The following is a 288,358-nucleotide window of genomic DNA, read 5'->3' on the forward strand; positions in this document are numbered from 1 at the left end:
TGATACCATAATGATAGATAAATGTCATTATATATTTGTCCAAACCCATTATACATTTATATAACTCCAAGAGTGAACCGTAATGTAAACTATGGACTTTGGGTGATTACGATGTGTCAATGTTGGTTCATCAATTGCAGCAAATGTACCACTCTGGTATATGATATTGACAAAGGGGGAGGCAACACATGTGGGGGGTAGAGGGTTATATGGGAAGTCTCTGTGCCTTCCTTTCAATGTTGCTGTGAACCTTTAACTTCTCTAAAACACTAAAGTCTTTTTTAAAAAGTTTGGGAACCTCTGAGTCATTTCCATTTCCCTATTGTTTTCAGCTTCTTTCTAGTCTTCTGCTCTTTTAAATAGCGCCAACAAGAACCATCTTGGACATATGTTATTTTTGTAATTTTGCAGTCTATCTATAAGATAGATAACTAAAAGTAGAATTGCTGAGTTAAAAGGTAGAGGCAAGTATAATTTTACTAGATATTTTAAAATTCTCCTCCATAAGGGTTGTACCATTTTTACATCCCTAACAGCATTGTGTAGACTACCAATTTCCATGCAGACTCAATAGCACTAATATAGTGTTAAAATGTTAGATCTTTGTTAATTGAATAGGAGAGAAGTATCATAGCATAATTAATTTTTTGTGATAAAATATATATAACATAAAACATGTAATTTTAACCATTTTAGGTGTACATTCAACGGAATCAATTATATTTACAGGGTTGAGTTACCATCATCACTGTTTCTAAATCTTTTCCATCACTCCAAATAGAAGCTCTGTTAATCAGTAACTCGCTAATCTTCCTTCTCTCTGCACCTGGTTCCCTCTAATCTACCTTCTGGTCATATATTTGCCTATTCTAGATATTTCATATAAGTGGAATCATATAATATTTATTCTTTTGTTCCTGGCTTATTTTATTTGGCATGATGTTTTCAAGGTCCATCCATGTTGTAGCACATATCAAAACTTTATTCCTTTTATGGTTGACTAATGTCCCATTGTATATAGATCACATTTGCTATCCATTCAATTGTTGTTGGACACTTGGGTTGTTTCCACCTTTTGGCTATGAAATGTTACTTGAGATTTCTAGCCCTGGAGATTGAGTGGTGATGTCAGCAGACATTAAATAAGATAACATGAAAAACTCTAATAGGATGTGTGTTCTGTAATTGGAGATCCATCTTAACCTGCAACTACTCCTAAGAGGATTGTTAAGTGAATATGTTTATACTAAGATATAAATTACTTCTCAGTGCTCTGCCTGTGAGCAGGTTTGGATTTGAAGGAGACTGGTGCATAGAGGACCAGAGGAAGGCAGTTCACTTGAATGTGGGAGAAGGCCCAGAGTAAAAAGCATGAGAGGACAGAGAGGTCAAGTTCTCAGTTTTGCTTTAAGTAACTCTCTGTGAATATGACATAGAATGAAAGGCAATGCTTATTCTTCTTTGCCACCTGTAACATTAGCCAGAACCATTTTGTTTGCAAGTGACAGAAACCCAAAGCATGTAAAATTGGAACTCAAAGTCCACATCTAGCTCAAGCACAGCTAGATCCAGGTGGTGTAATTATATCATCGGGGCTCTGCTCTTTCCATGCCTGGCTTTGCTTTTTTCCCAAGTTGGTTTCCTTCTCAGATAGAGTTTCTCCATGCATTGGTAAAGAGAGCACCCATCAGCTTCAGGATTATTTGGTCTTTAGCATCTTTTGTCTCAGACAAAAAGAGAATGCCCTGTGCTTAGTTCCAGCAAAAATCCCTCTGATTGGCTTTGCTGAGTCATGTGTCCAACTTTGAACCAATCAGGCAACAGAGCAGTGCTCTATAGTCACTCCTGAAACAGCGGTAGGGAGCCCAGCTCCAGGGAAGCCTTGGACTGAGAATGTACTTGAGAAAGTACTTGAAGGTTTCCATTTGGTATGACAGTTTTTACAGGGAGAATTTAGTAACTGAGAGTGAAATGCAGAGTATTCATTAGTTTCAAAAGTCTAGCTTGTAAATAGTATTATAGATATTCATGTCCCTTTCTTAACCTTAGGAAAAGACTGGAGACTGGCATAGTACTGTATCTTAAATTTAAAACCTTTCACATTTTTAAAAGGACATTTGAGTTCACTGGTAATGTAAGTTAGCTGAACTCTAATTATATTGAAGAAATGAAATCCGTTTGTTTATTTCAGGCAAGACATGTTGCCAACAGCTGTGGAGAGATGTGATGTGATCTTCTCAATGAACAATCTAAGAGCCACTGAGTAAACTAAAATAATAGAATCTGCCTGTCTGTAGTTAGTGTGTTGACAAGGAAACAAAAGGGAACTGTAGGGTAAACACAGGGCAAGATTACACAAGAGAGTAGTTAAAAATGATAAAAACACTGTGCAAAAAAAGAACTTCTGCAATATAGCAGACAATGTTAAGTGGTTTTCTAATTAAACTTTGGTTTTCCATATGGACTCATGAAACCTGATTTTCATTGTTTAAAATAAATTCTAAAGGACTGTCCTTAAATCACCTTGAAAGTGTTCCCTAAAGTTGTTAATTCAACATTTTTTTCAATGTAGTTCCAAAGCTCTGATGCATCCACTTGCTTCCAATGAGCATTCTTAAAACCTTCCTTGAAACAATGCTATATCAAGAGTATGATTGCATTTCCAGAGTACTTTATCCCTTACAGAAGTGGCCCAACTTTGTACTTGATAAATCTTAAGAGAGAAGCTGCTTCACTACAACTGGCAATGCAAAACGTTCCTTCTATGTGAGTTTTCCAACAACATTACATAGTGGTGTAAGGAAAACACGTGTACTTCTCTTTGTTGTTGTTGTTTGTTTGTTTGTTTTATCTGGAACCAGTGCTTATTAACTTTCTCCTGTTACTCAATTTAAATAGAAGTTTATTTTGTTATCACCATCGATTTTGCCTAGGATCTGGAAGGTATATAAAAACAGTAGGTAGTACATGTTCTTATAGGTAATACATTTGTCTCTAAAAAGAGCTAAGCTTTTGTCTTCTAATGTTTAGTGCTTCTGTTAATTGTAACATGGTAGTAAGATAGGCACGCAATGGTGGCTGATTTTTAATTTCCTGAGGGAATATTGCTCATGATGCCAAGGAGAATGAAGGCATGCTTTTTTTTAAATGGAAAGAATTTCTGAATAGCCTTGTATTTTTCATGTTTTATTATTGAAAACCAGACTTCTATTAATTTGATATTAGTACAAAGTTATTAGTTTTGAGTCTGAATATTAGTCCAACATAAATGAGGTAGGGAGTAAGGATAAGTACTTATTGTTTTACATGATTTTAGTAATAAGCTATCCTACTTTGTATGCATGCGTACTCATACATATTAAGGTTAGCTCGTTGTCCATAGGACATTAGCATTTAACTTGCCGCTCATATGCCTCTCTCCACTCCTTCGATTTCCAAACGGGATCCTTTTTCCTTTCTGTTATCCCACCTATTTCCTTTATTCTGAGTCTCCCAAATGTGTGGTAGAATTCAGTTCTTGTCTCACATTTTGGTTTTTGGTAATAGAGACGCAATTATGGTACTGATTTGGAAGCAGGACAACCAGTTAGTAGTTATAGGCATGCTGCTAATTGACTCTGTGTCTTTGGTGAAGTCATTTAATGTATTTTAACCTTAGTTTCCTAAACTATAAAATGTGGATAATGCATTTCTCTGCTTCAGTTACTGGTCTGGGGGTGTTGAATGAAAACAAAGTTAGGAGTCAACGTTCAGAACACTACATTTTATAAATGTAGGGTGGCTGCATTATTATGATGGTGGTTATAAGCTTTGCCATAGCTAGGAAAAACAAAACAAAACAAAACAAAGCAAAACAAAATACTGTTGAAACCACTGCCTTCAACTCGGAAAGCCAGAGAGGAGAAAGAATAGTAAGGACTTAAGTCATTCTGTGGTAATATTTTTCAAACTTTAGGTGGGTACCTGTGTGGCTGTAAAATCTAATTAATTAGTTGCTACCAACATTAAAAAAATAGAATAAAAATAATAGAATATGGTAGGAAATATCAGAGTTTATGTTCCATAAGTAAATACTCACTAAGTAAGAATAAGTATTGCTTCATGAAACTTTTGCTTCAGTGTGTGTGTATGGCGGGGTTGAGGTGTATATATGTGTGTATCAATGTTGAGTTGTGGTATAATATGTATGTTGTAGACTGTCTCCCCCTGCACCCTCACCTCATGCATATGTTGAAGCCCTAATCACCAGTGTGATGGTATTTGGAAGTGAGGCCTTTGGGAGGTAATATTAGGTCATGAGGGTAAAGCCCTCACAAATTGGGTTTGAGTCCTTATAAAAAAAGAAACAAGAAAAATGATATTTCTTAGACCTGTGAGGATAAAATGAGGAGGGAGTTGTGTATAAGCCAGGAACTGCGGTTTTTACCAGACACCAAATCTGCTGGCACCTTGAACTTGGATTTCCTCACGTCCAGAGTTGTGAGAGATAAATGTTTAAGCCATCCAATCTGTGGTATTTCTTGTAATAGTCTGAGCTGATTAAGACAATGCACATCTTATCAGTGGATCACAGTCAAAAATTTTTTGGAAACCATTGCTCTAGGATATGACCCGTTGAATCATTTGTTGAGTGTCCCTTCCCCCAAATTCCCCATCTACCCGTCTTTCACATGCTTTCTTTCCTTTAGCTCAGCTGAGGAAGAAGTACACAGGGATAGCATAGGGGGTTAAGCTGGTTCCTTTAGGATAACTCACTAACTCCTTATCAGCCTCATGTTATCCCATGGTAACATGGGACAGTGGAAAAGGAATTGGTCTAGAAGTAAGAAGATTGAGTTCTAAACTGGCTTTGTTTATTTTTGCTTCTTGGACCTTAGAAAAGTTCTGTAACCATTGTGGACTTTCATCTCTTATTTCTTAAATAAAGGATTAATCAATATATTGAACATATAATTATTAAGTATGGTCTGTGGGCCAGGTACTTTGCTAAAAGCCAGGAATATGGCAGTGATCATGATAAACATGGCCACTACCCCCAGGGAATTTAATCTGTAATTTATTAAGGTTATTATGAAAATTAAATTAGATAAAATATACACAGTGGCCTAAAACTTCATTGTTAGATGCCAGGTTTGACACTCTTTCTTCTTAAAATATAGTGACAATAAACTAGAACTTCTATTTTCATGACCTCAGGAAGTTTAAAAATCTTCCCAACATTTCTGACTCTTCAATTTTATGGCCCACCCCAACCAGTAGCATCATATCCCCCATATTCTAAGGACCTCCTCATTTAGTACATATAGTACCTGAGTACTATATCCTTCATCTTAAAACAAAACCTAAAACTCCATGAACTCCACGTTCTTTTCCAACAACCACATCATTTCTCTGCTCTGATTGATAGCAAAACTCCCACTCTGATTCTCTTATTTCCATTATTATTTCTTCTTTGGCCAACAAGTAGTTTAGAAGGGCATTTTTTTAATAGTTCTTAACTAATAGGGTTTTGATTATTGACTTTTTAATTCCACTGTATTGAGGCAAATGGAATTGGTTGAGGCTTGCTATAATTATGGTCTGACACATGATCAGTCTTTGTAAATATACTCTTTGTGCCTGAAAAGAATGTGCACTTCTAATTATTGGGTTGAATAGTCTATATATGTCCATTATATCAAGCTTATTAATTTTACTGCTCAAGTCTTACATAACCTTACCTGATTATTTTTTCTATTTGATCTGTCAATTTATGAGAAAGATTTGTTGAAATGTCCTAATATGAAAGATTTAAAAAATTTTCCTTGTAGTTCTGTCAACTCTTGCTTTAATTTTGAGGCTGTGTTTTAAAATCTTCTTGTTGTATTGAACATTTTATTGTTATATGACACAACTTTTTATCTGTAGTAATTTTTCCTTAAAGACTATTTAGACTAATACCAATGCAACTACACTACTTTAATTATTGTTTTCCTGTTATGTTTTTTTATATCACTTTACTTCAAACCTTTCTGTGTCCTTACATTTTTTTATCCTAATGCTATTTTATTGAAGTAGAATTACATGCAGTAAAATGAGGTATGGCATGCATAAATTTGTTGAATTTTAACTTCCACATATACCCATATAATTCTACCTAGATCAAGATATAGAATGTCTGCACTGCTACCCTCTGCTTAAGATAAACTACTGTTTTCTGACTTTTATCACCACAGTTTTGTTTAAGACAGTCAATTGTCGTGTAAGAAAATTTCAGGAAGAAAATAAATAACAAAGTCTCTTATTTATATACTTAATTATCATTTTTGGTGCTCTTTATTTCTTATATAGATTTGACTTTACATCTGGTATCATTTCCCTTCATCTTGAAGAACTTATTTTAATGCACATCTGCTGGCAGTGAGTTTTTCTCAATTTTATCTGAGAAAGTTTCCATTTCATCCTCATTTAAAAATATGTAATATGTTTATTGAAGGATTAAAAACCATTCTGAGTATAAACAGGACCCTATTTTATTTTTCTAAGCACTGCTTTAAACTGTGTTTTATCAACTCCCCATTTCCCCATTGGATACTGGATCCTTTAACATCAGGACTAGATTCAAGTTTCCACAGGTGGTTATTAAAATGGTCTCACATTTGGCGTTCAACTTCAAATCCTATTTATTTTTTTAAAGACTTTTTTTGAGAGCAGTTTTAGGTTTTATGTGAAAATTGGGTGAAAGGTACAGAGATTCTCCATATATCCCTGACCCCCTCCCCCATATACACAGTCTCTTCCATAATTAACATTACTCACTGGGGTGGTACATTTTTTTTCTTTTAAATCAAAGATGAACCTACATTGACACATCATAATCACCCAAGTCTTATTTACCTAAGGGTTCAATTTTGGTGTTGTACATTCAGTGGGTTTGAACAAATGTTTAATGACAGATGCCCATCATTATGGTATCATATGGAACATTTTAACTGCCCTAAAAATCCTCTGTGCTCTGCCTATTCATCTCCCTAAACTCACCATTAACAACCACTGATATTTTTATTGTTTTCAAGTTTTGCCTTTTCCAGAATGTCATATATTTGGAATCATATAGTATCATTTTGAAGGGTGTTTTTGTGATAAAGAATTGTGAAATGACAATTGTTTTAGCACTTTAGAGATGTTTTATTGTCTTCTGACTTCTTTTTCAGATGAGAAGTCAATGGAAATGCTTATCATTGTTCTATGATATGTAATGTCATTTTTCTCTAGTTGCTTTCAAAATATTCTCTTTCTCTTTCTTAATATTACCCGGCATTATTTTGTATTTTGATTTATTGTTATCTTTCTTACCTACTAGAATCTAAACTCCATGAGGAAAGGGAATATGTGTTTTTGCCCACTGTTCCATCCTCCTTGCCTAGATTATAGTGCATAGTGGGTATTCAATTAATATTTCCTGTTTAAAAGAAAGAACGAGAGCTAATGCCTCTGCGTTTCTATTTCCTTTATCCTACACTTGGAAAACTTAGATGAGAAACAGCTCTTATTGATTTCAACCAAAGACTCTTCTATACAAAACATTCATAGAGATAACAGATTTTAACTCCCGCCTTAATACACACAAACACACATATTGGGATGGGGAGAGAAAGAAGAGCTTGAGATCACAGAAGTAATTTAAAAGATAACATCAGAGAATTCTGTTCTTAAATTCTTAAGAAATTCTTTAAACTCTTGAAATGTTCACCACTTTCCCTAAGAATTTCCTGTCTTATCTCCTCTTGTTGATTTCCCTCTTCCCTTCCCCTATCTCTCTATCCTCATTCATGTTTTCTTGCCTCCAGTTGCTTATCGACAGGAATTTCAGCACTGAGGAAAGTAACATACTCTTCACCTCCTTATAAATGAAAGTGGTTAACATTTACTTATGAGACACACTGGATTTATGGATTTAAGTGATAAAAAATTATCTCATTAATTTTGTTTTTCATAAAATGTCATTTTGTCCTACTCTGCCAAGAATTTTTTTGGGTACAACTAATTTTTCCATTTTATTGTGGGAGTGTGAGTAAGAATAAGAATGATAAATATCTGCTGTTAATTCATGGAAATGGACTAGGTAATCCTAATCCGGGGGAACAGATCCCTTTGGTGACAGCCAGCATTGACCATTTTCTCATTAGGATAAAGAAGAATGTTAAACTCTGAGTGGATTTCCTCCATACCAAGAGCAGTCATTTTCCTTTGCCAGTTTTAAAACACAATCATCCATCCTATTTTTTAAAAAGATTTTATTTATTATTTATTTGAGAGAGAGAGCGAGCACACATGTGTGCTCGCACGTGTGCACATGCGTGTGCACACGTACAAGTGGGGAGAGGGGCAGAGGGAGACGGAGAGAATCTCAAGCAGACTCCCTGCTGAGCTCAGAGCCTGCTGAGCAGCTTGATCTCATGATCCCGAGTTCATGACATGAGCTGAAATCAAGAGCTGGATGCTCAATGGATTGAGCCACCCAGGTGTCCCAAAACACAACCATCCATCCTATTGAACACAAGCCCCTTGACTGCTTTCTTTATAATGTCAATTTTTATTGTTTTTGTTCAATAATCCAAAAATAGAATTCCATTTTCCCCATACTTCCTAAAACATAAATGTGGAAGATTATTATGTATTTGTGTGTGGGTATTGGGGTAAAAAGCTGCTGAGTGGGAAAAGTGGGGTTTGAGTGGGCTCCAGATTCTGAAGAAATGATGCCTGAGGGTATGTTGCTGTGTTTTTCTTTCATTCCTCTTCTCCTTTTTATTCTCCTCTTTTTTCTCCTTCTCCTTTTATATATTTTGTAAAGTATTTAAGGGTGAGCACAAAATTTATACTTCAGCTGTGGTTTGTGTCAGGGTAACTAAAGGTAGGTCTTTCTGGGTAACTAAAGGTCCAAACATTGCTAGATTACTAGGATTTTATTTCTTCTTTTCCCCTAGAATACTCAGAAACCATCCATAATTTTTTTTTTACCATGTTTTTCTTGTTTGTTTAAAATCTCATTCTCCTCCCAAAGTGGATCTCAACATAAGGGTGACCATAGGCCCCCAAAAGAAGGTATACTAAATTTCTATGTCAACTGCCTTCTGAATAGTGGGATCCTTTGTAGGAGGCACCGAACTGGAAATGAGATGATCTGGTTTGAATTCTCAGTTCTGCCTCTAATGAGCAGAGTGACCTTGAACAAGTGGTTTAAACTCCAGACTAAGAATGCTCATACTTATCCCTGTTACCTAGTAAGGGTCAGATAATATAATGGATGTGAATAGATTTTATAAAAGGGTTTGGATTGGAAAATCATAACTGACTATGGCAAAGTCACATCAAGCCTGCATACACGTTTTGGAGTATGATTTGATTTTACTTTGTTTAATGCTTACAAAAAAAATTTGTTAACATATATTAAGGTTATAGAGGCTGAATATTAACAGGCAATAGAGTGAACCATGCAAGCAAATGGAAGATTTACAATTCTGTATCTTTTCCTACAGATTGTTTTGAATGCCCAGAGAGCTGCATAGATTTCACAGATTTTTCTTTTATTTCTTCCGTTAATCCAGCATTGAAGTTCCCATGATTTAGCATGAATAAAAAATTACTGTATAATATTATATATACAAAAATATGTATACTCTACTTTCTGGATGATTTAAGGGATCTTCAAGGGTAATTTTGACTACGTAATTTTCGCCTTACATGCTGAATTTAGAATTTAACTCTACATAAGATTGGACTCCCCATCATCCCTGTGCTCTGAAGGTGGCAAAAAAGAGAACTTTTATATTACACAGGAAAATTCCTTGAAGAGAGCAAATATGTTTTTTAAAATCTGGGCTAGCAGTGGTTTTGTAAGGCTGATACATTCAAGGAATGTAACACATTATTATCACTTACGTTTTTGTTTTCTGAGAATAGAGGTGGAGTTTTAGGACCCCAGAGAGAATCACTTTTGCATAAGTAGTGAATTTCATTATCTAAGACCTGTATTTTAACCACACCTACTAGCTATGCTTTCCAGGTTGGCTCTCAGAGTGTAGGTCACAAAAGCCAAAACCATGCCTTCAAAGGCCAAACCAAGCGTTCTTCTATTAGAAACAAAAAGCTCCATTTTTAATTCTTTCATTTTTTAACAGCCCAGCGGGCTTTCTTTGTTTTGTACGAGTGGGTAGTTCACTTTTCTCATGCTTGGAAATTATGCCACCCATTTATGTATTCTCAAAGCAGGTTTTGAAATGGGTAAGAAAAGACAAGCCATGGCTATTTTGGTAGAAAATTGAGTGTAGTCCGGAGAAGGGGAAGAAAGGATCAAAGCTGTTAAGTAGTTAGATGTGTCCCTTCCTTTGTTGAGCCTTGCTTCTTGGTGACCCCATTTCTCTTGAACAAGGAGAAGTCTCATACAAGCCTAATTCATAGGTGACAAGACAAAGCCTCTGCTGTCTATTGTTGGGATTCTCACTTTTTACATGTGTGCCCTAAAGTGGTGAATTTAGAAAAGTAATTGTTAATCTTCAGAGAGAGACAGAGACAGAGATAGAGACAGAGAAGTAAAGCATATACCTCATAAATGGTACTTTTTTTTTATGCCATTGTACCTCTTTACAAGAAAGGTATGTGAATCTGTTTCTTGCTTCACTCAATATCATTGAAAATAGTTATTTTTGTTCACAGAGAAAGCAATCCATCAACCATCAGAAAGTTCATTTGAGGGAAAACTGCCCTACATAGAAAAATCATATGCTCCCTGAAGCAGCCCAGAGGGTGGGGTCCGTTTGTTGCCAGTGAGAGTTCCGTATTTGGGGGACTTTGAATCCTGCACTCTGGGCTCCTATGGGCAAAGATGATCAACCCTGAGGAAGAAAGGTAGCAGCTGTGCTACCTTGTGACCAATTTTGAGAGCCACAGTTGAACAGTTTGTAAAATTTGGGAAGAAAATGCCCAGAATGGGATCTGAGTATTATAAATGAAAAGGGTTAAGAACAGATAATTTCTAGGTTCCTGCTGTGATCTTTGTCATAGCAAGCCTGAACACATTGGAGTTTTAATTCTCTGCTAGTGAGATAAAAATAAACTGTTTAACCTTTTAAATGCTGGTAATTTGGAGGGGTTTGCCATTTTTAGTTCTTTCAACACATAAGCTTCTGAAAAGCTAGGAGGATAGAAATGGCTAACTAACTAAATTTGGAACCTTAAAAAGGTCAGAGTAAATCTGGTGCTATCCTATCTTTTTTTTTTTCCTTCTACAGCATGCATGTTGCATTCCTTAAAATTGTGAAAAAGATTGTAAAAAGGACAAGTAAAGACAAAACTTGAACTGTGAAATATTGTTGTAGGAGGAGATAAAAAAAGAATAAAATGTCTCAGGCTGATGATTTTTAGTGGATCTTGAAATTGGACTTTCATAATCCATTGTTTCTAGTTTGAGATGGTTGTTGGACTAGGTGGTAGGAGTTTCTTAGAATGTTAAGATTTTCCTCATTTTCTAATAATCAGGGAATCATTTATGTTATAATCTTCCAGGCCTACCTCTATTTAGAAAAAAATTGGGTTTCTCCCCCTGCCCCCACCTTGCTAGCTAGTGATAATTTCTAAGGATGTCAACTTCTCTACGGGAGCGTTCACTTGTGAAGAAAATTGCCTCTAACACCATGGGCACTGGAGTAGTGTACCCAGTGCAACAAAGAATCACCAAGAAGTGGGAACTGTTTTTTGTGTATCCTTGCTTTTATTTGAAGTGTGCAAAAAACATAGACATGGTTTCTTTCCTTAAGGATCTATAATCTAATTAAACAGATTAAAAAAAAAGAGAGATGAACTGCCTGAAAAATCTTCTCTTGGCAACACAGCTAAGAGGAAATTTGTTACAAGAATTCAGGGTAAAGGAAGGCTCGCAGTCGGTGGTCTGTGCTGACAGACAGAGGGCATGGATCAGCCCTCCAGCCTCATGTCTGAGTGCATTCCACCATCCACTCCATGCACAGAGCACCCTCATTTCCTTGAATAGACTCCCTAGTCTCTCCTGCTTTGCTTGTGCTCCTGTTGTCACAGTTGCTTCGAATGCTTTCCCTCACATTCTGCCTGTTGAAACTACTCCTCAGTCATTTCACTCTGCATGTCTACGCTAGAACTGATCTTAGTCCAACTTGTGTTGCTGTCACTTGCATATGTGTCTTTCCTTCACACCACACTCTGAGTCTCTTGAAGGTAGGATTGTTCTTTTACTTAGCTCTATATCTCATGTGCTTATTAGGGTCCAATACATGTTTATTGAAATAAATGGAATTGAATTATCTATGAAGAAAGGGAATAACATCTCCAAAACGATCTGAGGGTCAAAGTGAAAGAATCCAGAGGTCTCTTTGCGCCATAATGGGAAAACTGAAGATGAGGTTATGGATTCAGTGTAAATTCCAGTGCTGAGGGATACTTAGGGAGGCCATCCTGTGAGAAACTGTGCGTGGGGGCCTCAATAAAGAGTGAGACTGGGGCTGAGACACACTAGAGGTACTAATGTTTAGGGAAGGTAATTGACATTTTTGATGGAAACTTCAAAGGTTTTAACTTTAAGAAAAATACTTTTCTTGTATTTATGACTCTATGATTCAAGAGGTAAATGGAATACTGTTATCCTATTTTCCTTAAGTCAGCATGTGTTTCCTAGTCTGTGGTGATGGGATTTTAAATAAAGTTACCAAGAGGGACGACAGTCAGCTTTTCTCTCATGAGACTTGGGCTAAGTCCTATGGAAGCAGTAAATATGGAGGAACAACGAAAGAACCTGTTCACAGTGAATATTGTATTTAAGTATTAGCGCATGTCTGCTTGTTTCCCAATGATCCTTTCCTGTTTTCTCTGCTTTGTCCCTTTTCATATTCAATATGCTATTTTCATTAGGCATTGATGGCCCAATGAGGGGAAGGAGCTAGTAAAACATAGTCATTTCCTTTGTAGCTTCTTCCTTGATCTCTCTTCATTTTCATTACAAGATGAATGAAATTAAATAACTGAAAACTTGCTTTCTTGGAAATGGTGATTTCCAACACTATAATTCCCTAAGTTTCTTTTCCTTCTACTGAGAAAATCTCTAGCCTGGGGCACCTGAGTGGCTCAGTCAGTTAAGTGTCCAACTCTTGGTTTTGGCTTAGGTTGTGATCTCAGAGTCCTGGGATCAAGCCCTCTACTGAACAGAGAACCTGCTTGTCCCCCTCCCTCTGTTCCTCCCTGCATGCTCTCTCTCTGTCTTTCTCTCAAATAAATAAAAAATCTTAAAAAAAAAGAAAAAAAGAAAGAAAATCTTTAGCCCCTTGTATCACCTGCATCTTCCTGCCTGAGTCTAGGAATTACTCTTAAAAAACCTTTTCTTAGCTGAATAAAAATAAGAGTAGGCAAATAGGCCATTCCTCTGGTAGAGACATTCCCCACAGGTTGAGGGGCATGTACCTGACCAGTCTTTCTATATTGGTTGGTCCACTCCCTTAGCCTGAGCTTCAAGGAAGCTAAGATAATTCTGACTGCCTTTATGTATTTTGCCTAATGAGCTGGCAAACTGGTTTCATCTTAGTGGGTTTTCCTTGGACTAACTAAAAAAGGATGATTTAATTACCTTTATTCTTTTTCAAATGAGAGATCCACATGCTGATTCTTCCACATGAGTGCTTTTTAATTTTCAACACAGGTCATTCAAATTGCTTCAGTTTTGTATGCATTTGGTAAAAAATCCACTCGGATTCATCTTTAAAAAAAATACAATCTTTGGCAGTACTGAGTTTTTCCACATTTGAAATCAGTAAGAAAATGCCTTTGGGATTCCTGGCTTCAGAGAAGAACTAGGGCACATTCATCCAAGAGCCAACATTTCAGTAATGCTAATGAATTTCCCTTACTAGAAATTATTTTCATGGCAGTAAATGTAACTCTCTCATACCTTGTTCCAAGGCTGATACCTATTATCAGTTTTGAAGGATTATTATCAAAGAAAAAAAGATTTATTTTGCAACAGAATTGAGTAGGGATGCAGTTGGGGTGATCAAATGACTCTTGGATTACACTAAGCCATTATCTAACTGTCTCTTATAATTCTCCACAACATACACCATTGGAGACATTGTTTAACAGAACATTAACTACAGTCTTGCTACTGCCAAGTGTTCTAGATGCATCCAGGTAGTCTATAATTATTGCACCTGCAGAGCTGCACAAAGGACTTCGTACGCTGTCCATTTCAGTGTAGATCGGCTGGAATAGCACCTGCACAACAGGTGCAGCTCAGGACAAGCACAAGGCCAAGTTCTAACTAGAAAGCTTAGTCCTTTTCAGCATGGACTGACTAGCTTGAGATTTCTTTTGAAATGGCAGTATTTATCCTGTGAAAGTAAAGAGTAGGATGTGGTGAGGGTTAAAAAGAGGATAGAGAATCTGGTGCCTGAGGACTAGTTGTATAGTTGGAGAATTAATAGAGATGTGCAAGGGGCATCGAGACAAGGGGTTTAAGAAACAGGTAAATGGTACCAGGCCCAGGATACTGGAGGAGTTTCCAGAAACCATAGTGACTTATTGCAATCTATATTCAGATTGACCACATACATGAGTTTTCAGTGACCACCAGGGAAATGTAAAAACAAAACAAAACAAAAACCTTAAAGATCATATTCTTTTGATTTTTATGTCTAGTTCTTGAATTAGTAGGTTACACATACTTTTTATGGATAATTTTAAGAGCATTTATTTGGGAAACTCAAGGTAATTTTGTATCTCTATAGTATTCTCTATTTATAGGATATTGACTATGTGGAAGACCCCTCCTATACATTTATCTTGTTTCATCCTCATGCTAACCCTGAAAAGTAGGCTCAGAAAATGTAAATTACTTGCCCAGTTTAAATGCTTGGGAGGAGAGTTGGCATTCTGACTATCAGACTTCAAAGCCAGGGCTCTCCAACTTCAACTATACCATTCTGCCCTTGTTTAGTGGGCCCTGGCCATATTCTCTCCCTTCCTCAGTGTGTTGCCACAGTCATGCTCCCTCAGGCCTTTGTATCAGCTGTTCTTTCTGCTTTGAGTGCTTTCCCTAGCCCTTCATATGCTTGGATTTTCATTCATTCAGATTTCAGCTTAAATGCCTCCTTTCTTGAAACTGCCTTTTCTAAAACCTGCATTATTGACTACCACCAAAGCTTCCTATTTTATGTCCTTCATAGCACTTACCACAATCTGAGATTATCATATTTGTATGTATGCTGTCTGTCTAACTTCATAAGAATGTAAGTTCTCAGAAAACAGAGATTTTCCTTGTCTTGGTCACACTGCCTCGCCCAGGTAGGGCAGAGCTTGCTGTGTAGTAAACACTAAACAATTATATAGAGAGTTAATAAAATATAAGTCTAATTTTGGGAAGTAGCTTGATATTCAGAATAGAGATAACATATTGATGGAAGAGCGAATTTGCCATCAGAGATAGGATAGGATTCAAATTCTGACTTTGGAAATAAAGGTAAAACGGGATGACCGTGAGGGAAGGATAGATGAAAGAGAATGACAAGATTCACAATGAGCAAAAATAAATAATAAAAATAAGTAATATATTGAGCAAATGTTTATCAAGTATTCACAAGGATAGGATGACTATATGTCTTTTAAAAGTCTTTTGGTCTCTACATAATTATTTTAAATGTCCTCTTTCACTCTTGAAAGTGTTCTTGCTTAGGTGATAAAGCATATGGCCTTAACTGTGGGCTCAGCACTGTACAAGGCAGTGAGGAAGCTGCAGTGTACAAGACTGTCCTTGATATCATAGAACTTATTAGCCAGTAGAGGAGACGAACATCAAACCAATAATCCACCAAAAGTAAGATCCAAGAGTGAGAAGTGCTTTGCTTTTTAGTTTTCAAAGCACCTTCATGTGCATAATCTCATTTGATCCTCCCATCAATTCCATGACGTAGAATACTTATAATCACTTTTTAAAGGAAGAGGAAACTATTGCTCAGATGTTAAGTGACTTGGTCAAGGCTAATTAGCAGCAGAGCTAGGACACGAACTGAATCAGGAAAATGCCTGTATTCTAGGGAGACTTAAAATTTTGTTCCAAAGAGTAAAGGAATAAGAAAAATGCTAATTTTTATCTTACTTAATGAGACTGAGAGTCTTTCCAGACATTTTTGGAATTCCTCTCACTGATATCATCTTGAGGCAGCTCAGCGCCACCTCTGCAGATTTCTCTACTAGAAAAAGACAATTATTTTGGAAAGGATTTCCTGTGTACTTATTTTCAGTAGCATTGTTTTTTCTTGTTCAATCTGGTCTGGAATCTCCATCTCTGCAGTTTATAGTAGAAGCAGCAAATAATTGCAGCTAGGAGCTAAGGTACTGGTCTCCAAAGATGGGCTCCCAGTAAATCATGCTTCTCAACATTTACTCTCTTGTGTCCTCCCCTCCTCTTGAATCTGGGTGGGCTCTGTGACTGGCTTTTGACCAATAGAATATAGAGGAGGTGATGCTGCAAGCCTTGGTAAAAAGAAACTTTCCAGCTTCTCCTTGGGCCTCTTGGATTGTTCACACAGGGAGAAACCAGCTGCTATGTAAAAAAAAAAAAAAAAAAAAAATCCTACGATCTTAAGACCATGATGCTGTGAGGAAGCCCAAGCTATCCACACTGAGAGACTGTGAAGACAGAGAAAGAAGCACACACAGCCCTTAGCAATTCTAGCCATCCCTGCTGAGGTACTAAATTTGTGAGTGAAAAGCCATTTTAGATGTCCAGCCTAGTTCTGTGTTCATCTGACTCCAGCCCCAGCTGCCATCTGATTATAATTGCCTGAGAGACCCCAAGTGAGAGGACTCATAGAGACCAGTTGTCTCAAAGAACTGAGAGAAATTATAATGAATTTTTGTTTTAGCCACTAAGTTTTGAGGGCAGCAGTAGATACCAGAATAACAGTACAGACTCAAGAGCCCATTGGTTTGGTCTCAATCCTGCCTCAGCTACTTGCTAGCTTTGTGATCTCAGGCAGGGTACCTAACACCTTGTGCCTTAGTTTCCTTATTGGTAAAAGGGTGTCATCATGGCACCTACCTTATGGTTTGTTGCAGGGATTAATTTCATTTGTGATGGGAATAGCAGAGCTTGACAATAGGAAGCATTCAATAATTGTTAGCTATTATTGCTATTAACTGAATGTCTGGATAAGTCTTACTAATCTATTCAAATCTGTTTTTCTTAAATACTTCATTGATATTGAGGGCAACAATCACATTTGCACACTTCTGAGTCACTTGGGAACAAAAACGAGTACTGGATTCTGAGGAAGCAAGGATTGAAAACCAACATTAGGAAGAAAATTCCTATCTGAGGAACTCCTCCTAGGAGAGTCCTCGTCTACAAAATATGGAAAATAATCATACTTACCACACGAGGTTGCTGTGGGGATTGAATGAATTAGTGAATGTAAAAACCTTAAAACAGTGCCAGGCTCTAAGTACCCTGTATATTTTGTCCACTAGTGCTATTATTACCCTCTCTCTCATACCTTTCTCCCCAAGAACTGCCTCAGGATTTTCCCACCATTCATTAGAGACCAAATGGCCTTCGTAAATGCTCAGGCTACTGATTCCTAGTTTTATATGGACTGCAAAGCGGCTCCTCATGCTGTTTTTAAGTTCCTTGACCTCCGTAAGCTCTTTTTAGTGATGCTCAGAAGCTGGAACAGTGGAGTTTCAGATATAGATTGGAGAGCTTCCTTACGAACTCCAATAAAATAGCTCAGAGTTTGGCTCTCACTTTTAAATACTATGCAGATGGCGCTGAACCCCAGCCAAACTGGCGGCAACTTGATTTCCTCTGGTGAGTGCTGGTGGGGTGTCTACAGGATGGCATTCATTCTCATCTCTTGTCCCCTTTCTCTCTCTCTTTCTCTTCCTCTCTCTCCACTCCCCCCACATCTCTACATCTTACACACACACACACACACACACACACACTCTCCATATTTTTCCTTTTAGCCTGAGTATTTTTTTTATAACAACATGGCCAGCAATAATTAATAAAGTCATTGGTTTCCTGCCTGAACTTGTACTTATGTTAGTTATCTCATCGTGTGGAAATTTTCGCTTCAGCGCCAGATCAATAGCGTCCCTTTTGTGATTCCCCACTACCAGGAGAGAAAATGTTCACAAAAGGAGATCTAAGGAGCTTCCTACCAATTTAGAAGAGACAGAAGAAAGGACACTCTGTGCCAGCTGTGAGAGAAGCTCTTATATGCTGATAGGAATGTTATGAAATATCTGTAAATTTGGAGCTTGTTTTCTTGAGCTGTAAAACCTAACTGCATGGAGTGGATTTTTGAACACTCTTAAAATAAACATAAACTTAGCTTTGATAAAGGGACCCTTTTTTGGGGTTTGATTTACTGTTATACTACAACAGTGTAATATTTGTATATATAAAAATGTTGAAAGTCCATGAAAATGTTAATTGAATAAAGTACATACAAATGTGATGCAGCCGCCCCAGATGTAGGAAGGGCCTGCAAGGGAAATTCCCTCACCCGTACATGGTAATGAACCTTCTGGACCCTACACGCAACCTCTGGAAATGAAACCTTACCTAGTTACCCACATCCTTTTGGATGTCTGGATTGATTTTTAGGTTGACATGGAAAATCAAGTAAGATTTGGTCTTGGTCTCCTTGTGAAATCACAGATTGTCCAATTTGAAATACAGTTTTAGAGATGATCTAATATGTTTTCTCTCATTTTATTTAAAAAAAATATGTTTTTTTAAATATGGCTTTGGAGTGGAGTAGCTTCTGTTCTACCACTCAACCCCTTTGTTGCTTAAGTTTCCTGAAGCTCAGTTTCCACATCTGTGAAATGAGCATTATAATTTTTACCTTGTTGTGACCTTTAGAAACAAGGAATATAGAGTACTTAACATCCCATCTTGCACAAAGCAGGTGGTCATGAAATAGCTCTGTTCATTTTCTCTGGCAAATGGACCAGTTCAGAATTATATTATCTTGACAATTCCTTTCTGTGTCTAAGCAAAATCTTTATGATTTAAATTCTTTCTTTCTTTAGTTTTGAAAAAATAAGTTTTATCAAAGAAATGTGTGAGCATTGTAACAAATTGTACAGGGGGGCATACTATTCGAAGCAACTCTCACAGCATTTCCAGACTCATTCTGAAGAGGTGAAGTCAACTATTTTCATTTTTAGATGTCTATTATCATCTTTTCTATTTATCATCATCTCTGGATAATATTTCTTTATGTTTCTTTATTTCTTGATTTATCAACTTAATGTCACATCCCCTGAAGACCTTCTGCCAAAGTCACATAATTTATATCACTACATGTTGACTTCTCTCCTCCTGTTTCTATTCTCAATATTTGTTTTGTTTTAATTATGTATTACTATATATTTATATTCTTTTATTGGCTGCATTTATAACTTCAAAAATAGACTAAAACTCCTATGTTTTGTTTCACTAACTTAAAAAAAAAAGAGTTATTTATTTTTGAGAGAGAGAAAGAGCAGGGTGGGAGGGGCAGAAGGTGAGGGAGAGTATCCCAAGCAGACTCCCTGCTGAGCCCAGAGTCTGTCGATGGGTTCAATCCCAAGACCCTGAGATCATGACCTGAGCTGAAATCAAGAGTCGGACATTTAACCAACTGAGCCATCCAGGCACCCCTTGTCTCACTAACTTTTGATAATACTTCCTCATTCCTCAAATTAAAAGACAGGGGTTATTTTGACTCTAGCTGCGACATCCTGCCTTCTGTCAACTATACTTTTACTTCTCCATTGTCATGGTTGTTAACATTTACATTTTATTCTGTAATCCTAGCTAGGAATTCTGCACTTTGTCTGTGTTGGCCTGAAATTTGAAAATGAATGATTTTATGTATGTATATGTATATGCACACACACACACACACACACACAAATAATTATATATATAATCATAATTAAATATAATTAGTTAATATATAGTTTTATATATACATATATATGTATAATATATTATTGTGATTCTGTACATATTGTTTCCTCCTGGACCAATTTGCTAAGGTTACATTTCCATCTCTTTAAGTCCAATGTCCTAAACCAGTAGGAGGAGAATGTTGCAAGCATCAAGATAAAGTGGATTTTCTTTTTTTATAGCCCATCAGTGACCATATTTTGGTTTAATACTTAGAGAGTTTCTTGTAAAATTTTTTGACATTCAATGAAGTTTTGATTTTTACCTCTTTTGCAGACTTTACTTTTATTGAATCCTAAAGGTTATCCACGCTCTTATTTATTCTTATCCTAGAGCTACTCTTCACATTAATACTACCCTCCTTCTCTGCCAGATTCTTTTTTTTTTTTAAGATTTTATTTATTTATTTGTCAAAGAGAAAGAGAGAGAGAGAGCACAAGCAGGGAGAGCAACAGAGAGAGGGAGAAGCAGGCTCCCCGCTGAGCAAGGAGCCTGATGTGGGACTCAATCCCAGGATTCTGGGATCATGACCTGAGCCGAAGGCAGACGCTTAATTGACTGAGCCACCCAGGTGTCTCCTCTGCCAGGTTCTTTTTCAGTCTAGTTATATTACCATTTTTCAGGATTGCGCTACTCTTCCAGCTGGTCCTACCATTTACTTTTTTTATTTGCTGAGTATATCTTCAGCTATCTTTCTAAAAAGCTTTGAAGGGGGTTATATTTTCTCAACTCGCGGATATATGCAAAATGTATTTACCCTCCACCCCGGTTCCTCAATTGATAGTTTAGCTGGGTATAGAATTCTAGATTGAGAATAATTTTCCTTTGGAATTTTAAAGGGATGACTCCATTGCCTTCTAGCCTCTAGTGTTGCTAATGAAAAGTCTAATGCTTATCTGATTTTTCTTCTGTTTTAGTTATTTTTGCCTCTGAAAGCTTTTAAGATTTTCTTTCTTTCATTGGGGTGTTCAGTTTTTCAAGCATGAGTTTAGGTGTAGGCTTTTTATCATTTAATGTGCTGGACACTTTGTATATGTTTAAACTGCAGGCTTGTTACTGTACTTAGTCTGGGGAAATATATATTATATATATGATTTTTTTCACCAATTGTCCCCTTTGTTTTTCTTCCCTACATTCTGTAATAATTCCTTGACCTCATTACTTAGTTTCCTTGCTGAATTTTTAAATTTCTCCAATTAGTTTTCATTTTTGAGAGCTCTTTCTTGGTCTCTGAGCTTTTTTCATTACAGACACCATTCTTTTTTCATGGATGCAACGTCTGTTCAAATCACTGAATATTTATTTTATTTTTATTTTTTTAAAAGATTTATTTAAGAGAAAGAGATACAGAGAGAGTACAAACAGGGGGAGAGGCAGGGGCAGAGAGAGATGGGGAAGCAAACTCCCTGCTGAGCTGGGAGCCCAACGTGGGGCTTGACCCCAGGACCTGGAGACCATGACCTGAGCCGAAGGCAGATGCTCAAGTATCTCAGCCACCCAGGTGCCCCCCCCCCCCATATAGGTGTCCCTATATTTATTTGATTTTGTAGAACTTCTATTTTCTGAATTATCTCTGTGGAAGCTTTCTGTTCATCTTAGTCTTTTCCTTCTGTGATACTGCTACTTATTCTCCTCATATGCTTCGTTTTGCCCACTCATATTTTAAGAAGAAAGACTATCTGTAGAATGGTGTGGTTTTCCTCTACTCTTGTGTATGTAAGACAGTTTTCCTATTAAGTCTCTGCCATGACTTGCAATTCTACATGAAATAGACTAGATTTGGGTTAGATGTATCCTTTAGAGGGCTTCATTTTAGAATAAGTGGGCAAAGAGACTTATTGGCAGGTTGAAGGCTTTCCAAATTCCAGAAGTGCTATTACTTTGGGGGACCAATATCCTCATTTGAATCCTTAGCTTTCTTCCAATATCTTCTGCCAGTTATTTATAGAACTGTCCCTTAGGCCTAGAACTAAATGCTGGCTGTCTGGTGCGTAAAATAAACCATCATTTAATTCTCTGTTTTTAGCCTCACTTATAACTTTTTTCCTCCAGAGAATCTTTCAAATCTGAATCTAAAATTTGCCTAGTGTTCCAGTGGGCAGATCAACATCCACCTTCTCTATAGCCCTGAAGAGAGATTCTCTTGCCTCTAGTTTTTCTCCATTGTTTCAATTAAAAAAATTTGTATGTTATATTGCGTGTTTTCTCAGGGAGTATGGTTGGCCATAGTGTGTGCTCACTTTACCTCCTTAAATTAGAACTCGGCATAAGGGATTAATATTTTAACACTTATCCAGTTTTTTGAAAGGGTATATTGACACTTAGTTACCTAAATAATGTGATTTTCACAAGGTTAAGTAACTCTAATTTCTTTGGCTTTTATTCACAGGGCAAATAATCCAAACTTAATTTTTCTTCTCTTTATTTTCTCCAGCTTTTTGAAGTATTACATTTAAAGTACAACATACCAATATGGAGCTATAAAACAAGTTGAAATATTTACAGTGAAAAATGATTAAATTTTCAAACCTTGTATATCAATAATTGAAGATATATGTGCACTTATCTGAATCTATATGTAAAGAGTTTATTTTCATAAGAATGCTCACATAAGAATTGTAATGTCTGACAAATTGCCACCAACTAGTAAAGCCATAATGGTGGGTTGTGTGGAATTTGAAATTTCATAAATACTAAGAGAAAAAAGAAAGAACTCCATTGGCTAAACCCATATATAAATCAGATGAAATACCTATTAAATAGAAGTATGAATAGATTAATAGGAAAACCAATATAAATTTGTCATCTCCCATTTATTGTTTCTATTACTCATAGAAGCAGATTTTAAAATTGACATATGACATTGTATTCTTTGAAAACTCTACTTCATGAGAGAAACTTTTTATGACAGCTGAGTTAATATTTTCTACAATAAGAGTTCTGAGAAATATCTGGTTAAACTTTTTCATGATGATGTGATGTAAAAAGGAAAATAATGTGTCATCAAAAGTTTTAAATTAACATGATACTATTTTCTCTTATTCTCTGGATTTTAATCCCTTAGGTAATCAGTTAAAATTCTCTAAACCTGAGCTGTTTGGTGACTCTAGTTTTCCATAGCAAAGCTTCCAAGGATTGAGTTTTTGGGAAATAGCACCTAAGATTACCTGGATCTAGTTCATGCTTCTCATTTTATAAGTAGCCAAGGGAGAGATTCAGTGGAAGTTATTGCCCCTCTGTTACACAATAATTCAGCAAGACTGGAAATCTGTTATTTAGGAAATAATTTTAGCTTGCCGCTGAGGTTACAGAGCAATAAATGGCTCCTTTCTGGATCCTTAAAGTTTACCCAGCACATTTATGTGGCCATTTTTTTGCCCTGTGTACTTATGCATGAGTTAAATCATCATGACTGTGTCACACTTGCATTAAACCTCTTTTCTTATTTCCCTATTTTTTAAAAGTACTTTTTCTTTCTCTCTTTTATGATCTCTGTTTCTGTTTTCATTTCTCTTGCGTCTCTTCTCTCCCTTTAGCTGCCACCTATGCTCCAGTCAGTTCAAATATTTCTGTGTTTTTTTCAGGATAAGAGACCAAAAAAATAATATAGCGTTAAATATTTACTTTTATTTAAAATTAAAAAAACAGACTTCTTTTTAAATTGGTACTTTGTAAGCCATAAAGTACCATGAACAAGTCACATGCTTTTATTTGTTATATAAGGCTTAAATGACAGTCCAGTTCGAGTTTCACATATTTCACATATTTTAGTTCTGGAATTGCTGGTCTATTCAGGTTCCAGAAAAAAATTATAAAGTACTAAAATGAGAAGACCTTTTTCTATCATGGTTTATATTTTAGATTTGACATAAATCACAAATGTCTTTCTCTTAGAACGTTACCCATGCCTGAGCATTCCAAATATAATTTATAGAAAGGTGGAGAAACAGATTGTAGTTAATACAAATAGATAGTAAAAACAAACAAACAAGCAAATGAAACAGATCAGAGCAAAGGAAAATATACCCTATAGCACCCATGGGCAAACATTGCCTGGGTCTGTGACAGGAGGCAGCTCTGTCACAATGTCGGGGGAAAGCACCAGAGAGGAGGGGAAAAGTTTGGTGTAGTGAAAAAAAACCAGGGGTCCAGCCTGAACTTTGGCCCCTGACCACTGCTTCCTCCTTGTAGTCATGGGCAAATCACTGAAATGGACCAAATCTCAGTTTCCACCTTTGAAAAATACCCAAACTGTATTATGGTTCTGTGTGTATCCAATGAGAAATTTCTTCAGAAATTGAATAACTATGAAGGACAAACTATATACAAAATATTATTAGAAAACTTATGCTTACCTATAGTAATGGTGCTGGAGAAGAAGGTGAAGGGAAAGACTGCAAACAAAAAATGAAATTAGAGAAGCCAAGAGATTTTTAAAGTAAGTTTTCAAGTAATTTTGGTTTGTAAGTAAATATAGGTGTGTTCAATTTTGCTGTTTTTGAATCAGTGTAGTAGTGTGGTTCATTAAAGATTTTGATTTATACTTTGATTCACTAAATTATCTTGAGTAAAATCACTTGTTTTTTCTTGCACAAAAAAGGAGAGGAGCTATCTGGGAAAATTTTCGTACTTTTCTATCAAAGGTTTAAGTCTCTCTACAAAGGGTTTAACATGGTAAATAAGATACTGTATTTTGAATTGTAACTTTGTGTTTCATTTTGCTGGAGAATTTCTAAACTGAATGTCCCTCATTTGCTGGGCTGAGGCAATCTAACCATGTTCTACACTGGATTTCCACTATTGTGGCTAACCTTGCTTGGACATGTGGAAGTACAACAAAATTTGGTGGCATGAAATGACATTATTGTCCCATCTGCAAAATGACAGCGGGACACTTTATTCCAAATTATTGTGCTGTGGGCCAGGACCCGATGTAGGTTCTGTTTGACCTAAAAGCAACATCTTTCTCCACGATTAGTAAGTAGACATGGCCAAGTAAGCAAAGAAGAAGGCATAATATATAAGCAAAAGGTTTAAATTTCCATTTGCATGAGAGAACAGAGCTGCCACACTGCAGGATTCCAGATGAGTCTGCCTAGAATTGTGGAAGGTAGAGGTGCTGATTCAGTAGAGTGGAGCATGTTTGCGGGCAGTGTCTGCACTGGGAGAGAAGACTGGCTATTTCTCCTCTCCTTACTGCATGGCCCATTTCTACGACACAGCTCTGTGCCATGTGGCCACATTTGGCTGGCCAGATGCCTGCTGTTGAAGCATGTCCAGCCATGTGGCTCATCCTTGCTCACCACTTTATTTTTGTTGCACTTTCAACCAGATTTTATGGTTAAAAACAATATAAACACTATGGTAGGGGAGAGGCCAGTGGACCACTGTGCTTTTCCCTGTGAGGATTTCAAGAAAAATTAATGTATTTTGCCTAGTTTTCGATCTATGTGGAAGCATGATATTTAGAAAAGGCCTAGAATAGGAAAGAGGCATAAGAGAAGTATAAGAAAATAATATTAATAAAATAGTAAGTAAATAATAAAATAAGGAATGATAAAAGAGATCAGGAAGGAGACGACTAGAGAAGAAAAGCAAAGGCATGAGGTTTGTTGATTGATTCTAATGGATATTTGCAAATGCCTGATATTCCTTCCTCCTGTCCTTCCCTCTGCCAGCTAGGCATTTATGGACTTGCTACACTTTCTTTTCTCCAACATTCACTTTCCCCTGGGTACACCATTAAGCTCCCTTAATAGGCTGTAACTCCCTCTTAAAAATCAGCTAATTTTTTGACATAACTTAACTCTGTCGTACTTGGTATGCTCTAACATATGTTCACATAAACAGCCTAGACCACAATCAAAGTTCTTTGTGAGCTGGCAACTGATAGCATTTTTAGTAACTTAATGGAAAGCCAAACAAGGAATAAGTGCTCAATAACTATTTGTTGAATTGGATTGATAGCATCTCAGAGACAAAGGCCAGGTACAATCAAGGATGCATAGTATAGTCTGGGAAGCTGAAGAAACTTGGAAACTTGGAAACTTGGAAAAACTGCAGGATTGGAAATGTGAGCAAAGATATGATCAAATCTTCAGAGAAGACAAGAGGCTATGACAGCTTGCTGTGAATCACTTATCTCTTCTTACATCACAAATCACACCAGAATGTAGTAGCTTAAACAATAATTATTTTATGCACTCATTATTCTATGGGTAAATAACTTTGGCTGAGTTCAGCTAGGTAGTTCTTCTATAATGTTCGCTGGGGTCCCTCATGTGACTACAATTATCTGGCAGCTCAACTGGGGTTTGATGGTCTAAGATGGCATCACCGCTCTGCCTAGCAGTTGTTGCTGCCTGATGGCTAAACTATGTGTCTTTAGTAGGTTAATTCAGGCATTCTTACCATGGCAGGGGAATTCCAAGAGAATCAGGCGTAATGCCTAAGTGCTTCTCAAGCCTTTGGTTATGTCATTTGGCCAGTCTTTTATTGACAAAAGCAAGTCATATGGCCATGCTTAGGATCAGCATGGAAGGGAATGATACAAAGGTCTCGATAAAGGAGGCATGATCCATCAGGGTGGATTACTCTACCATTATTCTACAGCTTCTGGATTGTATGGTAACAGTAGTGCTGTTGCTCCTACGTCCCATAAAGAGAGTTGTTAGAATTAATATAGCTAAAATTCTAGTCCAACAAATTACCCTTTACTTAGTAACTCCTCTTAGTCTTCTCAGTAGTGCTTCTGAGAATTCAATTTTACTAGCCATAAATTTGCTTATGAACTTGGAATAATAGTGGCAGCTCCCTTCTATGATATATATTAAATCAAGTTCACTACATTATAGTGCATTCTAGATAGGGAAAATACAGTGGTGGCACTGTTTGAAAGATTTAAATTGGCTGCCCACACTTGTTGGTGTACATTGTTCCAAGCATATACTAGGATGATAACTATAAACAAAAATTTGGGTCCTGGCCTTTTAAATTTTCAATTTGGTCTTTTAATTGTTAATTACATAATTATGGTACTTTATCACCTAATCTGTCCAAATACCTACTACACTTTTTGGCATTGTTTATATATTTGCTTAGCAACCAATCAAGCATGGGTTGAAATCCAAGAGAGAACTATTGAACAATGGGTCCATAAGCCCAACAACTGAAGGGAGTAAACAGTCTTATAGAAACAAGTTCAATTGCTTTTCATTACATGCCTCTGGGTGGCCAAATGCTTGGGCAGAAAATTAAGCTTGCTTAAACTAGCCACACTTAGGCTTCTCAGATTGAAGCCCAGTCTTTCAATTTGTGTTAAGCTACTATTGTAAAACAATTTTATTATTTGCCAAGTTTTTAAGTGACATGAAAGGACAGATCTGCAAAGATAATTTATAGTTTAGTTCTCTGACTACCCTTAATAGGTTATCTGGGAGCCTGTTGATTCTACTAGGGACTGGGAATATAAAATATTATAAATATATTATACATAAATTATCCATCATCCAAAACATATATTTTTAAAAACAGGACTATGGTTCCGCCGGCCTTGGTTTGTGTTCATTTCTCTCCCCTTATTTTTTTCCTTGGCAAATATTATTCACTGACAGCTCAATCTCAGGGGCTATGAATAGTCAGCTCCATATGCATGCAGGGTTCTTCCTAAACCAACTTATTTGTTGTGCCAGATGTTATTATGCTTCTTGAAATATAAGCTTAAAAAGTGATCTTAGTGCAAGTTAATAGATAATTCAGTGAGCAGGTGTTTCATTGATGTGAGGGAGTGAGTGTATTTAACACATGGGAAGAATATGAATAATATTGTAGCCAGAGGGCAGACTGTGATAGATTTTGAAAATGGCTCCAATTCTTTACCTTACCCTGTCTCTACACTTTTTGTGATGTGACTTTGCAGCTCCTTCTCTCAAAAGGTAAAGCCTCTTTCTCTGCCCTTTAAATCTAAACTGGCCTTATGACTTTTTAAAAACTAATAATATTTTTTATTATATTATGTTAGTCACCATACACTACATCCCCGGTTTTTGATGTAAAGTTCGATGATTCATTAGTTGTGTGTAACACCCAGTGCACCATGCAATACGTGCCCTCCTTACTACCCTTCACCAGCCTATCCCATTCCCCCACCCTCCTCCCCTCTGAAGCCCTCAGTTTGAACTGGCCTTATGACTTGCTTTGACAATAGAATGCAGTGCGTATGTCTATAAGTATAAGCCCAAATCTCAAGGGAACTTGCACACATCCTCTTTCTGGTGGAGACCCCTTCTCCATGGGAACCAGTGTGGGATAACCTGCTGAGTGATGATGGACCACATGAGACAGACTTGAGCCATCCTCGCCAAGGCTAGCCTAGACTAGTCAGTCCTTAGCTATCCTGTCAACTCAGACTCATAAGCAAACCCAGAAAAGATCATTCAGGCCTAGCTTCGATGCTTATTTGAAGTTAACCCACAGACTTATGAGAAATAATGAGTGGTTGTTGTTTTAAACCATCCAGATTTGAAATATTATACAGCTATAGATAACTGACACACCCTCCATTTAGTCTAGCTGGTCTGAAAAGCACTTTCTTTAGGGCCTCTTATAAAAGGTCAGCAGAGGAAGGCAGGATGCTTTCTGGCAGCCCATGAGAGTTTCATTAGATCTCACGATTTTCGTCACCTATTTATTATATTTATAAATACGGAACAATAAAAAATTAGGACAAATAGTATTTTTACCCATTTTTATGTTAAGACTCAGCTTTCTAGGAAGATTAAGAATAAATTATAATGGTTCTGGTGTAGTGAGTGGGGGGTCTGTAATGATGGATGCCAATAATGGATTCCTCTCCCCCTACTGACACACATCAATCCTCTAGAATATGTTTAACTCTCTACCTTCATCTCTTGCTATTACCTTCCATTGGTGTCATGACTCCTGTACTTTATGCATGCAGGAAATATTTACTGGGTACCTATGTGCCAGAGATATAGGATAGAGCAGTGAACCAAATAAAGCCCTTGTCCTCAAAGAGCTCACGTGGAAGTGCATGGGGCAATCAATAAATAAAACATTAATCTCTACCATGTTGGATGATGGTAAATGCTCTTCATGAAAATGAAGCAGGAATAGAGAATTACTGATACCCTATTTTATGTAAGAAGGCTTCCCTAATAAGGAGAAATTTGAGCAGAGAGCTGAATGCAGTGAGGAAACAAGCCATGCAGAAATAATGAGGGTAAAAGTGTTCCAAGCAGAAAGACGAGACCATACAAATGAACTGAGGAGGAAGTCCATTTGAATATTTAGGAGGCCAGGCTGCCTGGTGTAGAGTCAGCAAGGGGTGAATAGTAGGAGATGAAGTTAAAGAGGCAGCAGGGGCCAGATCATGAAGATCTTTGAGGTTGTAAAAATTATGGGATTTAGCTACAGGGAGATAGAGGATCATTTGGAGTTCTAGCATTACTTGACTGCTTACAGTTTTCCTAACTATGTTGGTTCAGGCTTTGTGTGGTGTGTGTGTGTGTGTGTGTGTATACATTTTCTCTGGTATGATTGGCTACTGCCTTCCCCACCTACTTTGTCCACACTTACTTAGTAATTGAAATCTAACTTAAATATCACCTGCCTTGAGGAGTCTTTTCAGATTTCACCAGGAATTTACTTTCTTGTCTATTGTCCCTAGAAGGATATATATTGGGGCGCCTGGGTGGCACAGCAGTTAAGCGTCTGCCTTCGGCTCAGGGCGTGATCCCGGCGTTATGGGATCGAGCCCCACATCAGGCTCTTCTGCTATGAGCCTGCTTCTTCCTCTCCCACTCCCTCTGCTTGTGTTCCCTCTCTCGCTGGCTGTCTCTATCTCTGTCAAATAAATAAAAAATAGAATCTTAAAAAAAAAAAAAGGATATATATTTTTTCATCCAAATTGGCATGCATTTGAGAGAAAGGAGGATTTCTCAATGATTACATCAAGATAACAGATTTAAACTGGGGTATCTTGGGCAAAGAGGGAGGCATGGTTACCTTATTCTGATGTTGGTCACATGACATTTCAATTATGGTTCTTGTATCTGCTTTTCCTACTAGAATGTGACTTCCACAGAACCAGTATTCTTTTGTCTCTGAAAGTCCGAGACCTACGTAGAGTCTGACATATGATATGATTTTAGCAAACGGTTTTCAACTAAAAAATTGTGTTGAGTTTTAAACATGCCTTTTGCTGTAGTTGTCACAGTCTTTTGTATTACTTTTTTTTTCTTTCTTTCTTTCTTTCTTTCTTTCTTTTCTTTTCTTTTCTTTTCTTTTCTTTTCTTTCTTTTCTTTCTTTCTCTTTTTCTGCTGTCTCTTTCTGGCAAAGGTTTATGTTTTCCCATCCCATCGCATTGACATCAGCATCCGGGTTGGCTGTGTGACTCACAGTGTCCTTCTCTGTGGGATGGATATATGACTTCACCCTGTCACACCTAAAATGGTCAGAGGAATTGCTTTGACCAATGAAATATGAGTTTCCGGAAATGAGTCCAGGTGACCAGTTGTTCCAGTTTATTGGGATTGAGGGAATTCCCAGAATGTGCAGGTCTCAGTTTTAAAACCAGAACAGTTCAGGCAAACCATCCCGGTTTACCTGACACTGAAGGATTCCAGGGATGTGGGAATTTCAGTGCTAAAACAACAGTGAGTACTGGACAAAGCACAAACTGGTCACCCTAAAAGTAACATGTGACACAAGTAGAAGCTTTAAGATCCATTGTCTGGTTCCTCCATTTTCTTTTCCCTCTGCCACAGGTCAACAATATTCCAAAGAGATGATGCTCCACCAGGCTGTGTCCTAGGCTAAAGAAATGAGCAGCAGGGTCATGGCTAATGTTATGCGACAGTTAATAAGGGCAAAGAAATAAACCTTTGTGTTTTAAGTCCCTACGATTTGGGAGTCATTTGTTAATGTAGCATAGCTAAGACTGACTGTTGTTTTCTTTCCTGGGGTATACATTTAAGTGTTGGCTTGCCCTATATAAATTTTAAATATTTAGGACAACACACTTAATATTTTCTTGAAATCCTATATAAAAATTAGCAGAATACCTCGAATACACCATATTTTGATAAATATTTGTTGATTAATTATTAGTTATACTACAACCCTCTCAACATCTGTACATTTAGGAACATTATTGCTTAACTCAGAGAATAGGGTGTCTGTGTGTCATTTGGGTAAATTCTGCTGATTTCAGACAGGTCTGGCAAGCCAGACTGCCATCTCTCTGTGTCAGTTTCCCAGAGAAAATGTGGAATCGGTTTGCTAAAACATTTTTTTCCCTCTTCCTCCAGACTTGTCCCAGCTAGGACCTTCTGGATTATTTGGCCAAACCAAAGTCAGGTAGTTTCCTTCTGGTCAAACAGAAATGCCATCAATAATTTGCTGGGAAAATGAAGGGTCAACCTCTGGGTGGGTGCTGGTTCTTGTAGCATTTATGTGTCATAGTCAATCACAGTGAAGTCATTGCCTCCTACACACTGCCAGCCTCCTCTGGTAACTGATGAGGCACTTTTGGTAATAGCATTTTCATTTCCAGACATTGCCTATTTTATCATTTGCAATTGTAGGATATTTTTGACATCCTTGTTTCTTTATGTAAGTTCACAGTGACTTTATGTCAGTAAATTTGTCGGTGCACATTGGTCAGCTGTCACAGGAAAAGCACTAAATGGATGTGATTTAATTTTAAATACAATTAATAAATTACTTAGAAATATTAATATTATGAATACACTTACGTTTTGTCAAATACTCTAATCCATGTGCTCAAAAAAGAGCTAGTGTCAAATGAATTTTTTTTATAAGAAGGGAGAATAGTTATTAGGATTATTATGAAGCTGACTTAATGACAAGCATTTATTTTAAATAATGTTGCCCTCTATCTAAATTATGAATATCAAATATACAAACACACACATTAGGTCTTTTTAATTACCTGCTGTACTTCATTATTATAGCAAAACACAAAGTTATAGGGAATTTGCTGTTTGCTTAGATACAGTAGCCTGAAAGGTAAGTTTTTAAAAAAATTTATAGTTCTTAGGGAAGACCTGAAATCAGAGAAATTAAGTAATTTTCTCTAAGTCACCCATCATATACAGGATTTGAATTATTATGTATGCCAGCAAGGCTTTTTGCCTTGTGTCTTTCTACCTTCTTACTAATTCCAGAAGCCTGAGATGTTCCTTTCTGCACCTGCTAGAACATCCATAGCTTGTCTGGATTCCCTATTGCAATCCCTTGGCTACACCTGCTCACTTTGAATTTCTCAGATGCCTACTACTGGAACCTTCCATGCCTAATCTCCTTTCTCCTACATATCTATTTTCTGCCTTTCAAGCCCTCCTTGGTCCATTTCTGCTCTCAATTAGGTTTCAGGCAATGTGAGGTATAAGGATGGATTTTTCTGGGTTACTACTGGCTTTACTTATTTTTATTTTATCTTATTTTATATTTTATATAATTTTATTTTATTTTATTTTATTTTATTTTATTTTATTTTATTTTATTTTATTTTATTTTATTTTATTTTATATTTGTCAGAGAGCGAGAGCGAGAGAGAGCAAAGCAAGGGGAGTGGAAGGCAGAGGGAGAAGCAGACTTCCTGCTGAGCAAGGAGCCTGATGCAGGTCTCCATCCCAGGATCCTGGGATCATGACCTGAGCTGAAGGCAGACGCTTAACGACTGAGCCACCCAGGTGTCCCACTACTGGTTTTAAAAGAACTAACTCAAATATACCCTAATCCTTTTGTGCCATAAGCACCAAATCAAGGGATTCAGAAATAGGATTTCTTCCTGCTGAGAAAATATGTGTAATTTGTGTGTGTGTGGACACATATATACACATATGTACACACATGTATGTATATATGTGTCTATAATCTCAGTTTCTCATTCATAGAGTGCCGTATTATAGAAGTCATTCTTTTCTAGTACCTGATTGAATTAGGTCCTAGATGGATGAACCTAGGTACTAGGATGAACCCTCAGAGAAGCAAAATCAGAAGTGTTTTGTTTTTTTATTTTCTTTGAGCTCCTCCCCGGGCTGTTATGCACAGTTGTGCAAATTGTGTGTTTCACACCTCCAGAGGACACCATTCACATTTATAATATCACGTATTTGTGTATTGATTAATAGCAATTTTAAGACAGATGACAGTAAAACATCTTGAGGAAGCTGCAGTTTTCCTCAAATCTCACCAGGGCACCATTTGGACCAGCACTGCCTGCTTGTTTCTAGAATGAAGAATCACGGAAATAAAGGAAAGCCTTTAGACTTGCTTTTCATGCCTCCTTCTAATAATTAGATAATTTTGGTGACTATTAGTACTTTTTAAAAAAGTATTGTCTAGTAAATCTTTGAGAAGTAAAATATTTGGGGCCAGATTAATGCACCCATATGTTATGCAGGCCTGGTAAGCAGAGCCATGGAGATATAAATGATCTAGGTCTACGTAGAAGACAGACAGAGAGACCTATGTTTGAGCAACTCTTGTGGTATCCAGATTCTTCTATACAAGAAGAAATGTATGTACTAAATGAAAGAAACATGTGAGAGCAAAGTTGTCTGGCAAATACCTATTATTGTAGTAATGGTTATAGCTCCCAGCTCCTTTGTGTATGTGTGTGTGTGTGTGTGTGATCCAATTACTACTGATGTAAAAGATTTAACTTTAGAGAAAACCATTGAAGATGAGAGGATCCTGCTTTAACTTTTTCCACTTTATTCACAGAACCGAAATAAAATTAGTGTTGGGATCCAAAGCTTTATTTTAGGGATAGCTTCTTTACATTCCATATTAAATAGATTAAACAAAATGATCAGAAAACTTTAAACAGTTTTTTTTCTTCCTTTGAGGTCAATACTAGGTTTGCCCAGTGGTCAGCTTTGCAAGCTATTTCACTCCTATTTTAATGGGCACATAAAGATCATTATATTAAAATTAATTCCCATCAGGGTTTCCAAGTATTCTACCCCCAGTTGAGATTTTAGGAAAGCTGTGCCATTCAGAGGTTGAGAAGAAACCCAAAGAAATCATTATATCAGGTTAGAGTTAAGAGATTTTCACACAGGAAAAGTAATTGAAAAGTATATATTTTGCATAATGAAACAGATGACAAACTGGGCAAGCTGGTCTATTAATGAGCCTCCTGTAAAGCCAAGAAGCCACCGAAGCAGGGAATGAATGCGTGAAGAGGAATCTCTGATCTTAACTTTTAACAACCAATTTTAATCAAACCATTTGAGGCACTGAGTTCTTAGGGTCTTATGATAGTGAGGGCAATTTGAAAGGAGAATAAAAGCAGACACTTTAGATGAATTGAATTGCAAAGTAACATCATCAGCTTGGAGTTATGATCAGGAAAACTTAATTTTGGATTCAACAGCATTCCACATTTATTTAAGGCCATGACTGCATTCCCTAAGGAAGGGCTCATGACCTTCCTTAACAATAGTTTTTAGAGGTAAGATAGAATGACCCTGGACTTCTGAATGGTATTTCAGGTAAAAGCCCTAAGAAGGCAGTTCTTTCTGGAAAGGTCTTTTATGCAGCATTAACTGAAATGAAAAGATATCAATTATGAAGGAACTGCAAGAGTCTACTACATATATAGATATTTAAAGAATATTATGTGGGTGGGGGGGATGGGTGAAATAGGTGAAGCGGATTAAAGAGGACGTTTATCATGATGAGCACTGAGTAATGCACAGAATTGTTGAATCACTATACTGTGCCCCTAAAACTGATATAACACTGTATGTTAACTATACTGGATTTAAAGTAAATAAATAAATAAATAAATAAATAAATAAATAAATAAATAAACTAGTACTAAGTCATCAATAATACTTCTTTGAGGATGTCTTCTTGCAGAACAAGTGCTTACATGAATGGCTTCTTCAGATGTTTAGGGCCTAAAAATCTGTATTTCCTATTTTTTAAAGTGTCAGTAAAGAAATTATTATTGGTAAGTATGTGATGTACTTTTATTCTGATTTACCCTGATTGGCGGTAGAATTACTTCAAACTCCTGGAGAGAAGCCAGTTCTCCAGTTCAGTTTGTATTGCACGGGTTGCCTACTAGGATCAAACAGTTTACTAACGTAAAATGAAGTATACCTTCAGAGAAATGAGTGTATCCAAACCCTGACGACTGATGATGGAGAACTATGGGATTGTATAATGTAGTAGGTACAGGTAATGGTTTTGGTTTCCACTCTGTGAAACTAAGAATTTATAGTATATGTGCATATATATATATATATATATATATATATATATATATGGTATAGTGTGTGGTATATGGTATAATATAGTATAATATATTATATATTTTTGTATATATATATGGTATATGGTGGTTCTCAATCATGGTGATGCCCTTTAGAATCACTTGGGGAGCTTTAAAAATAAAAACACCCATTCTCAGAGATGCTGGGGTGGGGTCTGGTGCCTGTTTGAGCTCCCTCAAGTGATCCTAATGACTAACAGTTATGCACTGTTTCAGTTTAAACTATCTCAGTTTCATGGATGTGGCAGGACAGGGACTGAGATTGACAAAGGGCAGCACTCCTTAAATAAATTGAAGCTGTAAAATCTCGTACCTGTGAACTTCCACTGTAAATATTAATGAGTGTGTCTAACTTCCTTTCATGTGAAAATGAGAAATAATTGTCTTGTTGACAATTTTATTTCCCTTCCACATGGTTTTCAAAGGACACAAAGTCCCATTTGATAGAATGATAGAATCCACGAGGGCAGAGATTTTTGTTATATTCACTAGTGTATGCCCAGCACTTGCCCCAGTACCTGGCATATAGCAGGCACTCAATAAATATTTGTTTAAATAGATAAATGAATGAATGCATTTGTATTTGACCCATTACATTATGGTTTTGAATGAGTAATGTGAAAAAATAAACTGGTTTTCCTCTCCATATATTATCAAAATAATTAGGCCTTTTGAAACAACCACTACAAGTAAAACTGATTCTGGTTTGGGAAACCAGCCAACAGCTTTTTGTCTAATGTCTCTTTTTGTAATTTTTCATCTCTTTCTGTCCTCCCATTTTCTCCTTCCTCTTTTTTTTTTTCTTTCCTTTTCTCCTATCTTCTTTTCCTTAATCTCCAAAACCAAACCTAGGTATTCTCTCTTTTCTCAAGCCTGCTTCTGTCTGGTTTCCCTGGATGACAGCTGCGTCCAGTTTGGAATTTCCACGTCAGGCCATCCTCAGCTTTCTCCTGCCCACAGGCAACCAATGGCCAAGATTTCTTAATTCTACCAGTGCTACCATATTTTCTGAATTCAGTGCTAGCCTCCTTTTCTAGCTATTTACCCCTAATATTCTCTAGTCTTCCAAACTCTTGCCTCTCCAATCCAATGCTGTGCTCAAGAGTTTTCTTTTGAAAATACTGATTTGTTTATGTGACTCCTCTCCAAAATTCTGTATTACTTCTACCCCTTAGAAAATTCCTAGTTCCTTAGAATGGCAACCAGCAACCCTCCACCCCCTTATTACTCTAACATTCTGCCTCATTTACTGTGGCATCTATCCATTCAGGTTATGTTCTTGCCATAACAAATGACTTGCTGTTACTGATGTTCCAAGTTTTTGTGGAAATCATTGTGCTCATTGTGGAAGTCCTTTCTCTGTCTTTTACATTTCTACTGATGATTGAAAGCCCAGTTCCCACTTTGCCTCTCTGTGAAACCTTCCCTGAACTTTCTTTTATAATTCAGCATTTGCCTTGTTCTTCTCTCTTAAACCACATTTATTCTGCCTTGTAAGAATGAATAGCAGTTTATTTTATTTATTTTTAAAGATTTTATTTATTTATTTATTTATTTGAGAGAGAGAGAGAGAAGAGAGAGAGACAGAAATAGCTAGAGAGAGCATGAGTGGGGAGGAGAGGGAGAAGCAGGCTCCCTGCTGATCAAGGAACCCGACCTGGGGCTTGATCCAGGACCCTGGGATCATGACCTGAGCCGAAGGCAGACACTTAACAAACTGAGCCACCCAGTGGCCTCTGAATAACAGTTTATATGTCTGTCTCTATCACTAGATTGTACAGTTCTTGAAGGCAGGAGTGGACCGTATCATTTATTACTGACTCTCTAGTTTCTAGAACACATTAGCTACCTAAGAGATCTTTTGTTAAATAAATTAATGATTATAATTATGGCAACTTTAGTCATTGTGGGAAAATTATGGGGAAGATGGTTTTTTAATCTAGGGTTCAAAAATGACCCCACGTAGGCAGTTATCCTGAACAATAAATGATTCACTCAAGGTGATGAGTCATTTTCAGGGAGGTATATATCTGCTGTGATATCCTGTGACTGATGTTCTATGTCTTTGAAATTGTGCATAACCATATTACTCACTTGAGCACAAAGGGACAACATGAAATAGGCAAGAATCACATTGGTGCCCGTTTATATAGAGACCTACCTAAATGAAAGAAAAAGAAAGATATGCATGAAGCTTTGTACTGAGAGAATCTACAGTAAGAGTTCCCTTTTTATATAGAAAGATTTAAATCTGTATTTATATGTGTAATTACTTCTTACTGAGTGCTTCTCAAAAACATTAGGTGCTGTTCATATTCTCTACTTTAGCTTTGGGAGATTGTGACTGGACCAATGTCATGCACTGCAGGTGTCATAGACTCCAAGGTGTCATAGACTCCAGACAAATCCTGTATGTGTCTTTCCTTTGTGTTTAACACGAGACACATCATTATTAAAGTATAGTGCCTTAAGGGTGTTTTTCTCTTCTTAGTAGTAAGCTCATAAAAAGAATTAAAAACATATATTTATGGTAAGATGTGGGAATAAATATTGTAGCGCTGATTCACCCATAGTCTTCTACTGACATTCTCATCTGATGAACGGTTCACATTTTGAGTCAGCTGGGCTAGGCCATCTTCTGAGACATTGTAGCTGATTAAGCTGATTGACCGATGCAAATTTTAAACTCTCTCTCTTTCTTTAGCACCTTGTCTGCATGAATCCAAATAGCAGACCTTTATATTTACTCTATATAGGCTTTTAATATGGCAAAAAGATAGAATTCTAATGTACTTATTAAATAAGAACATTCCATTCTTTCACTCTTTCTTTTTGATTTATGTCAAGCTTTCTGTATGATAAATTAGTTAAAGAGAGACACTTTAGAATCTCTTCTGGATTTTATTCTATCGTTATATAAGTAAATTTATTACCTGCCTTCATAAATCTGTATTTTGAAGCAGATCCTGTTTTATTAGACATTTTCTGAGTTTGATGCCATCAAATTACTATTAACTCTAGACAAAGGGCACTAATTTTCCGTGGTGTAGAGCATAAATAAGTCTCACGAATAGAGTTTTTTTTAACCCTAAAAGACAGCAAACATCTTCCCTGGCATCACACCACCTGAGGCAATTTTGATGCTAACTGGTGTCACTTTTAGGGCACACATGTTAGTCAGCATTCATACATGCAAACATGGATTCATGGAGCATATAGGAATGTGAGTAAAGAGGGAGATGTTAAAAGTAGAGGTGAGATATTTGCTTGTCACAATATTCAAATTTAGTTTTCATTGAATTATCATTTTAATTAATCTTTATTTCATGCCCTGAGGGTTCTTACACAAAATTTCCAGAGGCTGAGCTGACTACAGAGGGAGAATAGAGACGTCAGAATTCAATCTCCTGTGGGTTCACAAAAAGAATTAAAAACATATATCCATTGGTAGTAAAATATGGAAATACATATGCAGGAGGAATTATGTATTCAACAGGATGGAATGTATATCCTTCACTAGGAGGGAAAAGTCCAGTACTGCAGAAGAGGACCAACTTTGGTTGAATTTGAAGACAGAAAGGCGAGCCAGTTTTAGGACTGGGTTGCTCATCCAGCCAGCCAGGGCACCAATATTTAAGAAGCAGTAAAAATCAGTGTAATAAACCAGACACATAGCACCCTTCAACTTGTGTTCCCACATATATTACCTAACTGGAAAAAAAATGTAAATTAGGACTGTTTCTGCCACATGCTCATGTAGAAATTAATCATTTTTTCTAGCCTTTTCTAGCTTTGACATAATTTTGTTGAACATCTTTTTCAAGATGTGTGTGCAAGTTGCATAGACCTCACTACTAACTCAGCCCACAGCACCCATCATCTGAAGTCAGTGGAAAGCCTGAACTAAACTAATAATGTGTGGCATGATGCTTTTCTGTAAGAATGACTTATTTATTACTTATGTTCTAAGTGCTTGAATTCATCTCCCCTGTGCATGAATATTAGACTGTTTAAGTTTGCAAAGAATGTTTTACCCAGTCCCATCAAATAAATGAAGCTCAGATATTTAAAGAACACCATGTTGTGGAAGTGAGAGTATCTTGTCAGGGGAAGGGAGAAGGTACTCATCATATATCAGCATCAGCATCCAGCCATATTTGTGGCGGGGTAAACAGTTCCATCCATCAGTTGAAAGCAGTTGAATAAATAGTTTCTGCAGAGTTAATGGATCCCCTATATGCCACCAACTGAGGGAGCCTGTACTCCATAGATGGTCTATCCTGGACGGTAGCGCTTGGCAGTGTGTTAGCATGCTGCACTAAATCATATGGTCACCTCTGAGCTTGTTCAACAAGCACACTTAAAAAGGGTCACCAGATCTTTTCAGGGACCTGTAATTTGTTGAAGCCAGAAAGAGCTGAATTTGAAAAGTCCGGCTTCCCTGCTGTAGAGATCAAATCCATTGTCTGAGCTGTGTTTTGTTAACTTTGTACATAGGATCTTCTTTAGCAACTCGGGAGACACAGCTGCTCTTTACATCTAGAAGTGAAAGAAACGAGTCTGAATGGGATATGTGGGCTCTGCTGAAAATGAAACATTTGCTTCACTGAAGAACTTGGGGCTCAGCCCTGCATGTGAAACTTCCACCAGAGCTCAAAGTGGAGGGAAAAAAGGGAGAAAGCTGTATAATTTGTTTGAAGTTGTCAAGCACACAAAAACTGGCTAACAGATGTGAGAAACAAGAAGAAAAAAATCTTAATTTCTCTATCTAGATTATTAGTTAGTTGACTCAAACAAAAGAAAATGAAAGAGCGGGTTGTCAGTGTTTTCTGAATCACCCATATTTTCCTGTTTGGATTATGTAGTTACTCCTGTGTTACCCATCAAGGAAAGATGAGAAAAATCTGGGTGTTTCATCTGCATGTGCTTCTTTTTTTTGTTCATAGGGAATCTACTGTTCTAATAGATTTAGAACCTATATTTCCAAATCCTTTGGGGAAGCATAAACAAAAGGGCAGGAATCACAAAGCACTGCCTAAGGAAAGGACTCTCTTTGTGTTATATGTAGAGCCTCTTAATTCCATCTACACACGAGTCTGTGAATTCCCCCTGAACATACTGGTTTGCCTCTAAGAGCAACTCAAGATAAGAGACCCTGGAATATAAGGGGGCAGTTTTATAAAAGAATAATCAGCCAAACAAATCCATTTGATTAATTGATTTTTTTTCCTTCTTTGCCTCCTGTTTTCACTTTATTCTTACTTTGAAACACTTCCCTCAATACGGAAGAAATGTTAAATGCTGGCTGTTGTCACCACCCAAGTATAGTTTGGGACCTATTTTTGCAACTAATTGCTGATATGTGAGGATCAAAGGTAAAATCATGGCAAAATTCCCTAAGAATAATCATAAGATTAGGTTGTTTCACAGACGTTATTTTAAATCCTAGCTATACATAGGCTGATTTCAGGAAGGACATCACATGAATAACTGGAAAACCTTGCAGAAAGCCAAACTTCATGAGTGTTTCCTTCTTCATTTATTAGTTAACTGAAACCAATGTTTAGAAATATTTAGAAATAATTCCTATTTTACAAAAAAAGTATCTATCCCCCATGAGCCATCACTTACGTTAACATTCTCCCACCTATCATCCTTCTGCTCTCCCAATGTCATTTCAAGTCTCATTTCCACTTTCCTGCCTCCCCTGCCATCACTTAAAAAAAAAAAAAAAAAGAAGAAAAAGAAAAAAGAAAACATCCGTTTTATTTCAGGAGAGAATGTTTCTTTTACTTTGTTCATTATTTACAATGAAGTCAGGGGTATGTAATAATATGCAGGACACAAATAGAGTATTTTTGGGGGGGGATTGTTTCTGGGTTTCCCTCCAATTAAATGGAAAGCCATCAGTACCACTCACAGCAAATATGAAATCTAATCACTTAGCACATTATAAAAGCAAAAATAAGTTTCCCCATATTTCACGAATTGACTCACGCTCTTCATATTTTATCTTCAATAGTGTATGCATTTTCCAGCTGGCTAAGCTGCAATCTTTCTGCGTTTTGGACATTTGTCACTCTATTTAGCCAGGCAGGAGAAGCCCCTGTGTAGCAAGCTCCTTGCACTGCAGGCAGAGCATCTGTGAAGGAGTCACTGACATCTGATGATTCAAATTGCAGAAATGATCCAGGACAAATTATGAACGTCTGGGTAGTGCCCAAAGATTTTGAGCTGAAATGACTTTGCCCTTGGAGCCTTGCAGATTTTGGTGAACTCTTGGGGCCACACGCTTTCCCATGCACAAGCCTCCACAGGACATTGCCCCACAGGTTCTGCTCTCCCTCTCCGTGTCAGTTATCATTCTGGCCAGTGGAGTGCCAATTTAGCTTTCCCGGGCCTGAAATGAAAAGGAAGTGGTTCAAGTTTTAGCTTACAAACCCTCAAGGCAATTGGAGCTTTCTTTGAAATGTAAAACAGTCTTCTATCAAGCACTGCTTAAGGCATCATCCAACTATCAAAGTCAAAGATGATTTGATAGACCCTTACAAATCCCCGTAATCTATGGTAAGTAGCAGTAGCTAGGGCTTTGGCTCTGTGTTTGCACGTAGGGCAGAAGCAGGAGGATAATTTATCCAACTTTAGGGTAATGAAGTGTTAACAAAAACCACATGAAGCTATTATTACAACCACAGGCCACAGACTGCTAAGAGGGTAAACTCTCTGGAGACGTACCTATTTTCAAGGAATCGTTCGCATCTCGTCTTACCTGAAGGCATTTGCTAAACACAAGGTGATGCAGCTGAAAGACCATGATTCATTAGCCCTAATGAACAATGCTGAGCATATTGTCTCTAAAATATAACCTGCTGACATTGATATATATGTACTTTAACTCATTCGTCCCAACTTTATTAGGTACATATGTCTGCAGCAGACACAAATGAAACATTCTACAACTAGGCTTCAAGCCAAAAACGAATTTATTCTTTAATGTGCTAGTGATTACTTGGTGGTTCCTTGAGCAGAGATGACAGGTCTGAGCTAATGGAGTTGTACTGTAAGTTAATATAAATCATGACAGAGCAATTAATTACAGAAACCACTGCAAATCCCTTTGTTAGTTTTCCCCATCACCAGAAGGATTTAATAATATTCATTTTGCTAAGTTCCAGTGACATTTACAAGTCTTAAACCATTTTTAATCAAATCAATATCACTGGCTGCTAAATTTAGTTGTGCTTTGCTTGCAAGTCCTGGAATACATCGATACTAATGTTTCCTACCTTCTGTTCAAATGAATCACATTGAATACCCATATTTCCTCTTCATTTGTTTACATTGAGTAATTGGGATCTGAAAAAAAGTTAAGACCTAGAGAACCCTGACTATCAGCAGGAATGAATTAGCAGGTAGAGGAGGAAATCCATAAATCAGTGATTATGCGTGCATCGTTGTATCTAATGTCCTTCATCAGTTTCCCCTTATTGGCCTCAAAACGTACTTTCACGATCATGAAACTAGATTCACATTTCTGTAGACTTTTTCTGGTGTGGCAGGTTAAAAAAAAGAGAGATGGGATTGAGACACCGGGGCAATCCTTTCATAACAAAAGAGCATGATACCGGCTCAAACACCACCTCAGCTGAGTCTCTGTGCGTTCTTTGTTCTTAAGGCGGCATTAGTAGACATCTCTTTTTTAAATTAAATAAGTGGAAATCAGTCAGTTCATATGGATGCAGAAATGCTAAATCATCTCTGTAAAGAATAATAAACAATTCTTAATCAGGAATTGATTGCATTATAGATTTTTGGAGCAAAATAACCTGCTGTTTCTGGATGGCAGTATTGCTAGATCAATATCAAGCTCTTTTTTTTGTTGTTGTTGTTTCTTTTTTCTTCCCCTGTAAAAGCTCTATCCTTGGAAAGAGTACCGCTCCCGTAGCAATGTGCCTTGCACATATTCAGTAGATTTTCTGTGCATGTTCTACCTACCTTTTTTTGCATAATTGCAGATTTTTACTGACTTTTATTGACCTGCTTTCATCTTGATCTGTGGTGTCCCTGAATCTGCACCTTGAAATGTTAGGAAAGCATTCTCCCCAGAAAAGTCACCGTGGACATGCTTTTATATTTGGCATGCTCCTGAGGTATTCAGCACTCCAAGCTTTCTGCTGTGATCATTTCTGTTCCTTTTTCCTTCCTTATCAGATTATAAACTCCTGTAGGACAGGGGCCTTACTTTATCCATTTTTTCTCTACATTGTTGATACCTAGCAAGGATATTTTTACATGATATTGCTCAATAAATGTTCAGTAGCCGGATGAACATATGCTCCCCAGATGGAAGAGTGAGGAGCGTGTAAAACTCAAATTAGTTCATAGAATCACTTGTAAGAGCTGTAGAAGAATAGGGCGGATGCAGGAAAATGCTGTTAACCTGGGAGGGATGTTTTAGGCCTAAATTTCAGAGGGCAAATCAATTCCATGAAGGCTAGCAAGGAGATGAGCTCTTGAGGGTAGCCCCGCAGCTAGGATTTAGAAGCCAATGGTATCTGTGTTCTTCTGTAGCAGTCCAGCCCTGTCTCATGCTTCCAGCCCTGGACATGGATTTGTGGAAAGAGGCCTGATTTGAGAGTCAGGGTTTGAACCCCATCCCATTTTCGAGCTTTGTGACCTTAAGTGAACCCAGGTATGGCTTCTGACTTTGGAGAAGGCATGTCAGCCTTTTTGAAACCCAATTCCCTTAACTTTGCAGTGGGGAGAAGCAATGCCTCTGGTCTAGAATTGTGGGGGTTAAAAGAGATAGTGTATATGAAATTGGCTAGCACAAATAGTCTCTTGAGTCCTACTCCCAGAGAGCTTGTGAATGGCTATCATGGCAAGGAGAGAATTTAAAACTTTTTAAATTGTGGGACACGCATGGGAAGAAATGGGTGAGTAACAGCTTTCTCCTCGTGTTATTTACTGTTGTAGGATCTGGTCGCTGTGAACTTTTTATCAGCTATGCGTCCTGATGGGGGGCCAATTCCCCCTGATGGGGGGCCAATTTTTTCTAGGGGAAAAAATAGTATAAAATGTATTGCTTTTCACATGTATCAAAATCAAGCATTCTGGACACCATACCATTTAAGAAGGCAGGTTGGGAAAGTTATTCTTGAAATCGAGCCACGGAATCCTTCAGATCTCTTTGCAACAGGGAAATTAAAAAGACCCTTTTCCTTGTTTACTTGAAACTGTATTCTGATACAGTGGTTAAGGAGTTTACCTGTACCTGAAATTTTAGATCGGAATGAACTGGTTTTAAAAATTATATCTCTAGGAAGCTTAAGTGGTATGTAATATTCCCATGTGTAAGGAGACAGTACCAAGTTTGTAATTTTTTTAAGGAAAATACAAGACGTGGCAAAATAATTTCTACTATTATTACTATTTCTACCTCGATTACTAGTACTACTAGTACAGCTACTGTTGTTACCTGCATTTATTGAGTGCTTGCTATGACTGTTATAAAATTTTCTCATATTTTAACTCATTTATCCTCACAACTACTCTCTGAGGTGTGAACTATAGCTAGGAAAAACTGAGGCATGTTTAGTAAGTAGCAGGGCTGTGATTGAGTGTAAGCAGTTTGACTCCAGAGTCTGTGCTCTAAAGGGCCAAAGTCTTGAGTTTGGAGATTCAGGTTCCAATCTAAGACCTTTGCCTAAATAGCTACATAACTCTGTAAATCCTTCTATTTCCCTGGGCCTGAGTTATTTCAATTGGAAGATGAGAATAGAAACAATCAAACCTTTGGTCCTCACATGGCACAGTGAAATGACAAAAGGAATTAGAAGGTGATCCCAATTATTAGTTTCATCTCTTGAATAATATTAGGAGAATCAAAGTCCTAAACCGGAGTGGATTCCAGGGCATATCTCTCCCAGCCTCTTACTTTCTGTCTGTCTCCCAGGTCCTCCTGTAACTCTGGGGTAAGGCACTTGTCTTTGTTCCAATCCCTTTCACTCTTTCCTTGACCACTCTCTGCCCCCAGTGACTTTCTACACATTCTCCCAATTCTTTTCACAAAAAATGCATGAACGAAAAAGCTAGATCTCTTCTTTTGAGTGGGACGGGGGTGGGGGGGTGGGAAGCTAAGTACACAAAGAGGAAACTTCTTCAACAGATAGGAGTGGACACTGAATGGAAGGCTGATGTTACCTTCCAGTTCTGTGGAGGATTAAGAAAGGAATTGATGAAGCAAGAGCAGTAAATCTTAAAAATAAGGGTCAGGATTTATCATGAGCCCTCCTCGCTAAGCATGATTTCTTCCTTGCTTTGTGACACGCTAGATAGAGTGACAAGAATGTGGTAGGCAGTTATACCTAGACTGGATTGAGGGTAGAGATTTCTTCTTCCTCATTGCTGTATCTACAGGGCCAAGTACAGTGTTGGCAGATAGCAGGCACTCTGTAATATTTGAGAGAATAAATGAAGGAAGACAAACTCAGAGTGGGCCTGCTGAATTTGAATTTTCATCCTAACAACTGACCTTTCCATTCCACGAAACGAGCTATTTAGCAACATTCTTTAGCATATGGATTATCTCTGTCTATGGCATCCATTCTTCCCCCATCTGTTGAGGAATTTCATCCTCTTTCAAAGTCACATGAGGAGGCCTTGGTATATACTCTACACATGGTACAAATGATATTTTATTAAAAAAAGATGTAACAATATCACCTAGATTTGGCAAATGTCATTTAAAAAAACTTAATTTGGAGATCGATTCTTGTTTTTCCCCCCATTTGATAGAATAGATGCAATAGATGATATTAATTTGGTTCCCTGACACGCACGAAACCTAGCAGTATTCAGTATCAGACTTGTTTGCTTTATTCTTAAAGAATCTGAAGGGAGTTGACATTTTGTTTCATTCATTCACAGTCTCTTTTTTCATATCTAATGAACACACTCCACAACAATGGTCCTCAGATCTCCGCCATCTGCAGGGGACAGCACACAGGTCATAGGCTAAGAACAACACCACATCAGTATTGAATAAAAAAGTGGAACTTCAAAGGCAGAGCTGGCTATGAGGTCTATGCTTTCAAGACCTCGTAGCTAGTTCCTCCTGTTTATTATTTTTTGTTTGATTGGATGATAATGTAGTATGTCATTCCATGGTCCGTGACCTGTGGTCAATTCCCTATGGAGGAGGCAGATTGAGGAATATTTTTGTGAACATATTTGTCCTAGTAGGGAAATAATAAAAACAAGAAGGGTGGATTCAAGAGATGTCTGCAAAGAGGGAACAAAGTCCTTTATTATCGAGCAAGATGATCTTAGGGGTTCCGCCAAGAGTCTTTTTATCTAGATGGTGGTAATGATAATGATTCTGTCTGTAAATAATGTGGGCAAGAGGAAGATTTTTGTTAGTTTGTTTCTCTCTCCCTGGTGCACTGCACTGTTTTATCTTTGCGGTAGGCAGGTCAGACTCACCCCTATACTGCCATGATTAGAGTACATTTCTACCTCTGAATTACCAGGGCATCAACTTTTTAAAGTGTTGAGCTTGTGAATTAAGTCTTAATGGAAAAATTTTCTCCTAATATAGGACCTCTCTGGGCTATGAATAATTAATGTCAATTTATAGCTCAAGGGATGTCTCAGAGGAATCAATATGGTAAATTAACATCGCCCCTCGGCCCCCTCCCCCAACAACAAAATCTTTTTTAGGTGTAATTAAGCCTCAGGAAGACCTATACCCTGTTTTTAAAAAAATCTTACATGTAATTAACATTGGTTTTACTTTTATCGTATTTTACATTTTATTAAATATTCTTAAAAGCTAGAAGCCGCACAGAAGTGGTCCATGTTCTAATGGACCTATAAATTGAATGATTAGGAAGATACAGCTCTTACTATCATGGATGAGACTCTGGTAAGGCAGAGAGAATAAAATAAAAAAATGCCAGGATAAATATATTCTGAAATAATTCTCCTCTTGCCCTTCCCTCAGCTTGTTCTTAAGAAGGAGATGGAGACTGTTGTTCTCTGAGGATACATCTACATGTCAAAATAATGCCCAAGCTTTTGATGATGATGATGACAATGCTGTGACACCAACTTTTATGTTTGGGAGAGTCTAATCTCGATATTTCAAATTTTAAGTCATGCCTGGACAGGACTCTTGCCTGTTCTGCAGCATATTAGACAGGACTAGGGATTCCATTGACAATCTCTGTTCTGACATCTCTAAATTTCCCATTTGCCCTGGTCTCTCTGCATTCGCCTGAACATTGCCCACTCTGGCCAGCCTCTCCTTTTCTAGCAATCTCATCCATCAAGGGAACTGTCAATTGGGTGCCTTTGAGGCCTCAGGCTTGCTGAAGATGTTCTGAGGACAATGTCTATCTGTCACATATCATTAACAATTTTCCTGAACCCTGTGGTGAGGGAGGAGCAATTCTGGCCTCGCGGAAAGTACAAAGAATCAGAAAAGAGCCTAGGATATCTAGCAAGTCTGATTTCTTGTGCCGAAGTTTGTACCACACCCTATTGTCATCCTTTCATTCTAAAAAGATATTGTTTCCTGTACTGAGCTAGGATTCCTGCCCTTAAAAACCTTTCTCGTTAGTGTGGACAGATAGACTTGAGAACAAATTAATATGCTCTTTTGTTAAAGGAACTCCAGAGAACCACAGCCAGGGGGATAGTGGGCACGAGGGAGTGTTGGGGAAGGCTTTTACAGGAGGTGCTTGACTGTGTCTTCCAAAATGAGTTGATACCTGCTGGGTGACAAGGGGGCCTGGGCTATTCCCTTCAGAGAACATGGGCAGTGAGGGCAAACGTGGGGGAGTGGAGCCCAGGCTCAGTCCTGAATCTTGGCAGAGGTTAACTGCTTGCTTCCTCCTGAGCCTGAAGTCTGGACTTGAAGCTGGAAAAACTTCCAGGTCAGAGGCAGATTTCTTTGCAGGCCTCAAAGTCATCTGTATCCACCCAGACCTTCAGATCTTTCCAGGAGGTAGTGACTCCTAGGGTTAAAGAGATTCCTTTCAGGAGAGGAGCTTCAGTTTAGACATGTTCAGGTAGCTGCTTTCCACTGTCAGCTGTGCTGGAACATTCTCTCCAGTCAGTGCTCCCTCTTGCTGCTAGGAGACCTGAAATTATTATACTTGCATGCCTATTTTCTGGAACACTGATGACTAAGAGAATTGAACCTTCCTCTACAAACCACATCTTTAAAAAATTGTGACATGGTTTTGTAAAATGTAATCCCCAAGAGACAGTTCTGTGGTTAAGACCTTCTGCTGGAATTGACGCCTGGCAAATTTTTCTGGTGTCTGGATGTCTGTGCTGGACAGCTCACATCTGCATAATAGTGGGGACCCCCCCTTCTTTCTCCAGAGTCCCCCCTACTTATCCTGGGAGTTTCCAAAGTTTCCATGTTCTCACAACAGCCTTCCAGCTTCAGTGCCACACGCCTCTACTCCCTGCCCCCTCCCATCCGCTTTCCCTGGGAGCATGGATTCTAGAAGCAGACCACATACCAGCTGTGCAGCTTAGGCAAGTTACTAACCTTGTGCTTTTACCTCTGCACCCATGAGACCAGGACAATATGTTTATTTTGAAGGTACAGTGAGATATTTCTAAGATATCTAGCATGACACCTAATACACAGTAGAGCTTAATAAATGTTAGTTTAGGGGCGCCTGGGTGGCTCAGTCAGTTGAGTGTCCAACTCTTAATATCAGCTCAGGTCTTGATCTTGGGGTCGTGAGTTCGAGCTCCATGTTGTGCTCCATGCTGGGTGTGGAACCTACTTAAAAAATATTACCTTACACAAATAAACAAATCAATGTTAGCTGCTTTTTTCCAACCACTGTTTAAACTATTGCTGTCACAGCCCACATTCACCACCTGCAGAGCTTCTTGGTCGGGTCCCTTGCTATGTAGACCAAGGTCCATACTCAGGGAGCAGCCTCTGAAAGTTTCCCAAGTGACCCACCCTTTGGGGGCCACAATGTTTATTTTCATGCCTTTGTGCCACACAATTGTGCCCTGGACCTGAAGAAGTCTGACTTTGACTCAGACTTCTACAAAGTCCCTCTTGAAGAGCTTCTGGCCTTTACTCCTCTAACCAAAGGTGTTTGCTTACACCCAGTTCATAAGCTTTCACCTTCCATTTTTCTTGTTAACTTTCCTGGCCCTTCTGCATACCACTGTCTCCTCTTTCATCCTTTAGTTAGGAAACCAGAGTTCCCATGAGCTGTGTGTGTGCGTGTGTGTGTGTGTGTGTATGTGTGTGTGTGACTGAGAGAGAGGGAGAGAACTGGGGTTTGAGTGTGGGAGGGGGATGTGGAAGGAGAGGAGTGTGATTTGTGCTAGCAGCTGCCAGCCAAAATGCAGTAATATTGATGGTTCTATTATGAGAAGATCCAGTTGGCACCATACGGGTTTTTTCTCTCTTTAAACCAGATTCTTAGAACAGAGATTTCTAATCTTTTGGAATTGAGATGGCAATTATTTTGAACAATACTCTGTGCTAGGCAGTCTGAATTTGTTTTGAAATTTATTGGAGAATCCCTCCCCATCCCAGTGATGTGAGAAGCATTTTGGGCAGTTGCATGTTGCCTCCTCAGAAGTGAAGGATGGGAGTGACATGGAGAATCAGAATATGGAATGGTGTCATCAGACTTCATGGACATAGTTGATGGACATGGCAGTATATCATGACTCTGTAGTCTGGGAGGGTGACAGTGACCTACAGGGATGGGCTGAAACACTAGGATGGGATGAGTGTTGTTATGTGGTTCATTCAGCACATGCTGGACTGTTTAATCTAGAAGCCCCTATCAAATCTTGAAACAGACAGTTAGAAGTTAAACAAATAAATGCCTTACCCGATAGTTGTTATGAAACTTGCATTTGATTTGTTTAATTTTGTAGATTCTCATTTTATAAAGTTCATTCACCCAGAGGAATAAAACAATTAGGTTAAATTTCCAAGAGAGGTCAACACTTAGGGCCCAGGGACCTCGTCAGCAATCTTAGATCCAGATAGAGACAAGAGCCAAGGCTATTTCCTATTCTTAAAAAATAATTGAAAACACAAGTCTTTGACCATTAAATGTGTAAATGGCACAGCCATTTTGGAAAACAGTTTGGCAGTTTCTTAAAAAATGAAGCCTACGCTTTTCATATGACCTAACCATTTTAATCCTAGATGTTTACTCAAGGGAAATGAGTCTAAGTCCCAACAAAAACTTATATGTGAATGCTCACTGCTGCTTTCTTTGTAATAGCTTCAAACTGCGGAAACAACTCAAATGTCTGTAAACAGGTGGATGGATAAACAAATCATGCTATATAATGGAATACTGCTCAGTAATTAAAAAGAATGAACCATTGACACAAACAACAATATAAATTAATGTCAAAATAATTGTACTGAGTCTAAGATGCCAGATCCCCTCCCACAAAGACTGTGTGATTCCATTTGTGTAAATTCCATAAAAATGTAAATTAACCTATAGTGACAGAAAGCAGATCCATGATTGTCTGAGATTAATGGAGGGTGGGGCAGGGAGAAGAAGGGGGAATCATTAAAAAAGGGGCAAGAGGAAACTTTCGGGGGTGAGGGATATGTTCACTATCTTGAATGTGGTGATGGCTCTGTGGGTGTATGCATATGTCAAAGCTCATCACACTATGTACTTTATTTTTATTTTTAATTTTTTTTAAAGATTTTTATTTATTTATTTGTTTGACAGAGATAGAGACAGCCAGTGAGAGAGGGAACACAAGCAGGAGGAGTGGGAGAGGGAGAAGCAGGCTCATAGCAGAGGAGCCTGACATGGGGCTCGATCCCGTAACACCGGGATCAGGCCCGAGCCGAAGGCAGACGCTTAACCGCTGTGCCACCCAGGCGCCCCCACACTGTGTACTTTAAATATGCAATCTACTGTGTGCCAATTGTGCCACAATGAAGCTGTGCAACAACTCTAAATAAAAACCAGCTTTTAATATTTTTTCCATTTCAGAGCTACCTATCAGCAAATGCTATTCTCCTGGCTCTTTTAATTTTTATTCAGAGGATCCTAAAAGCTTAGCTTCTATCAGCATGACCCATGCTAGTCACGCTAAAAACTGTCTCCTTCACTATCATAACAAGAACAGCTGCATTCACTGAGAGCTTTTTGTTGAACAGGGATCTGCCAATGCTTCACTTACATTATCACATTCAACACCCAGAGAAACTGCCCAGTGTAGGTCCTATTAGCTCCATTTTACAGCAGAGGAAATCAAGACAGAGAGGTTAGATAAATGGTTCAACACAAGAAGACAAGCGTGGAGCATCCAGATTCAAAACCACAAACAGTTCTACTTGTGGGCTCTTTCTCCTTCACCAGTAGGTCGTAACTACACATTTATGTGACAGAGGCAAAGGATTAATGCAGCAGCAGGGCTTGTTTCTGTCACCCTGGAGCTGTTTCCCATGCTCTTTGTTTGGCTTCCTGGCCCTCTGTGACACTAATTCTTTGTTTGAGCTTTTAATTCCCCGCAGCATAGTCTCCCTGCCTGCTTTCTAGATTTCCTCCTGCCCTGCTCCTCATCCTAGATTCTGAGCTTGTTGGCTTTATGATCTTCAGTCCCTGCCCTGTGCAGGGGGTCTTGTCTGATGACTTACTCTGCTTTGAATAATTACACCTGCCGGATTCCTCAGGTAGAAGTAATCTGTGGACCAGGAAGGGATGGATCCTGTTCAAGATCAAGACATGTGTCAAATCTCTGCAAGGGATACAGAGTAAAAGGACAAGGTAGACAGACAAAATAAAAGGGGTCGGAACAGGAGATTGGCAGGAGTTCAGGTAAAATGCATGAGGCAGCAGAATGCTAATACTAACTTTTGTTGGAAAATCCACAGAGCAGGAGGGCATCCGTAGGCCCTGCTGAGTGCTGGGCAGGTAGACCTGACAGGTGGAGAGAGCGGGGTGGACAGACCAGCCTCTGAGGAACCCCTGAGACAAGTCCTTCAGGAGACAAGCTGTCCACCAGTGCATCTAGGAACGGATGGCCCCAGGCCCTGGGCCAGCTTTGCCTGGGTTGACAAGGATCTCCAGAAGGCCCTAAAAATATGGCTTCACAGTCTTTTCACAGTTCTGCCAGTCTCTCAGATTATTTTGGACTCTCTCTTTTTTTATTTTTAATCAGTAGGAGAAAAAAGAAAGATGACAATAAAAACCATATGGAGGCCTCTTCTCTGACTGAAACCCTTTGATCTTTTCTCTAAATAGAAGAAAGTAACCTTCCCACTCTGAAGGCATTCCAAATGTTTTCCAGCCTCTGGATAAATAAATATCTCAGGTAAATTTAATACCATGCTTCACTCCTTCATCGGTTTGTTCGAATGCTAACTGGGCACTCACTAAGTGCCAATATCTATGCCAGGATCTGAAGGTACCAAGAAAAATTCCCAGTTGTTGCTTACACTGAGTCCACAGTCTATTAAGATAGTTAATAGTGAAAAGTCAGTGATAGCAAACATGAGAATTCTGGAATCTTCAAGAAGGGACATTTAGGCGGGGGTGGGAATAAGGAAGGGAGGTAGAGGTTCGAAGGAGCTTCCTGAAGGATGTGACACAGGAGTCGAGAAGAAAGTCATTTCTAGTTTTCTTAGCGACTCAGAAGGTTTCTTTTCTCGAGCTGGGAGACTCTAATGCCTTGTTTCTGGAATCTCTTATGTGTATGTTTTTTTAACTGCTTAACAATAGAACTTAAGCAAAAAGAAAACTCAAACAGGTTTTTAAATATACACTTAAAGCAATTTCCTAAGAATAGTCAACATAGAGAACCTGTGATCCAGGAACCTGGAATGTTTTCAAGAATCAACATGTTCAAGGGTGATGGGTAAATTAACAGCTTTAAAATGGGAGTTTTCACTCATTTGTTCATTTTCTCATCCACTCACTCAATTAATAAATCAATATATACCCCTTGCCAGGTGTGGTACTAGACACTGGGAATTCAGAAATTAATAATTTGCTTACAGGTAGAAAGTAAACATTTATTAACCTATAGTTTATCTTTATGGAAGATATTTATCCCCTGCCACAATGCTCACTTGTAACTATTGTCAAAGCCAGTCTACTGTTCTAGATTGTTCTAACCCAGCATGATTTTTCACTTCGGTTATTACTAGAACAATGCATACTGACAGAAGGACCCTGGCATGTGGATACCCATTTTCTAAATGTTTGTGAAGAAGCAGTAGAAATAAGATCTAATGGATGAAGGGCAAATCTATAGTTTTGTGTGTAGAAGATAGTAATCACTTTGCTTAAGATAATAATCACTTTTAAAAATCAGTTTTAATGAAGTCCTCTAAATTGATACCCTTTCTGAAAATCTGTTGTACCTTTCAGATTTAAAGGGTATATCCACTCCATTGTTTAACTTAGGAAGCTGTGCCTCCAGTTTTATGATTGTGAGTCTAGTCTTAATGCTCTGTGCTAATCTACTATATACATCAGGCTGGAAGCTTATCTTGACAGGAAAACTTGGAGCAGACCTTGTGGAATGATTTTGGCATCACACACTGAAGTGGAAAATATTCACAGGCTGCAGCAAAGTCTGGCTTGAGCTGCTGTAGGAAAGGCAGCAACTGGCTGGGAGACAATTAGTGTAGGAAAGTCCTGGGCGCCTCTGTGAGAGGCCGGCAGGATGGTACTCTACGCTGAGAGGGGGCAGGATCATGGAATCATGTGTGTTTTCACGAGAATTGAGAGGAATAGCAGCTATGCGAGCCAAGTTAGAAAAAGAACACAACCACTGAGCCCTTCCATCATGGTCTTTCTCATCCAAAACTCTTCATGTGCAAAAAGAAGATGCCAAGTGAAGAAAGAATACTTCAGGGGTTTTAAAAGATGAAGCCTAGAAAAACCCTTAGGCACAGGTGTAACTGCTTAAGTGAGTGTATGAAACCAAAACAGGGCGGAAAATGCCCCTCCGTTTGTCTTGGAAAGGTTTTGAATCTATTCTGTAACAATTCTAGTAAAAATGTAAGTGCTTATTTTTCTATGTATGGGCCTGCTTTGTGAGAAATGTGCTTTTTCTGTTTGGTAGGGTGCTTGGTTTCGCTTTTAATATCCTTGTAAGCTCCGAGGTTTGTCACTGAAAAATATTTAGCAATGCTGATTTCTAGGATGAAAGACAATGGTGGTATATATATTTTGACTCGGCGTTGAACAAAATGCCAGGGACTTGGTGACTACCTCTTGAGTTGCTGTGACTGGTTGTTTGTGTGGCTCTCTTGGAAAAATGGAGAACTCCTGACTGTTTTCTTCCCCGGACCCAGCAGTCTAGGGTAATATGAAATCTGATTAAGTCAGTATGGAAAATCCGTTTTCACACTTCCTGCCTCCCCCAAATAGAGAAACATTTATAATAAAAGAGTATTCACAGAAGTTGATCCTATGGGTTGAGTCACAGATTATGCACAGCTGAGGAAGGCTGAAGCAGCTCCCCAGCCACACAAACATAAGGAAGAATGAATTGTCCATATGCAGGGTTGTGGGGAGAGGAGCTGTTGTGACCCTGCCTTCCCTGTTATGGATGAGGGGATGCATAATCCAGAAGGAGCTGAAATATCATTCAACTGTCAATTCCTTAACAGCAAAAAACATGCTTTTCCTAGTATGGTGTCTGACACATAGTATGTGGTCATTGTTAAACTAAACTGGGTTAACATTCTGGACTCTATGAGGAATATCAAATATTGAATGAGCTCCATACTTTGAAACTAGGGAGAGGCAGAAACTATATAAGGGGTATTGACTGTTTCAAGGAGAAAAAGGAAAGCACCTCTCAGGATAACATTTGCTAGAGGACACCTCTGAGATGTTGGTGGTGCTTGATGGCCCACAGGAACCGTGGTGTTCAGGGAGGGCACTTCCAGCACAGTGTAAGTGGGAGGAGCTACAGTTTGGGTGCTGCTTGAACGGGAAATTCAAAATACCCAACAGCCAGTGCCGAAAATATGTATTAATGCATTAATATTAACTGTTTGACATTGGGCAAAGCCTACCAATCATAGGCAGCCCTGGCCAGCTCTAAGCTCTGCCCTTCAGCCCTCAGAGTTTGCCTGCATTTGATACCACTGAATACCAAGGAAGTGTTCTATAGATAATGTGGCAAAGTACCACAAATGCAGTGGCTTCAAACCACATAGATTTCTCTTTTTACGTTTGTGGGGATAGAAGTCACAAAATAAGGTGTCAACAAGGCTGTCTCCCTTCTGGACAGAGGCTGTAGGGGAGAATCCATTTCCTTGGATTTTCTTGCTTCTGGAGGCTACCTACATTCTTTGGGTTATAGCACCTTCCTTCATCTTCAAAGCCAGTAGTGTGGCATATTTAAATGTCTCTCTCATTCTCTTTTTGTCTCTCTCTGACTTCTGCCTTCTTCTCTGACTCTTTTTTCTTATAAGGAAAAAGCACAGGAAGGACCCTTATGATTACATTGGTCATACCCAGATAATCTCCCTGTCTCAAGGTCCTTAAGTTAATCACATCTGCAGAGTCTCTTTTGCCATGTAAGGTAAGATTTTCACAGGTTCTTGAGATTAGGATATGGACATATTTGGGGGTGGATCCTTACAGGGCTCTGCTTGATAGTTACTCTCCTTGGACTTCTGTTATAGCATTAATTCATGGTACACTGTGGATCCTGGAGTCCTAAAGAATTTTATTTAAGATTTGATCAGAGGTTAGCCAATTAGATTCATTTCACATTTTAGTAAGCCCATATACAAAACATTGTTAGATGTCCAATAATTATAATACTAAAACAACCATGTAGAATGGTATCTTGAGTTTTCCTTCCATAGACACTGACAATCATTTCCTTAACTGCCGAAATTAATGCATTAATCCTAAGAGTCTGAAAAATGCTAGTCTGTTAGTTAATTGTTAAGACCTTAATATGGTGAGGGCTGAAACTGAAAAAAGTAAGATGATTTATATATATTAAAATGTTGCAATACTTTAAATATAAATGTCAAGAACTATGAAGGTTTTAAGAATTTACTGTACTTTCTAGTTAACATGTTAACCTGCCAAAGTTTTATGGGTGCTGGTAGAAGACATGAGACTCCTAGATCAGAGACAATGGATAGTTTATCACTTCCAGAAATGGCAGTAGCCAGAGTGTCAGCATTTTGCACTCCCTGAACTCTAATTCCCACATGCCCAGCCAAAGACAGCCAGATGACACCTGCACACTTAGTGGGTTGTGTTACTTGGAATAAATATTGAACTGAGGGAACTTGAATTTTTTATAATGGGCAGTAAACATGCCTGTCCTCTGCCCTAGAGGGAGACATTCTCTAGCTTTCAAAGCTGTTTCTTATACAAACATTCTTAAAAATACAGTCTGGAACAAAGGCACTAAGTGCCTTGTTCATAATACATACAGAAACTTAGGAGAACCATGGAGAATTGTTTCCTAATGAAAGATATACTAACCTTTATTTTTAAAAACAATTCTCTTTAGGCATCTATACCTGAATGTTCCATACAAACCTTAAATTTATCTTAAATTAAAATCTTATTTTACCTTTACTAAACTCCCTTTCCTTTATTCCTCTTTCTTAATTATTGGAACCACTACCTATTCAGATTTTCAAACCTGAAACCTGGTATTTATTCTAGACTCTCCCCTCCTCCACATTCATATATAACTGTCAAGAGCTATCTTTATTAAGTCATCTACATCTCTTTTTTTTTTCTCTTTGTCACACCTACAACTGGCAAAGTTCAGGTTTTCCATCATATTTCACCTAGACCATTGATTTCTCAAGGTGGGTCCATAGAATCCATAACAAACTTTTCACCAATTTACAGTAAAATGAAAACAAAAAATTAAAAGGTGAGTTTTGTATGAATCCACAATTATTAAACTAAAAGAAATGGACTTTTAAAATCTGTAGTTATTACTTTCCTATTTTTGTGTGTGTGTGATACAAAAACCTTTATTATATGTAACAAGGAGAATTAATCTTTAGAAGTCAATGAGGAATTGGAGTAGTTAGTGAAAGGGAGCATAAAGGGGTTCCTGGGCTGTGGGTAATGTTCTTAATCTGAATGCTAGATACATAAATGGGTTTAGTTTGTAAAAATTCATTGAACTGTCACTTATGAGCTTTTGGCTATGTGTATTTTACTTAAGTAAGTTTCCAAAATATCCTTTATATTATGAGATCATTGTGATGCTAGAGGGTAGTGCTTTTGCAAAATTCCCTTATTTAGCATAACAAAGCTCTTTTAAAAAGTTTTTAAATAAAATTTAATCCTTTGTCAAACCCCTAGATTAAAAAAAATTCACTGGCCCAAATCCCAAATTCCAGGCTCTCCGAAATCATTCCTAACTGGGTTCCCTACCTTCAGGTGCCTTCACTTTCAAGATATTTTCTGTAATTTTGCCCATGACTATTTCTATGATACTCCTTAATAGGATTTCAGGGACCTTCACCAGGTCACTTCTACATGCTGAAGGGTGCATTTCCATTCCTGAAGTACATAAGTGAATTTCTTATCTTTCTAACTTGCACTTAGATTTTTGAACTTTTTTTTTAGATTTTTTTTTTTTTTTAAATTTGAGAGAGAAAGCACGAGGTGGGGGGTTGGGAGTCAGAGGAAGAAGCAGGCTCTCCGCTAAGCAGGGAGCCCTATGTGGAGCTCTATCTCAGGACCCTGGGATCATGACCTGAGCCAAAGGGAGATGCTTAACCAACTGGGCCACACAGGAGCCCCTGACTTTTGAACTTTTATACACACATCTCTTTGTTCCCAAGCCGCATAGTTATTACTTTCCCCCAACTCTGTATCTGATAGTGCCTACAGACAATAGATCCTTACACTTCTATATGGAAATGCATTGAACTGTTTTTTCCCCCACTGGGTTATGAACTTCTTGAGGCCAGGGACTGTTTTATTTCTGAGTGGGCCTAGCATATAGTAGATGCCCAGCAATTTTATATCAGATGTGTCTCTTTGCTATTCCTTGTATACAAATGAATCATGAATCATATATTACTGTCTTTTACAAGAAGGGACCTTGTTTTATTTGCTTTTGTACAGAACCTCTTTGTGCAAAGGCTAGAGCACAGTGCTTAATAAAAGTTTGTTGACTGAGTAAAAGAAGGAAAGAAGGAAAGGAATTATTTTCAGAACCTGAAGCTTTCAGTTTTTACTCTTGATTGGCTTCTAAGAGAAAACCTCAGGGACTGAGGCTACTCCTTGGCTATAGGACATCAAGTCTTCTTTTATTTGCTCTAATTTCAGCAATCTCTACTCGAAGCACAAACCCTACCTCTAAGTCTTTTATTTCCTTCATTTCAAAAATGGAAGAAAACTACAGTGAGATCAACTAAAAGGCAAACTTTTAACCCATTTAATACCTTGGAAAAACAACAACTTCCCTACCTGCCAAGGTTTTGCATAGACCACAACGTGCTCTTGTGCTCACATTTTCCCTTCACGGAGAAGGCAGGAGGAAAATGAGCTCTTTTTTTCCAGTCCAACAGCATAACCTGGCTATTGTTATAACCAGAGAAGTCAGATAGTGGGGAGCCCTAAGGTCCATGTATTATTCAGGGTTCTCCAGAAAAGCAGAGTCAGTAGGAAGGATTATATATAAAATTCATTCTCTCTCTCTTTTTCTCACTTTCAACTCAGGTTGTCCAGGAAGGCCTGCTGAGAAGGTAACCTATGCTCAAAGACTTGAAGGGGAAGGCTGTTCTTATGGAGAGATAAATTAATCCAGTAGGTTTTAATGTGGCTTCCTTTCAAGAAACAATGGCTTCTCAATAAGATAAAATCCAGAGCCTCTAAGGTTTTGCACTGGAAGGAATATTTTATGATCATTGATGGCTCTTTGAAAAGCCAGGGGAACATCTGGATTGTGGATGATCAGAAGATATTCCTTCTGGTGTGAAATCTTAGAGGCTACCCAGCATCGATACCCATTGTCTCTCTGAGACTAACTTCTAAAAACTACTGGATTTTTGCAAAACACAACTTGAATTTTATCATTTTTATCCTCAAAAATATTTAACGGATCTCCATTTTTTTTTTAACAGAGAAAAAAGTATCATAATATAGCAGTAGTTAAAAGTCCTAGATGCTCAGGTAAATTCCTCTGCCAAGTGTTCCAGTTGTTAAGACAGGGTGCCACTGAGGTTCTGATGTTCTGGCTGGGACCACCTGGTCATGGCCTCCAAAGTGGCAGGGGTGAGGAAAGGGCCCTAGGACTCTACAGATCCTGGCTGGCCCATGTCCCCTCCTCCTGCACCATACTCACAGCTTCCTCACCACCATCAGTCTTAAGGCCATTGGAACTAAACTACTAAATACTACCTATTTATTTCAGTACCCCAGAAAGCCCAACATGGCAAGGTATAGCCCTGTATATCTCCTTACACGACCCCGTGGCTCATCTCTCTCCAATGCCACAACAGTTCCACTCTGTCTCCTGGACCTCAGAGTCAGCCATCAGCCAAAATCCCTTATGTCCTCAACCTCTTCTATGAACATTTCTTTTACTTCCGAATCCCTGTCACTTCACCTCGTTAGCTGAGGAACTGGTTCTTCCTTTCCTCTTCCTCTTTCAGCTGATACCTGTTTTCTCTCCTTGTTGTTGTGTGGAGGTAGGTTAGATGCTTTTCTTGCTCCTCATTGCTACTTTCAGGTCTTTTTCCTTCTTCCTGCTAATAAACCCCAGCTTTGTGTCTGAAGTCATCAAACCATCAAACTACCTACTACCATCTCCTTGCTGTTGTTGTCTAAGGCACCCTGGGCCACTCTCCCTAATTCCTTGAACTTTTCATTTCTTGGCTTATTGCCACTGAATCCAGCATTGTCTGTCATAATTTTAGTGAATTCATTATTCTTGCCAGTCCTTCTACTCCCTTACTTCTCTTAGCCTCCTTTGCTCTAATGATCTTATTCTTTACCTCACCTCAGTCATTAGTTCCCTGGCCACAGCCAAACCTTCATCATTACTAATAATTGCAACCTCTCTACAATTTCCATTCAAGTTCCCACTCTCTGATCACCCTCTTCTAAGTTTCCGGCTCATTCTCCATTCCAAAATTCTTCGCACCCCATAGGTTCTGACATTCATTAATCTTATCATCTTTTCACTTCCCCCTCATGTTTTCATATCCCTCCTTTCTTAGTTTATATTCTATGGTCTGATGTTGGAACAGTGTAAGGAAATAGGGTCAAGAGATATTTACAAATATTTTTTAAACACTAACTTAGAGAAGAGGTCTATCACTGTCTGGGAATAGGGCAGAGGGAAACACTCAAGCCTGTTCCCAGCCAGTCTTCTATTGTCTAAGAATCCCATTTTAGCTTTAAACTTGTACATCCCACAGAGGAGAATCAAAGCTTGCCAAGGAACTGGGTCCTTAGGAGGGAATTTAGTGTTCCCTGATACTCATATATGCCACTCAGGGGAGGAGTGTAGCTCACCTCTTTCCCCACATGGATCAGGTTTCTAACTATGTGCAGTCCTCCTGAGGGAATTCTGCTAAAGGCCTTTCTCCAGGGATTTAGTAAAATTTCAGGGCTATTTCAGTGTCTCTTGTGGATTTAAGTTGTTGGCTGTTGCTCAGTTGTCTACCCTTGAATTTGGCTTTGGGAGTTAGGGAAGACTTCACACGAAGGAGGTGACATTTGAACTTAGCTTTGAAAGATTAATAGGATTTTGCCAGAAGTGATGGAAGAATTCTAATGGGCAAGAAAGATAATCACCGGTAACACTTTTTTTGCTTCATAATATTTAGGAAAATTTAGATCTCTGCCCCTATATATTCATACATCATCTGTTTATGACTAAAGTAAATATGATTAACTAGATAAAACCCAACTTTGTAAATCTTCTTTTTTATGTGGAAAGTAAATATTTTTAAGAAGGAGGCTTGATTTATTTACATTTTTAATTAAAAGAAAATTACAGATAAAAGATGCTATACCACTCATCTTCTTAGGAAAAGAAAATATTGCAATGTAATTAAAAGGACGCCTCAAATTATAATTAGATTTGAAATTTAATTATGACTAGAATACTTCATCCTTATGCACACTGGCACCTTGTTGATACATAACCTTTAAAGTATTTTTATTATATTTACCCTAAGATCTTAATCTGTGGACTAAATAAAATCCTTAGATTTCTAAGAAGTATTTGAATTCAGCATGGAATACAATATGCTATTTTTTTTCTGGAAAAAAGTACTATGTTTTAGAATTCCTATTTGACCATAGCTGAGTGTTAGTACAACTTCCAGCTGAAAAACATTCTAAAAATCTCAAGCAGCTTTAGGTTAATGTAATAAAAACTTTCTTAGTGAGAGAACATCCTTGGATTCATACCTGATGGAGTTACTGTCTTTCAAGTTGAAAGGACTCCAGGAATTCCAGTACATATTCAGGAGCTACATTTTCCAGAAGGAAATATCCTCTTATGGAATGGCAAACATATATGTTTTATATATACAATATAAAATTGTATTATAGCTGTTCGATGGAATCTCTTCTGCAGTGAGCACTGGTTAAATAAATTTGCTATAATTAACTTCCTGTGGCACCATTTGACACTTTTTACAGCTTAGAAAACAATAACTTTCACAGTAAAAATGATTTAGTTACAGCATAATATGCTCTGATATAAATGTTTTGATATAAAGATACCCAATATGTAATTATTATTAGCTTGCTTTGAAAAATATTACATAATAAAAACTATTTGAAGAATTTCCACTGTAGCTTATCTGGTGTTGAAGAATGCCCTTAATATAAATCGAAGGTCTTTATTCTTGAGCCAAAGTCTGAATTCTTAGCTTTTGTGGAAGTCTTTATTTTAAAATACTTATTTGTTAATTAAATAATTAAATACAAAATATTGAAACCTTATCATATGCTAAGCAGTTCCAGAGTTTTGTGTAGCATATGATGGCTCTAATTTAACCAGTTATTAAAACTATCGGCCTTCATGGCAGTAAAAATAAAAAGCTTGCTTTTAGAAACTGATGGAGAAAAGTACAAAACAACAAAGTTTGATCATCTGAAATAGACTCATTTTCATTCTACTGAGTTTGAACTTACATGCCTCACTTAGCCCCTCCTTTCTGAACCAATTTTCACCAGACAACTTCTCCTAGATGAACTGAATTTCTACAAATGGCCTGCCTCTGTGGTCCTCTGTATAGGCAAACCTCTCATTGAAGTCCTTATCTCTTTTGAAGGGACTTCAAAGGTCCATTGAAATCCAAAACTTTCCTTGAAGTTAAGTCAAGTTTTGCCTGTTTTAGGGCTGCAGGATTTCATCCAGAAAAGCCTAGGTGGTTAACAAGGAAAGAGCATGTTAACCTGGTTGGATTTCATCACAAGTGGAATTTGGTCTGACAATTTTGGCTCTGTTAGGGGGTTTAAAGCATATTCAGCTGTGGAAATGATAAAAGGATTCCCCTACCTGGTTTTATCGCACAATAGCTGAAAGACCAGCAGGTATTTCCAAGCATCTTTTAGTGCACATCCCAAACTGCTACACCAGCTGGATCTTCAGTGAATGAAATCACCCTGCTGTTAAAGCATTTGAATCCCAGTCAAAGTCCTTGACAGTAAAAATCCAGGTGGCTATGCAAATTGGTCATTTCCTTAAATAGTAATTTGGGTTTCACTAGGTGAGCCCTGCTAATAATGAAAACCAACATCTGTGTAGTGTGTTTCAATTCACAGAATAACTTTTATGTGTATTATCTCAATTAGTCTTCACTACAACCCTGTGAGATAAAGAAATGGAAATTTGGAAAGATGAAGTGACTTGCCCAAGGTTACACAGGTAGTATGTGGTGAGCCAGGATTTGAACCCAGACATTTGAAGCTCAGACACAGTTGGCTTTTCCTTAGAGTAAAAGTGACTGCTAGTATGGATGATTATGGATTCATAGATCTTGATTCAAAGAAACAAGAGCTCTGGCTTTGTCTTCATGGGGAATCCTATTTCTATAGGTCCCTTTGTGAAAATAGGATAAGTTATATTTTGAGCTCTGGGATCCTTTTACTACATCTTGTTATTTTTTCAAGAAAATCTGGAAATTCAGATTTTCGTGGACCCCATCCCAATTTTTAAATGCTGACAGTTAGGTTAGTTTGAGTCATTGCTCCCAACTCTTCCTCCCTTCCTGAGAGTAGGATTACATGTCCACAGCCTTTACCCTTTACCGTGTAACTCTTCAGGGGTTCCCAATAGAACAGATAGAATATATATCACTTACTGCATTGGTTTGGAATTTGGTCATGTGATTTGGATCACCCAGTGAAATCTTGGGAAAAAGCGAGCTGGGACTTTATGAAGCACCTTATATTTCCCACCCACTTTCATTCCTGCATTTACCTTGAGAAAGGCTCCTTCCTCCGTCCTAGACTGAGGAGATATGTGGAACAGCCTGGAACTTTAACCTACAGATGGCAACCAAGCTCAGTCAATTCCCCAAGATGCTTATGGATTCCTGCTGAGCCCAGCAGAGCCCCAGCCAGCAGGCAAGCCTATGAGTGAAAAGTAAATGTGGTTAAGCCATTGAGATTTGAAGTTGTTTGTTGTGCAGCAAATCTTGACCAATTTAAACATTAAAAACAAAACAAAACATTGCAGCCCAAATTAAATAAGTCTAGAGAATGTATGCAGCCTCTGGGCCACATCCTGAAATTTGTGCAGTGGACCTTTGGCAGTACCTTTGCCAAACCTAGCATTTAGATCTCTGAGAAAAAAAATGTATCAAACGTTGGGTGCATCTAATAGTTAGAGAAAAGAGGCTGTTAATTTAAGCCTGATACCTAAACAACCCCTGTGCTCTTTTCCAGAAGAGATATAAAACTAAGGCATACAACTAATTTAAGTGGGAGTGAATTGAGAGACTTTCCTTGTCATTTACTTGGATTAACAGGATCAGCCTACATTTTCCTCTCTCAGCATTCTTCTTTTTTTTTTTTTTAAAGATTTTATTTATTTATTCGACAGAGATAGAGACAGCCAGCGAGAGAGGGAACACAAGCAGGGGACGTGGGAGAGGAAGAAGCAGGCTCATAGCAGAGGATCCTGATGTGGGGCTCGATCCCATAACGCCGGGATCACGCCCTGAGCCGAAGGCAGACGCTTAACCGCTGTGCCACCCAGGCGCCTCTCTCAGCATTATTCTTTTTTTTTTTTTTTTTTTTTTTTTTTAAAGATTTTATTTATTTGACAGAGATAGAGACAGCCAGTGAGAGAGGGAACACAAGCAGGGGGAGTGGGAGAGGAAGAAGCAGGCTCATGGGAGAGGAGCCTGATGTGGGTCGATCCCAGAGCACCGGGATCACGCCCTGAGCTGAAGGCAGACGCTTAACCGCTGTGCCACCCAGGCGCCCCTCAGCATTATTCTATACATATAAGGCCTATTCCTTGGAGAAGGAATTTATTTTCTATCATCGATGTTTGTTTACAGTCAGAAATTTTTAGAATCCCAGAGAAAAGTTAGAAGATTTGGACCTATATTTAACATTGCATCCTTCCTCACTCTGAAAGAGGAATCTTAATTATGGAGAGAAATATCCCATGGTTACTTGGTCCTGGGGAAAAGCAGTAATTTATTTTACAGAGCAAACATTACCTGGGGAATTAAATAAAACTTACTCGCTACAGAATGCAGGAGACAAACAGCATAGGCAGACACACGGCGGAGAGAATGGCAATAAGCTTCAATTGTAGAGATATAAGCTTGCAGATACAAACTTGCCATTGATAAGACTGAGGGAGAGAGGGTACATCAGATCTGGAACCAGTTGTCTCCCCCCAAGCAAAGCCTTCTATACCTAAGATTAAAGCAGTTGTGCACATTGTCTAGTCTGGATATGACCAGGACCTTTCATCTGAGCCGTTTCATTTTTATAAACGTTTGATATTATGGCGAGGACTAAGAGCACACTTTTGCATAAATATACTCCTTATTGATCACGCTCAGCTTCCCCAGGCTAATGCAGCCTGTACTTTCCTAATCTTGGAGCAATAGAACTAGTACAAGAGTCAATTCCCCTAACTTCTATGTGGGTCATGCTAACAGGTTCTTAGACCAGTTAGCAGGTGTATCCTGCTATAATTGTTTCGTTTTTATTGTGATAATTGCCATGAAGGAGAAATACAGGGTGCCTTGAGGCTGTATTATTACAGATCCCAACTGCACTGAGACATCAAGGAGAGATCACTAAATAAATGACATTTAAATGCACTTGACAGAAGGGTGAGTGGTAGTTAGCCTGAGAAAGGGATGTGGCTGTGGGGTTATATAGAATGTAAGAGACAGGGGGAGAAGAGAGAGGAAATGAGGGGGGAGGGAAAGAGAGAGAGAGAGAGAGCACTCATGTGTGCGCATGCACAGAGAGCTGCAGAGAATGAAAATATTTGAAGCTCTGTGCTAGTATTTTTTTTTTTAAGGGGGTTGCAAGTTTTGAAAAAGTACCCCATGAGATGATTCTGATCTCCTTCCTATGCCCAATTTAGAAACAACGTTTTATGCCATGAACAGAAAAGAATATTTGAAGAGGTTAAATATTGTTGGATGAGGTGTGAAGTAAAATCAATAAGTATTACAGTTAAGAGCCTGGAAATGAATATCAAACAGACCTGGTTTAAATCACAGCTCCCTACTTACTAGCTTTGTGACCTGGGGCAAGTTACTTGTTCAACCTCTCCATTTTTTTTTTTTTTTTCCATCTGCAAAAAGGGAAAACAATGTATCTATCCGAGTCCGGTATAAGGACTAAGTGAAGCAGCAGATGTAAACTGTTTAGTGTTGCGACTGTCAGATTGCAAGCAGTCAGGCAATGGTAGCAGACAGATCCAGCCAGTTCTGTGGATGGCTGGACCTCAGGGCACCATGAATGGGAGCTTGAGTGAGTGATAATATTATATTTGTGAAGGTCTAATCTGTGTACATAATCAACCTACCCTTCATGTCATTTTATTTTCTCTTTGGCAGGTGTAACCATTTTCTAGGACTGCTGTAACAAAGTACAAACTGTGTAGCTTAAAATAACAGAAATGTGTTCTTTCACAGCTTTGGAGGCTAGAAGTCCAAAATCAAGGTGTTAGCAGGGCAGTGCTGTAAGACTCTGGGTAGAATCCTTCCTTGTCTCTTTTTGGCTTCTGGTGGTGGCATCAAACCTTGGCTTGCATATCAGTCACTCCAATCTCTGCCTCTGTCCTACCTGGCCTTCTCCCCAGTATGTGTTTGTCTCTTGTCTTCTTGTAAGGACACCTACTATATTGTCACAATGACCTCATTTTAACTTGGTTTATATCTGCAAAAACCCTATTTCTGAGTAATACTGCATTCAGAAGTACTGGGAGATAAGACTTCAACATCTCTTTTGTGGGGGAACAGTTTAACCCACAGCAGTTGGTGAGTGAGTGGTTATAGGATAGGCCTGTTCACTATTGGTGGAGGGGACTCTTTCTGTGGCAAGTTGAGGTTTCTAATCATAATGGCCCCATTCTTTTAGTTCCTAGAGTTCTTAACAGGCCTGGATTATTAAATTAGGGTTCTGAGTCCTTAAAGTCTATTTTTCTCGTTCTGAATGTCTTCTTGAGGATAATCTCAGGCCATGTCAAAATTTTCTTATCTCTTATGATAAAGAAAGGGGTTTGAAGAGATCTATACACTAAGATAAGTTAATCATTTTTAAAACTAATTATGCTGGAGGGAGGATGATATAAAACAATCTGTTATCTTGACTGTAGATTCTTAATGTAGCTCATTTTAATGGGTATTATTGGAAGGTTCGTGATCTTTTGGTTGTTTTTAAGATTAAGCCTAAGTTATAACATTGAACTTTCCTGCTTCAGTGGGAACTTCTGCCCTCCTGTTTTCTTTATTCCATCAGTGTGGTGGGGTTCGTATGTAGAGTGTATAGTGATGACGTAGATACACTCATAAAGGAATGAAAATTGATTTAGGATTTTTAGAATTAAGGGATTTTCCCCAGGCTAGATAATATTTAGAATACTTTAATCATGTGTAGAAAAAAAGATTTCAGACCCACAGTGAAAAAGACAAAGGGTTTACGTACTTTTTTACTGTAGGTTGTATATCACTAATATATACTAATGTATATTACTTTTGTAATGTTAGATACCCCACTGATGTGCTCAAGCCCTCTTGTCTGATGATGGGAACCTCCCTATCTGCCTGGCCTGGCTTAGCCACAAGTAAGGATGGATGAAGACAGAGTAATGCTTTCAGTTTATTGCCACATCATGGCAGGGAAATTTGGGGCCACCATTCAGGAAGCAAAGAGGGTAACTTGATTTCAGTCCATTCCACTTGGTGTATTAAAAATAAAATGTCTCCTTCAAGTCCTCCTCAGGCAGAGTCTCATTTGACCTCAAACAAAAGGGCCAAGTCCTTTCTCAGTAGATTAGAGAGACTTATATTTAAGCTGGGGATTTTCACATGTTATTTATTCTCCCTCAGTGCAGATATTTTAATGGGATGGACACAGTGACTTCAGTTGAAAAAATGGTTACAATCTGTGTTTCCTTAGAAAGGAAAAATCATTGCATGTCAGGAGCTTGGAGATTTAGTCCCTGGGCAGAGATTTTCCCAAGGATTCCCCTATAAGCATAATATGAGAAGACAATACCATTCCAGCTGGTCAGCTGCATTGCCACAGGGGGAAGATTTGTTATCCTGGAGACTTAACCTATGGGTCTACTAGTTTACTTAGCTTGAAAGTTTTAAAGTCAGAAGTTGAACTCTGGAAGGAATGGTAATGATATAAAAATACATGATACAAAAATATATAAAAGTAATCACTGCTGGTTTAGTAAAGAAAGAAAGAAAAGGAAAGAAAGAAAAAAAAGAAACCCAGCCTCTTTACCTAGGACTTGAATTCTCTTTATAGTTGTCCCTTTATCCCAGCCATATAACCTCACCATTTTTTTTTTAAGAGCCAGGTGAATGAAAACAATGTAAAAACAAAAAGATAATTACATTTGAGGGGGGATTTGGAGATTGAAAGTAGATAAGACAGTATAAAGAAATGAAAGTAAAACTAAAACTGGAAGGATTTCATTTTAAACAATGGAATCCATGAGAAATTAAAGGAACAATATTAACAGTGAAATGAATAATCAATAGAGCTAAGATGTTTAATTATTTAGAAAAATACTATTTTTAGTAAAAACAATATTAAACTATTAAGTTAGGGGAAAATTAGGGGAAAGGAACAGAAGATATGTATGAGAAAAACTTAAATGTTGACAAATCTAGGAGCAACTTTGAGTTTTTAAAATGCTAAAATACAATTTCAATAAGTAGAATGTTGTTTTTAATTTCAAAAAAAAGCAAAAATAAGAAGGCCTAAGGGACATATGGCTATTCAAATTTCAAACACCAACTGTCACCAAAAGGGGCAAATGGAATCTTTAAAGTAAGGCAACTACAGATGTTCCTCTCTGTTGCCCTCCAGAGGGTGGGAATTCCTGAGGGGTTCCTTGATGGGCCTTGGGTCAGAATTTTTAGAAGAGAAGACAGCCTTGGGCATTGGCCATTGTCCTTTATATTTACTAGAGAACATTTATCTTCAGCTCCAGGATTTCTTACCTGCTATGTGTAAGCAAGATTGTTATTATTTTATCATTGGTATTATTGATGATATATGTCATGGCTGTTGTCATTTTTATTTTTTATTAGTAGCAGCAGTGTTGTATTCCTGTTTTATAGGTGAGAAAGTGAAGTTGAGAGGGGTTAAGTGACTGATCACAGATAATATGGCAAATCAGTGGCAAGGTAGAGCCCGTGTGCCAGGAACTCCAGACCCCCAGGCTAGAAATAAGGTCTCTGAGTATTAACCTAGTGCTCTCTTCACAATAGCATCTTCCTCATAGCCGATACAGCTTCTGTAAATGTTGAAATTAAAGATCTCGGAGAAGAGCAATGGAAATGTTATAAGACTTTGGAAATAAGAGTTAGTTTAGGGGGATGGTTGGAGATTTGATAATCTATGAAGGAGGTTAAGCTCCTTCTCAAATACATGTGGAAGTTCCATTACCAGATTCTGATACATTATTTTGGACGTGAACCCCTTTCCTGTATCATTATAATGGGGCCAGGCTATGACAAAGCAAACAATTAGGTGACATTGTGCATCAAGTCATCCCCAGGCCTCTTTCTGCTCTGTCCTGAGTCATCAGCTGATTCTACCTTTCACCAGCATGTTGAGAGGACACAAAAGGCACCTGAAAAAAAAGTTCCTGCTGGATATAATCATCCAAGACCACAGATGATTATGGTTGAACATATCATATGCTCCTTTCATCTCTCCTCTCTTTTCTGACATCTTTGGTCTGCTACTGGATTCTGGCCCTTTTCTTCTTAGTGTTTCCCTGGGTCAACATTCCATTTGGCACCTGTAGCTCCAAGAGAGAGACAAGGAGTCATTTTCTTTGGGCCCAAGGAACATACAATGGTCAGGTAGGCATTCTCTGTTCACCGTACCTCTTGGCCAAAGGAGAAGAATCAGAGCAAGTGCATCCCTTCCCATAAACTCACTCTCCCTCTCCTTCCCTCTCTCAGCGTGATTTACCAGCTCTGGGGAGAAGACCAGCATTCACAGGATTCTGAAGTAATAGGAGAGGTATGTGGAAGCACATGATTTGCTTGGGAAAGTTTTGAGTTTGCTTTTTTTGGATGCAATTTCAGTTCCTAAAAGAAGGAATCATGAACTCCCATATCTCTGCAGCCTAACCTATCCAAGAATTTCCCTTAACTGAAATATAATTAAAAATAGAGTCCAGTGGTGTGCAGCCAACTTTAAAGACCAACTCACACAGTAGCTTTCCCTGGGATGAGCAAAGGTGAACAATACTTATCACAGGGAAGCCCAAATCTTGATTAGTAGCCAGAGAATAAGTCATATGTATCTGAAAGATATTAGGGGGTGGGGTGAATTTTGTTATTATATCTAAGTGTTGAGCTATGGTTTGGCTGGTCCAACATCCTCACACTGTCTAGAGTAAGGTTGCTAGATTTAACAAATAAAAACACAAGATGCTTAGTTAAATTTGAATTTCAGATAAACAACAGATTTTTTTCTTTGCTTATTTTATAACTGGAAGTTTGTACCTTTTGACGACCTTTGCCCATTTTCCCCACCTTCCACAAACAACCAAGCTGTTCTCTGTATCTATGAGTTTTATTTTTATTTTTTAGATTCCACATATATATGAGATTATATGGTATTTGTCTTTCTTTCTTATTTTATTTAGCATAATGGCCTTAAGTTCAGTCTATGTCATTGCAAATGGCAAGATTTCCTTCTTTTTAAATAGAGGAATAATAAATCAATTTTATATCTATCACATTTCCTTTATCCATTCATCTGTCAGTGGACACTTAGGTTGTTTCCAAATCTTGGCTATTGTAAATGATGTTACAATAAACATGGAGGCACAGATACCTTTTCAAGTTAGTGTTTTTGTTTCCATAGAATAAAACCAAGAAGTAGAATTGCTGGATCATGTAGTTCTATTTTTAACTCCTTAAAAAAAAATTGAGGAACCTCCATACTGTTTTTCAGAATGGCTGCACCAATTTCCATTCCCACCAACAGTACACAAGGGTTCCCTTTTCTCCACATCCTTGTATTTAAAAATATAAATACATTCCATATGTTTCATAGTACATACTTACACTAAATAAATACTTGCTGTTTATTGAAAATTCAAATTTAACTGATGTCCTGTAATTTATCTGGCAGTCTTCATTGGAGAGAACTCCAGATTCATCTGGAATAACTCCCAGATCAGAATGCAGGTGACTTCACTGAAGTCAGAGTAGGAAACCTGCTAGCAGAGGGGACACTAATGGAGAATGACTGTCCTATTTGGAAAATCACCTTCATCCATTCAAAAGAGGCTGAGAAATTTTTCTTTGATATAATATAGAACTCTAAAATATTTTTCCCACTTCCTTCCTTTTCTACAATTGACTATCCAATAGTTATTTATTTATTTATTTATTTATTTATTTATTTATTTATTTATTTTAGTTTTAGGGTGTAGTCTTATTCACAGAGACTTTGTACACCTTGAACTTCCAGCATTTATACTGCTTGTTCTATGACAACAGAGTCTCCTGACACTATATTCCTTACTCTTTCAATCATATAACAGCCAGAAAAACCCAAGGACTTTGGATTTTTTGTTTTCTGAAAAATGTGGTACGTTTGGAAGGAAGCCACTTTAGACCTGTTTTTGTTTTTCAACATACCACTTTTCTCCTGGGTGCTCACATCATTTTTCTTTTTCTTTTTTTTTTTCTTTTTAAGAAAATAATTTTATTTGGGGTTTTATAATAAGGCGAATTGAATGTTTGTTCATTAGTGGAGAACATCTAGAAGAAACATAAGGGGATCTGGGGCTTAGTAGAGACAGATAGACAAGAACCTTGTGGGAATCATGAGAAGGATGGAGATGGGTGTTATCTAAGTCATTGAAGAAAGATGGAGGTGGATACTATCTTAGAATGTGAAATAGCAGGTGGTCCATTGTGGCTAGCCATTTTGTGGAACACAAAAGAGAATTTCTTTCTAGAAGCACAAGACTCAGATAAAGAATAATGTGGGCAAATGGAAACTAAAAATATGTTCTCCTATTTCTGGTTGCATGCACAGCACTGATCTTCAGTTAACTAATGTTTTCTATACTGGTTGATAAAATGTATCAAAATTAGCAGAGCCTCAAAAAAAGAGAAGGAAAGAAAAAGGAAAGAAAAGGAAAAGTAGGAAAGGAGGGAGGGAGGGAGAAAGAAAAGGCAAGAGAGGAAAAAAAGATAAAAATTTACGTTGTCAAGAGTTTTATTCCCTATCATTCATTATCAGGTAGCTCTCTGTCTATTCATGGGGACTTATTGTCTTGTGGCCTTAGCTCATTCCTAGAGAATGTTCTTCATTCAGCTAGTTAGAAAAAATGTCAGTCTATACAAAATCAAAAATATATTGATCTCAAAAAAGTACTTTATTTGCACAATACTTTTTAGCTGCAGAGTCAAAATGGTTTAGAAAATACATGTAATCAACTCTCCCCTCCTTCCTATTCTTATTTAATCTGATCTTTTCTAAAATAATTAATTCAGCCATAGAATCTCTAGGTACATATCTCAGAATCCTTATAGGAAACACCTTCTTTAGATTGACATGGCCCCTATAAATGAGCTTCTCAGCTCTGCTCAAATGCAGAGAACTTTAACCTTGAAAATTAACTGAAATATCACCACTTTGAAAAAGTTTACTAATGATACAAATGCAAAGCTATCCATAAATAATAAAAACAGCAAAAAAAAGAGGGAAGGAATAGAATTATAGTTCTCAAATTTTCATGTGCCTAAAAGTGATCTGAGTCTGAGTCCAGAGAAGTAGGTGACTTTGCATTGGTTGCTAGCTCCCTTTCTCTAACACAATCCTGAAGTGGCCTCAGGATGATAAGGAGTTTGATGGATTTTGGAAGGCCACTTAGCAAACTCATACAGAACCACAAGAAGCACATAGGAAGAAGGAGGGTGCTTTAGTTCTAGGGCAGGGCAGGGAACTCCCAGAAGGATGAGTGTGGAGGGGAGTTTATGTCAGGGTACTAACAGCTTTAGGGAAAATGTTAGCTTCAGATCCAGTCTTGCCTATGTCTAGTTTTGAACTGAGAGCTGCCTTTACTCTGTACTCCTCTTGTGATCATTGTATTGGCCAGTGATTTTAAACTGCAGAGTCTATGCTCCCAAGGTGGCATTTTCAATGTATATGTACCTCACCCTCCCTCTCTGGGATTCTGAAACATTTTCCCAGGAGAGTGCTGCCCCTGGTTGAGAATCACTGTATGTAAAGAGAGTTCGTAGTGATGGAAGTGTGTGGGAACATGGGAATAGTTTGCAGGCACAAGAAAAAATGGAAAGCAATTTGTATAGGTGAATCAGAGAGTATTTCTATTTTAAAGAGTGAAAGCTAAGCATGGGCTGCTAGATATGTATTTCGTGTCTGGTATAAGAAAGTGACTGCTCTATTATGTACCGGGCTTGGCCTGCATGGGGCATGGAACCAGAACACAACACAAGAGTCAGAGAATGAGGGTAGCCAGGACAGTAAAAGAAGAAAAGGATCAGGCCCATCCAGGGTGGATGTCTTCATCAGTATCATAGTGCAATGGGGCCAACTCTTAAGCAATATGAAAATCAGTTGAAACCACCTTATTTAAAAGTATGTATCGAGTTCCTAGTATGTGTGTATAAGTCACTGAGTTAGGCATTGGGGCTACAGAGAAAAAAGTGATGTCAGCCTAGTTGTATGCGTTGGACAGACCAGCAGATTTATAACTATAATTATTCATGGGTTGTCATAACAGCATATAAGAAGAGGGAGAGAGATGCAGAAGGCATTCTGGAGCATGTGTCATTTATCAGTGTCTGTACGGATGACTAGAAAGTATTCAGGTAGAAAAAGGGGGAGAAGGGCATTGCGGAAAAAAACATCCAACGGCTCAGTGGCTCAGCAGAGGAGAGGGAATGTGTGTCATCTACGTGGCTTTTGTACTCGGTACCTGGAGTGGTGGTATGGCTATGGCAGAGCTCTTAGGGCTCTGTGGAGACTTTACTCCATGAGCCACAGGAGCCGCTGGAGGTCTGCAGCCAAAGAGCCAGGCTGTGATTTGCTTAAGGAAAGAACATTGTGGAACAGTGTAGATAAGGGGGGGAGAATAGCAGCTCTAGACCCCTCAGCTTCTCCGTGGGTGGGGGAATAGTAATGTCTTGGTACCCACTTTCTGGCCTCCTTTGTCCTCTTTCCTTCTTACTTTTGCTGCTTCCTCTCTAGCTCCTTCTTTGTTGTCTGTTTCCTTTCCAATTACCTTTTTTTTTCCTTTTATCTCTTTTGGCCTTCCTTCCCCCCCCTTCACATTTCCACTTTCTTTTCCAGTTTTCTACAACCCCTTTATTCATATTCAGACTGATGTATTTTTGAAATTTCTTAAAAAACACATTGCCTTGTTGCCCATTTACTACTTCCAGAGAAAAAGTATACAATACCACTTAGAATGAAGAGGACATTAATGGACCCTGATCCGTTTCCTAAATTAATTTTCTTCTGACTCTTTTATCTGGAAAGAAAAGTTTGCCAACAAGAGGAAGGGATTCCCTAAACTCTGAAAGAACTCTTTGAATGCTGAGAAACAAAGTATAAGGACTGACACAGAATAAATCAGAGTAGGGGAGACCTCAGGTTCTATCAGTGGGAACACTCTTCCATTCAAACACCCTTTCTACTAGAGAGAGGGTAAAGACAGGGCAACAGAAGAATTGGACAGGAGATGAGACCCTGGCAGGTAACTAAAATACCTTTAATTGTCACATTTAAGGACCCTGTCATTTCCACTTCACCCCACCATTAGTGAGAGTGGGGATTCCAGAGCAAGAAGAGGTAAATAAAATGGAAACCGCTCTGATCCTCCCACTCCATATCTACACTTATTTTCAGTCACACCATTTTAAGAGATACCAAATGGGATTCTGAAGTATGTTTTGTGCTAGAGATTATTTTATTAAATTGCCTGGTATTTAATTTTCATCTAACACCCCTGGACCATATAAGAGTTCTTATTTCTTTTTCAAAAATAGTAATCAACATTATTTAGATCTTGTTTTGATTTGTTTTTTATTTATGTGGCTCCCAATTTATTTTAGCTTTGCATAGCAGTGGCTCTTGAGACATCTGCTAATATATAGGCTCATTGCCTGATATACTGCTGTATTTTGGTTATGATATTAGGGGAAGGGCTGCCACTTTTTTTTTTTTAAGATTTTATTTATTTATTTGACAGAGATAGAGACAGCCAGCGAGAGAGGGAACACAAGCAGGGGACGTGGGAGAGGAAGAAGCAGGCTCATAGTGGAGGAGCCTGATGTGGGGCTCGATCCCATAACGCCGGGATCACGCCCTGAGCCGAAGGCAGACGCTTAACCGCTGTGCCACCCAGGCACCCCGGGCTGCCACTTTTATTCACTCCTTTGAGCAGTATTGAGAAGAGAGAATAATTTTTTTTTTTTTTTTGGCTTCCTCATGGCCCTAGGCAATCCATATACACCTGGCTGCTGACTCATTTTTGTTCCTGATATTTGTTTTAGTATCAGGTCAGGTTGAAAGACTTAAAAAAAAAAAAAAAAGAAAGAAAAGAAAAGCAAGAAAGAAAGTGAGAAAAGAAGGAAAATACAATAAAATTCTAGATCTGGATGAAGTTTAAAAATAATTTATATTAAGATTAATTCTCCTCCTTACTTGAGGGCTTAGCCAGTCTGAGAGTATCATTTCCACCTATTGTAATTTAGCATACTTGCTCCCTTGCCCTCTTGTACTTCGTTTGTGTGAGAAGTTTGCCCAAATTGTAGTGAATTTATCTTTCCTTAAGATTTTTATTTAAATGGATGACCCATATTTTAAACATAGAATACATGGTCTTTACACTAATCCGGAATTTTGACCTATTTGTTTTAAACATATTTAATAAATAAAGGGTATATGTACCATTGGAAGAGACTGTGGAGACCAGAAAGCTGCCTCCGACAAAGTTCTTGTGCTCATGGTGAGACAAAAACATGTACACAAGTCCATTGTCAGGTAGGTAAGCTCAGAGCAGGTAGGGACGGTCAAAACCAAGGGGACCAGGATCTGTAAGTTGACAGCAAATGGTTTATGGGATATGCCCTAACTTCCTAGAATCATGGACTTTCCTAAACTACTACTACAGGATAGATTTTCTGTCCTTACAACTTCTATGTATAATCCTGAAAATGATCCCAAGGGAACACCCAGAAGAAGCTGGAAAAATGAAAAAAAGAGTTCAGGGGTTGGTTTTCTGGGAATTCCATATGAATTACCCTATGTTTACTTAAGCATATTTTTATCTGGTTGAGGATAAATCACAACAGGGGAGATAAAAAAACTTTGAGGAAAATCTATTTCCAAACAATAACTTATTCTGAGCTGCAATCTGTAGAAGGGGCACCTATACTCATACTGCTTATTCTGCAGCTAGACTATAGCTCCTGGCATCATGGACCAAGAAGGCTGCATACTTGAGCATCTGTGCATAAGCTTACGAGGATCTTGATATATGATAGGCTGGGGGTGGGCTGAATGTAACCCTCAATCTTTTTTCCTTTCTGCTTGGGATGACTAGAACCTAGACCAGTATTATAGGCAGCCAGGCCAACATTGTAGAAAGTCACTAGAGCACCAGAGACCCAGAAATTTTAAGTGTACTAGGGTGGAATTGGTCTTTGCCTACTGAAACTTCAATATAAATGGACAAAATACTGGAGAATTAGATAAAGTGGAGAAGGTTGGTAACATTTATTAGATAAAGAAGCTTATAGAATAGAATTTATTTTTTTGATAGAGTTGTGATTCAAGAATGAACAATTTTAAACAAGTCCTAGTTGGAAAGCTTGACAGAAAGTTAAGTAATGAAAACAGAGTATAATGGGTGGAGAAGATGGCATGGAAGAATGTGCTAGAAGGCAGGAGCAGTGGGAGAAATGGAGATGGCAGACGTAAACAGACGTAGTTTGGCCTCAAGGCTTTTAAATCTAATTGAAAAGTAGAGGAATGGGGACAACTGGGTGGCTCAGTCAGTTAAGGGTCCGACTCTTGATTTCAGCTCAGGTCATGATCTCAGGGTCCTGAGATCAAACCCCAAGACTGGATCCATGCTCAGCAGGGAGTTTGCTTGAGATTTTCTCTCTCCCTCTCTCCCATTCTTTCTGCCCCTCCCTCTGCTAGAGCATGTGTTCTCTCTCTCTCTCTCTCAAAAAAAAAAAAAAAAAAGTAGAGGAAGGGGAGAATTCTTTCCAATACAATACAAAATCCACTTGAATTCGATTCTTGAAGTAGGTCACTTTAGTATAGTGAATGGGAACTTAGGGGATGAAGTTAGAGCAGCAGTAGATGAAGAGAAAGGCCTTCAGGAAGAATAAGGAGTTTTACTTACAGATGGACATTAAAGCAGAATTATTAAATCGCCATTTATTTTCAGTTAATTTTTTTTTCACTGTCCTGTTCTTATGTCTTCTGCCTATCTTCCACTGCCACAAAACCTAACAGTTCTTCTGGTTTTGGTTGATCGGCTCTAGTTTTCAAGTAAGAAAAATGGTTGGGTAAAGAATACAGAGGAGGGTGGCTGGCATATATTTATAAGAGTTTAATCAGATTTCATGTGTTTGCTTGAGGCATGAACGCAGTTGACGAAGAACTGTTTTAATCTCAATGAAACAATGAAAATATCCCAGTCTTAAAAAGTTAAATTTTATACTTATCAATCAAAATTAGAATTTTAGTGAGACTCACTGCAAAACTACAACTGTTGATAGTTTAGATGTGTATTAATTACTCGCATCTCCAACTGATCTGACTATAAAATTGGAAAATCATGAGGTAACTGACTAGATCATTTTAATCGGCTGATTGACTATCAGCTAGTGAAGTGGTACCTGACTGTGTTAATGACTGAGCAATAATTTGCAGGGTTTTTCTCCTCCTTTTCCAAATTCAAAACAGAAAAATATCTTATGCAAATTGTAAGTGGGACCTCAAATACATTTTGATTATTATTTTGATATCTGGAAATTTTGGAAGCCTGTCTTTGTTTTCTATTTGCCTATAAAGCAAAGGGCACAGCCAAAACCAGAAAGTATTTGTTACTTCATTCAGAGATAAGCTAAATATAAAGTTCAAAAGCCATACAAATATCTCTGCAATCATATTTGGCTATTGCAAAATGAGAACTTTTTTAATCTTCCTTTTATTTTGGTCATTCTTGACATGAGAACAATGGAATCATTTTTAAAAGTCAGTGGATAAGACCTCAGCAACCATGAACTCTGCCTTTCATTCATATCACACGTGAAACCAAAACCCAGCAAGGTCAAGTGAACGAATCAAAGTCACACAGCTGATAGTAGCAGAACTCTGTTATGTAAAAAGTTTTTAAAATAACTCTCTGTGGAATTCATAATAAAATCTAAACTCCTTAGCTTAGTACCCAACCTGTCATAATGTGCCTCTTCTTTCCTTTCTGGCCTCATCTCTGTCAGACTTTTACTTGTAATCTTTGCTCCAACCATACTAAACTACTTGCCACCCAAATATATGATGTATCGTGATTTGTATACATTAATTGCCTCCCAAGAAGGCCACACCTCCTCCCTGATTTGTCCAACCAACAACTCCTCTTTCTCTCTGGGGAAACTTTTACTGAAGGACTCCATGGCCCACCTCATGGTTTCTGTGGCACTTCTGCATACTTCCATCATCATCTTACCCTCAGTCTGTTTTAAATGCCTCACTAGATCACAGCTCCTTGAGTGGAAGCATTAGGACCCCTTTGAATTTGTATATCCATAAAAACAGTAATAATGATAACAATAACATTGTCATTTACGAAGTGCTGATGGTGAGTAGGCACTGTTCTAATTGTTTTATTGGTATTAACTCATTCCTAAACGAAGTACCTGGCACAGAAACCCTAAATAAGTAGTTGTTGATAGATTGTTTGGAATAATCCATGCATACTGGGGTGATTACTAGAATGCTGACCTCAAAAATTCCAAATCCAGAGATCTGAGTAGATTCTAGTACTGGTTGTCTAATATCCAGACAGATGGAAGTGGATGTGAGAGGCTGTCTGGCTGCCCTTTTGCAGATGTTTGAATCTATAAGTTAGAGTGAGTAAAACACACTCAAAACCTTTACTGATATGGTTGCAACTATTATACTTGGCTTAGAAAAGCCTGATACTCAGGAAGAAAATCTTTCTTGTAGTAACATCATGGTTCATTATAGGAGTTATCTAGAGAAACTGAAACCATTCATGCTGGGCCCGACTCATAAAAATGGGTAGCAATTTTACACTCCCAAACTTAGGCCAATTTCTTTGTGTCTGCAAGACCTTATATATTCACTGAAATTACCAAAATTCTACTTCCCTTCTGCCCTTGATTCTTTATATTTCAGGAAGGTTATGTATGTACAGTGCTAGGGAAGGTATATAAAGAAGGGTTAGTAGAATGATGCTCATGTATCATTATACATAGATCCTTGACTAAAACATCTGGTGTCATTTTTTTTTTTTACATATTAGCAAATGAAGTAGAATAAAGAAAATTGTATTGTTGAAAACCAGCATACATTTACGACATCATTCAAATGCCATGGCAGCTAATTTTTAGTTGAAAAAGAAAGTGTTCAAATTTTGCTGCAGGGAACAGTGCAGGGGTTTCAGCCAGGTTGTCCATGATCCCTGCAATTGTGTGCAAAAATTTGTATTTGCATGCTTATGTTTAAGAGAGCAGTCTGAAGCTTTTACCAGGTAGTCAAAGGGATCTGTGTCTCTCTTTTGATTAAGAACTACTGCTGTCAAGTAATTTCGGCCATCCAGCTTGCAAAGCTCTGCAATATGGGTTAGGAAGTCCATATTTTGAAAGTATTAGTTTCAAAGGCAAAATTCAGCAAGTTAAATAAACTGTATGCTTAGGTGGTCCCACTCAGGTCAAGGGTTAGTTAGTCATGTGCTAGAGAATTGTCTTATTTTCTGTACTGTAGCAAAGTTACCTATTTCTCTTTTTGCCCTTGGATCCTATTTGAATTTTGGAGATTAAAATGAAATAGTCCTAATGAAAGCATTTCCTTTCTAAATTGGGTTCCACTAAAACCAGTCAATAATTCAGAAGCTATCAGGAGGCCTTAGGGACTGTCTGTGGCAACGCAAAAAGGGAAGTCTATAATGGTGATGGTGAATGAAACCATGCCATAAACTAAAATTGCAATAATTAACTGTGGTCATCATTTGGATGGTCATTCAGATTCATAACATTTATACAACTTTGGTTGAGACTCCTTTGATATATAAGCACACCTAGTTTTGCTGTGAAGCTCTGTGAAAATTTTTTTGTGTTGAGAGCTGGTTAGGGTATGAATTAGCCTAAAACGATACCGTGGTGGACATTGTGCTTGGCTTCCAAGATAAAATGGCTGAGAAATTCGTGTTTGTGTGTGTATTAAAAAATGATGATTTTTTAAAAAGATTTTATTTATTTATTTGAGAGAGAGAGAGTGCGTGCAAATGAGCAAGTATGAGTTGGGAGGGAGCAGAGGGAGAACAGACTCCCTGCTGAGCAGGGAGCCTGAGGTGGGGCTCTATCCCAGGACCTCAATCCCAGGACCCTGAGATCGTGACCTGAACTGAAGGCAGATGCTTAAGTGACCGAGCCACCCAGGTGCCCCAACAAAGTGATGATTTCTAAAGACTAAATATTGCTCTAAGAATGCAAAATCCGAGCAGTCAATAAAGGATTTTGTTAGGTAAAAAATTGATTATCCTATGTTATTAAAACATAAAGCAAATTATTGAGATTTTCTATTCAAGACAAAAAGGATCATCTCACAACTTGAGAAGATAGGACTTAACTTGCCTGTGTGCCTTTCATAACAGATTCCTGATCAGCCTTAAATTCAATCTTGATTTTGTAAATGAGGTTTACTTGCTTTATGATGTGGTTGTTTTGCAGACAGTGATTTTGTGGTTTACGAAAATGTTTAAATATTGGGTGAAATTTGCCAATATTGTTATTGTATAAGAGTTTAAAAAATACTCAGAAAAACTCACTCGTCAGAACAGTCAACACAAAAAGCATTTCATTATGTAGTGTATTGAGAAAAGGGTCCTATAAAAGAAGGAAGTGGCTGATGGTGTAAATACTCTTTTTTTAAAAAAGAATTTTGTTTATTTGACAGAGAGAGACAAAGAGAGAGCACAAGCAGGGGGAGCAGCAGTGGGAGAGGGAGAACCAGGAGCCCGACCTGGGACTTGATCTCAGGACCCTGGGATCATGATCTGAGCCGAAGGCAGATGCTTAACTGACTGAGCCACAGAGGAGCCCCAATACTCTTTTTTTAAAAAAAATATGAAATCCATTTAAAATTTTTAAAAAGATTTTATTTATTTATTTTAGAGAGAGAGCATGAGCAGGGGTGAGGAGCGGGGGGGGGAGAAAGAATCCCAAGCAGACTCCCCACTAAGCGGGGAGCCCAATATGGGGGCTCAAACTCACAACCCTGAGATCATGACCTGGGCAGAAAGCAAGAGTTGGCCTCTCAACCAGCTGAGCCACCCAGGTGCCCTGGTGTAAATACTCTTGAAGGCAGTTTCTAGATGTGTGATTTTAGACTTCGTCATTGAAAAAGTATGATGACTATGTTTCCCAGCAAGTGTCTAGAGACCTGATTCAGGTTTACACCATTTACCTGAATGAGCAATGAGTTCCTTATTGATAATTTGATACCGCTTTTCTTATGTTACCAAATCATCTGAAAAGCCACTCGAGTAATTGAAGTAAGCATTATAATCTCCTCTAGGGTTGGACTTTGTTCAAAGATAAATAGTCAAATAGTGTTAAAGTAAGGGAAGAAATTACATGAGTTCACATTCTTTCTTCCCCTTTGTCATTTGACAAATACGCTGCTTCTTGACTTCAAGACTTTTAAACTAAGAATGTATAGACTCACTGATTTGGTGTACTTGGTTTCTGTTCCTCAGAATTTGCTCTAATAACTGTCATGTGAAGGTCTTAACCTTTTGCTAGGGGGTCTATCACGTCTGAGGTTACTTATAATATTAAGAGACCAGACTCTTACAATATACCTTGAGAAATTATTTTTTTCCCCAGAGGTTACTTATTTGCCTTTTTCTAGTTTCTCCTAAATCTGCTAAAAAATTACTGAACTTCCCATTCAAAGCTGATATATTGACCCTGTTTTTGTGATGATTTTAAACCACTTCTTTGCTCTTCTCAAGGTAACCTTGATGATATTGTTACATTTGTTCATTATCATTTTTTATGCAGCAACTTTCTCTATTGATTTGCCTGTGGCCTTTGATTCGATGAATCACAACATATTGCTATTTGAATGTCCCTCAATTTGGCAAAGTTTAACTATAGTGGAATGGTTCTCAGGCTACATTAGTGAATAAACCCCAGTCATTTTGTTTAATGGTGTTGAATATGAGGTGAAAATGTTACATTCAAAGTTACCTCAGGAGCTAATTATGGGGCTTTTTACTTTTTCAGTTTTTATTAATGACCTGCCGACATCATATAGTTCATGAAATGCTCTGAATGTGTACATGCTGATGATATGACCTCAGACCTAGCAAGAACTCGGGCAGTATGAAAGCATTGTGTGTTTAATTTAGAGATTTATTGAGTGATGTTCACAACAGAGATACAAATTTTACACAGAATTTACAGGCCCGCAGTTTTTTAAACTATGCAGAGCCATCCTGGGGAATTTTTATATTTGCCTATTTTATAAATGGAAATAAGAGCACAAGTAGCTGAAGTAGGTGATGAAAAGTATATCTGGGCCTTTATATACAATCTTATTCCCATACCAAATAATGTCATTTTAGTTGGTAAAAACTTCACATTTTAGAAGTGTGCTATTTCCCACTAAAGAATTTTTAAAAATATATAAATCTATATAACTTCTTTATGCCCATCTCTCTGAATGTAAATGTGGGTATATACTTTTTCCAGATTGTTCTTTTCTTAGGTTCAGTCAATTATCAAGTGGAAAAATTTCTCCAGTGACAAAGGATTTTTGAGACTAGATTGCCAAGTACAGACAGTTTTGTATTCATCCACTTGCTAGAACATTTATAAGGTGGAGTACATGGGGTAGGTATAGTCCATATGTTTTGGAGTAACTTCTCAACTCACAGAAATCTTCCTTCATTGCCTCCCTGTAGAGGGAAGGGTAGGGTACTGGACCCCCTTTAGTATAGTAAGATGCCCCATTACTTTCCTTGGACCAAAACAGAGGAATTGATTCTGCAGAGTGAAAGAGAAGAATAGTCTGGATGGGCAACTTATATTATGCCTGGGTTTTAAGTACATTCTGAGTTCAGCAGCCTAGATGTTGGGTTCCAGAAGCCCCTTCGGAAGCTCATAATAGACCCTCCTTGTGAGTAGAAGCTGTGCATAGACTAGTCACACAGAGATGAAAGGGTTGCAATTTCTGTTAGATTCCAATCCAACTAGATACACTGGTTAAGAGAATGAATTCTGAGCAAGGTTGCCTGGTTTCGAATTCTAGTTCTGCTGTTACCCAGCTGAGCAACATCGGGCACACTGCTTATCTTCTCTGGTTTCAGTTTCTCCATCACTAACATGGGGATCGTAACGGTAGCTGCCTCATCTAGTTGTTGAGGGTTAAGTTAGATAATACATATTAGAGGCTCACAAAAGTGACACACATATAAAATTCTGAATGAACAGTTAATTATGGTTATTAGTAAAGAAATAAGCATCCTACAATACGAAAAGTGCTCTAGAGTAATAAACAAGACATTCCAAGAGCATAGGAGGAGAATCCATCAATTCTGACGTAAGGAAATGGTGATTGAAGAGAAGAACATGGAAGAGATGGCATTAAAAATATAGTCACTATGGCACAGGTACTAGGTTGCAGGTACTGAACTGAGCACTTTAGAGACTTAATTTCATTTAATCCTTACAACACCCTGTGAAATGGCTCTTCTGTTGCAGAGGACACTGAGACTCGGGAAGGCTGAGCAGTCTGCCCCAGTTCCCAGAGCCAGGAGGTGGCAGAGCTGGGATGCAGCTGGGATGCCACTGGAAGCTGTGCTAGATCCACATGGAAGTTTAAGCACACTAATGCCCGTGCTCTTAAGCGCTGCACTGCATCCCCTTTCCCCTTGGGTGCATCTTGAAGGGATGTATGTGAGTTTGCTTGTTGAAGAGGGGGCTAAGCAGGAGGAAAATATATGCAAGAGTACAGAGGCATGAAAGTATGTGAGAAGAGTCTGGGGCATCCCATGCAAAGGGCCTTTGGGGCCAGGCTAGAGTTTGGACTTAGGCTTGTGAATAAGGGGAGGGGGGCACTGAGGACGTTAAAGCCATCACGAAAAGTCATGTAATCAGCTTTGCATCTGAGAGAAGAATTATCGTGGACAGTAGTTGTGGATGGATGAAGGGGCAATGACATGAGAGGTGGGAAACCGTTGGGAAGATCTGAGCAAGAAATGGCGAGAGGTTGGAAGAGTAGCAGAGGGGCCGAGTGGAAACAACAGATGGGAGAAGCGTTTTGGTGGTGGATGGAATGGGGCTTGATAACGTATTGCTGGAGTACGGAGTACCGGAGAGCGAAGCTGAGGCTGCTCCGGGCCTCCGTCTCAGTGCCTGGTAATTGAAATTGAGGGAGATGGGGAATATGAAGAGGAGGTTCCTTAATTTCCATGCACGGATTTGTGAGGTAAAGCCAGGGTTAAGAAATAACAAAACTTCTGGGGCACCTGGGTGGCTCAGTCCTTAAGCATCTTCCTTCGGCTCAGGGTGTGATCCTGGCGTTCTGGTATCGGATCGAGCCCCGCGTCGGGCTCCTCCTCTGGGAGCCTGCTTCTTCCTCTCCCACTCTCCCTGCTTGTGTTCCCTCTCTCGCTGGCTGTCTCTCTCTCTCTGTCAAATAAATAAATAAAATCTTAAAAAAAAAAAAAAGAAATAACAAAACTTCTAAAGGAGATATTTCCGGGATGAGGGAGCATTTTCAGAGATTTAAGCTTGACAATGCAAACTTCTATTGTCTGAAAGAAGAGTAAAGGAGAAATTAAAGGTACGAGCACCTTGGAAAATTTCCAATTGCCATTACAGGCTCTTAGAGGGTCAGTGGAAATGGCAAGCATGCACAACTTTCAATTACAGTAAAAGCTCACTGATTTGGATTAATTGGGGTAAAGGGCAGCCTGACTAAATAAAAGTCTGATTTATAGAAAAAAATTTTTAAATAAACTCAGTTTGATTACTTATTTAAGTATTTTAAGCTAAGTTAACTCTGTTTTCTATCACAAATGATAAATTACTAAGAATGATTTGTAAATAACATAAAAAGGGCCCAATCTGAAGGGCAATTATATTTATTAATTAGTTCAGTCATTTAATAAATATTTAGTGCCCACCATATGCCAGGCAATATTGAACATAAATGATGTTTCTAAGCATAACAATCACTTTATGCTTTTAAAATAACCATTTCTCTCCTTTTCTTGTAAGTCCATATCTTGACAAGGTTTAGGTATCTGAAAATCTGGATGAATCCCCTTGTAAGTCTTTCCTTGTTTGGGTGATGAATCACCACGTAAGCTTTCCCTTGTTTTTTCGAAAGTAGAAAGATCTCCATTTCAATGATCACAATTAGTGAGGTGGAAACTTCGAGGTTTTCATGTAGCAGAGTCTCCTATTGGTCTCCGTGCTTCAGTTCTTATAGCTCTTCCATCCATCTTCCTCTCTGCCCTGGGCACAGTTTCTGAAATGTAAATCTGACCCTGTTGGTTCCAATTTTCATCGCCTTCCATCTTGGATATCGTCTACAGGATAACATTCAAGCAAGTTCTTTGGCATGGAATTCAAGACTCTGGTCATATATCAATCCTTATCTATCTCTATGTAACTCACTCAGAATTTGCCCCGAGCCTGCTTCTCATAACCTGCTGCTCCCTGGCTCTGTATTTTTGCATATGTTGTCCCATCTGCTTAGAAGTCCCTTAACATTTTATCCTTGAACTTTTTATTCATCCTTCAAAACTTTGGTCAGGAGGTACTTTTTCTTTTCTCTCCCTCCTGGACAGCATGGCATATCCCTTCTTTGTTTTCCTTCTGTGATTCTGATATTATTGCATGATTCACCTGAGCATTTGTTTATTTGTTTAAATGTTTCTCTCCTCTCCTCCACAATAAATTTCTTGAGGTTGGGGAGTCTTGTTGCTTTCATCTTTGTCTCTATGGTGCCAAGGATAGCATCAGATACAATGTAGATACTAATAAGTATTTTCTCAATTGAATTGAATTGAGTGGAGTGTTCTTAACCAGTGTGGCTTCTATCAAGATTCCTTGCCTTGCCTTTTTCCCTGGCCCCTGCTTATTCAATTTACTCTTACTTATTATAACAAATACTGGTCATCAGACAAGGAGGAAGGGGTACCAGATCAAATAAAAAAAAAATCATGTAGTTATTTCTCGTTATAAATTTGGGTTGAAAGAGTACTTTACAAATATATATATATATATTTTTTCTTACCTTTAGATGTAATTTTTCTATACAGTCTGCTCCCATTTTCTTAGCCCACTCCCACATCTTCCTATCACTGTCTCTCTATCACTGTCTATATCAGTTCAAAGGCAACTCTATAATTAGACTAGAACTTTCTCCTGAAATCTCAGTTTTAATTATGTGTCATCAGAAGCTCAGAACCCCTGCATTTGGGGCTTACAGAAGCTCAGAACCCCTGCATTTGGGGGTTAGGTGTATTTAAATGCTGTAGTTCATCTCCATAAATTCCTGCTACGTTTGATCTTCTGACTATTAGCTTCCTCTACTGTCTAACTCTTCCAGCAATTCTGTCTTAGGGCCCCTAACAGTAAATGATCACTATGACAAGAAGAGATACAATTAATTAGATTGATGTTCAGAGACTCCCCTTTAAGTTGTCAATAACCATATTTATATCATAATGCTGCAATTTTGGCAGAATTATTTGCTTTTTATGAAAATCTGATGAAGCAATGTTCAGATTTTCTAACATGAATCAAAAATTTGAAAAATACGCAGATACATATCCATACTCCCATGAACTTTTCTCCATTTTAAGTAGCTTTATGTTTTGGGGTTTGGGCTGAGAAAGAAGATTGATACATATATTAAGAATGGATTTTCAAACAGACTTTCCAGCCTAGTTTTGAAAAGTTAAGGCATTCTGATAAGACTTAACCGTAAAAACAGTTTAGCAATAGTCTACTTAAATATCTTTGATCTTTGGTGACTGATAGCAAAGGACAAAAAATATGGTGAAAAGATTTTTCTTAAGAAAAATCTTATCCACTTATCTACTTATCTATAAGAAAGTAATTTAGTGATTTGAAATCTAAGGTGCTACAGATTGTAGTGTGTGGGGGGCTTTAACACACACACACACACACACGATTATATGAAAGTGTGAAAAAAAAAAAGATTTTTAAAACTAACCAAAGAGAAAAGGAGTAAAGGCAATTCATAGTAGGTGATTGTTCTGATATTAGCCAATGCGCATAAAATCTGTGCTATATTTCTATATTCCCCAATATTCTAGAGACCGCTGTTTCGGGTGGTACGTATAGGTAGGGACTTAGTTATCAGTGGAAGCCTGGTAATATTTTGCCTGGGTGGACTCCTTTTCTTATTTACAGTGAGTTAGCAGAAAATAACAAGGCATAATGGTGGATGTTTTATCAGCATCATTGTGATCAGTTCAGAAATGCTTATCCTTTTACTTGCAGTGTACATTTTAAAAATTTGACTCAATTTCGCTTCACGGAAAAAGACACATTTAATGCTAATGAAAGGTTTCCCCTCATCCTTTACTGCTGCATGGAAGAAGTTAATCAATTAAGGAAGCCCATCATGAAGGATCATAAATTCCACACCTGATGATGCCAAGACTATAATTGGCCTTAGCGTTTGTATTATTATTCACCAAAGCTGCATTATTACTAAAGCATATGACAGCAGAGGGAGAGAGCCCCTCACTAGCCTTTGTTTAAAGCAACCTCCAGCAGGCGTATCCCTTAATGATAGTCACTGAAATCCCAATCAATGCATGATTCTACATTTTAATTATGTTGATACATAGTATTTTAGCCTTTTGAAAGTGCAAAAGGCATGAAATACTGTATGCCTAGGATCCAAACAAAGTCACCCTGGGCCACTTGGTAAATGTCCATTTTAAAACAGGCAACAAGTTCAGTTCTGCTGGTCTCTTCTCCTGGAGGTAGAGCCTCTTGCTAATCTTGGGAGATACTTTGGGTATTGGGATTTGATGAAAGCAAACCTGAAGGGAGCCTGTGAGTGGCTTTTCTGGGCTCTCTGTTCTGATTTTATGCCCAGATCCCAGTGCAGTTGCACATGAATGCATCGAGTATCAGGAAACTATCCTTGCTTGAGGAAGGTGATGGAGGTGGAGATTGCTTTGGAGAATTCCCGGTATGTCGTGATATCTAAGATCAATAAAGAGAACATTACTTGCTCCATTATGCCCTCTAATGCAATTCAACGAGCTTTATTAAATGCTTCTTATGTGAAAGATCCAGGGATCTAAAGTCAGGTTTGTCAAATAAATGATCATAAACACACTAATCTTGAAAATTCGTGATCCAAAAGCTCTGTCTTAATTGTCCTTGTGGATCAGCCTTTTCCCCAGTGTCTCTTAGTGCCAGAGCTTGGCTAAGCTGGTTTTAAGTCAGGTGTTTACTGCAGAGACTCATTCATTCATTCAGTCACTCAGTCAGTCAGTCAACACACTTGCTGAGCATCTAGTATGTGTATGTTCTGTACTAGTTGCTGAGACTGAATACAGGGGCTAGCAGAAAAACAAACATATCCTTTGTTATTATGAAGAATGAAGTCTAGTGTCATAAAGGAATATGCTCAGTTGGCCAATATAACTGAACCCTTGATCAACCAGCAGTCAGATATCCATATATGAAAAGACAGATATTAACTGGCTGCCTTATTATATTTACTTTCTCCTGGGGTTCTTTTCTATGGTAACTGCTTTTCCTAGACTGATCCTTTTTTTCTGACTTATACCACAGGCTTTTGTGTTGACTCTTTTTCTATTGATTCCAGCTGTTAAAGAATTCTTGACTAGGTTGGTTAATGAGTTCACTCTGCCTGGGCTTCTGTCTGTGGCTCCTGCCTTCAACTCTTGGCCTTAGACTGTGATATCTGGCCCTAATCCCTGTCTTAGTGGTCTCTGCCCCAGGAGCTCATTGTGAGTTCTTCGGCTCATCTCTGGAGTCTATAAGGCTACTGTGACTGGGCTTCTGCTGTTGCACTCAGACAATATAGGGAGTTTATGCCAGTGAGTATGCTGTTACAGATAGCTCCAGGTTGGCATATGCTCAACGTAAATGAGTGTGTCTATTGTCTTCTGCCACAATGTGCAGTGCAAAAACCAACCATACCACACAACCCAGCTGCATAAAACAATACTCATTTACTTACCTCATGAGTCTGTGAATGGACAGGGCAGTTCTGTTCTTGGCTGGCAAGTCATTGACAAAGCAGACTGACTGGTTATTGCTGGGCCTTTGCACATGTCTGGGTCCAGGGCCTGGATGACTGGGCTGGCTCGGCCCTGCTCCATGCAGCCTCTCATCATCCAGCAGGCCAGCTCAGGTTTATTTTCATGGCAGTGGCAGGGGTGCAAGAAAGAGAGAAAGCACACAAGGCCCCTTGAGGCCTGGGCTCAGAATTGGGTCAGTGTCACTTTCACTGGTCTTTTCTGGCCAACATAAGTCACAAGGGCAGCCCAGATTTAAGGGGTGGGGAAACAAACCCTGCCCCTCCTTGAAGGGAGTAGATGCAAAGTCAAAAATCAGAGGAATCTGGGAATATCGGGGCTTTCTTTTTGCTGTCAGTTTTCCACCATGAATTGGTTTCCAACTATTTAGGAGTATATTTCTCTATAGTTTGGGCTAGAACTTGGGTCAGAGTGGGAATGTGAGCGTGAAGTAGGGTTGAGAGAAGAGGTGATCAGCATGGTGTTTTGTCCATCCCTCAAATAGAGTACCCCTGAGAGCTGTGCAAGCTGCCATTGGAGGCAATGAGGACAAGTGGGATAAGCATGGTAGAAGGTGAAGCATCTGGGGAGTACAAAGGCTTCTTACAGATGTTTGGTTGAATCATCCTGATTGCTCCCACTTTCATCTTGGTTTCCACGAGCAAGGCAGAAGTTATAAGGAATATTCAGGGTGGCTTCTCTCCAGGAGTTCTGTGGAACCCTCACCGTCTGGATGTTAGATACAACCAGGAAAAGAATATTGGTTCCTGAAACTAGTTTCCCATTATAGATCCCCGAAGGTGGACAAAAAAGGTGGACAAAGCCTTTTCAGGCTTACACAAAGATACACAGGATGGGGTGGGTGGGGTGTTTCAGATAAAGGCTAATCATACATTTGAAGGCTCTGTTGCTTCTGTTTATCACGCACGCTTATTTGATTTGTCTTCAGAAATAAAAAGTCCTTTCATTTCTGTTTTTCATCCTTTCAGTTTTTCATATCACCAACTTGAAAACATAGTGAGTCAAATAATATTTCCTATTTTTCTGATATTTTTTAAAGAGAATGATTCATCTCCAGGGAAGCATTAATACAGAAAGCTTTTGCTGAGAAGGCAAGTATATTTATTCAGAATCTTGAAATATTGTTGAGTGATATGACTTGTATCACATGGTTTTTAGGATAAATGGTTTTGGACTGTCTTGGTATAGTGGTACTCTCTGGGGTTGATTTATAGTGAGTATATGATATTTATTTACTTTACTTGAGTACAGTTCATTGTGTTGCTTGTAGTTTATTTACATCTGAACATGTTAGCATTTGGTTAGTGTTTTATTTACTCATAAGAATGCATTAACTGCAAAGAACAATTTCTCCCTTGTCATCAGATGAATACATTGGATTATCTCTCTCTGAGTAGGATGTATAGAATGATGGCATCTCAGAGTCAGCAGAGACCATAGTGATTATTTCACAGCTATACTGATGCAATGACATGACAGTTTATTTTCCAACATTATGTCTCTTCCCTCCCTCTTCTGCATAATCCTCAGAAACACCTGTGACTTTTATTCAACTTCTTCAACTAACATTTGTTGTGGTGTCTAAGACTTTTTAGGCATTGTTTGACAAAGGAATTCTTGGCAATGAATTGGCAAGAGGTCTTTTTTCACTCTCTTGGCTCATCCTCCCACCTCCAACACAGCAGTGCCACCAGATGGGGGACGGAAGGTGAAGCTTAGAAAAAGATACCACCTTATGTGACCCCACAGAACTTGTCATATTTCTGGCTAAGGAAGCTGAAGATGAAAGATGAAAAAGCATGAACATGCATGCGATAGTCCAGGGAAAAAGCAAGCAGTTCTTTCTGGCTGAAATACAGAATGATGAAGATAAACCAGCATAGGTCGACGGGGTCTGTGTGAATCCTTTAAGAAGTGGGGAGCCTTTGAAGATTTCCCTAGCAGAGCATTTCAATATCTAGTGGCGCTGAGGAAGAAAAGTTAAGAGAAGAGCTTTAAAGATGGGGAGAAAAGTTATTTTAAAAAGTCTGTTGCAGTAGACTAGACAAGACAGCACTAAAGCAGTTGCAAAGGTGGGATTGGTGTGTTGGTTTGGTTTTTCCTGTGGGACATTTTTGCATTGGTGAAATTGCATGTCAAGGGTGAGAGAGAGAGAATTAGATCGTGACTTTAGAACTTCTCACTTGATTTGATATATTATTAAGGGAGCTGGCAGAAATAGGAAAAATAGCATGTCTGAGTGGAAGATGAGTTGAGTTTTAGATGTGCTAACTATGAAGTAGAAATCAATGTTGAGATGGCTTGTCAACAGAAGTTGCGTCTGGACTTCAGGAGAGAAGTTGGGGTGAGAGCTACAGATTTGAGAGTCACTAGCATAGATAAGGATATCTGAAGCCACTAAATGAGATACGTCGCCTAGGAAGAAGGTGTGTACTGAGGCAATAAGCATGATAAGGACGGAAACTAACACCAAAAGGTGTGAGGGTAATTGAAAAGAAATCAACCGAAAGAGGTGGAGAAGGCAAAACAAGATTTTGTCTTTAGATGGTTTCTGATTGAACCCGCTTTTACAAATTGTTTCATTGATTCAATCTAAGCCTCTTATGGTTATATTTATTGGGATATAAATTCTTCCATGCACAGAAGGATGGCGGCCAGGGATTGGAAAAGCCAGTATTTACTATTCTCCTATTTTTTTAGAGAGACAAATTCTTCTTCTTGTGTGGGCAAACTCATTATATCTGTCCAAGACCCTAATTAAAGCCAATGCCAAGCTCAAAGGTATAATTCCTTGTATTGCTTCTCTCAATTTTCTGGTCTTAAGGCACATAGTCCCAATATATTCTTGTCATTAATAGTTTAAAAAATGTATAAAACAACCCCTGTGTCCATCAACAGATAAATGGATCAAGAGAATGTGGTATACAGCAGCCGCTCTGGAAAACAGTATGGAGGTTCCTCAAAAAATTAAAAATAGAACTACCCTATGATCCAGCAATTGCACTACTAGGTATTTACCCAAAGGATACAAACCTACTGATTTGAAGGGATGCATGCACGTTGATTTTATAGCAGTGTTATCAACAATAGCCAAATTATGAAAAGAATCTACGTCCATAGAATGATGAATGGATAAAGAAGATGTGGTATACAATGGAATATTTCTGAGCCATAAAAAAGAATGAAATCTTGCCATTTGCAACAATGTGGATGGAGCAAGAAGAGTGTGTTATGTTAAGCAAAATAAGTCAGAAAAAGACAAATCTATGATTTCACTCATTTGTGGAATCTATGAAACAAAACAAACATAGGGGGACAAAAAAGAATGAGGCAAATCATAAAACAGGCTCTTAACGGTAGAGAACAAATTGAGGATTGCTGGAGGCGTGATGGTTGGGGGATGGGCATTAAAGAGGGCACTTGTGATGAGCACTGGGTATTGTGTGTAAGTGCTGAATTACTAAATTCTACACCTGAAAAAACTAATATTACATTGTATGTTAACTAACTGGAATTTAAATAAAAACTCGGAACTAAAAAAAAAAAAGAAAGAAAAGGAAAGAAAATGTTGTATACATACATATAATGGAATATTATTCAGCTTTTAAAAAGAAGGAAATCCTGTCATTTGCAACTACATGGATAAAGCTAGAGGGCATTATACTAAGTGAAATAAGCCAGGCAAACACAAATATTGCGTGGTATCACTTATATGTGGAATCTTAACAACAACAACAACAACAACAAAATCAAATGCAACAGAGAGTGGAACGGTGGTTGCTAGAGGCTGGGGGTTGAGGGTTAGGAAGAGGTTGGTATAAGGAAGGGTACAAACTTTAAGTTATAAGATGAATAGGCCTGAGGAGCTAATGTATAACATGATGACTATGGCTGATTACATTGTATTGTATAATTGAAATTTGCTAAGAGAGAACTTAAATGTTCTCACCAATAGATAAATAGATAATAAATAAATAAAGTAAATATGTGAGGTGATGGATGTGTGAATTAACTCATTAGGGAAAATCCTTTCACAATGTATATGTATATCAAATCATCACGTTGTACATTAAATATCTTACTATTTTATTTCTCAGTTATACTACAATAAAGCTAGAATGTATAAATATAATATGCATATTAAAATTTTTAAGTAGGAGAGAGGGATTTTTTTTAAAGTTAATGTTTTACTTCCTTGAACATATTTGCTAATTTTCACTTTCCAAGGTCCCACTGTTTACATTTCTTGTATATGTCTCTAGAAAATTTCTGTATCTTTGTAATTTTAGATATATACACATATCTACAAGTACATACAAGAAGTTCTCAAAGATCTGCATAATACTTCAATAATCTTAATGTTGGATTCTTTCCAAGTGTGTGCATACCATATCGTGCTTCTCTGATCCTAAATACAAAAGAGCTAGAAAGTTGCTTCTCATGATCTATGGCTGCCAGAATGACCTCTCTGTAGATCATCTTTGGCAGAAACCCAGTGTTGCTATGCTCAGTCTACTTATTTCTAAATTACTCTAAGTCCATATTTTAAATTTCATTTAACACCCTTTTTATGTATCCAAAGCTATATGGGTGTGTTCTTGTTAGTAGATGGTCCACCCATTTCATCCTGTACTTACCGGGACAGAGGAGCCACAGACCCTTCAACAATTCTCTCTTCTTTGTTTCCTCACCTACCACTTTCTAGGAAGGTAAACGTAAGGCACACAGATTTTTTTTTTTTTAAACAATGGCATGAAATATGATACCCTCATCAGAAAGCAGAAGAATGGTCAATGGTTTAGTTTTAAGAATAATTTTTTTTTTCCCCCTTGAGGGATCCTCAAGAGAACTCCAGCGGCGCCTAAGACTCTTAACACAACTATGTAGTGATTTTTCCTTGTAGGAGCAGATTCATCTCGTAAGAAATGTGATTGTACTAGTGTCACTGCCGTTTCCATATCTGGGGAAGGATAAATAATATCTGCAAACCCCCTTAAGGAAATTGTGCTTGTTTGCTTGCTCTTTTTGATATGTGTAGATTATAAAATGGCTTGTTCCTTTATATCCCAAATAAGGCAAAAGGATTTTGTATTTGGATCCCATTATCCAACATTTCTGCTTATAATAATAAAGAGCTAAAATGCTAATTTAGTTTGCTAAAACAGGCACATGATGTTCCGTGGTTATAAACTAGTCCTCTCCTAATGGATGGGCAGTACCAGCTCAGGGTTAGTACTAATCATATATGGATTGAAGATTCTCACGTTCAGGGAAAGTGCTTGAGGCAGGATTGGTAATACATGGGTAGTTCTTGGGTATAGCATTTGGTAGAGATTACTCTTATGAAAAACAGAAAGCTTAAGGAAGGAAATGTTTTCTTGTTGCACATCTTGTCAGAATCCCCCATCTTGCTAACATACAGATGTCCAGAGTAATTCCTACATGAACTTCTTAAAGCAGACAGTTTTATTCTCCTTTGAGTTCTACTCTATACCTAGCTGCAATGGCTTATGCTGAATGAGCTCATTAGGTGTTTGCAGTAGGGAATTAGAAGTTAAATTATGCATTATGATTGCTTTCTCAGACAATTTAAGATCCATACCACAAGAGATGAGTTGCACTGCCATTTTGTCCCCAGTTTTCTCACCTGTGGTATAGGATGAATACTGCCTCCCCTTACATGACAGATGTAGTATAATAGTCATGACTGATACTGGATTAGTTTGTGTGAAATGTTGCTAAACCCAAGCAACAAGCAATTCCTTAGTTTTGTTTTGGTGTTTCTCAGAGAGAAAGTAATTGCCTATTGTTTGCTCTGAAAGTGATTTGAAAATAACAGTGACTATTGTAAACCAATCTATCCTTTGATTTCTTCGTAACAGAAATGTTTACTTGCTATGCTTCCACTTTCCACTATAGTAAATGTGTTAGCTTCCAGAAACTGCCTTAGAAATTTAAGTGACATGATGAGTTATTTTTGGAATGGTAATTTCAGTCACTAACATCATTACTTCTCATTTTCTTCATGCTTTTGGACATCATTGGAATGGGGGGAAGAGTACATTACGGTAGTGGGGGGACATACAATATAGAATAACTGTGTTCATAACTCTTCTACTGACGTGGCAGAAAAATCAATGGGCTGCGTTTTATCATTGCACGCGGGGACAGTTATGTACTGTTCCATAGATTATAAACATTTGATAGGGCCGTAGAAAAGGCTAGATGAAGAGGAATTTTTAAAAGGAATTTCTAGATAAATATTAAGTTAGAAAATTAATGATAAACATACCTAGTATATTCTGGAAGAGTAAGAAATAAGAATTTATTTTATGTTAGTGGACTAACATCTTCATTTTTCATGTCATACATTTTCACTCATTTTAATTAGCGCTGAAAAGAGCCTTGATGGCATTACTCAAATCACATTTTTCCACAATGGAAATGCTACTGTTTGTAGTCTCCTCTGTATTAAGAACAAATAAGGCAGCCTTAAAAATTATATGCTCATAGTACTTAATTCACTTCTGAATGTTGCTGTTGATGTATTATCCATGATACTCTCTGTATCTCTATTGCACTTATAGAATTGTTTTATGGCACTTAGCCTCATGTGTCTGTCTTCTCTAGTAGAAAGGACCGTGAATTATTCATCTTTGAATCCAAGTGCCCTGCACCATGCCTTGCTCATTACAGATGCTCAACATTTGCTGAGCAAGTGGCTGAATGAATGGACATACCAAACTACAGTGTGGTGTCTTGAAATAATTCATCCACAAAGAAGAATTGACTTTTTCCTCAGAGATTATTAGCTCATTTATTCCATCTCACCTTATGTTTATTTTGCAGATAGGCAAATTGAGATTCACTAGTAACTTGCTGAAGTATTTATAATAATACCAGGAATCAATGTTTCTAGCTATAATAAAAATTCAAAGCTTTAAAGAGGAAGTGCTATAGAGGCACACAGATGGGCTGCAGAGAAAGGGGAGTGGAATGTCATCAGCCCGTCCTCATCTTCACAGAGAGGTTAGATGTGACTTTCAGGGCTCACTCCATTTTTCCAGTTATTTACCATTGACTGGAAGAAGTTACTTCTGAGTTGTGATAGTATTGGGTTGATTTAGTCCATGAGCTTGTTAATGCTCTCAGAAAAAAATGGGCCTTGTCTTTCTTTACCTTTGTAGTGTACACGTTAGTAGGGCATAAAGCTTTCCCTAGGTGCTGGCACACCACAGCGCTTTTTCCCCAGCTGATTTACAACGTGGTCTGGTCTCTAAGAGATTGCTGCAACAAATGCAGGCATAAGTAAAATGGGAGAGTTTTGTACTGTGCACGGTCCATCAACATTAATGAGAATTATAAATGTTCTATGAGTGTGAAGTACAAAATGGACCTACAAAGTTGTTTTTATTTGTATTTATTCATGAGACAAGCAGTGCCTGTGGCACCTATAAACACATAACAGATAAGATTCCTGCCCTGAGAAGCTTACAGTTTAAGTCAAAGAGATGACAGCTATCGGAATGTGTTTTAGTGAGCTGGGCTTCTAAGCATCATGACCCCCACAGGAGAGTGGACTACTGTCCTGGTCATGGATGAGCCAGCTTCATTGTTTTAAGTCCAGCAATAGTTTGGAGCGATCCCAGCCCACACAGTACTGCTGCTCTCGCCAACGGGGGTGATTATGTGGGTACTGGTCACTCATGTTAAAGGGGAAGATAAAGAACTAAGACAGAATTTTGGGAAATGGAAACAAGCAAATAAAAAAGCACCCAGGGAACTTCCAATTGCCATGCCGACTGTAGAAAAGCGTCCAACCTGAAATTAATCATTTCAGTCATTTATAAGTAGGTTTGTGTCTCCCTTTCCATAGGCGTCTCGCCCTGCCATAAATGACATTCTGTTTTATGAAAGCGTAATGTGAAAATCTACTGATAAGCCAAATAATAAAAACTTTATAGCATGTCAGGGCTTTTTTATTATTATTATTTAACCTCAATCAAGTTATAATACTGAACACATGTATCCTTGGCCTAAATCACCTTGTCAAGTTTAACTGTATATTCAACTTCATTTACATGACATATGATCTAATACTGGAGAACAACAATACCATTGTAGTGTTAATTGAAAACTCCAAACTGAGAGCCAGAAGAAACCACTGGTCTGATTGCTGAGGGTCCCAGGGAAGGGGATCTATTCCCACACCTGCAGTTGGTCCATAACACTAACATTGTTACCAACATCTGGGTCTAATCAGTCCAGAGGCCTTGATATGCTGCTCCTGGGGCACATAAATTTAGCATTACATTCATTTTAAAAGCCCCCTCTTTCAGTTTTTTGAGGACAAGATAGATTCATGGCTCCACAGAGTCTAACAAAGTAGAAACCACAAACAGAGTAAGTTACTGCCATAGGCCTCATGGACTTGACTTACCAACTCTTTGCCACTTAAATAATGGAATTTTATGTTCAGCCCTGGCTATCAAAAATGTGTTTCCACCGAAAGTGCAGTTTGACTGAAAAGCTGTATTTAAAATGAGAGCAAATCCTTAGAAAGTGAGCCAATTTGTATAAATCAGACTTTAGGTAAGGATATGAGATAATATCTAACAGAGAAATATAAGCCTAAGGGTCATAATTTGCCTCGTTCGCTGAGTCACTGGAAGGCTTTTTGAATTGACCCTTCATGGTGTGCTTTAAGGAGGTTTGCATCCAGAGGGACTTTTTAGAGGAAAATTTAAAGATTTTGAGATCTTTCAGTGGGACTTTGGATAGATGGCTACTGAGGATAAAGGGTCTGCTTGACCTGATAATTATTTTCTGCAATTGCTCTGCAAAGTGTAGCTTTTATGAAAAGTTCTGCTGCCACTCAGCATGAGTGAAAACTAAAAACCCTCTCGTGTTTTGTGCTGATGCCCTGGGTAATGGTAACCGAAGACTTCTGAAGTAGAAAAAAAAACATCTGCGCCATTTTTTGCAGGGACGTTTATTAAAGATATAAATACAAAACAAAAACAAAAGCAAAACTGTGAGTGGTTTTGCAAACTATTCACTTGTGTGCTTGAAGCCAGTTTGTTATAGAGCAGAGTTTTTTGTTTGCTTTGTTTTTGGTTGTTTTTCTCTTTTTCTGTCTTTCCTTCTTTTATGTAACCAGAAAAAGAATTGCCTGCTTCGTTCAAGGGGCTGAGGAGTTGATCAAAAAAGTCTACGGATTGATGAAGTTCGGTGCTTGTTGGCTGCGTTGTTTTATTGAGTTATTGGCTTAAATATGGTGCCTTTCCTTCCAGGGCTTCATCTGAACTGGATATATTCTTTTGTAATGAATATTCCTAAATGGTCTATCATTGGAAATTAGTAAACAAATGAGATTAGTAATGACCAAATAAACATAGGAAGGAAGATGATGTTCCTGGGACCTTTACCCAATAATAGGCTAGGCATTTTTTTCTCCTAACATTGTAGACAGCATTTGGTAATGTGGTGCCTCATCTCAGCCAAATATTTCATCATGGGCTCATTTTTTTTTTCTTTCTAGCCCTATTTTGTATATGAGTTGGCATAACGAAGGTTTCATGAGTCAGAAATATGAAAAGCAAACTGGCATGTTTATGTATAAAAGTAGATTGCTTCACTTGGAAATAAGCATCTTACATTAAGAAAAGATTTCCTTCCATAGTTCTGGGTAGAGCACGGACGAGAAAAATCAATGGTCCCCAAGAAGTGCTGTGCAGTTTAGGATGTGATGTTCATAAAAATGACCCCAATTCAGGGGCACGGGGGTGGCTTGGTTGGTTAAGCCTCTGACTTTTGATTTTGGCTCAGGTCATGATCTCAGGGTTGTGAGATCGAGCCTCGCATTGGGCTCTGCATTGGGCGTGGAGCCTGGTTAAGATTCTCTCTCCCTCTCCCTCTGCACACCCCCTCACGCTCTCTTTCTCTCTCTCTAAAAAAAGCAAAAAAAGACCCTGATTCATGAAGAAAGGCTCAAGTATTGTTCAAACTAGTATATTTAAGAAAAGTAGAATATGCTTCTAAATTTTATTAAAGCTTCTTTCAAAAAAAAAAAAAATCCATTCAGAGGATGTTTTAGTTACCTGAAAAGTCCAGGGATAAAAAGAATACTTCAACAAAACTATCTATTTATGTGAAACCAGTATAAACATTTGGATCTGTGATCAGAGTATCAGAAATAACAGAATGCCATAAAAAGATAATCTATTACATGCCAGGCACTGTACCAGGTATTTTGTGGTAGTACTCATGGCTAAAGCCATCCTCCTCTTCTAAACGAGCTAGTTAGCTAGTTTGGTTCTCACATAAAATTGTTTTGTGGAAATATTTGTGCTTTCAGTTTCTGATTTGATTTCCAGAAACTGGAGCTGTTCTCAATTTCAATGTGTTGTGATTAATATGTTGTACTCAGATTCTACCTTCTGTGATTTATATTTTGAAGGTAAAGCTAGGTCAGTACAGCTGTATCTGTTTAAAGTATGATGCACATTTATAAAGGTATAGCAATTATTTCATTTGTTTAATGAAAAGTGATAGGCACGGTATGATGTTGGAGGAGTTCCCACAAGATAGACTGAAAAGTGTTGACAATTTCCCATTTCCTATATAATGCATGTGGTAAAACCCCATACTATAGCTGTTTAAAAGCCCTTCAATATTTAGTTTAAATATGTTTTTAAATGCCTTGTTCCAGTAAGCTTAATTATGTGACTCCAAACACTTTCAGGAAGTGATGTAAACTAGAAACACAACCTACGATCATTATCAAAGTTTGTTACCTGGAGAAATTATGCAACGCCTAGAGTTGCTCACAGATCTGGGTTTGTACCCATTTTGCAGTGTTCCATGGTAGGGGAACAATAGTGGTATAAAAGGGAAATTTGAGACAGCTACTAAATCCCTTAATAACTCTGCAATCTGTATCTCCCCAAGCAAAAGCAAGGAACAAAGGAGCATTTTTTATCAGCCAGAACCTGAATAATTACAGGCTTCTCATTTTCTTTACAAATATTATTAGTAGGTAACACTGATTGAGTGTATTACAGACCAAGTGCCTATCAGTTGGTTTACACACATTATCATCTTTTATTTTAACCCTCTCCTTCTCAGACCTCTCCCCAGGCAAATCTCCGCTGAAAATAGACTAGAGGACGATGTTAATAGGACCTGCTTTGCTGTACTTCAATGTTACCCTTGCAATATATCCTCTGTGGGCCAGACTCATATTCTTCAGTTCTCTCTGCCATTAACAGCAAAAGTCATTCTCAAGTCCTCAGCTTTTGTGCAAATTACACCTCTAACATTGGACGTGCAAGTCAGCCCAGGCTTTGAAGGATATTCAAGGTTAGGCTGTCAAATGGGGGTCCCTTCTATGCCTGAGTTTGCCTTGTTCCAGGAGGGAGTGGTAGGCTTTGCATCCTGGGACAAGACAGAATTTGCAGACTTGTGCCTTGACTCACAAAACACTTTGCTTCCAAATGCTTCCTAGTAAGGGGTGACCTGTTATTAAGGAATTTACAGAAGTAGGAGGTTAGAATAATTGGCATTAAAATAAAACTGAGATATTTTACATTATGGCTCAGCCAAAAACCCATTTTTAGTGCCATTTTTGGACTAACCCAATAGAAACTGAAGTCACTGTGGTTTTCGTTCAGGATTTTTTTTTCCCCCAAGTTCTTTGTAGCTTGAATACTTTGTGCAAACTATTCACTTGGCTAGGACTGCCTGCTCTCACCCCCCATTTTTATATTGCCACTCTCCATTTCATCCATTGGGTCTCAACCTAAATATCGTTTCATCAGAGAGGTGTCAAGGAACCTTGATGAAGAAAAGTTCATTTTGTCTCCATCATTCTCTCTCTTAGCACCCTGCTAATTTCCTTCATATCTGTTCTCAGCAATTTGTGCCTTTACATTGTTTTGCTTATTTGTTCAATGTCTTTCCCTACTCCAAGTTACTTGAGGGTGGGGCCATATCTGCTTTAATCAAAGCCTTTTCTGGTACCAAGGAGCCTTGGTAAAAATTAGAAAAGTTGCCCCCCCGCCCCCGCCATGTTCCTTTGGGCATATTTTGCAGGATACAATCTAGTTCTCCACGTCTTAGACCAGATCTTGACATCTAAGGACTCAAAAACTTCTTTACTGAATGAATTTATAAAATATAATTTTTTTTCTCCTCTGAAATATTTACCTTTTTATCAGTCCAGATTTTCTAGTTCCTTCATCTCAGGGCATCGATAGTCTTTTTTTCTCTTGGAATTTTCAGAAACGACAGCTGGAAATTTCTTGAGTATTATCTACCTATGTTGTTCTTTTGTTGTATGTTCTATAAAAGATTTTAGTCTTTCCCCCCAAATTATGGGATTATTTGTATGCCTCAAAAAAATTAAATTGAACTTGAAATGATCTTGGTGGGAAATGAGAACTTACAACTGTAGTAGTACTAAAAGAGTTGGAAAAAATACTAAAGAATAACAAAGACCAGAGAAACTCTTGAATCTTCATGGAGATTTCTGTCCAGCCATTAGCTTAAAAGAGAATGGATTTGGTGTAAGGAAAAGTGGGGTAAGACTAGGTTCATAATGACCAAGGCCCAATAAATGCTAATGGCGCAATCCTTTGATAAAACACATCTATAAACATTGATCTGTTTTTAAGATAGGAATATATGTAAGTAAAACAGATACTATAGAAGGCAGTAAGTATCATTGACCTAGTGAAGTTTTTAGATGAATAAAAATCTGTTTTAGGAGAATTATATGGTACAGGGTTGCAAAGAATTGAAGTACATGAAAATGTATCCAAGAGATAATCAAATGAAAGCACAATGGACACAGTGCCAGAGAATTGTTTGGATTAGATTCTTTTCTTCAGTGGAATTCTTTCTTTTAAGTATTAACCTATTTAACCTTTGGGAGTGAACTATTTGTCTTGTGACGGGAAAGCTGCATTTCATTGTAAAACTAGAACTCATCCTTGGCTGCTTTATTCACCAAAACATTCTCCTTCTTAGTTTCCTATGTTCAATATTTAACATATAAAGAAACTATCAAAAAAGTCTGGAATAGAGGCATATTTATGTACAGTTTCCAATCACAGTTTTTGGCTCAGGAACAAAATTATATGAATGGTCTCAAAGCCAGTGCCCAAATTTTGTCTGGACTCATTTGATCTAAGCTTTCATTTAGACCCCTTTCTGCCTCAACCTGAGTCATTCCAGTTCACACATCTGATCTCACAAATGACGAAAGAAACTTTCAATTATAAGAAACTTTCAAATTATAATTAATGCAATAATTAAATAAAAATTATCTTTATTCTGCTGATGGTGATATTTTCTGTATGTGCCTCAGTTTCCTTATCTGTACAATGGAAAGCACATATTTGATTTGTTTCCTTATTACTATAATTGTTAAGGTAATGCTAATGGCTATAACTAAACCCCAAATTCTCAATGGTTTAACAGCATACAATTTATTACTTGTCTGATGTGAGTGTTCCTGCTTGGGTAGATCTTAAAGAGTGGTTTGAGGACCCAGGTTGCTTCCATATTTTGGATTCACCATATTCACATGTTTCCAGTTTTCAGAGGAAGGGGAAAGAGACTGAAAAAGATAGAACTGATGCATAACAACTTCAGTCTATAAATGACACCCATCGTTCCCACTCCCACTCCCACCTCACTTGTGAGGACTAGTCACACACCCTCCTCCTAGATAGAAGGGAGCAGGGAAATGTCGTCCTGGTTGGACTGCTGCTTTCCAGTAGTGACTCTCCACCAGGGAAGGGAAGCAGGGTCCTCTGGGGGTCCGCTAGCCTCTTCGCCAAAGCCTAGTTTGTAGGGTGAGGATTAAATAAGGGAATCCATGGAAAGATTTTACAACAGTAATTATTAGATACAAACTAAAGGTAGTGCAGCCTTTCTCCTCCCTTTTTTCTCCTCCCCCCTCCTTTCTCCGTCTTCCCTTCTCCTCTCCTCCTTCTTCCTTTTCCTCCTCCTCCTTTTCATTTCCCTGTGTTCAAATAATTATTTCTATATTACTGTTGAAACTCAGCAACTTTTCTTTGCAATCATTATTTATCTTTTCCTTAGGATACATTTTTGACTTGAAAAATTGTTGGCATTCTCTGTTTCTTTTATTTTCCTTTGCTTTATCTTTTTCTTATATTTGGACCTCTAGTGTATACTTATGGTCAAATATCGTGAGCATCTAGCTTTCAGTATACTTCTGGGAAAATGTTTTGTTATATAATACTTTGTCCTTTCTCTTTTCATGGAGAAAACAACTTGAAATTTCAGCTGGAGAGAACATGTAAATTTGTCTGACTCTCTCACGAGTCTTGTCCTATAAACTATTAAACTACACAAAAGGAGTACACTTTCCTTTTTTGGAGGATTGTTTATTATTCCTCTGATTAAGCTTACATATGCCAGGACAGTGTTCTGATATCTGTACATAAATACAGTGAGCTATGTCCCAGAATTCAGTCTTGGTTTTAATACATAAGAGAACAGAGTTGCTGCCTGGCCCAACTGCTCCAATCCTCCCTGCCATGAATCTCTAGATTCAGGAAATATATATATTTTTATATATTATAGTTATATATATTTTGTGCTTATAAAATATATATGTATTTTTCTCTTATTTTTGAATTTTGCATTTGTGGTGGACCAAAAAGTAGTTGTATTAAGTCAACAACAAGATACCTCTGCATACCATCTATAATTTCAGTTATCAGTTTACATTGCCGAAGCATCAATTAAGAAATATGCAGTTAATAGAATTGTAAAAACAAAAAATCACAGGTATTTTAAAGGATTATACTTTGACATTTTCTACTTTTGGTCTTGACAGAGTAACTGGTACTGAACTTGCTCCCCCCCCCACCAAAAACTTATAAAAATAAACAAAATAAATATGGCAAATATTTTTAGAACTTGAAGAACAGGTAGTTTAAGATTGTGATTCTTGAGATAAGGAAAGCATGCCAGGTGAGCTTATGAATACTCCTACCTTTTCCTATAGGCACTTTACTATGACCGTGGAACTCAAGTAGAATTGAACTTAAGTATAATAAATGTCTCACTTTGCTGAAGAGCAGATTGGAGTTCCAGGCTTGTACACTTCCTGGAAATTTCGGGGGAGTGTACCTAAAATAAAAAGCTTCACAGGGGGAGTGCCTAAAACTCTGTGTGGGGTTTTACTGCATGTTCTTGAAAACTCATTGAGATGCATAGAATCAAGGCAAGATACCAAGAGGCCCAGCAGAGATTTCCTGATGCAGCGAAAAGAGATAGAGTTTCAGTCCTATCAGAGTAGAGAGACCTCACGAAAAGACTTCAGTATTTAGTTGAGGCTCCGTACTGTGGAGTAAGGCGCATGCACCAGGACTAAGTTTAAAATTGAAATAGAACCACCTTAAAAATAAAACCAAGCCTAACAAGTTCAAATATACCTACCAATAATTTAATTGCTTGCTAGCAGAAATTCAACATCTCTTAAAGGAAGTTCATGCAATCTAGACTCCCTGCTGCACATCATCCACAACGATGAAACAATAACCAGACAGGCAAAGAAACATGAAATAGTGGTTCGTAGTCAAAAGAAAAATCAGTCATTATGAATAAACCCTAAGGTGATCTACATGTTTGAATTAACAGGCAAGGACTTTGAAGCAGCTGTTATAAATATGCTTAAGGACTAAAGGGAATGTATGCTTACAATGAATGAAGAGCAAATAAATCTCAGCAGAAAATTGGAAAGTATGAAAAGTAGCCAAAAGAAAATTCTACAATTGAAAATAGGATATTTGATATTAAAAAAAAACCCCACTGGATGATCCTAGTAGCACATACAAAATGGCAGAAAGTGAGCTAATTTCAAAGTAGAGTGCTGTAAATTATCTAATATGAAGAACAGAGAAAAAAAAAAGGACTGAAAAAATGACCTGGCAGACCTTTCATAATGATTCTTAATCAATTCCAATTCGTCATTCAACATAAATGTGTATATTCCTAATAACAATGTGAAGCACAAACTTACAGAACTAAAGAGAAATAGACAAATTCACAAATATAAGTTGAAAATTTAAACATCCTATTCTCAATAACCGAGAGTATAAGTAGATAAAATATAGTAAGGATAAAGAAAATCTGAGCAACCCTATCAATCTCTAACCTAATTGACGTTTATATAATACCAAACCCAACAACAATAGAATCACATTCCTTTCTAGTGCAAAAGAAAAACAAAACAAAACAAACAAACAAAAAACCCACCCCACAACCCTCCAAAAACAAAGGACGCCCCCCCCCAACCATTCAATAAGATAGATGATATAGTGGGCCATTAAACAGTGGAGTTAAATTAGACATCGATAATATTGAGGTATTAAGAAAAGTCCCAAATATTTGGAAATTAAAGAACACACTACTAAACAGCTCTTAGGTCAAAGAAGAAATCACAAGGGATCCAACGATCTTTGTGGCCATAGGATCCAGTGGTGAGGTGGGCACTGTCTGCTGCAGTGCATAAGCGCATGCGCGCCCCCTGGAACTCGGCGTCGAGTAGAGGGAAGTACGCGGAGACACACGCCTGCAACAGCGTGGCGGGATCAAGCCCAAGTCTCGTCCTTCACCAGCTGGAGCCATTGCTCTCTTCCTCAGCACACTTGCGAGGGCAACCAAATGACAGGGAAGAAAATACCGGCTGCCCAGCTCACGCGAGGGGCCCCAGCTCTGAGTCTCTGCCATCAGCTTGCATAGCACAGCAACAATCAATAAGACGTTGTGGAATGATTTGAGAAACTGAGATGGATTCATGGTCACCCCTTTATTAACCTCATGCATTACTTTCCGATATGCTGCCTCCAACAGGAGCAGGTGGGATCTGCCAGCAACCCTGAGGGCGTTCCTCGCCCCATCCCCCCAAGGGTGTGCACACGTAAAGGCAGAGGGACACCCAAGAACCACTGACTGAACCACCCAGCTCCACCAATTCACACCTCATACAGATGCGTTTTAAGTACAGGCATAAGACAAAAAAGAATTCGTATTGAAGGAGAAACGCAGTGTCCTCAACGTAAGGCTGCAAAATTTTCTGTATATATAACAGCCTAACATTTAGTCTTTAGCTTAAAATATTTTCCCCCTTAATCATTTTTGATGCTGCAAAGCCCCACTGCCATCTGGAGACGGTGGGAAGAGAATGCCCAGGCTCCCTTTGAACCCCCTCTCATCCAAATGCTCACGTCAACTGGCCACAGTGGATTGATTCCCCATGGCTCCACAGAGTACAGTGGGGACCTGTGCACTCTGGACCTGAGAGCAGCGACCCAGTTCCATGGCTGTCACAGTGCATTCCAGAGCAGGCAGCACCAGACGGTGGTGACAGACGCGCGCAGATTAGGAGTCCTAGCCCTGCTGCGGGTGCCCTCGGACCAGGCAGTCCCCACGGGTGTCGGTTTCCTCATATCTCTTCCTTGATGTTTCATGTTTATTCATCTGTCATCCTAAACTGAAAGTCCAGAACCTTCCATACTAATTATAAAGTCCGGCTGAACATTTAGTAATGAACAAAGTTGTCTTTCTCCATGACGCAACTGTGCAGGAGACCTCTCCAAGAGAAAGCAAACGCTTGACAGCACCCAATCTCAGATCCAATTGTAGCTCCATGTAAGGTGCCATATTGGCTTTCTTCAGTTATACCCAAACTCTGGCCTTCTTCATAGCCTTCCTGATATCCTTCCCTGTGAGACCTCTCATCTGCCATCACCATGGCGTGGACCTTGTCCTAACTACCAGCCACAGCGTCTCCTGGCCGGCCCTGTCCCACTGGCTCAGCCACCCTGTGCCGCCACCACCAGTGAGATTCTAGCACCAACTCACTGCCTCTACTGAGGTGAGGACCCTTCTGGGGGCAGCCGCGCGGAAACGATAAATAATCATTTTTAAAGCAGTGACTTAGGTTTCTACCCTAGGAAGTACAAACAAACAAAACACAACTGAGCAAAATAAAATAAGAGCAGAAATTAATTGAAGAGACAAATTTGGTTTCCTGAAAAGATTGATAAACATCTAGGAAGACGATCAAGAAAAAGAGAAAAAATTACCACAAATTACCAACATGAGTAATGAAAAAGGGGATCTCACTACAGATTTTAAAGGTGTTACAAGAAAATATAGGAATATTATAAACAGCTTATGCCAACCAACTTGACTATGTAGGTGAAATGGACAGAATAGATTCACAGATGAGTTCTATGAGTTAAGGGAGAAATAATACCAATGTTTTTATTTGGTGAGCTCAACATAATCTTAATGGAACCTGATATCATCAGAAAGAAAAATTACAGACCAAAAGTATTCATGAACATAACTGCAAAACTCCTTGTCAAAATACAGCAAATAGAATCAAACAAAGCATAAAGACTACATTACATCAAGACCAAGTAAGGTTTATTCCAGCAATGCAAAGTTTAATGTTGGAAAAGCAATGAATGTAGTTCACCATATTAACTGAATAAACAACAAATTATATAATCACTTTAGTTTTTATTGTAAAAAATATTTGACAATATTAAATATCTGTTCATAATAAAATACCCAGCAAATGAGAAATAGGACTTCCTCAACATAAAAAAGGGCATCTATGTAAAATCTATAGCTAATATATTCAATCATGAAAGACTGGATGCTTTTCCGCTAAGGTAAGTGACGGTGCAATGATTTCTGCTTTGATCATTTCTATTTAGCAATGGAAGTCATAGCTGGTCCTATAAGGCAAGAGAAAGAAATTATATCATAAATATTGGTAAAGAAGTAAAATTATCCTTTTTATGGAAGACATAATTATCTACATAGAAAATTCTAAAGAATTTACAAAGCAGTTACTAAAAATATCAAGTAAATCTCCCGACTGTAAAACACAAGATCAATATTAAAAATTCAATTATATTTCCTAAATACAGCAAACAATAAGAAAATGAACTTAAAATTCTTTTCTATTTACCATATTTGATGAAAATGTTAATATTTAGAAATAAGTTTTTAAAAGTGCAAGATTTCTATAGTAAAATTTACTAAAATTCCTAATATAAAGAAAACCTAAATAAACGGAGAGTTACTCCATGTTCACTAATTGGAGTACTTAATATTGTTGTCTGTTCTCCCCAAATTAATCTATAGAATCAATACAGTAACAGTAAACTTTTTAATAAAAATTGATGATATTTTTCTAAAATACATACAGAAACTTAAATGTCACCGAAAAGTCAAAATGATCTTGTAAAAAAACAATAAATTTGGAGAGTCTGCTTCTCCGTCTGCTTGTGTGCTTGCTCTCTTTCTCTCTCTCTCTCTCTCTCAAATAAACAAAACTTAAAAAAAAAACCATTTTGTTTATTTGAGAGAGAGTGAGCGAGGGGAGCAGCAGAGGGAGAGCGAGAAGCAGGCTCCTCGATGAGCAGGGAGCCCGATGTGGGACTGGATCCCAGGACCCCAGGATCATGACTTGAGCTGAAGGCAGATGCTTAACTGACTAAGCCACCCAGGCACCCCTTGGGCATTGCCTTTTTTTTTTTAAATACTTTAATTTTTTTTAGAGTAGTTTTAGGTTTACAGCAAAATCTAGGAGAAGGTACAGAGATTTCCCATATATTCCATGCCCCCACACATACACAGCCTTCCTATTATCAGCATTGCCTACCAGAGAGGTAAACTTTTTACAACTGATGAACCTATATTGACACATCATAATCACCCAAAGTCCATAGTTTGCATTATGGTTCATGCTTGGTGTTGTTAGTTTTATGGGTTTAGACAAACATATAATGATGTATCTACTATTATGGTATCATACAGACAATTTCCACTGCCCTAAAAATCCTCTATACTCCACCTATTTATGTCTCCCCCAAAAGAATATTTTTTGAGAGCCAGTAATGAGCAAAGATTTCTTAGACAAAACATATAAAGCCATCATTATAAAGAAAAAACTGAAAATTGAACTTACAATTGAAGTCTGCTCACCAAAAGTCTCCATTAAAAAGCAAGATGAGGTAAGCCACAAAACATTCATAAAACATGCATCTGCCAAAGACCCATATCCAGAACATATAAAGAACTACTACAATTCACTAATAAAAAGATAAACTACTCTATTTAATATTAGGGAAAAATTTGTTCATGTACTTCACAAAAAAAATACATGCGAATAGTCAATAAACACATGAGAAATATTCAGCATCTTTATTCACCAAGGAAATGCAAACTAAAAACTCAATGGGATACCATTATTAACCCCTAGAATGGTTAAAATTTAAACTACTGTCATCACTAAATATGGCTAGAGTATGTAGCAACTAGAATTCTCATACAGCACTAATAGGCATGAAAAATAGTACAACTACTTTGGAAGAAATTTTATCAATTGCTAATGAAGTTAAACATACACCTACCATATAACCTAGCATTCCACTTCGGGGCATTAAGCCAAAAGAAATGGAAAGCATATATCCACAGAAATACTTGTTGAAGATGACTCATAATGGCTTTATTCCTAATATCTCCAAACCAGAAATAAAGCAAAAGGAGAATGGATAAAAATATTGTGGTATATTCATGTAATGGAATAATACTCACCTATAGAAAAGGAATAAATGACTGATAAATATAGCAATTTTAGCAAATATAGCAAAGACATTAGGCTGAGAGAAAGAAGCCAGACACAAAAGAGTGTATACCGTGACTCCATTCATACAAGATTCTAGAAAAGGCAAAACTAATCTATGATTAAAAGAAAACAAAAAAACACAAGAAAAAAATGGTTGTTCCTGGGGTAGGTGAGGTTGGGTAGGGCATGAAGGAACTTTCTGGGTGATGAAAACGTTCTTTATCTTGACAGTGGTGTGGATTATACAGCTGCATTTATTTGTCAGTCTCATCCTAATTGAATGCTTAAGTTTTATGCATTTTACTGAAGGCAAATTTTACTAAAAAAAGAACTGTAGAAAATAACTCTTCCTGATATACACTTAATATTATCAGCTTCCTTTATCACGATGAAAAGGGTATGCCTTACACCATACACTTTATAAATAGACAAACTATCTTTTAGATAGATTATGGATGGATGGATGCATGGATGGATGGCTACATGGAAGGATGGAAGATAGATAGATGGATAGATAGATAGATAGATAGATAGATAGATAGATAGATAGATGATAGATCACTGACCCAATCACAGTGGAGAGTAAGGTTTGCATAACTTTTCTATTACTGATAGCACCTGTATCTGTATTCATTTATACTCTCTTGGCACTCCCCCCTTTCCTTATCCAGCAATTAACAAGGACACGCATTTGTGTGTGTGTGTGTGTGTGCGTGCATGCGTGCGTGTGTGTGTGTGTGTGGGACAGTGAATTGGGAATCAATACAGCACAGTGGGAAGATCTGTCTTTGAAATCAGATAGACCTGGTTTCCAATTTTGATTCTGAAATTTATTAGGTGACCTTGTGCAGCTAACTTAACTTCTTTGAGAATCTGTTTCTTTAGCCATAAACTGGCATGATTTATGCTCTAAAGGGTTTATTCATTCATCTATTCAAAAAGGAACATTGACTTCCTATTATTTGCCATGTACAGGCTGTACATTTTGAAAGGACACTTATATCCAGAACATACAAAGAACTCCCAAAACTCAATAATAAAAAGACAAACAACTTAAAAAAAAAAAGGCAAAGACTTGGACAGACACTAGGGTGGAGAGTGAACAAGAAGAGCCACAGAGTAAATGCAAGAAAACTAGTTAGCTCTTTCAGTAGTTGGGTTGTAGCTTATTTCAGTTTGAAATAGGAGAATGTCAGTGAAGCCAGAGAGATGTAGATTGATCCTAGATGTACTTAGAAGGTAAAATTCATAGAACTTGATGAGAATTGGAAGTAAGGGTTGTAAGGAGGAGGCAACAAGTATGTTTCTTGTGTGCCAACTGGAGGGAGGATGGTGGCTTTCACTAAAAGAGGAAGCATAGGTAGGGGATCAGATTTCGTAGCTTTTGAGATAAATACAGAGAGAGCATGTAATGATGACTGGCTCAGAGAAGGCACTCAATAAATGAAAACTATTGAAGAATGGAGCAAAACTAATTAATTCATATGGGATCAGACCTGTAAACTTGATTTCAATCACAATTCTAAAATAAGTAAAAAAAAAAGAAGCAAGTATTGATGAAACCCACAAATATATACCCAAAGGTATGTACACAGATTTTGTTCAGATACTGCTGGTCTAAATCTAGGAGTTAATTACCCTAATTATAATATATCTGTTTTGAGAATACTATGAAACCTGAATTTCTCTCTCTTCTCATCTTCACACACATGAAGGTTTCAGAATCTCAAAGAAATATATAGTTATTTGGCTGAAAAGAGAAAACATCTTCACTAAAATAGTGAGTTGTTCATAAAGAAAGAAGGCAATCTTACACTGAAGAAAAGAGATATAAAACAACGTATATAGTATTTGATATTTCTGTGCAAGAAGTTGCTTTTAAAACATTATAACAGGATGCATGGTAATACTACCTAGCTTAGAGATGAATTTTGATGCTTTTGTGTAATCAGGTTACATATGAAAGAAACTTGTAGACCTTAATAACAAAACCAGGCTTTGGAAAAAATGACCAAAGCATACTCATTTTTATTTTATGCTTTGAAACCTGCATTGAGATATTTCATTACTCTTAAACCATGATGAAATCATGGAGGCATCATAGCAAGAGCTAAAACCCTGGGGAGGCTACTAACAATTTTGCCTTTACACTTCCTACATGATTGCGGAAATGTGGGTTCTACTTCCCCATGAGACTCTTATTGCCGGATTTGGTAGAACTGATGCTATATCAACAGAAAGGATTATGCCTTACAGTGGGGCCTTTTGCAGATTTGCCTTAGAAAGTTAAGTCCTATGTTAGATATGCTAAAGACATACCTTAAGTTAGAGAGAAATTAGCTTTCTGTAGGGGAAGGGGGAATTATACAACAAATACATAAATATGGACCTATAAAATGGATGATAATTTTCATTCATTATTTCACTCATTATTATACTTCATTCATTTATTCATTCATTTTGTTTCATTTTATTATGACACCATAGAGGCAGAAAAAGATAGAGGTTTCATAAATGGAGTGATCAGATTTGGTTAGGGAAAAACAAATATAATAGTGTAAGTGAAACTTTAGTAGGCAGAGATGGTGAGAAAAGACATTTTATTACAAGGAATTGCATGAACACGAGCACAAAGATTGCCTACATAAGAGCTTCATGCAAGTGGGGGCAAAGAGAATGAGAAGAGAAAACCAACTGCTGAGATATGAGGAAGGTAGAAACTATAGGCTTTGACATTTTATATGTGGGTGCAGGGAAATGAAGGTGAACATCAGTGAAGCCACACCATAACCACTGAAGCCATAAAAACAAGTGAGCATAGTGATGATGAGTCAGTGCAGCTGAAGTTCAGAAAATTACTTACGTTGGAACTGCACAGCTCAATTTATTATTATGGCACAGGAATTAGTTTCAGATTATGTTTAGGAGATTGTTTGTTGCCTAACATTGGATTTAGGGTTGACTTTTAATAAGTGTTGAATTACATAGAAGGTGCTTGATGTAGAGACAAAAATACTAGAAATGCTGCTTTTCAAGTCAGCTACAAAGAAATGTTAGAAATTTTTTTGAGCCATGAAAACATAAACAAAACATCAGAACAACTTACTAGCTTAGTGAAATGTAGCCAAGTTGGGGATAGTCCAGATTCCAGGAAAAATTGTAATATGTTTCTGGAGTCAGATACTCAGCTTCTTGCATATGCTCTGGCTTTAGTCAGTGCTGTCCACAGGGTAAAGCAAAGGCAGAAAATTTTATTTTTATAAGCTATTAAACTGTGAATAGGACATTGAACTTAATATAGGGCTGTATCCTTACCAGAAGCAATTAAATCAGGGTGGGAATGGTAATTCTACTGTTTTTCCAACAGCATAGCAGTTGAGAATAGAAGGGAAGGTTTTAGCTTGAACATTCTCTTAAGTCCCCATGGGTTATTATGAACTGACTAGTAGGGATGTTGCCTATAACTGTGGCAGCTGGTGACTAATTTGTAGCCTGTAGCCACCTCATTCTAAGTGTGTTTACAGCAAGTCTTTGGCCTAACTGTTTGAGTAAGAGTCATTCTCACTGGACTTATTATCACTAGGCCACTCCATATTCATGGCATGTGACCAAGTGATGCAGATGTTTAGAGACATTTTAGGCTGAAGATATGCTAAATTAGGAATTAAGACTCTAAGAGTATAATAAAGAAGGGTTGTCTGGATATAAGGGGGGAATTTAAGAGATCTTGGTAGTTGATAAATACTTCCCATCCTGGGTGTGCCTTTACTGGAATTGAAGACTTTGAAGTAAAGGTCCGCTGATTAGGATTTTGTACAGAAGATAAAATTTTCACAGTTGTGTTAGGAAACCCAGAAGGCCCTATATGGACATCCTAAGGGGTCAAAAAACCATAACCTAGTTATACACACAATTGGCAACTTGTTCTTTTGGCTCCAAGTCGTCTAAGAAGAATGACTTGGGGGAGCCAATCCCTTTCAGTGGATTTCATTTTCTCAATTTATAAAATAAAGAAAATGGAACAACTCCCATTTAAAATCTTAGCTCTGAGACGTACATATTCGTAGTCTCATGATTTGCAAAAACAGCACAGGGCTCCATGTCTACCTGTACCCATACCATTTGCATTGTGACGTTTAGCTCCTCCATCAAGGAGTTGAGCCTATTCTCCCATCCTTTGAATGTGGATCAACCCTGTGACTTACATTGGCCAATAAAATAGAGCAGAAGTAAAAATGTGCCAATGCTGAGTCTAGGCCTCAAAAGGCCTGTGTGTTTTTGTGTATTTTCTTGGAACTCTGCCACCACTATATGAGCAAGCATAGGCTAGCCTGATGGATGATAAGAGACATGTGTCCCAATCACCCCTGTCACTCCAGCTGGCAGCCAGCAGAACACCAGCTGTACATGAGGCCATCATAGACCAGCCAGACCCCTACTAACTTGCCACTGATGACAGGTGCATGAACGAGCCAAGCTGAGATCAGCTAAACCTGGCTCAGATCGGTAGAGCCACCCCCCTGACCTATAGAACTGTGAGCAATAATACATGGGTATTTCTTGAAAAGAGAGGTTGACAAACTATGGCTGTGGGCCACCTGCCAATTTTTGTAAAGTTTTATTGGAGCGTAGCCATGCCCATTTGTTTATGTATTCTCTCTGGCTTCTTTCACATTACAACAGCAGAGTTAAGTAGTTGGGACAGAGACTGAATGGTCCAAAAAGACTAAAATATTTACTATCCGGCTTTTTGAGAAAAAGTTTGATGACTCCCTGTTTTAAGTCACTTTTTTGGGGTGATTTGCTACATGATAATATCTAACTGGTGTGCCACCACATTAAGAAATTGATAAATCATTTTGGCTATTGAATCTTGCAAAATAAACTATTTTTTAAAAACAATGTGTTAGACAGCAACTGACTTATTATCTCTTATAATTCTGTGGTTTGACTGGGTTCTGCTAGGTTGTTCTTCTGCTCCACCTGATGTTGGACATTGATGTTATTTAGGAGTAAGACTGGACTGGAATTTCTGAGCACATTCAGGTAGGTGTTAGTTGATGCTGGCCGCCATCTGGGAGATCAGCGGGGGCTATTGACTGGGGCCCTATGCATATGGTTTGAGCCCCATGCTGGGTTCTCAGAGAAAGTGTCCCAAAAGTGAGAGCTTTGGGAAGCCTAAGCCAAAGCTACTTCTCATGACTTAGCATTAGAAGCTGACTTCTGCCGTGTTCTGTTGGTCAAAAATGAGTCATGGGGCCAGTCCGGATTTAAGAGGAGGGACTACATTAAGGAATAAATACTGGGAATTTAGGTTCATTGGTACAGGGGAAAATATCATTGAATACTAGTTACTTCAACTACAAAGTACAACTTTTTCCCTCTCCTTCAGTGTTTTCTTTTTGTCTTCATTTATGGTATAGAAATCGTTCAACTCACCAGTATGCTCCATATACATGCATACATAGGAACATATATTTATGTGTATACATTGGATTATAGACTTAGTTTGGTTTGGTCGGATAGCAGAGTGATGTTTATACATGAATCTTGTGCTTTTGGAAAGGGTCACTTCACATCTGCTTCAATTAAAATGTGTGATGACTCTTTAACCTTAGAGTTTTAAGGCTTTTAATCATATTATGTAATTTTATCCATCCTTGGCAAGCTGATAATTTAGATTGGAAGGTGACCAACAATGAAACATATGAAATAATGTAGCAACTTTCCATGGTACTTCACTCTCCCTTTGGCAGCCAGTGCATCCCATACACCTGTGGGCTCAGCTTAATCCAGTCAACACAAAGTTTAAAAGAAGTCAGAGTTTAGGTTATCTAGGTGTTACAATGCTGCTCATTTTGAGCGTTCTTCTGTCAGTGATCATCTGAAAATTCCAATGCTATGTACTTTGAGCTCTTGGTTTATTTTGTCTCAACTGATAGATCAACCACTTTAAACCACAAAACCCCTGTCATCTGTTTTGTACGCCTGATTTTCAGAACATTCGTTTTGCTCTCTAGCAGTTTTGAGATCTTTAACTTTCAAAGTGGCTATTTCCAGACCATAACACCTTCTTTCTCTGTGTCAAATTCCATAGCAACCATGCCTATTCAGACGACCCCCCCATATGCACGCCCCACTCTCCCAGACCTGTATAGTAAATACAAAGCAGGAAGACACAGAAGTTATTTCTCTTTATTTTATGCTAGAAGTTAAATTGAGTGGGTTTAAAGTGAGGTATAAACTCCTTTCTTTTGCTGACTTCTTTTCTGTGAATTTAGAGGAAAAGTTATACTGACCCCTTCCTCTCAAGTATTCTCTTTCCCCTATTTATGATATTCACATGTTAAAATAAAAATTCTGCACTTAATTCTGATTTCTCTATAAATATTTCCAAAATTCACTGCTTTCTTACATGATTATGTCAAATGTTTCCACCTACTCACCATCCTCTTTCACTGTAATCTCTCACAATCTATCCTTTTGTGTTGCTGGTTTCCTCTGGATTACTCTGATGCTCTGAAGCAAATCTAGGGATCCATGCTAGCACTGGATCCATTCAAATGCTCTTACCCCTTTATTTCCAGACCTTCAGCTATTTCTTATTCTCTGTGTTCAATCCTATCCCTGCTCTCTCTGACCTATTTCTCTCACCCCTGCTATTTCACACAGTAATCGATCAGATAGTGGCAGGTAAAATGATCACATCTATCCCATTGGGGGCATGTCTTCTAGGAGTATGGCAGGCCATGTGGAAGAGTAAACCCCTCATCTATGATTTACTGCATAAACACAGAAGACAAAGACCAGAATCATGATCAGGAGAGATAGACTTTATGCCATGGAACAAAGCTAAGAGAGGAAATTTTAAGGCTAGTGTTTGATCCAGCTGGATTCGAGAGAAGAAGAGAAGGGGATTCTAAAATAAGAAATCATGACAACAGGGAGTGAGAGACAAGGTGAATAAAATGTATCCTGCAGCAATTTCATTAACGGAGTAAGGACCACAGTGTCAGCTTTTTAAAGATGGTCATGTTGGAGTCCTTTAAATTGCTGGAGCAAAACTCACCGTTGTCTATGTGTTCCTCTTATGTTTTCAGTATTTTTGTATATACAGCTTTGTCTTTTTTTTTTATTTATGGATATCTTGTGAAAGTTAGGCCTGGTTCTAGATTCTCTACTCTATACTCACTACTTTAACTATTTTTTAGGAAAACTTATTTTTATGGAATTGTAACTTAAGTATAGTGAAATGCACATATATGAAATATATAGCTTGCTTTTTTGCTTTTTTTTTGTATATTTACCTATATCAAGCTATAGAAACTATTTTTTTTTAATATTTTATTTATTTATTTAACAGAGATAGAGACAGCCAGCGAGAGAGGGAACACAAGCAGGGGGAGTGGGAGAGGAAAAGGCAGGCTCATAGCAGAGGAGCCTGATGTGGGGCTCGATCCCGTAACACCGGGATCACGCCCTGAGCCGAAGGCAGAAGCCTAACCGCTGTGCCACCCAGGCGCCCCAAGCTATAGAAACTATTACCCATGAACTATTGCATGCTCCGTGATGTCCCTTCTGAGGAACTACTACCCCAAAGGTTAATTTTGCCAATTTAAAAAATCTATAGCTTTTAAAGGTATTATTGGTAGACAACAAATGAAATATTTCCATGTACAATCCTGGAAGTTTCCTCATACCTCTTTGCAATCCCTCCCTTTCATGCTCCCTTCTCTCCAATCCCATAACAACTATTGATTGCACTTTCCTGTATTTGTTTAAAAGATTTATTTATTTATTTATTTGAGAGAGAGAGAGAGATATTGGGGGAAGGGGCAAAGGGAGAGAATCTCAAGAGATTCTGTCCTGAGTGCAGAGCCACATGTAGGGCTCCGTTCCAAGACCCAAGACCATGACCCCAGCTGAAACCAAGAGTCAGACGCTCAACCCAGTAAGTCATGCTGGTGCCCCTGCACTTTCCTGTATTTTACATAAATGGAATTATACAGCATTTAATTTATTTGCCTTTTCCTCTGAACATAATTATTTTGTGATGTGTACTTGATAGAGCATGTTTCAATACTTAATTTTTGTTCTATTGCTGAATAGGCTTCCAGGCTATGGATATACCACACATTTTTAAAAATCCATCTGTGTTTCCAGTTTTTGGCTATTACAAATAAAGTTGTAGTGAACATAATATAGGCTTTTTATTTATCTTGGGTAAATATTAAGCAGAATGGCTTGATCATATAATATGCTTATATTTAACTTAAAAAAAAAAACAACTGCCCAACTTTTCCAAAGTGGTTGTACCATTCCATTCCCACTAGCAGTAATTGAAAATTTGTTTCTCCATAACCTTATCAACACTTAGCATGGTCAGTCTTTTTAATTTTAGCCATTCTAACAGATGTGAAGTAGTATCTCATTCTGGTTTTATTTATGTTGCTCTTTCTTATAAACAATAATATTGAGCATCTTTTCCTGTGCTTATTTGTTATCCATATATTTTCTTTAGTCAAGTATCTCTTCAATTCTTTGCTCATGTGTTTTGTGTGTGTGTGTATTTTACTCGAGTTGTTTGTTTTCTAATTGTGTTTGAGAGTTCTTTACATATTCTGGATAGAAATACTTCATTAGATATATGATCTACAAATGTTTTCTTCAAGTCTGTGGCTTGCCTTTTATTCTCAACAGTTTTGAAAAGCAGAACATTTTGTGGATGCTCTTGGTGCCATAGCTAAAAAATATTTGCCTAATTCAAGATAACAAAGTTTCTTCTTTATTTTCTTGTAGAAGTTTTATAGTTTTCAGCTGTACATTTAGGTCTATAGTTTATTTTGGGTTAATTTTAAAATGGTACGAGGTATGGATTCAGTTGTGGTCATTTTCAATTATTCTACCACTATTTGTTAAAAAGACTAGTTTTACTGGTTTTGAACTTTATATAAATGGAACTATGGAATTGTTTTTTTTATCTGATTTCTTTTGCTCAAAATTTTGTCTTAAAATTCATTGATTTTGTTGTGTGTACCAGTAGTTTATTCTATTCCCTCGCTCTATAGTATTTCAGTGTAAGAGCATACCATGATCTAGTCATCCATTCTATAGATGATGGGCATTTCCATTCTATTATTGATGGACATTTTGGTTGTTTTCAGTTCCTTCCTCTTATGAATAATGCTGTTATGAACATTCTTGTCTTCTGGCGACATAGCAATAATTTCAGTTGGGCATATATACTTAGGAGTGAAATTTCTGGGTCATAGGGTATAAAAATGTTTAGCTTTAGTGGGCCCTGCCAGAAAGTTTTTAAGTGACTATATCAATTTAGTTTCTTACTAACAATGTGTGAGAGTTCCACTTATTCACCAATGCTTGATATTGTCAGTCTTTCTTAATTTTAGTAACTCTAGAGAGCATGTAGATGCATCTAATTTTAGTTTAATTTGCATTTTCCTCAGGAATAACAATGATGAGCACAAGGCATAGCACATAGGCCAATTGGGTATCCTCTTTTGAAATTTCTATTCAAGTCTTCAAGCCTTTCTTCGTTAAAAATTTTTTTATTTGTAGAGTTCTTTATGTGTTTTGGATATGAGCTTTTTGTATGTAGAAGTTCTTTTTTTTTTTTTTTTTAAGATTTTATTTATTTATTTGGCAGAGAGAGACATAGCCAGCGAGAGAGGGAACACAAGCAGGGGGAGTGGTAGAGGAAGAAGCAGGCTCCCAGCAGAGCAGGGAACCCAATGTGGGGCTTGATCCCAGGACCCTGGGATCACGCCCTGGTCCAAAGGCAGACGCTTAACGACTGAGCCACCCAGGCACCCCTGTATGTAGAGGTTCTTAATCTGAGAACTTAATTTTGAAATATCAAACTTTTCATCTTTTCATACAAAGCTTATGCTGTAATCCTTCATTTAAGAAATCTTAAAAGTAATGTCATAAAGATTATCTCCTTTTTTTTTTAGAACCTCTTGTTTTCTTCTTTGAAATTTAGGTCTATGATACATCTTGAATTAATTTTTGTGTCTGGGTGAAAGACAGGTCAAGATTCATTCTCTTAAATGTAGATGTTCAATTAATGCAATATCACTTATTGAAAAGACTATCCTTTCCCCAAACTGAATTGCAGTGGTACCTTTGCCATATAGCAGTTGATTATATGTGTATGGGTCTGTTCCCATACCTTCTGTTCTATTGTTCTAGTTTTGTACATTGTCCTAATTACTTTAGATTTACAATGGTCTTAAGATCTGGTAGGGAAAAATTTGTTTTCTTCTTCAGGATTGCTGTGATTTTCCAGGTCCTTTGTATTACCATATAATTATAGAACCAGTATAGCAGTTTCTGCAAAAACTCACTGGGATTTAACTGTGATCACATTAAATACACAGATAATTTGTTAAGAACTATCACATTCAAAACATTGATTCTTCCCATCTATGAACATGGTATATTTCCTCTTTTATAGATCTTTAATTTATGTCAGTGTTGTTTTTTAGCTTTTGGTACAAATGTCTAGGATGTCTTTTATTACATTTATTTTCAGATATTTGATGCATTTTCTGGCAATATTAAGTAATACTATTTTAAAATTTTTATTGATTTTATTTTCCAAGTTTTGCTAGATGCAAAAAGACATACATTAATTCTGAGCATTGACCTTTAATATAGTAACCTTGCTAAATTGACTTACTGATTTTAAAATTTTATGTGTAGAATCTTTTGATGTAGTCTACATGTGGAATCACCTGTGATTAATGATAGTTTCCTTCCCTGCAAACCACCCCCCCAATCTTTATGTCTTCTTTCTTTTACTCGCATAGAACAGGATCTCATACAATTCTGAATAGAAAGGTAAAGATGATGGTAAACTCCCTTGTTTTCTTTCTACTATATTTTATTTTATCCCACTACCAGTACTAGTTATGCTTAAACTGTAATCTTTAGATTTTTCTCCCTCCTGACTTTCCTTTACATAGGAATCTCTGCTCCAAGCAGTATCCTAAATTTCTTCCCCAAACTCACATAGTCATCTGGGGTGTGGACATTTCCTTTGGCTTATGTTGAATAATGTTGATTAAAGAGTCTATCAATCTGATTACAAGATGATATAAGTACTATAAGAGGCTAAGTAATTTTCTGTCTTTTATACTAGACACCATTTCTGGAGTGCAGGGATTATGCCTGTTATCTCTTTATTCCTAGTATCTAGAACCATGCCTGGTGCATCAGAGATATTTGATATTTGATGAATGTTTGCTGACTGAAAGAGTGATGCTCCAACTCTGAACTTTCACTAGTCTTCCACATCTATTTATTAACTCAGTGTTTTCATTTAGCTGTACCTCCAGGGGGACATGTATGCCCTGAACTCAATGCAATAAACAATTTCTCTTCTTCTGTGTTCCTGTCCCAATGACTCAACTGTCCAATTAGCTCTCTGGGACATTCATCTGGTAGTTAATTTTTTACTACTTCCTTTTTAAAAGTCTCATTTGGCTTCACATATCAAGTTAGTTCTCATATCCTACTAATTCTTTCTTGCTGGGCTTTTTGGATTTGAGCCTTCTTTTCCATTTCCATAGTCATTACCCTAGTCTAGTGTTTTATAACTTCATTCCTTGACTGTGATATCTCTTGGTTGTGTTACTTGTTTCTAGTCCCTCTATTCTTCAGCGTACTCACCACACACCTAACAAAACAAAACAAAACAAAACAAAACAAAACAAGTCTTCCTTAGACATTACTTTAGTCACGCATTTCCCCCAAGAAGAAACGTAGATTCTCTTTATCTATGCTAATAGCCTGCCAGCCCTGTTTTATTTCATACTATGTGCATACATACCCTGTTTATCTCCAACATAGTCATTCATTCGACTTCACAAAATTTAGCCTCCTTGTTATGCCCACTTCTTTGTCATTGCTCCTATAATTCCATGGAATGGCCACTTCTTCTCTTTAAAGATGCTATGCCTGTAACTTTGTTAAAGACTTGGCTCCAGATTTACCTCTTTCAAAAAGATCCCAATGAATTGTATCATCTCAAATGAAACATGCCCTTCATTTTACACATTCCTAATATTTTTCATCTATAAGTATTACTCTAACAACCAATTATCAAGGAAGCACAATTTGGTAGTTCAGAAATGATACTTTAATACTAAAGTCTTTATGTTAACATGTGCTTTTTTACCATGATTACAAATGTTTTCCTGATGAGGAGTTATGGATTTGGGCTATCTTGTGAGGAATGCAAGAACTGTGACATTCAGATGTGTGAAAGATGTGTTGTGCATAAGCAAAGTAAAATATTCTTGTTTTTTTGAATTTTAAACAGAGGCTCATGTACTATTTTCACGCATTAGATGGAATATGGTCATAAATCGAAGCATAAGATCTCAGGCAAGAAAATGTGTGATATATGATTTATGAGGATTATGGGGTTTGTGAGGACTAAAGGGGATCCAGGTATTACCTGACCCACTGTCTTTAGTTCAAACTGAGGTAAATAGAGTCCTAGAAAAACTGTGACTTATCCAAGATCTCACATCTAATTAAGAGTAATTGTGATTATAACTGAGGTCTCCTAATGTGAAGGCCAGTGTTTTGTTTTGTTTTGTTTTATATTACATAAGGTCACCTGTGCTATTTTTAAACTACCAATCAGGGCCCTGCTGCATTGTCAGCTCCCAAAAGTCAGGACTGTGCGTTTGTTTTCTTCTACTTTTCTCCAGAGCTGTTCTCCCTGGAGCAGAACTCAGTTTCAACATTTATGACACCTCCTTTCCCCTGTGTTGTATTCTTTACCTGGAAGACTGTCAATAATGTTTTCAGAATCATAATAGAGAGGAGACTTTCTCTCCTAAATCACTTTTTTGGGCATTTCTCTTAAGAATAGAGGATTTAAGACTTGTGCATAATCAAGGACTCCTGAAATTTGTCTTAGCTATGAGTTAAGAAGGTGGAGGCCCTGAGCAGGATGACCTACTACTTTTCTCTATTACCTAAATCGTTCTTTATTTCCTAATCCCTTTTAGGATCTGGTCAGAACTGGAAAAAATATCAATAGGAGAAGTTGAAGCTCATCAGAGGCTGCCTGTTAGCTTCGAAACACTCAAGTTTCCACAACCTTGCTTACCCTTAGGCTACAGATCTAGGGCAAGCCACAGCTCCATGTGTTCTCACAGCGATGTCTCTTCCGTCACTGTTCTTCCCGTTGGGAATCGAGCCAGATGTTGAACCTACGATGGTTCCTTTATCAAGACATTGACAGAAGACCAGAATATTAAACTCTTGACCTCCAATAGGAGCCAACAAATCCCAGATACAGATTTCAATCAAGAAACAACCATTTTCCTCAGAATATAAGCAGGCTGTTGCTCAGCTCATCAGGTTAGAATCTTGCTGTTAAGTTACTACCCAGAGGGCACATTATTCCTCTTTTTATTTTATTTTTTTTTATCTCTAGATTAGAGTTCTCTAAGCTAGCAGAATGTGAAGTAAAACCAGCTGTTTACAAGAGAGGAAACTTTTGCTTATTTATATATAGGGGTCCAAGTAAATAGCCTGATTAAAAACGGACAGGCAGTTAAAAATATGATCCACTGAGTGGTGTAGGGCAGGCATTTAACTTAAATGTGAAATCTTATGATATCCGTTTGAATTGAGAAGGAAAGCATGTTTTCATGCAGTGGTATTCGTGAAATGTTATGCATAAGCTCAGAAAATTCATTCATCATGGGAGTTTGAACACTGTTAATTTGTTTTAAGCAACTTCTATTATACCACTGAAGTCTTCCTATTACATAACAGCAGCACTGAGTCATCTGTTTGCTTAGTTACTTCATTCAATTATGGGTACTATAACTTTCAAACTTTATAGTCTTTCCTCATTTCTCTCTTACTTAAAGAAAATCAACAAAACAGGAATTGTTCCTACAGTCGTCCTTTGTAAGGAAGGTCCCATCTGAGCAACATTATTCCAGCCCTTGTAGTTCATTTTTTCTCCTTAACAAGAGCATAGAAGTGGTCTTTTTTCCCCTTGAATGTGCATATTCCTGAGGGAGCTTAAAAACTTCCATAAATCAATAAAGTAATTGCTACATAATGACCTATTGTTAGTGTTCGTGCCCAGAATGATGTCACAAGGGGGTAATGGAGCTACTGAATCAAAAAATGGCAGCTGTTTCCAATTTATTTGAGAGTCAGTTGGACAGAAAATTAAATAAACACATAGACAAGAAGGACAAGGGCAAGTCCTTGTATTATTCTTATGATAGTTTTAATTCAATTGCAGAAGTCAGCAGGCAGCTGATATTGTGGCCCAGAGTTTCATTAATTGCCTGTCTCGCATGTCAGTGAGACAGCACATGCTCACTTCATCATTTTCAGCTTTTGTTATTTGCATTTTAAAATACACACACCAGTGAAGCATGGATCAAACTTTTCTTGTGTGTGGGTTTTTTTTTTTGTTTTGTTTTTTGTTTTTTCTTGTTAGAACAGCCCTCCAACTCTCAGAAATGTATGATTGGGAGAAGTGGCTTTATCCTCTACCTGCAATGATGGTGTCTCTTTCCTCCCTCAGGGCAGGCAGCCTAGAATTTTTTTAAATTACTCTCTCCTCCTTGGGGGAAGGCCTGAAGACTTGTATTTGTTGTGAATCCTGAAGAAAAAAGCGTCACCCGGTTTGCAGGCTCTTCTCCACTGTGACTGGGAGCTTTGATGTGCCCTTTTGATGTTCCTGCCTTGAGGCAGCTGGAGAGGATTATCAAAAGTAGCCTTAACAGGCCAGGTTGGAGTTGGGGGTGCAGCTCCATTGCAAGCCAGACTTCACATCCCTAATGTAAACACTTTCACTGAGGTGGGGTTGCCAGAGTGCAGATGAGATTTCAAGGTACTGCCAACCCAGCCTGCCTCGATGGAGCTCTAATTTCAGACCGTCCTTTTGGTTGGATGCTATTGTCAGGTGATTGAGTGATTTGCTATGTGGTCTGGTAACCACTACTTTATTTATTTTTCATGATGGGATCTAATTGCAACTAGAGAATGACTTCAATTCACCATTTAAAGGAATTGCAGTTTTCTCCTAAGAACCATACAGCCCAATTTTAAAAGATTCCCTTATGGTAAAAGGACCTTTCAAAGGTAAATGAGCCCCTTTAATTTTAGGGACGAGAGAACGGAAGTCTGGTGTGCCAGTTGGAGATTCTTAGTGTAAACTGGTTTTGTTTAGATTGTAATGAAATGAAGAAGAAAGGAATTTTCTAGAAGGATATCCTGGGCTTCCCAGAGGCTTGGAGGCCAGCTTTGCAACCAGGCATTGTAAGTGACAGAAATAAGGGTGCTTTAGAGGACCAAGAAACAGGAAACAGGAAGGGCAGTGTAGGATGGGAATGGAGGGTTCAAAGAGGCAATAGCTAATTAACACGTAAATACAGTATTTTAGAGAGTGATAAGTATCATGAAAAACAGTGAAGCAAGGTGAAGGAGATAAGGAGCATCAGTATTGGAAGTCTTTTTTGATATGGGTCAAAAAAAGAGCTCCCTGCTAAAAAACGTCAAGAGCAGACACCTGTTAGAACTGAAAGAGTATGCCGAGCAGGTAGATACCAGGGGAAGAAAGAATACTCCAGGTAAAGGGAATAGGAAGGGCAAAGGTCTTACTTCAGGATATACTTTCTGTGTTTAGTGAGGAGGCTAGTATGGCTGTGGAAGAATACGAGAGAAGGGTAGTTTGACATGAGGCCAGAAAATTGGGTGGGGTGGAAAGGGGCAGACCATATAGGGACTTGTAGGCCATTTAAGAGCTTTGGATTTTGCTTTAATTTCACTAATGGTTCCCAGGGATAAATCGAGAATTTGACAAGCATGATGAAATGCTGATGTTGGGAGGTTGGCAAGACTCAGTTATGAGTTAGGCAAACCAGCTCACAGTGATTGAAATGCATGCCTCAACAAAAAGCCCAAGTGATGACATATTATGAGACCTTTGGGAATACCCATGGATACTCAAAATCATGAATGGCTAATCTCTACATCCAAGGATCTTCTGCATTTACAGTTTTTTACTTTTGGGAGATGTCAGTGGAAAATTATGCTCCAAAAGGGCATAGCATATGTTGTTACTGTATGACCTCAATGTCAAATTCCTAAACGCAAATTCACATCTTGGAAACTCACCTTTATGGCAGTTCTTTTGAGAGGAATTAATAACTTTCACTGGCACTGAATATTCAGGCTATCGAAAGTGTGTAGGTTTTGTGCCTTGTAAGAGTCTTTCTGCATGGTCTTCAGGAGAAACATTTCAGTTCCACAGATATAAAAGCCATTCAAAACATGTTGAATTTCAGTTCAAAGTTTTAATTGCATTTCTTTAAAAATGCCTTGACATAGAACCTAAGGCAAGGCACTTCTAAAACAAAATAATGACTACGTCATGTGTATTAGTAATTGCAGTGGGAAGCAGATCTCCTTATTCCATTCTGAAAGGGTTACGGAATAAGCCCCCCAAACTGGGCGTATATAAAAGGGGATGGCAGCTGTGGTAAAGGAACATTCAAGTAGAGTTGGTGCCTTGGGAAGCAGAATACTCTGACTTTCCTTTCTTTTCCTTCTGTCTTCCTCATGAAGCACTGAGTGCTTGCATCTCGCAGGAAGATAGGTGGAGAGGCATAACCATTATTACTACAGAGAGAAAGCCAGACAGGTAAACATTTTGCCCTTGATCAGTTCAGGCACCAGATTATTGCCAAGTAGGCATCTGCTTTTGAGAGCTGACAACAAGCTACCGGGAGGCTTCTGACATGAAATTAAGACTCAGATTGCATTAAATCCATAAGATAAGCAGATAGCCTCTTAGGCAGGTGATAGACAGGGGTCTTTTATAATTTAGTCTTTTCTTCATATATTTGTCTTTTGTTGTAGTATAGTTCAGTTGTCATAAGCATACGTGATGCTTGCTTTAACAGAAAATGTAATTGCCGTAGTTTGAAATCGTGGTTAAAAATGTGTATTTTAGAATAAAATGTATGTGGGTTGAAATCTCAGCTCACCCATTACGAAAGATATGACCTTAGTGACTTAACCTCTGTTAGTTTTTGGCTCAACAGCTGTAAAATGGAGAAAGTAGCGGTGCCTAAGTTTAAATGCCCAATAAATCATGGCCATTATTTTTACTCTTAAGAAAAATTGGGATGGATGTGGATTTCAACAACAAATGATAGTGCAGTGGTGAATCTGCGTGATTGGTGGTGGCTTTTATAACCTGACGAGGCAGTTATTAAGAGATAAACTGCTTCCTCAAATGGTGAAATGGAACTTTTTTTTTTGGTCACAGATGATCAACGTGAGAATCTGTAACGTGCAATATAGGGGAGGGTTTTCCCATGGGAAAATTGCTCTTGAGTTCTGGGGGAGCCTCCCGGCCCTGCAGTGGTCTCACCAGTGGTGATTCCACTGAGTCAGTCCTGGCCAGATGCTTGGGTGTGGAATGGTGATAGTGCCTATTCCAGAACAAGTGGACGCATGGAAAGGATAGATACATTCTTACTGACCACTTATTTGTTAGACTGGACTCTAATCTTGAGCCTTGTCAGTTACAACCATCTGGTTCCCTTACCAACTAAAACAGATCCCCAAATACCTCTCATTTTGTGATTTCTCACTCTATAAAAAAATGGAATTTTGAAACATTATTTATAAGAAAATATGTAATGTATTTCTATTTTATTTGTTCACATTTTACTTATTTAGTAGAAATGAAACACATATGTAAAAGGACCTAACCCCTTTTCTTTCCTACCAGGTCCCTTACAGGGTGATGTTTTAGTTAGACTACTACAGTCGTAATCTGTATATACATAAAATACAGTGTATTTTGCAGCCTATCTTTTAGGTATAGCTTCAGCATCCACCACGATTAGTGATTTCAATTACATATCCATGGAATCACGTGGGTGCCTTTATTACAGTGTATTTTTTAAAGAAAAACAAAAGACTAGCCTAATGAAATAGTAATAAAGAAAAAATAATGGAGGATGTAAAATTGCATATAATCACCAAGTTTTCACTTGATATTGCTACTAAAATATACTTCCCCTCTAACTCCTCTTCCCCTCAGATGCATTAAAATACTTATATATTGAAAGTTTGTTTTTCCCTCATCCCACCAATATTGCATCAAAACATAACACCAATTGTTTTGGTGATGTTAAAAAAAAAAAAAGTAACGTTTGTAGCTAAGTAACCCTGTTGTCTTTCCATCTGAGCTTCTCTTTTAAAACTGCTTAGTTTTGTATGAGATTTGCTCGTAAGTCAGGTTTTATGAATCAAGAAAACTCTGTATGGTCTTGCTAAAGCAGCATGTGCTGCTAATTTCTTTTTACACTGCCACTCTCTGAGACACATGCACACACTTGTGGGTATAAGCACATACCCTATTAGCTTTTTATACTTAATAGGGCCCTTGGCATTTTTGAGTCTTAGACTAATTTGTTTTATTCTGCCTCCCTTCTGTTGTAGTCAGGAAAGTGAGTTGCCTTAAAGTTAAGTGCCCTGTGATCATCCTGCATGAAGGGCATCGCACAAGTCCTATCATCTGATTGATTAGATACTCTCCTCCCTGGTCTGTTCTCTTGGCCACTGGAATTTAAAGAGGAATGGGACTTGGTTTGTCATTCACAGGATATTTTGACTGTGCCTTTACTCTCCCCAGCTCATTAAGCTCATAGCTCTTATATTCTTCAACAAATATTTAACACCAAGGGGAAGTAATTCATTCACCAAGGGAGTTTGTCAAGGTGGTCTGTTGTATCTTTTGCATAGCATTATCGCATAACTAAGTATTAAGATTCTATCTAAATTAATTCCTTCCTCAAGATTCTTACATCAATGCTAAAGAGAGATGGTGCTACTACATCAGTTTCCTTGGAACTGAAGAATTAGATTGTGTTTTTCTCAACAGAATGTGATTGAGGTCACATTTTGATGACCAGAGTCAATATTATTTAGTAATCTCCCCACCTCTCAGGTGTTATTTAGAATTCTACCTTGGTTCTCCTTGTCATCTTTAGTGGCTTGAAAAAGCTAATTTAATTCCTAATATAAGGAAAAGTTATGATTTGATCACCAAAATAAATTAATAATAGTGTTAAAATAGTACAGGACGTGCCTACGTTTCTGTCAATGCTGACCCATTGAATTGTGCTTGGTAAAAAATTCAATATACAAGTGGATTATAACATGTGAATACCATTGTGTGTATATTAAGGTTTTATTTTGAAAGCACTTACGATTCATCATTTTGTGTATTTAAATATATTTTAAAAATAATTCATATCAGGTCAATATGTGTAATAGCACATAACGTATTTATTATTATTGGGACTCATTATTATATTACTAAAATACAGGTTATTTTCTGCCTGTACGTAATTTTGTTATTATTTTTATGAAGAAATATGATTTAGCATCTTAATAATACTGTGCTTTCAAATCCATAACTAAACACTGAAAACTTCATTGGCACACCAAGGTCATTTTTACAATTTGAAAGTAATGTGTGTACGTGGTTTGGCTATAAGAATCCCAGATCAAAGTGTATTAATTCATTTTTGAAAGCACTGCAGTTTCGGTCTTTACAATATTCTCTTTTAAAAACCACCACTAGCTTTCATTGCTCTTTGCCTGAGCCTCATATTCCACATTTTTGACTGTGAGGTTTTCCATTCTGTTTTCCTCTCTCCCTCCTTTCATTCCAGCCAGCAGTAATTTTTGTCTGGACCAGTTCTTCAAGTAAAAGATGAGATTATACATCAGTTATAACAACCAACAACTCATTTCTTCCTATCTTCCTAAAGCACAAATTAGGCATTCATTGTGAACATGGTACCCTAATAGATATTATAAAAGAGATATTTAAAGAAAGGAATTATTGATTTCAAGGGATTTAATACATGACTATTATCCTTCCTTCCCAGTAATTTTTTAGAACCTATAGCTCTGAAATAATCTGTACGTGGCATTGTAACAAAGTTGGGCCCTTCTTGAAGAGTAAGGCAACACAGGAATGAGATGTATCTATCTCGAATCTTCACCATTCCATAATGATGGCATTTTATGCTTCACTGTTCTAAAAGAGTTAAACTTTGTTGTATTGAGGTTTAGAGGGCCTCTCATCTGCTCAGATTGATCTAAATTTTCTAGACTATATTTTCATGATTTCTGGGCTACAGAGAGGGAACCAGAGATAAAGCCAGTGAAATTCTGTGAACATGACTTATGAGCATCTGGCTAACTACTGAGATCAGGCCTCATAGAATGTCAGTTCCTAAGTGGAGTCACCAGGCACCTCGAATCCAGATTCAACTTGCAGGTCAGAAATGCATAATTATTTGAATACCTGGGGATTGTGAGACTCTGAGGGACTGAGCCACGTAAATTAACTTCCACAACATCGATATTTAACAAAAATAAGAATGTCTAGATTTGTTTAACCTTCTAGGAGAACATTGTACCATAGTGATCTTTTTTAAAAATACAAATTTAAATTCTCGACATGCATTCACAAGCAAACTTTGAAACCCTACTCTGATTTTGGTGTTTTCCTATTTGGAATATATATAAATGTAATGTAATGTAATGTAATATAGTATAAATTTAATATCTCCCATGTAGCATTGTGCAAGGATGGTATATTATATATATACATATATAAAATTATATATATAATATATTATATATTAATATAATTATATATAATATAAATATTTATATATTTATATATCATATGTTTAATATACTATATGATATATTCTCTATATGGAGAGAACATATTTATATATGACATTTAATATATACTCTGTATTATAGATATAATCAGATAGTTCAGTAATTAATTAAAAAATATTTATTAAGCTTTTATACTATATGTTAGATTCTATTCCAGAAGATAGAAATGCAACTGTAGTACAAGACAGAAAAGGGCCTTCCTTCTCTGGAGCATATGGTTAAGATATGGAGATGGAAAATAAGCAATTAAATAAATAAGATGATTTCAGACTGTGATAGATATTGCACAGACAACAAAACATGATAATGTAAAAAGAGAGACTCAGGTGGAGGTAGGACAATTTCAGACTGGGTGGTCAGGAAAGGCATTGGAGATGCGATCTAAATAATATAGAGAAGTTTGGCATATGGGCATCTGGGGACAGACTGCTGCTATTGTGAGGGAGGACAGCAAGTACAAAATTCAGAAATCAGGTATGAGCGAGGTGTGTGTGAAAGCAGGAAAGGCAAGTTTGACTGGTGTCCAGCGAGTGAGGGGAAGAATAATGCAAGATGAAGTCTTGGAATTTCTCTGGTGCAAGGGTCTGAAGGCCTGGGTTTCCATTCTTACTGCAGTTAAACGGGGAAGAGATGTTATCTGTTAAAGATCTCAGGAAAGAATTGGAGGGCTGCAGAAGGGAAATAGGCATCAGTTATGAGGCCAGTTCAGTCATCCAGGTGACTTGGACTAAGGTATTGTTTGAGTAGGTAGGAGTGGACGGATTAAGGATGTGTCTGTACCTGTGGGAGACAGGGAGGGAGATCAAGAATATGCTTTACCCGGGATGCTGCAGGGTTGAGCAGCACCAACAGAAACAGAGTTAAAGTGGTCAGAACATCAGTGGAGAACGATCCGCGATCCCTCTGTTCTGAGACAGAGGCTGAATTTCAGCCGCTGCTGCTCTGACTCTCAGAAGAGGCATAGCAAACCGCCAGGGAAAGCCGCCAGAGAACAAAAGCCCGGAAATACCGGCTCACAGGGTGCCCATCCCCATCCCCCCTCGCAAGGGACACAGAGACTCTACCCAAACAGGGTTTTCTGAGTACCTGCAGGCAGGCCCCTCCCCCAGAAGGCAGGCTGAAAAATCAAGAAGCCCACAACCCGGAGCGCCTGAGTGGCGCAGTCACCAAGCACCTGTCTTCGGATTAGGGTGTGATCACAACGCTCCGTAAGGAGTCCTTCATCGGGCTTCTCCACCGGGAACCTGCTTCTTCCTCTCCCACTCCTCTGCTTGGGTTCCCTTTCTTGCTGACTGTCTCTCTCTCTCTCAAATAAATAAATAAACTCTTTAAGGAAGAAGCCCACATCCCTAAGATCTCTATAAAACAAGGGCGCACGGCCTGGGTCCCAGTCAACACTTGGGCTCTGGACAACCCTGCAATCTCTCTTCATCAGAATGACGAGAAGGAGAAGTCCCCCCCAGCAAAGAAAAGATAATGAGTCTGTGGCCTCTGCCACAGAATTGGCCTCGGCCACAGAATTAATACATATGGATGTATCCCAATTATCAGAAATGGAATTCAGAGCAACAATGGTCAAGATGATGAGTAAACTTGAAAAAAGCATCAGAGAAAGCGTTGCTGAGAATATAGAATCCCTAAGGGCAGAAATGAGAGCGAATCTGACAGAAATTAAAAATTCTATGAGCCAAATGCAGTCAAAACTAGAGGCTCTGACGGCCAGGGTCACCGAGGCAGAGGAACGCGTTAGCGAATTGGAGGATGGGTTAGTAGAAGAAAAAACGAAAATAGAAGCTGGTCTTAAAAAAATCCACGCCCACGAATGTAGATTACGGGAGATTACTGACTCTATGAAACGATCCAATGTCAGAATCATCGGCATCCCTGAAGGGGTGGAGAAAAACAGAGGTCTAGAAGAGATATTTGAACAAATTGTAGCTGAAAACTTCCCTAATCTAGCAAGGGAAACAAGCATTCGTGTCCAAGAGGCAGAGAGGACCCCATCCAAGCTCAACCAGGACAAACCTACGCCACGGCATGTCATAGTGCAATTCGCAAATATTAGATCCAAGGATACAGTATTGAAAGCGGCCAGGGCAAAGAAATTTCTCACGTACCAAGGCAAAGGTATCAGGATTACGTCAGACCTGTCTACAGAGACCTGGAATGAGAGAAAGGCTTGGGGGGGCATTTTTAAAGCTCTTTCAGAGAAAAACATGCAGCCAAGGATCCTTTATCCAGCAAAGCTGTCATTCAGAATTGATGGAGAAATAAAGACGTTCCAAAATCGCCAATCATTAACCAATTTCGTAACCACGAAACCAGCCCTACAGGAGATATTAAGGGGGGCTCTATAAAGGTAAAAAGGCCCCAAGAGTGATACAGAGCAGCAAGTCACAACCGATACAAAGACTTTAAAGAGAAATGGCATCATTAAAATCATATCTGTCAATAATCTCTATCAATCTAAATGGCTTAAACTCTCCCATAAAACGCCACAGGGTTGCAGATTGGATAAAAAGACATGACCCATCCATTTGCTGTCTACAAGAGACTCATTTTGAACCCAAAGATGCATTCAGACTTAGAGTAAGGGGATGGAGTACCATCTTCCACGCAAATGGACCTCAAAAGAAAGCTGGAGTAGCAATTCTCATATCAGATAGACTGGATTTTAAACTAGAGGCCATAGAGAGAGATACAGAAGGGCACTATATTATTCTTAAAGGAAGTATTCAACAAGTGGATATGACAATTATTAATATATATGCCCCCAACAGGGGAGCAGCAAGATACACAAGCCAACTCTTAACCAAAATAAAGAGACATATAGATAAGAACACAGTAATAGTAGGGGACCTCAACACCCCACTATCAGAAATAGACAGAACACCCTGGCAAAAACTAAGCAAAGAATCAAAGGCTTTGAATGCCATACTCGACGAGTTGGACCTCATAGATATATATAGAACACTACACCCCAGAACCAAAGAATACTCATTCTATTCAAATGCCCATGGAACATTCTCAAGAATAGATCATGCTCTGGGACACAAAACAGGTCTCAGCCAATACCAAAAGATTGAAATTATCCCCTGCATATTCTCAGACCACAACGCTCTGAAATTGGAACTCAACCACAAGGAAAAACCTGGAAGAAACTCAAACACTTGGAGGCTAAGAACCATCCTGCTCAAGAATGACTCGATAAACCAGGAAATCAAAAAACAAATTAAACAATTTATGGAGACCAACGAGAATGAATACACAACGGTCCAAAACCTATGGGATACTGCAAAGGCAGTCCTAAGGGGGAAATACATAGCCATCCAAGCCTCACTCAAAAGAATAGAAAAATCTAAAATGCAGTTTCTATATTCTCACCTCAAGAAACTGGAACAGCAACAGAGGGACAGGCCTAACCCACTGACAAGGAAGGAGTTGACCAAGATTAGAGCAGAAATCAATGAATTAGAGACCAGAACCACAGTAGAGCAGATCAACAGGACTAGAAGCTGGTTCTTTGAGAGAATCCATAAAATTGATAGACCACTGGCAAAACTTGTCCAAAAACAAAGAGAAAGGACTGAGATTATTAAAATTATGACTGAAAAGGGAGAGGTCACGACCAGCACCATTGAAATTGCAAGGATTATTAGAAACTTTTATCAACAGCTATATGCCAAAAAACTAAACAATCTGGAAGAGATGGAGGCCTTCCTGGAAACCTATAAACTACCAAGACTGAAACAGGAAGAAATAGATTTCTTAAATAGGCCAATTAACTATGAAGAAATTGAGTCAGTGATAAACAACCTTCCAAATAATAAAACTCCAGGCCCAGACGGTTTTCCTGGGGAATTCTACCAAACATTCAAAGAAGAAATAATACCTATTCTCCTAAAGCTATTTCAAAAAATAGAAACAGAAGGAAAGCTACCAAACTCATTCTATGAGGCTAATATTACCTTGATCCCCAAACCAGGCAAAGACCCCCTCAAAAAGGAGAATTACAGACCGATTTCTCTAATGAATATGGATGCCAAAATCCTCAACAAGATCCTTGCTAATAGAATCCAACAGTACATTAAAAGGATTATCCATCATGACCAAGTGGGATTCATACCTGGGATGCAAGCATGGTTCAACACTCGCAAATCAATCAATGTGATACATCATATCAACAAGAAAAGACTCAAGAACCATATGATCCTCTCAATTGATGCAGAAAAAGCATTTGACAAAATACAGCATCCTTTCCTGATTAAAACCCTTCAGAGTGTAGGAATAGAGGGTACATTTCTCAATCTCATAAAAGCCATCTATGAAAAGCCTACTGCAAGCATTATTCTCAATGGGGAAAAGCTGGAAGCCTTTCCCTTAAGATCAGGAACACGACAAGGATGCCCACTCTCGCCACTATTATTCAACATAGTACTAGAAGTCCTTGCAACAGCAATCAGAAGACAAAAAGGGATCAAAGGTATCCAAATCGGCAAAGAAGAAGTCAAACTGTCTCTCTTTGCAGATGACATGATACTCTATATGGAAAACCCAAAGGAATCCACTCCCAAACTATTAGAAGTTATAGAACAATTCAGTAAGGTGGCAGGATACAAAATCAATGCCCAGAAATCAGTTGCATTTCTATACACGAATAACGAGACTGAAGAAAGAGAAATTAGGGAATCCATCCCATTTACAATAACACCAAAAACCATGCGTTACCTTGGAATTAACTTAACCAGAGACGTAAAGGACCTATATGCTAGAAACTATAGATCACTTTTGAAAGATATTGAGGAAGACATAAAAAGATGGAAAAATATTCCATGCTCATGGATTGGAAGAATTAACATAGTTAAAATGTCCATACTACCCAGAGCAATCTACACTTTCAATGCTATCCCGATCAAAATACCGAGGACATTTTTCAAAGAACTGGAACAAATAGTCCTTAAATTTGTATGGAACCAGAAAAGGCCCCGAATCTCCAAGGAACTGTTGAAAAGGAAAAACAAAGCTGGGGGCATCACAATGCCGGATTTCGAGCTGTACTACAAAGCTGTGATCACAAAGACAGCATGGTACTGGCACAAAAACAGACACATCGACCAATGGAACAGAATAGAGAACCCAGAAATGGACCCTCGGCTCTTTGGGCAACTAATCTTTGATAAAGCAGGAAAAAACATCCGGTGGAAAAAAGACAGTCTCTTCAATAAATGGTGCTGGGAAAATTGGACAGCTACATGCAAAAGAATGAAACTTGACCACTCTCTCACACCATACACAAAAATAAACTCCAAATGGATGAAAGACCTCAATGTGAGACAGGAATCCATCAAAATTCTAGAGGAGAACATAGGCAACAACTTCTATGACATCGGCCAGAGCAACCTTTTTCACGACACATCTCCAAAGGCAAGAGAAATAAAAGATAAAATGAACTTATGGGACTTTATCAGGATAAAGAGCTTCTGCACAGCCAAGGAAACAGTCAAAAAAACTAAGAGACAGCCCACGGAATGGGAGAATATATTTGCAAAGGACACCACAGATAAAGGACTGGTATCCAAGATCTACAAAGAACTTCTCAAACTCAATACACGAGAAACAAATAAACAAATCATAAAATGGGCAGAAGATATGAACAGACACTTTTCCAATGAAGACATACAAATGGCTAACAGACACATGAAAAAATGTTCAAAATCATTAGCCATCAGGGAAATTCAAATCAAAACCACACTGAGATACCACCTTACGCCAGTTAGAATGGCAAAGATAGACAAGGCAAGAAACAACAATTGTTGGAGAGGATGTGGAGAAAGGGGATCCCTCCTACATTGTTGGTGGGAATGCAAGTTGGTACAGCCACTCTGGAAAACAGTGTGGAGGTCCCTTAAAAAGTTAAAAATTGAACTACCCTATGACCCAGCCATTGCACTACTGGGTGTTTACCCCAAAGATACAGACGTAGTAAAGAGAAGGGCCATATGCACCCCAATGTTCATAGCTGCATTGTCCACAATAGCCAAATCATGGAAGGAGCCGAGATGCCCTTCAACAGATGACTGGATTAAGAAGCTGTGGTCCATATATACAATGGAATATTACTCAGCTATCAGAAAGAACGAATTCTCAACATTTGCTGCAACATGGACGGCACTGGAGGAGATAATGCTAAGTGAAATAAGTCAAGCAGAGAAAGACAATTATCATATGATTTCTCTCATCTATGGAACATAAGAACTAGGATGATCGGTAGGGGAAGAAAGGGATAAAGAAAAGGGGGGTAATCAGAAGGGGGAATGAAACATGAGAGACTATGGACTATGAGAAACAAACTGAAGACTTCAGAGGGGGGGGGGTGGGGGAATGGGATAGACTGGTGATGGGTAGTAAGGAGGGCACGTATTGCATGGTGCACTGGGTGTTATACGCAACTAATGAAGCATAACTTTACATCGGAATCTGGGGATGTACTGTATGGTGATTAACATAATATAATAAAATAAAAAAAAATAAAAAAATAAAATCTTAACAACAACAACAACAACAAAAAAAAAGAATATGCTTTAGTTTACGACTTGATCTCCTAGACAAATGAGGATTCCCTTTTGCTGAGATGGAGCTGATTGGATCTTACTCACTTTGAGATACATTTATCCATCTAAGTGGAAATGATAAACAATTAGATATATAAATCTTTGACTCAGGACTAAAAATGTAATAATGAATGTAATCAGAATATGGGTAGTATTTAAAACCATGGGTCTGAATGAGATCATCTCGAAAGAATATGTAGACAGAGGAAAAAAAAAGAGAACAAAGTAACGAGCCTCAGAGGATCATGGTATTTCGAGATTGGGATTGAGCAGTAAAGAAGTCAGCAAAAGAAAGGGAAATAAAACAGCCAGTGAGATTGAAAGAAACTTGAAATGAAATGAGTCACAGAAAAGAGAACACCTCAAGAGGAAGGAAGTTGAATACTGCTGAGAGTTCAAGTCAGGTTAGGACATAAAATTGATTTGGCGAGACTGAGCTCACTGGTGACTGGAACAAGAGGGCCATCATTGGAGTAGTGGGGATGGAAATCTACTTGGACTTATTCTTCTCATTTCTAAAATATTTCTGCATAGAGAACCAGAATTGATCAAGTAAATGTCAAGAGCCCTCCTTCCCCTAAAAAAAGGGGAAAAATTCTTAATATCAAAGTATCCACTTTATTTGTCATTCAAAGTGGTGTTCGTTTACACCAAGTGTGTTCTAAATTGTTACACAGATTGTCGCTTTCTTTAATATTTTAGTTATGTCTTTCTGACGTGGTCATCTTGATAAGTTACGGATGATACTCTGGAACCTTAACGATTGGAAATGGGGAATCCCCTGTTCTCATCAGCAATATATTCAGGATGAGTTACTTCTGCAGATGGCAAAGCTTATCCTTTTTTATGTTGATTCTTATTTGCCTCAATTTCAGATGGTGACATTTGCTGAATTTATTCCCGAATTCTGATGAGCTTTCTATTTGTAGCATGTAGCCTGATTACAATGAAAATAAAGAATTCTCCACTTTTGGGGGTCCTAGTTTGGATGGAAAAGGCATTGAGTATTTTTTGAAACTTGCTCGGTATCACCTCTACTCCTGTCACCTTTCTCTCACGCTGTCTTTATATATGAAACAACAACCATAAGTTACCTCCCTCTCTGCAGCCCACATGTTCCTCAAAGCTGTTCCAGTGAGCTGTGTGTTCTTTCTCTGCCAAGTTTTCTGTCCCTTCCCGTGCTCCTGACATAATTCCTTTCTTCAGGATATTTTTAAAAAGGCATTAGAGGAAACAATAAATACTAGGTGTTATGAAGTAAGTTCTTTAGCTGTTGATGAAAGTAACTTCAGGTTAAATTTTCCATAATTAGTGACTGTCTTTTCTTTAACAAGAGAACTCTAAAGGACATTCACTTTTTTAATTGACCAAGTTGTGTGCCTCTAACTACTCCATGAAATTAAGTTGAAAATATAAGCAGTTATCAGAAATGCAGATTTCAATATTCTTTATATACTGTTTTCAACTTCTGCTAATTTCTTATAAAATAGAGTGAACAAGGAAGTCGATAAGTTTATATGTTAAAGAGTCTTTAGAACCATATTATAATAATTGAGTTATTTTAGTCTTCATTCAATAATATCTTTAGATAATGCATACACATTTTTACTCAAAGTCGTGTGTAGTTAAAAAATTTACAATACTGTATGGGAGAAAATAAAAATATTTAAAGCAAGCAACCCACATTTATGCTTAAAACATAAATTTTGGACAGCATTCTATATGCTGTACTCAGTAATGGTAGATTCAATTAAAGCTGTTATGCAGAAATCCAGTGGCAAAATATAATTGAGCTATGACTATGCAAACTTATTCATCTGAATAAATGTTTTCAATATTTATTTTAAACTAGAGAGGTAGGAGGTTTATGACCTAAGTTATGCCACTTTGAAGCCCATTGAGGCAAGGTCAGCTTCTGTCTACAGCCTTTTATACATTCCCTGACATAACAGCATATGTTATAAGCTCTTAATAATTCATAAGTACAATGATGCTGTGTGAGTAGTAGACTGAGTCAACATGAGATAGATCAGAGCATCCTCCAAAGCCTTACTATGAGCAATTTCCTTCTGTCCTGTGTTTACATTCCCTCAGTGTCAGAGTTGCAATGCTTTACTCACTGTAAAGGCCTCATAAATATATCTTGAATTAATTGATAATATGTTTAAAGAAGACTTTTGCAGTATTCCATAAGTCATAGGGTATTTTTATGCCTAGTTAAATTGAACAACCATTTAATTTTGCTTGTGTTTCTATATGATTAAATGACACAGAGATATGGTGATTTCTTTCCCAATACTCTAAAAGGCCGGATATTGGAAACTCAACAGCTCAGAACCTGAGGTTGTGAACTTTGCTGGGTCTATTACTATTTTTGTTCCTGTTTCCTCATTGATTAAATAAGGGTAAGAATTCTTTCCACATAGATGTTACAAAACAAATAAGTCCCTGTTAGAACTGGGGTGAATAGGGCCTGAAGGGTTATTTCTAGTCATGCAAGTGACTTTATTCTTTCCTTCATGCCTAGAAGATTTTTCTCAACTTTAGACTAACTTCCTCTTATGGGTTGATGACAGCTGGCTCACAGTGTCAAGAAACTTTTAGTTTTGCTGAGTTTCAGAGCAGACCCCTGATTCATGGTGGAAAACATAACCTCATTTCTATTTTCACTAAGTTCAATTCTCTTTAAAATTTATTGTCACTGAGAAATAATAGAACCTAGTAGTTGAAATGTCAGTCTCAAGGCTCCGATGCACATCTCTGTCATTTTTCTGGATATTTGGTCTTTGACAAGTCTCCAGACCTCTTTGAGCCTCTTCCTTGAAATAGAGGGAAAAAATAATATCCACTGCAAAAATTTGTTCTCAGGATTAAATGAGATAATGCAAGTAAAGCACTTAGTGTGATTTCTGGCACATGGAGCAATACTCAATAAATATCAGCCATTGGCTTTATTATAGATTTATTCAATAATATAAAATAAAATCTTAGCAATTTTAGCTACCATATTTAAGTAGAAAAACAATCAGTGAGGTTCTTTCTTTGATACCATCTGTTTCTCAGAGATTTTTAACAAGATTTACCATGGAGAATATCTGAGCCATGGTGTTGAGGGCAGAAAGGTGGTGAACTTTTTTTTTTTATTAAAAAAAAAGATAAGTGGGGGGATGCCCACAGCAGTGACCACCAAGCTCCAGTTTCTCCTGACCCAATAGCCAATGATGAAAGGATGACAGTACAGTTTGGGAAGATGCTTGGGAAGTGAGATTTAAGAGCTTGTAAGAAGTAGATGATCTAATTTAAAGGTAAAATAGAGATGAAATGCAGAACCACAGAGAAGATTCAAAATGAAAGAGGAGGAATGGTTCGTGAAAGTCCAGAACCAAGGGCAGAACAACATCAAAATGAGGAAGTGTGATCAAAACATGTAATTAAGTGAGCTTGACTGTATAGAGGGCAATCAGGAAAAAAAAATTTACAAAAAAAATCCTATTTCCCATATGGATCCCATGCTCTGGATTTTTTTTTTCCACCTTTTGTCAAAATCTTGGGCAGCCCCAGTAGACTTTCTGCCCTGCTTTAGTCATAAAATCCATTTCGGTAATTAAACATTTCCACCCAATGGATGCTTCCATCTTTTGTCCAACTTAAATGTTCTTTCTCCCACTGTTCTTGACTATTTCAGGCAAGATCTATAAGGGGGCATGGTGGGTTTCTTTCCTTCTTGTTTTCTCAGACTCTCCTCTACCCCATGCTTTTTTTGTTTGATTCCGTCCAAAGTTGGAATGAAAAAGAGGTAAAGAAAGGTCACCCTAGATGGATAGAGTTGTAATCTGGCTGTGTAACCTGAATGCACAGAAATCGGTCCATTCCTTTCATCTCTTCAGACTCTCCTCGGTGCAGGATATCTCTTAGAGCTCTTCTCTCTGAAGGTGGTTTGTGATTTTTCCCTCTGCTTGCTAACTTCCCAGGGACCACTCCAGGCTGGACTCATCCATCCCCTCCAGAGAGACTTCTAGGAAGAACTCCTTTTAAGATGGCACAATCCAGTTTCCTTCCATAGAGTCTATATCTGGTCCATGGGACATTAGCCTCTTTGCCCTGTCTTTAAGTGGCAGAGCAGCCAGTTCTCCATGTGGCCCTCCCTCTTTTTGATCTGTCATCAGAAAGAGACAGTTTTAGTCATAGCCTCTTGTTTTCAGAATAAACTGGCACGAGTCAGAGACTACTTCCCAAGCCTTCCAACTCTATGCATCACGTGTCAAGCCCCCCTCACTTAGCTTGAAGTGGGGGGACACCACCTTTCCTCTTCCCTGTTGTGGGAGTATGCAATGGGATATAATAGCACATTGAACAATTCTCCAAAGAAATTCTCACTCTCTATTTTCTCTCTCCCAATGAATGTTTTTTATTCTCCTATCTAGTTTGAAAATGGGTAGTAGGCTAGTTTTAGCAGAACTAATTTCATAATCTCTTCATACATCCTGTGTAGGTGGTCTAGCACCTTGGTTGAAAATGCAGGGCTATTCAGGGGCGCCTGGGTGGCACAGCGGTTAAGCGTCTGCCTTCGGCTCAGGGCGTGATCCCGGCGTTACGGGATCGAGCCCCCACGTCAGGCTCCTCTGCTGGGAGCCTGCTTCTTCCTCTCCCACTCCCCGCTTGTGTTCCCTCTCTCACTGACTGTCTCTATCTCTGTCAAATAAATAAATAAAATCTTTAAAATTAAAAAAAAAAAAAAAGAAGAAAATGCAGGGCTATTCGGGGGCGCCTGGGTGGCACAGCGGTTAAGCGTCTGCCTTCGGCTCAGGGCGTGATCCCGGAGTTATGGGATCGAGCCCCACATCAGGCTCCTTTGCTATGAGCCTGCTTCTTCCTCTCCCACTCCCCCTGCTTGCATTCCCTCTCTAGCTGGCTGTCTCTATCTCTGTCAAATAAATAAATAAAATCTTTAAAAAAAAAGAAAGAAAGAAAAGAAAATGCAGGGCTATTCGGATCCTCTTGTTTTGTTCTCAACAGCATCACACACCTCTTACACACTTCACATCCTCTCAACCATACCTGTTTCTACACCAGTGCACTGCTGCAAGCAGGGCTGCATGAGTTCCAAGAAACTTCATGCAGAACCAGGTTACCATTGTCTCAGCACAGACTGAAGCCAGGTCCTGGCCCTGCCTTATCAACACGGAGGTGTGAGAAACCAGGGACCCCATCATCACTCAGGCATGTGCAACTAAGAAGTGCAGGGGATTTGTTGCCCGGTAAGACAGAAGTCAGTGGGAGATGGTAGACAAATTCTTTTCCCTTCTTCATCTTCCCCCACTTAAGACAGACTATCCTGAGATGCAGTTCATCCAACTTAGAGAACAATTTTTTTAAAAAAGATTTTATTTATTTATTTTAGAGGAAAAGAGAGAGCACAAGTGGTGGGGAGGGGCAGAGGGAAAGAGAGAAGCAGACTCCCCGCTGAGCAGGCAGCCTGACGTGGGGCTTGATCCCAGGACCCTGAGATCATGATCTGAGCCAAAGGTAGACATTTAACCAACTGAGCCACCCAGGCGCCCCAGCTTAGAGGACAATTTGAAAGGTGAAACAATCAGTTGAATTTAGCAATGGCCAGCTTTATCATGCATCCTTGCACTGGCTCTTTCTTATTCCCTGCTTTGCTGCCCTTTTCCTCACCCCAGTACCCTAATAAGGAAATACTACAAACATCCTCAGCCTGTGGTTCTGCTTTCTGGGGAACCCAGACTAGGCCCATGGCCTTCAAAACCTCTGCTGAAGTCCTGAGAAGCAGAAGAATTGCGTTTAATATCCTGGTGTGCGTGCTTTCTGGGTTAGGTGGAGTCATATCTATTTCTTAAGGAAGAATAGACATGTTGTGGGAGAAGATTTAAGTTAATGTACAGAGGCTTAGGATGAACAAGTCTTCTCTGGTCTTGACTGAAGTTATGGGAAGTCCAGAGAGATGAGGTTTAAGAAATTAAAGAAAGGTAAGTAGCCTGCTGAAATGGTATTTTGATGTTAAGTGTGGGTTTGAAATCATGACCTGAGCCAAAATCAAGAGTCCATTGCTTAACTGATTGAGCCACCCAGACACTCCTTTATATACTCTTTTTAAAAAAGCTTCTGACGTCTAAGTGATACGGTACAATAAAACATATAAGCAAAACAATGTTTAACAAAGTAAATGAAAAGTTAAAGCTTAATTGTAATAATTTAGAGATGACTGGCTATATCAGGGAACTATATATTTTTTAACATTAACGTCTAATCACTTGTATGTCTCCATAGTAAATCTTAGGTAAACTGTTAATGGTTCAGACTGTCAAGGATTAGATTGTCTTTTGCACTTAAACAATATGGGTTTTTTTTCTCGTGGATTTAAATATATACCTACCTACACACACACACACACACACACACACACACACTCACACACACGATTTACCATTTATTTCTTGGAAGTAAGATTCAGGCACATACTCTTTCTAAAGGTTTATGCTATTAGTCAGGTTTGAGCCCATGCTTCACTTAAAATTAATTTTAGTTCTTTAATCAGATATTTCTGCCCAAACCTACTACTCAAAGCCCTATTCTCTTTAGATTAGGAAGAATGGAAACACATTTTACCTCCGTATGGCCTATAACGATGTAACTTTGATTTTCAAGACCAACACAGCATTCCTTGAATGATGTTCAATTAGAAAAAAACTGATGTGAAAATAGTTGTTCTTGGGACAGGCAACAATTACAGGGAATAGTATATTGTAGATCAGGAATCATGGTGAATACTTTGCCAATTCAGGCTTCTAGGAAAATGATTATCACATTTTGCAAATGAAAATGCCTCAATTTACAGTGGGCATAATTTTTTTTTTTAATTTTCTAGCAAACATTCAGAAATTCAGCTGTTTTCAAAGAACCAATTTTCTCACTAAACATTTTTCTAATTTGTGAAAAAGAATTACTAACTGAGACTTGCCTGACTATATAGTAGTAATCATAGACCACACAAGCATAGTTTTTACAAGGCCAAATTTACAAAAGAATGCTGTTGCCTGAGGTTATCAGAAGGAAAATAGGTGGCTATTTATTAAGTTGTAATGATGAAAAATAAAAGTGGCCAGTTGTTCTGGATTTCACTGGAATAACTACACTTATCTATGACTCATGATCTTTTTTACCGAAATATTTAATGAGATTTTCAGTGTTATAAATTAAGACATAGATGGGTGAAAACAGACCAACTCTGCCTTGACTACAACCCCATATGCTATAGGCAGAGAGAGTTATTCATTTCCACTGAAACGCACGGAAGCTCAACCATAAATCTAACACACATTGCATGTCTTTATAGGTGCAAATTGATAATTGGACATCAAAACAATAATGTTATCCCATTGCAGAGGTGCAAATTAGCAGTCAGATTACAGATACCAGCAAGGGAGAAGACAAAGGGAAAGGAGCACATGATAGAAATTTCTATTGTTGCCGTCTGCCAGAAAGCCTATATTTCAAAAAGGAGACACCATAGAAAAAAGCAGAAGACATTCTAAGGATTACATTTTCTATGACTGCTCTCTATGGAAAGCATGTTTTTTGTCTGTACTGTGTGAACTGAATCTATATCTCAACTCTCCATTTTAAATGGCCCCAAATAACTACAAAAAATTTAAAAAAAATGGAAAGGATAATGTAGTGATAATACCGTGTAAGCACTTATAGTAAACCCTTCACAATGAACTGCTCTCTCTTTTCCTCTAAAATAAATCGAAGTATTAGCTTTGATAATTGCTGCAAGAGCAGATGCCTATTTTGGAAATAAGTTTTAAAAGTTGTGATGCCCTCATGTAGTGTTTACATTTCGAGAATGCATTCAGCAAGAGTGCTTTGGTAGCTTTATGCTGATGCGTTAGAAATTCCACAGGAAACTTAGAAGACTTGTGGTCCAGTCTCATTATGACAGAATTGGTCTTTTTGTTAAATTATATATACAAGTAAAACATGAAGATATGGAAGAAAGGAAAAATATATTGGACCCATCTAGAAGAAAAAAAAAAGATGACTAACTCTTATACCAACAGGAAGAGGCTGAGCATTACCAGAAAAACAACTATAAAGACACCGTAAATCAAACAGCATAGAGTTTAGAACATCAAAAACTCAGAAATTTTCATCTATTATTAATTATGATAAAAAATTCTATCTCAGAATATTTTACACAGCAACTGTTGCAAAGAAAATCTACATCTTCCTGAGCTGAAGAAAGTTGGAAATAAGAACTAAGGCTCTAAGCTTCCAATGAAATTGGATGGCCGTTAATAAAATATTTCAATGTCTTTGTACATTTTTCTTTCAATTAAAAAGCCACATTTTAAAAGGAAGACAATTTATTATTTCAATTGCATTTAAATTTTTAATAGGACTACAATTAGAATAGCCCTATATAATGTGGGAATTTAGTGTGAATTTCTAAAAAATTATTTTTGCAGTTAAATTGTATTTTTTCATCTATGTTACATGTAAGTGTACCTATGTTAGAGATTCTTTAAAAACTTTAGAATAAGTTGATATTATAGGCTTTATTCTGACTTGAAGATGAAAGACCTTTATTAACCTCTCTATTAACCTTTTTATTAACCTTTTAAGTAAGCTTCTTATTAGCCAATGTAGGCAATAGCGGAGTAGGCTTCCTCACACTACCTTCAATGGTCTTGGAGGAGCTAATTAGTAGATGGAGTGCAGCACAGCTAGACTTTTCTTTATCTGTATCCCTTCCACACCAACAGACTTTCTATCCACAGAACAGCTGTATTCTAATTAACATGATAACCTCATCTTTCCTGTATCCACATCTGTATCAGATTTTTCTGGTAATGGAATGATGAAGGAGCATAGATCAGGGCCAATCTCAAAAATCTAGGAAAATCCTTCAATCTTTGCTTTGGCTACAAAGCCCTATGTGGAGTTGAGTTTCCTTATGGGATGTAGATTTGCTATTAGAAGGGGAATATATATGTATGTATGTATATACATGCATACAGTGTGTGTGTATTCTCTTTTTTCTATAGGAGTATAGATCTGTTACAATATAAGTAGTTTTGCCAAGAATTCAATGAATGTGATTCTCCTAGTTACAAAATCAGTAGCACCAGGGATTCTAGATGTACTAAGTTTATAATAAATGGTTGTTAATGGGGCACCTGGGTGGCATAGTCGGTGGGGCATCTGACTCTTGGTTTCGGCTCAAGTTGTAATCTTGGTGTCATGAGATTAAGCCCTGCATCAGCTCTGTGCTCAGTGTGGAGTCTGCTTGAGATTCTCTTTCCCTCTCCCTCTGCCCCTCCCACTTATGCTCTCTCTCAAATAAATAAATAAAAATTTAAAAAATGGTTGTTAACTGGAGGGTAAAATCTTAATACTCCGACTCAGAGCATAGTTGATGAGGAACCCTATAAACTAGAGCTCCCCTGGGTTGACCCCATTGTGTTGGGAAAAATCACTAAACTTCCTGAATTCACAATTTCCTCATTTATAAACAGTGATACTAATAATATTAATAGCTACGTAGCTCAACTTTTCAGTTTCAATGACTTTCAGGTAAAACTGAGATAAGATTTACTTCATAGGGTTGCTGAAAGAATTAATGAACAGTGTCTAATATAGTGTAGAAAAGTCTTAGACATTCAATAAATTATAATTTTATTAAAGTTCCTACAAATAGTTAAAAAGTACTTAAATTGTTAACACTACATTTTTAATATATATTTCCTATACTTGGCAAGATCGCTACCCTTTTTAAAATTGCTGTCTGCAGATTTTATCATGGAAGAATAATGATACCCAAGAGAATATTGTCTTCCTAATAAATTAGTGGAATTAAATTTAAAACTGAACTTTACTAAGCAAAAAATGATTGTGGAATACAGGTGGAACTGTCTAACCTTTAATAATAGCAGAGGGCATAGTCATTTAACAATGTATTATTATCAATCCTAATAAACATCCATATCAGGATGTAAAAATTTTATTATAACAATTTATCCATACTGTGGAAATTATAATAAAAAGCTAGAGAAATCTATTTTAACTTTACCAGATCAACTATGTAAATGGCTCGATATTAAGTTTAATGTTACCAGTAAAATGTGAAGCAAATATGATACAAAATAATTTGTTAAAATTGAAAGAAGAGAAATAAGGACAATAGTAAAACTTACAAAGAAGAGAAAAGATGTTCTGGGAGTATTTTTCAATTGTGTCACCATTTAAGATTTAAGCTTCATAAAAATATAGGGACATGTTCAGAGGTGTACTGGATTTAGGTCTTGGATTCATGTGATCTCAATGGGCACAATAAAATGGAATGCAGATAAACAGGGGCTTTTGGGAAAGTCCTGATAAATAGTGCTTCATCCTACTGAGTTTGATGAGTAATACTGTATGTGTGTATATATGTAGATGTATATGTATTCTATAATTAGAATAGCCATATACAGGGACACCTGGGTGGCTCAGTTGGTTGAGTGGCTGACTCTTGATTTAGGCTCCAGTCATGAACTCGGGGTCATGGGATTGAGAACTGTGACAGGCTCCATGCTAAGTGTGCAGTCTGCTTGAGATTCTCTCTCCCTCTCGCCCTGTTTGTGCTCTGTAAGTATGTAAGTAAGCAAGTAAATAAATAAATAAATCATAAAAAAAGAATAGCTACATACATGTGGGTATTTACATATATATAGACTCTGTAGTTGGAAAAAATGTTAAATTTATCACAGTACAATTTGCAGATAAAAATCTAGCCTGTTTGAGGGAAATTTATTACTCCCAGTTATCATCTCAGTTAAGAGATGAGCAGTGAATAGAATCTCCTCAAAGTTGGTCTAACATGACCCTTAAGGCAATAGTAGTTACCCTCATGGACTAATTTTAGGTGTTAACCAACTCAGATGTAATGAGCAGCCACGTCTGGCAATCCACTGGCCCAGAGCTTGAGGAATTGTAATTTTTTAGATGACTTTCTGAATTATGATACGCACTTACATATAAGGATAATGCCTTGTCGCATATAACACTTCCAATGTTTAATACATATTTTTGTCCATTATCTTATTTAACCTTGTAACAATCTGGTGTATAGGGAAAATAAGTATCATCGACTTCACTTTACAGAGAAGGAAATCAACGTGTCCACAGATTGAGGGACTCGCTAAAAATAAGAGACCTAGAATTTCAGTTAGAGTTGAGTCCCCCTTCCAGGCAACTCCTAATTGTACAGACAGACACTGATCAAACTTGTTTTAATCTTAGCATTTGTAGCTCAGTTGCACGTAGGTTTTTATTTTTGTAAATTGGTGTGATTCAGTTTATTAAATGACTGAAATACAAGATTTGCAATTTATTCGTTCAGCTTTTCATTCATCTGTCTTAGGACATAAAAATACTCTGCGGGGCTGTTAAAATAAAATTTCAACACTAACACTTTGCTTCAATTTATTTTTCATTGGGTTTACTCCTCAAGCATTCTTTCACCCAATTCTTTCTTTTCTTGTGTAGTTAGAACATTCATTTCACCCTTTTGTTAACATATTTATCTCTCTGCTGAGATGGCATCTTCCTTCAGGGCAGGGGTTATATTTAGGCCTCTTCGTGCACATTAAATGAATGTGTGGAACAAGACAGTAGCTAGTGCTTACTGTGGGCCAGTCAACTGTACTTAGAACTTCTAAATATGTTATTTCACCTGATCATCAAAACAACTCTTTGAGGTAACTACAATGATTAAATCCATTTACAGCTAAGTCAACTGACACATAAGAAGGCTCTCTTCCTTGCCCAAGATCAGTTATAGACAAAGCTATAACACAAAACCAAGCAGTCTGACTCTGGGTCCTTCGATGGTTGAATCAAGGGTAATAATCAGAATACCTAATGCTTTTGTAATGCTACTATGCCAGGTACTCTTCTAAGCACTTTGCATATATCAACTCATTTTTTCCAAATATGTCCACATTTAAGTGGTCAACATCTTCAAGTGTTATTGAGGCATCATTTTCTCCAATAAGATTAATATGCTTGCAACTTCTGCAACATCTTCATCCATAATATTGAGTGAGCAGCACTGCCAGTGGGCTCTCAGGAGTATTCCTGGACCATTCCTATACCAGGATGGCTAGCAGTGACTTAGATATACAGGAAAGCACTTGGGAACACTATACACATATTCTAGTATCTCCAACTCAACTTTCCCTTAGTCAGATCCTCAAAATTTCTGAAGCCACTCCAAAGCTACTCAAAGGATGAGAAAGATGTATAAAGTATGTGATTGGAATAGAAAGAAGATAGCAGTCTTAACCAATTGATGCTAAACAAATAATAATTTTGCAAGTTTTACATATGATAAAGCGAACACATTTCTAGGGTTCTTTTCAAGGCCCTGAAGGGTCCAATGCAAGTGAGAGGTCTTAAAGCTCAAAAGTCATCTTCATGGTAATTTTGCATCATACTTTTAGTCAGATGGACTTTTCTCTCTCATGTTTCTTCCTTGTGTTCTCTTATGTACCTTCTATAATAAGTAATAATTTTTAAATATATTTTGCTTATTTACTTGTGTAGCCACCCTTAACATCCTGCATTCTGTTTTTATCTTAGAATATTTAATCGATTAATTAATTAAGGTATAATTAATTTATTGATTAATTGGGTACTTATTTAATTATTTAATTGAAGTATAGTTCAATAATCAGAACTGGGGTTCTTCATATTCTCCCTGCTTGGTATATAGACATAAATCTTTGGGATGCCTTAACTTTGCCGGTGGATGAAGGTTATTAGAAGGACATGAAGTCATCTAATGTAGTATCTCTTATGCCTGGTGGCAGGATCATACACTACCAGATAAGGAGTTTTTGGTTTTGTTTTTCGGCTAATAATTTGGTGCTGTAAAACACAAGATACCAAAAGATGCATCAGTATGGTTTCATGGATTACAGGTTGCTATTGTAAGGAGAGCTGGACCAGACAAACTAGGAGTAGATGGGTAGACACCATAGTCTGGGGAAGGACTTTATTGCTGTCTCTAAAGTTTACCTCTTAGAGCTGTGCTGGAGATCCTTATGCTGTGGATGAATATCTGGCAGTCAGTATTTTACTTTAAAAATTCATAAGCTATATTGATTTTTGTTATCACTATTGTTTATTTTCTTAACCCAAGAGGACCAAAGCCAATGGAGGGTGACCTAGAACTGGAAAAATTTACTAACTATTCAATTATAGCACTTAATCCACTTCTTTCTGCATCTCAAACTAAGCTGTGAATTCTCTGATAGGAAATGTGTCTTGTCAATCTTTGAATTGTTCCCCACCCCACCATCACCTCTTCATTCTACACTATCCCAGTGCTTAGAACTTTGATACATTTTATCCACCTTGAAATTTGTGTCTAATGAATGGATCAATGAAGAAGTAAATGACTGAATAAATATCTCAGTTCTTCTTGAGATAATTTTTATTTATGGCTAATCTCATCCATTCTATGCTTATTATTTTAGCTAGGAAATTATATTGAAAAATTACAGTCTCATAACAAATATTCAAAAATTTAATTTACTAGTTTCTATATATCAAAATTTTAGAATCTTCTTTGCCTCCTCTCACTTATAATTCCTATAAATTAGGTAGGAAAGAAAAAAGGAAATCTTAATGAAGCAAATGAGTCAAATACGAGCTGCTTCTTCCCAAGTAAGGAGATGCTAGTACTGACTGTTGGCTGAGGACATGTCCTTCAGTGGTTTTGTGAGTTGAGGCTAATCTATTTACTTCCTAAATTTCCTTCTTTTAGTACCTGTGGGTTCAGAAGGTGAACGACTTGGCAGGAGGTACCATTTGTGGCCATGGAATAGAGTGAAGTTGTTAAGGGGACCAGGATAGAAATAAGCCCCAAATATCCAAACCAATGGAATTTACTAGGCAAAAATTAATAACAAAAAAGCTATCTGAGGGCCTAAAATATATTTGATTTCTATGTGCATAATATCTCTAACTCATTGAGATTCCATAGAGGTAGGGACTTTTTTGTGATGGCTCATGTTGTGGAGTTGCAGGTGAAGGCAAACACATATCACGTGTGATGTAAGAACAAAGCAAGCTTTATCAAGCAAACTTAAAGGCAGGTGCTTGGCTGAATGTTATGTGAAACCCCATGCTCTCTGCATTGTACCAAGAAGAGTACAGGGACTAGATACAAGCTGGATGCACTGCAGAAAGTGTTCTAGGAGAGAGACTCCCTCCAAACCTTGCCACTCTATTTTTAGAGAATATCTGACAATGGGGACTTTTGTGAATATGAAAGCAGCCTTATAAAGGGTGGGGGAAGCAGGCTGAACTTAGGTGCCAACTACCCAGTGAAGGTGCATATCACTGTTAATATCCCCAAATCCTTCATTCATGTGAGGTAGGAGCACCGGGTCATAAAGTGGATGCAGGATGGTCTTAGGACAGTGCTTGCCACTGGATAAACAGTACTGTTAATTGGATAAATACATAATTGAAAATTACTATTATTAAAGTTGACTACAAAGTTTTCATGAGCATGAAATTGCCGAGATGCTGAAAGGCCAAACATAAAACATAAAATAGGGGCGCCTGAGTGGCTCAGTCAGTTAAGCATTTGCCTTCAGCTCAGGTCATGATCCCAGAGTCTTGGGATCAAGACCCAAATTGGGCTCCTTGCTCAGCGGGAAAGCTGCTTCTCCCTCTGCCTGCTGCTCCCCCTGCTTGTGCTCTCAATCTCTCTCTCTAACAAATAAATAAATAAAATCTTAAAAAAAAAAAAAAAACCCTACAAATAGGTGGTAGCCAGGAAGACTAATGCTGGAGCAGCGAACAGAAGAAGCAGGAGCTGCAATGAGATATAAAACACAAAGGACGGGGCGGGGGCGGGCAAATGGAGAGAAAACATATGAGAGTGAAAAGAGAAAGTCAAAGTTTGGCCTGAAGCAGGAGAGAGGCTTGTAAAGTTAGTTTCAAAGTACTGTTTGGATGAAAAAAGAAATTACAGCAGACAACATACATATTAATGAAGCTGAAACAATATTGAACAACAACCCATTATCATTACCTAGATTAGAAGAAAAGACAAGATTAACACCTCAGACATCACTAGGATAGAATAAGAATCAGGTTTATCAACAAGCTCTCACCTTCCTCCCACTTTCTTCATCTTTCCTAGAAAGGCTGAGAAAAAGACGTTCAAGAAAATTAACTCTGAAAAACTGTAGCTGTAGTTATAAATTTTGGTAATTGCAGTGAAATGAGTAAGAGCATTAGCTTAGGGTAAGGGATAAAATGTGTGTAAAATCTCAACGAAGTACTTAAACGCTTCTAGAAAACCAGAAAGCAGGACCATGAATGGGTAAAGAGTGAGGAAGAATGAAGGAATTGGGGAGGAAAAGGACTGTGATCTTTATTTATTCCTCTTCTAAAAGAAAGAGGAAAGGGCCAGATATTTAACATTCTTTTACTGAAACCGGAATGCTTAGTCTTCATTCCTTTCTGTGCCTTTTCTGCAAATCTCTTAAATATTTTGTGATAAGCCTAAAGAACAGAGATTATACTTTCTTCAAATAACTATATTCAGCCATCTCAAATTGCTATTTCCTTATAGTGCAGTCAAATTTAAATCTTCCCTTACTACAGATATTATTGGACAAAAATAAATTCCAGAGGGAAAGACAGTACTCCAGAAGGAGAAGAGTCAGTAGAACCAGAGCAGAGCCAGGTGAACTGTCCCAACTAAGCTCAGCCCAGATCAATTGATTGCTAACTCATCTGCAGAAAAGGGACTGCGCTGGACCCCATCACAAGAACCCAGCAGAGAGGCCCACGTAGATCAGCTGAGCCCAGCCACCATGCAGATGAATGAGCTACACTGGTGCCTTTTGGTATGTTCCATTGATTTTGTTGTTATGACCTAATTTATCTGGTACGATACTAAGCTATTTCAAGTGTTTATGTCAGTTTAAACTCTCACCAGCAATGCATGAATGAATGCTCTCATTGCTCTAAATTCTTGACAACTTTATCACTGTCAATCTGTTTAATTTTAGGCACTTTGGTTTGTAATATGTTTTTTTTGGGTTGTATTTTCTATCTTCCTGACCACAAAAGAGAACCTTTTCATACCTCGATGGCGATTTTGAGATCCTATTTTTGGTGAAGCATTGTTCAAGTCTCTTGCCCATTTTTCTATTGGATTTTTTGGTGTTCTTATTGGTTTGTTGAAATTCTTTGTTTTTTAAAGATTTTATTCATTTATTTGAGAGAGAGAGAGAATGAGTGGGGGCGGGGGTGGGGGGCAAAGGGAGAGGGAGAGGGAGAAGCAGGCTCCCGCTGAGCAGGGCTCAATCCCAAGACCCTGGGAGCATGACCTGAGCCGAAGGCAGATGCTTAACCGACTGAGCCATCCAGGTGCCCTGGTTTGTTGAAATTCTTCATATATTCTAGACCTAAGGCTGTTTTAAGTTGTGTTATAAATATCTTCCATTCTGTGGTTTGCTTTTTCACTCTTGATTTGTGTCTTTTTGTGACCAAAAGTTCTGCTCTTACTGTAACCTAATTTAATGATCTTTTTGTTTATGGTTAGTATTTTTTAGAATTATTTTATTACAGTGAGGGAATAATGGTATTTCTCTGTATTATCTTCAAGAAATTTTTTTTCCTTTTATATTTAGGTCTATGATGCACCTGGATTTCATTTTTGCATGTAATTTGAGTGGGAGTTGACATTCAGGATTTTTTGCCCATTTGCTTTTCCCTTTTAATAAATCAGTTGATCATATATGCATAGGTCTATAATCTGTTCCATTGATTTGTCTATTCTTGTACTAATATCCTATTGTCTTAATTACTTTAGCTTTAAATTGATAGCTAACAGAAGTTCTTCCACTAGTTTTTATTTTTCCATAATGTCTAATTAATCTTGGTTCCTTCAATTCACATACATGTGAGAATCAACTTGTCAAATTACACACACACACATACACACACACAAAACCATCTTGAGATTTTTATTGGAATTGCATCAGATCTACAGACCAAAAGTCTTCTACTCCATGAATATTTATTTAAGTTTTCTTAGATTTTTCTCAATAGTATTTTCTAAAGTTCTACATGAGGATTTTGTTCGTCTTTTATTAGATTTATTCCTAGATATTTTACTTTGTGGAAGTTATTGTAAGTGGATTGTTAAGAAGCATTAGTTTCTAACTATCTTTAGTTCAGTGATCTTATTAAGCTAACACGTTATTTTAAAAAATTATCTATAGGTTTTACTCAATTTTCTTTGTGTTTGATCATTCCATCTGAAAAGTAATAAAACAATTTTTCCCATTATAATCTTTATATATATATATATATTCTTTTCACAGAATTAAAAACCTTGTTTAGCTGTTGTTATTTTGATAGGGATTGCATTAAATTTGTAGATAGCTTCAGGTAGTATAGGCCTTTTTTTTTTTTTAATTTGAGAGAGACAGAGGGAGAACATGTGCATGGGTGTGCAAGTAGAGACGAAGGACAGAAGGAGAGGGAGAGAGAGAATCCTAAGCAGGCACAGAGCCTGACACAGGGCTCAATTGCACAACCTGAGCCAAAATCAAGAGCTGGACACATAACCGACTGAGCATCCCAGGTACCCCGTGGTAGTATAGACCTTTTAACAATGTTCATTCTTCTAGTCCATGAGCATGGAATGTCATTCCATTTCTTTGTGTCATCTTCAATTCCTTTCATCAATGTTTTCTAGTTTTCAGAGTACAGGTCCTTCACCTCTTTCATTAAGTTTATTCCTAGGTATTTTGTAATTTTTGGTACAGTTATAAATGGGACTGTTTTCTTAATTTCCCTTTCTACTCCTTCATTATTAATGTATAGAAATGCAGTAGATTTCTGTACGTTGATTTTGTATCCTGTAACTTTACTGAATTCATTTATTATTCTTAGTAGTTTTTTGGTCGAGACTTTAGGAGTTTCTATATAGAGTTTCACGTCATCTGCAAATAATGAGTTTTACTTCCTCCTTACCAATTTGGATGCCTTTTATTTCTTTTTCTTTTTGATTGCTGTGGCTAGGACTTCCAGTACTGCATTGAATAAAATTGGTAATAGTGGACATCCTTATCTTGTTGCTGAACTTAGGGGAAAAGCTCTCAGTATGATGTTAACTGTGGGTTTTTCATATAAGGCCTTTATTATGTCGAGGTATGATCCCACTAAACCTACTTTGTTGAGCATTTTTATGATGAATGGATGTTGTACTTTGTCAAATGACTTTTCTGCATCTATTGAAATGATTATATGGTTTTTATCCTTTCTCTTATTGGTGTGATGTATCGTGTTGATTGATTTGCAAATATTGAATTACCCTTGCATCCCTGGAATAAATCCCACTTGATCATGGTGAATATTTTTAATGTATTGTTAGATTTGATTTGCTAATATCTTGTTGAAGATTTTTGCATCTAATATCATCAGAGATATTGGCCTTTCTTTTTTTGTGTGTGGTGTTTTTATTTGGTTTCAGTATCGGGGTAATGCTGGCCTCATAGAATGAATTTGGAAGTTTTCCTTCCTCTCTTATTATTTTTTTTTTGAAAAGTTTGAGAAGATTAAGTATTAACTCCTCTTTACATATTTGGTAGAATTCACCTGTGAAGCTGTCTGGTCCTGAACTTTTTGTTCATTGGGAGTTTTTGATTACTGATTCAATTTCATTGCTGCTAATTGGTCTGTTTTTTATTTCTTCCTGCTTCAACTTTGGTAAGTTATATGTTTCTAGGAGTTTATCCATTTCTTCTAGGTTGTCCAGTTTGTTGGCATATACTTTTTCATAATATTCTCTTGCAATCATTTATATTTTTGTACTATTGGTTGTTATTTCTCCTCTTTCATGTTATTTTTGCCTTTATACATTGTTATATTTCTTTGCTAGTATTTTGTTTAGTGTTGCTCCTGAATGAGATTGGACTATAATTTTCCTTTCTTATATTGTCCTCATTAGGTTTTGATATGAAGTTTAGATTGGTCTTATAAAACAAATTGAGGATCGTCCCACTTTTTCTATCCACTGAAAGATTTTGTGTGCATTTGACATTATTTCTTCCTTAAACATTTGGTATAATTCACAGTTGATCCTATTATGTCTCGAATTTTTTTGTGATCAGTTTTACAGTCAGTTTCACTAATAGTTATAAGAATTTTTGTGTCTTCTCCTTCCTCCCGTATACTTATATTTTGGTATACTTATACTGCATTTAAAAAAATTCAGTCTGAAAACTCTGCCTTTGAATTGAAACATTTAGTTATTTACATTGAATTCGATACTGACTTTTTTGCTTCATTTGTGTCAACTATTTTTTTCTCACTCCCCTTGCTTTCCTATTTTTAGAATGATTATAAAATTTATTCCTTTCCTTCTTCCCTCTTTAAGTTGGAAGTTATGTGCTCTTTTATTTTTTTTCATAGTTACCTTGTTGCAAGGTGCATCTTTTTCTTTTCAAAATCTATTGTTATTTGATACTTTTAATCTCTTCCCAGACAATAAGTAATTTTAAAAAAACCTTACTTCAACTTACTTTTTTTCTGACTTATGTGACATTTTTGTCACTTATTTTAATTCTTATGTATATTAAACTGCATAAGAAAGTATTATTTTTTATTTTATAGTTAATACTCATTTTATTTACCCTTTACTCTTTTTGCTTTTCTATAGTTCTGGCTTTATCTTCAGACTTCCTTCTGAGATCATTGTCTTTTTGTCTGAAGACAACCTTTAGGGCAGTTCTGCTGGTGAGAAATTCTCTTAGATTTATTTTTGAAAACATGTTTATTTTACCTTTATTCTTAAGGAATTTGTTTTTCAGTATATAATTTTAGGATGGGAGGAATATTTTTTTCTGGCTTTTAAGGATACTATTACATTCCTTTCTGGCTTTTTATCTGTAGAGAAGGCAGTAATCAATTTAAATGTTATTCTTTTGAAAAAACCTTTTTTACTCCTTTTAACTACTTTTTAAGATTTTCTCTTAAATGTGATGGACCTGAAAATGATCTTGGAATATATCTTGCCTGAGGTGTATCGTGCTTCTTGCATCTGTGACTTGACGTCATTCCTCAGTTTTGTTTCAGTCACTAAGTGTTCAAATTATCCTTGTGTTCTCTTCTAACCCTAAACCCTGCTCTTCCACCAGTATTACCCTTTTGAGTAATAGCACAATTGTTTGTCCAGGTGAAGCTATCCTGGATTTCTTTTTTCTTTTTTTCCTCATACCATATCCAATCTATCAGAAGCCTTGTTAGTGCTATTTAAAGAAATATTCTTGGGACCAGATAACCTCTCTCCTGTACACCTTTCCCACCTTAATTCAAGATGCGGTTGTTTTCATCAGGACAACTGCAGTGGCCCTACTAGTTTCTGCTTTCTCTCCTCCTGCCCTCCAATATTTCAACCCTCATACAACAGCCAGAGTGAGCCTTTGTAAGTCCAAATCATATTATGTCACTCCTGTGTTCTGTCTTCCAATGGTATCCTCTCACACTTAGAATGAAATTCGAAGTCCTTATCACAGTGGATCATGAGGGCCTCCATAGCTTGCTTACTATCCTCTGCCCAATCAGATTACTCCAGATACATAGGACTTCTTGCTCCACCTGGAAAGTATCAAACATGTTCCTGCCTCAGACCTTTGTAGTGTGTTTCCCTCTGCGAAGCACTCTTCCTAAGATTTTTGCATACCTTGAGGCTTTCATTCATTCCCATATCTGACCAAATTTCACTTCCTTAGAAATGCCATCACCATCATTCTTTATTCTCTTACCCTGCTCTGTTTTTCCTCTTGGCACTTTCATTACCTGATGCCTATATTTTGTCATTGGATTATTTCTTTTCCTAAATATTTCCATTACAATATAAACTCCATGCAGGTAATAATGTTATCTGATTTTGTTTTTCTTATTTGCTGCATCTCCAAGGTCTAAAACTATGCCTGATATGTAGTAGGCAAATAAATATCTGTTAAATAAAATAATTAATGGCTGTTGGAATTTTTCCTCAATAAACACAATAGGATGAAGGTACTGGAGTAAAGAATTGGTTGCAATAAGATAGTTCAATAATTTGTGTGGGGTGGGGAAGGCTGTAATTGTGGAAATAGTACTGAGAACTTTCAGTTGATTTTTAAATCCTTTACTTAAATTTTTAAATCCTATACTGACATTGAGGGCTTGAATAAATTGGGGATTTAAACATATTAAAGAGAGAACTTTTAATTTTATCATGACATAAAGTATTATTAAAATGATCTGAAATTAAAATTCAATAAGGAATTTCTAATTGCAGAACTTTAATGACTATGTATGTCTTTCTTTCCAAATAATCAACTTATCAACACTTTGTCTTGGTGTGTATATGTACATCACTCATCATTTAAAATAGTTATGCCTGAAATGAAGATATGTGACAGCTGTTTAACAGCCACATAGCAAGTCAATAGAATTGATTGAAGATACTGTTGATGAAACCGAGAGCCCAGAGAGATATAAGATATTATTTTTAAGTGGGCATTTTCAAAGCTCTTGTTTTTTGAAATTTGGTCTAATATTTCATCTAGGTTTTAGTGAAATAAATATAGGTCAGAACTTGCTTTAAAGTCATTAATCTGTATGAACCAACCCCAGTTTATGCCTTGTTACCACAAGAAGTGAAAAGATGGATCAAGGCATCTTCTTAAAGATTCTGAATAGATATTGGTTTTAATTTTATTTGAAATTATTTATTGATTATTATAAATTTATTTGTAAAAATTATTGGTATCTAATGATTATTCTAAAACAGGTAGCTCCACATTTGTGTACTACGACAGAGGAAAGAATTCTCTTTGGGATTTCTAAGTGTTAGGTTTTCACCATTGAGTGAGAGTTTTTACCTCACAAGAATTTCCGTTGGTGTAATTTTTCAGAATATAAACATGGTGAATATAAAAGTGTTTGTGAATTACTGTTCAGTCTGTAGGTCTTCCCTCAATATTACGTGAAGGAGTTGTGTGAGAGATTATTGCTCACTGTTATTCATTCCTATTTTATTAACCCAACAAACATTGAGTGTCCACTCTGTGAGAGGCACTATATTAGGAAGTAAGGAGACCAAAATCATTAGAGTCCTCTCTTCAGTGAGTATATGTCTAGGAGATGGAGAAAAAAAACCCCAAAGTCAATTTTATCAGTGACATTGGGTCATGGATCTGGTAACACATGCTGACTGGCACTTTTTGTCTTGGTTGGGAGTTCATTCTACTACTTTACCACACAAAGACTGAGCGTTCCTCAAAACTATTATCTTCTCAGGAATCAACATTTATTAAGTGTCTACTATTTATAGAGAGTAAAATAAAATATAAATGGAATCTTAAGCATGTTTAAGAAATCTGTGGAGATACGCAAAGAAACACGGATCTTCACTGAAAAGCAGAATGAAGATAGCATATAAAGAGAATGAAAAAAAATAGAACAGCTTCATAAAAACTGGCATTAGAGAGATATAATGCGAAGAGAACATTTAGATCTTAACAAGAAGAAATATGCAAGCCTGTTGTGTCTCTGCCTGACTTGGACAATATACAACCAGTTAGTGTCATTACAGGTACATGCTCCAGGACTGGTCAGTGACATTTATGTTCTTATTGGTGTTTATAAACTGGAGTAGCCTGCCGTGTTGACTGTTCTTCCTATTATAATTCCAAGAACAACCAAGATCACTTGGAAGAGTGGAGAGAGCCATGTCAACAACTATATGCTACGCGCTATGTAAGTTGCTCGGGATACAAAGGCAAATTAGACATGTGGTCCTTTCATGAAGGCTAAATCAGCTGAGACAGACATGTAAATAAGAAGTCATTTAAAGTTTCCTAAATGCAAAAATATGTTTTTTTCACTGGGTGTTAAGACAGAACCACACCTAACCCATGGCAGGAGATTCGGCAATACTTCCCTGAGAGCTCACTAATGAACTGAGTCCTGAAACGTGACCAGAAGTTACTCAAAGAAAGTAAAGGATGAAGAGATATCCATGGATTGGAAGAGATATCCATGGATTGGGAATAGAGAGAATAGGAGAGGGTGTGACTGTGGGAGTAGAGGAGAACATCACTGGACATGAGATAGTGTAGGAACTGAAAGACTAGGACTTGGGATGTGTTCATAAAAATGCTTAAGTTGCCAAAAATGGTGAGCCAGGAGACAACACCTTCAGGGAATGAAGAGGAACGAGCAAGAGGGGCTATACATGTCAAAAATAAAGAAAAGAAGAGAGCGTGTAGACAAATAACGTTAGAATAAGAGAGAGAGAGAGAGGCAGAGAGAGAGAAAAGCAGCACTCTGAACCAGACCAGAGAGGTGAAATTGTTTGGAAGTAAGTGTCATTGAGAGTTAGAGGGGAACAACATTCCCACTTCCCAATCATGAGTTTTATAAAGTATGAGAGAATAAACAAACTGAAAGACTAACCAGAGACATGTTCTCCTCAGAGACTTCTTAGGATTCTGATAATTGAGAGAGTTGGAGGGATCCTCAAGGTTGGGATAGACGGAAAGTGGATTGAAAACACGAAGACATCAGTGACTGTGTCAGTTAATAGGCAGTATGAGTAAAGATAGAGGTGGGGTGGGGTTGATCAATGATGGAAAGAAAGAAAAACAAATTTCACAAAGGCCAGCGGCTGTCAGGTAGCAGCTTCCTGAGAGGTTATGGCATGGCAAACTTTAAGAATTACAATTCAGAGCAAAGCTTCAGTCGTTGTGCTCAATTAAGATTTGTAGAATAAGAGAAGTTGAATCTTCAGCTGATTCTATTATGCATTTGAGGTATTTAACAGCTCCTCTGCACTGACTTCATGCTTACAACATTTGGTTATAATTTGACTTCTCGTGTGGATTTTTCTATAGGGAGAGCATATCCTGGTCACACTGATGGGAATATTAGAGCTGCAATTTAATAAAATGTCCTGGCTTACAGATTTTATATATCAGTTTGACGATAATGGTTTATTGTGAGGCAGCTCCTGATGAAATAAGCCTTCTGAACCTCTCAGGCCAAAGGGCAAAATCTGGACTCAGGGAAATTCATTAGGCATTACTTCCCTGCTATCCTTCCCAGGCGTCAACACTTCTCTCTTGTTTCTCACTTGTTTTTTTTATTTTGTGTTTACAATGCTAACTATAGAGGATGCAGAAAAAAGAGAGATTTGAGGATGACGATAGGTTGAGATTCAGAAATGAAAGATTCAGGACAAGAGATGTAACATGCAATTGAAATATGAGTCTAGAAGTTACTTTGGGCTGGAGAGGTGGATTTGGAAGTCACCAACACATTGAAGAAAGTAATAGGATTGGGCAAGATCCTTCAGAGTGAGTACAGTGGAAAGACAAGTGTCAAGCTTCAAGGATAGCAAACATTTAAGAAAAAGACCAAGGAAGAGAGAAAGAGGAAGAAAGAGTAAGCTGAGGGGCAGGAGTGGATTTCAGCAGCAAAAAATAGGAGCGAGAATGTTCCAAAACTGAGGTAGTCCAGAGTATGGAAAATAAGTTTAAGAATACGGAGTTAAAAGAGTTCATTGGATTTAACCAAAAAAGTTGTTGATCTTGGAAAGGGTAATTTCAGTAAAGTCATGGGGCAGAGGCCAAAGTTTAGGGATTTGAGACATGAATAAAACTTGAATAAATGGGAGGATGAAAGTGTGGAAATGGATGAAGACAGTATTAGTGCCCTGTGAATCTTGAAAGTTCCAGGCCAGTAAATTAATTAGCGGAATTAATTAATTAATTTCAGAATAGAAATGACTAAGATGTGCTGTCAAGGTGTGAAAGGTATTGAGTGATTTTTATACTTCAATTTCTGTTCTCAGACAGAACAGCCTTTCTCAACTTCGATTTGGTAAAAATTCAGCCTTAATATACTAAGGATTCCATTGTATGTGATGAACTTCTCTCCTATGTGTTTAGAATGGTCCTGTTGTGTTCTATCCTTGAAATAATTTAGACAATAGTCACTCAAATAACTTTCTGTGTTCTGTGTTCTGATGCATTAGTATCACCTGGGAGTGTGCTAGAAATGCAAAATCTCAGGGGCCATCCAGACCTACTGGATCAGAATCTGTATTTTTACTATATACTCTTATGATTTCTACCCACATGACAGTTTGAAAGGCACTGCTTTAGAACAATGGTTCTGAACCTTAGCTGCACTTTAGGATCACCTAGGGAGTTAAGAAAGAATACTGATGCTCAGGACTCACCATCAAAAGTTCTGATTAATTGGTCTGAGATGTGGTGTGGGTATTGCTATTTTTCAGTAGTTCACCAGCTGATTCCTGAGTGAGGCCAGAGTTGAGAACAACTGGACCTGGGAAATAAGAGCCCAAGTAATAGGAGCCTTGAGCAGCATTTGAGACAGAAGTAGATTGACCACTGATCAGTAAAATGAGGGTGACGGTGCTTCCTGATTCCTTGGTTCAGCAGGTGGGAGGAAGATAAATTATACAAAACCCATTAACTGCTTTGAGTTTCATAGAGGAAAGTTAAACTTATAAATGTTATATAATATAATTATATGGTAATGAAGACAAATATGCAAATGCCTAATTGAAACATAGAGAATGAGATACAAAATGAAACAGACCTTGAGTAAGCTTCTTAGGAATTGAAGAGTAATAAAAAATAATAAAGTGCTTGACTGGGACAATACATTTATACTCTAACTTCCAGATGAATTTTAGCAATAAATTTAGTACTTGTTCTCCCAATTTTTAGTGAAGAGCATAGATTCTAAAACTTCTAATGTAATTTTTTTAATCCTGTAATAGTTACAGTAATTATTGAAGCCCAATGGGTTAAATGAGCTGTTTTAAAGGGTTTTGTTTTTTTTTTATATTGCAATGGAAATAGAGATTTGCACAATTATCTATCCAGTTAAGGACAATCTATGCACCCATAGGACCAAGACTTGCCTAGTCCTCAGGAAGGTATTTCATTTGGTGTGAATTACTAGTACAACTGAGTCATTTTCCAAATTCATGAGGAAGTATACAAAACCTTAGGTCATTACTTCTCTCATTCTGAGAATGAATCACAGCTCAGATCTTTTACCCAGGGAAAATTGGACATTGTTTGCTTGGCTGTTACTCTTTCCTTTTTCCTAGGTCATAGGCCACTGCAGTTTTGATGACGTGTTGTTCTAGACTATTCTTTGTTTCCTGTTACAGGATTCTCTTGTGAACCCTCAGAAAATATCCAAGTGATATGCCACTTTAACAACCATTTTCTCATTTGAGACTCACTAAAATTATATAAGGTATACAGACCAGAGGTTATGTTTTCCTCTTATGGATGATAAAACTGATTGATGTTCAAAAACATTGAGTTAGTTTCCTAATGACTCAGTGCTACTTGAAATCACTGTTTATTGCTAGGAATAGTCCTACTTCTGTTGAAAATGTCCGTGTCTAGAACCTGGGTTTTGTTCAGAAATCGAAGCGATTCTTCTTTTCATTTTCATTCACTTACACTTTATCTTATAGTTTCCCTATTCCTCCCCCCCATTTTCATTCTCTTTCTTCTCTTTAACTATGTAATTTGTCACTTGTTGTCTTATTTCCCCCTTGCTTTGTATTTCAAAGTTCTAGTTTCAGTCATAGTCTAGTTTCAGTCTACTCTAAATTGTAATTTTATACATTCCTATCTATTTCATGGTAATGGTTGAGTTAAAAATTTAAGAGTAACTAAACTATTGGTGTTTTGTTATTGAATTTAAATAACTGAGGAGTGGAAACATTTTTGGGGCCATTGGCAGTTTTCAAGCAGTGTCTTACACATTACACCTGTTGAAAAGGAGATAGCAGGCCTGAAATAGTCACCTGTGCTAAGCCCCACATCAGCAAACCAAGACTTAATGCTTAACCTAACTGCAGCCCTACCCCTCACTCCTCCAAGAATATGACTTTTAACCAGCAAACTTGGAATTTCCTGATCAGCATTAGGAAGTAATCCACTTTTAGATCCCTTCTCTTCTCCTTAGGAGGGTGACCTTGCCTGAAACAATACACTTTTTGTTAATAATTTCCTTTTTCCCCCATCCATTCTTTTTCTTTAAAACCTTCCATCTTGTACATCTCCTTGGAGCTCCTTTCTATTTATTAAATGGGATGTTGCTGATTCATGAATGGTTCAATAAAGCTGATTAGATCTTCAAATATACTTAGTTGAATTTTTTGTTTAGCAGATTTGGTGGAAGCAATGAGACTTCCAGTGGAAGGAGACTTCCAATGACTTTGGGGACAATGTCCCCCCAAACGTGTGGTAACTTACAAACCCTTTGAGCTCACTTTCTTGCCGTTTCTGAGAGCTGTGGGTAAGTTCTTTCTCAGTTCTGAGCTCTGCTGTCTTTGTATTGAGTTCCCTATCTAATTGGCTTTCCTTTACAGGGCAGGTTCAGCCTGAGCTGGCAGATGGTTCTGCCTAGAGCTAAGTCCCTAGCCTTTCTGACTGCAATTCTTAGGTTTTTGAGTGGAAAACCCAGTCCTTGATTCTTCCCTCAGATTTCACACTGGGGACTGTCAGCAGTTTAGTATGCGGTTCTCCATTTGTTTGGAATCCTTCCCCAGATTCCACAATGGAAACTGCCGGTGGCAGCTGTTATTCTTCATTTTATTTGGAACTAGTCCACAGTCCCCATTCCTTTGGGTTTGCTGGTTCAGTCCTTTCCCCAGTCCAATGTTGCATTGAAATTGTTGGTGGTACACACAGGGCATTCTCTTGATCAGGACACAGTAACATCTGTTGGTTACTGCTGATATACTAAAGTGCACAGGTTTGTTTGTCTTGTTTTATGTAGATAATGGTTATTGCTAATAGGGATCTTGGAGATCAAAAATCTGCAAAAATTGTTGGGCATAGTTTGAGCACTTAAATGTTAGAGTGTTACTTAACCCCAAGACTCTTGTATTATGATAAGCGGGTTATGTAATGGGTCAGACTAATAAGAGGTTACTTGCCAAACTCAAGGAAATTTTGTGCAACAAAGTACACTGTAAAAATACACAATCCCCATGGGGCGTCTGGGTGGTTCAGTTGGTAAGCTTCTGCTTTCGGCTCAGGTCACAATCCCAGGGTCCCGGGATTGAGCTCTGTGTTGTGCTCCCTGCTCAGCGGGGAACCTGCCTCTCCCTCTCCTACCCGCTCCTGCTCTATCTCTGTTGCTATCTCTGTCTCTCTTTCTCTCAAATAAATAAATAAAATCTTTGAAAAAAAATGTACAATCCCCAACCCCACGACACATTGTTCTTAGGTATTAGTTCAGCTCTGAGACATCTAAAGGCTTAGCTAAATGAATAAATAGGTAGATAGATAGAAAAGATCCTTAAAATCCAGAGTTAAGCCTACCACTTTCTAGCACACCTGCTTATTTTGTCTAAAAACTATGGTCCCAGAGCTATAAGTATCTACCCAAATGGCAAAATCTTACTGAAGACAACCTAGAATTACAATGGCTCTTATGGGGAACATTCCAGTTAGACAAGGTCATTGATTTAAGAAGTGCACTTGAAAGTAAGGGTTTCTGAATTAAACAATGTGATATCTATTTTAATTGGTGTGCAAAGGCTTCCAAAAGGCTTCAAGATTCCAAAATAGTTTTATTAAAAGATCCTTACAAAAGACTAATGAAAAATTAAAGAGACAAGAAGTACCTAAGCAAAAGACAGTAAGACGGACATAACTCCCACTCCTCTCCTCTATGCTTCTTTACCTGAGTATGCACGTTTTACTAATTCTCTGTCTGAATAGCCTTTCTGCTTTGAAGTGGAAAGATACACAGTTATCTTTAAAAATAAAACCACCTGAGATTGTAGCAATCTTCTTCAGATAGTTTTTACTTGGTCAAAGATGAAACTAAGGGCTATAGTTAAAGATTTTTCTAAACTCAGTGAAAATCCTCAAAAAATTTTTTCAAAATATTTTATTTATTTATTTGAGGGAGAGAGAGTGTGAGAGCGAGCCTGAGCAGGAGAAAGGGCAGAGGGAGTGGGAGAAGCAGACTCCCCGCTGAGCAGGGAGCCAGCTGCAGGCATGATCCCAAGACCCAAGGATCATGACCTAAGCCGAAGTCAGATGATTAACTGACTGAGCCACCCAGGCGCCCCTCCTCAAAATTTTTTGAAGAGTTCAGAAACCTTCTTGGGACCTATGACCCCAGGCTACCAGATATTTATGTTTGTGCATATGTTTGTAGGACCTGGGGAAGCCAAAAATGGATTTGGGAAGCAGAATGGAATAATCCCAAAGATGATATTTGAGATCTTCAGTTTTCAACATGGTCCATTAATGGACCAGAAAAAGCTTGCAATACAGCAACTGACCTTTTAAAAGCCATTCCTAGAGTCTTCCCTGCCTGCACTGATTGGTCTATTATTCAAACATGCAGACGAAAGATGAATTTGTGGCTGACTTCATAGCCTGTTTGAAAACTCTCTTTCTGTGGCATTCTGGATGCTGTACAATAAACAAGGCCACTCAACCTGCTCTAGCTCACCTATTTATAAATGGATTATCTTCTGAGATTAGTGGGTTAATAAAAAGACAAAAACTAGGATGGGTAGTCACCAGTCTTGCTGAGCTCATGACCATAACTGAGCATTTTGAAGAAATTTAGAACAAGATCATAAACAAAAGTCTACTAAAATATTGGCCTTACAGCTACAATGGCTCCAAGGCTAAAGACCTAAAAGAAAATAACACCTGGACCTCCCGCATAACATCTTCCTAGGGGTCCCCCATCAAAATGATGGCCCAAAGATCAAAGTTCACTTATAATCAATGGGAAAAATTAAAGGCATTGAGCCTTGGGTACACTTCTCATAGCTGAAGAAAACTCCACCTGACAGTTGGTCCTGTGCAGATGCTGGAAACTTCCAAATCAAATTGATGGAAAAAAAAAAAAAAAAGCTGACCTGGAGGTAGATGGCTTCCACCCAAGATACCAGATCAAGACTTCATACTTTAAATATGAAACACTTTTTTCTTCTCTTTCTTTCGTTTACTCTGGCTCTGGCCTGAAATGATCACACCCTCATCTGTATCTTCCAGACCATTGCTGAGAGGGGTAAACTTTGGGGATGCTGGATTTCTCACCAAAGATTCTGATCTTCCATAATGCCAGAGAGTTCCTGATTCTTCCTGTGATCAATATCTGTTTTATTCCCAATGTCACTGTAAACCACAATTCACCCCTCCTTATGTTTCTTAATGATTTCAACTCTTATGGTCCAAACATCCTATGCCTTGTTCTTACCTCTCCCTAGTTATATCTGTGTGTATCTAGTTAGACACAATTACCTATGTGATTCTTAGTACCTTTGTACTTCCATGTTTCCATGATTATTTAGATCAGTTCTGCCCCCACTCGCTATGAGATGTCACCAGCAGCACCCATCTCTGCAAGGCACTTAGAACGACTTTTCATTTCAAGCTAGGAGATGTTTTTTCCTTATGTGCTGAAGACCTAACTGATCTGTGGCTTGAACAGATAAATGCAGCAGTCCCTGCAAATGAGTCTATTAACAGGACCACCTTAACAGGAATGGTTTGTGCCTCGACAGGGTTTGTCTTTGTCTGTGATGATTATCATTCCCCCTTGGGCCCATGAATGCCTTGATAGCTGGTGCACAGCCAGATAACATCTTTTAGCTGGCACACCGCCAAATAACATCTCATTGTGCCCCTAACTTTCTGCAAACAACCTAAGATACTTCACTGGTCAACTCTCTTAGATTTACATTGTCAAGTTAGAAAGGAATTATCAGGAGGCATTAATGACTCAGAATACACCTCCTTTGGCAAAGCCATACTGCCCTGGTTAGGAGTAAATGTAACTGAGACTATTACTATTAGAAATCTTTTCTATTTTTATTATTTTATTTATTTGAGAGAGGGAGAGAGAGTATGGGAGAGAGAGAGAGAGCAGGGAAGAGGGGTTGAGGGAGAAGCAGACTCCCCACTGAGCAGGGAGGCTAATATGGGACTTGATCCCAGGACCCTCGGATCATGACCTGAGCCAAAGGCAGCTGCTTAACCGACTGAGGCACCCAGGCCCCTCTAGAAATCTTTTCTTAATTCTTCAGGATATTGTAGAATCTGTTGCTGAGACAATAGCTACCCAACAAAGATCCTTAGAGCCTCTGACCAAAGTTGTTCTTGATAGTAGAAGAGCCCTTGATTATCTTTTAGCTGAGCAAGGAGGTATCCATGTTAATGGCCAACACCACTGGCTACACCCGAATTAACTCTTCTGGGGAAGTTGAAGCTCAATGACATAAGATCACTGAGCAAGCCACTTGGCTTAAAAAGGTGACTCCCTCAATAGGGTCTTTCTTTGGCTTATTTGATTTTGATTGGTTTGGGTCTTAGGAACCTTGGCTCCAAAGTGCATTCCAAACGTTGGAAAATATCCTGCTTGTAACTATACTCCCTGGTACATTGTATTCTCTTAAAAGCTTTAAATGCATGTTCACAGCTGCCTCCAAGCAAATGATCTCCCTAAAACTGAAATGTTGGAAGAAGAATGGACAGGAAGACTGACTTAAAAATTATGAAGCTGCAGTTGTGGCCTCTCTCACAGAAATTAAAACGAAAAAATATCATGACCTGTGAATACCACCAAAGGATCAACAAAATGTTGCAAAGACTGTGGGAACTATTGAGTGGTAGCTAACAGTGGTACTAATGTCTTAAATTTTGATCACATCTCTCAATTAAGCAGAGAGACTAACCAAAAGATGGAGGGTTGTTAAAAAGGAGACAGCAGGCCCAGAATGGAGTCACTTGTGCTAAGCCCCACATCAGCAAACCAAGACTTAATACCTAACCTAATTGTAGTCTTAGCCTCCCCCAGGAATGTGACCTTTAACCAGCTAACATGGAATTTCCTGGTCAGCCCTAGGAAGTATTCTGCTGATAGACCCCTTCTCTTCTCCTTAGGAGGGAGACTTTGCCTGAAACAGTATGTTGTCTGCTAATAATTTCATTTCTGTATTCTCTCTGCCTTTAAAAACCTTCCATTTTGTGAATCTCCTTGGAGCTCCTTTCTATTTGCTAGATGGGATGCTGCCCGATTCATGAATTGTTAATAAAGCTAATTAGAGCTTCAAATTTTACTCAACTAAATTTTTGTTATTTAAAATATTTTACTAAACTAGTCTATGCTCTTTGAGTTCTGGTTTCTTTCCCCAATAGAAGTGAAAGTAGGATATTTTATCAAAGTGACAGTGTGGTATTCATTTTTCATATTTCTACTTCTTGGAAGGGTGCCTTCAAAAGCCACAAAGTTCTTTAATTGTCCAGAGCACCTGCTTCAAAATACCTCAGTGTTAAACTATTTGTTTTTTCCCTTTAGAAGACCATAGTACAAGTTCTGTTAACAATTTGACACCATGCCAAAATATACAACATTTACTTAAGATTGAGTATTAAAGGCCCTATTCACCATTTTTCTAAGAGAAGGAAAAAAAGGAATAAGGGTCTTTCACACATTCCCTCTGTAATTATAAATGTAAAACTATTCTGGATTCATCTACCTAGCAGATGGAATATTGTGAGAGTTTACTGTATAGTTCACTTGTATTTTCCAGCAAAAAAAAAATTAAAAAAATATATATTATTCATTTATTTTGGATTTCTTTTGCCCTTTTTTCTCCTGGTACTCAAGGTGCAAAAATAAGGACTTTTTATATTAGTTAAATCAGTCATGCACATAGGAAGGTGCCTCCATGCCGAGAATAAATGCCACTGGGCATCTAACCACAGCTCTGGCCAACTACACATAGCTGCTCTTGTTCTACTAGGCCCTACGCCTTTCCTCCTCAATGCTCCCACAGTTCCCGGATCCTGGACATATTTGAAAGAAAGGTGTGCTTGCTTTGTGTGCTTGCTGACTGGTAATTCCTATGCCTTGTAGGCTCAAACTGCCCTGCTACTCTTTCCCCTGGCTTTTCCAGTGGAAAGATATTGGTGAGTAGCTTTGGCAAGTAGTTAAGAGATATTTTCAATGAATTTTACTTGGTTAAATTAAGATAGATATACATGAATGTATATGGAGAAATGGCATGTGATATAATCACACCCACACACTGTTAGAAGATGGAAGAGGGACAGTAAAGTATCCTCCAGCCTGAGGAGGAAATTTGAGACCAAAAAAATGAAGGAAGCCACTTCATACTGTTTACACCAAGTTTTATTCAGGGTAACTTACTGACAGGAGACTGCGCAGACAAATGATCCCACACTAAGCAGCTATTCTCCACCTCCGTCCTGACTGTAAGTCACAGCTTTTGCAGAGCAAGGGGCACTGTGGTGAGGCCAAAGGGTAGTTGTCACCATCTGTGAGCCACAGGATCCCTACTAGTTAGCTAAAATGGTGCCTTCTCTGTGCCACTTTAGGGAAGATCAGAACAAGTCATCCTGCTTCTAATCAAGGCACATATTAACCTCCATGGGGGCTAGAACATGTAGCCCCTGAGGGAGGTCATTATGTGGGCATGAACAAGATGGAGGGCCAAAGATGGAGTTAGCGTTGTCAGCACTCCTGCACACACACAATACTTATTGTATTCACCCCATACACAGCTTCCTTCTGAGGACCTGGCACAGTTCTTCATATTTTCTTTTTTTTTTTCAAAGATTTTATTTATTTATTTGACAGAGAGAGAGAGAGAGAGCACAACAGGGGGAGAAACACGCAGAGGGAGAGGTGGAAGCAGGACGCAGGGCTCCATCCCAGGACTTTGAGATCAGGACCTGAGCCAAAGGCCGATGCTTAACTGACTGAGCCACCCAGGCACCCAAATCATGAATCATTTTAAACATAATATAACAGACACCTGTTACCATGAAATTTAATAATAATGAACATTTTTGACATATTTGCTTAGAGTGTTTTTTAAATTTTCTCTTAAGATATAGGTGTTTTAAAAACAGCTTAACCCTCAGTCTGATTTTATCCCTTCCTTTTCAGAAATAACCAAGATTCTGAAGTTTGTATGTATCATTCCATACACACTTTTGTAATATTACTACATATGCAGATACTATAAATAATACATCATTGTTTAGTATTGGGTTAGTATTGGGGTTTAAATAAATAAACATATGGATATAAATATAGATAAATTTACTGTATAAAAATTTTGCAAGTTTTTTTTTTTTTGCTCAATATTATGGTTTTAGATTTGTCCCTAATAATACAAGTAAATCCAGTTCATTCATGTTAATGGCTGAGTGTTTTATCGATAATTAAACCATTTATTTATCCATTCCCCAGTATTCCCCAAGAGAGTAATTAGCCTATTTCCATTTTTTTCAATATTGCAAATAATAACAACACAGACATCCTTCTGTATGTTTAAGCTTGACTTCTATAGTTGAGTTTCTTTATGTCCGAAGAAACAGAAACTTTGGGGGCCTTACCCACTATCCCCTCAGCATGTTCCTGCAGGTTTGCACACACCAGAGGCTTCCTCTTCCAAGCTTATGCATCATCTCTCTGCCTGAGGGCATTTTCTGGCCCCTGGAGAAGCTCTGCGGTGCCGTGAACTGGCTTTTAGTACTGAGAAATTTACATCCCCAGAGTAACTTTCCACCAACAGGAAGTGGGAATTGGTAGAAAATGCTTTAGCTTCTTTGCTACTTGGTAGGACATTTCTGACATGTGTTCTATCAGTTCTGTCAGAGGACTCCTACCCAGCAGGATATTCCCCAGGAGGACCTTGAGAATCCTTGCTCTGCTAGTAAGGGTGACACAAGCATTGTTGGCAAGCCCAGGGGTGACTTTTCTTGGAAGGCCAGAATTAAAAGTAGCAGATGCTATTAACACCTCCATTCCTGATTTGAGAAGGATGATAGTAGTCTGTCAACCAAAGAGGCCAAGTGGTGATGCTTGAGCTTTAGAGGCAATTGGGCATATTACTGTAACAGGTAGTGAAGCTAAAGAGGCAACCAAGATGCTTAGACCCTCTGGGATTTGTTGACAATGGCTAATATACCATGATGTTCCCAGGGGCAAGATAGATGTCTACACACAATGAGAGGATAGCTTAATTTATATAAGCCAAAACCAAAGAAATAACAAATAAAAAGCTGATAGGCAGACAGTTGATGTTAGTAACTATAATGGAAAATTATGATCTTTCATAGGGTATCTAACCTGATACTGATCCCATGGGGCCCAAAATGTCATCGTGGTGTTGCTGATAGAATAGGGTTGATACAGGAGCTAGGTGATAAATGGAATCCTGGCCCAAGTCCACCTCATGAGGGTCCAGTGGGTCCATGAACACATAATTTTCCTGTGTCTCCATGATCCTGAGAGCTACTCCCTCTTTAAGTATAAAATGTATAACAGATCTCAAAGACTTAGCACAAAAAAAGAATGTAAAAGATCTTATTAATTACTTATATATTGATTACATTTTGAAATAATGGTATCTTGGATATGCTCAGTTAAATAAAGTATATTATTAAAATTAATTTCACCTACTTCTTTTATTTTTTAATATAGGTGTCATAATATTTAAGATTATATACATGGCTCCCATTTGTGGCTCACATAGTATTCCTACTGAATACTACCCAGACCAGATATGGTCAAACTATGGCCCATGTTAAAAAGAAATTTGGAAAACAACCATGCCTATTCATTTCTATATTGTCTATGGCTGTAGTTTTCGAGCTGCAGTCACCGAGTTGAGCAGTTGATGGAGATTGTATGGCTTGCACAACCTATTTACTCTTGGGACTTAGAAGAAAATGTTTGCTGACCCCCAGTTTGCACCATTTAAAATTAATATGATTATGAATATAGTCAGTTTAAATCTGCACTCTTGCTCTTTGCTTTCTTTTTGTCCATCTGGTCTTTGCCTTTTCTTTTGCTCAATTGAGTATAGTTTCAATATTCCATTCCATCTCCACTCTTGCTGTATCGACTATGCCTCTGTTCCCCCAATCCCAGTAGTTATTCTTTGGTTGTTCTTTAACTTGTCACAATCCATCCTCAACTACTATTATACCACCACAATTTAAAAACCTTAAGACAGTGAATGTCTATTTCCTCTCTTCCATCTTTTATGCTGTTGTCATACATTTTACTTCTCCATATGTCATAAATCCTATGATATATTGTTATTGTTTCTGCTTTAATGATTATCTGTTAAAGAATGTAGAAAAAATGTATTTTATATACTTTATATTAACCATTTTCAGTGATTTTTATTGCTGTGTGTAATTCTGAGTCTTCATTGGGTAGTATTCTTCAGTCTTTTTTTTTTTAAGATTTTATTTATTTGACAGAGAGAGAGGCAGCGAGAGAGGGAACACAAGCAGGTGGAGTGGGAGAGAGAGAGAAGCAGTCTTCCTGCTGAACAGAGAGCCCGATGCAGGGCTCAATCCCAGAATGCTGGGACCATGACCCAAGCTGAAGGCAGACGCTTAATGACTGAGCCACCCAGGCGTCCCAAGTATTCTTCAGTGTTAGTGCAAGTCTGATAGCAATGAATTCTGTCAGCTTTTGTTTGCCTTAAAAAAATGTGATTTACTGGGGCGCCTGGGTGGCACAGCGGTTAAGCGTCTGCCTTCGGCTCAGGGCGTGATCCCGGCGTTATGGGATCGAGCCCCACATCAGGCTCCTCCGCTATGAGCCTACTTCTTCCTCTCCCACTCCCCCTGCTTGTGTTCCCTCTCTCTCTGGCTGTCTCTATCTCTGTCAAATAAATAAATAAAATCTTTAAAAAAAATGTGATTTACCTTCATTTTAATGAAGATAGTTTGCTGGAGATATAATTCTGATTTGAAAGATTTTTACTTTCTTTAACCTCTTTAAAGGCATCATTTGGTTATCCCCTGCTTGCATTGTTTCTGATAAGAAGTCACTGGTATTTCTTATATTTGATATCCTACATTTACTATTTATTTTTTCTGTGACTGCTTTTAAGATTTTCTTTTAAGTTGTACCTTGAGGTGGTTCTGGAGGGGAGTTTTAACCTGCTTGATGTTTTCTGAGCTTCTTAGCTATGTAGATTATAGTTTTTATCAAATTGGAAAGTTTAAGGTCATTCTTTCAGCATTATTTCTTCAAATATGCCTCTGCCCCTTTTCTCAACTCCAATTGCACATATGTTAAATCACATAATATTGTCTCACAGATCTCTGAAACTCAGTTCATTTTTTTCCTTCATCCTTTCTACCCATCCACCCCCAGGCTTTATTACTGTAGTTTCTTTTGTTATGTCTTTAAGTTCATTGATCTTTTCTTCCTGGTATATGACCTGCTCTTTTATCTTGGATGTTTTATTTTTCAGTACTAAATGAGATATTTTTTTAAAATTTTCATTTCTAACTTTATCATGTTCATATTTTCTTAAAATCCTTGAATATATTTATGAGTTATTTTAAAATATTTGTCTGCCAATTTCATTGTCTCTGTCTTTTCTGGGTCTCTTTCTATTCACCTATTTTTTAATTGGTTATAAGTCACATTTTTTCCTTCTGACATGTTGTGGTTTTTATTTAAAGATAATGAACATTGTTATTTTGATGATTACTATATTGGTGAATGTCTGGATTTTATTGTTTTTCTTTAAGTGTATAATTTTATATATTTATTTATTTAAGATTTTATTTATTTCTTTCTTTGAGAGGGAGAGAGAGCTCACATGCATGAGAGAGTAGGGGGAGGGGCAAAGGGAGAGGAGAGACAGAATCCCAAGCAGACTGCCTGCTGAACATGCAACCTAACACTGATGCTGGGCTTGATCTCATGACCCTGAGATCATGACCTGAGCCAAAATCACGAGTGGGACATTCAACTAACTGAGCCATCCAGGTGCCCCTGTATTTATTTATTTATTTTTTGGGGGGGAAGGCTCAGGCAATTAAGTTTCTTCCAAATTAGCTTGATTCTTTCAAGGTCTGTTTCATAAATCTTTGTTAAGATGGGTGTAGACTATCCTTTACTTCAGGACTACTTTAGTCCTACTGATAAAACATGGCTTTTCTGTGATCTCTACTGAATATCCCAAGTGTTTAATAAAGTCTCTTTGGCTATATAGATTTTTTTTTTTAAAATATTTTATTTATTTGAGAGAGAGACAGAGACAGAGATAGTGAGAGAGAGCACGAGCAGGGCGGAGAGGGAGCAGGGAGCCTGATGAGGGGCTTGATTCCAGGACTCTGGGATCATGACCTGAGCCATGGAGGGCAGACACTTAATCTACTGAGCCACCCTGGAATCCCTGGCTAGGTAAATCTTGAATACTTCCCAGTTTTGTGTGAACTCTAGGATTTTTTGTTCACTTTCAAGTACGTATAATTTATTTGATTTTGTGGACTTCATATATACACTTATGGCTTAGTATTCAAAAGGTTTCAAGGCCAATCCTATGTAGGCTTTCAATTTTTTTTTTTTGATATTTTAATTTTAATTTTTGTTAAAAACTCCAACCAGCTCAACCTCCTTGATCTTTAGTTGCTATCTGCCCAACTCAGCATGACTGCCAGGCGCTGCTCAAGTTTCTCCTCCAGGCATTATGGTCCAGATATTAACTCTAGCCAGAAAGTTGGGCTAATCTTGTTTATTTCTCTTCTCTCATGGATCATAATCCTACACTGCCCATTGTCTAAAATATGCATGAAATTATTTTCTTTGCCAGGTGGACAAGTCTGATACAGGGTACTCCACTATGGCCATAAAATAAAATCTCATTTTGTCTGTTTCTGTAAATAGATTTAAAAAACAGTGATCCATATTTTTCCTAGTTATAGGATTATCCAGTTTTTTATTCATTGTTGAGTTCAGTTATTATAAATCCTAATCTTCTATGAAATTATCAATTTATTTTGTTTTAATACTTATTCCACAAAGGTATTCATAGTAAATTTATAGTGTTAAAAATGTGTTAAAATTTTAGATCTTTTAAAAAATAGCCCTATTTCTTAAGGTTCATATTTGTAACTTCCTTCTTCTTCAACAATCTTGCAAAAAGTTTTCTTTATTAAATTTTCCCCAAAAGGAGCTTTTAGATTTTATATTTTGTTGTAATTTTCTGTTATTTATTTAACATTTTTTGGTTTTCTATTTATTTTTCACTTTCTGTTTTATCTTCATAATTTGTTTTTACTATCTTTGGGTTTGAAATATTATTGATTTATTAATTTCTTTATTTAAATATTTAACTCACTAATCTTTACCTTTCAAAATATTTACATTGAAAGCTATACATTTTCTTATAATGCAGTTAAGCTGTATTCCTCAAGTGAAAACATGGTCTCTTAGTTTTAAGTATATTAGAATTTCCATGATTATCTTACTATCATCCATAAATTATTTTAAAATGTATCTTAAATTTCTAATTTATATAGTTTCTTCATTTACTTTTCTGACTTTTCTTTTTTTTTTTTTTTTTTGACAAAGAGAACATGGGAGCATTGGGAGTGGGAGGAGAGCAGAGAGAGAATCTTAAGCAGGCTCCATGCCCAGTGTGGAGCATGAGGTGGGGCTCAATCCCATGACCCTGAAATTAAGATCCCAGTCGAAATCAAGAGTCAGATGCTTAACTGACTGAGCCACCCAGTTGCCCCTAACTTTTCTGATTTTTAAATTAAGATGTGATGTATATACCATATAATTCACTCTTGTAAAATATTCAATTTAGTGATTTTTAGCAAATTCACAAGGCTATGCAACTAACCAATATCTAATTTCAGAACATTTCATCACCCCAAAAATAAGCCCTGTACCCATTTAGTATTTAGTTCCCATTTTCCCCTCCTCCCAGTCTCAGGCTGCCACTAATCTACCTTGTCTCCATGAATTTGCCTGTTCTGGATATATCATATAAATGGGATCATATACTATCTGACCCTTTGGTACCTAGCTTCTTTCAGTTTGCATAATGTTTTCAAGATTTATCCATATTGTACCACATATATCAGTAGTTCATTCCTTTTATGGCTGAATAATATTACATTGTATGGAAATACAGCATTTATTTATTCATCAATTGATGGACATTATGTTGTTTTCACTTTCTGGCTATTATATATAATGCTACTATAAATATTTATGCACATATTTTTGTGTGAATATATGTTTTCAATCTCTTGTATATATAAGAGTGGCAGTGTTGTCATATGGTAATTCTGTGTTTGCTTTTTTGAGGAACTACCAAACTGTTGTCCAAAATGGCTTTACCATTATACATTCCACCAGCAATGTATGAGGTTTTTGATTTTTCCACATGGTTTTCAACACTTTCAAAATTTATTATAGCCATCCTAGTGGGTGTGAAGTGTTATCTAATTATGGTTTTAATTTGCATTTCCCTAATGACTAGTGATGTTGACTACCTTTTCATGTAGTTACTGGCCATTTGTATATCTTTTTTGAAGAAATATTTATTCATATCTTTTGCCTAATTTTTAATTCAACTTTTGTTGTTTTTGTTGTTGAGTTGTAAGAATGCTTTATATAATCTAGACGTAAATCTCTTATTACATTATGGTTTGTACATATTTTTTCCATTCCATGGTTGTCTCTTATTTTCTTGATAGTATTCTTTGAAACACAAAGTTTACTTTTGATGAAACCCAATTCATTTCTGTGTGTGTTTGTTTTTTCCTTGTGGAGCTTGTGCTTCAGGTATCATATCTAAGAAACTGTTGCCTAACCTAAGGTCAAGAAAATTTACAACTGTGTTTTCTTCTAAAAGTTTTTATAGTTTTAGCTCTTACACTGAAGCATTTGATTCATTTTGAATTAATTTTTGTATGAGGTAAACCAGGAGTCCACTTTCATTCTTTTGCATGTAGATATTCATTTGTCCTAGCACCATTTATTTGAAGACTACCCTCTCCCCATTGAATAGTCTAAGCACCCTTGTCAAAATTAGTTGATCTTAAGTTTAAGGGTTTATTTCTGAAATCATAATTCTTTTCCATTGGTCTCTATGTTTATCTTAATACTAGGATCATACTGTCTTGATTTTTGTAACTGTTTAGTAAGCTTTGAAATTGGAATTTGTGAGAGCTCTAACTTTGTTCTTCTTTAAGATTATTTTGGTTTCCTTTTATGTTCATATGAATTTTAGGAACACCTTGTCAAATTCCACAAAAAAAAAAAAAGGTGTCTGATATTCTAGTAGGGAAACTTGAACCAGAGTATTGCCATTTAATAATATTAAGTCTTTAAGTCATTAAAATGAAATGTTTTTCCATTTACTTATGTCTTCTTTCATGTCTTTCAATGTTTTCAAAGTTTTCATTGTACCAGACTTGTACTTCTTTTGCTAAATTTATTCCTCAGTATTTTATTCTTTTTAATATTAATGTAATAGCAATTTTTTAAATTTTATTTTTGGTTTTCTCATTGCCAATATATAGAAATAAAATCGATTGTGTGTATTGCTCTTCTATCTTGCAACCTTGCTAGACTTGGTTATTAGTTTTAATATTTTTTATTGGATTCCTCATATTCCTTAATATTATATGTTTTCTATATACAAGATCATGTTTTCTGCAAATAGAGGGAGTTTTATTTCTTCCTTTCCAATCAAGACACCTTATATTTATTTATTTTATTGTCCAATTGCACTGGTTTGATCCTTCAGTATAATATTAAATACAAATGGCTAGTATGGATATCTTTCTCTTGTTCCTGATTTTAGAGGTAAAGTTATAATTCTTTCACCATTAATTATGGTAAGTTTTAGATTTTTCATAGATTCTCTTTATCATATTTGAAAGTTCTCATCCTGCTCCTAGTTTTTTAGTGGTTTTTTTTTTCCCATGACAGGGTGTTGGATTTTGTCAAATGCTTTTTCCGAATCTATTGAGATAAGTGGGATTTTTTGGACCCTGGGATCCTGGGATCATGACCTGAGCCAGAGACAGCACTTAACTGACTGACTCACCCTGGTGTCCCTACATAGATTGATTTTTGTATGTTGAACCAACCTTACACTCCTGGGATAAATCCCACTTGGTCATGGTATAATTCTTTTTATATGTTGCTGGGTTCAATTTGCTAGTATTTTGTTTAGGATTTTTTCCTCTATATTCATAAGGGATTTATAGCTTTCTTTTCTTGCATTGTTTTTATCTAGTTTTGGTATCAGGTTAATTCTTGCCTCATAGAATGCATTGTAAAGTGGTCCCTCTTCTTTCATTATTTGGAAGAATTTGTGAGGTTTCAGTGTTAATTCTTTAAAATATAGATAGAATTCACCAGTGAAATCAGCTGGTCTTGGGTTAATTTTTGTTGTTGTTCTTGTTGTTGTTGAAAGGTTAGTAGTAATGCACCCTCAAATTTATTATTTATAATACATGCTCACTTATTTTTATTTTGCTAAAAGAATAAGATCTATATATACTGATTTTTTACTTCATGAAATAATTTATTTTTTTGTGCCTTTGTGTTCAATTTTCATAGAGCTCCATGTATATTTGAAAAGAAAAGAATATTCTCTAATATTATAATATTTTAAGTTATATTCTCTAACTTTGTGGATAGGATTCTCTATATATCTTTTAGAACAAAACTGTTAATTCAGTTGTCTGTATATTTGGTATTCTTACGAACTTTTTTGTTTTCTTGGTTTATTAATGAGAAAGATATGTTAAAATAAGCACAATATAAGCATATGACTTGTTAATTTTCCTTGTGATTTTTGAAATTATTTATTTTGAAGTTCCCTTAAGGGATATATAAGTTCAGGATAATATAGTCCTAGATAATTTCCCTGTGATAATTACAAAAGTTTCCTTTCTGTGACTAATATTTTTTTCTCAAAATATGTGTTGTTTTTATTGATGTGACTATCCTAAGCTTTTTGGATATCATTTGTCTGGGAGTATTCATACTTCTTTTCTTTCAACTCAGCTGTATTATTATTATTATTTACATGTGACTCTCAGTAAGAAGAATACAGTTAGACTTTTAAAACACCACTTTACTGGGAAACACCTTTTTTTAACTTTGCAAAATTAATGTATTAATCATTGCATTTATGATTTCTGATCAACTAAATACATTTTTATAATCTTATTCAATTTTCCTATTTTCCATTCTTTGCTTCTTTATTAAATTCTCTTCTTGCTTTTCATTGATTGATCAAATTTTATTTCATTTTATTTTATTTTATTTTTAAAGATTTTATTTATTTATTTGACAGAGATAGAGACAGCCAGCGAGAGAGGGAACACAAGCAGGGGGAGTGGGAGAGGAAGAGGCAGGCTCATAGCGGAGGAGCCTGATGTGGGGCTCGATCCCAGAACGCCGGGATCACGCCCTGAGCTGAAGGCAGACGCTTAACCGCTGTGCCACCCAGGCGCCCCGATCCAAATTTTATTTTATTCCCTTTTCTTCTCTGTTGATGTGTATGTTAAATATCTATTCCTTTTCTATTCTCATAGCAGTTTCTGAATTTTAATTTCTGTACTTGACCCAGAAAGTCTAAGGTTAATCAATAGCTTTATCCTCTTCCTAATCAATACAAAAATCTTAGAATGCTTTAACTCCATCACAACCATCACAAATAACACCCACCCTAACCCCATTTTTGGCACCTTAAACTATAGTCTTCACCAGAAATTTAGCTTGAGTGACATCAGCAAGATAGCCAAATAAGATGTCCCTCACTCATATCTCCCCCTCAACAAAAACAATTAGGTGTCCACCACAGACAACAGTGTCTTTGTGTGGGGTATGGGATCCAGCACCATATGCCAAGGGATCTGGGAGAAGACTTGCCCACCCATTCATCAGGTAATAGGCATACAGATTTCAGTCCCAGCTGTGGACCCCGCAGCACCCGTGGACTGGCTTCAACCCCTCTTGGTTGTTGTCTGGGAGTCTCTGGAGAACACTGTTTTAAACAATCACCCATGGATGAGAGAGTGTTTGTGGAGGCCCAGTACAGCAGAGAAGTTCTAGCACACCACTGGAACAACAACAACAAAATATATGAGTTTGTATGCATCAGAGAGGGTAAGAGGAAAGCATCATTCCTTTCAGTTCATTGCATTCATAAGGGAGATTTAAAAGAGAAAAAAAAGAAAGAAAAGTAAAGACTGCTTTTATTGGTGCACAAATAGACTGACCTGTGATTTGGAAGGGATGGTAACATACAGTAATTACCATCAAAGCAAATTAAAATACAAAGGTATGTGAAATAGCTTTTTTAAATAGCTTAAGGAAATTAGCTTTAAGGAAATGGATTGCTCATTAACTACTTTCTCATTTTATGTTCTTTACAATATCGTCTCCTTTCTTGATTGACACTTTTATTTTTTTAAAAGATTTTATTTATCTATTTGAGAGAGAGAGAGAGTGAGTGAGCATGATTGGGGAGGTGAAGGGGCAGAAGGAGAGAGAGAAGGAGAAGCAGACACCTCACTGAGCAGGGAACCTGACATAGGTCCAATCCCAGGACCCAAAGATCATGACCTAAGCCAAAGGCAGACACTTAGCCAACTGAGCCACTGAGGCACCCCTTGACTGAGGCTACTAGATCAGAAATGGCCTTAGCTATCATCTTCTCTTTGAGAGGGAAAATTTTGCCTATGCCTAGATTCCTCATGATGCTCTTTTTCCCCAGCAGTAAATGGTGTAGAGAAATAGGGACAATCTATTTCTTGAGGCTTTAGAAAGGAACATTTGACACCTCCTTCCTTTCCATTCATAGCATCTACAAGGGAGATTTTACTATTATTATTATCCAAATTGGAAAGGAAGAAATAAAATTGTCTCTGTTTACAGATTATTTGATCTTATATATGGAAAGTCCTAAAGACTCCATCAAAGAACTGTTAGAACTAATCATCAAATTTGTAAAATTGCAAGGTACAAAATCAAAATGTAGTAATCAGTTGTGTTTCTATACATTAACAACAAAATACCTGGAAAAGAAAACATTTCCATTCAAAATAGCATCAAAAAAGTAACTTGGAATAAATTTAACCAAACTGTGAGAGATCTGAACACTGAGAACTATGACTTTGATTAATGCAGTTGAAGATGACACAAGTAAATGGAAAGATTTCCCATGTTTCTGGATAAGAAATATTAATGTTATTAAGTTATCCATACTGCCCTAAGCCATCTATAGATTCAATGCAATTCTTGTAAAAATTCCAATGGTATTTTTCACAGAAATAGAAAAAAGTATATAAAAATTTATTTAAAACCACAGACCCCAAAGAGCTAAACTAGTCCTGAGAAAGCTAGAGGCAATATACTTCCTGATTTTAAACTACATTATAAAGCTGTAATAATCCAAACAGATGCACTTGCATAAAAATAGACACATAGACCAATGGAACAGAATACAGAGCCCAGAAATGAACCCTTGCATATATAGTCAACTAATATTTGTAAAGGGAGGCAAAAATACTCAATGTGGAAAGAACAGTCTCTTTAATAAATGGTGCTGGGTAAACTGAATAATCACATGCAGAAGAATGAAATTGGACCCCTCTCTTACATCGCTTATAAAAATTAACTTGAAGTAGATTAATAACTTACACATAAGACCTGAAACAATAAAAGTCCTAAAAGAAAACATAGGGAAAAAACTCCTTGCATTGGTCTTGGCAATGATTGTTGGATATGACACTAAAAGCAAAAGCAACAAAGTAAAGATAAATAAATAGGACTACATCAAACTGAAGAGCTTCTGAACAGCAAGAGAAACAATCAATGAAAGAAAGGCAATCTATGGAATGGAAGAAAATATTTGCAAACCCTTTGTATGATAAGGGTTAATATCCAAAATATATAAGGAACTTATATAACTCAATAGCAAAAAAAAAATCAATTAAAAATGGGCAAAGAATCTGAATAGACATTTTTCTCAAAAAAGACATACACATGACCAATAGATATATGAAAAGATGCTCAACATCACCAGTCATCAGAGAATTGCAAATCAACACTGTAATGAGGTATCACCTCACATCTATTAGAATGGTTACTATGAAAAAGACAAGAGATAAAAAATATTTTAGGATTGTAGTAAAGGGAACTCTTGCCAAAAGATGCAGATGTTAGAGTTGGAAGTGAAGACACACCTGGAGCCAATATTGGAAAAAAGAGAAAAGGAAGGGATCCAGGGACTATGGACAGAGTATTGATGGGGTGTTGTCCAGAAAGGAATGGTTGTTGTATTTCTTCTCTTAGTCATCATGATTGTTGAATCTGAAGATATATGCCATTTGAAAAAGATCTCAATTATTTTTTTTCTTTGTGAAAAGTGTCTTGTTACCATTTTCTCTAACCCGTCCCAGTATTTCTGTTAGGTACCTTTTACTTTACCTTAATTTATTCTCCATACCTCTTAACATTTTGCAGTTTCTACCTCTTTGTATATCTCTGCATATTTTGCATAAGATTGTCAGATCTACTTTTTATTTTACTAATTTTTTGATGTATCTAATCTGCTTTCTAATGTGTCTGTTGAGTTTTTAATTTAAATAACTATACATATTATTTCTTGACGTTAGTGGTGCTTTTTCAATTTTTGATAGTGTCATTCTTATGTTATGGTTTCTATTCCTTTTGTTATCATTTTAAGCATATTTATCTTTAAACTTTTTTTCAGATTTTCAAAATAATCTCAAACTTGGAGATCATGTGTATTTAATCTTGCTAATGAGGGATCGTTTCCTTGTGTTTAAAAAAAAAAAGAAAATTATTGGGGCGCCTGGGTGGTGCAGTCGTTAAGCGTCTGCCTTCGGCTCAGGGCCTGATCCTGGCATTATGGGATCAAGCCCCACATCAGGCTTCTCTGCTATGAGCCTGCTTCTTCCTCTCCCACTCCCCCTGCTTGTGTTCCCTCTCTCGTTGGCTGTCTCTGTCTTTTCAAATAAATAAAAATAAAATCTTTAAAAAAAAAAGAAAATTTTTGTAAAATGTTCAGCACCAGGCATTGTGTGTGTGTGTGTGTGTGTGTGTGTGTGTGTGTGTGTGTTTGAGAGAGAGAGAGAAAGCGAGCTAAATGAGATTAAGTTGTGGAAGTAGTTCTCCAAAAGAGTTCTGAATTTGCATTTGCTTGTACAAGGTGCCTGGCATCAGTTGTTTTTTTTCTTCTGCATATTTCTTGTTTTGATGATTCTTACATCCCTTCCCAAAATGTACAAATCAACCCCCATTTGCTCATGGCTCATGGTATCAATTTTCCATGGTGATTTTTTTAGATTTTATTTATAGAGAGAGAAAGAGAGAGAGAGAGAGAGAGAGAGAGAATGAGCACAAAGAGGGAGGGTAGAGGGAGAGGGAGAGAGAAACTTAAGCAGCTTCCATGCTCAGTGTGGAGCCTGCACGGGGCTCAGTCACATGACCCTAAGATCATGACCTGAACCAAAAGCAAGAGTCTGATGCTTAACCTGCTGAGCCACCCAGGCACCATAATGTGATTTTTTTTTTTTAATTCTTGACCCAGATTTTCAGGCAGAGGCAAGGTTTCCTCTCCTTTTCCTGGCCCAATGTGTATGTGTGTGTGTTTCTAGTATCTCTTTTCACTGAGGTAGAAGCCATTGATAGCTCTAGTTTATCGGGGTCTCATTTCTACCTTTGTACTCAAATAGGCTCAAAGCTTCATTTCTTTTTGTGTCATTTACCATATTTTAAATGCAAGCTTCTAGCTCTTACAGCCTATTTCCAGATCACTACAGTATCTTCTAACACAAGAGGCTGCTGGATTCCAGGCTCATTTTTACTTCAGCATCTGGGTATTTCTCCTTCTTTATTGTGAATACATCTATTTTCTTCCATTATTCCTATAAGAATATTCATTAATTTTCTTAGATTCATTATATGGGACTTAGTGAAATTTCCACATATTGTGGGAAGATTAAGAAATACTCTGGGGGCACCTGGGTGTCTCAGTCAGTTAAGCATCTGATTCTTGATTTCAGTTCAGGTTATGATCTTAGGGTCGTGAGATCGAGCCCTGCATCAGGCTCCACACTGAGCAGGGATCCTACTTAAGATTTTTTCTCCCTCTCCCTCTGCCTCTTTCCCCCCTTCTCTAAAAGAAAAAAGAAAAAAGGAAAATAAATACTCTGGAATAACTTAGTGCATCATGCAGCTAGGATGGGGTTCTTTAAAAAGGAAATGGCAGCTGACAATCCAAAGTATTTTGTTTGAAAGAATGGGAGTGCTGTTTTGTTGTGTTACTAATTGAAATATGTCCCTAGGCTTAAGTAAGGAGGTAGGGTAAAAGTTTTACTATTATCTTTAACCTAATCTTCTTGGATTAAGTCTCAGTGTCTTTTTTTTTTTAATGATGTTAGGCAAATATGCACATATGTAGCACATGGTACTCTTTACTCCCAAGAAATACATATATATAAGCATTTATTTGATTTGGTTTTCCAAAAAGTTGAGTATAGCCACTTAGAAATGTCAGAGGGTCTGGTTCCCTGTATGAAACTTGGTAGTGGTATCTACAAGTAGTTGGTTTATTGGATCCGATTGACGGAGGTATGTGCTTTTAAAGAAATATACAATATTGTCCCAGAGTAATTTGTTTTCCTCATGAAACGTGATGTTGATTAGGTTAGTAGGAAATTCTATGTCAGGAACTGAGTGTTCAAATTTAAACACTAAAGAGAAATACCGACTTTTGTTGAGTGCTTAACATCAGTGTTCCAGGCTAACTCATTATCTCATTTTACCCTTATCTCAATTATGCATTTAGGCATTATTGCTTGTTTTGTAAGATGAGGAAACTGAGGCTTAGGCAAGTTCATACGTTTATCCAAAGTGATATAACCAATGATGATGTGTATGACTCTAAACTCTTAGTTCTTTGCACTAGGATTCTGACTGTAAAGCCAAAGATTTTTGAAGCAGTTGTAAAAGACAAACTTGCAACCAGGTTGAGTTTACAGTTAAAAAATTACTCTTTTTATTTTTTTTTTAAAGATTTTATTTATTTATTTGACAGAGATAGAGACAGCCAGCGAGAGAGGGAACACAAGCAGGGGGAGTGGGAGAGGAAGAAGCAGGCTCCTAGTGGAGGAGCCTGATGTGGGGCTCGATCCCATAATGCCGGGATCACGCCCTGAGCCGAAGACAGATGCTCAACCGCTGTGCCACCCAGGCGCCCCCCAAAATTACTCTTTTTAAATCAGAAAGGGTTTTGATGTAGGAAATAAGGAAATACTAGAAGAGTAGGTTCTGGCTCAGAACTCCAAGAGCAACTCCCAGAGGAATAACATAGAATTGGCCCAGCAGGAGAAGCACAATTAGAAAGATAGAAAAAACCAGGAAGTTACTACTTATACTGAAAGCTCCTGGGGCACACTTTTCAGGTGTGATTCAGGTTAGAGCCCTGAACCCAAAATTGTTGGTTTCATAGTGATGCTATGCCTATTAGATCTCTCCACAACAAGCAGTTAGTGTCCTTCACCTTACCACTTCACACATGGACATCTGCTAACACTTCTACAGCAAATCTCAATACTTCCAGGGCTGTGCTTGCCAACAGTCAATAGAAATGGTAAAATAGTGGCCTTTGCCTCACTTAACACTTTCCAAATTTTTCACAGGTGTATCTGACAGGACAGACCTAAACCCTATCTGGAACCCTAGCTGCAAGGGAGTCTAGGAAGTATGCTTTTTAACTCTGTGGCCTCGTCAGCAGAGAAAGATACACTATAAGAAGGATGGAATAAATATTGAGTACCAATTCACCGTATTCACTTTTCTAGGAATAATAATGAAAGATTCATGAGAATATTCCTTCAGAGATCTGGATTTGGAAAAATTGGAATCCACTTAAGGCATCAAGGAAAACCTCCCAGGGAGAGAGATTGAAAAATTATTTTCCTAAGAAATATATCATAGAGAATTTCCATGGGGGTGTCTGTGTGTTTTATCTTCCCAGAACAAAAACAGAAATACACATTTCAAACTAAATTTTTCTCCATGATTTATGACCCCTAAAATTTTTATTATTTTTATCAGTTGAAGTCAAATTTACTTAATAATAGTTTTTATAATTAAAAATGAAATACACTAAGCCTTTGTAGATAAGTTGCAATATTATTGTTCATAATATGAGTTAGTCTATGTATAATACCTGACAGAGAAAATACAAAAATTTTGAGACCCGTAGTCAGAAAAATGACTTTATTTCTTCTGTTTAATTGACTATAGCATTCAGCAGCAATAGCATTCAGCATTATATATATATAAAGATATATATCTATATCTATATCTATATATATATATCTGGCTTTTTATTCTTTTAGGATTTCTACATCATTTCTTTATATCCCATATTATTAATCTAAGGAAATAAATGCATATTCCTATAGGAGCAACTGAATTCCTTGCAAATATTTTCGTGAAATCAAACCAAAATGGGAGGTAGGTTGTGAAGTTGTGTTAAGCCTGCTGCCTGATTCTCATTAGACTCATTCTATATTCTTTCAAGTGCTAGGCACATGGTCTTTAGTTATTTTCATGACTGCTGTAATGGAATTACTATTTCAAGTTTGTAGGATTTGCAGGAGAAACATGATAGGAATAGCAGGAAGGAATGGCTCACTCATAAACAATCTACCAAAATTTTGAATTGATTAGGTTTGAATGGCTAAAAGTGAGAGTGGGGAAATGTACCCTAGTTTTCTTTTCCTTCAGTTTCCTGTTGCATTATGTGGCTTCTTGAATGTTGCATAATATAAATCATCTTACAACTAGAAGACGAGTTTGAGCTTGCAAACTCAGCAGATTTACTTAATTTCATTTTTCCAGTTGAATATCTGCACCAATTCAGGCCAAGAGAGTATCTCATGTCATCTAATGCAACAAATAGGTCCTGGAGCTTTTGTGGCAATATCCACAATGTTGGCAGACACATGTTTCCTTTCCTCTGCCAAGCACCATCAACATTATTTTTGGGTGGATCTGAATCTGAACAGTCCGGAGTTTCCATTACATCGTTCTAATTGTTAAAAAGGGGACCTGCTATAATTCTTGAAAACTAGTCTGTTTAGTCATAGTCGTTACCATAACATCAGATTGAAATATTGCTTCTCTCCTTCGGTTTGGCCACAGCATAGCAGCCAGCCTAGTAGCGTCAAGGCATTAGGAAGGCAAAGCAACCCACAGTCAACAGTATGAATGGAACAATTCACACTGTTGTACATAGATATAGAGGTTAAACCCAAACACATGAAAAAGTGATGCTGGAAGCACTTGGGAACAGCTGGGCCAGATGAATAACTCTATTGGATGCCATGAGGAACAAATTAAACAACTGACTGGAGACCAGGCTGCTCCTGTGACAGACACTTTAATCAGGAAGTCAAAAGCTGATTGACAAGATGAAAAGCTGGGTGACATGAAAAATGGAAACAGAAGGAACAACACAAGAAAAGGGCACCCCGGGTCAGCATGCTGACAAAAATAATCAAGTACGACAGGCCATAATCCAATCTTCGAATGTTTGGCATGGTGCTAGTTATGAGAATCTGCAGCCAAGAGGAAAGAAAACTATTATTAAGCAAAGAAATTATCTGGCTTTCTAGAACTCACTATTACATGTTCACTAGAGGATTTTCTTTGCCCCCCCCTTTTTTAAACAAATGTAATATCTTTTGTTGAGTGTCAAAAGATCAATTAAAAAGTGCTAATATATCTGAATATAAAGCCTTAAAAAGACTATGTATAATAGTGCTTCAAGTTCATAGTTAAATAAGTAATATGCACATCAGTTGCCTCAAATCACAAAGTATCGGACTCTCTCATGTTCTTTTATTCAAGGCGTGGAGGAAGAGGAGGTAGCAATTATTGAGAGGAGGTTTTTGTGGCCCACTTAATAACTCTTATACTGGATTCTTACTACCGAATTACTGTTGGAATCCAAGACCCAGCTTCATGCCAGATAAGACATTTATCTGTGGTACTTGAATTATTTCTGATATGTCTCAGAATACCACCTGCATCCCTAAAGCTACATTGGGAGATATACTATCTAAAGAATGGAGTAAGGATCAGGTTTTTAAATAGACAGATAACGTAAGAGTTTGTCATTCCTGGGATAAATATGTACATGCATGTTATGTGGCTTCAGCTCTTGTAGTACTTTTATTTCAATAGCATGTAGTTTACCAGAAGGTCCAGAAGTGTAAGCACTTTGCAGAGTGTAGACAGTATAACTTCATACCTTTTCAATAAACTCATCTGCCCTTTGGAAAAATGGAAAACTTGCAGTAAGCAGTTAAAGACCAGTTGACACTGTCTCCTTTGTGTTCCTAGATTGGAGTTAAACCTACGTCTCAAGAGAAAAGAGGAGATATTTTAATTCATTGTCTTAGTCCACTGGTTTTCAAACTGTGTTTCAAATCTCTAGGGATTTTTGAAAGAAAAGTACGGTCATGAAGGACATGTTTCATTTGTATCTACTCCATTACTTTCAGGTCCCATAGGTTTAGGAGTTCTGGGGCATAAAAAACACAGTGGAAATGTTTCCTAGACTCAAAACTGTGCAAAGGAAGAAAAACATCACTTTGATGATACTACTCTTGGGTGAAGTCACTGTTACTTGACTATATTCAGCTCAAACCAGAGGACCAAACTGGCATACTTCACGTGGCTAACGTACCTCATAGAAAGTCAAACTGAATATCTTATCTATAGAACTCTAGATGTGCCAGGGTCGTAATTAATGACTTTTCATTTTATAGAATTTTCTTGAGTGTGTCATTGCAAATCTTAAAACTTAAATCTTACTTCTGCCATGTAGGTAAATTCACCTGGGTCACAGATCTCCAAGAGACTAAGTGGCTTCTTCTCACTGCCTTTATGGGCATGTATCTAAGCTGTCAAATAAATACCTGAAAAGGCCTTTAATTTTGCTAGGAGCTCAGGGCCAACCTTTTGAGTGTTACTAATGTAAAGGCATCTTAAAGGATGACACAGAAATTTTAGTAAGTCCTCAAATCTTAAAGTCACACAACATCAAGCATTGTAAGAGATAAGTGTATCCAGGGAATTTCTATTCTGGTTCATTTTGATCTTTTTGAAGTTCTGACTTATGCTCCGCCTACCTGCTATAAAAGGGAGCTGCGTATTTTTTTTTAAAGATTTTATTTATTTATTTGACGGAGAGAGAGACAGCCAGTGAGAGAGGGAGCACAGGCAGGGGGAGTGAGAGAGGAAGAAGCAGGCTCCCAGCGGAAGAGCCTGATGTGGGGCTCAATCCCAGGACCTTGGGATCACACCCTAGGCTGAAGGCAGACGCTTAACGACTGAGCCACCCAGGCGCCCCGGGAGCTGCGTATTTTAATCTACAATAACCCCGGACTGACTTTGCTTCTTACACCTGCTTTTGCTTCCATCATGCTCCCACCTGCCTCTAAACTTCTAACTCTGTGATCCCAGTGTTGCCCTATTGCAGACCTCAGAAACCAGGTATTATATGTGCTCTCCCCAGACTTTGTATTTTCCCTGGATCTTTGGCTTCATTGTTCCCTGACTCTACTACTGCCATCTCCACCCTCCAACTCCTTTCTAATTCTGATCTTGTGGAACTAAATCCCTTCCCCCCCAGCTACTCAGTCTTTCCTGGCCTCATGGAGGGTTAGGGACAGAATGTGACAGAGGTTAGTAATGAGGTGGAGAAATTTGGAAGATTGAGATAATTGCATCACTTGTGGCAATATTTATTATTATTATTTATTAGGCATTTTCTTCAGAGATTCCATGATAAAATAGGATATAATGTTTAAAATAGACCTAGTACTGGAAATATGAAGCATTCAAAGAAGAGAAAATTGATACGTAATATCTTGTAAGATAGCATAAATAAAAATAAGCTAAAGCATTTAATTTCTTTGGCCTACCATAGATGATTTGGGTGATGTAAATATTTGTTGAATGGTGATTGGAGTGAGGTCTTTGGCTTTTCCCTTGCCACCGATCTTTGCAATTTACCAGCAACTAAGATTTATCAGTTATTCTTTTTAGGAAATGTGTTTCATATTTAGTCTCCATTTTATTTCTAGTAATGCTATTCTAAGCCTCAGATTTTATATGGTATGTGAAGGAAAGCCTGGATCAAAAACATAAAATACTTGAAAAGATTATGGTACCTTCTACATTATGAACTTAAAAATAAAAACAACAGAAAAAATTTAAAAATATGTGTGTAAGAAAGTCTGAAAAAGTTTTGAGTTTTACTTGGGAACATTTCATAGCACTTTTTAAAATCATCAAATATTGAATATCACAATATTCTAATTTTTGTTCCATGCCTTAATTTTTGTGTCTTAAACGTATCTTTTAGGATTAATTGGATAATCCATTGCTGGATGGGGATTATAGTAATATACTTCTTCACAAACTCTGAAGTTATATACATATATACATATATATATTTCAAAATATTGTACAATACAGTGTAATACAGAAGTCATACATAGCTGAGATTTTAATTCTCTAACCCCTTATATTTTTGTAACTTCCTAGTTTACCAAATATCAACATCTGACTGTTGCCTGTAAATCCCTAGTCCCAATCTTGTATAATATGTTCTTTACTATCTAGTGATACAAAGGAAGAAAACTGGCATTCAGTAACTCACCACTATGTGATAGGAACTTTAATTCATTGTACCATCTACTCCTACAAGTCTGATGAGCAGATATTTTAAATAGTTTAAATAACCTGCTCAAGGTCACATAATGAGTAAATGGTAAAGCCAAAATTCAAAACCAGATCTTTCCGTGTCTCCAGATCAGTCTAGAATATGACATAAAGGATAGCAGAGATAGGATATTTAAGGCCCTGCTGTCAATAAGGATTAAGGAAGTGGGGAAAGGAATAAACATTAATTTGGGAAATCTCATATCGAGTCTGATATCAGAGCCCAGCAATAACACTGCCATGGGGTTGGTGCATGAGTCAAAAAGTAGAGATCAGGGACGAAGGTCATATTCATACTCTAAATGAAAATTAAGCATTCACTCATTCAGTAGATTGTAGTCTGGTGAACTGCTTAATGGCCACATATTCCTCCCATTCCAGTGTGCATATCCCTTTGCATTGTGACTGCCATTCTTCTGATTGAGAGATAGATCTGTTTCTTTACCTCCTTAAATATGGACCAACCCTATGAGTCTCTAATCACAGAATATGACAGAAGTGACCTTGTACAAGTACCAGATCCTGGCCCTCAGGACATCTTGAAGTTTCTGCCCTTGTCCTCCTGGGATGAAGCCCTGAAATTTCATTTAAGAGAACCAGTCTGGCCTATTTGCAGATTAGAGACCACACAAAAGAGAACAAAAACTCCCAGCCACAGTCAATACCAATCATCAGATATATGAGTGAGGCCATTTTGAACCTCCCAGCTCAGATAAACCTCCAGCATGAGCAAACACACGAAACCAGCAGAGGAACACCCTACCAACCTGCATAACTATATGTAATAAATCATTGTTGTTTAAACCACTAGGTTTTAGGTTGGTTACACAGGTATAATTAACTAAAACAGAAATTGGTATGTAGAGGTGAGGTGCTATCAAATGAAAATCTAAAACATGTGGCATTGGCTCTAGTAATGGGGAAGATGGGTGTCTAGGAATGCAGTGAGGTGATAATTAGTAGATGGTAGATAATAAAGAAATTGCTATTGGAGGGTGGAGAAAGGACCATCCTTGTTATATATGTGGTGACCGAATTATTGGCAAAATGTTGCCTGTTACACTTGGAAGATAGGAATTTTTTTCTAATGAACTTATGGATCTGGCTAGGAAATTTCCAGGCAGAATGTTACAAGTATGAGCTGCTTTTTTAAATAGCTATGTATAATAAAATGCAAAAAGAGAGATTAACTAAAGAAAGTACTGTTCAGTTTGCAAGTAGAAGTTAGAGAAAACGAAGACCCAGGATGTGCTGGATTGGAAACAATTATCAAAGAGTTAAAATGAGGGTGAAAAATTAATTTCAGGCTACATTAATAAAATGAGGACTCAAGGGCAAGGTCAGATGAAGGATATGGCTGTAAGACTCTTTTATAAAACCTCAGAGTAATTTAAGGTGGTTCCTGGGAAACCTCTCACCTAAACAAAAGCTCTTCTATGAATCTAGGTACATGCCCCAAATTTGACACATTTCTAAAATTAGAGAGAAGTCTGACTTGACAAGAGTAGTGAGCCTGGCTGTTGTCCAATGCAGTACACTTTAAGCTGATCCATAGAAATCCCACAAAGAATTTTAAAGGAGCTGTATCAAGTTGGAATAAAAGAGGAGACAATTTAACGAAGCCTCCGAGTCATCAGTTTCCTACAGGCACAGAGCAGACTGAAAGAGATACTTAGATCCAAGCATGGCTGTTTTTTTTAGAAAGAGAAGGACCTCTCAGAGGGCTAAGCAAACAGTCCAGAGTGTAGAAATAAAATTGATTAGAGAACCACTCCAAAGGAGAAGAAATAAGCTCTAATCGAGGAAAATTCCTGTCCCTGGACATTTGTCTGGATATCACCATTGCTCCAGACCAGTGTCTACTGTGTGCTTCCAGTTCTTTCTCTTTTTAAAAAGGAGCATTCAGTGTGGTTATCTCTTCATTGTTTCACCTTTGTATTATAGATATTTGGGTGGGAGAGGGCTGATACCTTGTAGTTTTGGTTCATAGTTCTCTGGAAAGCTGAGGGTTCCACAGAGAATCTCCATTTGTATGTGGACCAGAAGTGAATCACAAGCTGGAGAATTTCAAGCCTGTTAGAGTACCTGGAGTGAGCATTTTGCAGGTACTGGGATAGGAGTAACCCTATTTTACATGTGAGAACCCAGTGAGAAATTTGTGGCCAGAGGGCAGAAGGTGGTAAATTGTTTTATGGACAAAAATTTCACCCATCCCAGTATGCATGCCCCTTTGCTGGCCCTTTCATCAGAGATGGATTCTATTTCCCTATTCCTTTCAATCTGGATTTGACTTGTGACACTTTGACCAATGAACGGAATGTGTCAGAAGTGGTAAGGTGTGAGCTCTGAAACCTCTGCCTCAAAAGGGCCTTTGAAGCTTCTGTTATCTTTCTGCTGAAAGCCTGAGACCTCCAGACAAGGGAGCCAATCTAGTCAGCGTCCAACACCAACTACTAAATGTGTCAGTGTGGCCATCTTGGACCTTCTAGCCCACATGACCGTGTGCTGAGTAAGTGAGCTCAAGTGAAAGCAGCAGAGGAGCTGTCTAGCTCACAGGATTGTGAAAACTTCCTGTGACGTTCATAGGATTGTGAAAATAATATTTTGTTTGCCTTCTTAAGCAATTACATTTGGGAATGGTGTATTATTAAGTAGCAACAATTAACTGAAACCTGTTATTATGCAGCAGAAACCATGGTGACTAAAATAGACATGGTCTTCCCCTCATGGGAGGTGGGATGTATAGTGGAGAGAACAGCATTAGAAACAAAGAAACAAAAATGCAGTGACAAATGTGATCAGTGCTCTGAAGGGAAAGAACAAGGTTCTGTGAGGGGCTCAGAAATCCCACTGAGCCAAGTTGGACCTCCTATAGGTGCTATTGGAGTTATTTGGCAATACTAGGGCAGAGGTCTAAAGAAGATTCGCTGACAGTGATCATCAGGAACCAAGAGGAATTCAAGCATGTGCCGTTGGTATTTGTAGTAAGGTGCCAAGGTCTAGGCCCAGCTATATGTGACTAAGAGAAAACAAATCTAACTAAAGCTTTTAGCACAAGGTCTAGCATATAATAAGCACTTGGTGTTAGCTATTATTATTAGTGTGGGGTTTTTTGGGAAGATATGGAAATGTGCAATTAAAAGCAAGTTTAAGAATAGAAATACAACTCTATTTTTGGAAAGGGTCAATAAAAATAATTACAATGAAATGCTTCTAAATCTAAAATAAGACTTTCAATGTGAGAAAATGTGGAATATAGTTATATAATCCCTTACCTGAAGCCTCTGAGGCCAGATAGGCTTCAGAATTCACGAAGTTGAGGATTTTAGAAAGGTAATTTGGTACATGTACCATACTTTATGCAATACCTCCAGAAGTGTCTGGGGTAGCACCCAATCATTAAATTTCAGCAGCAGAATGTGTGAATATTCATAGTAAATGAGACAAAAATTGAAAGTAGCTTTATGCCTATTCAATGATCAGATTTCTAAAAAATTAAAAATTTGGATCTCCAGAAGATTCTGAACTTCAGAATTGTGGATAGAATTGTGGACCTAGAGAAACATGGTGCACATGATTGGTCACTGACATCTTAATGAGCTCAATGGATCTCTGCTTGTCCAATGCAGCTGCAGAAATCTGTCTCAGCTTTACAAGTTGACAGAAATAAATCACACACTATATTTTCCATACTATGGTTCGTTTCACTGGCTCTGTGTTGGTACAGCTGGAGTATAGCAGATTCAGATCCTTGTGAACGCATGTGTAACCCTTGTTTCCCTGAACCATGCCAGCAGTTTCAGTGAATACCCATGGGTATGAAGGATAATAATTTTCTCCGAGTCTTCACCCATTATTGCATTGTTATTCCTGGATTCCTACCTTCTCCTTCCTCATCTCATGTGTTCTCCCACCTTGGGGATGCCAGTGGCTCACAACCTACCTTGAAAATTTGTTATGTGACTTGACGGCTGGCAAAGGCCCTGCTGCTGCTCTGCCTCCCGGATTTCATCATTTCTGTCGGTCACTAAGTCACTCCTGAGCTGCTGTTTTCATTCCCAGCCATTTCTTCAGATATAGCCACTGCCATCAGTGCTGAGTAGGCTCTGAGGTGGAATGGAGTTCCCATGTTCGTCTCATTCCTTAGCTGTTTTAGTAAAAATAAATTAAATCTCTTTCTCTCTTTAAACATGTATACATATATATTTTTATATATAAAATATAATTGCCATTCCCTTCTCTCTTTCTTTATACACACACATGCACACACACATACACACACACACACACACACAGAGCCACACTTCTTTTAGGTTGCTATGTTTTGAGTTTATAATCCCTTCTGTAGAAAATTGAACATATTCCCCAAGAATTGAGCCAGAGGATATTTACATGAAACACCCAGTATTATAGTGTCATCCTCTTGTTTGGGAAATATTTATTTAATGCCTAAAAGTGTCAGGTGCTAGTTTAGGCAATGAGGACCACTGGACCAGACAGACCAAATTTCTGATGTCATGGAGTTTACATTCTAGTCTCTGTCAAAACTGTTTCTTCTGTTGGACAGTCAGTTGGGTCACAGGCTGAGCCATATGCCCAGAGGGCTCTTAGTTCAGAGGAAGCTGACTTTTTGAAATGTGCCCCAACCCCAAAAGGTCAGAAAGAGCCTTGGTCTCACCCTCTTTGCTCAAAGTAGTAATTTTTTGAGCCAAAGCCTGGTTGTTAGACCTAAATATTCTCTTTTATCCCAACAGGAGGCCTCTTTACAAAAATCAGTTCTGTGGTCCTGCTCTGATATCCCAGGATCTCTGTGTCTCTAAGATAAATTCTTGCCACACAGAATATGAGTTCTGTTCAACAGAATGACAGGAGGAGAGCTCAAGTGTGACCCAGTTGAGAAATAGCTGGTCTTTACCCTCTCTTCTCTTGGCCATTGTAATAGCCTCTGGGGCCGGCTTCCTATCTCCAATGAATCCTGCTGCCACCACTTTCCTGCCTAACATTCTCAGGGGCTCTCTACTGCCTAGAATGCCTGCTCTTTAGCTTGGTGATTCACAACCTTTTCCACCCCCATGACAGGTATAGAAGATGATAATATTTTCAGAGTGCATTTTGACAAATGGAAGAGGCCATTCTTGGCTAGAGGTAATGGCCCCAGGATCTGTGCCCACCCAGACTCTCTGGCTGACCCAAGGAGGGCTTAAGAGGCCAATATCTTCTGCACATCTGTAACCCATCTACTTCCCACACAAGGAGTAAAAAACTGATATGCAATAGCCTTTACAATGAAGCACAAACCACATTTTGCTGTCATCTTTTAAATTGCTCTATCCCAACTAGTTCCAAAAAAATTTAAGTGGCTCTTTTCTAACTCCGTGTCCTTTCCCTTTCACCTTAAATACTGTCTGCTAATTAGTTCTCCACATTCAGTTCTCCTTCAGTCTTCCATGATTCCGCTGTTCTCACTCCCTGGAATGTCCTTTTTGCAACCTTGTTTGGTAAACTCCTGCTCATACTGCAGGTCCCATTTCAGATGTCACTATCTGATGACATTCCTGATTCCTCTAGGCAAATTTAGGTTGTTCTCTCCTCTGGCTGTCAGAGCACCAATATATGTATTACTGTACTTTCTACATTATTACGCCTTAGTTGGGATCAGAGGCTGTGTTTTCTATAATGTTGTACCCTTCACTGGGCTCACTATAGTCCCCGCTAGCTCATAGCTCAATACACTTTTTACTTAATGGATGAATGATTTAATCAATAAACGCAGAGCTGGAGAAATTGCTCATGCATTGGATTTGCATGAGTCTTTGGATAAGATCTGGAATCTTATTGCTTCTTATTCCCTGTATGCTGAGATGACAGCATTTGTCTTTTCTTCTCTGAAACATTATGCCTTAAAATTCAAAACATCAAGCTATTGGAGCTTTTTTGTTATTATGTCCATGGTCACCCTGCCATTAAACTTTGGCTGCCCTGGAAATGTATATTGAATCTATAAATTTAGATCTAGAAATCTTATCAACAGAGTTTTGGCACATAGTATGTTGTCAGTTTCTCTCTAATAGCTGCTTGTTTGTTATAATAATCTAACCATGGTATAACTAAGAACAAAATCATGGAAAGTGCTCATTTGGCAACACTGTGAATCAATTTTTTGAATTTGTGTTGGATGAGGAATCTTGTTAAGAAACCAGTGTCACTTAAGTTCTAACTTAGGGATGCTCTTTGGTCAAAAAGTTTAAGGAAATATGATCCCAGCATCATGTGATAGGCTGGTCCACCCATAATTTTACATTGTGTAATCAGGCAAAAGTACAGCAAACTATTAGAAGACCTTTGCATTACATTTGTGATAGCCAATCGCCCCTCCCCCACCAGGTGGCTAATAGAATTCTCATTTCATCATAATTTCTGACTTTTCCTCTTTCAAATGTTTCAAGAATTTGCCATTGTAGAATTTGTTGTAGTCTATAGCCTGTTGTCTGTGGGTATGTGACAATATATGAATGCCCAGGAATGCTACATGTGAATTAGACTGCCATGTTCACATTTCTTTTTTTTTCTTTTTTTTTTTTTTTTAAAGATTTTTATTTATTTGACAGATATAGAGACAGCCAGTGAGAGAGGGAACACAAGCAGGGGGAGTGGGAGAGGAAGAAGCAGGCTCCCAGCAGAGGAGCCTGATGTGGGGCTCGATCCCATAACGCCGGGATCATGCCCTGAGCCGAAGGCAGACGCTTAACCGCTGTGCCACCCAGGCGCCCCCATGTTCACATTTCTAAACAGGATGACTTTTAAAAAATCATTTAATCATACATGAAAAACTATCAGTAATGAAGGTCAAGGTATTTGATCTCTCTTTTCTGATATTCCTGGAGTGACACAAAAGGTTGAAATTTTTCTCTGTTATATCATGGCATTCAAATAATTTCAGAGGTCAAGCTAATAAAAGAACATGAAAAATCTGCGTCAGTTTTAATCTACAAGGAGACGTTTTAATTATGATTATGGGTGGTATTTTTGGCCTGATAAATGTGTTTCTTATAAGGCTGTGTACATTTAAGTATATTGCATATTGGTTATGGAATATGTCTGTCTATCTGTCCATCTATGTATCTATCTACCTATCTATCCATCTATCCATCTTTCCTTCCATCTGCCTACACACACACACACACACACACACACACACACACACATTCTGAATATACAACATATTCAAAATATTACTAAAAGTAACTTTATATTCATTTAGGGTATTTATGCTTGGTTGTTCTCTATAGGCTTTTATTTAAAAGGAGATATGAATGTCTCTGTATCAAAGGGATATTTAAGAGATGGATAGTAAACATATAAAACCTTTACTTTATTGGGAGTTGTCAGCTCTTAAAAGTATCATCACTTAACTATGTAGAAATGTGAACTTTTTATATATAGTGCAATATTTCCTTCCTAGCAGTATATTATTCCTTCTGCCTAGGCCAACCTATTCCATTTAAGATCCTATACATCTATAGCTGATTGCATGAATCAATTTATTTTGAAATTAAATAAAAACTCCTATTTTGGACATATATGTCATGTGGATGCCAAATGGAAATTATATCAGTTAGTGATCTAACATGTGCTTTTAAATACTCTCAGGGAGCACCAGTTCAAATTCCATCAGCCCTTTTGAGAAACATAAATTGAATACCATGTTTATTCTAGAAAGGTCTTTCAGATGAAGCCTTAAAAATGGTGAAGTCTGCCTGAAATTTTCTCTGAGGGCATGTATGCATTAGCATTTCAATAATTCAAACTTCTAGTGGTTCCTTTGAAATTTCTTTAATCTCTGCCATTGAAACACCTAAGATGTATATCATGGGATTGTGAATCTTTGTTCAGCAGTATTACTATTACACTGAGCAGATCTGACTCAAGGCTGGGATATTTCCTAGCAATGATGATTACCAATTTGCTATACAAATGATCAATTAAAGGCCACTTATAAGTGAGAAGCAGCTTCATTTTTTTCCACAGGGAAACATGAAATAGTTAATTACATATCTTTACTAAAAACACACTTAAAAATTAGGCAAATAATTAGTGTTTATTTTTAAAAAATAAAAAATGTATAGATAAGTAAAGAGAGGAAAAACTTACCTAGTAATGTCATAACCTAGCAATAATGACTATTAAAATTTTGCATAAACATTTTTAGACTTTTTCCTATAATATACATAAGAAATATAAATAAATTTATATTTAATTAAGAAGGAAGAATATGCAAATATTATATCCTTATGTAACTTAAATGTCCCTTGGACATCACCAGTTTGTGCATCCTAGGAAGATCACTTGAAGAGTTTGTACTGCTAAGTACACCTGACCAATTGTCCCATCTTCTAAATAGAGGAAACAAACCCTTAATACTCTTTGGGGGGTCTCTGCTGAGGCCCAAAGATGGAGGTAGGAGATTAGGGGAGGGGCGGAGGAGGAAGCTCTCATCTTTAATCCCTGTGACTCTGAATCTCTCTGCTCTAGCTGTCACTCTCTTGGTATCCACAGCTGTGTCCTGTTCCATACTGATGTCATCTGCAACACCCTGGGACACACTATTGCTGGTTGTGGCCTGTCTTCATCTCCCTCAGGAGCCACTCTGTCATTTCTTGCAACTTTGTCATCACCAGTCTTCTAGTGTCCTCAGGATATGTTTTTAGTATCTCCACTAGCAACCAGAGAGAAGTTTTGTAGCAGAGGTTCTCAAGTGGCTAGTGACATATTATTATTTTATTTTAACTAATTTGGTAGTCTTCAAATATGGCTGCCAATTATTACTGCCATTCCTCTTCATGCATGCTGCTCCTAACAGTAAGAGGTGACTTTATGTCCCTCTTTGTGTATCTGGGTTATTCTTATGACTTGTTTTGTCTGTAGAATGTTGGTAGAATTTATATTCTAGGACTTTTGAGAACAGGTTTAAGAGATCTAGCATCATTTTCTTGCTTCTTCTTGAGATGGAATTACTATTCAGGAAGTCTAAGCAAAACCACTGAATGCCTAAAGGCCACATAGAGAGAAGTCCTGAAGATTGAAAGGCCATCTTGGATGTTCTCCACCTTAACAAGCTCTCAGAGGAATGCAGAGAATGGTCCAGCTGTGTCCTGCCCAAATTCTTGATCCACAGAATCATGAGAAATAATAAATTATGGTTTTCCACAATAGATAACTGAATCAAACATGCAACCCTGAATCAAGGTTAGGTTTAGTTTCATATTTTAGAAATTATCCTCCATGCAGTACATTACTTCCATAACATAGAAGTGTGTCTCTTATTCATACAACATAAATGTCAAAGTAAGCAGTTCAAGGGCTAGTATGGAATTTTATTATTATCAGGCTCCAAAGTTGCTTCTTTCTGCTTCACTTTCTTAACATATGGTTTTTATTCTGAGATCATCTCATGACCTAATAAGGCTGCTAGAGCTCCAGCTATCAGCCACGTTCTAGCTAGCAGGAAGAAAGATGAAGAAAGGACAAAAAAGGCATGCTGACTGGCTGAAGTCAGCTCCCTTTAAGGAGTCTTTCTGAAAGGCCTATACAACACTACCATGTAGCCAGAATTTAGACACATGGTCACACCTCAGTGGAAAGGAGACAGATATTTAGCCACTTAGTTGGGTGCAGCACCACTCCAAGAAAAATTGAGGTTTCATACTAAGGCAGAAGGAGACAATAGATATTGATTGGTAAGACCAGAAGCCATCTCTGAAGGCAGCCTTGTCCTCCCAAGGAGGAGAGGCATCACAGATACCTGATTTAGAGCAAGTTCTATACAGTCTCATACTTTACATAAGCCACAATTTTCTCTAGCATTCCGGTTCTACGTAAAGGTGATGGATTCATCCTTCTTCTCTTTTGTTGGTTTTCTCTCAGAAGCTCCATTTTTCCTTTCTGCAGTGTGGCTTCTATCAAGACTCTCTATCAGATATGTCAGTAGATCCTGTGTTCACTAATGGGTGAGTTTATCTCTTTTCCCATGAGGTTCTGGAACTTAAAATCAGGGGATTGTCTTTTCCCACAGTGGTACCTAAAGGCCTACATCATACAGATGACTTTCAAGAAGTGTTGCCTAATTTCTAAATAACACATAAAGGTTGGAATTCTGTCCCGAATTCCCTGAAACTTTATGTTTTATGCAGAACTTAATTAATAGAGAAATAGTAGCAATGAAAAGAATATGATAGAAAATGCAGTAATAAGGGAAAAATAGAAATAATGAAAGATAAGGAAAGGGGGGGGAGAGGGAGAAAGGGAGAGGCAGGAGTGGGGAGAGACTGGAAAGCAGAGGGAGAGAGGCTCCGTTTCTTAGTGTCTTATTCTCACCAGCATCTCTTCCCCCCACCATCCCCCAGGGCCTTTACACCTCCTGTTTCCTATGCTGGTAATATCCTTCTCCACAAACCTCTTTACTCAACTAGTTCCTGCTAATCCTTTTGGTTTTAGCTATAACATCACTCCTTCAGAGAGATTTTTCCCTGATCAATTTATCTCAAGTAGGTGTACCCTGCAGAACTCTCTCTTACTCATCTCATTTCTTTTCCTTCATAACACTTATCATAATTTCTAATTCTATATTCATTTGTTTGCTCACCTGTTTAACATCTGTCTTTCTCTCTGGACTATAAGCCTCAAAAGACCAGTACCTCACTATCTTTGCATCCCAAACACGTGGTGCAATGTGGGCATACCCATAGGTGCCCAATGGCTATTTGCTTAATGAATGAGCAAGAGGGAGGAAGTTCAGAGGAACAAATGTGAAGTGAAAAAATGAGGGAGACTTATCTCATTCGGAGATAAGCATTAGCTCAGAAGTCTGTCCGCTGCCCAGCCTGTTTATTTTCCAGACAATTGATTCAAGTCCCTAGACAGGACATGCAGAGCTGGGGCACAGTAAAAAGTCTTAAGGCAGGGCTGCCTGGAGGACAAGAGTTTTCTCACCCTGACTTGACAGATCTGGCTTTGTGCTAGAATATAAGTAACAAAACCAGGGATTTTTTTAAAAAGATTTATTTATTTTATTTGGAATGGGGGAGTTGGCAGAGGGGGAGAGAGAGAGAATCTCCAGCAGACTTCCCACTGAGCGAGGAGCCCGATATGGGGCTCGATCCCACCACCCTGAGATCATGACCTGAGCTGTAGGAGTTGGATGCTTAACTGACTGAGCCACCCAGGTGCCCCAAACCAGAGAGTTTTAATGGGAGACCAGTTTCCAATCCTGGTGAATTTCCTGAAACTATACAGCAACAACAAAATTATTATCCAAACTGGCTAGAAAAATATTTTAGATCAGAGTGATTTGTCAACTGTTTTGCATTGGCATGGTAGAAGATGGCTGCTTTTGTGTCTTGAGATGCATGTAATGGGTTATTTGAGAGATTCCTACCCACCCATACAGCACTAGATAGAACAGGTCCCTTCTCAGACTGAACCAGAGTATAACGTGCTCAAAATTGCCTTTATGGCTGGGCATCTGCTGCAGAATACATAAGAAAAGAGTTAATCTGAAAAGGAATGGAGCAGCTCAGGCAAACAACGGGAAGTCAGAGATAATCCCAGGACCCACGGAAAGGTCATCAATGAAGTTACACTTACTGTGACTCACTGGTCGTCTTCAGGTCAATTCCTGCTATACCTGAGAGTTCCTCCCACTGTGTCACAGCTTCCTTTTCAGGTGCCCTTCCTTGTCTCTTTCTCCCCAGACCTGCAAATACAGTCTGCAAGATTCTTTAGTCAGCAGTGATCCAGAGTTTTGAAGCTATAGCTTGAAAGTGATCAGAGCATTCAGGATAATGGCACTGAATGTTGGTCTGGATTGATAGCTATTGGACTTAGTTTGTTCTTCATATGCTGTCATGAGTTAATTCACTGTTTTCTGTCTGCACACCCATTTTCTTGTCATCACATGATGGAGAACATTCTACACACTGCTGCCAGATTAACCTTCCCCAAACACTTCTTTGATCATGTCACTCACTTTTTCCCAAAAACCTTAAATGGCCCTCTGTTGTCTGTTAGGGTTCAAATGCTTTGGTCCTGTCTTCAAGGCCTGCTGCTATCTGACCCTATTGTGAATTGCTCCTGCCTCTGAATCCTGTTCTGTAAATAGGAGAGATTAAGGAGACAGACTCCTCAAAAGTGATCAATTTTCTAATTGGACCTTCAATGGTTTGGTGTAAAATTCGTAATTCATGTCAATAACTGATCCTGCTAAACTTGCTATACATATTAAATGTTCCGTGCATTTAGAGCATCAGTAATGTTCAGCTATAGGAATTATGCAGAAACACCTTCTATCTTGGCAAGTACATACAGTAGTAAATCCCCTGGGCAGTTGAAACTACTTGGAAAATTTAGACATAGTACTGTATCCAGAATAATATAGTGATCTCTCACCACACTGAGTATGATCATCAGCAGCGATGATTTAGAAAATGAGAATGATTTATATTTTTATTTTTGAGCAGTAAATCTTTTTTTAAATTTATGGGGGGATTTAGATTTATATAGTAGGCTCTAGTTTCCATCATGTGGTAGTAATCTTAATGGCCACTTTCGAATTCCATTCATCTTTACACTAGCCACAAAGCATTTGGAGACTAAAATAAAGATTTAGATGGTGATTTGGTTAAAATGCTCAAATTCTGAGTTTTAGCCTGAAAAATCAAACCCAGATGGTAGGCATTTTTGAGGTAGTGAAATTCACCTTTCATGATGCATGGACAATAATATTTCATTAACAGATCAGTCACATTAACACATGAATGCCCTATCATCCATCCTATTCTTTTAAATATAAAACTACAGGTAGATTTTATAAATCTGAAAATATAATGACTGCTTTAAAATATCTTGACTGGATCCACCCAGATTAATTACAGGCATACTTCATTTTATTGTGCATTGCGGATTTGTAAAATATAAATTGAAGGTTCACAGCAACTCTGCATCAACTAAGTCTATGGGTACCATTTTTCCAGCATTTGCCTATTTACTGTCTCTGTGTCACATTTTGGGAATTCTAGCAATATTTCAAACTTTTTCACTATTCTATTTGTTATGGTGATCTGTCTGTCATCAGCGATCTTTGATACTACTATTGTAATTGTTTTGGGGCTCCACAAACTATGCCCATATGACAACAAACTCAGTCCATGTTGTGTGTGTTCTGACTGCTCCACCGATTGGCCATTCCCCTCTCTCCCTCTGCTCAGGCCTCCCTATTCCCTGCAACATAAAGATATTGAAATTAACCCAGTTAATAACCCTACAATGGCCTCTAAATGTTCAAGTGAAAGGAAGAGTCAATCAATGCAGCAAACTTCATTGTTGTCTTCATTGCCGCAGACACTGCACCCTTCATTAACCACCACCCTGACCAGGCAGCAGCCATCAACATCCCGGCAAGACCCTCCACCAGCCAAAAAATTATGACACCCTGAAAGCTCACATGGTGATTAGCATTTTTTACCAATAAAGTATTTTAAATTAAGGTATGTACATTGTGGGTTTTTTAGACATATGCTATTGCACACTTAATAGACTACAGTATAGTATAAACATAACTTTCATAAGCACTGGGACACCAAAAATTCCATGTGATTCACTGTATTGCATTGGTCTGGAATCAGAACCTGCAATATCTTTGAGGAATGCTTGTGTTACTATCCTTTGTCCATCTCGAATTTCTTCAGTAGAGTGGCTGAGATCATGAGCTCTCTTGTCAAGGTGCTTGGGTTCCAATTCCAGCTGTCATTCTTCACTATGTGTTAGAATGTGGGCAAATTATTTAACCTTTCAGTTTCTCAGTTTTCTCATCTGTAAAATGGGGATGCCGTGAGTATTAAATGTATTAATGCATGTAAATTGCCTTGCATGGAGAAGATCAACAATGTCAGCTGGTATTATGGAGTAAAGTTCTTCTCTTTAGGAAGTATATCAAGTTGTAGTAGGGGTGGGGGGTGTGTGGAAGTACAGATGCCTTCAGAGGTCAGGCAGGTAATGAGCTATGTGAGTGACTTGGTGGTAGAGATTAGCAGAGTCTGCAGAAGCCTGTAAAGCGTGTGCCCCGCTTAGAGTCTTAAAAACAAAGCAAAAGAAAGCACAACTGTGTGCGTGATCCAACCAAGACATGTCTTTGGGCTAGGCTTGACTGAGCCTGTGGACTGCCCACCGGTTTTGACCCCTGAGTAGCAAAAGAATGCCAAACCACAAGTCAGGAGGGTACAGGCCATGGCCTTGCTCTGCCAAGCTCCCCTTTGTAAGTCTGGGCAGGCTCCTCACCCATCTTGGCCTCTGTTTCCCTATTTGCAAAATGAGAAAATAGAGGCCCTTTCTATGTCAAATAGTCTATTTAAATAGAGAAAAGGGGACATAATGATTTGTAAACCCCATCACATTTTTTAAAAGGTATGTAAAAAAAAAAGGGCCATTTACCATGATTGAGAAGTCTGTACAATGTATTGTGGTTCCTGAGGGAAATGTTCTCGTAGAAGGTGAAAGTATTGCCTGGAGGAGAATTTGCTCTCAAATTCTAAAGGCAGAAAGGGGTACAGGTTAAATGAGAGAGCGGAGAGCAACCCATATCAGGCAGAGGCTGAGAGGCTAATTGTGCACAGGAGATAGTGAGGCACTGTGTTTCGCTGAAGTGGGTAACTGGTAATAGCAAATAATACTGTCCAGGGTAGGACTGTGAGACGGTTTCAGAACCTGGTTATTTGTTGTTGTTGTTATTGTTTTTAAAGATTTTATTTTTTTACTTGAGAGAGAGAGCGAGAGCGAGAGAGAGAGAGAGAGCACGAGCAGGGGGGAGGGAGAGAGGGAGAGGGAAAAGCAGGCTCCCTGCTGAGTAAGGAGCCTGATGTGGGACTCAATCCTAGGACCCTGGAATCACGACCTGAGCCGAAGGCAGATGCTTAACCAACTGAGCCACCCAGGTGCCCCATGAACCTGGTGATGTTAAGTGGCCCGGGCATGCTGGAGTTAACCTTTGGGCTATGGTCAGGTGGAGAAAAACCAGACCAACACATGTAAGCAGGTATTTCAGTCTTCAGACATTCCTTTTTATGTCCTGTTCTTATCAGGAAAATGGAATTCTTATTTGGTTTTATATCGTTCAGATTTTCTGGGCTCCTGACCTTGTTTCTTATTTTTATTTATGACAAATTGTACTTTCCAAAGGTGGATGCCACCAATCTAGAGCTCCCACCCCACTTGTTCTACTTCACAATGTTATTGATGCCCCTCCCACTGAGAGGCGGGGTCTATGTCCCCTTCCCTCAAATCTGGGTGGGGGCTGGTGACTGTTCCAACCCATAAAGTGAGGCAGCAATGAGGCTATAGGTTATCTGAGGCTGTTGTAGAAAGGATATGACTTTCACCTGTCTTCTTCCCTTGAGTCACTTGACCTTGGAGCCCTGACAGCTATGTTGGGGAGACCAGGTGGAAAGATCTTATAGAAATTGAGATCCATACCCAAGAAGTCCCACTATTCCATTTGAGAAAATCTCCCCAGGCTGCAGACCCATGAGTGAAGAAGCCTTTGCAAGGATCCCTTCCCTAGTTATTGTGAGACAGCAACCTCATGAGAAATCCAAACCAGAATTGACCGGTCAAGCCACTTTCATATTTCTGACCTACAGAAACTGTGAGAGATAAAAACTGATTGTTGTTGATTCAAGTCATTAAGTGTTGGGGTAATTTTTTACCTAGCAATAGACTAATATATTAATGCATTGCAGCGTCTCCTTCCACTTAGATTCTGATCTTCATGTTTCCTAGCCCCAATTAGTAAGCTAAACTGAATTTACCATGGCCTTTTCTCAAGAGTTCAATTTTTCACATTTCAGTCCTTGAATTTCATTCCTGATTCCAGTTAATTCATCCATTTCTGTTTAGTTTAAAGATCTTTCAAACAAATATGCCTGCAAAGACCCTATAACAAATGCAAACAAGGGAAGCAGACCCAGGTAGAGAGATAAGGGAGCAAAAAGAATTGTAGTAAATTGGAGAGTTTATGTCACATTCAGTGTCCAACTCTGAGAGATAGACACAGTGGGACTGTGGCTTAGTGATGCCAGATTATAAATTTTTTTTCAAAAGAAGCCAGAATGTAGATTTTTAAAGAGATCTTTTGATTAAAAAAAATTAAAATCCTGCTCAAATTTAACAACACCATGTTAATTAGACAAAATATATCTACTGGCTGCACTTAGCCATGAGTTGCCAAACTGCAACCTCTAATTTAATGGTTTTTAGCCACCGTACATTCTGGGAAGACCTCAAACTCAGGATGAAGAGATTCCAAATTTCTTAGCCATGATAACACTTCTGAAAAAAGTGACAGAATCAAAACACTTGAGGGTAGGTAACTGTTACTATCAGTTGCATACGATTCAGTCTTCAGTCCATTGAAATATTTGGGTAAGGCCACGTGGTCATAGAGTGAGCCTTTGTGGCCAATATAGGGTACGCAGATCCTTCCCTCTAGGCCAAGCATGGGCACCATGATCCTTTAGGGAGACTTAAAAGGGCATTGCCCTTGAAGTGAGGTCCCATTGGCAGCCACCTGCTGCCCCATTAGATGTTTCTTATCATTTATCTCAGTGCTTCTTGGGAGCCTGATACACTCATGAAGACCCCAGAACCCATCCTCTTTCTGTGTCTCCTGGAAAATATCTAACAATTTGATGGATTTTGATTCTCCACTCTCTGAGCCTCTCCTTTCCTTTGGTCAGTTCAGCTCTTTTTTGAAAACAAAGCCTCTTATGTCTACCCTGGGACACACAGAGCTACAAGCTGAGCTACCCTCTGGGATAGGAATGGGAGACTGGGAGAGTGGCAGCAACACTTAATATTATTGAGTTAAAATCTCAATAAATTATCTCAATAAATTATGCAATCAGAAAGATGAGCTCCTTGTCAATAAATACACACAACACTCTGCCTACAGACAAATGCATCTAGAGTTCACTCATACAACCCAATACCCATAAACCACCTCCATAAAGCAATGGAAAAGAGGAGCTGAGATTAATGAAGTTCTTTCAGCCTAGCCCATGCAGGCTGACATTAATCTGCATGGATATAACCCACAGCATTCATTGTACTAGGGTACACATTTTAGAAAAATGATTTTGCTTTTTTCTTATACCTGATAACCTGGAAAATATAGTCATCTGTACTCTGTCCCACAGGCGTTAGTGCAAATCAGTAAAGAGGTTCCATTGACGGCTCTTTTTCGGACTCTAACCACAATTGAACTCTCTGCTTTCCATCACTCGCTCACCCCGTTGTGTACAAAGAAGCAGATATGCAATATAGCAGGAGCCCCAAGAAAAGGTCTGGCTGTTCTGTCAAAACTATTTAGTTCAATATTGTTCTCAATGTGGCACCATAGCCCTGGACATGACACCCAGCACGTCCAAACAGACATGATTATATATGAGACAGAAAGGCACTTACATCACTGCGGGTTGTTATGCTTTAAAGGGCTTTTTCCCCCCTCTTCAAATTAAAAGTTTTCAAAAATGAAATAAAAATAAACCTTTGAAGAAACCAGATTGAGACTGAATTTGGAAGGCCCTCCTGCCTAGTGTATACTAAAGAAACATTTTCTGGGTTTGTCCCTGATGATTTTCCTTGTAGTTGAGAAACACAATCCACTGGGAGCTTTTGTGGCAGAACAAGAATTTTATGAACACGAACTTTACAAAGACTTCCCTAGGAGATTTAAGGTCTGGAAATCAATAGATCAATCAGCAGCTTTTATCAATCTGTAATGGTTCTCTCTCTTTGGATGTTTGGATGAAAATGGGATCAACGTAAATTGAACACGGAATCACTTATTCTTACAAGTTAAATTTGTCAAACTGTAAGGCACATAAATGACATGAAATATAATCATTTTTGAATTTGGGACCCTTCAGGGTGCATGTTGATTGAAGAAAAAAGAACCAGATGTTTCTTCAGCAGGACTCATAGAGGCAATCTTAAATATTCTTCAATCCCTGACACTTCTGACCATTTCCCAAAGAAACCAATTCATTAGTTAATTATTGGGTATGCTTATTGGGTAATATATAATTGGCGCAGGGCAAATAGCCTTCAAAGATGGCTGGCTGAGTCTGTAGAATCTGTTTTTGCCAAATTCTTCCCAAGAAAATAGGGGAGGATTAATGAGACCTACCTCATCTACTTTATTTTTAATGATAAAGACCTAAGTGCCTGGAACCTCTCCTTCTTTATAAAGTTAACTTGGCAGGTAGTTTACGGGCAGAAGAATTAGGAGAAAACATGAAAATTATGTTGGGAAATAAGAGTTACCTACCCAGTTCCTCCTGAAAAAAACACAAACATGAAGTTGGATTTATATTTCCATTTTTGAGATGTGCAAAGGTGGGTTGAGCAGAACATCTTTCATTCCCATTCTAAGGCTTTTTTAATCAAAAAAATCAAAAGAATCAGTGCTGAAAATTCCCTCATATTTTGTTAGCTTACCATCATCCCAGTATAACAAAAACAACAATCAATACATATCAAGCATTTCCTATGTGCTTAACACATATCATCTCATTTAATCTTTATAGCAAATATCAATCATGTTCAATATTACTATCTTTCATTATCCCTATTTTGAAGGCGAGAGAGAGTGAAAGCATGGAGAAGTTAAGTCCTATATAGGGTTGCCAGATAAGTTACAAGTTGCCCAGTTAAATTTGAATTTCAGATAAACAATAGATACATTTTTTAAGTGTAAGTATGTCCCAGGAAATATACCAAATATACTACTATACTAAAAAATATATATCCATTGTTTATCTGAAATTCAAATTTAACTGAGCATCCAGAATTTTTTTTTTTACTAAATTTGGCTAGTCGTTGGCAGAGCCAAGCAGATCTTTCTGATTCCCAAGCTAAAACTCTTAACCACTACACTAAACTGCCTCTTTCCATAAAAATAAAGTTTGAAAACTGCAAATTTAGAAAAGGCTATTACTTATTTAGACAAACTAGCAGTGAAAGTGGAACAAATTAAGCTAATTTATAGAAGGGATGTGACAGGCATTTCTTTTGTCTGGGTAGTCCTGGAACAAGGTGTGGAGAAGCAGGAATCAGCGGAAGAGTCAAAGAGCAGGGTGGGGAGATGTTTGCCTGCCTGCTAAGAGGGATTGAGTGCTTGTCATGAAGTCAACACAGTGACAGAACTATTATGGCTGTCAGCACTTCCAGAGGACTATCAATTGCAGATTTGCTCTGAGTAGAATGGGGAGTGCTGGGACCTCTTTCCTTACCTCTACCTGTCTTTACCTGGACCAGTCCCCTCCAGTTAATACCTTTGAATTTAGCTCCCAAAACGCTACACAGAGGACTATGGTGATGTAGTTAAGTGTAAAGGCTCCTGTGTCTGAGTGCTTGATTTTATTTCCTAGCTCTACCGTTTCTCTGTATCTCAATCTCCCTCTGCAAAAAAGTGAAATAATAGTACCTAGCTCTATAGACTTTGTTTACGTGAGTTTACGTGAGTTAATACATGTGATAACAACAATAATAATCAACATTCAGCAAATATTTTCTACATGCCAGTCACTCATCTAAGTGAATTACTTAATCCTTAAATCCTTAAGTGAATCACTTAATCCTTAAAACCACATTAGGAGATTTGTTTTATTATTATCATCCCCCACTTTGTGAATGAAGGAACTGAGGTATAGATTAAGTAACTAACCCAAGGTCACATAGTCAGCAAAAAAGGAAGGTTTTGAATTCAGACAGGTCGGAATCTGTGTCAGTACTCTCAGCCCTTATTCTATACACATGGAACACACTAAGACCAGTGCCTGGCACAGAGCCAGCCTACACTGCCTGTGAGCTAGTACTATAAATTGTCAAGAGAGGTTTGGGCATTGCTCTAATTATCTGCTTTGGCCATAATACAGATTAATACCCACCACCAAGTTGTCCCATGCTCTTCTCCATCCAAGGCAACTCCCAGGCTTCTGGGAGGTACCCAGATTTCTCTGACTCTCTCAACCCCACATCCATTCAGTCACCAGCTCCTACAGAAACCACAGCACTTCTCTTGCCCATCCCCATTGCCTCAACCTCCGTTCTAGCCTGAATTACTTCTCTCTGGCACTCGTACAATATAATGCTTGAAGAAATCTCCATTTCTGCTTGACCTGTTCCAATCTTTCCTACACTTTGTCACCAGGGACAGCTTTCTAAATTAGAAATCTGACTATATGTTCTGCTGCTAAAGTCCTTCTATGATTCTCCAATGGCTTCAAGAAAATACCCAAGCTCAAGCTCTTAGCCCTATAATGCAAATTCCATGACCTGCCCACTCATCTCTAGCTAGTTTCAGTATGGTCCCCATCTTTTATTTCTACACTATTCTTTCATTTCCCTTAATATGCCATGTTCCTTCATTCTTTCATGCCATTATGATGCTATTTCTTCCTCTTGGAATGTCTTTCCCTTTTGTTCTGCCTGTTAAACCCCTATTCATCCATTGAGACGCTGGCTAAGGACCATGTAGTCTGAGAACCCTTCTCTGATACCCTCTATTTCACTTGGAGGATCTTAGTTTCTTTGCTTCTTTTCCCACTAGTCATGAGTATCTTAAAGACAAGGCCTTTATTTATCTTCGTATCTCCAGCTCTGACCAGACAAGTTTGTTAAATGAAGAGTGAATATTTTACTGACACAGCCTCAATAGCTATCTGACCTCAAAACGATATAACAACCCTCAATAGCAAGAAATGTAAGGGAATTATAAGATCGTAAGATTAAACTATTGTCTTTCAAGGAATAATGCCCATGAAGGATAAGATTCTGCATCATTTTCCTATGGTTAAAGAATGATCAAACTACCTAAAAATATATACCTTTTATATCGATAAGGTCCTAGTACCAAAAATGCAGGGCCTAAAACTGATATATCAAAGCACATAAATATTTATAAGAGTTCTGTAAAAAATCAGAAACAGCTGGTTAATTCTAAAGCTTAAAAGGCACAACTATAAATGTTTTTCACAAAGGAACTATATACAAGGGAAAGAATTCAGCCAACTCTTATGGAAGAGTGAGGTCACTAACTAGCTACTGGCTACTCTCTAAGAGTGAGGTCACTAACTGGCTACTCTCTTTGAGAGACATTTTAGTGTTTTCGGGGTGTGGTCAATAAAAAAACTTGACTAAGATTAGAAAACTGGACATGCACAGTTTCTTAAGGATATTTCTCCTTTCTTTTTGGTGCCAACCATTTAGAGATGCATTATGATTAAGTTATAATTGCTTATTTCCCCTGTCTAAACAAGGCAGGTGTTTCCTTAATATTGCATATTAATTCTAATTCCATTGATTGCCTTACAAGTAAGATTTGGCCCTAATATTAAAATGGCAGGTAAAAATTTAAAGTTGATTGCCAATTTTAAAAACATTATTGGCTTATTATTATTAAAAATTAAATTTCAGAGTTACATGAAGTTTTCATTCTTGAAATCCTAGCCTCGGTAGCTAACGCAAGTTTATAAGAAAAGAAGGATTAGAAAGAGAGCTAGGAGTTCAAAATCTAGTTTCAGTCTCTCATCTGGCTACAAACATGATTCTGTCTTACCTTCTCTTTGTCCTACCTGTGGACCCTGTACACTTGTGGCTTTGAGGAATAGTTTCATACCATGTAGAAATTCCACTATCGGTTCCTTTACCACTCTCCTGCTTGGATTCAACTGTTTCTACCCTGGTTACCTACATAAATTCGGTGAGAAAGATGATTGGGAACATTTTGCTTCGAGTAAACAAAGGGTATCAGGTATGAGGACTTTATGACTCCTTAAACTTTCCAGACTTGTTCATTTTTGTAATGGCATTTGAGGAAAAGGTCACAAATACCTTTCAAAATTGTGAGGAGACTTAGAAATGATGGGAAAAGATAGCACCAGACAAGTATGGGCTTGAGAGTTCATATTTTTAGGATAAGTGAGGAAGGCACTTACTGTTGGCTAGAACTTATTGCCCTTACCTCATGGGCAGTGGTGGGGTAGGTAGATAAAGAAGTGAGAGAGCCATAGCAAGGTTGAGTCAAAGGGCTCAAAAACTGTTCTTGGAGAAGTCAAATGTACTCAAGTCAGAAGATGGATGATATGCTTTTGCTGTTTCTTTGATAGAGGAACCAAAGGCTAATCTGGCCAGATAACTCGCTATCCTGTAACGTGGGTGGGTCATATGGTTCCTTGGAATGCTCTTTGGTTCTTTTAATGGATCCCAATTGCACATTAATTGCTATGTAAAGAAATAGGGTTTTCCTAACCATTTTCTCCCACCCCAATCCTGTTCCTTTACTTTTTCAGCACTTTTCCAAATTTGTAATTTTATGTTGATGGCAGCCCACTAATTGTTTATATTCTCTTATGAAACTGTAGGCTCCGTAAACACAGAGATCCCTGAATATCTAAAGCATAGTCTCATCTAAAGGATACAGTAGAAAGCCAATAAGTGTTTGATGATGATATACCTAAATTAATCATTTCATCAAAAATGCTTAAGAAACCATGGTTCTATTCTAACAGAGTCCAGTTGCTGGTACCTAGGACTGGGTGCTCCAGAAATGTTGAATGGTAACTAGAGCCTATTGGAGATGCCATATGAGACACATTACAGGTACAAGCCCTGGCTTCAGCATGTTAGTGATCTAAAAAGACCCAGGACAAACTAATTTCACATGAATGTGTGCTTAGCATAAATTAAATCCGTTGTGCTTCTGCATTGTTTGAGGAAAGTGTGAGAACTACGTCTCATTGATCTCCATGATCTCTAAATCCCTTGTGACTGGGGCTGCAGCCACAAATTATTCTTTTCCCTAGTGTTTCTCATGTTTTTCAATATGAGTGTATGAAAAGGTCTGAGCATCAAACAAAGCCCAACTTCACAATGTCCTGTAGATTTAAAAAAAAAATTAGTCCTATTCTATTACAACCAGGAATGGGAAGCAGCTATTAAATCATTCCCTTAAGGTATTTTTATTTTGTTGACTCATGAGAGTTGGCTCTGGCTCCTCCAAAGCATTCTGAAGCCATATTTGGAGAACTTTGAGTTGGTGAATTTACTTATGTGCAGAAAATATTGAGATATTTTTTACATTCTTTGCTAAATCATTTTGGTTTTCTTAAACAATTGGTATTCCTCCTACTTTTTCTTGCATTTATTCATATAACTAAATAAAGACTTAGCTGCATTTGTCAGTGAACTGAAACCAACATCATACTTGTCTTTTAAAAAATCATAACTTTCCATCCCAACTCTAATCTCCTAATGAGACATTTTGAGAGCAAATAATTGCCACAGTTATGTTATTTAAAGATGTTGGAATTCCCACAAGAAAACTGTTACATAAATAAAAAATGATGTCATTTATATTAACAATTAATAACATGATGACAATAAAGATGAATATTCATTTCTGGAACACAAAAACCCTAACAGGTTTCAAAACTTGGATATTCCCAAGTCATATTGAGTAATACCTATGCAAACTTGTTAACATATTAAATTAGCCTGGAAATCTTGTAAGCAGAAAAGAAAATCTGCCCTTCTGAGCTTTCTGCTATTTCCTGCCTCTCGTCAGACTGGAAATGTTTGAGGACTGCCTTTCTCCTGGTATTTCAACGTGCTGGCTTCTGGTCCCAGATGGAACCAAGAAAAGCAGAGGAGTGTGAAAAATAAAAATATTTTCAGTGTTGTTAACCCAACCTTTTAAAGCCTTGAGAGATTTCCTTTGGATTGGTGAAAGAAATGATTAGAATTTAGGGGTGCTGCTTTCTTCCCCAGGCCAGATAACACATGTTCTCATGTTTCTAATGTCATAAAATATACTTTAAACTAACTAAAAGCCAGATTGTCTACAGGTTCAGCTGAGCAATTTGGCTTTTTAAAAAAATTATTATTTTTTAAGCCAGGATTCTCCAGTGTACATAGAATTTCTAAAAATGTCTAGTCCTGATATGTTTTTAATGACTTCTTCCATTGGAAGCCCAAGGATGAGCTCTCCTGGTGGCCTGTGAAGACCCATGCTCATCCAACATCTTGTAGCAGGCTCCTTTCACAACAGAAAAAAAGCTATGGAGACAATAGTTCTAGCTAAAATATAAGAAAATTACAAAGAGACTTGAGCCAGTTCTTAACCACAAAATAGATTAAGGGTAAAACATTTAGACTTCTTAAACACACACACACACACACACACACACACACACACACACACACACCAATCAAAAAAAAAAAAAACCTCAATTTTCTCCAGAATTTTTATACCAACTTAGACACAGCAGCTCTGTTTACTTGTTTTTCTTGCTAGCTTTTACTCTCTTGAATTGGCTGAGTATTTACCTTGATACTTCTTATTTTATCTGGGGAAATATGATGATATCTTCAAGTACCAGAGGTTATGAAGGGTTTTTTGGTAGATGAGGGATCTAAGCTTTATCAAGTTCTTACTGAATTCCAGGCATTGCCTTGGTCACATTTATGTATTATTTAATTTGGAATAACTTCTAATTTTAGAAATACTACTGCTAACAACATGATAAATTGAATGATGTTCCCAAAGATGCCCACATCCTAATCCTCAGAACCAAAACTTGTGAATGTGCTACCCTATATGCAAAAGGGACTTTGTAGATGGGATTAAGTTGAGGAACGTGAGATGGAGAAATTACTGTGGATAATCTGGGTGAGTCTGACATAATAATAAAGGTCCTTATAAGAGGGAGGCAGGAGAGTCAAAGTCAGAGAGAGAAGATGTCAGGACAGAAGCAGAGATCAGAGGAATGAGATGTATGCTGATGGCCGTAGACAGAGGCAGGGAACACAAGCCAAGGAATGTAGGTGGCCCCTAGAACCTGGACACCTCCAGAAGAACTAACATTTCATTTCAAGCAGAGAGACTGATACTGGATTTCTGATCTCAGAACTATTAAGATAATATATTTGCATTGTTTTAAGCCGCTAAATTTGTGGTCATTTGTTACCACAGAAATAAGAAGGAATACAAACACTTAATAAACACTGCAACATAGACTGAGTTAATCACTTTATATATTAAGCCATTTAACTTTAACAGGTTTTTTGTTTTTGTTTTGACAGGTGAGGAAGCAGACATTGGGGGAAATTCAGAATCCCAGGGCTAATAATAGGTGGTGGTCCTGGGACTCAGGGAGGGTTTGTCTAATATTTGTATTCCCTGTACTCAGTGAAATACCAAGATCAAAACTTTATAAACATGATCTTCTTTAAAACAACAACAACAACAACTATGTGAGGTCAGCATTATTCCCATTTATAGATGGGTAAATCACAGCTTAAAAGATGACATAATGTGCTAAAGGTCATGGAACTAAACACTCAGAGCCAAGATTTGAATCACGCTGTCCATCCTAAATTCATGCGTGTAACCACTACAGGGGATTGAGAGTAAGGCAAACCTCAAAATACCATTGCCTAGTATGTGCCCTGGGTCAAGTTGTTTTTCACTTCAGAAAGCTCCTGGCTTTCTATCTATGGAATAAAGATAATGACTCTTGTTTCATAAGAATTTTGAGCGAATGACATGTAAAACTTTTAGCCTTATGTCTGACACATAGTAACTGCTCAGTGAATGGCAGTTAGGTTTTTGCAAATTGTACAACACTGGAGACCTTCTCCCTCTGCTACGTCATCTACAAAATTTCACGCTCCGCTTCCCACAGAGTTTTGTCGCAGGGAGGAGAGAGCTGTCCAGCCGGTAACTACATTTCTTAGCCTCACTTGTTTTGAGGTATGGCTGCGTGCTAATTCTTGCCAAAGCAATGTGAATGGAAATGATTTGTGTCAGGCCAAAGACTTTGCATGCGATCAGGGCTTATCCATTTTCTTTTCCCCACCGTTGGCTGCATAGGACTATGAGATACTGAAAGAGAGAGGAGCCACAAGACAGAAGGGAATAGATACCTGAATCACCATGTGGAGGAAAGCTTTGTGGTTTATGGAATAAACTCTTCTTTTGTATGCCTATGGAAATTTTAGATTCGTTTGCTATCACAGTTGGTGTTAGACTGAGTAATAAACACATGCACACATTTTGTTCTTTCTTTAGCACTTTGCCTCTCCCGAGAAGTGCTCTACTCAAACTTTCCCCCTTTGGGTATCATCTGGGTATCGTTTAATGTTGTTGCAATTATGTTATAGACTCCGCAGTTCACATTGAAATTTCATCAGTGTTATTCTTTATAGGGACTTTCTTCTGCTCCAGAGTAAAATCCAGGAGCATGCATTGTGTTTATTTGTCATGACTTCCTAGTCTCCTTAAATTAGGAATGACTCCTCAGCCTTTCTTATCTTTCTTGACCTAGTTATTTTTGAAGAGTACAGTCCAGTTACTTCTTAGAATATGTCTCTCCATTTAGACTTATTTATTGCTTTCCATGGTTAGATTCACATAATGTGTTTTGGTCAGGAATACCACAATAATGATGCGCTAGTCTTCTCTGTGTTAGGAGGCACATCATATCGGATTGTTTTAATATTGATGATGTTAAGTTTGATTATCTCATTCAGCTAGAATCTGCTGGGGTTCTCAAATGTAAAGTTAACATTTTTCCAAGTGATATCAGCTTAAAAATAAATATTTCGTATAAATCATTTTAAAACCATAAACAAAAGCATAGATATTTTAACATTTGAAATGTGAATATTAAATGTAATATGTACTAAATAATTTACATTAGGACACTAAGATATCAACTGGTCAAACTTTGAAATTCATAAATATAAGATAAATGTGCCATTGGAGATTCTAACACCACAGCTAATATTTCTCAGTAATTTTCATAGACTCTCAAATCGAAAAAGAGAAATAAGCCTATTGCTTTTATAGTGTTTGCCTTTGCCTAGGCTCCCTAGAAAGCAGAATGTGAGGCAAGAATTAAGTGCCAATACTTTATTTAAAGCTTCAAACCCAGGGAAATGAGAATGAGAAAGAGGCAGGCTAGGACAGGAAGCAACGTGATGTGGTACATTACTGCTCAGCCTGGGCTTCGTGATGAGCTGCTATGACCTAGAAGATCACTTAGGGGATTTGTCTGCTCAATAGGACACGTGATACTTCTCTGGACAAAATGCATGACAAAATCTCAGAGCAGTTCATGGGTTGGATAAAAGACAGACAATACCTACCCAGCTTTCTACCTCCTGACCTATCAGTTAGAGTTCACACATGAGACGTTAACATCTAGGTTGTAATATCATCTGGCCCATGTGACACAACCTCCATATAATCCAGAATCAATGGGCTAGCCAGAAACTCTGTGCATGAGGCTGGTTGCCTTGACTGAGGGACACAGAGGAGAGGGAGACGGACAGACAGACAGATGGATACTCTCAGCTCAAGTGACTGGCTAGACCCAGGCAGTAAAACCACATAGACAGAACATACTGGCCAGGCATGATCAAAATCAGAAGGGATACATAACTATTTTTAAAATTGTTTTGAGTATAGTTGACATACAATGTTACATTAATCTTGGGTGTACAACATAGTGATTCGACTTCTCTATATATTATTCTGTGCTCACCACAAGTGTAGCTACCATCTGTCACCATACAACACTATTAAGTATCATTGACTATGTTCCCTATGCTGTGCCTTTTATTCCCGTGACTTATTCATTTCATAATGGGAAGCCTGTATCTCCCACTCCAGAAGGCACACATATCTTTTCTTGTTCGATACAGTATGTTTCTTCTCTGAGTTTTCTTAACTTTTCGTCAATGCATGGCTGAGTGTTTTAAAGTGATAAAAGCATCTTTTTTTGAAATTCTAAAATAGACAACGGACCCAAGTGGGCCTATCAGGTGTTGTAGCAGTTAATGAAGATTTGGCCCTTAATATCATGATTCGACAAAGATAAAGAACAATGCATAAGCTGAGCATGTGATTTTTTGCTTTTAAATATTTTAAAGAAGAGTGTGGGGGAAGTGCTCCTCTCTTTCAGTGACAAAAGAGAATCATTGTGGAGAATTGTAATGTCTTAATTAAAGTTCATAATAATTTGCACAAATACAAGAGCTCAAAGAAGAAAAAGTAATAGAATGTGTCAGGACATTGGTAATAGGTTAAGGAAATTTTCAGTTTTAATAAAGTGAGAATGGCTGAATTGGATACAGTAGTTCAAGATGAAAGACTTAGCTAGTTAGGTTTTTGTATGGAAAAATAAGCATGGGTATTTTAGAATACATTTCTCCAAGAATGTTTCCATTGCAGAGAACTGAGTTAGATGAGATGAGAGGCCTCCACCATCAAATAGAGTCTTGAGACATTTAGAGAATGGAAGAAACAATGCAGAGACACACTGCTTTGATCTAAGTGTCCAGAATGCAACTCATGTGTTTTGTGGCATTTCCAGGTCAATGTTGGCTGTTGACAACATTATGTAATGGGAGGGAGAGAAGAAGGATGTGTGAGTGATGGAAAGACACATATATGTAGATATTAAATTCATTCTTTTTTCAGGGAACTGGTCCCAAAATATTGATTTCATGTCCTCCATGAAGAGAATCAATTAATTAAATAGGCAGTAAAGAATGAATGAAATTCTTCCCTTGAGGAGAAAGGTTTGATTAAGCAGTTAAGTAAAAAAGAAGCATATGGAATATTTTGGCTTACATTTTGTAACTTCTGGAACAAAAACAAAGGTCCACTTGTTTAAGATCTCCAACAAAATAATTCTAAATATGACATTTAAAAATAAACACAATAAAAATTCAATCCTCCACCAAGACAATTAGAGTAATTATTTTACTGCTGTTAGTATTAACTATTAATGACATTTCTTTCACGGTGAGTCTTGTTTAGCTACAGTGGGTTTTGTAAGAGGAAAAACAGTAGCTTCTTTTGGGTGGTAGCAGAGATGAAAGAATATATAAAATTTTTAAAGTGTGTAATTAATTATTTTGAAAAATACTTAAGGATTATGAATTATCTGAAAGAAACATATCTGTTACAAGACCCCAAACATTATGTAATTGTATATCTATAAATATTATTTCAATAATCACTTTGCTTATGGTGCCAGTTATTTGTGTTGAACCATAGCTCAGAAATGGAAAAGTCACTCAGTAAGAGTGACATCATGGGGCTTCCATATTCTTTCTCAATGACTTCCAGATCAAATTTTCTCAGTGTATAAGTGAAAAGATGATGTTTCTAACAGTCAGCCCCGCAGACTCGACCTGGGATCTGAAAATCCAGCTGTGTTCACTTTGCTTCTTACACCATCCCTGTAATGAACATGTACATGGCTGACAACTGTGTTGATGGTGTGTGAGGTTGAATATAATCTAGCTTGTCTCTTCTGTGAAGGATTTTCTGGCTCTGCCAGCCTAAGAAGAGTAAAGAAAAATGAGTATTTGGGGTCATTGTTTTTATGTTTGTTTGTATATTTTGGGAGGGATTAGGAAAGTGAGGGGATAGGACTTGAAAGCATGAAGCACAAAATTATTGAATAAGAAAATTGTACTTTTATAGCGACACTCTGAATTGTTCTTCACATAATATATTCCCTATGAAGGGATGGTAATTGAGGCTCTATGCACCTCACCAAAGAACAGCCCACACACTTGTCACTGCTGTGATAAAGAGATGATTTCTGTGGGCAGCAAAATATTTAAGAGTTTAATTCTCATCTGATGTCACAAAATGCAAGTAATTCAAAATCATCACTGTGCTAGGAGAACAAGTTTTATATCATTTGAAATTCCTATTTTTTAGAACATTTTACCTGTCATTATTGTAATCATACAACTCTCACCTGCCCTGAGCCTTCTATAATCAAGCCCATTGTCTATCCAGAATCTTTTTCTCAAGTATTTTTACCCCTTTCCCACTTCCTTTCTCTCACCACAAAAATCTGCCTGTTACTTTTCTCTTATTCACTCCACCACACCAAGACATTCAAGAGAGGTATAAATATGAGGGACTTTGAAAGTAGAGTTTTAAGGAGCTCACATGTAAGCACGATGCACAAACGTAAGAGTCAAGAATGCATAAGTCTATGTAAGTATGTGTACTGATAGACCGTAAATGCCCAGAGATCCAAGGATAGATGGGACGATGAGAAGATGGGAAGGAGATTAGAGGCATGACTGCAGTGACAGTCCAGGAGCTAGGTCTGAAAGGAGCTCAAACAGGCATTCCCACTAATTGTAATTCCTCCCACTTCCCTACCTCTTTACTCTTTCAGGTCTCAGCTCAAATGCCCAGAAATACAGGCGCTCCTTAGCACTGTTATTCTCCATCCTTTGGCTATTTACTTCCTTCCCAGTCACTTTGCACACTCTGTAATTGTCTTCGCTGTTAATTTAATTTGTATATATCATTCTACTAGATTGCAAGATCCTTGAGGTTAGGGACTACGAAAAAAGGATCTCAATATGTATTTTAAAGAAAGGAATAAAATGGAATATTGCATAGGTAAGAGATGAGAAGGCTTTGAATGGTGGCCAAAATAAACAGGGCATTTTAATGAAGGGAAAGAACATATCCTACAATCAGAAGCTGAGATTTTTGTTATAAAATTACGTGTCGCCATGATCTGAGCACCAGTAGACACAGGAGCTAGTTTGAACTTCCCCACCGACTGACTGGGGAGCAGTGTCTGAACAGATTTCCTTGAGAGGTTTGCAACGTTAGGAAGAACTGGCAGTCAGTTATTTGGTGGTTATCGAGACAGGAAAAACACATTTTAAACTGTATAAATCATCCATCCTTAGAGAGTGAGAGGGTTTTCTTTGGGTGTGGAAGCTGGTGCAGGTTATTTGATTTATTGGTAGATGAAACGTTCTGGCAGATGGAGCGCTCCGCACAGGAGAGCCTCTAGGAGAGAAGAGAATTGGCCACTCTGTGCTCAGACTGTCACAGGCTCTTCTTCAAACACTTGAGTCACTCAACCTCCAAGGAAATTGGGGCACTAACCATTTGAATTATGAAATTCTATTTTTAAATACATAGGCTTATAAAACCTCTTTGTGACATTTTGTCTTCACCACACTTGAAACATAGTGTAGTTGATACAATATGGAGTTTGGTGACTAAAACCCAAGTCTGGATCCTGGCTCTGACAATTGCTGGCTGCAAGACCTTATGCAATCACTTCATTTCTCATGAGATAGAGTTTCTCTATCTGTAACACAAGGTTAACACTAATTGAGTTGTAAAAATAAAACAAATGTGAATGTATTTTTCCAACTCTAAGATTATAAACACATTTTAATAATTATTATGTGTATTAACACAGAAATGAATGCTTCTTCATAGAGCTTAGCTCAGTTGACCATCTTTTCTTATAGTGTGGTCTTTAAGGATGTAGGTTCTGAAGTCGGGCTACCAGGGTTAGAAACCTTAACTTTTCAGTGCCTCAAACTTTTCATCTATAGAATGGGTGTAAAGATAGGGTCTACTGCATATTATTGTCTTGAAGAGAAAATGAGATAATCTACATAAAGCACTTAGCACAGTGCCTGGGACATAGAAGGAGCTCAATGCATGTTAGGTATTATTTTTACTCTGTGTTCACTTTAGGATGGCCCTCGAGATTTCTTTCAAGTCCAGGTGCACTTATACAACATTACCACTAGATGGCAGATGCACCATTTTTATTGCTCAGAGTGGTTCCCAGCAGCACTTCGCCCTTTGCCTCCTCCTGGCATTCAAGGATCTGGGGGAACCTCAGAAATAGCACGTTGAATAAAGCAATAACACCCTTTTAAAGGAATAAGTCATTTATAAATAATGTCTATTAGGAAGTTTTTGTGTTGTAATCATTCAGGATAACAATCAACAATCAAAAGAAAAAGGAGATATATATCTATATATAGATATATCTATATATAGATATATATCTCCCAGTCGTTTATACTCCCCTAACAATCTCCAAAAGGAAGGGAGGTAAAAGCATTTCTTGAGAGTTTGCAGTGTACGTTAGATGTTAGAACTGGTTTGTGGGTTTGAGGAAAAGAGAAAGATACTGAGCTAGACAATATGGTGTTCTTGTCCTCATGCAGCTCACAGTCTAGGAAGAAAGAAACATTGATATGATATGATGATATGATATGATATACACATAATGATATGATATGACATATAATGATATTACATGATAAAATGATATCAATGATAATACTTCATGGTTGATCCTGGTTCCCAACTATTAACCTATTGTTTAGGAGAGCTCAAGTAACTGAGAGACTCAGGGTAGTATTTGCAAGAAGGAAACACTGGAATCAGGTCTTGAGAGTGATGAAGGGTATAGAAAATGAAAAGAGGAAAGTGGCTTTTCAGCTTCCCTCTCCCCCAAATGGTGCAATTGGGGGACACAGAACATGCGGGGCCCTAAATGTTATGTAAGGACTAGTAGAGAGTCTTAGGAGGAAGGTCCCAAGTCCAAATTAGTATTGAAAAGTAACTTTCACCAAAAAGCTAAATTGTATGGAGACAGGAGACTTGGATAAATGCTAGTCTGTTTCGTTGTAACCATGTATTTTTATCTCCTCCCCTTCCTCCATCCGCAGTTTTAGAAAAGAGCGTCGCTAACACTAATAACTTTTTGCCAAGTACTCTGTTTTGAACCCAGGGATAAATCTCCACTAGCTGGTTAGGCCACAGACAGTTTGGCCCTAGAAGCCTTTTGGAGCCTTGGGGTAAGTTCCGTGGAATGACTTTCCATGCTTTTCGTCCCTGTCATCCATTCACATAGGGTCTTGGGAGCCATAGTCAGTATTTTGGAATTTATTCTAAGAGCAATGAGAACCTATTGCAGATTTCTAATGCGGGAGGGGGTGCTGAAAAGGACTCGGGCTGAAATGAGGCCAGCTGATCAGAGGGTACCTAGAGTGAGTGCCACAGCCTGGAAGAGAGACAACGGTGGCTTCAGCTTAATGCCAGTAGTAGAATTGGAGAGAATGGACAAATGTGTGATATGTTTAGTAGGTGAAATACCAAATTTGGCAACCTTAGTGCTGTGAGTTTTCCAAAAGGCCCTCTACTGCACATTTAATTTCAGCTTGTCTCTCTATTGCTAGATTCTTTACATCAGAGCTGTAGCAGAAAAGGACAAACCTCAAATCTGCAAACACAGACATATTTTTACAGGCTCCTGATGTGGGTCTTCATTTCATAATTTAATTGCCTTAGAATATTGCCAAAGCTGCAGCTCTTCCACTGCATTAGTGAGGAAGGGCTAGGCTACATGGGGCTCCTGGTGACCTCTCAGTGCCGAGCCTCACATGCATGTGCACATGCATGTATGTGTACTTCCGGGCCATCCTCTATGTGAGCGACTGAGAGGCTCAACTCAACATGGTCAATCAGAAAACCAGCCTGACAGAGGCTCAGCCATCTTCTAGCTGCTCCCCTGGAACACAAGCCTTCCTGAGTTGCCAGTATAGGAAGAGAATTGAGAATCCCACTTGCAGCTTTCCCTGCGGCAGCTGACTGACATGCCATTTCCACACACGTTTCATTGGATTAGTAGCAGTGGCCCCACCTAACTGCAAGAGGGTAAATGGAATATTGAGGCAGTTTCTGCCACACACACAGTGACCAATTTTCATATACAGACATTTCAAAAAATAATATTCCTCTGAGATGCTGCACCTGGATGAGGAGGAGAGCGTAACTAACCCATAGTGAGAGGGGGAGCACTGGCTTATCAGCTAGGCTCATTCATTGACTAAGGAACGTTTTCCTTCAGATACACAAGATTTAAATTGGGCTTCAACATTACAAACAGTTCAGTCAGGGACCTTCAGGTTTGTAGAAATGAGCACATTGAAAAAAATGGGAAGTCGAAGTCGGTTGTGCTGCCTTGTTGTTCCGAGAGCGTGGAGCTTGCCTTTTCAAGCTGTGTGAGGTCGGTGGCTTCCTCGTTCTGTTCTTCCATTCCTAGATCTTCACTGAAACGGAGCTTTTCTAATTGAGGTGTCAACCATCAGTCAGATTGACAGCTCAAGCCCCTTCTCAAGGCTGGGCTGTTGAGTGGAAAAGGATTTAAACTGACATTAACACCAACTTGAGCCATGCACACCTCTGCAAGGTAGACTCCTCCATCCTGGAATCCCCCGGTGTCCTTCAGAGTCCCTGATAGAGTCCCGCCTTCCACTCCTTGAGTCATTCATTACTTGCTACATACCCAGACTAGCTGGAGAGACATTTTTCTCATCCTCCTTGGTTTAGTTCTGAACGACAAGCAATACAAATGGAATCAAAGTTCTGTCTTCCTGTGTGACTGGTTTCTACCCCAGAAGAAAGTATTTTTAAGGCTAGCAGGGTACCGTTCACAGTGGTCTCAGCTTGGGAGGCTACCGTGCTGTTTTCTTTGCCTCTCCCTTCCCTTAGGCAGAGAATTTCCCTGTATTACTACCTCTGGAAACTCTTAGGTTACAAATACAAAAGGTGATTGTTTTTGAGATCAAGTCTACATAACTAGGAATTAATAAGATAATTTGTGAAAGATCTGTGTGTATATACATATAGATGTATACTATATTCTCCTTCACTTCAAAATGCTATTGCCTGTCACAGTAAAATGACAAAAACATATTCTGTAAAAATATTTCAGTCTGGGTGGTCACAGTTTAAGCGACTATGGCAAGTTACTTCTATGATTTATTTTTTCCCTTTGGAAAATGGAGTTTCTCCAAATGCAAATGACCAATACCAAGCACCACCTAGATCACTGAGTTGTTTCATAATAAAGTAATGTATGTGGAAGCCCTCTAAAAATCTTTAAACCACCATACAAACATCAAGTATTCCTATCATTAATGCTTCCTTTTTTCTATTGCAAGGATGACTGATATAAGGGACTTCCAAAAATAATTTTCCCTCTCAGGAAATGATGCTACCCACGTTCCACCAAAAATATTAATGGAAAGACAACAAGCAATCACTATTGAGCAAGATTTTCACGTTGAAGTAAGTGCTGTTGCCTTGCAAGCGTGGGAATGCGCAGAACTACATCACCCCTGCCTCCTTCAAAACTCTCTTTGAATTAGTTCTGCATGCTCTTCACTTATAAAGTCCCTTCAAAATAAATTAAAACAAATCTTTTCAGTGCGGAATGAGGTGTGGGCACCCTGTTTTGCATATGGTTATAGTATCGCTGATGGAGCAGAACCAGAGTCTATTTCAATACAAGAAATGAACAGAGAGCTTTAGGGGGCCACTTGTTAGACTGGATCAGGAGACACTTTCTCTGGAAATACAGTGCTCATCATCCTTGAAATATAAACTATCTATTTATATCTCAAATAATGATGGTTTGAAGTGTTATTATGAAAGGAAAGACACAGATTTCCTATAAATGTGTTTTTCTTGTGATAATATGTGAAATTACATTCCATGCTAAATCGCTTGAGGCAAGCAAGGTTTAATATGTATCTAAATAATTAAGCTAATTGTGTAAAAATATATTTGCAGAATTCGCCAAATGTGTTAATACATTTCACATCATGTTTACCCATTTTACATGACTAAAGTTTGCTTTGTGAAATGTTCTCCAAAATACCGAAAGGCCTTAGAGCCTTCACAATTGTTATCAACATTCAGTGCTCTCTGGGGAGGAAAAAGAGGTGCAAAGAGTCACATCTTGAGAAATGGTATACTGTCTTTTCCTTTCCTCCATTCTGCATGTTTCTCTCCCTTCTTTTCTACTGAATTTCAAAATCATACCTTTAAGGGCATACTTTGGGATATTCGTGTCATATTTCTAAAAGGCATTGTAGAAACAAAAAGACACATTTTCACAGGTTGATGTTCCCATCTCAATTAATTTTGCAGGACCGAGAGTCTGCAGTTTGCCAACAGATCCCCATTCCAATGTGTGGGCTGAGCTGATGTCACATGACCTTTTCAATCTTTCCCACGTGTAAATTGCACAGAATGCTGGGTGTGGAGCAAGAGTGCTGCCATGGAAAGAAGAAGAAAAATTTTTACTGCTTCTCATCACTTCTTAGAATGAGTATATATTATATTTTGGTGTACGAAAGAGTGATGTGGGTCAGGCCATGTTTTGGCATGTGAACATCTTGTGAATGCCAAATGACTCAGTTTTTTGACTGGATGTGTGTTCCTGTTGCTCAGTTAAAAAGTGCTGGTGTGCTGTCAGCACAATTTATAAGATGAATAAGTGGGACTGCATCTCCGGGATGCCGCTCCCACTTTCCCTCTGGGAGTACTCCTCAACCTCATTGAATTTCTGCTCAGCGTTAACTCCTGCCTTGCCTTTCCCCCAACTTCCTCCCTGACTTCCTCTTCTCTACCGCTTATGGGTCTTACGTGTATACTTCCATAGCATTGTCTTGAAAACGTGCGGCATAGATTAATCTCCCCACTCAAGGAGACCACTTGTGGTCTGTTCATTTTGGGTGACCCTAATTTTTCTAGACCAGAACATCCAGGAGATGAGCATAGAGCAGGGTCTCTGGGGGCACACCTCCAGGGGCATAAGACACCTCAAGGACTATGCAAGAAAACGGCCCTCCAATGACCTGCACACAGGTTGTCACGAAATCTTTATGTTCAAGACGAAGGGTGGAGGATTCTCTCCAATGTACTTTTCTCCTCATTTGTATAAATTTGCTTTCAACACTTTTATCTTGTGTTTCTCTCTCAGCTTAGCTTGTATGGCGGTTAAGTTAGCTGCCTAGGGAATGGCATTAATTTTATGGTGGCTCAGAGGCCATTTAGTATAGTATAGTATAGCATAACATTTCACCTGACTCAACACCAGGAGTGCATGAAAATGCAGAGCCATTGACCTAGTAGGTGGAGTGTAAATAGTCCGTCATTCACCTACCACTATCCGCTGCTCCTTGCTCTTATCCACTAGCTTCTTCCACAAACTTTCAGTGTCCTGTGGCTGTGGTTCAATCTTCTCATCAAATAATAAATATTATTTATCTTTTAGGAATCTGTTGGGAATTAGGTATGCATGTAAAACATTTAAAACAGCCCAACAATGGCAAGTAGACCACTACCACCGTTATCGCCATCACCATCATCATCATCATCATCATCATCATCATCATCATCATCACCATCATTGTTATCATTCGCTCAGCCACTGATAGCTGCCTCTTGTGCTGGAGAATAACATTCACTTGGATATTATTCTCTGGCTCACCCTCAGCACTCTCCCTAGAGCTGTGCTGTACGCTACAGTAGCCACTAGTCACAGGAACTACCAAGAACTTGAGATGTAGCTATTTTAAACTGAGGTATGCCGTAGGAATAAAATACATGCAGCAGAAAGTATGGGGAATAGCTCATTAATAATCTTTATACTGATTACATGGTAAAATGGCAATATCCTTAATATAGTGGATTGCATAAAATATATAAAACTATTGCCCTCGATTCTTTCTACTTTTTAAAATGTACCTACTAGAAAATTCAAAATTGTGTCTGTGGCTCGCATTTGTGGCTCATGATACAGTTCTATGGGACAGAGTTGCCCTAGGTTATAATTCCTCTGGCTTTTCCTTCAGGAAGCCCACATCTAGACCATGAGCAAAAGACAGACACTCCTGCTTTCGATTACGGATTTGCGGGCCCAGGTTGCCCAGGGCAGTTAGGCCCAGGCTGCCCTGCCAAGAGGGAGTAACAGGAGAAAAACTGATGGGTGTGCAAGTTACAAGTCGGTTACTAAGGGCCTAAGTGGAGCCCTCAGGAAAGAGTTATTGCCTCTTAAATAGCACCTTACTCTCCGGGAGTGAATGAAAGGAGGAGCTCTTTCTGTTAAAGTCATTTAAGATCCTTTGCTGAAAGGAACCATATGCTACACAATGAAATATATTCCAGGCAAGATGCACATGTTTTGCACAATAAACACGTATGCAAATCTTGCAAAGATTTTTAAGGAGAAAATGTGCTGATATTATTCATATCAATATCATTTAACACATCCTTGTTCTTCTCATCTGAAGTCAAATCCGAATCATTGCCTGCCTCCTCTGCCACAACCCCTGACAGGGAATATTTTATACAAAAGCAATTGAAGATTTTTGTTTTCAGTCAGGAGGAATTTGTTTCTGGTGGCTGAAATTTCAGGCTTCCTAAATCATAAGCTCCTAACAGACTGGCAAATATCCCAGGGGCCTGGCAGCATCTGCAAATGCCTCCTTCCTCCCTGGGACAATCTGGGTGGGAACAGCACTGAGCCCAAATCCCAAGACCTGGAGCTGCGGCCTGCCCTTTTCAAGTCTCAGATCCACAAAGCATTTTCTCTTTAGGACTGTTCTCAGACTCAAAATATTTTGAACACAGAGCTGCAATCCATAATTGGAGCTGGTATTGAAAGGAAATTAGAATGCTCCTTGAATCACAGCCATGCAAGGTTTCTCTCTGCCTAAATGAGCCTCCATTGCAGGTGATAGAGTATGAGAGGCCTTGTGGGGTCCCAATAAAGTTATGCTGGCTGGTCAATAAACATGAAAATGCAGAAATCAGTGCAGTCCTGGGAAACTCCAGTCAGGGAGTAAAAGGTCTCGCCGAGCATGGTGCTATCCCTTTAATTGTCCCCTGCTCCGTCTGTTGCTTCCCATCACACATTCTTCTGAAAAACCATATTGCTACAGATACACATTTAGAATTTGATTACAGAGTCTCATCCATTTACATGTACAAGATAGAGCCTACTGTGACAGATTAATACTCCTAAAGTTTGTACAGGAAGGTTAAATAAAGTGTTACTTTTACGACACAGAATATCTTTATGATGCTTTTGCTAAATCAGAGACCACTTGGTGATACTGCAGATGTGCCAGATACGTATCGCGAGCTGGCAGAGCGCCCCCGATGCTTTACCTATCTATCACACTCCTTACCTTTCTGCACAGGCCGTCCTCACTGCTGTGTGTAATGCAGTATTCTCCAGGCAGCTTTCTTTCCTACACGTTTAGTCAAAGTGAAACAAGTCAAGTCCTGTCATCTGGAGACATTGCAACGTTACTAGAAAGAGTGAGACTGGAAATTTCACATACAGTTCTGTTCTTTCCAACATAGATACCACACACACACACACACACACCCACACACACACACCCCCCACACACACACACACCCACACACACACGCAGAGGCTTGGGGATTGTAAGACCATAGTCAAAGCTCCTACCACATTTTACCTTCTTTTTCTTCTGCCCTTCTTTTCTGGATATCTATCCGCTTTAGTTGCCTTTCCTCCTACTAGGAAATCTGGAACATCCTATGATGATCTTTGGCCACACTGAATTTTCTGCTTCCCTTTCAATTTCCTAATAAAAATCTATGCAGAATCTCCTCTTAATAGGTCAGACTCTATTTTTTTTTCCTTAATGAAATTAAGTATCCTGAAAAACTAGTGTAAAAAGCATGTCTTGGCTTAGCCATAATTTGGCCAGAGTTATGTATCACTAATGCTTGCTGTTGCAATGGGAGAAAGAGAGATGAGCTAAAGAGATCCCCTTCAGGTATCCTATGTATGTTTGAAAAGTATGATAAAAACCTTTTAGGGCCTTGGCCTACTCTATTGATCAAATGGTGTAAATTTCAAGACACGTTGGATGGTTTAAAATCAAAAAGGGTGTTTAAGAGAAGGTCAGATGGTATGGAGTTTGGCAGCTCTTTACTTTGCAACTGAACAATTGAAGGATCTTAAGTATCTCAAGGAAAGGTTACAGCAATGCAAGGAGCACTCTTTTCTGCCAGAGATGTGTCTTCCTAATGCTGAATAAAATTGCTGCTTTGCTAGCACAAAAAAGGGGCAGGGACTTTGGGCATTCCACTGGAGCACTGAGTAGGAGAGATGTTAACATAACATTGCCCTCCCCCATATGGCTGATGTCTCAAGTACACTTATTTTCAGCCAACACTGAACCAGCTTTTCAACCCTTTCTCAGTCCCCAAGGAATTTCCTATGAAACAAGGGAAGTGTCATGACTCAGATGAAGTCTGAGGAGGGAAGTTTAGTCCTCCCGTCAGACATTGCCCGTTGCAACCTACCCCTCCCGACTGGTGCTCAGGAACTCCCTGGGATCACAGCAGAAGCAGGAATATATCACATCCTTATTTCCCATTGGTCTCTCACTGATGCAGTCACTCATCAAAATATTTTAAAATACCAAGAAATTCAGATCATGGTGATGAGCTTCTTTTGTGTTATAGGTTACATTCATAGAGACTAGTAAAGTGGAAAATGATTGTGATTGATTAAATATGAAAAATGTTGATTCCTTTCTTTTAATGAAAATAAGCATAAATCTCTTTAGCCAAAGCTTTTGGCCATGAGGTGATGCATATGAGGATGCTTTGCAAACTGTGAATTATGACACAAAAGTGAGAGATTGCATATAAAGCATCACATAGAATGGAATACTACACTGCCCTTAGAAAGAACATATACTGAAAAAAAACAGACGCCATACGTAATTAAGTGAGAAACCCAGTTGTCAATATCATGTGTATAATATAATTCCATTGGGGGGGGAAGTACTGCATATATGTATGGGTGTTTGTGTGTGTGTGTGTGTGTTGTGTATTTCCATAAAAAGTTTTGAAAGCTGGAGACCAGTTGTGCACAGTAGCAGGCTGCAGGCCTTAGTGGTGGAAGTCCTTTAGATATGAATTTTTATATTGTTTGAATATTTTCTCAATTTAGAATACATTACATTTGTTATTTTAAATGCTTTATTTATTTATTTATTTTTAAAATTTTATTTATTTTAGAGAGTGCACACATGCAGGGGGTGAGGGGCAGAGAGAGAGGGAGAGTCTTAAGCAGACTCTGTGCTGAGCGAAGGCCCAGGGCTCAATCTCGTGACCCTGAAATCAGGACCTGAGCAAAAACCAAGAGTCAGACACTTAACCAATTGTGTCACTCAGGCACCCCTAAAATACTTTTAAATGTAAAAAATTAAAGTTAGATGTTTTCTGAAACCAACTGATACACAATTAATCTGCAAAAGTTTGTCATTCATTCATTGATTTCATCAAAGTACACTTTAGACCACCTCTGTAGAGTGGCATGCTATTAGGTCCAAGGCTAACATGTAATCATTCAATTCACTTTAAGCTCTTGTTTCGTTCACTGTAAGGAACAAAACATCATGAGTAAAAAGATGGACTCATCAGACAGATTACTTGTGATCAAATCCTCCTCCTTTCTTGCTGTATGACCTTGAGTGGGTTACTTAACATCTCCATACCTCAAATTTACCATCTTGAGTATGGAGGTAATAATAGTGCCTACCTTGTAGGGCTGTTACTACAATTAAATGAATTAAGATTTGCAAAGCACTTAGAACACATGGCAAGCTCTGTATCAGTGTTCATTAGACAAAACTAATATATGAAAGGTATTTGGTCTCAGGAAACTTAGATTCTCATAAGTAAAAGGATAGGACATATAACAAAATATAGATAAAGGCATGTTAATCACCAAAAAAAGTGTGATAGATGCCTTAGATGTGTACTCTTATTAATCTCTGTTACCCTCCTTATATTTGTCAATATAGAAAGTCTAAAATGCGTTACCAGACTCCTATGCAGCTAGAATTGTGTATTCAAATTAGGTTGTGCCAAATTGGGTGCATTCATGGGCTTTAGATGCCAAACATGGGAAAGAGGCTTTGTTTCTGCTGCTGCCAAGCAAGCTTCAAGAGTTGCAAGTTTGGTGGTGACTGGACTTTGCATTTGAATGTGTAGTCTTCAGCTTGGTGAATAAAAGAGATTGTTACAGTAGCAGTTTCCTCACTGCTAGATTGCAGCTAAGATAGTGTTACAGTCTTTCAATCAATAAAAGAGTGGCGACCCCCATGTTCCAGCTCTTCCAACTATTTTCCTGTATCGAAATACCTGGGATAAATCTATTTCTGCTGGAAACACTGGGATAGTTTCTGTTTCATGGGCTGGCCTCTGACTGATACAAGGAGAGAAAACAATGACTGTCCTTAGTCCATGGAGAGATCAAGGCATTCTGGTAGAATTGAGAGAGGGTTTACATTCCTGCAGGGGGCATGGCATAAGCAAAGTCCAGGAGTCAATGATGGATGTGTTATGATTGGAGGACCCCTGGCTAGAGCAGAAGAGGTGGTAAAAATTAAAGTTGAAAAGGAAGGTTTGAACTAGATTTTCAACAGCATTGACTATAAAGCCTTTATACCATAAAGGGATAAAAACAGTTTGTGCAGAGTTCAGTAATTAATGTGTGTGGAAGGGTGGGGAGATGCTTTTTTGAAAAAAATGTTACCCTGTGCAAACTTTTCCATGGGAATTTTAAGTTCAATTTAATAGGTATTTACTGAAAGAATACCTTGTGCATGGCATGAAAAGGGCCACAGAGATAAAGAAGACAGGCAGAGGTGAGCAAATATCATGCCAATAGTGGGGCCCATGGCAACCTGATAGCCTGATTCTAGGAACATCTCCAGATCTTGTGAGATACCACGCATCCTGGACGATGAGCCCAAAGTTTTCGCTGCTTACAAGTGAAGTTCAATATCATGAAATAATAGAATAATGATAATAGTGCAGCAGAGGCTGGTACCCGCTCTCTGATTCCTTGGGTAGGTAGTTAACCACTCAAAGCCCCACCTTTATTTTACTACAAATGGAAATAATATTAACAACATTATCGTGTTGAGAAGATTAATTGAAATTATATGTGTAAAGCACTTTAAATTGAAAAATGTACAAAAATGTAAAGTACACAAATGTGTTTCCAAGTGGACAGACTTGCTATGTGTAAAGATTTTTCAAGAATCTCCTTTTCACAGGGTGTCAGAAGTATTTCAGCTAGCAGAAATAAATATGCTAATTAGAAGTAGATGAATCATAATCTGTGTCTTTTTTGTAAGAGGTTAGGTGTGATCTGAACTATGTGTAGCTAACAAAAGAGAAGCATAATTAAAACAATTAGTTGGTGGTCCATTCAATGTGTCTCAAAAAGATACCCTGTTTGTAAATTCTCCACTTCTCTGTTTGAACACCTAGGTTCAAATCATATTTTCTTTACAGAGTCAATTCTGGAATATTATATCTGTGGGTTTTTTTTTTCCTTTTTAACCAATATTTCTTCACATTTTGTATTTATCCAGTCTCATTATTCTGGGATTGATCTATAATGTTTTTCAGAATTAAAAGTAGAACTGTCCCATGTCTCCTTCACATCCCCTTGCATCATCATCTAAAAATGCCTCTTCTCTGCTTTTCATGTTCCTTCTTAGGACAGTAAAGAGTGAGAAGCAAGAGCAACAGAAGGGTGCAGACCCAGAGTAAGTACCCCTACAGCAGGGGCCTAGAGGAAAGGGAAGAAAGAGAAGCCGGGAACTTACTCCCCTGGCTCCCTATCTGCAAAGCTGTGTTAGACTGTGTGCTCCTCTGTTGCAAGGGCTACTGCTTCTTTCAGAGTAAGCTTCTTTACAAGACCCTTTTTTTTTTCTGGACTTAGATCATCTCTCATACCCTTGAGCCTAGAGGTGTAAAGGCTCCACAGCTACTAAGGCTTGATGACTGCTTTCTTCGGCATTGCCCCCCTTCCCCTGCCCCCACCTCTGTTAAGTGTCCCTTTGGAAGTAAATACCCTTTAAATGGTCCTTCTTTGACTATGCCACCCGTTTTCTGGGGAGATGCTGACTGGCACAGCCCCCAGAGTACCGTCCCAATCCTTACTTCAGTTGTAACCATGGAGTTTGAGAGACAAGGAACAACTTTATGGAAGGTGGATCCAGAGGCCACAAAAATACTGACATAGGAGTTCTTCCCAGGGAGCAGGATCAGGGTCCAGTCAAAGAAATGCCCTCATCCTTAGCTTGGGTCCTTCCAGTATGTGCCCAGGAAAATTTAAAACTTCCTCCCATTTCTTTCGTCCTGTGAATTGGAGTGTTTATTGCTGCTTTCATGCCTCCCTTCCACCATTATAAGCGGGGTTTGGGTGGAGGAGAAGTTAGATTCTTGTCTTTTTAGCTCACAAGTCTTCAGCCACACTGAGGTTTGACGGAAGTTACTTGGCATCACCAGAAGCTCCTAGACTGGATGCAGTGGCTGCTTCCTTTCACAGGGGGTTGGGGGTGGTCAGCAAATGAGGAGAAGGGAGCAAAAAGATAGTGACTGGAGGGTAAATCGTGGCAAAAACTGTTAGTAACCATGGATATCTGTCTTTTTCTCCACTTCTGATACACACCGAACTGTATTTTCTAGACTTTTCTGCCATTTGGTGGGTATGAATTCTGACCAACGGAACATGAAAGTGACACGAAGGCCTGGCCCTTAAAGACCTCCCACACTCAAATCTTACTCTTTTTCTCTATCTGCCACCTGATGGAGAAGACTGCAAGGACTTGTATCTCCATAAGATGTAAGAGGCCCTAGTCCCTGAAGGACCACATGGAGCAGAGTTCTCCCACCAGTTGGCATTAGACTGAGATGTGACTGAGAAATAAACATTGACTGTAAAGCCAATGGATTCGGAGGGTGAGTCTCTTAAAACAGCTGGCATTATTTGCCTTAACTAGTACATGTTAGAACATGTTCAGTTGTAAGTAACAGACTAACTAACCTAACCTGGATGAAGCCGAATGAAATTTATGAACTGATATGGTGAAAATTTCAGGGTCGGGCAACCATTTAGGTACTACCAGATGGAGAGCCTCAGTATCACCCAGGCAGGGCTCTCTCTATCTCAGCTTGGTTGGTTCTCTTCTCTTAGTACTGTTTTCTTTCTTAGCCAGGCTCTCCTTTTTCATTTTATGATGGTGGCAGCAGCTCCAGAATTCACAGTCTCTCAGCTTCATTGTTGTGCTAGCTCTGCTTTCAGGTATCTAAACTGGCCCAACTTCAACTCAATCAATTTTGAAGGTCATTGGGAGGGAATAGGCTGAAGTACTAGATGCCATCAGGCCCCCAGAAGGCAAATGGGATGTCCTCTGTGACTGAGTGACATGGGATTAGAGTGAAAGAAAAGATGATCCCCAAAGGAAAGTCAGGATATTTCCTTTCTGGGAAAAGGTAAATGGATGCTATGTGATGCAAATGATCAATGCCCACTATATTCTTTTTATGCTCATTGTTCTCTTTTGCCTACCATTATTGTTGAGCAAACAAAATTTTTGTCTTTTGTCTCTCTTCTGATTTTTGCTATGCAATCCTGTATTATAATGATTATAGTTGATATGGGTTTGAAAAAAACATGAATTTTCAAGATATTAACTTTAATAAAGAGAAGATGCTATCAACTTATAGAGGTCTTGAAAGATACAAGAAAATTCCCTTCAGAAGCTCCAAAAAGGTATCATCTCTCTTACTATTAAATCTTCTTTCCCTCAAGCACAAACATTTAAGGTACATTTTTTAAAAAGTATTTCTTATTCATTTTTCTCATATTTTTAATCTGTTTAGCTTAATTACTAGTCTTGCAACAGTATTGTTTGTCACTATTTTCATTGCAAAATGAAGCTACACTGTGGGTTAAATAGACTTTTGTGAAATGGTCTAGGAACTTTACAACTATTTATAACACTGTAACTAGGGGGAAATGTGTTCTGAGTTTTAAAAAGTCAGCTTGTAAGTATTCTTTTAAAATACAATTCATGTGTAAATCCTGTGTGTGGGGGGGGGGTTCTCTTTCATGTATTTTTTGCTGTGTCACAAACCACCCAAATACTTTGTGGCACCAAACAATTTATTGTACCTCCCATGGTTCTGTAAGCTGTCCGCTTAGTTCCATGGTTCTTGCTTGGGCATCTCGCATGTGCTGCACCTGGGACTGCAGTCATCTGATGGCTGGACCAAGCCAGATGTCTAAGATGGATCACTCAAATGGCTGGTAGTTGACATTGGCCATCATCTGGCAGCTGAGCCGGGGACATTGATAGGGCAACTTTTATGGCCAGTCTTCATGGCTTGGGCTTTTCGGAGTATGGCAGGTGGGTTCTGAGAGGGAAAATCTAGAGAGTGAAAACTCTCAGAGGCCCAGGTGAAAGTTGCATGGCAACCTCAGGAGTCCCAGAATATCATTTCTACCACATTCTGCTGGTCAAGGAAGTAACTCATCTGGGTTCTAGAGGATGGGGATTAGACTCCCACCTCTCAATCTGAAGAACAGCACAAAGTTTGTGCCCATTTTTTTAAAGATTTATTTATTTATTTGAGAGAGAGAGGGAGTGCAAGCAGAGGGAGAGGCAGAGGGAGAGGGAGACAAGCAGACTTCCTGCTGAGTGGGGAGCCCAACGGGGCTTGATCTCAGGACCCCAGATCGTGACTTGATCCGAAATCAAGAGGCGGATGCCCCACTGACCAAGCCACCCGAACACCCTGAGTTTGCAGCTGTTTTTACTCTACCATTGAGCATATCAGCATCTCTCCTGAAGTAGTGTAAAAGAAGTGGTTAACAGTTGGACCGCTTGTGTTCATATCTAGACTTTTACTCCCTGCTGGTCTTGGGTAAATTTCCTAACCCTTCTGTGCCTTGGCATTGTACATCTATAAAATGGTGATCATATAAATACTTAGCTTATAAAGTAGTTTGTGGATAATAAGTAATGCATTCAAAAGTGCTTGGTTTGGTTACTGGCAAATATTATCTACTTGTATTATTATCACTTTCAGAATCTGAGGATGATGTTGCAAGAGAGGTATATTTGAGAGTGTCATCCTTTCCATGAGATTTACACAAACATATAAAGAATTGATTGATTGATTGATTGATTGACTGGTTGATCACTTAAGACTGTCAGCACAGCATAACACAGTTTTTGACTGCTTTTTTCATTTTAGGTACTGGGCATCAACTCCCTCACATCCCTCCTATGATGGAGCTACTTTGATTACTATCGGTTACATCTTAAGTTCGTTACACAAATGCTGTCTACATAGGCCAGGTTGCTAGTACCTTGCTTTTGATTGGTTACTGGCATATATCTTTCTTTCCTGTCTTCTTTCAGGGAGTCCAAATTGTTTTACCAGGTAGGCCAGTGGATCTCTTCTACTACTGAATTTGGTGATTCATATTAGAGAAGCTATTTTTTCAAAGGCAAAATCATTAACATGCTCTATTATACATCATGTGTTCTAGAATAACTGCTCTGTAAGCTGAAAATAAAGATTTGTTTTCAAATGAGAAAGAATAAAATAATGTTTATATTGTGGTGAACTCTTTCAATATTTTTCTTTTAAAAAGAAGGTGATCCATAGATTATTTTTCAACACTAAATGAATAATTAGGGTTAACTTCTTTATAACAAGACGTCTAGGTGACTTTTTCCTCTGTTCTTAAATGGGACATCCCATGAAAATTATCAGGCTATTAGAAATAAGCTAGATTTTCATTTTTGCCAAAAGAACTCTGAATAGCATTTATACAAACCAAAAAAAAATTGGCAGAACAGATTGTAGAAATTATAACTAAGCTAGAGGACATTTTCTATTTCTAGAAGAAAATGTTACTTGTATCCAAGGAGCATTGTTGTTTCGGATTTGGGCTCCCTTTCCAAAGAAGTCTGGAAGTTTTTTCATCTCGGCCTACAGAACTGAGTAGTTAGGTGCTGGGACAGCTTAAAAGACTGCCTTTTTGGATCAAGTATAAAGGCATTGTGGGCCTTCTGGGACCTGAGCAGAGTACATTGCTCAGGTCATCTTGACCTCCAGGGATGACTAGTACTGTTTCTCCCATAAAAGCTGTTTTCCCCAGGCTCTCCAGTGAAAGAATGTTAGAGCATGTAGGGTCTAGAGACCTCATAGATAATCTCTTTTATTTTACAATTGGGGAAACTGAAACTAAAAATGGGAAATTATTTATCTGTGGTCCATTTGTGGTAGTGTGTAGGCATTCAGATTTCAATAGTATTCTCTTTTTAGTAAACCAGGAAGTCCCTTGAGCAGCCTCCAAACCCTTGCCACAATGTAGAGGGTATATTTTTGGTTGGACATGTACTATGGCCCAGGGCATTCATAAAAGATGGCTGGAAACACAGACAGAACTCAACTGGAATTTGTGCATCAGTTCTAGGGACTAGTCATTTGGGCGAGCTCTTAGGTTGGTATTGCTCAAGTGTTAGAGTCACATTCAGAGTCCCTGTTCCTGCTAATAATATTGAATGAGCTTTCTCTTAGCCTCAGGGAAAACAAATAGTGCGTGAGAAGGTCATAATCTGAATACCTTTAAATAGGAGCCATCCTTTCATTCATTCACTCAGGCATCCATGCATTCATTCACAGATATTCATTCATCACCTACTCTATGCCAAGTACCATGTATCTCACTGGGAAAGCAACACATACTACCCAGTCTTCACTGTGCATAGAAAGTGAAAAAAAAAAATTTAACCCCAGTGAAATTAAAAAATATAAATTTCTCCTCCTACCCTCTCAGTTACCTTTTCACTCTCTTAACATTATTGTTGGATGAACGGTTCATAATTTTAATAAAAATATGTTATCAATCCTTTGCTTTATGCTTAGGGATTTTAAAAATTTTGCCCATTTTAAAAATTGGGCAAAGAACATTTACAGGGACCTGCAAAAGAAGATGTCAGGTAGCCAATAAGCCCCTGAAAAGGTGTTCAACATTATTAGCCACCAGAGCAATGCAAGTTGCAATTACAATATGATACCACTACACTTCAACCAAAGGGCTAAAATTAAAATATTAAAACTGACAATATCAAGTAATGATGAGAATATGAAATAACTGGAACTCTCATATGGATGCTAGATGTCAGAATGTTGGGGTTATTGATTAGGAAGAGGCATGTGGACACCTCCTAAGATGCTAGATATGTCTGTATCTTGAATTCGTGGTGGATATAAATACATATGTAAAAATTCATTGATTTGTACAATTAGATATATACACTTTACTGTATATAAGCTGTCTCTTAATAAAAAAGAAGAATAAGGAAAATGAACACCTCTGTTTGCAATTGCTGTAGGACCCTTTTATGGAGGCTTCCTGAGTTGTTATACAGATCAGTACATTTATCAAATCATCCACGGACAGATTTCCATTGTCTTCCCTTTCTGGTGCTGACACCTGACTCTTTCCTACTTTTCTATGAAGCCACTTGTATTCTCTTCATAAACAGACATAAAGGTCTTCCCAGGACCTTCCTCCCATTTCAGATTCATGCTGTTCGGAGTTTTACAATTTTATAATGAAAACCCAGGTCAAGGAAATACCCTTTGGTAAAACAGTAATCCGGAATGTATAGTGGGTTTGAGTAAACTATGGAAGGTGATAGCCAAACCAGTATTTGCTCAGCTGAAGGGAGACTTTCTCGGGATTGAGCCCCATTTGCTGAACTTTCATCCCACCTCCTACTACGTTTAGTCTAACTGGTGCTAATGCTTAGTTCAAGGATTCTTCGATTTTTGGAATTGTGACAGCAAATCATAATTTAGTTTGCATATGAGTCTTACCAATTTTGTAAAAATACTGTATTGTATGTTTCATTTTAAATTAGTTATAACTGAATCAATCACATTTGAGGATTTCTGTGTCTCTTGAAATAATATCTCCTTCAAGGTGTTGCAAAACAAGGGCTTTTACTCACAGCCTTTTCTCACCTTTAGGCGTGCTACAGATTCAAAGTACATATCTCGGCAGTAAAATTTAGATTTTGGCTCACTATCTAAAAAAAAAAATGTGTCCCATCCCACCAACTGACAGTGTTTCAAGCTATTAATAGCCTGATCCCTGTATACTTGGTTCGCTGATATTTTTAGAGTCTGCATTGGAGTGCATTAAATTGTTTTTCTCTCTTCCTAAAAAAGTAATTATTGAGACTAGATTCTGCCAACAACATCTTACAAAATAAAATAATAGCTTGGAATTGTTTTGAACTACAATATTACTACTTTCGCATTGTTACTGTAAGAAGTATTTTTAGTGGTTCATTTCATGAAAACAGAGCGTTCTATGTAGCCCATCATTACATTAGTTTATGTTTACTGTACTTTCCTTAAAATTGCCCTTGTAGGGGGTACAGAATGCATATTTTCTTTCAACAAGGGAATATAACGCACTGGAAAGTCAAATCAAGAGAAAACCACTTTGGGAAATGATTACAGTCAAAGGTATGAAATTACACCCACTTCACTAATTACTGCTAATCTAATTTTATTTTTAGCTCCTAAGACAACACCCTGAAAAACTCACTTCTCCTAGATGACCTATATAAAGTTGTTTTACAATCCCAATGAAAGTAACCTAGTAATAGTGTCAAAGAGAAGAAGAATCCACCTTCGGAATAAGGCCTTTAATCTGAATCCCTAGTTACAGCACAGAACCCCTGCTGTGGTTCAGGGTGAAAATGTTCCCTGTAAACCTATGTTGGGATGGAAGATATTCTTAGGCATGTCTGCCAGTCCCAGACCTGGCTCCAGAAGGCAGTTGGGGCATGGAAAAAAGGAGGCAAGTGTTACGGAGGGTAAAGTCCCTGTTCCCCATGAATCAGGACCCCTATCTGTGGTCTGACCAATGAGGTTACTTTTGAGTTAAGTCTTTTAGGATTTAGACACTTCAACTTAGTATTCCTGAGCCATAGCATAAATGGTCTAGGTCTTCAAAAGATTCTTGTCATAGAAGATTTTTTCTCAGGGCATTTGACAATAAAACCAGCTTTCTTGGCTCTCTTTTCTGCTTTGTGTACCCATCTCTTTAAGTAATATCTGTAGCCCAGCCTCTTCTAAATTCCAGATAAGTTATTTTGATAGCCTCTTGAACATCTCCATCTACAAGCTAAATATAAACTATCAAAAAAATTAACAGACTATTCTGATTAATAGCACACTACAGAAAGTTAGAACATTCTAGTACAATCAATATTTTATTTCCTTCCTATGTACTTTTATTTTTCTGCTTCCCCATAAATACCTTCTGATCTGGCTTAAAAACAAACAAACAACTTCCAGTTCTCCAAATCCTATGCTACTGCCTTTCCCTGTGCCAAGAACATACTTTCTCCATCACTGTTCTGTTGTTTTTATTGTTTTCCTTCAAAATTCAGCTAAAATGCAAACAACTTGCAGATGTTCCTCTTTTCTCATCTTAATCTCAAAAGGATTAAGTGCTTCCTCCTGGGTTCTGATAGTTATTTAGGAAGCCCTGAATTTAGCACCAGTAAATTTAATTCTAGTTATATGTGTGTGTATGTGTGTTTATCTATATTAGTATCCTTCTAGAACTGCAATGTCCAATGTAGTCACCACTAACCATATTAGATTACTCAAATTTAAATTTTAATTGATTAAAATTAGGTAAAATTGAAAGCATAGTTTCTCAGTTATGTTATGCACTTGTGGATAGTAGCTATTCTTATTACCATTGCAGAACATTGGATAGCACTGCCCTGCAGAGTGGGCAATGTGGGCAGACAGTATTTCCATGTATATCACAGTGGTTGGTATCCAGGAGGTACTCAGTGAGTGATTGCTGATTGAATAAATGAATAAGCACAGTTTTATTTCTCTAGTACATAGCAAGCAACCAATAAATAAATACAGAATTCAATGAATAATTATCTAAAATATTGCTGATTCTGAACTCCTTGATTTTTAATCTTGTTCTCTGTTTTGATGTCTTAGATCATCACCTCTTTTTTTGAATAATGGTATTTCTTAATGTTTCTGCATTCAGTGTACCCCCTGTTATTCTGTAGTCTAAATTTCTGCTATAATGATCTTCCTACTGTACTTAATCAATATTTTCCCCTTGCTTATAATCTTGTAGTAGGACTTCTGCTTCAGGCCACATTGAAGTAACTAGCACCAGAATGCCTGTCATCACTTACAACTTGAACACTGAACAATATTTTAAACGTACAGTTTGCAAAAAATTAAACAGGTAGAAAAAAAATTATGATCCTTGAGAGTAGGCAAAAAAGGTGACAAACTTTGCTTGGAAATACATTTCAGATCATGGTGAAAAGTGGGGGAATCTAAGCAGAGAATGGCAGCTTGAGTTTTGACAAAGTGGAGACTTTGCTGAAAATACAGGGTTCTTAGCAGAGACAGTAGGATGTCACTCCTTAATCATATGGCTAAATATCCTTACAGTAAAGACTCTGTTAAGCTTACACACAAGTCTCAGTAATTAAGCTTATCCACAAGTAACTCAACTATTTACTAAATATCTTTTAAAGAAAACAAACAAAAAAATTCAGACACTAAAAAACATCTAAAATTTATAGGTATGTGAGGAAGCAGGAAAATGTTCCCCTTACCTAGACATGTAAAAATTAACCAACCGATACAGAAATGTCAGAGATGGGACCAAAACAATGGGATTAAGTAAAAAGAACTTTAAAACAGCTAATGAATGTAAATATGCTCAAAATTGTAAAGAATGGTACAAATAAAATGAAGGAATAAATTATAGCAATAAAAACTACCAAATGGAAATTCTAGGGTTGAAATACATAACAGTGAAAATTAAAGATTTACTGGATGGACTTAGCAGATTGGGAGGAAAGGAACAATGAATTTGAATACATATCACTAGAAGCTATCCAACTGAAGCAAAGTGAGAGAGGAAAAAAAAACATGCACGTGCACGCTCACACACAGAAAAGGAACAGGAATCAGTGACCTGCGGAACAATATTGAATAACCTAGCATACATTTAATTGAACTCTCAAAGGGATATTTAAAGGCTGTAAGATACTTGAAGAAATAACAGCTAAAAAGTTTTTAATTTTGTTAAAAACTATAGACCAATAGATGATACACATTCAATAAATACCAAGTGGGAAAAACATGAAGAAAACCATCCAAAGATATGTCAGAATCAAAATGGTGTAAACCAATGATAATGAGAAAATTTTGACAGAAATCAGGGAGAAAAAAAGGTACATTACATACAGAGCAACGAAGGTAAGAACTCTCATTGATTTAACCTCAAAAACACTGCAAGCCAGAAGACAATAAAATGACAATTTTAGTGTGTAGAAAAAAATTGTCAACCTAAAATTGTGTATCCAATAGAAGTATCTTTCAAAAATGAGTTAAATGCACAGATTTCCACTCAAAAATAGTTGAGAGACTCAATTGCCAGCAGTTCCATAGTAAAAGAAATGTTAAAGGAGACTGTCAGGTTCAAAGCTAATGAACTCAGATGGAAACTTAAAAGATATGAAGAAGACTAGAATTCATGAATATATGGTAGATATGAAAGAGAGTTTTCTCTTTAAATGTCTTTGAAAGATATTTGATTACATAAAGTAGTATATTGATAATGTGTGCTAGGGTTTGTAATACTTAAAGATGTCAACTGTGTGATCACAATAGCACAAAGGCAAGAAGAAGAAAATGAACGTGTAAAGTTATCACATTATCTATGAATGGTATAATAGTCTTTCATGGTAGACTGTGATAAATTAATAATATGTATTGTAAACTGAGGAGAAACTACAAAAAATGAATCAAAATTATATTGCAAAGTAAGCCAACAGAGAGGATAAAATGGAATACTAAAAATAATTTTAAAAATAGGGGGCAGGAAAGGTGGAAAAAAAACAACAAAAAACAGTCTGGAAAATAGAAAATAAATCCCAGAAAGCAAATTTAAGCCAACCAATTTGTTATTATCTTAAATATAAATCGTCTTAATGCTACCATTAAAAAGGAGAACTTGTCTAATTGATAATAAAGCAAGACCAGACTACACCCTGTCTATAAGAAAGGCATAGATGTATTAAAAGGAAATACCATATACCAAGAAAACACTACTCTAAAGAATGCTGGATACAATTACAGATTTCACTTCTGGTTGAGAGCCTTCCCTGAGCTCCAGACAATCGATTTCTCCCTTTGGCTTGACAGTTTAAAGCTTTCTTAGATTTTCCCAGTCTTCAAATTCTGTTTTTACCTAAGCTATTTAAAGTTAGATTTTTGTCCCATACAACCAAAATCCAAGTAACATAGATCTTTAGGAATCTCTACCCTTATAGGGTATGGCACTAACAAGAAAAGTAGCTTCCGGTCTAATACTATAGCTTCTACTGTGGAATAATATAGAGAACAACTTTTCTAGGTGACTGTTTTCTTCATTTTAGTAGACAGCCTGGAGAAACTGTACATATTAACGTGTAAGTGTTTCAACTTCATTTGAAGGCCTTTCTTCCTTTCGGTCTTAGAAAGGGTAAAGAGCATGAAGATTAATGGTAAGGAAACGGCCTATAATGAGCTTTGACAAATGGAGGTTGGATCAGTAAACGTCTTATGAAAATGTCATTTTCTTAGAAGACTTTTAAAACTGAATATAAGTGTGGCATTAAGACCAGAGCGATTCATTATTAACTTAAATAACAAAATTAGGACAATTTAGGGCAGATTTGAAAAATAAGTAAAAGGATAATATTATTAAATACAGGTGGTGCTGCACGTTTAAGGCAAGTTAGGCTGAACAGAAATTCCCAGATAATGAAGTAAGTTTCAGAGGCAATAGCAGAAATCCACTCAAATCCTTCAATTTTAGTTCACTTTTGTAAAGGAATTTATTAGAGATTAAGCAACATCCTTAGTGATGATGTGATCGTTTTATCATTTGTTGATAAACAAAGAATTTCGTTCAAATATACAACAGCAGTGCTCCATAGCTGCTGGGAATATACCCTTGCTGTAGCTGCTAAGGCCAGCACTCCAGAAAATGGGTGCTCGTATCCTGTATGCTTATGACAGTAATACTGATTTTGGCAGCAAATTGGAAAGGACATGGAAGTATAAAGAAGAAAAAGAAAAGGCCCACAGCCTTATATCCATCTGTACTATGAGTATACTAATGGTACTTTTTCTCAAAGGCTTGTGAAAATTAAGATAATTTGTGTTAAAATCTGAAACATAAGAGGCACTCAATAAAAGTAAGCTATGCTCATTGTCATGGGCCATCTCTGTTCAAATGTTAGTCTTTGGCTCCCATGATAGCAAACGAGATCATAGAGTGATAGCTCTGGCTCCATCCACAAGAGAGAGATGTCCCAATTGGAGCACAGGCAATGAAGTCTTTACAGTGGTCTTCCTTCAGTCATTAGTTATGCTGTAGGGGGGCCTGTACATTCCCAGGCACTTCTGGAGAAGGAGGATGAGAGCAGCCTTTCAACACGACGCAGATGCTGGCTTTGGGAGGGAAACCACGTGGCAGACGCCATGAACAAAAATGGTAAAGGGATCTGAAGGACAGGGATGGAGCGCCCACAACAGTTCCCTTCCATTTTCTTTTTCATGCTTGCTTATTTTATTTGTTGGCTTGGTTGTTTGTTAACATAGTTGGGAGAACATTATAAGATATACCAGCATGTAATCTCCACAAGGGAAGAGATTCTTTTTTTATCCCAAGTAGTACATCTAGACTTAGAAAAATGCTAGCCACATGGGCAGTACTCAATAAATATTTGTTGTATGAATGCAGCTTTGTGATCTGCTTTTTAGTGTGTAACATTTGTGAATCTTTTCCTGTTTAACATTATATTGTGAGAAAATTTTTGAAAACTTTCTGGGGTGCCTGGGTGGCTCAGTCGGTTAGCCGTTTGACTTTGGCTCAGGTCATGATCTCAGGGTCCTCGGATTGAGCCCCACACGGAGCCCCATGTGGAGCCCTGCGTGGAGCCCCACACTCAGCAGGAAGTCTGTCCTTCTCCCTCTCCCTTTTCTCCTCCCCACCCCCACTCATGTGTGCTGTCTCTGTCTGTGTGTCTCAAATAAAGTTTTTTAAAAAATTATTTTTCTCATACTCCAAGGCACAAATGTGCCTAATTTATAGAACCATTTGTTTTATGTAATTTTTCAATGTTATAATGTTTTCACAAACTTTAAGTTCTGCTAATTATGATTATTTCTTCATAATAGATTCAGAGAAATAGAAATATTGAGTTAAATCATATCGATGATTTTATTTTAAAAAGGTCTTCTTTTTTCAGATATTTAGGCACACACAACCAAGAATACTGACCTTGAACTATAAGTCATTGGCAGCTGATATTAGTAGGCAGATACATATTCTTAACTCAGTCAGTTCTCTGTAAGCCAAAAAAGATGTCAAACTTCTGATCTGAAGAGGGTCTTGAACCTTCAAAATATATTTGGAACAAATATGACATACGTTTTAATGACCACCAAATGTTGAGACCAAACGCCAGGGCTCTGTCCACAGACATCAAAGTCACATAGATCAGCGGCTCGGGGTTCCTGCACCCGGTTATATGAAGAGGTCTGCTAACACCAGGATACAGGAGTGTTTCCTGCTTGATGAGCAAAAGAGGGTGATACTGCACATGTGAAAGTGCTAAAAGACATGTGTCCCTGAAGACAGTGGTGTGTGACTGGCAGTTTCAGGTCACCCTCATTATACATGGGCTCTGTCCTTCTAATAGTGGCTGCCAGATTCCGCTTGCAGGGCTCACATCCTGCCATCTTCTCCACCAGGTCAGCATGACATTTTTGTTTAAACATAGTCACCTACTCTGATTGCTGTGCATCACGGGGCTCCGGTGGCTTAAACCCTTTTCCTGCCTATTGGAATCTCTGAGCTGTCCCATTTCTTCTCCAGTATGTGGTTCCACTCATTCAACAATGTGGACACATTTCTGTGAGTCGCATGTCAGATACTCAACCACCAGCAAAATCAGGCAAGCTGCGTTCGAAAAGGCAAAAACAAAAACTATGCTAAGTATGCCTTACAATTAAAATGTAAGGCTAGATTTTCTGAGCACAACTAGACAAATAAGCTAGTTTCATTTTTTTTTTCCATCAGACATCTTACTCTTCAGACTCTAGCCGTTTATATTTTGACGTCTTTCAGAATAGGAAATGTCATACACTATTTTTTATGTATACACGCAAACATATAAGCAGGTATAGTGTTCGTATATGAGAAGTTCCTTATAAATACCTTTTGATTTAAGTGAAAACAGGTTAATTATAGTTTTTTTATGTGTTAAAAGAAATTGGATTCCTTTGTGAAATGTGGGCAAAACAACCAGCTGGATGGCTGGTATTTTTCACTTCTCAGAGAATTCTGGCTTTGTGTGGAGAAGACTTCGGTCTCTTAGGTCTGATTCCATCTGCAGCCCTCTGAGCACTATATCAATTGCCTCTTTCAACCAGCCTAGAAAACTTCCATGAAGTTGAGTCCTGGCTAAGCTTTTAGATTGCTTTATGGCATTCTTTCCTTTCTTTGCACAGGTTGTCAGTATGTACTTTCTCTAAGCTTAAATAAACTACTTCTTCGCTTATAAGAAGTCATGTACAGTATATTGTGTTTCTCAAGGGTAATATTCATCCTTCTGGATATATTCCCCAAATGAGAGAACTGTCAACATCTGTTTCTGGCAAGCTAAGAAAGAGAAAGGATGTCAGAGCCAACAACTTGCTTCCTGTGGGAATAATTTTGGGTTTGTACACCTCCTTGACTGTTAATTTATAAACATGCTAACCATATTATTCTTCCCATCAAAAATTCATGCCAGTTTTGAGCAGTCTCAGGGAAAAAAATAACACAAATGTAGAATTAAATTCTCAAGCTTCCATTAAGTGGAGTGGAGGTCAAGGAAAACAGTGAAAGTTTCATTATCCGTTATGCATTTAAAACTACAAAATATGTACAAGTAGAAGAAATAAAGTTTTGTACCGTACAAGCAGTATAATTTCACAACCTCCCCATTTCTCCAGATGTAATAAGAACACCCAAGCAGATGTGGGGAGCAGCTAGTAGGACTGCTTAGTCAGGGGCCCGCAAGCTGAGGATGCAAGGTGCAGTCTGAGTATTGGCCAGATGACTGCCGAATTGTGAGAGAGCCAGGAACTTGAAATCCAGGGCATCAGGCCATCAGCATGGAGTTTGCAGGTCTTGGAAGCCAAGGGAAAGCCAAAGGGGAAGAAGCCCAGGAATCAGTCAGGGATGATTGAACCAGGCAATTTTACTAGAGGTGAAGCAGTCGAGAAGATGAGAGAGTTTGATGCCATGGAAGTTGTTAATTGAAGTAGCAAAATCGGACTGATCCTAGCACGATGATTTTTTTTTTCTAATTGCTTCTGCAGATCTCACCAGGCACGGATCATATGAGTAAGAAGGAGGCAATGGCAGCCAGAGAGAAAGTGAAATGCTCTTTGGTACATGTCAGGACTAGGAACTACATATAGTGGGAGAGGGCCAGACCTGGAGAATAAACAACCTTTTGGAGAAGAGCCCAGCAGCTGGGAAGTCCAAAAAGATGGCAGAACCTGCTATCCAGGGACTTTGGCAATAGGTAAAAACTAGAGGTTCAGGTAGGCAGGTGGTTGGCATATAGGAGGGCCAGAGGTGAGCGAGAGGTGGCTTGCTGGCAGGTGGGCAGAGCACAGGACAAGGGCATGCTGGCAGTAGCAAATAGAGACCCAGCCATGAAGAATGGGGCTCAGATGGAGAATTTTATTTTTTAAACATGTGGGGCTGGCAGGCAGGATAATAGGAAGGAAATGAGAGGGAAGACAAGGACCTAATTTCGATACCAAGGCACAAACTTGGCCCAGACCTTGGGAAATAAGAGAAAGAAGTATTTAAGATCAGGGAGAGACCAGAAAAGAAGGCAAGCTTGTAAACCTCAGTACTGGAGATGCTTCTATTTCTTATATCCAAGGACTGAGGGAATCACAGAGACTAGAGCAAGATGTATGTTTTGGTCACAAGAGCTGATGGTGCAGAGGACAGAAAAAAATAGTTAAGGGGCCCCAGATACCGAGTTGGAGGTATAGAATGTAGGGAGGCTAGCAGTACTCACTGGTCTAAACTGGAGCTGAAATAGGAACTTGAGCCAAGTGGATGTCCTTTTCGTACCTTCTCCAATGTAATGTTGTCCTTTTTGGACCCCAGGTTTGTTGCAGTAGATGCAGTGGAATGCCTAGGAACTTGCAGGAGTATGTATTTAATGTTTATATTCCCACTACTGTTTTCCACTTGGTACTGGAAGCCATGCTGCTGGATGATGGTGTTTAAAAGTGTCCTCAGACTCATTCACATTCCTTCTGTCAAGACGTAGAGCATCACTCTTTTCCCCTGGAACATGGGTGGCCTTAGAGACTTTCTTCCAAAGAAGAGTAGAATGAGAAGGGACTGACACTGCCTGATTTCTGAGGTTTCCTTCTGGCTCTTCCTGAGGAACCTCTTGTCCTTGGAACCTATCCCCTGTGCCATGAAGGCCAGGTCACACAGAGAGGCCATATGCAGTTGTTTGCTTAACAGTGCCCACTGCCCAATAACCAGACATATTAGTGAGGAAGTCTGAGATGACTCCACACCCAGCCACCATCTGATTTCAGTCACACGTGAAACCCTAATAAGACCTGCTTAGTTGAGTTCAGTTAACTCCAAAGCCATGAAGTGATGGTGATGGTGATGATTAATGATTTGTTTTATACCACTGAGTTGGGGTAATTTGTTACACAGCAGTAGATAACCAAAAAGATCTGGGTATTTGAAACTGGGATGGCGCAGCCAAAAAAAACTGAATATGTGACCTTGCCCTTGGACATCTGTGTGCAGATGCTAGAAGGGCTTTGAGGAGGCTGTTGGTGAGGGGTTCAAGAAAAGTGAGGAAAAAGTTTTTGGAATCTGAATGAAATGAGACGCTGTCATGTAGTGGCAGAAGTTTTAACAATATTGTTGTTTTCAATAGTCTGATAAACTGGGTGATTTAGCTAAAGAGATTTCCGGGCAGAATGTTGAACGTGCCTCTTAGCTTCTTCTAGCTGCCTTTTAGAAAATGAAGGAGGAGAGAATTGAGCTTAAAACATAAACTGTTAATTATAATATAATTGTGCCAGGACTTCGTGGGTTCAAAAATAAAGCTTTTTTCTCTTTTCCACTCTCTCCAAATTGAAATTTTTTTTTGCCTTTTCCCCCCAACCTTAAAGAGATAATATTCAATCCTTCCTAATAAAGTATGATGATAACTGGTTTTCCCTAGATGCCCTTTATCAGGTTAAGGAAGTTCCCGTCTATTTCTGGTATGCTGATCATTTCTAACATGAATGGATGCTGTGTTTTGCCTAATGCATTTTCTGCATGTATTGAGATAATTATGGGTTTTTGTTTTTGATATACTTTTGTTTGGTTTTGTTTGGTTTTAGCTTGCTAATAGGTGAATAATTTCCATTGTTTCCAGATGTTAAATCAATCTTGCATTCTTAAGATGAACCCAACTTGATCATACTGCATCATTCTTTAATATACTTTGCTACATCCGATTGTGTAAAATTGTGTTACAGATTTTTGTGTTTTTGTTAATAAGGACTATTGTTCCATAGTTTTCTTCTGTTGTGACTTTTTTTCCCTGGTTATTTTATAAAGGTAATTCTGGCATCATAAAATGTGCTGGGAAGTGATCCTGCTTCTTTTTTTCTGAAAGGGTATATATACAATTTGCATTACTTCTTCCTTAACCAAGAGCCTGTATTTTTTGTGAGATTTATAAGTATAAATTCAATAGGTATAGAACTATTCAGGTGATCTAATTCTTCTTGAGTGAGCTTTGATAGTTGTGGCTTTCAAGGTGTCTACCCTAAGTTGCCTAACTTAATGACATGATATTATTCATAATGTTTCCTTATTATCTTGTAGTGGCTGTAGGTCTTGTAGTGATGCCCTCCTTTCATTTCTGTTACTGGTAATGTATGTCTTTAGCTTTCTTTTCCTGACCATATGGCTAAAGGTTCATCAGTCTTATTGATCTTTTTTTTTTTTTTAACTGGTTTAAGTTTCTCTGTTGTTTTTCTGTTGTATATCTCCTTGTCTTCTGTTCTAATCCATGTTATTTTCTTAATTCTGGTTAGTTTGTGTTTAATTTGTTTCTCTTTCTTGTTTATCTAATCAATTTCTAGCTTATCTAATCTAATACATTAATTAAATTAACATAAGGATCTATTACCATAAAATTTCCTCTATGCTGCATAAAGGGGCTTTAATATGTCATGTTTTTATTTCCATTTAGCACAGTATTTTTAATTTCACTTTGATTTCTTTGAATTGTTTAAAATGTTTTATTTTCAGATATTTGAGGATTTTACAAGTATCTGTTATTGATTTCTACTTTAATTCTGTTATGGTCAGTGAACAAACACAGTTTTAAATTTATTGGGACATTTTTTTGTTGTCCACAATATTGTCGATTTTAATGAGTAGTCCATGTGCACTTGAAAAGAATATGTATTCTGCTGTTTTTAGGTGAATTATTCTATAAATACAAATGGATTTAAGTTTGTCTAAAGTATTATTGAAATTTGATATATTCTTACTGATATTCTGTGTAACTGTTTTATCACATAGTGAGAGAAACATGTTGAAATCCTCAACTGCAATTTGGGATCTCTTTATTTTTCTTTTTATTCAATTAGTTTTACCTATCAATACTTTGAAGCTCTGTTATTAGGTGCATACATATTTAGTATTTTTTTCTCTCAATGAATAGCTTCTTTGTCATTATTGAATGTTCCACTGTATTTCTAGAAATAATCTTAGTCCTAAAATCTACTTTGTTTGTTAATATAGCTATTCCAGCTTTCTTTGATTAGTCTTAGAATGGTGTATCTTTCTCCATTATTTTACTTCTTACTTATCTATAATTTGATATTACAACTACCTTCTTATAGATAGCATGGAGTTGGATCTTATGTTTTTTTTTCCTACATCCAGTCTGAAAATCTATGCCATTTCACTAGACTATTTATATTATTAATATTTGCTGTTACTATCAATATTTCTGGCTTTAAATCTATTATCTCGCTATTTGTTTTCTATTTACACCATCTGTTCTGTGTTCCTCTTTTCTTCTTTTACTGACTTCTTTTTGATTATTTTTCCTGGTCTTTGTTCTTGTCTAGTAATTTTTCATTGAATGTTAGACATTGCATATTACTTATCAGGTGCTGGATTTTAACGTTGTCCTTTACACAGATTTGAACTTTTTATAGCATTCATTTAACTTATTTTGAATGAGTTTAATATCTTTGGTGCTTGTTTCAGGCTTTGTTAAAGTGATTCCAGAACAATTTTAATCTTGGGCTAATTTGAATTTTTTTAACTAAGCTGCTATCCTTTAGAAGACATTATACTATGTGCATTTTGAGGTTTTTTTATTTTCCCCCACTCTGCATGAGTTCTGGCAATTGTTTGGTTTATCACTTTCTGATGATTCATCCCTTGGCCTAAAACAGTTTCCCATCACCACGTAGAGATTAGCACACAACCAGAGTCTCAGGGAATCTCTCTCTTTTAATCTATGGTTATTTATCTTAGTGTAGTCTCTCTCTCTCTCTCTCTCTTTTCTTTTTTTTTTTTTTTTTTTTTTTTTTGCAAAAAAAAAAAAAAATCCACAAATTTTAACTCTCCAAACTCTAATTTCGGTCTCCTTTACTTGGTAAAACTGATAGGATATTTTGGTTTCTGCTTCTCGCACTGGAAATTGCTTCTAGGCAATAAGTTGGGAAAATCATAGGGCTCAATTTTTTCTCTCACTTTTTCAGGAAGCATAGGCCTGTACTGCCTATTAACCAATGTTTGAAAACTATTGTTTCATATATGTTGCCTGGTTACCTAGTCGTTTAAAGTGAAAAAATACATTTGATTCCTATCACTTCATCTGAAGCAGAAGTGTTGGCCATGTTGATTAAAATCCACACCAATATCATGGCCAAAAAGCACCTATTGATCTGATACCTCCCTAGGTCTCCATAAATCTCACTTAACTCACTGTGTTGCTGATACACTGATGTCTTCCCAGTTTTTTAAATACCCCAAGCGCTTTAGGGCCTCTGCCTAGAATGTTCTTCATCTAACACAGCCTATTTATTACTTCCTGCCATTCTACAGGATTCAGCTCAAGTGTGACATTCCCAAGTATGTATTATATCAAAATAAATAATACCCACCATACCAGTTATTTCAGCCCTTAATATCCAGTAGTTACCTCTTGCTATTGGTTTGTTTATAAAAACCAGGGATCTGCTCGATTCTAACTTTTTGGTGTCTCTCCAGCAACACTTAGAAATACTCAGATCTTAAGTATGTAATTCATTTTCATAAATGTATATCAATTTACAGAACATTCTATCACCCCTGATGGCTCTCTTAAGGTTCTTCGCATCAATTCTTGCCCCTGTCCCAAAAAGTCAACTACTGTGTGACTTTTATCACCACAGGTTGGTTTGTTTACTCTAGAATTTCATATAAATGCAATAATGCAGGATACATTTTTATGTTTGCTTTCTATCACTAAGCATAATATTTCTGAGTTTTCTCTATGTTGTTGCATGTTCCAGCAGAGCATTCCTTTTTATTACTAGTAGTATCCCAGTGTATGAACAAACAGCTCATTTATCCATTCTTTCATTGATATAAATCAAGATTGTTTCTTTATGGTTTTGGACTATGATTAGAGATAATATGTACTTTTTTGTACAAAACTTCTCGTGGGCAAATGTTTTAGTTGGCATGAATCAATACATAGGTGTGAAACTGCTAGATCGTAGGGTAGATGAATGTTTAACATTTTTAGAAACTGACCGTTTTCCAAAGAGTTGGCATCATTTCACATATCTACTACCAATGTATGAGAGGTCTAGATGTTCTACATCCTCTCCAAAATTTGGAGTTTTTGCCCTTTTTGATTTGATAATTTGCCATTATGGTAGGTATATATGGAGTATTTCATGGTATATTTAATTTGCATTTTCCTGATGAGTAATGATATTGAGTGTTTTTTCATGTGCTTATTAGTCATTTCACATATTTTTTGGTCAGGTCACTAATGTTTTAGTTCATTTACATTTGCTGTAATTATTAATATCTCTATTTAAGTCTACCATTTTGACATTTATTTTTATTTATACTTTCTGTTCTTTGTTCCTCTTTTCCTCCTTATCTGTCTTTTTATATTAGGAGTGAATAAATATAATCTTTAGCTTTCATATTATCTCTTCTGAAGGATTTTTAGTTATGCCCCTTTGGTTTTTTTTAGTTGTCAATTTATATATTATATCATCTAACCATTTTTGATATTATGATATATATCTTATCACATTCTGCATTCAAAAAATACTTTATTGTGTCACAAAAAATGAGAACTTTACAATAATGTGCATCCAATTACTCTACTTCCATACTCCATCCTTTGCATTCTTGTTGTCACATATTTTAATTCTGTGTTTACTATAAAATTCATGCTCACATTATTTTTACTTTAACAAACAATAGTTTTTAAAGGATGTTTAATTGTGTATGTGTATAAAAGCAGGGATAATTTTTTAAAAGATATTTTATATTTACTGGCTTATCAACTTTTTCTTAGTTTTTGCATTCCTTTCTTTAGAACCAAGTTTCTATCTGATATTATATCCTTTCCAGGTAGAAACCTTTTTTATTCATTTATTATAGTGTAAGTTTGCTGGAGATAAATTCTGTCAGCTTTTACCTGTCAGAAATGTAATTATTTCTTCATTATTAAAGGATATTTTAAAGGATAGAATTCTAGGTAATGTGTTATTTTTTGGTTTTGTTTGTAGTGTGTATGTGTGTGTGCCAGCCATTTAAAACATTCTTTCTATTGTCTTCTGACTTTATTGTCTTTGAAGACAATTCATTTGCAATTTTATGCTTGTTTTCCCGTAACATTTTTGTTCCTTTTGTTGCCTTCAAGATTTTCTTTATCTTTAAATTTTAGCAATTTGATGTGAATATTTATATGTTTTCCTTGTATTTTTCCTTCTTTTGGTTTTCTGAGATTCTTGGATCTGTGATTTATTGTCTTTTATTAATTTTGGAAATTTGAGCAATTATCTCTTGACATATTTTTTCTGCCTCATTCATGCTGTCTTCTATATCTGGTACTCCAGTTAGATGCATGTTAAACTATTTGATATTTTCCACAGATCATGGATGTTCTGGACTATTTTTTTTCACATTTTTTTCCTCACTGTATTTCAGTTAGGTAATTTTTATTAACCTTACTTTTAGTTCACTAATTCTTTTCTCTTTGTGTCTAGTCTGCTGATCTACCAATAGAGAAAATTTTTCATCTCTAACATTTTGTTTTCATTCCTAGTATTTCCATTTGCCCCTTTTCTAACAGTTTCTATCTCTCTGCTGAAATCTCTCCCTATCATGTGTGTTTTCCGTCTTTTCTGCTATATACCTCAACAAAGTAAGTACAGGAAAAAAAATAAGAGTTGACAAAAGGAAAAAAAATGATATTTACGCTTAAAAGATCTGTAAATTAAAATAGAGAATGGTCACTTCTGAACTCAAATAGGTGCAAGATAAAACTCAAATACAGAGAAAATACAGAAAGAGTTAAAAATTATTAGACAAAACAAAAAAAAAAAGGTAAATAGAAGATAGATCAGGAAACATAACATGAAAATGATTGAATCCCTGAAAAGGAAAAAATAAACAGAATCAGGAGTTAATAAAAATAATAAAATAAAATTATCTAAAGAAGATGAAACATATTTGTAGAAAAGCCTCTTTCCATTCCAGGAGGGATTGATGAGAAAACAGATTCAACTGTAAAATTCTTAGAATCTAAATATTAAAAGAAAATTTTTATAAGCTTTTGGATAGCATAAAGAAATTACTTACAAAAGAAAAAATATTCAGACCAGCATTGTACTCATTGGAAATATTGGGTATTAGAAGGTGGTAGAATAACATCCACAAAATTATTGGGAGCAAGAGGAAGGAATGCAACTCAAGAACAATACACCAGCACCAACTGTATTCACTGTCAGAGTGAAAAAGTTATTCGCGTGCATGTAATCATTTAGACTTAGAATATATGTTTTGATGCTGTATTCCATTATGCAGTAGCCCAAAGAGATAGAAATTTATTTCTCTCATGTAACAGTGCAGAGGACAGAGACTGCTTGAGGGTGTGCTATGGGCTAATTTAAGGATCTAAGTTCCTCCCAGCTTGCTTCTCTGCTATTCTGGAAGGCAGAGAGCTTCATAACCTTTGTCTGTGTCATTGAATGCTCTGGCACACTGGTGAAGCCTGTCTCAAAATAAATGTTGCAAATGCATAAATTACAAAGTCTTAGAAATAACAATTAAATTATGGTTATGAACATATTTATAAAACAAATTTGTGATAAAGTGATATGCTTTTTTATGTTGATTTTAAATAACAGATTCTGGTGGTGTGCCAATAATTACCTTAATTTTGAAGTAGAGATAAGGGTGAACACCAACAGAATGAGGTAAGTTTTTCACTGTTCCCATTTTATAAATGAGGGAACTGAGTTATGAGGGACCAAGTAACTCATCCAGGTTACATGTCTAGTATTCAATGGACATAGGGTTATGGCCTGGACAGTCCAGCTACAAAGTCTGTGTTCTTAGCCACTAAATAATAAAAGAAAAAAAAATTAAAGAAATCGGAAAATAAAATTAATATTAAAATTAATGAAATAGAGGGGCGCCTGGGTGGCACAGCGGTTAAGCGTCTGCCTTCACGCTCAGGGCGTGATCCCAGCGTTCTGGGATCGAGCCCCACATCAGGCTCCTCTGCTGTGAGCCTGCTTCTTCCTCTCCCACTACCCCTGCTTGTGTTCCCTCTCTCGCTGGCTGTCTCTATCTCTATTGAATAAATAAATAAATAAAATCTTTAAAAAAAAATTAATGAAATAGAAAAAACAGGATAAGTAAAAAGCAAAACTGGTTATTTAGAAAGACCAATAAGAGAGAGAAACAAGCAGTTAATCTAATTAAGGAAATGATGGGGGAAAAAACAACTAGAAATGAGAAAGGAGACAGAGCTGCAGATATAAATGAGAGTGTTATTTCTCATGATAAATGACACATGTTCCTTGGCTGCCCCTGGACCTCAGAAAAGTTGCCAGGCAAAGCCATCCTCTCAGGTCTCTGGTCTCTAAACAGCCAGGTAGTCACTAATGCCAGTCACTTGTATCAGTATGTTTGGCCTGTTCTTTCAAACTTGAATGCTAGAATAAAAACATCTTTGGAGAAATCCGATGGAGTCAAGTGGGAGTTTAAGGCAGAGCCAGACTGCTGGTTAAACATCCTAGACCTGTCAGAGACCAAGGCCCGGAAACCTGGCTGCGTGCTGAGGGCTTTGCAGCTAAGGGTGAGTCAGGGCAAGTTGAGGGTCTAGCAGCCAAAGAGTCACTCCAGGCAGGAATGAGCAAGTAAATTCTCAAGGTCAAGTGAATGAAAGCCAGGAATCTAGACAGTCAGGCTGAGTCAGAGTCACCATGGAGCAGGAATACCAAATTGCTTGGTAAGAATTGTTTGCCTACTGATGGTTACAGCCAGGGAGAGAATGAGAGGCTGGCCAACCAGGCCAGCTCCAGAAAGAACTGCAGAGAAATGAATGAGATCTGAGAGAGTTTCTTACACTGAGGACATAACAGCAATTTCCTTTCCATGAATATATTTTCGTAAGTAAACTTATTCCTAATGACCTGACAGTTTTATCTAGACTGAGGGGTTTTATCTTTACATTCAAAATCTAATACAACAGTGACTTTATACAATGGAGAAGCTATGCACTACAGACATGACTCTCCTCGACAGCAATACACACACACAAAATGAGGATTTAATATCAACTTAAATATGTCCATAATATTTTCCAAGTACTTTTGTTTATTGTAATATTATTCTCCCCTCCCCAGCCGTGAAGGTATTTTGACCTTTACCATTGGTTAAAATGCAGTAAAGAAGTAAGTTTTTGAAGGTATTTACATTAAATCAAACTGATCCCGATAAAGGGATGAAGTGATCCAAGGAAACCCTCCCCTTCTAGATGTACTTGACTCCTTGTATTCTTTTGCCCCATATTGGTTCTTGGTATTTATTTTAATTATGTTATTTAAATATAAATATGTACTGGATAGTGTTAATGCAACATGAAGATACCATTGCATAATTATGCTTTGGAATGTCTTGCCCTCAGTGAATGTGGGTGAGCTGAGGACAACAACATTCTAAATGTCATGTGCAAAAGTCCAGGAGTCCTGTGATGGGTGAAAATGAAGGAACACATACACATAGACATGCACACAAGGATTTATATTGGGAAGGTAAAGAAAGATGAGATGTGGGGGGGATTGTTCTAATGAGCAAATTTATTGATGGGGTAATGTTTCCCATCTCACACATGATTTAGCCAAGGAGTAGATGAATCAGAAGTCATTGCTCATCTCAGACAATGAAAAGCAAATTGAAGGCATAAAGCCCTGAGGCTAGGTAAGGTAGATGGTGCCACAATGGTGGGGAATCTGACAGCTCCAGAGATTTATCTAACCTTGCTCTTCTCAGTCATCCTTGAGTAACTCTATGAACCCAACTTTGGACAGGCAGTTAAGATAAATTGGAAATACACATTTCATCATATTGATATCTTCATTGGAGATACTTCCAATATGTAGACTAGGACATGTGTGATACACACTTTAAATGCAGTAAAGAAGAAAAAGAAATAAATGCATTAACTATTTAATGCACACAACAATTTAATGAGATAGGTACCTCAGGGATACTTCAAACTTCCCCCCAAAAAAGGAAGAGAAAGGATAAACTATAACCAGCAGTTGAGAGGTGTGGCCATTTTTACCTATTTGCTCATGATCTTGTACTCACTCTTCTATACTTTGCTTGGTAATTCTGGAGCTAAAAACTGTATTTCTAGGACCCTTAATTACTTCATTCTCTGCTAGGTTTTGCCATAGAAGCTATGGGTGGGAAAACAAAAGCTATGAGGAAGAAAGAAATCATTGTTCTATTTTCTGCTTGTTTCTCCCTTCTTCTGCTGGTCCCTGGAAATGTCTGGATCGCTTCCACCACTCTAGCTCTTGAGGTTTCCCCTTCCGTTTGCCCACAACTGCTCCCAGCAGCCCCCTTTGCAGGGTCCCAGTGTCCAAAGCACAGGCCCCTCTTCCATACTCCAGGTTCTAGTAACATCACCTCTTCCTTGGTGTTCTCCAGCCTAGAAGTGGGTACTAACTTCTAGGTTACTTCATTTTACATTTTTTTGCTCTTCCAACTTTACGATACTCATGTAACCAATTTCCTTTATTACATTTCCTCAGTTGAAGCAGCATGATTTCTGTTTTTCTTCCTGGACCCACACTGATTGTGTGTTCTTCTGAATCAGCTTTTTCCACAATGACACGGTTTCTGCTCTTTCTTAGGAAACTTCTCTGGCCAATGAGTAGAGGAAAAAAAAAAAAAACAAACCAGGGAGTAAATGCAGGATGGAGAGCCAGAATGTCCTACTCTGCTAAAAACAGTGCTATTTTGTAGGTTAGGTATTCCTGATTTGAAAGGCCCCCTTGACACTCTCTTCAGGATGAATATATCTTCAATAACATGAACTAGGAGAGGAAGTTGAAGTCAGCCCATGGGTTCATCCCAAAGAGTAAAATTTGATATTTGTGTTCTTCAGATTAAAGCATGACACTCAGGAACAATATGAAATACATAAACTTTTATGGAAATTAATGGAAGCCTAGAACTTTCATCTCAAGAGAGATACATCATGAAATTTGAATTAAGATATAGAAAAAAAAAACTTATTCCTCCACAAATGCACATTTTCCATTTAGAGAACAACAGATTAGGGTTGAAAATCAACCTAGATGTTATCAGTTCCAATAATTTTATTTTATAAAAGGTGAAGAGGCCAATCTGAGACCTATGGAAAGTGAAAGATATAATCAAGGGTCATTGTACAACCATGGTCTTGATTGACTTCAATAGCAATTAACTTTAGATTGATGAAGAAATCAGATATACACACACAATGGGGTGAATCCACAAGATTTCCATCTTTATTTTTTTTATTATGTTATGTTAGTCACCATACAGTACTTCATTAGTTTTTGATGTAACGTTCCATGAGTCATTATTTGCATATAACACCCAGATTTCCATCTTTAAAGGATACAAGAAGAATTTAGCACCATTAGGATACACAGAGAGATCAACACTAATCCCCAGTGGCAGATGGAGGTGTAACATTAGATTTCGCCTAAATAAGACTTGCCATGGACCACACTGCACATGATAAGTCTGCATAAGTGGAAATTATATCAGACCTCTGGAACCTGAAATTGGCCCTTCCGAGCCCAAATTTATATTTGTAGGACTCTGGTACCCCTGCATTTGGGTCATGTGGAAATGTGCTAGGGATCCCTTTAGCCTAGCCCAGTGAACCTCATTAATCTTGAAATTATACAACACACTACATGCCTATAGAGAACAGTACAGTATAGAACACTCAGGCATGGACACAGCCTTCATTTCTCACCCTGTCCTCCCAGGCCCATAGAACCTAGCAAGCTCTTAGACCATCTATCCTGCCATCCTACAGCCATAGAATTACTTAAAGAATCTGGTCAAGATTCCAATATTTTTAATGCCAAGTCAAATACTTTCTCTACTAGGGCACAAAAAAAGTGACAATGTTGTGTAAGCATACTAGAATTTTGTTACATTAAAATAAAGTAAGTTAAGTAAATTTAAAGTAAGTAAATTGGGAATTACTAATCTATTGACTACATTGAGACTACAATATTACTGTTGTTCTTGGTTTTCCAGATGTGAATAAACAGACTCTTCCCCAATTAATACAAAGGAATATAAAACATTTCGTAAAGTTCTAAAGTGAGTTCTCTTTTGAACTAACATACAGTAGTACATATTCAATGGTTGCTTGTGAAACTGAGCTGAAATAAATTATGATGCATTTTTAGAATATAAACTGACACTGGTTCCAATGTGTTCAAACTGTTGTTTTGTTTTGTTTTTTAAATTCTGGATTTCAGCAAAATCCAAATCTATTTTTAAGTAAAGTCTTTAGTCGTTTTTCAGATAATTCTTCAGAAAATCCTACTTGGATCACAAAAAAGATTTCAAACTAAACACACATCTGAAATCTGAGAATTGCTGTTTCTCAACAGTATTTTTATTATTACTTCTGCTAATGTCTATTTCAGAGAAGAATACATTAGCTATCCATCTTTAAGAGATTTTGTTTTCAAAAAGCAATCCGCTTTTTAGAAATAGTACTTCCATTCAAAAGAATTAATATCTTCAATTGTAACAGGCTCTTACATTTTAAATTATATGGCCCTTTGTTCCATACAAAGTAACATTCATTCATAAAAATATGAAAAGCTATTGATTCTAATTAAGACTTAATAGGTAGGGTTCTAATAAACAATTGAATATGAAATTTTAAAGGAATTCATGCTTATTGAAGCTATTTTAGCTAAATTTCTATTAATTCAGTTTTAAAAAACCCTAGTAAGTATACTTAAATATAAAAATCTTGAAACTAAAAGCTTATTTCATAGTCAAGTTGGTGGAGTAAACATATTTTTCAGTCAAAATGCAATAATGTTTTGTTAATACCTAAGAAACAATTAGATCTTTCAATTTGTCCATTCATAGCTAACAGGAAAATTATTCTATCCAAAATGTCTCAGTGATAAAATATTCAATGAAACATCACCTTTAAGAGATATAAAAGCAAATAGGAATTAGATTATAAACCTTAAATAAAGGTCAGGATTAAGTTAAATGTCTGAGACTTTACAAATTTCTCCTTGTGTTTGTTTACTTTATTAATTTAGTCCACTTTCTCCCTAGGAATACACATGTAACGTGCACACAAGTGCTTCTTAGCAAGCAACCATTGTCACAAAGAATAATACTGGAAAAAGAAAAACAGGGTATGAATTTTTTTTTTTTTTTTGGCTAAGACTTAACATCATTTTTCTCAAAGTTATTTATTATTAGTTTTTAAATTTTTATTTATTTATTCATTTGTTTTTAGACAGAGAGCATATGCGCAGGGGTGGAAGAAGCAAAGGGAGAGGGAGGGAGAGTCTTAAGGAGACTCTGGGGTAAGCACAGAGCCTGATGGGGGTGCTTATCTGACGACCCTGAGATCCTGACCTGAGCCGAAACCCAGAGTTGGCCACTTAACCCAGGGCACCACCCAGGTGCCCCGTCCTTTGTCACGAGATGCTAGTACAGTTTATCTTGCTTTCTGAATTTACCAGACCCTCTTCCAGACCTTTGCACATAGTAGGCCCAAAAGTGGCTCGCCAGTCTGTTGGCTGAAGGATAATGAGTCTTGCACGTGTGATGCAGCTGTTGGGAGGCCGCGGCCGCTGGACACCTCTGAAGTCTGTTTCTGCAAAAGTAACGCCATTCAACCAACGTATCTGAAAAACACTAAAGACAGTTTTTAAGGTTTCTTTCTTTCTTTATGGTTTTGCAATAAAACTAAACTTGATATCATTTCAGAATAATTTTGACCTTAAAAATCAAATCAACCTTACCGTCTAACCCTGGAACCTGAGGGCTGCTCTCAATACCACTGTTTGGTGGACTTTAGGTAACCTGTAAAGCTCTACCTGACAAACACCTTATCTTAAAAATCAATAAAATCTTATCTTAAAAATCAACAAAATCATTACAAGTTTGCATTAGACAATCATGGAAAATTAACACTACTAATTTAGTAATTAATCTTGAACATAGACTAAAGGATGTTAATAAATCCTAGTTTTCAACATATTTTGCTATTTCTATCATTAAGCTAAAAGACCATAAGACTTGCAGTCCTAAATGCTACTATGTACAAATTCTCATAGTATTAAAAAGAAATAAATAAACATAGAAAGAGGCTGTAAAGTAGATGTAAACATTAAGGTAATATCAAGGTTACCTTAAGATGGAAAGAAATGCATGGAAATCACGTACACCCAGCAACATGATGAAACTGACATCTTAGCATATGAAGCTGGAACCTCATACCAGGTAGAACTGGGAAATAGACAATAGAATATCCTTAAACTTCTGCCCTGTCTTCTCTTCCTCCCTCCTCACACTGAACATCCAGAACTCCCAAAAAAGTGTTTTTACTGGACCAACCCAAACAAGTACTTGATAGATGAAAGGTAGCACAGGTTCTGAATCATAGGTATTTTTTCCTAGGTAAATGCCCACTGTCTGTTAAGAGAAACTTCATAAATGAGTAATTGTAACTCATATGACTACTACCCCCACTTCTTCCCTTTGGTGCCATTATTAGTCTAACCCCTTACAGTTTGTTTAATTTGATGTTATCAACTACAACTCATTTGTGATTAACTGAACTATCTATTTTCCTTTTTTGATTTTAAAAATGTAGGATTTGGAGGGAATGAAAATATGGGTCTAAATTTATCATTCCTGGGTCTAAATTTATATGAAACACTTCATATAACTTAAACTTCATAGTTTTATCATTCCTGGGTCTAAATTTATATGAAACACTTCAGCCAGTGCAGATTTTTTTTTTTTTTTGCAACAAAGAATTTAGTAGAGATAAATGTAAAATTCATTCTGGAAACTTTAATTAGAATAGAAAGAATAAGAGAAATAAGGGAACTTGCACATTTTCATGACCCTCTAAACTGTTTTTGAATGTATTTCATATGTACATATACTTATGATTGTTCCCCTCTTTTCAGAAAAATTCAGAGCTAAACATCAGGATATACACATCTCCCTTCTACTACTCTAACAACACCTCTGTGTAGAAAATGCATTTATCTGTAAAATGGAGCTAGCATTTGGTGCCTCCCAAGAGGTCATTTTAGGATAATGAATTTAACTTTTTAAAAGGATCTATGAAATGGTAATATACAGGGATTCCTTGTAAGTTATTATTATTAGTTTCAACTCAAAAGTATCATCATTGATACATGGCCTCACTGCAACCTCCTTTTTTTGGCTAAGGCTCAACAATTCCTACAGACAAGGATCACTGCAGACATCTGATTTCCAAATCGTTGAGCTAAAGAGAGGCATATACTAGGGCCACGTTTCTCTGGGCACTTGTTTATCTTGGGTTCAGTTGGTGTGTTACAGAAATATATTAGACCCTCTCTCCCAGGAGGAAACCGAAACTGTGAGAAAGACAAAATCTGGCTGACCTTCTGCAAAAACAGCCAGCCAGCCCTGCTGAGAAGCAGCAGCAGCAAAAACAGAGGCCAGGACTATTGAGTTTTTGTCTTGGGGGATGACAATTTGTTAAAAATTATTTAACCAAGGAAGGAGTAACTCAGCTACACCCTCCCAGCTCATCTGCATTAGGCAGATAACAAATCGCAACCTGTAATCTATGTGGGTAATAGTGTCAATGAAAGATCAAGATTATACATGATACTTGCTAAATTTGTTATGCCTCATTAGTGTTGTGGCTTATTACAGAGAGCTCCACGGTTCCCAGGCATTCCCTCATGGGCTGTCCTGATGGATAATGCAAATAAAGAAAGGAAAGGCACCAATGACACAGTGCTCACACTGCATTTGTCAGGGGCATAGTTAGCTGGATTAGGTATGCTCTGCACTTTCTATCACCGTCACATATTGATCTGAATTTAGAGTCACGCTTATTTAGCAGTGCTGTATTTTTCACAATGGTGTTCTCTCAAAGTACAAATGACACTCAAGCCATCTTTCCAAAAGAATATCTAGATTTTCCAATATGAAAAGGCCATTTGGCTAAATAGTCAGGGGTCCTTTAGGTCTTTAATTGAAAGAAAAAATTTTATATAGGTTAGGTTTTTAAAATTGTCTTAAAAGGAAAAAAAAAGCATTCTTATTCTAGAGGCAGTTCATGGCAAAGCATTGAAAGATTATATACTTAGATTCTTTCTTAGGTTAATGAAAAGTAGGAAACAGACTGACTAACTTTCTAATCCTTAGGAGACAACCTTAGCGGAGGATCCGGGTATCGCTCCTTTCCTCCCCACCAGAGTCCCACCCACTGATGCTCTTAAGGATAGTCATGTTTCCTACAGCCACTTTGAATGTGTCACTTTGATTTAGATTTTGTCCAAGACTGATGCATTGTACTTTCTCCAAATGCTGCCAAAGGTCCTGCTTTGCATTTGATAATATGGCACAGGCTTATATTAAGATACGGCACAGGAAGAGATGGGGTGTCGATGATCACCATCATCAGAAGCTGCCTGACCATTTTATTTTATTTTATTTTTTATTTTTTTAAATTTAGTTATTTTTTTTTAAAGACCTTTTCTTTATTTGACAGAGACACAGCAAGAGAGGGAACACAACCAGGGGGAGTGGGAGAGGGAGAAGCAGGCTCCCAGTGGAACAGGGAGCCTGATGCGGGGTTCAATCCCAGGACCCGGGATCATGACCTGAGCCGGAGGCAGAAGCCCAACTACTGAGCCACCCAGGCGCCCTGCCCGAACATTTTAAGGGACAGCCACCTAGAAAACTGAAAAGAGCATGGAGCACTGATATAAGGGAGATTATTATCTGTAATGAAGCATTTGGCAACCCATTTTTACCTTCAATTAGTTCTGCCTCATCCTTTAGTTATTCTACCCAGTAAACATATTATTTTTGCCTATCCTAGGAAAATTTTTGATAAGCCCTTTCTCTACATATTTATCACAGTTACTTTTTATGGGATTACACCATGGCTGAAATATTTTAAATCTCTGTTTTCTCTTTAGACATGTCTTTTAAGTGTATGTTTAAACTCTTTACTTTTGGCTAAAGCCATTAGAAAAACAATATATATATAGGAAGCTGTTGAAAGTAGTCCTGTGAGTTTCTAGGGAGACCAATGTATGTTAGTATGAAGCGTTCAACCCTGGCTAAAATTAGAATCACCTATAGAGCCTAAAATATACTCACATCCAGGTCTCACCTCTAGTCTTAAAGAATTGGTTTTGAATGAGGCCTCGCCACCAATATTTTAGAAAATTCCTCAGTCATTTCTAGGTGTGACCACAGTTGATAGCCATTCGTATGAACCAAATGCTTAATAGGAAGACAGATGCTTAAAAAGAATTTTGTGCAAAAAACCCCAAAAAGCAAAGATGAAAACATCATCAGATGAAGGGAAAAAAACTCACATTATTAAAAATAAGAAACATGAAGATATTTACTGCTAACAATCTATTTTTGCACATAGATAGGAAAAAGGAAATTTAAGAATATTTTAGGAAAACAAAATAACAGTATGCTATCAGGAAGTCTCCAGGGGCAGAAGTTTTTCACTAAAGATGAAAACAAAAGCAGGATCTTAGAATGTTGGAGAAGGCAAGAACCTCAGAGAACTTCTTACTTGATTCACAGAACATCAGAACTTGAGTGGGAACCTGAGAGTACATTTCACTTGAAGAAACTAAGGCAGAGGGAGATGAACCAGATACAATCAAATTAATAAGCTAGTTAGAGAAAGAGCAGGCCCACATGATCTAAATATGATACCAGGCTCTTCCTATTTCATTATCCCGCTCCACAAACCTGGGAATCTAGGACCACCTATATACCACAGAAATGTCTAAGGAACAAATTTAATAGATTAAAATTAACTTTCTAAGTAGGGCTAGAGCTAACCAGGGTTATGTTACTTAAGATAATATAGCAACAAAACGTTAGCAAGAACAGCGCTGAATTGTATTTTGTGTGTGTATATGGGAGGAGTGCAAAATCATTAATGCTAAGCTTAACTGTTAATAAAGTATTTGTTTTCATTTTTATAAAAGAACCCTTGAACAGAAAAGTATGCTAATTTTCTGAGTTCACCCATCCTGTGGTGCTTGACCCAGAGATCCATAACCAAGGCATCACTTTCCTAAATATAGGAGAGCTATAGGAGAGAAAATAAAAAACATCAAGAGATGAGCTTGCAGACATTAATTGTAAACATAATAATTACACCAATAACATTATATTTATATTGATTACAATGTAACAGTAACTCCCTTTAAAAAAAATACTAGCACTTATAAAATCAAATATATCTTTTTTTTAAGATAATTAACTTGGGAGGTTTTATGCTTACTTAGTCATTCAACAAACATCTAATTGCCTACAACATGCCAATAATGGTGCTGGGTACTGGGAAGATAAGATCTACAAGCACTTAAAATGTAGTGCTGTGGCTTCCAAACATGTTTTTTTTTTAAGATTTTATTTATTTATTTGGGAGAGAGAGAGCGTGAGAGAGAGAGAGAAAGAGAGATCACAAGCAAGGGATTGGTGGCGACAGAGGGAGAAGCAGACTCCCCGATGAGCAGGGAGCCCGATGCAGGACTCCTGGGATCATGACCTGAGCTGAAGGCAGACCCTTAACCAACTGAGCCACCCAGGCACCCTGGCTTTCAAACATTTTTGACAGTGACTCCCAGAAAGAAGTACATGTCACATAGTAAACTAATGTTTGTTTGTGTTTAATCAAATTTTCAAAAAGCCGTCCCGCTAACTACAGGTGAGGCATTCTGATATTTTGTCTATTCTACATTCTTCCTGTTCTTTCAATTTCATCCTATCTTATCCTATTTCATTTTCTAATTTACCAAATTGATCTTATGTCCCCAAAATACATCCCATCTAGCATTCTGAAAAACCCTTGGGGTCTTGACTGATAGCCATGATTATAGCAGTGAGTCAATGATCAGCCTCTGCAGTGAAGAGTATTACATATATTAGATAGAGGAGAAGTAAGTAGTTCATACTAGAGGGTGTGTTCAGATAAGATGTAAGATAATGCTAGAAATGAGTAACAAAGAAGAAATTGGTGTTAGGTGATTCAATGTAGAAGATAATTCTAGGGGAGGAATCAGAAGTGTAAATGCAAAGAAGCATAATATCTATGATATAATTAGAGAACTACAAAAACTTTGGTATGCCTGAAGCTAGTTAAATTGTACGGGCTACAGACGCAATAAAAGGCAGTACCTAGATCATGAATGTCTCAACTGGTAAGCCAACAAGTTTTTCCAGAAAATTCTTGGTGGATTTTTAGCCCAATCAGTCTCTACTTTTGAAAGATCACTCTTTGCAATGATATTGTCATAACTCAATTCAGTTTTCAAACTTGCCCATTGAAATTGCCTTTAGAGTTTAATTACTGACTTTGATTTTGGCCAGTTAAAGATCAAATCCATTCTCAAATTTGTAAGATTTGTTTACTCTGAGGATAATCAAAAGACTATGTCAAACATTTTTGGTTTAATAAAATATCTGGCTGGCAGCATCTGATACAATTTCTCAAACAATACACTAAAAGAAGCAAAAAAAGGATAAGAATCCAAATCAGCACCAAAATAATGATTGATTATGGAGGAGACATGTCTGGGACCATTTGGAAAATTAAACTGCATTGAGAAAATAACATCACCTCCACTTCACAGAGGTAAATTTATGAAACATAACTTTATGAAACTTAGAGAAACCTGAAGAAGAATAGGACTACCAGTTTATATGTCCTCAATTATTCATCCCCGAACTCACAGCCCAAGGACAGGCCCTAATCAGGGTCCCGGAAACTGGACTGGGAACTATTTGTTCCCAGTCTATGATAAATAGAGAAATTTTAGAGTGCATAGAAATTTTCATAGAAATGTGTCCTTGTGTTGGCATTAGTGGGTTGGTTTCATTGTGTAGGACAGAGACCAGGTTGCATATTGTTGAATTCAGGTGGTAAGTCACTTGTGGAATAAGATGCGTGGTGGTCATGCACAGTAGCACCACGTTACAACACTCATGCATTAAGGTCAGTTTTACAATCATAATTTTTAAGGGTGAAATTCTTTTTTTTTTTTTTTTAAGGATTTGTTTATTCTTTAACTTGCTCTTTTAGCAATCATTTTCATTTTTAGCCAAACCTGTTTTTCAATTTATGGTCTAGCGTTATTTACTAAATGAAGGAAGTGTAATTTCTATTTTTTATTTTTAACCCTAACTTGCAGAGGGAAAACCTCACTGGAAATTTTTTATATAAAAAAAACCATAATTTCTTTATTGCAGTAGTAGTGATAAACCAAATGATGATTTTGAAAGTGATTTTGAATACATGAAGACCAAAGAAGTTCATATTAGTTTTACCTGGAAGTACAAATCTCTATATGTTGACTTCAATGTTGTAGCCATCTATGATGTTGAGGTGTGAAACCCTGGTGTGTTATATGCAGAGATACATTGACTACTGAAACACTGGAACTATTGTAAGGTAAACAGTACATACATTTTTATTTTTATTTTTCTATTATTATTTTTTTAAAAGATTTTATTTATTCATTTGACAGAGAGAGAGAGAGACAGCCAGCGAGAGGGAACACAAGCAGGGGGAGTGGGAGAGGAAGAAGCAGGCTCCCAGGGGAGGAGCCTGATGTGGGGCTTGATCCCAGGACTCCGGGACCACGCCCTGAGCCGAAGACAGACGCTTAACGACTGAGCCACCCAGGCGCCCCAGTACATACATTTTTAAATAACATAAAGTAGTAACTCCCAAACCTAAAGAATTTTTCAAAAGACTATTGATTTAAAAAGCCAAAAAAAGCAGTTGTCACTTCTTGCAAAGAAGGACTTTAGGTTTCTACAAGTAAAAAAATCATAGATAATTTTCAAGACATTAGTGAAAGTCTGCATTAAATCTGTTTGCTTAGAATTATTGGTCAGATCTGTTTAGAAGATAGTTCAAGTATCACACCTCCATGACACAATGTCTCAACGTATTCGGGAATTGGCTTATCATGTGGAAAAACAACACATAGAACAAATAATGCCAGGAAAGTATTTGTATTGCAAGTTGGTGAACACACATACAATTCTAACATGACAATTTTTTAGTAAAAGTGCAATTTGAACATATTAATATGAAGGAAGAATTTTTTTCAGCTTTAAAAAGGATAATTAGCAATCTTTGAACTGTCCTACTATTAGGAAGGATTGCATTATCAACAAATGTGGTTTAGAGTTCAAGTTCTGTGTAAGAATATATTCTGTGACACAGATAAAATTACAGGCAAGCATTCTGGAGTTGTTAACCAGATGAAGGAGCGTGTAGCAGAAAGTGAATCAACATGCTGCTTCCATCACTGAGAAAGTCTTGCTACAAAAAAATAAAAGTAATCTGAACTAAACAGTTCAGTGACATAGTAAAAGTTGTCAATATATTAAAGCTAGCATGTTTATATTTGGTATTATCCCTATATTATATCAAATATTATAATATTGAAGCAGATCAGAAGTAACTGTCATTTATTTTGAGGTAGGATGCTCATCTAGGGAAAGGGTCTTTCAAAAATGCTTGAATTATGGAATGAATTCCTATTTCTGCAAGATAAATTTATTTAGTCCCAATTTTTTAAAGGTGTAAATCATTCAGTTGGACTTCCTTAATTTTCTTATATTTTTATACATTTAATGATCGTGATACATTCATGCAATGAAGTAATACAACAGAAAGTAGAGAACTCTGTTGACAAAATCATATAGTGAGATTAATACAAGTAGAATTGAAATGCATTATAGGAAAGTTAATCCTTTGGATTTCAGTTTTCCAAATGCATATTAAGTATGCCTTATAGGAATATTATTCAGTTAATGTATGGATTCAAAGAAATAGTGTCTCTAAATCACAGGACACAGGGTGCCTGAGTAGCTCTGTCAGATAAGCAACAGACTCTCGGTTTTGGGTCAGGTCATGACCTCAGAGTCATGAGCTCAGGGTTGTGAAGAACTTTGTCCAAAAGGTTAACAGGAAATTCAGCCTTCAATTCACTTAATATCATAAAATATTTCAGAATATTTTCTGTATGCTAGATAATGTGCTAGGAATTGCAGAATTAAATAGATGAGTAAGTTTCAACCACTACTTAAATGGAGTTTATAATTTGGGGAAAGGATACTGTGTACAAATATTTTTACTATTAAAAATATTATAAGTGCATTAATATAGAGGCACTTACAACTAGTTTGCAAAGTATTACTGAAGACTAATGAAGTTAAAATAGAGTACCAACTTTTGTAGTTAATTCCAGACTTAGCCACTAGCTATATAATAATGGACAAGGAAATAAACTCATCTGGGCCTTGGTTTCATCTGAAAATGCAATAATAATACATTACTCAGAGGGGAGCTGTAAGGATGAAATTAAATGAGACAATGTATGGACAGGGTCTAATATTTTTTCTAACATGGAGTGGATACTCAACAATTCTGATCTCCTCCCCTCCCCCTTTGTATCTACAAAACTCTCTTGCAATAAAGTATGTAAAATTATAAAGTATTTATAGCTGTACCATTATGCACCAAGTTCTATCATTCAGTTATTCAACTAGTGGTTCTTGTGTACGTGTTATGTGCTAGATACTGTGCTAAAACAAAGTCCCTACTCTTTTTTTTTTTTTAAAGCTTTTATTTATCTATTTGAGAAAGAGAGAGCAAGAGAGAGCAGGAACAGTAGGAGAGGGAGAAGCAGACTCCCTGCTGAGTAGGGAGTCCCAGGACCTTGAGATCATGACCTGAGCCAAAGGCAGATGCTTAACCATCTGAGCCATCCAGGTGCCCCCAAAGTCCCTACTCTTAAGGAAAATACATTTTATTGGGGCAAGAAGGGAAGGAGATGAAGAGCAGAAAATGAAGAGGTTTACTGAAATAAATGATATGAAGGAAATAAATGGACAACTGTGATAGAAGATAATTATGGGGGTGCCTGGGTGGCTCAGTTGTTGAGGGACAAACTCTTGATTTCAGCTGAAGTCATGATCTCCGGTCATGAGATCGAGTCCCTCATTGAGTTCCAAGCTAGGCATGTAGCTTGCTCAAAATTCCCTCTCCCTCTTCCTCTGCCCCTCCCCCACCCTTCTTGTGCTCTCACTCATACAGCACATGCACATTCTTTGTAAGAAAGAAAGAAAGAAAGAAAGAAAGAAAGAAAGAAAGAAAGAAAGAAAGAAAACAAAAAAGGAAGGAAAGGAAAGAAAGGAAAGAAAAGAAAGGAAAAGAAAAGAAAAGAAAGAAAAGAAAGGAAAGGAAAAGAAAAGAAAAAAAGAAAAGAAGAAAAGAAAAGAAAGAAAAGAAAAGAAAAGAAAAGAAAAGAAAAGAAAAGAAAAGAAAAGAAAAGAAAAAAGAAGGGAGAAAGGCAGGCAAGAAAATAATGATGGGGTGGGGACTAATGTAGATTAGAATTGTGGGGGATGAGAGGCCATCCTGAGGGGCTGATATGTTTGCAATCCTGAGAAAGAGGAAGCTATGTGAAGCTCTGAGGGAACAGGATAACGTGCAAAGAAATCATTGAATGCACCAAGTTTTTGAGGTAGGGATGGACTTTTCCAAATACAGAAAGAAGGCCAGTGTCTAGAGACTAGTGATTGCTGGAAACCGTGATAAAAGATGGGGTAGAGAAGACATTAAGCCAGTTTACATAGAACTTTGTAGGCCATGGTAAAAGAATATTATATAAGAAAATTAAATGATGCAAATTTCATGCAATATAAATCACTATGATTTCTGTGTCAAGAGTGGATTTTGGAGGACAATGATAGAATAAAAGACATCAGTTCAGAACCTATATATTGCAGTAAGAAAGACGTAATAATATTGGAATCTAGGGTGGTAGTACAGGTGATAGAATGAAATTGTATGGGTTTTAGATGGTTTTTATATGTAAAAATCAGTAGTGTTTCCTGCAAAATTGGATATGGAAATGAGGAAAAGAAAGGAGTTAGGGAAAACTCTGAATTTTGATTTGAGTAAAGAAATAGATAATGACTTGGAAAACACAGTTGGTTGTATTTGGGGGACAGGAGTCAAACCTGAATGAACTAAATAGAGAATCATCAGGGAAAAAGTGGAACCAACTTATGCAGACCATAATTTAAAGACATTTCACTGTGTAGAAAAGAAGAAAAAAATGGAAAAATAGCTGCTGGGAGATGTGGGGCTAAGGATAGTTTTAAAGGTTGGGAAGTATTGTGGATTTTTTTTTTTTAAGTGTAAGAACTAGTAAGATGGATAGACTAATGTTATTTTAAAGAGTGGGGAGCAACTCAAAGTTTGTAAGAAGGCAAGAGGGAATGAGATCTATTCTAGGTCACGAGATCTATTCAAGGTCAAGATCTATTTAAGGTCAGCCTTGAAAAGATTAGGAATGCATTATCTTTCCTAATGGGTTGAAAATAGCAACAACATGAGTTGAATTTTAGATTTGATGAGAAAACTCAGGGGGTTTTCTGTCTGAAGATATAGCAATAGAAACTATTTAAAATGAAGCACGGAGAGAAGCCGAAAAATATAATCAATGACCTAAGGGACAAATATCATGCAAACTCAACAAATGAACATACATGAAATTGGATTCCAGAAAGAAAGGATGTGATGGAGAAAAGAAAAAAAATAATTGAAGAAATAATGCTGAAAAATTCTAAATTTAATGGCAATTTTAATAACAGATCTAAGGAGCTTAACAAACTACAAGAAGAATAAACATTAAACCACATGCAAACACCACACACACACACACACACAAAGTCATATCTTCATCAAATTGCTTAAAAACAAAAATAAAGAAAAAGAATCTTATAAGAAGCCAGATAGGAAAAAATATAGAGAGAGGAATAAACTGTTTTTATTTAAAAATAACCTGATCCTACAAAAATCACAAAAAGGCTCCTAGAACTAATAAATAAGCAACAAGTTTGGGGATTAAATATCAATATATAAAAATCAGTTATTATATATATATTCTCTCTATATAGAAATTGTCCAATCAGAATTTTAAAAATTTTTAAAAATTTACCAATAGCATAAAAAATCTGAATGACTCAGGGTTAAGTTTGATAAAAAAGGTACATGGCATGAGTACTAAAAGAATGTTGCTGAAAGAAATTAAGGAATATTTAAATAAATGTAGAGATATACCATCTTTATGGATTGGAAGATTGTGAAAATATTAAATCTCACAAGATTGATTGAAAGATTCCACATAATTGCAATCAAAATCCCAGTAGATAAACATTTGTAGAAATTGAAAAGCTGTTTTTGAAATTTATGTCGAAATGGAAAGTACCTAGAATAGCCGAAACAACTTTGAAAAGAAGAAAAAGCTGGAAGATTGACAGTACCTGATTTCAGGATTTGAATAATATTTCTCCAAAGAACAAATACAAGTGGCCAATAAGCACATGCAAAATGTCCAACATCATTAGTCATTAGGGAAATACAAATCAAAACCACAATAAGATACGACTTTGTACCTACTAGTATGACTATAATAAAATATACAGATAATGACAAGTGTTAGGAGAAAGAATTATAAGCCTTAGATACTACTGATGGAAATATAAAATGGTGTGGCACTTTGGAAAACAATACATCAGTTCTTTGAAAAAGTTCAGAGTTGGCAAATCTATAGAGACAGAGTGGATTAGAGGTTGCCAGGACCTGGAGGAGGGAGGAATGAGGAGTGAATCCTATGGCTATTGGGTTTCTTTTTGGGGTGTGAAAATGTTCTAGAATTTTATACTCATATAAAAAAATGGAAGAGAAAATACTGGTAGTGGTTGCATAATTTTGTGAGTGTACTAAAAGCCACTCAATTATAACACTTTAAAAAGTGCATTTTGTTTAGTATAGGAGTTATATATTAATTTTAAAGTAGAGTAGATCTAATGATAAGTGTTAAAAACTATAAAAATTCCAGAGAAAACAATAGACTATCTTAGTGAATGCGGATTTGGCAAAGATTTCTGAAACTTAATTTTTTAAAACACCAACTATAAAAGAAATGAAATCAATAACTTAATTTTTATCTTTTTTTGGGTTTTTTTGGTTCCTCCCAACTGTGTAAGGATGCTTCAATATCACAAAATGCATCAATGTAATACAGCATATCGTTCATATCATTCATGTATTTATCTCAATACATATATTAAAAGCACTGGGTAAGTTTCATTATCTACTTATGATATGAAGATTCTAAACTAAGAATAGAAAATAACATCGTCAACTTAATAAAGTTTATATAGCAAAAATTTAAGTAAATTGTCTTTATGGAAAATTTTAGATCTATCCCTACAAGAGTCTATCCTCTAAGGAAATAGGATGTTAGTGTTACTCCTTGTGTTTAATATAATCCTAGAGAGCTGCAAGTAGTATAAGACATGAAAGTGTAGTAAGAGGCATAAGAATTTCACCAAAAGAGGTTAAACGTCCCATTTGTATTATGTGATCATCAACATAAGAAAGACAAAATTAGGACACCAACTATTACATAAATATTTTTCTTGACACCAACAAGGATCATCCAAAAATGTGACAATCTAAAAATAGTATTCACAATCAACAACAATAAAAATATCTAGGAATTTCATTTAAAAAAGAATCAACCATGGGGTGCCTGGGTGGCTCAGTCATTAAGCGTCTGCCTTCAGCCCAGGGTGTGATCCCAGCATTCTGGGATCGAGCCCCACATCAGGCTCCTCTGCTGGGAGCCTGCTTATTTCTCTCCCACTCCCCCTGCTTGTGTTCCCTCTCTTGCTGGCTGTCTCTCTCTCTGTCAAATAAATAAATAAAATCTTTTTAAAAATGGCACCAAAAATCATTGGAAAAAGAATAATTAGCCTATAGTGTTAAGAAACTGACTCACTATATGGAGATCTCTAACTCATACCACATTTAAAAGAAATGAATTCCAGATGAAATAAAAACCAAAATGAGAAATGTAAAAGTAAGAAGGAAAAAAGAAAATAAAGTTGATGAATTGAGGTTTTCTTATTACATGCATTTGAATATTTCTATGCACTGAAGACATAGTTTATAGCAAGATCAAATATTAGCAGAGATATTTATGGTTTCTAAGGAGGAAAAGTTACTGATATGTAGGATATATAAGAACTCTTGCAAACCAATAGACAAAAGATAGAAAATCTAATATCAAAATGGACAAGTTGATGAAAATTTGATTTATATAAAGAAATCTAAATTAATCCAAATAAAGAGCTGCTAAATACCATTAGTGTTTGTAGAAATGTAAAGTAAATCAAAGTAACAATTTACAACCATCAACATATAAAGCATTAGTAAAGTTGTATAATGCCAAGTGCTGTCAAAGATGGGGAGAAATAGCATCCTCCTGATTTCTTAAGAAGGGTATAGATGGTTCAGTTATTCCAGAAGGTCATCTGGCAGTCCTGGGTCAAAATGACTCAGCAATTCTCCCTCATGGGACTAGAGCTAGAGACCTGTTCAAATCTGTTCCTTGAAGACTTGCTTTTGTTAACAGGAAGTAGAGGTACACTAGCAGTCCATTGATAAAACAGATAGTTAAAATTGAATGGATGCAGAAAAATCCAATATTATGTCTCAGAAACAAGAACAAACCAACAAAGACACAGACACCTACACAAATGCAGAGTCCTGAGTGAGAATGATAGTAAACCAAATGGTATCTAAAGTATAATTCTAGTCATATAAACGAAAATATATGCATTCAAGGATAAATGGCAAACTCACCACGGAGGTTGCCTATGCTAAGGGGGGAAATGGAAATGGACTGAGAGAAATGAAAATAAATTTGAAGAAAAGAAGAATGCTATATGGAACAGTGATGACATTGCATAATAAACCAAACAATGTGATTAATATGATTAATCTAATGCTCTGATGCTGAAGTCCAAAAGGAAAACACAGGAAGGGGCAAAAATGGCAAGCTAAAGGAATTAGGGTAGAGCAGGAGTATTTAAAGGGCAGGATAAGAATAAGGCTCAGGTCAGATGGAGATAGGTGTCACCTCCAGAATTTCTTACTCAGTAGATCTGGGGTGAGGCTGATAATTTTCATCTGAAAAATTCCTAGATGATGTTACTGCTGTTGTTTCAGGTACCCCTTTGAGAAACATTGCTTTCATAGTTCAAAGCCAGGAAGCTTCAGTCTCTGGTGCTTTAACAAAGCACATGGGATTGTGGGCATCTAGGGCAGTCTTGGAAGCCCATGGGGGGCTTGGTTATTTACATTGACCATAGAATTCAGTTCTTAGAAAAGTGCTTAAGGTATAGAAATATTCGATAAAACCTGTCCAAATAAATGAATGAATGAATGAATAGCCCATGTTATGGGTCAGGAAATGGAAGTTTGCGGAAAGTTAGGGCACTTGTCTAAATTATGCAAATAGTGTTTCCAAATCTGGTAAACTTCCCAGTGAATTATCCTTGTAGAATCACAGATGGGAGAGAATCCTTCTCAGATTTGATAAGAAAGACTTTAATAAATAATGAGCGTCAGAGCTGAGTCTTGAAGAATGAGAGTAGTGTGGCCTGAAATTTAGAGGTGAAACTAGGAATGTGAGTGACAACGAGGAGGCCAACAAATTTTATTTTGACACAGTCTGTCATTCTCAAAAAGTGCACCATGCATATTTTTGAGAAACCCGAGGGTATGTAGGTCAAAAGAAGGTAAAACTGGAAAATGGCTTGATGATGTTGTGTAGCTTCTTCAATACTACACTGAAGAGTTTATGCCTTTCTGTAGGCAGTAGAGAGCCATTAAGTCTTTTTCCAGAGAAATTACATGATTGGAGCTGCTCTTTAGGATAACAATTTGGACAATAACTTTACTGACATTCTTGCCTAGAGGTGGAAGAAATTAGGTGCTGGGCTTGCTTTCTGTTTGTCCAAGACCGATTCAGCAGTACTTTGGCTCACTGGCTGGCATAGGGCAAACTGCCAACTTAGGAGCACAAATTATATGTATTTAAAAACAAAAAAGAAAAGCTCGTAATAGGCATTGCCACAGTGTGGTGATAAAATGTCATCCTATAATCAAATGATCATATTCTTCTGTTTCTTGGTTGTTCATATGGAAGAAAATACAGAGATGAGTGGTCAGGAGAGAGGAACCACTTGTTTCTAAACTCCTGATGGTTGTTTCTAAGACTGTTTGTCACAATATTTGAATAGGTTTCAGCTGCTCTCAAAAATATCTTCATATCTTGTTCCTCAAAAAGATCACTTCACTGGGGAAAAGAGCTATCATAGATTATAGTGGTTCTCTGAAATGACATAAAATACAGGGAGTCCAGACAAGGCCAAGTCTACAAAAAGGATTACCTAGTTCGGGTATTTAGTTCATGGTATTATATAACCATCTATATGATGGCGAGGGAGCCAGAGATAACCTATGAGTTCATAACTGTTGCATAGCACAAAGATAGAAATACCTGTATAGAAAAACAACACAAACTTAGCAGTCCTCTCCATGTCTTGCAAGGGCCTTAGGGATGGCTAAGCTTGAGATAGACTTTATATGGGAAAAGGCTTTCCTAATATGTTTCCAGAAGCTCAAATCTACCATCTGGTTGAAGCAGCTGTGAGGAAAACCTTTGTTGTGTTGTTTTGCAATTTGTTTCCACTAGTGTCAGACAGAAACTCAATGCAGGAGGAATGGGATGCAGTACAAACAAAATTAAATTATTTAAAATAAATAATTGGAATTAGAACATCAGAAATGCCTAGGAAATAACTGACATGCTAGAAGATTTTACTGAGGGTACATAAGGGGGATATTTCTAGGAATACTGAAATGGAGAAATGCCCCTTTTTTGAATTTTAATGAACCAGAATTAAAATAATGCTTCTGATTTTAATTTTGGATCAGGCATCCAAGGTATGCTCAACATTGTAAAAAACAATTTAATAGTCTATTAACATTAAGGAGTTCTATTGAAGTACATCTTTAATGAGAAATCTGATTTAGAAGTCATTTTTAGATGTATTTTTGTGTAAAAATAATACATGGCTATGGGAGAGAATTAAAATAAAAAATATTTTTGAAATATCACAATCCCACCATACAGATGACTTAATATTTACTTGCCAAAATTTGTATACAACTTATGTACTATATATTTCATCTACTATTAAGTGTCATATCAAATTGAACATAACTTCCACTGGTACAGGCATTTATTTTTGCTTTGTTTAGTTTTGTTTATTGCTGTATCTTCAGTGTCTAGATCATTGCCTACTTTATAATAGGTACTTAATAAATATTTTTTGAATTGATGAGTATGCTCATAATTATATAATTAAAATAAAACGTGATATATGTAACTTAACATTGCACATGGATCACCTTGTATCTTCATTTTTTTCATTTGATAGTAAGTCATCTGCTAGTAAATATTTTTAATGGCTGCATTAGATTCATATTATGCATGTATAATAAAGTTTGCTTAGGAAAATTTTTCATCATTTCCTTGGGAGTTAGCGTTAGAAGTGGAATGTTAGACTATGGATGTGAATATTTTCATATATCTTTTTTTTTAAATATTTTATTTATTTGAGACAGAGAGAGAAAGAGAGGAGCACAAGTGGGGGGTAGGGGAAGAGGGAGAGGAAGAGGGAGAAACAGACTCCTTGCTGAACAGGGAGCCTGACGCAGGGCTTGATCCCAGGACCCTGAGATCACGACCTGAGCTGACGGCAGATGCTTAACAGACTGAACCATCCAGGCACCCCTTGATTTTCATTTTTTTGAAGATTTATTTATTTATTTGAGAGAGAAAGTGAGTGTGTGTAGGGGAGAGGCAGAGGGAGACAGTCTTAAGCAGACTCTGCACTGAGTGTGGAACTCCACACTGGGCTCAACTTCACGACCCTGAGATCGCCACCTGAACAGAAACCAATAGTCAGATGCTTAAACAACTTCACCACCCAGGTGCCCCTGCTCTTCATTTTTTAAATTGTCTTTTTGTTTTATTTATTATTTTAGTGTAAATACATTTTCATATTTGATTTAACATCTAGCAATCTTTTCATTTCCTAGCAGCACTTCTTTTAATTTTGTTTCTTTGCTTTTTTTTTTTTTAAGATTTTATTTAACTTTTCGACAGAGGTAGAGACAGCCAGAGAGAGAGGGAACACAAGCAGGGGGAGTGGGAGAGGAAGAAGCAGGCTCACAGTGGAAGAGCCTGATGTGGGGCTCGATCCCACAACGCCAGGATCATGCCCTGAGCCAAAGGCAGACGCTTAACCGCTGTGCCACCCAGGCACCCCTGTTTCTTTGCTTTTATGCTTAATAAACTTTTTGCTGTACTTAGATCCATTCATTTACTTTTTAAAAAAGATGTTACTATAGCTAACATATGACATTATATTAGTTTCAGGTATACAATGCAGTGATTCAAGAGTTCTGTACGTTACTCAGTGCTCATCATGATAAAGTGTACTCTTAATCCCCTTCAGCTATTTCACCCATCCCCCCCCCAGCAACCATCAGCTTGCTTTTTGTAGTTAACAGTCTATTATTTGATTTGTCTCTTTTTTTCTGTGTCATTTGTTTTGTTTCTTCAATTCTGCATATGGGTAAAATCATATAAGCACTTGTCTTTCTCTGACTGACTTAGCATTATATTCTCTAGATCCATCCATGTTGTCGTAAATGGCAAAATTTCATTCTTTTTTATAACTGAGTAGTATTCCATTGTGTGTGTGTGTGTGCATGTAGCTCACCTCTTTTTTATCCATTCATCTCTCAATGGACACTTGAGCTGCTTCCATATCTTGACTATTGTAAATAGTGCTGCAATAAACACAGGGATGCATATATATCTTTTTAAATTAGTGTTTTCATATTCTTTGGGCAAATACCCAATAGTGGAATTACTAGATCATATGGTAATTCTATTTTTAACTTTTTAAGGAACTTCCATACTGTTTTTCACAATGGTTGCACCAGTTTGCGTTCCAACCAACAGTGCATCAGTGCTCCTTTTTCTCCACATTGTCACCTACACCTGTTGTTGCTTGTGTTTTTGATTTTAGCCACTCTGACAGGTGTGAGGTGATATCTCATTGTGGTTTTTTTTAATTGCATTTCCCTGATGATGAGTAATTTTGAGCATCTTTTCATGTGTTTGTTGATCATCTGTATATCTTCTTTGGAGAACTGTCTGTTCATGTCTTCTGCCCACTTTTAAATGGATTATTATGGGGTTTTATTTTGTGTTGAGCTGTAGAGTTCTTTATATATTTTGGATACTCACCCTTTATCCAAAATGTCATTTGTAAATATCTTCTATTCAGTTACGTTATCTTTTAATTTTATTGATTAATTCCTTTGTTGTGCAGAAGCTTTTTATTTTTATGTAGTCCTAATAGTTTATTTTTGCTTTTGTTTTCCTTGCCAGAGGAGACATATCTAGAAAAATGTTGCTCTAGCCAATGTCAGAGAAATTCCACTTGTGTTCTTTTCTAGAATGTTTATGGTTTCAGGTCTCACATTTAGGTCTTTAATCCATTTTGAGTTTATTTTTGTGTATGGTCTAAGAGAGTGATCCATTGCATTCTTTTGAATGTAGCTGTCCAATTTTCCCACCACCATTTGTTGAAGAGACTGTCCAGTGTGTCTATTTTTGTGCCAGTACCACACTGTTTTGATTATTATAGCTTTGTAGTATATATTGAAATCTGGGATTTTGATACCTCCAGGTTTGCTCTTCTTTTTCAAGATTGCTTTGGCTCTTCTGGGTCTTTGGTGATTCCTTCTATACAAATTTTAGGATTATTTGTTCTATCTAGTTCTGTGAAGAATGCTGTTGGTATTTGGTAGTGATTGTATTAATCTATAGATTGCTTTGGATACGATGGACATTTAAATACTATTTATTCTCCTAATCCATGAGCATGGAATATCTTTCCATTTGTTTGTGTTGTCTTCAGTTTCTTTCATTGATGTTTTATAGTTTTCAGAGTGCAGGTCTTTCACTTCTTTAGTTAAACTTATTTTTAGATATTTTATAATTTTGGTGCAATTATAAGTGGGATTGGTTTCTTAATTTCTTTCTGCTTCTTCATTATTAGTGTATAGAAATGCAATGGATTTCCATATATTGATTTTGTATCCTGTGATCTTACTGAATTCACTTATCAGTTTTAGTAGTTTTTTGGTGGAGTCTTTAGGATTTTCTATATACAGTATTATGTCATCTGCAAATAGTGAAAATTTTACTTCTTCCTTACCAAGTTGGATGCCTTTTATTTCTTTTTCTTGTCTGATTGCTATGTCAAGGACTTCTAGTACTATGTTGAATAAAAATGGTGAGAATGAATATCTTGTCTTGTTCCTGATTTTAGGGGAAAGTCTCTCAGTTTTTCACCATTAAGTATAATGTTTACTTGTGGGTTTTTCATAACTGGCCTTTATTATGTTGAGGTACGTTTCCTTTAAACCTACTTTATCAAGGGTTTTTTATCATGAATGGATGTTATACTTTGTCAAACGCTTTCTTCATCTATTGAAATGATCATATGGTTTTTATTCTATCTCTTGTGATGTGATGTATCACTTGATTTGTTTGTGAATATTGAACCACCCTTGCATCCCAGGAATAAATTCCACTTGATTGTGGTGAATGATTTTTTAAATGTATTGTTGGATTTGGTTTGCTAACATTTTATTGAGGATTTTTGCATCTAAGTTTATCAGAGATCTTGGCTATAGTTTTACTTTTTTGTAGTGTTTTTATCTCATTTTGGTATCAGGGTAATGCTGACTTTATAGAATGAATTTGGAAGCTTTCTTTCCTCTTCCATTTTTTGGAATAGTTTGAGAAGAATAGGTTTTCAGAATGACTAAAATTAACAACACAGGAAACAACAGGTTTTGGCAAGGATGCAGAAAAAGGGAACCTTCTTGCACTGTTGGTGGGAATGCAAACCGGTGTAGGCATTTTGAGAACAGTGTGGCTGTTCCTTAGAAAGTTAAAAATAGAACTACTCTATGATCCAGCAATTGTACTAGTAGGAATTTACCCAGAGGATACAAAAAAATAGATTCAAAGGGGTACATGCACCCCAATGTTTATATCAGCATTTACAACAGTAGCCAAACTATAGAGAGAGCCCAAATGTCCATCGACTAATGAATGGATAAAGAAGATGTGGTGTGTGTGTGTGTATGTATATATATATATATATGTATATATATATGTATATATATATGTATATATATGTATATATATATGTATATATATATACATATATATATATAATGAAATATTACTCAGTCATCAAAAAGTGAAATCTTGCCATTTGCAATGATGTGGATAGAGCTAGTGTATTATGCTAAGTGAAATAAGACAGAGAAAGACAAATACCATATGATCTCATTCTATGTGGAATTTAAGACGAACATATGGGAAAATAAACATATGGAATGGGGGAAAGGAAAAAAAGGAGAAAAGGAAACAAACCTTGAGAGACTCGTAACAATAGAGAACAGACTGGGGGTTAATGGCGAGAGGTGGGTGGGGGATGGGCTAGATAGGTAATGGGTATTAAATAGGGCACCTGTGGGTGATGAGCACCGGGTGTTGAATGTAAGGGATGCATTACTGAATTCTACTCCAGAAACAAATATTGCACTGTATCTTCACTAACTAAAATTTAAATTAAAAAAATAAAATAAATGTTGGGTAGAATTCACCAGTGAAGCAGTCTGTTCCTGGACTTCTGTTTGTTGGTAGTGTTGTTTTGCTTTGCTTTGTTTTTGTTTTTGTTTTATTACTGATACAATTTCATTGCTGAAAATCAGTCTGTTCCAATCTTTAATTACTTCCTGATTCAGTTTTTGGGGGTTTTATGTTTCTAGGAATTTATGTATTTCTTCTAGGTTGTCAATTTGTTAGCATATAATTTCTCATAATATTCTCTCATAATCCTTTGTATTTTTGTGGTGTTGGTTTTTACTTCTCTTTCTTTTCTAAATTTGTTTATTTTCCTCTCTCTGTCTCTCTCTCTCTCTTTTTATGAGTCTGACTCAAGATTTATCAATTTTGTTGATCTTAAAGAACCAGCTCCTGTTTTCATTGATCTGTTCCACTGGGGTTTTTTAGTTTCTATTTTGTTTATTTCTGCTCTAATCTTTATTTTTTTGTTTCATTCTTCTGGTTTTGGGTGGTTTTTTTTTTTTCCTCTTTTAGGTGTAAGGTGTAACCTTTAGGTGTAAGGTTAGGTTGTTTACTTGGTAGTCATGTATTGCCACAAACTTCCCTCTTAGGAAAGCTTTTGCTACAACTCAGTTTTTGACAATTGTGTTTTCATTTTCATTTGTCTCCTTGTATTTTTTTTTAATTGTTCTTTGACTTTTTGGTTGACCCATTCATTGTTTAATAGCATATTATTTGACCTCCATGTATTTGTGTTATTTCCAGATTTTTTCTTGTGGTTGATTTTTAGTTTCATAGTGTTGTGGTCAGAAGAGATACATGGTATGATTTCAGTCCTTTTTAATTTGTTGAGACTTATTTTGTGGCCTAATATGTGCTCTATTCTGGAGAATGTTTCCTGTGCACTTGAAAAGAACATGTATTCTCTTGTTTAGGATGATATGTTCTGAATAGATCTGTTAGATCCATCTGGTCTAATGTGTAATTCAAAGCCACTGTTTTCTTGCTGATTTTCTGTGTAGATTATCTATCCATTGATTTGATGTAAGTGGGGTGTTAAAGTCCTCTACTATTGCTGCATTACTATTGATCAATTCCTTTATGTTTGTTATTAGCTGCTTAATTTATTTGGGTGCTCCCATGTTCAGTGCAGAAATATTTACAATTGTTACATCTTATTGTTGGATTGTTCCCCTTATGATTATACAGTATCCTTTGTCTCTAGTTATAGTCTTTGTTTTAAAGTATATTTTGTCAGATATAAGTATTGCTACCCCAGCTTTCTTTTCATTTCCATTTGTGTGATAAATGCTTTTCCATTCCTTCACTTTCATTTAAAAAAAAACTGTGTTATTATTATTATTTTTTAAGATTTTATTCATTTATTTGTCAGAGAGAGAGGGAGAGAGCACAAGCGGGGGAAGTAGTAGGCAGAGGGAGAAGCAGGCTCCCTGCTGAGCAAGAAGCCCAATGTGGGACTCGATCTCAGGCCCCGGGGATCATGACCTGAGCTGAAGGCAGATGTTTAACTGACTGAGCCACCCAGGCATCCCATGTTCTTTCACTTCAAACTTCATGTGTCTTTAGGTCTGAACTTCTTGTAGGCAGTATATATATATATATATATATAANGTGAGAGAGGAAGAAGCAGGCTCCCAGCAGAGCAGGGAGCCTGACGTGGGGCTCAATCCCAGGACTCTGGGATCACACCCTGAGCTGAAGGCAGACACTTAACAACTGAGCCACCCAGGCACCCCTGGTTTTTGCTTTTTTAACCATTCCATCACCCTATTACTTTTACTGGAGCGTTTAGTCTATTTACATAGTAATCATTAATTCAAAGTAATTATTAATAAATATGTACTTATTGCCATTTGTTACTTATTTTATGGTTGCTTTTGTGGTTCTTCTCTGTTCCTTTCTTCTCTTGCTTTTTTATCTTGTGACTTGCTGTCTTTCTTTAGTGTTATACTTAGATTCCTTTCTCTATTTTTTGCACAGCTATTACTGGTTTTGATTTTTGGTTACCATTATGTTTATATATAACATGCATATAGCAGTCTATATTAAGTTGATAGCCACTGAGTTTGAACCCTATGTTTCAGGTATATAGTGTCATACTTTATATCCTTTTATTTTGTGAATCTCTGTCTGATATTTTATAGATATACTTAATTTTACAGCTTTTGCTCTTCCTACTTTTCTTACTTCTGTTTGTGAACTTTCCTTTCCACTTAAAGAATCCCCTTTAGCATTTCTTGTGAGTCTGGTTTAGTGGTGATTTTTTTCCTTTAACTTTTGTTGTCTGTAAAACTCTTTATTTCTCCTTTTATTCTGAATGGTAGCCTTGCTGGAGAGATTATCCTTGGCTATAGGGTGTTTTTTTCCTTTCAGCACTTTGAATATATCATGCTACTCTCTTCTGGCCTGCAAAGTTTCTGCTGAAAAAATCCACTGAGAAAC

At 37.5% G+C, this 288,358-nt stretch overlaps 1 pseudogene; it reads right to left on the bottom strand.

The window, feature by feature from the left end:
• Positions 1–107,171: 107,171 nt before the first annotated feature.
• On the bottom strand, positions 107,172–226,781 carry LOC117796751 (annotated as a pseudogene).
• Positions 226,782–288,358: the final 61,577 nt, after the last annotated feature.

The sequence above is a fragment of the Ailuropoda melanoleuca genome, chromosome 16, assembly GCF_002007445.2.
Source record: "Ailuropoda melanoleuca isolate Jingjing chromosome 16, ASM200744v2, whole genome shotgun sequence".
Lineage (NCBI taxonomy): Eukaryota > Metazoa > Chordata > Mammalia > Carnivora > Ursidae > Ailuropoda > Ailuropoda melanoleuca.